This window comes from Vidua macroura, chromosome 1, assembly GCF_024509145.1.
Source record: "Vidua macroura isolate BioBank_ID:100142 chromosome 1, ASM2450914v1, whole genome shotgun sequence".
NCBI lineage: Eukaryota > Metazoa > Chordata > Aves > Passeriformes > Viduidae > Vidua > Vidua macroura.
Window position 1 is genome coordinate 35,102,341 of NC_071571.1, and position 248,996 is coordinate 35,351,336.

Sequence of the window (248,996 nt, forward strand, 5' to 3'; positions counted from 1 at the left end):
TTAAAACTGAGGCATGGGGGATTCTGGTTTTGCTAACAGAAGCAAAAAGGCTCTTTGGATAATAATAATGATGAGCAGGAATGGGAGAAATTAAGAACTGGACTGTAAACAGAATCCTTCGATACAGGCAGCCAGACACTGGCATCGAGATGGATAAAATCCCTGATTGATCATCTCCTACAGGTCACTAATTGCCTTAATGAGAGATGAGCAGTGACCTACCATCTGTTCATCCCTGGTAGCTGCGTGTCTTGCATTTGTGTACAGAGTGCAGCTCAAGGTGAGGGATGCCACAAAGGCTTCATGAACCAACAAACACATTATATTTTGGATTTAAGTGAAAATTACAGTATCACTGACGGCGCCAGACATTGCAGGATTGAAGAGTTCACTGATGGGGTGCAACAGGGGGAAGAAACAATACAGGTGCCATGATGGGGTGAATTAAATGCTATCAGCTCTGGGGGTGGAGATGGACAACACACTACACAGCACCATGTGAAGAAAATAAATCTCCCAGATTTTGGAGAATTCAGAAATTCTCTGAAAAGCAGCAGGTGCCCTTGCTACCTGTACAAAAGTTTGGGGTTCCTGTGCCTTATTGCAACATGCAGGGCTTTACAAATTAATTTGTGTCCTCTGAATAAATAGCAGAGAGGTCTTCCTCTCTGCATGGAATCTGACAGTGGTTTCCATGAAAATCAGAGGTACATCTTTTGCTGTGTAAAACATTACTGTCTCCCAGATGGAGATGGTTTTCTTTGCCCACTGTTTATAGTTTCCCCCAAGAAAAACGTGAAAATACTTTGGTTTAATTATAGAATTGATGGGTTTTTCCCATTTGAGAAGAGTTCTCATTGGCAGAAATGGTGACATGTCCCCCTGGGCATTAATTCCACTGAAGAGCAAAGTGAAATATTTCCACAATTCTGGTTAAACAGTCTTGGCTGTTACTTTCAATGCACTGCGAGCATATTGACAAAATCTTTCTAAATCTAATGGCTAGATGGGAAGAGTCACATCTGCCTTATACATTTTTATCCCTAAAGGACATGCTTAATATAACCATAATGCTTTCTAAAATCTGTTTCTGTCAGTACTGCAATATTTTGGATAACATATTTTCTACTTTAATTTAATCTTATTTACTTTATTCCACTGTCGGTTACTTTTTAGTATTTGGCTTTTCTTAGTGAAGATAGTAATTCTTCTTTGACCAAGATAACCATGGATTAAGTGAGTGCCATTAGTTTTCTTGGCATGCTACATCTCAGTGGGAAAGGAATAGCTCTTGGGAAATTTATTATGACAAGCCCCAAGCATGCAAGATAAATGTCCAGCTGCAATCCTCATGTTAGAAGCCTGCATGGAGGCTGGAAAAAAATTGCTCATAAGCTAAAATGTCAAGATTGTATTAAAATATTCACCTCTGAAAATAGGTGACCAACACAATAGTTAGTCAAAGGAACAAGTGAATAATTTCAAATCCTGCTGAAATCCTCCTGCAGCCTTTTAGCAATTGAAAATTCGGTAGAAATTTCTAGTGCAAAACAAGTTCTATTTGATAAGTAAATAATTAATCCAATAATACAAGAAAGAACTAAGGTCATGCAGTAGGACCCATATCTTTCCCTTCCTTCTATGATTCTATATCAGAGGTAGCCAGAAGTAATACAGAAAGTCAGGGCTGGTACAGAGTTAGAAAAACACATCAGTCTGCAGAATTGCAGTATTTAAGAATTGTAGTCAATTCTTAAATAGAGACTTTTAAATCCATTTATTGCTGTGGAGAACTCTGATTAAAATGGAGATTTTGTCAATGTTCTCCTTTCTTTCACCATAGCATCTCCAGCACTGAGCCTGTTTGACCTGAAATGGCTTTCAGCAAATGAGAGAAGAAAGCTCTGTGGGCACACCCTCTTCAGTGGAAAACACATCATCTCCCACAAAAACTTGACATGAGATGTTTGGACTTGTTTGTTTGAAGAGACCTCTTCTTCATGATGTAGTTCCATTCCCTCTTTAGATTTTAGTGGAGAGCTCTCATTACAGGGCACTGAGCCAGGCCATGTCAGAGTGCAAGTCCTGTGTTCTGTTTCCTCCGATTTTGAGGTGTTGGCCTTACCAGCTGAGACTGCTGGCAAGGTTGCCAGTGGCTTCACGAGAGAAGGACAAAGTCCATTGGAAATAAAATGGACAATAGCTGTGGCCTTATTGATGGGACTTAGGCAGGTGGCAGCGTAGCAGACTGACATTCCCTGCTCCAGGCTGGATGGCAAGGCTGTACACCTGGTCACACAGCTTCTTTCTGACCTCCATGGCAGCAGTGCCTGTGGCAGAGAGAATCTTGAGGAGGGAATGTGTCACGAAGCAGGGGGAGTTTGGCATGAGAGACTTGACAAATGTGTGCTTTCCAGGCCCTGAGCCCTGAGAACTTGCTCAGCCAAGCAGTGCATTTCTCCAGCTATTCCTTTTTTTTTTTTCTTTTTAATTTGTGGTAGATGCCACAGCAACTAAAAATGACAAAAGCCAATCAACACATAATGAAAACAATAGCCTGGAAAGTTTGTCTGTTCAAAGAGCTGTTGCTTGACCTTTTCAGCCCCAACTTGAACTCTTAGAAGCTTGTGGAGGAATCTGCTGATGACGCTGCCATGTAAACAAAATTTATGAACCTTTATCTATGCAAGAATTAGTGAATACTTGTTAAAAAGAAAGCTTCTTCCCAGCTCTGTTCAATTTTGGTTGGCAGGTACGACATCAACGAGACAAGGTAAAATGAATATAGTTAAAATACCATCAATCTCAAATTCTTTAATGAACACCATTCTAGTTAGAAGGACAAAGATTATAATGGAATAATTTGGGTCAGATAGGTCATCTAGTCCAACCCCTGCAATAAGCAGGGACATTTCAACTAGATCAGGTTGCTCAGAGCTCCACCCAGCCTGAACTTGAATGTTTATAGGGAAGGGGCATCCACAATTTCTTGGGGTAAACCATTCCACTCTCTCACCATCCTCACCACAAAACATTTCTTCCTTTCATCTAGCCTAAATCTACCCTCTTTTAGTTTAAAACCATTCCCCCTTGTCCTGTTGAGATACTCAATATATAATTGAGACTTTCTAGTTAAAAAGTCTGAAAGCTCTTTTGCTGAGAGGGGCAAAGGTAAAACAGAAACCCCAAGTTAATGCAGTAATTCAATAACAGCTCATGTCTGCAAAGCAGTACAGAAGAATCCTGTTAATTCAATTAGAGCAGGAGCTGGAAAAGAATCTTTATAATTACATTTTGCTTGTGAGGTAGTTATTTAGCAACAATTGTTTTTCACAATAAAAATGCATGTTCAGTTTTGCACACTTGACTCAGTTATGTCTAACACTTAGATTTTAGTGCTGTGACAACACAGCTAATGTCACCTTGGAAGATGGTATTACCTAAAGTAAAATGGCAGCTGCTCAAGCAAATTGATAATAAGTGCAGAAAGCCAGTGAGTGGCTTTCCATTTCCTTGCTGGTGTATTTAAATTTAATTCAGAAGCCCACGTAGGAACAGACCCACTAACTGCGATGAAGTAAACCCAAGGACATTCACACTTGATGGATCTCTGGCTTACCCACAGCTCCAGCCAGGCCAGTCTCCCAGCTGGATATCAGGACAGGAGCAGGTGGTTGGCTAAAGGCAAGCCAGCACCAGTCAGTCTTCACATTACCACCCACTGCACGAACAGGGTGAAGGAGGACATGGATGGCAGGACATTCATGACTAGCAATTTCCAAAAGCAACTCCTTTTTGCAAATTAGGCACTTAATGGATGTTATACATTTCACAACAACCAGCAGCCTTCCGGCCTCCTCTTTTCTCTGTACTCTATGGTTCACAGAAATGCAAAACTAACCAGGGAAGCCGATTTATCTTTACACTCTTCAGAGCATATTTGTTTACAGAGCAGCCCAGCTCTCATTCTATCTTTAGAAAGTTCATCTTGAAAGGTTAACTTTTAGACTTCATTCAAAGGCTCAGTCCTTCACTTTTTATTTTTTTTTTCCACTCCAGTGAGTAATCTCCATGCGCACATTTTGTTTTCTACTGAAGACTATAGAACAAAAGAGTTAAGGACATGATTAAAGTTTATAGGATAATTCAAAGTGACTTCCATCAAAGTTACCAAAACCACCCCACTTGTGGCCTTGTAATGTTGGAGGGCACAACTAAGTAGAACAACTTTAAAACAATAATTCAGGTGCTGACCTTTATAAAAGTGCTCTCCTTCCTATTTTTCACTTCATTTTTTTTAAACCTTGCTTTTCAAACTGCAGAACATGCAATGTTTCTTGGATGAGATGCACTCATCATACATGCTCACACATAAGCAGAGAATAAAGATATATGTCCAGGATTGCCAGGTTTTGAAAATCTGGGGCAAACATGCAAAAACTCAGAATGATTCATAGAAAAATGTCCTATAAGACAAAGAAAATGGCCTTGATCGTTGTAGTCCCAACCAGCTGAGGTCTGCAGTCACCAGTATCTAAGCAGATAAATTATCTTCAACATCCTCAGACAGTGAATCACAAACAAGTCACAGCTAAGACCAGTCTGGTCTTGGTACTTGCAAACAGAGGAGATCGAAATAGTGTGCAGGGCAATTTTTTTCATCTTCTTTTCATTCAGATTGTCTACTGCTATTTACTTCTATTAGTAAATGTCTGCAGAACTCACTGCCTGTACCAGTATCGCTGCCATGCTGCTGGAGGCACAGAACTCAGGAATATCTGGCAGTAATTGGCTCCCACAACTCCTAATTTAAGTGATTTATCATCAATCTTGCCAAAGAGCCCAATGAATTAAACACCACAAAGCAAAATATTCTTTTTTCTCTGTCAACAGAGAAAATTTAATTTATTTTCAGAAAAAAATTATTAATGTCATTATTTTAATGCTCACACTAAACTCAGGACTTTTAATTCCAAAGAGCTTAATGGATGCCTGGCAATGCAGCATCCTGTTCCTGATGTTCATACTGCAGTACAGCCCATTACACCACTGAGATGCAAACAAACATGGATCCAAACACCAGTGCATATGTGCCTAGGAGAATGCCCCCAGACACAGGGATCCTCTACAGAAGGTTGTAGTGCCCTTCAGACGAGTGGCCAAAGCACCACTAATTCAGGAAAATACTTCATCATGAGTGTAACCACAGGCCTGCAAGTGAAAGCAATGAAGGTGCTCCTGAAATGAAGCATATGCATAGGTGCCTTGCCAAATCAGGGCCTGAAAAAGCTGCAGATAGCCTGTCTTTTAAGTAACATGAAGCCTCATTTTCCCATGGCTCATTTTCCTCTCTCCTGAATACCTCTAGGCACTAAATGTTTTGGGATCCTGTGACTTACAGAATGCAAAACCAGGAGCAGAGCTGCTAAATTCACTTGGGGAGCAGTAGTAAAGGACAACATCCAAGGTTTACCCAAAGGCTTGACAGAAGAACCAACATTATGAAGCTGGGGAAAGGTAAAGAAATAAGTCACAGTAGAACAGCAAGAAGAAATAGCAGAATATTTTTGATTTTTAGGGTGTTTTAAGCAAAGGAATGGCTACAAGTGCTGACCATGACAGTACAGCAAGCAGGACTCAGTGAGAGTCCTCTGGCACCATAGCTGCTGGGCAAGCCATATCCATGTTGGAAAACTGCCCTGTTTTTGTAAGCTGATAATTAATTTCAGGCCGATTTTAAAAGATGCTGGTTCAGGCTAAAGGTGGAGAGGATTTCTCTTTTTACAGTGGTTCAAATTTGAAGCCTAGCTACACTGTTACCACAGCAGCCACAGAAAATGCCTGGGCACTGCCTGTTGCCCAGTCATTCTGGGATGCCAGGGTTGTCATCTTCCAAACACAGGTTAACTGAACCTAATCAAATTAGACAAGTGCATTTTCCCAGCACCCTTTGCAGAACCAGGGAACTGTAATTAAGGCTGCATTTGAATTTCCATCATAAAGTCCTACTTTTGAAACTTCACTAATTTGTATTTAAGACATCCTTACCAAATGGTAATTTGGCACACAGAGATGAAAACTTAGAGAAAAAACAGCTTTTCCACCAAAATCATTAATAAGGTCTCACTGATTTCAACTACATAAAATGAGACTCAGCAATAGGTGCTTAGGTGGGGTAGATTTAAAATCCTGGCAGGGCTGAAATATTAATTTTACCTAACATACTTGTTACTTATTTTCTGGGCACTTGAATGATTCCCCTATTTTTGCAGAGAAAGCAGGTGGTTTACGGCCTAGCTAAGGAGGCATTCATACCCCAATCCCAGCTTTGGCTGGAACCTGAAATATGTCTGCACATCCACCAGTTCTGGTACCAGCACTTCCCAGCACCAAGGCTTATAAAATGTCATACATGTACACTGTCTTAATGACAATGTTGAGGAGACAGAAGACAAATCCTTCAAACACTTAGGAAAGTGCAAATAAAAAAAAAAATAATGTAAAGATTTCATTAAAGATGGACTTGCATCCAGACATTGTGGAGGTCTAGCTTGGATCACTGAGTGTGTGTCGACATCACATCACCCATAGAGCTGCAAGGGTGAGGCAAGGTAGCAAACCCACACAGGAGAACAGAATGGCTTCTCTGTCCAACAGTTTTGGTCTCAGGTAGGCCTGCAGGTTATGACAAGTTTCATGCTGCAACAGCTACAGGTAGTCACAGCACAAAATTCACACCCAGGAACAGTGACTGCTTTCTGGAATCAAGAGTCACAAAACCTTAGATTGTTGTATAGGCTGGAGATGTAAAAAGGCTTATGTGAGTCTTCCACTATCGTCCTCAGGTGGTAACATTACCAGCACTAAGTACTAGGGGCAATCTCCCATCACTTGTGTGCAAAGATGTTCTAAGCTGCTTCCATTCGTGTGATGATGGTCATTTATACAATCCTAGATAAGATGCTAATCCAATTGTCCAACTCTCAAGTACAGCAATTCATATCCTGTCTTCAAATGCATCCCTTCTCTGCATCCAGTTTAGAATTTGATCCACAGTATTATACAAATATTTGCTAGTCAGATTGCTCAAACATTCTATAGCTGACAAAAAGAAAAATATTTCCAGATTAAATTATGCAACATTTTCAGTAGCATCCTTCCTTGCTTTTTCTATCACCCCCTTGAAAAGACTGATGAAACCCAAAATTTCTTAAGCATATTGACTCAAGCAAGCAGGCTGTAATTTTATTAACTTTTCTTACTTATTTCATCACTATTTCAGGCATCTTAGAGATTCCTGGAAAGAACAGACGCTGAAATAACTCCCATTTATATTAGCATGTGCCATAATTATGTGGAAGGGTCTGCTTTACTGAGGGCCTCTTTAAAGCTTGTCCATCTGGTTTCAATCACCTCATCAAAACAAACAGCAAATGTCTCCTTCAGAATAGCTGCTTCTTACTCAATTCAATATTCAGTTATAAGTCAATAAATCAATAGAAGTCACATTGCCAGTTTGCCACACAGAAGAGCAGCTCCAACATCTGGTCTGACCCCAGAACATTACTAAGTAGAGGAATGCCAAGCCCTCTTTCCTCTAAATACAGCCATCAAGCTCTTTAAACAGCCTGAAATGAGCTGCAGGGCAAATTTTGATTACAACATATAAAATAAGAGGTAGTCAGTGCAGAAGACATATTTCTCAATAAGACTTTTACCACAGCTTCCAGCCAGCATGTGCTTATTGCTTGTGGGTCCAGAGTGGCCGAGCTGAAGATGCATTGCTGCTTGTTTTATGTGTACTTGGGCTTTTGAAGGACTGCTTAAAATCAAATCTAGCCAGACCAAACGTTCCTCTGATCCCTCATCCCAATGGGTATGTGCTATGTGGCCATAACAACTGAAGGCAAGCAGACACACCCCATATACCCTGTACCAAATGCTCACAGGGGAGAGCCTACAGAACACACTGCAGACTAAAGGTGGAACACAATTACTGAGCAGCTTGGAATTATTGCAAACTAAACCTCTTAGCAAGCTGAGCACACAAGGGGCTGCAGGAACACATACTCATCACCTTATGCTATTTTGTGAGGTGCTGAGACAGAAACAAACCTGACCTCTTACCTCAGGTGGCTGGAGCATGGTGCTTACAATGCCAAAGTTGGGGGTTAGATTCCTGTGGGCCACCCACTTAAAGAGCTGACTGGATGATCCTTTTGGGTCCCTTCCAACTCAGAATATTCTGTGATTCCATGGTTCTTATTTCTCATACCAGGCCATTTTTTGGTGGCTCCTAATGGTTTCACCTCTAGTCCCATAATGAAATGACCTGTTGGGTTTTGGACATCTCTGTGATACTTTTCCTGTACCACTTGTTGGTCCCATGTTTCAACCCCTTTCACGTGTTTTTGAAGAGGACAAGCGCTGCTGGACTGAACTTTGGGCTTCCTAATCCCAAGAACTGAGCAGGCCCCTGTTAGAAAAGTTTTCACAGGCACTGGACTAATGATTAATGGAGGGCACCCATGACATATACAGTCAGTATTTCAAGTATTCTTGATTTACCTGAAAACCATAAGAAAGAGACACAGAACTGCATCTTATTTAAACACAAACTTCTCCTGGAATATCTCAGTAAATTACACTTACTACCTCTTTCACAGCATCTTCCCTCAGCTGAGGGCCAGGAATTTTATTCCTCTTGAATCTGCTCAATACCTTAAATTCCGAGTTCTGGCATTGAAGGAAAATGTCCAGTTGGGTAAAGCCACATGAATGACAGCATTCTCCAAGCTTAGAACATCTGTAATTTTTTGCTCCTTTTAATAAAATTAGGACATTTCAGAGACAGCTTGTTTCTGCCTCATCTTTGAAACCGTTCTCTTTCATGCAATTTCATCAGCCTAACACTCCTCTTAGATCAACTCCATGGTGTAAAACCATGGAGATTTCATTCTCCTTGGTTTTACATGGAAATCATGCCCTCTCTCATCTCAAAACCCTTAATCATTACAACCTAAGAAATTCTATTGTATCATGGTATTATGTCTATTTTAAAGCAGTAAGAAATGCAGTGTTCTTTCTTAAGCTTTTTAAAAGCTTAATGAAATCCAAATTGATGTTATCAATTATGTTATCACCTCCCCAGAATTTCAAATTCCTTGCTTTCCATTTTCCACACCTTGACTTATTAAAATAAATTGTGCATGTTATTGTAGTTATTCAACAACATTTCAGGAAATCAAATGTAAGCCGATTTCCAACAGCTGACACAAAATGCTGACATAATTCAAACACTCTCATAAAGGACAAACAGCATGAAAATCACTTTTTATTAATTTTCAAGTATAAAACAGTAATTTCCACAATTGTTTATCCAATGCAAATTATCTCCCCTGTGGTCAGTTCCAGCATTAACTCTTAGAGATATTTTACACCGTCGTAATGGATTGTGTTTAATCACAGAAACACATCAAAATTAACTTGTGAGACATCAAGAAGACTGACAAAAATTTAATGTCAAGATTCAACACTGCTCCACCCTCCCTGCAGAGTACCCCAGAGAACACAGCAACTCAACAGCCTTACATTTTTTTATGAGCTGTATCCCTTCTAGGATTTTATCCTTCTGCACTTCAGATTATTTCAGATATTATTTCTTTCAGATATTATCTCCCTGTACTAGTGTGCAAAGACATTCCTACATTCCTCTGCCTAACAGTAACCCATGGCCTTGGGCCAGACCCAAACTGAAGTGCCAGACCCAATAAGCCAAGCCTTTTGCAACAAACCTGACTGCAGCCACGATCCCCTGCCAGCCCAGTCCATTCTCTCCTCAGGTCATCAAGTGCCTTCCACTAGATAACTAACACTTACTGACAATGGAATAATAGAAAATAAAGCAAGCAAAACCCAAATCAGAGACAGAATATTCCCTTCTGTGCATGTAACAAAGAACCTGTGCATTTAAGAACAGATGTAAATATAAAGTAATCTGTTTAGTGTCCTGCATAGTAACTGTTGTAGGTCATGACAAAGAAGCATAGACAAAGAGCTACTTCATTTCTAAAGTCTGAACTCTAAGTCAGATTGTCAGATGCAGCAACAAATGAAAACACAGTAGATAGAATGCCAGGCAGGCCAAATATCTGCTTGAAATGTTACCTCTGCATCACAGTGCAGGTGGGACTCCAGGTCTCTATACAGTTACATAAAGAACCTTTGTTGTACAATTAGCCAGCCACAGCACAAACACTGATGATTGCTGTGTGATGCCAGCCAAATGAACATTATACTCCAGTCTAATAGTTTTTATTGTTGTTGCTCTGGTGAGGGATTTTTTAAATTTTTTTTTTCTAGTCTTTTTGTTGGTGTCACTGTTGATATTTCAGTAATGGTAGTGGTAATGTTTTATTTAAAATGCTTCTAATTATAAAGACTTACAGTCTATTAATACTGGAAATCTCACTAAGTATGGCCACGTTTTCAGCCTACAGACATTGTGGTGCTTGTGAAGAGCTAAGCTTCAAACAAAAATCCAGGGTTTGCTTTTCCTACAAACACATAAATTCCAGTTAGTAAAAACAAATTCAGTAGATAAAAGCTTAGCCCTTGAGTAAGTCTGCATTTTTAATACTACTCCTGCATTCAGAAGAAGCTGAAAAAATCAATCTGTAAAATTAGGAAGCTACTACCAATGCAATAGGCTTCAATGCATAATGAGGCCAATGGGGAATTATTCACAACAAGATGCTTTGGTTTGGTCCTTAGAGGACAAAGTTTTTAACAAGCAGAATGGTGGAGTGATTGGTTAGAAATCAAGCTACTATAATTGCAGACACTTCTATGCCAACTTCTAGGCAAACACTTCTATGTTTCACACAGCATAAAACTCTCACCTTATTCTGTTCATCCAGAACATTCAAGATTTTAATTCACAAATAATGGGTGTTACTCAGAGTAAAAGAAAAAGTATATAGTTTTATCATCAGTGTTTGTGTAGAATCTGTTAGAAGGCCGGGTATACATTCATATGGGTCTCTCTCATTTTACAATTACCTAATTTCAGCATTTAAAGATTCCTCTAACAGCAGTTCTAAAATCCCACTTTGTTCCAATGCCTATGCAAAATACAGTTGCATCAGTTCTGCTTCCAGAAAACAACTCAGTTTTGTTTAACATGCTGCCTTGCACCACCATCATCTTCCTCTTCTACTACAGGTTAGAACGAGTCAGCCAGGGAAATTCCTGTAAGTAAAAAAACAAACCAACATAGAATAAACACCACATCAGAATGGACAAACAGTAAGAGGGAATCCACAGGATATAAAGACTGCTCAAAAATGTTTCACCTCCTTTGGTCTAGAATGAAAAGGAATAACCTTAAATTTTGGAAACAGTCATTAAGGACCCTATACATTAATAACAGCCAGTGGGGGAAAAACCCAAACAAGCAGACAGCAAGGAAAGCAGATGGCATGATGTAAAAGGACCTATTTTCTCTATCTCCCAAATCTAAGAACAATCTTTTTGCCTTGCAACCATCTCTTCCTCCTCTGTGGTTTAAGTGACAGTCCCTAAGGTTTTCAGAAGCTCACCACCATGAAGCTTGCAGAAAAGAAAGGAAAACGCATATATACCTGTTTCTTTCTCTCAGATTGTGGATCAATCATTACATTTATAAGAGAAGGTGTTTGCTTGTCAGTCACACTTGCTTTCAGAGCATTTTGCAATTCTTCTGGTGTTTTAACAAAGTATCCTTTACCTCCAAAGGCAGACATAATTTTCTCATAGTGTGCATTTGGCAGGAGAGAAACAGGAGGTACACTGTAACAGAATGGAAAACATGACTAATGGCATGGGAAAATTGCCAGGCTGACTAATTTAATTACTTTAGCACCATTTTTAAAGTGTAAGATGATTATTGTGCTGGCCTGATGAATTGTTCTGGGCTGAAAGAACTACGGTTCCTGTATCACCTAAGATGTGTTTATAGGGTACTGTACTCATTTTTATCTGGTGGAGTCATTCCTCAGCTAAGCTTTAGCCTAGTTCTCTTTGTACAGAGATCTTAGCTCAGAAACAGAAGTCCTGTGCAAACTCAGACCTCAGGTAATTTTGGAGAGTATCAGGATTTTGAAAGTTAGCCCACTATGGACTCTGTGGGCTGAACTGATGCAGGAACCTGAGAAAACTAGTAGAGAATCATCACTCTGCTGCACTGTTGTGCAAGCAGTAGGCTGGAATTAGGTTGGCTGTTTACTTTTGGTAATTGGTTCTTACTTATATGAACTTAGCTCAGGACTAAATTGATTTTATAAATGTATTTTTAATCTGGATCATAAAGCATTAAAATTAAGAGAATGACCATTTTGGTCACTTCTTCCATAGTTACAAAGGACATACTTTGAAGATGCTTACCATGTAGCAGGGTCACCAAACTTTAACATTTGCTCCCAGGAATTTGCATCCAAACCAGTGTAAATCCCATTGTTGTTTACTACGATAATCAGGATTGGCAAGTTATATCTATAAAAAGAGACATTTGGAAGAATGCTGAAATACTTGCCCCATTCAGTAAGATGTTAAGAGTGTAATTTTTCTTACAAGTAAAAGGAAGAAAAATCCCAGTTCTACCTGAAATATGATTCAACCATCACTAGTAAAGCACTAGGAAAGCACTACATAACAACAACATAAAAAATGAGCATGTATGTTTTTTGGCTTGTTTTTATGTTATGGATACCCCACCTACCAGCAGTTAAATTTTTCTAGTTAAAGTGACCCTGAAGAGCATCTTTTTGAGCCAAAAAAAACCCAGTTACCTGCAGATAGTCTCCACTTCCATTCCAGAAAATCCAAAAGCACTATCCCCTTCTATGCAGACAACTCGCCTTCCAGGTGTGTGGTCCCTGGCTACCATTGCAGCTGCTATGGCAAAACCCAGCCCTACTCCCATGGTTCCAAAAGTACCTGCATCAAGCCTAAAGGTAAAAGACAGAATTACTATCCCTTTATTTCTATTCAAACTCTTTAATTCATGATGCCTTACTTTTACTTTCAATACTTTGCCATATAGTATTCAAATACTGTTTTATAAACAATTGGTATAAAGAGATACCAGAAATAGAGATTATTATATTCGGCCAAACATTTGATAAAACTGCAAATGTTTTAAGTGATATCAACATACTGGAACTCATATTAAAATGAAGAACTCTTGTACGCTAGTGCTACAATAAAGAACTATTCTCATATGCTTTTAGCTTACATAGTAACAGTATTTCAAAAACATTCAATTACTGTAGAGACAGACAACATGAAATATTTCTATATTTAATGCCTTGAAAATATAACTATTAGTCTGAAAGCCATTGATTAAATACTGCTGTTCAAATTTTAGTCTTCTGTTCAACCATTTGAAATCAAATTGAAAGCTATAATTTAGTTAGATCATTTCCATCAGAAGCACATAATGGACACAGAAGTACATAAAGCACTAGATTATTCTAGGGTTAACTGCTTGAATTTCCTTTCAGATATGTGCAGTGCAGTCTGAAGAGACAACCAGTAACATTACTGTGTACTTATTTTAAATAAGGGGGAAAAATACACACTCTTCCCCCAACTCTACTGGAAGTACATGGGTGTTGTTGGTTGTTTTGTTCACAAAGCAGAATTTTGAGTACTCACACCTTAGGCATGTAGGTTTACATGAAAGCATGCCTATTATATAATCCAATTTTCAAGTTTACCCCATTTTGAATGTTCCAAAGAAAAACTCTTCACATGGATTCTTTTCAACATGAGAAGCCCAATTACTGTTTTTATTTTTCATTAATATTTACCACAGACTCTGAACACAGAAACAAACATCTAGGTCAGGGAGTTGAACACAATGCTCATCACTCGCTTTCCACAAGAGAGAGAGAGCAACTATCACCATTCTGCTGCAGAGCACACAGAGAATTGTTAAAATCTATGACAGGACATCAGTATGTGAGTGGAAAACTTTCCTTAATCCCGCTCCCAACATATTATACTTACGTTTTCCAGACCACTATTTTTCTTAGCTAAATGAAAACATTTATGCAGAAATGTAGTGTGTTGAGTCAGAACAAAAGATATCACACCTTTGACGGGGATAGAAATTTGGAAGCATAGTTCGTCCAATGTCCATGGTGTTTGCTCCCTCACTTACTAAAATGCAGTCCTTGGGTATCAGTTCTCTGATGTGATGAAAGACTGTATAATAATTCATAGGCAGAGATTTCTGTAATGCTAATCCCTTAAAAAAAAAAGATATTAGTAACTCCCACACATAGAATTTAGGGTGCAAAACAGAGACACATAAGTAAAAATGATGAAAATAAAAATACACTCTGCTAGGTAAGGCTGGAGTATTTGGTTTTTCAGGCACTGCATCAAGGTCACCCCTTCTGTATCTATCCCGGTGACAACATATTTATCAGAGGCTCAAAAAGCTCAGCAGCCCTTCAATGGCCTATCATTAGCAGAAGCTATTAAAACTCAGTTTAACCCAAGAGGCTCATGAAATTTTTCTGCACCAGGTGTGACTATCAACAACTCTAAGTGAGCTGTCATCTGTGTGCTGGGAGATAATTCAAAAGAGCAATCTGTTAAAATGACTTTATTTTTGATCCCAGTCTTGGGAACATGCATCTGAAGTTGCAGAATATGAATTACACAAAGTTAGGTATATACCAAGCATCTGTGGTCTCTTGGTCTTAATAGCTACTTGCTTTTAACATAGATTAAACCTAGACTGGCATTGATAGACTGCACAATTACAGACAATGATTACAATTAGAAGAAAACTAAGAATGCATCTTCACCTAAACCAGTTTCCACTTGGAGTACTTGAAGTATCTGTCCATTGCTTAAAAGCCACTGCCCATAATACAGCAGCTCTGCTGTGGTCTTCTATTAATGACTTTAAGAATCCAGTTCCGAAGTGTAATGATTTCTACACAGTTTGAATTTATACAGAATCATAGAATACTTAACCTATAATGCTTACAGTTCCTAAGCATAGGAAGAGTAAGCCTGCACCAAAATGGTAAAAAATTTCAAAGTCTGAGTGACTTAACTGAGAAATAATTGAGAAATAACTGGATATAGACTAGTTATAAAACTGACAATTTATCAGTGCCTGTTATAGCAAGAAACATTTTAATTTCTTTAATGTCACGCTACCTTCGATCTTTCCTCGTTGTTCTTTATTTTCCCTCTTAACTTCTGCCACCACTCTGAATTAGAAGGGTATTTCCATGACCTTTTCTTGAATTCTTCTAAGAGCTGGAACAATATTGAAATGTTGTAGAGGGTTCTTTCAACATGTTTAAAAGACAACAAAAGCATCAATAATAACATTATCAAGAACTATCCCAGCACAATCACAGTAACACTAATCAGAATCTTTAACATATAATTTGACAATGGACTGGATATACAACATTAATATACTGCCTGAAAAAATGGTTTTCCTTGAACAGCTGGGTTTTTTTTTTCTTTTATTTTTAACAGGCAAATTACTTCACATGAATCAGAGGAAATTGAGGTCAAAACCAGAGGACATGGGACATTACGTTACCTGCTCAGTCACGGCGTTTATGTCACCTAATAAAGTTGCAGCTGGCCTTACATTATTCCCCAGCTCTTCTGCACAAATATCAATCTGTATTTCAAAGATAAAAACAACCATTAACTCAAGGATATTAACCAGAACTTTTTCTTTCAGTTCAGGTGAGGAACATGCCCTAACATACATAGATGTCTAACATTGTCTTCATACCCTGTTTTGGCTGTACAGGTAACTTCCTTTGTTTTTCCTTGACATCAGGAAATCCTTTATACAAAGTAAAACCCTATGGCACATACCTATTTTAATCAAAGTCATATATATTCTTAAAGTTGACTGCTTGCATCTTTCAAGCTCCTGCAGACACTGCAGAACTTTATTACAGCATTGTATGTGAGCTAAAAATCTAGGCTCAGGTATACCCTGAAAGTCTATACAAAGCAGCAATTTTGTCACAGAGAAAACTGTGTGTTTGCTACTTGACAGCAAGAACTTAGTTAGCATGAAGAAACAGAAAAGTAACTTGCAACTACTGAAGCAAATCTATCAGTGATGCATGAGCCTTCTAGGATTACATAAACTGTTATTTTTGACCAGGTCACACCGACTATGAACTTAGTTAGTGTTTTAATACTAATCTCCGACTGTGAAAAAATTGAGACAAAAAAAAAATTTAAATTTTTTAGGAAGAGGAAACATAAAATATGTATTATTTGTAAAAATAATATTTGCAAAAATAACATGTTTTAAAAATTTAGCTTAAAAATTAATGCTATTGTGAAGTTTGGAACTTTAGACTATGTTCCAGGTCAGTGTAAGCAGGACAGCCAATATGTTGGATCAACTACTACTATTTGATCACGGAGTCTTGGAGAGGAGATTTTAAGGACACAATTCAAAGACTTCTCTTTCTAAGATTTGGCAGATTGTCAAATGCATTCATTAGTTAAACAGCCTTTCTTCCTCTTATTTAATTTCCAAGTGACTGAGCTCTTACATTATGACAGGATCTGAAAGCAGTTCTTTTTCAGAAAAAAATCACACAAGAGAGCAGTATGAAAGATTCCACAATTTCAAAGACAGTTTTCTTTCAATCATAGAAATTCCAATGCTCCAAAGATACAACAATATTGTGAGTCTAACCCTGTATTAGTCAACTGCATAGATGTGTCTGCCCTCCTCATTATAGTAGCGTCAAGCTCTTGATACTAGGAACAGTATTGTAAGCATTCTCAAAAAAATAAGGAAGTAAAAGGAATAATTAAAGATATCATAAGTATCTCTGGAGAATTACCATAGTTATATGCACCATACTGCACTGTCCATATGGCAGTATTTGCCACATGAAATACATTACCAAAATAATTTACAGTAATTGCTCTGGGCAATGCTGGAACAGAGAAGACTTCCATTAAATGATAATGATTTTCCTGCTTACCTGAATAACCTTTACATCCTGTTGATATCTCGGTGGAAGACCAAAATGCAAAATCCAATTCAACCTTGCACCAAGCAAGATGATTAGATCAGCATGCTGTAATGCCCTAATAAAGGGAAATGACAGAACCAGATAAGAAGGAATCACTATTACATTTAACAGTCTTTGCAAAATTAGAAGCAATCCTAACCACCACAGCAAACCCCAGAATACACATATAATTCTTCCTTCCTCAAAGCTGCTTGCTTAGCCTCAAAATCCTGTATCCTTTTATACAGCCAATCATCAAGCCATTCTTGAGTTAAGGAACTTAAGAAGAAAATTAATTACTATTTTCCTATTACAACATATATAGGAGAGGAATCATTACATTAGGAGACCAACAAGATGCTAGAATGATGCTGAAGTTAAAGCAAAAGGCTCACTATTGTGACACTGGCAAGAGTGGGTGGCAAAATTAAGACTGGTATGGGCCTCTCAGCTTAGTCTCCCATTAATTTACCTTCCAGATAGACAGACAGTATTTGGTATATTCTTTTATTCTCGACTCTTCCTAGCAGCATGCTTAACAGTGATAAATTAAAAAGTTCAGCAAAGGACAGCATTTTACTTTCAGGGTATATAAATGCTCCATCTGCAAACCAACTCTGTGCATATTCATACATAGTAGGGTTCTTAGGATCCATTCACATTAATTTTGCCAAAAGCCCAAAAAAACCCCTATTAAAAATTACTTTAAACACAGTCTTTCAGTGTAGTTTGAAATATCTTACTTTTCTTTATAAATAAAGTGCAATTTAGTGATAGGGTATTGCAAACATCACACAGAGACAACAGCTGGCAAAATTTCAACTGCAACTTGGGCAGTTCAAGCTTTTGTTTATGGTGTTAAAGTAAAAAGAAGGAGTTTGTCTTGTGCACAGAGTTAAACGTTTAACATAAAACTGTTTACCAGCTCTGTTTAATGTTACAAAATACACACTAGCAACATTAATACATCTACTTGCCATAGGTTTCATAGCTACAGAATATAATATATATCAAAGTATCTTCCTGGTCAGCATTCTGAAGTGATCCACTTAAATCTGTTGTCCCTTTTCCAGCAAGATCTTCAGTGCTCTACAGTGAAGTGCAAAATATTGTTGAAAAAATTTTTGTGGTAGGAATTTTCTCTTCCCTGGCATCTGTAGCCCACCAAAATTCCTAGCTGTTTCTCAGCTGTTAGGATTAGAAGCCTTGCTTTATATTTACGTTGATCTTGCTGCAGCTACACAATTTGGATGGTTATCAGGAACTACTCCTTTTGCCATTGGCGTAGGCAAAAAAGGCAGTCCACAAAGGTCCACCAACTTTCTGATGTTTTCAGCATGCGAATAAGCAGCACCTGAATGAAATGAAAGAGACTGCTTAATACTACAGAAACCAACTGTATTTGCTTGAACTTTAATTAAGCTGATTACATTATGGCAGAAGGAGTACTGTTTCCCATTATGAAAGCTGCCTGTTACTTTTCATTCTGAAGAACTCAAAACTAAACATGCCAAACCACAAATATCTGCAGTTAAAATTTCACATATTTTCAACAAAACCTTTTCTTTGCTTGGTTTCTTTTAAGACTTCAGCTGAACTATTTTATCAATTTTTATGAAACAGGGCAGGGAAAAACAGGAAATCTTGTTTATTTAAAATGACAAGTTTTTAGTGAGTGAAATTTAGTATTATGGGACAGAGACTTCTGCAACAGCAACACGAGATGACCTTTATGTTGTGTAATGTCATTTCTTGCTCACCCCCTGCTCCATAACAACCTGCCCAAAGACTCTACTATAAGCCTTTAGTGAAAAGAGAGAAGCACAAACAAGTCCTTGCAAAGGTATGTGTTTGTGCACACATTTCCTGTGATGCTGCAGCAGTACATGGCTGCTGAATTAAGCTTGCCCAGGCAACCTGAAATAACTGACTGGTCCTTGTGCAATGGCTTGAATCAGTGAGTCTTATATCCTGAAGAATATACTTTTGGAAATATTTCAAAAATTCTGCTAAAAACAATATATAGCACAAAGTCCAGGTACATTTGTTGAGTAGATTCTCAATTGTGGACATTGACAAAACACTTTTTTTTTTTTTTTTTGAGTTTTCCACCTTTCAGTTTCAGAGAACACCCTTTTTTAATGTGTATCCAGCCAGAGAGAAAAAAAACCAACATAACCTCTTCTTATCTACCTTCTGTTTTCAATTTCATTACCTAAACAATCATAAGATCCATCTAATTTCAATCATGGCATTCCCTAATTAAACATAGAGATCATTCCCCACATCTGCAGGAAAATATCCTGGGTTAAATGAGCTGGTTATTTTAATTCTGTTCCTAACTGACCTGTATCTTCAACAGAAACACCACTGCACTGGCTAACACTCCACAAGGAGGCACAAAATAAGTGAACCAGCACAGAAAATAATTACCCCCCATCTCTAGGAATTGATTACATTGGCAGAGTACAATGAAAAGTCTGTAAAACAGCAACAGCAGCAGCACCTGCTGTGTTGCTGTACATCCCTACAAAGGTAGGCTGGCACTTTCAGCAAGAACCAACAGAAAAATGACCTTTGGTTACTCTGATTCTTGCTATATATGCCAGAGCAGAAAATATAATTTCTTTACTAGAATTTGAGTTGCTTGGAATTTTGGAAGTGATCCCTTGGTATTGGCTCTAGGATTAAAGACAACAGTTATCTGATTTTTTCTATATAAACTTGTATTTTATCAATTGATTTTTCTTTAAGCTAGATGAAAAATAAACCATTACATAACGGAAAAAAAAATTCTAAAACCAGAGCAGATTTTAACATTGAATTCCAAAGAATTTTGTGTTTTTACTACTGGTTGGTTGGACTAAAAAGAAGATGGGTAACACTTCTGGGGAAAAGCAATCTGCTCTTGTCCTGAATGTGCACAGTTCAAAGCTACATCAAAGCATATTACCTTTGCCAATGATGAGCAGAGGCTGCTTGGAAAGAACAATGACAGAGGCTGCTTTGGATACAGCAGAGTGTTCAGCCATGCTGATGGGAGGTGGCAGGCAGCATTCCACATACCTGAAGCCAAGCAAAACAAAAGAGGCTCTTTGAAAAATTCAAAACAAGAAATGCTGAAAGACAAAAACTAGTGTTGAGCATAAAATTACAGTTGCTACACACCATGTTACAGCATTTATTAGAACAGGAAATATTTTTTTCAAAACAGGCTTTGAAGTTTCCCCTCCTTGTTTCTTTAATCTTGCAGGTAGTGTTTCAGAGATTTACAGAGTGACATCATTATATTACCACATTAACTCATTATTTTTTGCACATTTCATTACATACTGTAATCTGTATCATGTTATGATGGAATGTCACATTTAGAAGCTGGATTTTTTTTGGTTTAGGAAAATAAAATATGAAATTGACATATAAATTAATTTTCTTTTGTTCAATGACTTTAAAAATAATGAATGTAATCTTTACGCACTTGACAGAGCTCTTATTCACCTGAAGATTCACAAAATCCCCAGGTATGTCAATATAGCAGGAACCTGGACGACCATACATACTGGTTCTTACAGCCTAGAAAACATACATTCACAATTTTAATCACTGTTTGACAAGATTTTAAAAATATTTATATGCAAAAAAGCAAGAAAACTCTGCTGTAGGCAGACAAGGTACACAGTTTTATTTTGTTGATTCATCATACTGGAAGCTTCCATGGATTGATTTATACCAACAACATAACATTTTGACAGCTATTTATACTTTCTCTTATATACCAGCTGGAGCCTTTTAGCAGGTGTACAGTATTAGACTCTAAATTCTTTGTTTAATTTGCCATGAGACAAATGCATTATCAGCTGTCATGTTTGGAGATATAAAATTAAACATTAATGCTGAATTCTACTTAAAGTAGCACAGAGTAAAACCAGGATAACCAAATGCCTCCACTTTCTATTACTTTTGATCCCAGTTCTTCTATTGCAGGTAGATGCTGTGCTGAATTTGCACTTCTGGAAATAGAATGACTGTATGCAGAATTTAGGCTGACACGGCTGAAGGGCTGCTACAGCAGTACCAAAAGACTTCTCTAATCCTCTCTGAAGCACTGAGATAAGATATGTTTTTTCTCACTCTCAAAAAAGACCAACAGAGCCACAACCAAACTCAAACCCCAAACACAACCATCTCCACTGCCCCCCTCCAAATCTCCTTCACATGACAGTGATAAAACAGCTGAAGCATTACATTTCTAGTTACTACAACTCTCCCTAAAAGCATTTATTTAATAAAAATTTTCCAACTCTATCTGAAGATAACAAAAATCACTGCAGGGATCAGTAAGCATCAGATTGGACTAGGATCTATTTCTAGCCTATTCCATAACTTTGTTCACAAGGCAGAACCTCCTCAATTGTTAATTTACTCAATCAACCATCACCTCCTATCTGCCAGAGCAAATTACTCAGAATAACAACTATAAAAAAATAAGCCCTCAAAACTTAAACAGGAGACAGTTACCTGATGTTCTGTTGTTCATTTTGTATTTTTTCATACCTTTTCAATAACAGCAGGAATAACTTCCAGGCTGCTTGGGCGGACAGACAGCTTGTTGTACAGTCTGCCAGCTTCAACCTGAATAAAGGCAAATAACCATTGTATTGATTAATCAAAGTAATTTGCTCATTTCCACATGAATAAAATGAAAGAAATGCCAGATGAAAAGCAAAAAGGTGAAAGCTTTCCAGAGAAAAATGCAGTAGCAGCTAGTGAAAACTGTCAAAACCATACTCATTCCTCCAAGTGTTTAAGCTTTTTTTTTTTTTTTTTTTCATAAACAGGTTTATTTTCTTGGACATTTTGCTTTTGTCCATCTCAGAACAAACAAAGGAAATTTATACTAGCTGAAAACATAAAACAGGGTATGAATTCCAACATGAGAAGGAACAAAGACATTCCAGGCAACCTGCTGTATTTACACAATGTCAGTTTTAAACCAGTAGATGGAGCAAATCAACAGCATTATAAGATCTGCTAGGAAATGTTAGTGTTTGGGATTGTTTTTCCTAAAATAATGAAGAAACAAGAACTATTAAACTGCAACCTTCCTACAGAAAGTTATATGTCTGTGTACCTGTGGGAATTCTTGGAAAGCTCCCATGGTTTCCTGATTTCTGTCAGAAGAACCACCAATAACAATCAAAGGCCTAGAAAAGTATATTGAAAACAAACAAAAAAACCCTGTAAGAGTGTATATATATATATATGTATATATATACATAGCATCCACAGATCTCTAAAAGAATAGATACAGAATACAGAAATGGATTCTAAATATCAGAGTGTCAGCCAGTAGCCTTCCCAGCAGCTTCTGGGTCACCAGTTTTGGGACAATTTGGTCATATTAAGTGACTTGGATCACAGAAGTTCTAAAACCAAATCCCATTGCAGGCAATTTTCATTCAAGTTTGATAATGTGGGTGACACAGTGGTTTGAGGGAATGACAATACCTAATAAGGAATTAAAAAGTATTGATTGGTCCAAAAACTATTAAGATGTGTGTTTATAAAGGATATTGTAACAAGCACAAGCACTAGAACTAAGAAACAAGCTAGGATACAATTTTCCAAAAAGATTATGTTTTCTTTGTATACAATTTGGAACACAGTAAATTTAGCTGGCTGAGAGCACAACTCCCTGCATTCTGTTTTTAGTAAAAAAACTCCAAAACTGAAAGAAACAGACAAAAAATTAACATGCCTGCAAGCAGTCCTGGACTTAAATCAGTTCACAGCTATGCGAAGAAGGCAGTATTATTTTACAGTGAGGGTTATACATTCCACAGGAGCACATTTTTACACAAAATATAATAAATAATTTTCCTACAGTGAATGAAAACCTGTCTTTTATTCAAATTGTAGGTCAAACTCCTTAAAATGCTAAGTGCTGGGTCAACAGATGAAGTTGTTTTATTAATCTTATTCATCCACACTATATTGAAATATTGGGTCTATAGCTTTCTAGGCTTTTTTTCTTAAACAATTTCTCTTCAGATCTGGCCTTTCCTTTGACTGCATTTATCTGTACAATGTATCAAGCTAAAACATGTGCAGGGTGTTCCATGCATAATCCTAAACTTAATCACCCATAAGACTTGGGGATATGTGTATCTAGATCTGAGCTTCATAACCAGGCCATTTCTGTGCCATAAATCAAAAATCTCAGTTCAAATCCCCTGGAGCAATGTAATGAGAACTTCAGGCTGCATCTCACCTCCATGAAAAATCGTTATGGAAAAACTCACTTGGTGGCTGCTCTACTTATTTCATTCTGCTTATTCTCTCCCCTCAGCAAAATGATTATTACTATCCAAGACTGTTTGACAGCGACAAACCCTATGTTCCTCTCACTTGCTTTTTCCCAATTTATTTAAATATTTTAATGAACAAAGTAACTACTACTTCCCAATAATGACATACAATTACAAAGCTGGTCTACTATTTAGAAAGCTAGCTCCAACGGCTATATCTTGAAATGGTTTTGTTTTGCCCTTGAAATTTTAAATAATTCTGACTAGAAAGAAATTTTTCCCTCAAGGAAATCATTGTACTACTGTCACAATATTGTAGACATTTTGATGAGCAGTGCTTATAAAGCAAGGCAAAAACAACAGTGAAGCAGAAAGAACATTTGACTATAATGAAACCAATAATGGTAAGTCTTATGGACTTGCAGGAGAAGAACTTTAGTAAACTGAAAAAAAATTTAACTGCAATTTCAGCATGCTTGTGTTTACTCCAAATCTTACCAACTATCACACACTTTGGAGTTTATTGTCATAGCCAGACTGCGGTACAAAGTCTTGCTCAGAATGAGACAGGAAAACAGGCAGCAGTATGGCAGATAATTTTCAGCGTGAAGTATCAAGAGGTTTTACCCTTGAAAATGCAGCTTACCCTCAGAAATGTCTCCTGCAAATCCATAGTAAATTACATACACATTTCTTTCTTATAATCAAACTCCTGACTGTTCAAAAGCAAGGTTTTCCTATAATCTTTTTTAGCCTAAGGTCAAATAGTGACAGCAAACTTTAGTCAGTAACTCATATTTAAAAAAAAGAATTTGAACACTAGAGGACTTTTTTCAAAATGTCAGATTTGATTTGTAGTGTTCCCATTACTGAGCTTCCCTTGTCCATCAGCCACTGCTAATTCAGTGCTCCAGATCACAGTGCTCGGGATCACATTCTGTTTTGTGAACATATCTGCTTGGTATTGCTACAGCTTCTTCCCAAAATACCTCAGTATAGCTTTCTGAACAGCTTTCAGTGGCAGACCAGACAAAGCTGTCACATCTCAGTGAAGGCTTATAGGAGTAAATACTATCCCTCTGTACATCATTTAATTCAATACTTAATTACTGCTCTAAATGTCTGTGTGGGGAGCAAACAGGGATTTTAACAATGCAGTTGTCAATGTACTCACGAATGAAATACAGTAATTCAAAGGCAGTATGAATTGAAGTTTAACAAACACCTTTAAGATGATCTCCACGATCATGAGAGCATTACAGGCTAATATTGACTTCATCTTCAAACACATCCATACAGCCAGCTATACTGATAGATTTTCTAATATGCACAATATGAGATAGGACAAAACCAAGAATTTTATCCATGAGAACACAGAAAATGTAACTAAATTAATTTAAAGGTTGATAAAGGAAGAATTCCTTTCTTATTATCCACATGAAAGGGAAAAAAAGTAAAATACTAAATACTGTGGAGCTCAATATCTGAAACAAGTAAAAACACACAATTATTGAAATTTTAAAGGGAAATGCAGTTGAATTACCAGCAGTTAATGGTTGCATTTGCCATCCCACCAAGGGTGTGTAAGAAACCTGGACCGGACACCACAAGACATACTCCTGGTCTACACAGAAAATACAAAAAGAAAAAAGAGGAAGAGAGAAAAGGAAAGTGAGCACAGGGAACACCAAATAAATAATCAACAAAAATGAGTAAGGTGCTGAAATACAGAACATTAAAGTTTTACCGATGTCACCAAAACTCATGAATGGCTAGGAATTTGTATGAATGACTACAGGAAGACATGGAAATCAGAAACTATGAAGCTGTATCAATCCAATTAGAAAAGCAAGTGACCAATTATGTACCACCCACACAGAGGTGGGCAATACATACAGGCTTATTATTCTAACACAGCTCCTGACTTCTTCTATCACATCTGCTCTGCCATCTAACATTTATATGCAATTTGGTTATGTTTGCAGTTTTATCAGCAGTTACCAATGAAGAAAGCTCACAATGGAAGAAGTGCATCTGATTCAACACAAATTTTACTGAAATTTAATTCAGGCAGAGACACTTGCTATTCCAGGTGATGAGATAAAAAAATGGTAATTCTTAACTAGTGAGCATTTCTTAACAGCTTTACACACTCTTTACATACCTGCCAGTCAAATATCCAACAGCAGATGCAGCATAGCAGGCCTGTTGAAAATACTGGAGTTAATGATACTATTATTACTATTATTTATACATTTAATGATATTTTGTACATAACTTTCAACAAAAATACTGAAAATAAGGAAGTACAGATTCTTCCCTGACTATAGGAGCTTAAATGTAAGTAAAACTCCATTTCACCCTTCACACTATTAGAAGTGTCCATGAAGATTAATATGAAAAATCTCAAGACTCTTCTCCACTTCTCTCCACATTTCAGGCTCCTGTTGTTACAAGATATTACGTTAGGATTATTTGGGATTTGAAAAAGAAAAAAATCAACCAGTTCAAAAAACCCAACTAAAATCAGGGAAGAAAAATGAATAGAACAAAATACAAAACTTCTGCTTTCCACTGCCTTCTGGATGAACATGAACATGGAAGAGGGACTTGCAAGAGAAAGACAACAAGCAGAAATGCAGCCATTCTGAATTGCATTTCAGAAATCAAGCAAAAGGTTGAAATCTCACATTGGAGAGCATAATTAGATGATTTGGGATTGTCTTTTACAAGCTGAGCTGCTGAAATACATCTCACTCCACTTTGGTACCACACATTTAAAGAAAAAATATGTTTTGAATTAAATCACAAAAAGTAACATCTACACCATGTGTTGGCATAGCTCACCTGCAGTGTTATTGCAGAGTACGTTTTTAAGCTATTCCTGTAGTGATATTAAACATTTGGATATAAATTTCACCTGGCAAAGTGACAGCATGTGATCAAGGAGTTTACAGGTGACAACAGAACTCAAGAATTCACATGTGACATTGTGCAGTCTCTCATATTTTCATACTCCTGTCTTGAAATCAGTGAGTTCTAACACTTAATGGAAAAAAACCCTCATTTTGCAATATTTTGTAATTTTTTAAAGTAAGCTTCTGGTCTTAGAACCTACCTCTTTCATTTTTAAATACAGTGAAGATCTGATTTTAGCTATAATTGGGTACTCTGGTGATAAGATGCTCACTTTAGTTCCAGCTGCCATTATTAAAGGGTTCTTTGAGCCCTATTCCCTTCACAGCGGCACCAACTCCAGCATATTGTATGCTCACAACTAACTTAGGATACAAATATCAAGAGATTGCTTTCAATATGTAGTGATAATTATTAGCAAAGATTAAGAACTAACATAAACAATGTGTTTTGTTAACAAATAAACATATAGTAAAGGGGGTTTTAAAGTTTAGAACTGAGCTGGGTTATCAGTCTTCTGAACAACTGCAGCAATCTCTAATTACCCAAGGACAGATACAAAAAACACATGACCCTGTGAAGTTGCAACACAGCTTTCACTGTTCAAAGGGCATGTGGGTGCAGGCGAGCTGCTTCTGGCAAACTTACACCACACTACAGGCCAAAGGAGACCAGCTTATGGGTGTTGGTAGTGCTACTTTTAGCTTCATGGTTTTATCAGGTGCTTCTATTCTGCAGTTTTATGAGCTTTTCACAGAATTATTATGGTTCGAAAAGACCTCCAAGATCACTAAGTCCAACCTGTGACCAATTACCATCTTGTCAGCTGGAGCATGGCCCTAAGTGCCACATCCAGCTGTTTTTGAACACCTCCAGGGATGGTGACTCCACCATTGTCCTGGGCAGAATAAGAACATAAGGATGCCAACCAGCAAGTACAGTGCTTGATTATTATCTCACCATGAGATTTTATTCTGTTTGAACTGGTTTATGGGCCCTGTTTCCTATTAACACTACTAATTTAAATTTTATCACTTTTACAGGGAAATTCTTTTGCTACATCTGGCCTAGAAATGAGGTAGAAACTCAACCCTTGGAGAAAAAACCCTTAATTTTCCATATATCGTATAGAGCTGGCTTCACCAACAGAGGAGGCAGCTGTATACACATCCTCCACAGCCAGATCACACAACTGAGACATTTAAAATGATGACATGTATATACTGATTATATCTTGAATATACTATATATAACCTGTCACTCTTTGCCAAGAAATGACTCTATTATTCACTGAGGATAAAGAACAAACCAAAACTCACTACAAGATGCAGCTTCATTCCTCCTTTTTGAGTCCCCAAAGAAGAGAAATTCTGACATTTTGACATTAATTGTGCTGTTTTTATTCCACTAAACAAAAGCAGCTCATTATTGATCAGCAGAGTGTTTTTTGTCTCCTTCATTTAGTAAACACTAATGAATAGAACATCTCATTTGGTAGTGCAAAGCAATCTTCTCTGTTAAGTACAGACACATGAGGAAATTAATTTTAATCATGTTAGTAACCACAGCTAAACTAAAATATTTGCTAAATGGCCTACAGGAATATAAAGATTGTGCCAAATTCCCAGTTCTTCAAAGACTCAAATACACCTTTAAAACAGGTTTGTGTATGTTTGGCTCTCTCATATGTTACAGATTTTCCATAGAGACATGCATTCCTCTAAATTCTCACATTCCAATGTAACACTGTAAGGAGTAGACAGCAAAAAACATACAGCTTACAACCACCTGATTTAGAAGAACTACTGTAACAATATTTTGTTAAGGACTGGGACAATCCTAAAGGTTATTAACTACATAAATTAAGGAAAACTAGCAACTGCTGTAGATCAGGTATGGAAAGTTGCTGGTCCCTCTGCCACCAGTTCAGCAGCTAGCAGCCAGCTCCCCATCTTCTGCAGCAACCCTTGGAAACAACCTATAAACACAAGGTTATTATCTTCAACCTCAGACTACACAAGAAACTACTGAGATTAAAGAGTTACTACTGTGGTAAACCAAACAAATGCAGAACTAGGGGTGTAACATCAAAATGCTGAGGAGCTTGGCTCTTAATTTCTGACACCTACACAAGAAAGTTGAAATATACATAAATAAGAGAGTCTAAGTATATGCTCATGTGCACTTGGAAGCATTATTACTTGCTATGGTTTGCCATTCTGTGAGCTTTTAAAACACAGTTAAGGAAAAAACATATAATTATTTAAATTGTCAGAATAAGTTTATTGATCAACAGGAAAACTTTCCTCTTTGGGCACTTAAGAACACAACACAGACAAGGAGAAAAAAAGTAAAGGAGCAGGTAATGAAGTCCTAAAAAGAACTAAAATACAGTTGGAGTGAGAATGACAATACTGGGAAGTGTGTAAAAAGCTAGAGAAAAACAAAAAGCCCTGGATGAGCATCTCAAAACCTGGCAGATAATATCTGACAGTATATCACTTGAAGGAGATAACTTTTTATAATTTTTCTGTTCTCAATCACATGCTGTCTTGAAATTCTTTTTTTCTTTCCTCCTATCCTTGTGCCCTTATTGGAGAATGGCATTTCTAAATGAAAGAAGATGCAATTCCTTTAACTGAAAAGGAGGGGCCACTTTAAAATGGAAATGGGAAAAGAAGGGCACAAGGAAACACTCAACCCAATGCACCAATGTTCTCTATTATTCCAAAATAACAGTGGCTGCTTCTGTATAGGTTCTTTAAAGGGAAATTCAGAGACTACATTATTTCTAGTAGGAAAACTTAAACTGGGTTTCATTCCATTGTAAAACAGTTAAGGAAAGGGTTGGTCCTATTACAGATATATACTTACAGCTTGTTCATTTCTCATTCCCACATATTTTATTCCAACAGACTGGGCTGCAATTGCGATTTCAGTGACTGGAATACCAACAATGCCAAACATGTATTCAATATTCTATAAAGAAAAACGTTGAGAAAAGTCAGATTTTTTCCCAAAAGACAGCTTTAATAAGCATGTGCTAACAAACACAGACATGCTAACTGCACAGGCAATCTAAAACTAAAATGTAACATATATTGTCACAGAGAAGCTCACAGGTCACCGTGGAAACATCAGCTGATGTTTGCAGCTCAGCCCCGTGGTTGTGAAAGCTCTGAATTTTGGGAGTTTACAAGCAGTGGGACAATGGTTCAGTGCCTCAATGAACGTGTGTTTAGTGCTTTCCACTGAGCAATTCTTACCCGGGACGTCTCTGCTATGTCACTTTCCTGATTCTCAGTACGTCAGCTTCCTCTACTCTAAAAATGCCTCATGGCACCTTGTGTTCTCACACTTTCACAGAAAATTAACGGCAAAAAGCCCCCAAGAAATGGCTGGGAAAGTACCGTGCCCACAGAAACACAGAGATGAAGAAGACTACACCTGTCTGGATTACAACTGAACTACTTTTCTGTTTCACAGGCCAAACGCAAAGTCTTCTCCCAAGACCCGTGCCAGGCCTGCAGCATCTCGAGTTTACAGACAGCGCAGAGTTTTCGTCGCTGTAAAGGAGGCGCAGGAGGTACATCCAGCTGTCACGGGCAGAGCCGCAGAGGACCCTCGGCATCGCCTGGTGGTAACGGGGGATCGGCTGAGCTCGGGAGGGGGATGCTTGGGAATGGGGAGGCCTTCCAGAAGAGGGGAATCAATGTCGGCCTGGGGAACACCGCCCGGAGGCCGGGCCGCTCCTGGGGCTGTGCGGCGGAACCTCCCTTCCTCTCCCGCCCTCCCACAAAGCGGCGGGGCGAGCCCTTTCCGTCCGCCCCCGGGAGAGCGGCGGTGCCGGTCGGGGTGAGTCCGGCCGCACACATTCACTCGCCGCAGGCTATCCCGGACCGCAGGCTGCCGGTCCCGGTCCCCGCCCCCGCGCTCTTACTTGCGCCTTGAGGGCCTGGGCGATGAGCTGCGCTCCGCTGACCGCCTCGCCCTCCATGCCGGCCCCGCTGCCCCGGCCCCGCTGCCCGCCTGGACCGGGCCGGACCGGCACCCGGGGCGAAGGGCGCGCGCAGTGACTGACAGGCGGCTCGGCCAATCAGGCAGCGGAGGGGGCGGCCCTGAGGGACCCACCCCTGACCCGGCTGGCGGGCGGCGCGGGGCGGAGACCGGGGTAGCTTCCTATTGGCCAGCGCGGGCAGCCAATCAGAGGCCGCGAGGCGCCGGCCCTGCAGCGTGAGGCTCGCGGCGCGCGGGGTCGGGAGCGGGACCCGTCCCCGGTCGGGTCTTCCCGGGGTCGGCCGGGCTGGGAGGAATCGCGCTGGGAGGGATCGCTGCAGGCCCGGCAGCGGCCCCGGTGGCGTCCGTGAGCCGCGGGGCTGCCCAGTACCCGGGACAGCCGCCCCGAGCGCTCCGGCGGTATGGGGCTGGTCAGAGGTGGCGAGCACGCAGCGGGGCAAAGGACAGGCGTTGTGTGAGGGGCCGGCGCGCGGCAGGAGAAGCGCCAGAGGAGTGCGAGACACTCTGACAAAATCCCAGCTGAGGGATGGCGCACCGGCTCTGCCCATCCCGGCACGTGTCGCTGAAGTGACACAGGTGACAGCATGTCCTTGCCTCGCGGTCCGGCTTGTCCGTGCCACCGCCCGGTTTGTCCAGCCAAACCACTGACGATAGCAGCGCTCCATTCGCCCTCAAGCGCCAAACAACAACAAAACATAGGTGACAAAACACAGATGGCATAGATTACAAAAACCTTCACAAAACCTACATTATAAAATACTGTAATATAATGCAGCAAATAAAAGCAGTAGACATGAGGTATCAGTGGAAACCCCCTTGAATTTCACTATATTTTATGTATTTTTAAAATAGGTTGTATAATATATAGCAGAATGGCAGCAACATCACAATCCATGGTTATCATTCAACCTAAAAAGCACTTTATTTTTTCATAGCCAACTGAATATTTGCCTAGTAATCATTATTGTTTATGTTACTATTATTACTGTTTATGTTGCTATTTATGTTACTATACTATATGTTGGGCATAGCTAAACATGCATTTGCTGTTAATCACTTAGGAGGACCTAGACTAGTGCTGTGCTACCTCTTGTTACTTCAGATTCTGCTGAGTGTAGAATTGTGAAGAAGAAGGGTATGTGTTGCTTTTCTCTGTGTCTACATCCAGGTGTGGTTACAGGTGACAGACTTCTAAGCTTCCAAAGCTGTTGAAAAGTGAGTGACTGGATGCTTTACTTCACAACACACTGAGATCAGATGGTTCTGAAAAGGTGAATAGGAAAACGATACAGTGTGACTGAGGGGGAAACTTGGCATCCAAACTTGGACACCAGTCTTTTTACCCTTTGTGAGGAACTATAGCTGGAATATTGTGACTGCATGACAGTAATACTGCTATGAAATATTTCTACTTGGGCGACATGATCCTGCTGAAGCTTGTCTGTTAGGCAAAGGACCACATAAATCACAGGAAAGGGACGTAAAAAGAGAGAAAATTGTAAAGTATTTCAGGTAATGAAAATTTAAAGTCATGGCTCAGGTGAGGTGACAGCTCTGTAGATCCTAAGCAAATTAACTTCTCTTCAAGGAAAGGATTTATGAGATGGTGTGACATCTTCTAGTAGTAAAAACATCCAGAGTGTGGCAGAGACACACTGATTGGAATCTCAACAGCCTAAGGGCTGAGTAAACCCTATTGGTATCCTTATTTTGGCCGGAGAGTTTAATATACCCAAGCCCAGCCTTGGGGCTTGTCATGGCTCTGTGTGTTAGAAGCAATCCATGAGAGAGCAGAGTCCTGTTTAAGCTGTCAGACAGGAAAGGCTTTAGGGAGCACTCACACAAGTGCTCAGCCATCATCTGTAGGACTAGCAGTAATCACAACCCAGAGCTGGACTCAGAGGAATTATTTTAGTTATTTTAGTTGCCCCAGGTTCAGCCAGATGGGCTTGTGTAGTTGCACTTTTGGTGCTAAACCTCTTGTGCATCTAAATGAGCAAAAGATTCAGATTAGTACTTTTGAGTGTTTCTGACCACTAGGAAATGAAACTTTGTAGAAAAATAAGACCTCTCCAAGCATGTTTGTAAAATACAACGTTTTGTAGAGGCTCATTACCAGTTAATTTTTTTTTAATTAGTGTGTTTGGATTTTAAAAAGGCAGTTTTTCTAATGCATAGCAATTCCATCTTGTGATCTGAAACTCTCCAGCTTTTTCCATCACTAGTAATGATGAATTCTAATTACATCTTAGTTGACAACTTTATTAAGGAGCAGCTGACTAGAACCCATTCCTGCCCTAAATAGGCATTTTGGCTTTGAAGGGGTGACAAGAAATAGAAAAGAGAGTTTTGTCAGTGAAGTGCAACACAGCTTGTTTATTTTCAGTATGTTCCTTAACTGTGAGAGGTTTCTCACCCCTGAACTCCCTCCTCCTGCTACTGCTTTATATCTTCACGTGTGCTTTGGTATTTCAGTTGCAAGGCTGAGCTGCACAGGACAAGGAGGCCCCTCCACCCCTGGTATGCATTGCCAAATCTCTCCCCAAAAGTACCAAATGTTTTCCTCAACATGCAGAATAGCAACGATAGTTTGTCATACATCATTTTTCAAAACTGTTCACATAAATGCAGTATCTTGAATCCATCTGATTACAGAGAGGCCAAGGTTTTATTCTGTTTTCATCATACTTTAAATAAATTTACCCTTGAAGGCACATATGTATGGACACATTGGCTAATTAAAGCTCAAGAAAATAGGAATATGTAGTTGAGCTTATCAGCATTGAGCAGCTAAGTTACTCCTGTACCCTTAGAAGTGTTACTATTATGCGTTAAGACCTTTTGGTGGAGCAAACAATTCTCCTGCCTACCATGGGCACCAAGGTTATGATTTTGCTGTCCTACATAATGCTTTTTCCATTTGCTCATTGTTAGGTGCTAAGCAGTTGGTGTTTAGGGAAAAAAGAAGCAGTATCAAGGATTGTTATTAGCTGCTTTTCACCCTGGAATTCAAGCAAGGAGATATTTTCACTTAACTTGCTATAGACTTTCTTTTTTTAGGTACAAAACTACATTTAACAGAACATGAATAAAAATAAGACTGTGATTAGTTTAGAATTGATCTTTTTTTTACTGCTGAACTTTAGAGAAGTCTCTTCATGCATGTGTCTGTCAGTCTTTATTTGCTTTGGAAAAATTCAGGGAGCTGTAGATCACAAAGACTGAAGGGCACTAAGAGTGTTTTGGAACTTTTTTTTTTCTTGGATACAAGAGCACAAATACAATTAAAAAGTCAGTAACTGAACTTAGAGCTATCAATATATAGCACCAGTAATCTCTCCTGCGCTCTTTCAACTTCACTGATATTTGGGATTTAATTGCTTAATGATACTAGTGACACTGTGGTGACAAATACAGAATTCTCATGTTGTGAGAATAATTCTGAATAAAAAAGCATTTCTGTAGTCTTTCTGAACTGTTGCACAACCATTGACTGTGTCAGTCCTTGTTCTAAGTCCTTTCCTAACTTGTGAAGTCAAAAGGTTATATGGGAAGCCCATATTGCAGAGAGTGCCCCAGCCTTCCAGACTCAATAATTCTTCATTTTTTTCCTAAGAAAAGCTAACTAATGCAAATTTTCTCCATTTTGTATAGATTCTTTGATTTATTTTTGTTACTATGAAAGCATTTTTAAACTTACTTATCTGCGTTGCGTGGGAGGAATGGAGATCTGAATTGCACTCAACATTTTTATAAGTGTTCAAAAAAAGCTGCACTATAGAGAAATATTTACCTATTTCATATGTGGAGTTAGAATACAGTGAATTCATAATCCATTAGGAGAGGCATTTTCATGATAGACGCAGAAGTATTGTCTAGTGTAATTCTCTTGGCAATTATTTGTTCCAGTGTTGATAAAATAAGTCCTACTTCTGCTTGACTGCTAAATGCAGTCTCCAAGTAATTTTAGGAAATGCTACTTTTAAATACAACTCTCATTACTGAATGGGGGAGAAACTGCAAATTTGTGAGCTGCTTTAAACTTTTCTCAAAAATGTTTTGATATATGGTGAAATAATCTATGAATAAATGTTAATTATAAAGGGAAACCAAGCAAGGAGATCACTAGAACTGTATATAAAGCTTAAATACTTTTGAACAGGACACAGTTGTTTAAAGAACCAGTGTAGATGGATTCAAGGTTTAGAAACAACTTCAGGAACTTAAAAGCACCACACTGCTGAGAGCCTTAGTTACCATCTACATTTAATTGTAAATTTAAATTCCTGCCATGATATTTTTCTCAAGCTCCCCCCGCCCAACCTGTCTGGGGTTTTTTTCCTCTAGATTTATGGCATTCACCATGGTGGCTCTGTGCTGGCAGCTGCCCATCTGCTTTCTCTTCTATCAAGTGGTCTCGGGAAGAGTGAGGAGGGAGGGGCACTACGTGGCGGCTGTGTACGAGCACGAGTCCATCCTGAGCCCGACCCCGGCGGCGCTGGTGGAGCGACGCTCCGCGCTGGAGCTCATGGGCCGGAACCTCGACATCTATGAGCAGCAAGTGCTGGCTGCTGCCAGGCAGGTGTGGCCCAGCTCCAGGCAGCACTTGTGTGTGCCCTGGGTATATATAGAGGAAGTGCTTTTTGAAGATAATCTTTCACATTTGTGTTCCCAGGCAACTAAAGCCATATTTGTATCCCTAACTATGGTCTGGGTTCTCAGACGATCTGACCTGCCAGCAGCTCTGAAAAAGAAGCAGGCGAATTAGTATCCCGCCTGCCTCGGGCTATTCCAAGCTTGGAAAAACACGCCCATCATTATTTATTATAGGGAAATTAATTTTCTATTTTGGTCAGAATACCTAGCTCCTTTCTGCTTTCTTAAATGGAAGGGGTTCCTTGAAAGTTTGTCTTGCTGGCAGCTGTCTTGAGATTGGTTTTATTCCAGTGCTCTCAATGGAAATTCCTGAATGTTTCTAAAAACGAAGGAAGTCAAATGCTTTGGAAATGAATGTTCTGCTTTTAACAACTTTGTGCAACTAAAATTTTCCATTCCTTTCTTCTACCCACCATGGAATGGTTCTCAGTCTAAATATATTTAGAGGAGAGGGACTAGTATTGCCAGCTGTTCTTAGGCACAGCCCTCTTTCCTCCCCTCCCAAGAAAACCCAGGCTGGTTCTAGTGACAGGAAGCAAGTGTTACTGGCCCTACACAGAGAAGAACTGACTTGCAATTTTCAGAGATCTGTTGTTCTGGGAGAGAATAATTACTACTTTTATATAATTTGAAAATGTGATATTATTTTTTTTGAGAAGTTCAGATGATTGGGCAGAAGTATAATAGCAATTTTTATGCAGCCCTGCACCCAAGACACATAAATTATCCCAAAGCCATCACATAGGTAACATGTTTTTGCTGACTTTTGAAAACTAACAGGAATTTGAGTCACTGGTGCTGTGTCTGATTTAAGAAGAATCCACCTCATTTTTAGGAACAATTCGGATCTCCCTGAATTTCAGGCAGAGCCTCTGGTGTGGCTACATTTCTACAAGACTATGAACTGCTTTCACAGTGAAGCTGTTTCTGAAATCAACACTCACAGTACCCTTTACTATAATGGGATTTAGAGATGTCTCTTCATGGATGTGTCTGTTAGTCTGTATTTGCTTTGGAAAAATTCAGGGAGCTGTACCTAATTAATTAAGTGATGCTGCACCTTTGACAAAGTGTATCTGCAAATAGCATCATTCTGATAAAAAAATTAAGACAAGTTTTAACATCATCAGTCTTTAACCTGAATGATGACATTCTCATAACTTGTGTGAAGGGAGGATACCTTTGGTAAGAAATTGGATGTAGTATGCTCTTATTTGCATGCCCTTAAAATAATGTCAAATGCATTATTTTTCAAGATAAAGGTATGTGTCAGGTTAAACAAGTTTTCTTTATACACAGATATACACCTACTACATAGTTCCACCTACTATGAAGCTGAAGAAAAGACATCTTCAAGCTATACCATTGGCAAAACATAATTCGGTTATCCTTAACTTACTTTAGCTCTTTTTACCCATGAGATCCCCCCTTTTCCTTTGCTTTGCCTACAAAACATGTCTTTGCTTTACATACAGGGGGCACAGATTATTGTTTTTCCTGAAGATGGAATCCATGGCTTCAACTTCACCAGAAGCTCCATTTACCCTTACTTGGATTTTGTTCCGCATTCACACTCTGGGAAGTGGAATCCCTGCAGAGAGCCCTATTTGTACAATGACACAGAGGTAAATGTAGGGGTGATGCCTGCAGGGGTGGGATAACTGAATGCTCCAAGTGGGAAATAGTTCAAGTTGGTTTGCTTAGGGAAGTAAGCAAGAAGTTTAACAACTCCGAGTACCAGATTCTGTTTTCATGGATGCTCAAGCTCTGCTGGTTTCATTCTTAGCAGAGGAGGGTTTAGATCCATACATGCAAGGAGATCAGTTCTGTATGAACCATCTGGATTTGTCATCTCCTCCTCCACAACCTCTGAAATGGTTACTGCTCTCGTGTATGATCTGTTGTGTATGGTTTTAGTTTGAACAACATTGGTTTATAGAAAACAAGACAGTAGTATCTTCCCTTTTGGTGCATTCTTGTTACCTGGCTTTAATGACTTAATGACATCACAGCATTCTGACTCAGCAATCATTGTCAAATGATTAGCACAAGTAACAGGACTTACCTGCTACAACGTAATAGAAGTCACAGCTTCGCACAGACCAAGCGTGATTACATAAGATATGACCTGGATGTTACAAAAATAGTATTGTCACTGACTGTTCTGGATCTAAACTGAAAATAACCATGCTCAGTAAATACAGACTGCTAGTTCTTCCAGTAATCAATATAATGAAAGAAATCATGCCTGTACCTAGTGAGCAGGATTTGTGTGTGAACATGAATCGCAGTTGTAAACAATGCTCTATTTGAATCTTTGTTACCAATGATCATGGCCAAGCAAGCAAGAACTTATTTTGCCATTCACATGCTGTTTGGAGATCGCAGTAATGTCAGTCTTTGGTACAGCACTCTGTGTTGTGGAAGAAATATCCCAGTAATAAAGTGGTCTGCAATGTTTTCTATTTCTTTGCTGTAATATGCAAGATCTATCCCTTTCCATCTCTGCTTCTCTAAGTCATAGGTAGTAATTGCTTTTTAAAAATTTATAGTAAGAAAATCCAGGTGTCCAGGTGCAGATGATCATTATTAGACATTTGCTGTTCTAAAGGCACACACAGATGTGTTGTGCTGCCTTGGCAAAGTTTTCAGTTGACCTACAGTGTTTTAAAGTCATTGGTGCTCCTAAAAGTCACAAGTTTCTAAAAATTAACACCCTTGGAATAGATTTATTTACTGCCTTCCTTCTGAGGAAATAAAACTTAGACAATTTTTTTCAGAGCTGTTTTAAAATAAACAGCTGAAATAAATTTCTGCCTACAAAGCTACTACTTCCAGTAACTCTTGTCACAAAATCATCAGTGCTTTTAAATTTTACAGATATGGTTAAATGTGTTCAATTTTGAATTTCCAAAATAATAATTTGGATAGTATTAAGTAAGTCATAGATGCTTAAGTAAAACTTAACTCATCACATTCTGAAGCACTCACATTTCTCCATGCTGTTCTCCAGGTCATTCAGCGCCTGAGCTGCATGGCTCTGAAGAACAAGATATTCCTTGTGGCCAACTTAGGGACCAAGCAGCCGTGTGAGCACTCGGATCCTCGGTGCCCGTCGGACGGGAGGTACCAGTTCAACACCAACGTGGCGTTTGCCGCGGACGGCGCGCTGCTGGCCACGTATCGCAAACACAATCTGTACTTTGAGTACGCTTTTGACACCCCTCCAGAGCCAGACTATGCATTCTTTGACACCCCTTTTGCTGGCAAGTTTGGCATGTTCACTTGCTTTGATATACTCTTTTTTGAGCCTGCAGTGAACCTCATCAGACAATACAGTTTGAAGCAAATTGTTTATCCAACTGCCTGGATGAACCAGCTCCCACTTCTGTCTGCTGTAGAGTTTCAACAAGCTTTTGCAACAGCTTTCAATGTCAATATTTTAGCAGCCAACATCCACCACCCTACCTTGGGCATGACAGGGAGTGGCATATACACTCCAGTCAAATCATTCATCTACCACAACATGGAAAGTTATGGTGGCAAGCTCATAGTAGCAGAAATTCCTGTGAATACTGCAGATTATAAAACCAATTTAGAGAGTAATGAAAGATTTAGAGAGAACTTACATGACTCATGCAGCACCTCTACAAGCACCTCACTGGATGACGAAGTTTGCTATAAGGAGCAAGAAGAGACTCCTAGCAGAGAATCTGAAAAAGGAAAGGAACAGTCACCTCCTTCCTTTTATGCAGAAATGATGTATGACAACTTCACTTTTGTTCCGTTATGGGGGGAAAAGGGAGAGCTCCAGGTTTGTGCCAATACCCTTTGTTGTTACTTGAACTATCAGAGAGCTGTTCTAACTGAGGAATTATATGCTTTGGGAGTTTTTGATGGGCTCCATACAGTGCATGGCACATACTATGTCCAGGCCTGTGCCTTGGTGAAATGTGGTGGTCTCAGCTTTAGCACTTGTGGACAGGAGGTCACAGATGCCACTGCTCTGATAGATTTCCAGCTATGGGGAAATATGAGCACCCCTTACATCTTTCCCTTGTTGCTGACATCTGGTGTTACCTTGGACTTTGCTGATCACATGGGCTGGAAAAACAACTACTATTTCCTTAGCAAAAATAGAACATCTGCTGGCCTCCTGACAGCTGCTCTCTATGGACGATGGTATGAAAAGGACTAGCACAGATACTTCACTGAGTCAGAAAACAGCTGCCCATATGTTCAGAGTCTGTATCTTAACAGAAATTGTTAAATATCCATATTTGCTAGAGGTTCAGGTGTGTTTGTCCCATCACTGCCTGATTAGGTCCCACATTTGAAATAATGGCTGTAAGTACAGTTTGTATCCTGGCAGTTTATGTCCTACAAGGAGTGAAATAACTGCCTTGCAAAGGTAAAGTTTTGCTGTGATCTGGTGAGATGATTTATACCAGAAAATATCACTTCTCATTTCAACTGAATTTGTTCTTTTTAATTTAACCCTTTGGTTTTTGGGGGTCCCGGCTGGGAGTATGGAAATTAATAGAATGGAAAACTATTGCAAGGAAAAAAAAAAAACCACAAAACCCAAAGGAAGACACAAATATTGTGCATAACACAGACAAGAACATGAAGGTGTACACACATATAACTTTTATGTGCTGAGGTTCTGATTTCTGGTTAGGGTGCCATGATTTTTTTTTTTAGAGTCAAAAACGCCCAGTTGAAATCATTACCATGGGTTGGCCACTCGGGTATCTGTAATCCTCTTATACTTTAACTGAATGGTACAGTTACAAACATCTACAGAATAGCTAATCTGGGGAATAGGGTATCAATGACTGTGAAAACCTAGACTGCAGCAAGACACAATTCACAAGAAATTATGTTCAAAGAAAACATCAGCATTGAATATCAGTGGCCATGTTATGTACTGTTTGAGTACTTTCCCTGTTTAAAAGAGCAATCATTTTTAAGACTGTTTTAAGACATCTTACATGCTGTTCATGAATTTATTCAAGAGGAGTTATGAAAAGCACATAATAAGCTGTGGGACAGCAAGGATTTTGCATCAATGCTTCATGTGCCAGATGGCAGAGTAAAACACACCCTTTTTTTCCAGAGCAATAACTAGATTAAGTGCTATAGCAGTTCTACTGCAGTGAAGAAGCTGGAAAGAGAATATTCAAAGGTTATTAATTTGGGGTTAAATTCAGACAAGTTAATTTATTCTCAAGCATTATAATTTTATGGGGTCTTACTGGCTATTATGACTTCATCTGGGTAATGGCTGTTGAGTAATGGAATAAACACAACTGTTCCTTTGGTGAATCCTTGTGTTCCAGCTACTCTGTTACTCAGGCTGAGGAGCAGAGCACAGGAGTCAGGAGAGCTCAGAGTCTCCCTTTGTTCTGGTGGTCTGAGTTGGTTCAAACTGAAACCACCACAGCTACAAGGATGAGTCCTGAGAGGTGTTCAGTCAGCTCTTGCTTCGAATGAACTCACTTTCTGGTTTCAGAAAGCAAAACAACCAAAAAACTGCTGAATTTCTACCTTAAGGTTTCTTAGATATTTACACAGAATTAGTGTATAATTATGGAAGATCTTGGGCTCTGTCAAACCTTCCTTCTGCAGTCTGTATCCCTGTGAGTCAGGCCCTTGTCGAACAGCAGTCTGATACAGCAGCACACCAGGTTTGTTTATCCTGCAGCATATACTGGACAGAAATATGGAGAGGGGAATGTCTGTATCTCATTAGGAATAAACTTGCTGCTATAAAAGTAGGTCATTCCACCACAGGCTTATTAAAGATCATTAATTCTTTGGCATCCGTACCATGTTCTTGCTGAATGCTGCACGATTCCAGGATGTACAGGGTAGAACAGGAAAAGCATTTGCAGTGCTTGTTGGTGCTTCTGTTTCTAGTACCACATGACCAAGTCTGAAAGAATGGAACAATGAACAACTGGAGATTTCAGCTCTCAGGACCGTCCACTTCAGAGGCTGAAAAACATGCAGCTTCATGCACTAAAATACTTTTTGGGATTTAGTTCCAGAGGAGACCATTATCACAGTAAGTCAGGCTAAATAAATAAATATAGCATTACACATACTTGCTATGCTAAGGGAAAGAAGAGGTATTTATCTGTGAAATATTTGCAAAGTGTGTCTCAAAGAGCTGTTCTAACCCTGGGTATGGTAAAATTGTTAGAACAAGACCTTCTAGCCCTACTAAAGTTTGCATGAGGCATGTTCCTGTCTCTTCCCTGAGAAGAGCAGGCAGTATCAGAGAGTGCTCTCATACCTTGTTCCTTTTACCCAAAACAGCTGCCTCTAGCAAAGAGACACTGGAAAGGTTGAACAGGCAGTACTAGACACAATGGATTACCGGGAAATATCTATTCCTGCCTCCCACCCTGATCCTTGAGTAACAGCAGATGTGTCTGCCTGACCTGAGGTGACCCGCAGTAACCTACAGCACCCCCACACATTGGTGGCTTCCAGAAGTGTGTGCTGGAGCAGCAATCCCAGCACCGCTCTGTTCCCAAACAAGCCTGCAGTCTTGTGAGTGAAGCTACTTACCACATGCTGAGGAGGTGTAAGAATCCCATCATCTAATGGATGTGAACAGTTTTATTAAAGCTTCCTAAGCCATTTCTGTCTGAGGGTGGAACAAAACCAAACCAGGACACAAGGATTTTTGACACAGAGGAAGTAGAGCAGCTTTAAACCACTCAGTCTGTGTTCCAAAATGAAAGCAGGATTTGGGAATTTGTACTGACACTAAAGAAACTTCCTCTCTGAGACAGCAAGGGATGGTGTCTTTAAAGGACACTGCTCCTAGGAAGGATAACAACCACAGAAACTCTCTGTTCGGGCAGGAGTAACAGCACATGAGTCAGAAGGGTTGGAAGGTTCCTCATAAGGATCTGTTGCTTTAGGATTCACAGTGATTTTTCCAGGTGGATGTCAGGATACTTTCCTTACCATGAGAGAAACACCACAAAAGACATCAAAGGAACAGCTGGAAAACAGAACCTTGGAGCTGAGCTATCAAGAGGCATGGGAAGAGGCTGAGGTAACACAATCTGTTCAGATCAGAGACCTTCACAAGGCCCAACTGGGCACAAGCTCCTTTAGGATGCTCTCAGCCACTGAAATGAAAACCTCAAATACTCACAGGCTGAACTGAATTATCACTCCATCAAATTTTTAAAAGTCAACAACAATGAAAATACTTGGGAGAGTCACTGTGCTCACCTTTTTCCCTGCCCCGGGAGAGCAGGTGTGGGCAACACAGGTCAGAAATCAGAGATAATATTGGCACCCACAGCAAATGAAACAAACTTTTGGTAGAAGAGATTAGAAAGGTTGAATTCATTAAGACTTTAATAGATTAGGAAGATTTTTAAGATTTTTAGAAAATTATGCAGACAGCTTGAGTAACAGTTTGGCAAGGGACAGAAAATACACGAGAGGATACATGAATCACTAGATTTGCTTTAAAACTATTTAAGCTATCTAATCTATTCTTTTAACATAGAACACCTGAGATGTCTGACATGTTAGATCTTAGGTACAGAGAAGAAAACCTGCAGATCTGTCCTTTGACAAGGCTTCAAAAGCAGGTTTTGTTTTGTTCTGTTGTAAACCTGAATAGCAAGAGTTCTGGCTGCATCTATTGCAATTTTAATTAAAAAAAGAAAGATTGTAAGGTGGTTTTTTTTCTCTTTAAATATTTAGCGACACCATCAATGTGAAGACAAGTTTGAAAGGCTCTTTAGGTTCTCTATTATTCAACTATGTTTACAGTTACATAGGGGAAAACAGCAAGATCTCTTTCCCAACCTCAGCCTGAAAATTGCCAAAACATAGCATAGAATGGAGTGAGCTAAATTTATCCTAATGTAAAATAACACACAACACACCAGGGAAGCATGGATAATTTAAATACTGCTTTATTTGAAGACAAATAGTGTGCTACAGAGACTGGGATACCAGGTTGGAGAGAGCTGCAAGAAATCTCCAAGTCCTGTAAGCAGGGAAAGTCATTCTTCCCTATCAGGAAAGTTGCAAGATGAGCTGTAGAATTTGAAAATTTTAGTCACTTTTATAACTAATCTTCCCCAGGGAAAGGAAACCAACAGTTTTGTGATCTTGCTGGACTCTAGATGCCTGAACATCTGAACAAAATGCTCTTCCAAGGCTGCCATTTCAGACCATTTTTCTCTCAGTGGGTCTGAGAGGGAACACAGATCAGGCTGGAAGCCTGGGTGACATTTACCATTACCATACCAGGCATTTCCTTCTCCTGTTAAGCAGTAAAATGAAGGGATTTTGTAATAAGGCTTACAGATTCTCATAAATACAATAACGGGATAGTTTCTTAAGAATAACCAGTTGTTTCATCATTAAAATTAATGCACAGTGATACCTTTGCACTTAATATTTGAAAACATATGGATATTACAGTGAGAGAAGGACACCAGAAAAAGCAAAAAACCAATGCTATCAGCTAACAAAGATGCCTGTGTTGTGTCTCTTTTCATTTCATAAAATATGACTGGAAAGAATCCACTAAGATCATGGGAGCCCAACTCCTGGCCCTGCACAAGATCACCCCAAGGATCACACCACATTCCCAAGAGCATTTACAACCTCAGGTTTCAGTCTGTAAAGTTTGGAACCCCATGTTTTATAAATTCTTATCTTGTCTGATTCAAAGTCACAGCTACACATTTATATACAAAAAAAATGTTTTCCATCCCAATCAGAATTCTACTCCAACTGTCCTGCCAGCTTCTGCAGCATATTAAAGAAGATTATAAGGAAATAATCACAAATCACTGAGATTACTGCAAGAGGCAATAACTATCAATCTTGGACTTAAGGATTTGTATGAATTGGCTTGACCAGCTTTAAAAATTTAAATACTTACTTTTTCGTGAAATTAATATCAATTTTACGAAGTTTCAATTCAGACCTATGGAAGTTTAAACTACTTATGAAGAGATTAAAAAAGACCCTTCTCTCCAAAGTCTAGTTAGTCTGATTCCAACAGGACTGGATTATCAGAAATTACTGTCAGCGGGAATCAATGCTTTTTAACCAAAAGTGTGATTTGTAGATACATACCATCAGCAGAGGCTCAGTGCAAAGTTGTGGGAGATGAGGAAGATCCTCCTGCTGCTCCTGCAGCTGTAGCCAGGGAAGCCCATGGAGCTCCCTCGCCTGTCCTGTGGTACACAGAGCCAGAGCACGCGCTCCAGTTCTGCAGAACTGCTGTTTCCATAAACATTTACCCTTTTTATTTAGGTTTTGGTTTTTTAAGATGTGAACTTCACTGATCCAAACATGGAATTCAGTAGTACGGGCTCCGTGCAGACATGTAGCACTGTTAAAAATGTTCCCTGATTGTGACAAACTTCTCGCAAGTCATGCTAGCCAGTTCTTCGGGCAGTATTCACTGGCACTTCCCATCTCTACATGCTGATCCTCTCACCCAGTTATTGCAGGAAAGAGCACCACACTTTTTTTTTTGCAAAAGAGAACCTGAGTTACCCAAACACTTGAACACTTGTGTTATCCCCAACCAACTGCATTTAACTTTTTTTTTTTTTTTTAATACTGGATATAAAAAGAGCATGTTATTCTGGGTTACTACGGTAGTTGTTTTGTTTAAATGGGTACAATCTGGGCAAGACAGGAAAGACAATTCTTCTCAAAACCAGAATTAATTGGGTTGGAGAATCTGTAAACATTATTTCATACCCCTGTTTAGTCATCTTCCCTACAGTTTAGGTAGCTTTGGGAACTTCAGTGCTCCTTTTAACATCTTTGTAGATGCTAAAAGGAGCAAAACATTGAAGAATTAATTTTTAAATACTAACTTCTTTTTCAACCAAACATTTGTTAATTCTTTAGCCTGGTAGCCAAAACCAGAACACAGACAAGTCAGAATTTTAAACAAAATAAATTACCAGAAAAAATCCCGAAACAATTGCTACCAAAGTTTAAAAAGTGCCTAGAATAAAAGCTCTGACGTTCCACATATATTTATACAACTATTTTGGAGACATCTAAGCATGGGAAGGCAAAAAAACTTACAGGTGGAAATACAAAGCAGGACACAGAGATTTTATATGGAATTACACAGAAAATCTCCACAATTGTGTTAAGGTCACTCTTAGGGGGAAGACAGACTGATTCTTCATCTTATCAGCATCCAGCATTTATCCTGCTACATGACACTATAAAAGTAACAGCTCAGCCTATGAGGTTAATACTGACTTGGCATTTTCTCCTCCAGAACATTTATCCTGAGAATGGAAAACCCATAAAACATCCCAGAAGACAGAGTACACAGAAAGCTGAGCAGAGCCAGCTGTCCTCATTCCTTAAGTCCATTTGATTTTTTTTCTTCCCCAGGACATAAAGGATTTCTTTTATTCTAATCTATTGCTTCAGTAGTCCAGCCAAGGCTCGCTGCTCTCCCTTGGTGAAAATCCAATTGATTGTTTGGATAAAGGCTGTAAGAATAGCTGTGTAATATTCATCTGCAGAAAATCAGGAGGATTTTAGAAAAATGGAGGTTCCAACATAATTTCCTGGAAAGGAACAGGCCTCCAACTGAGGTATGAACATTTTTTTTTAAACCCCTACCAGACACCATCATCATTATTTGCTTTTCAGAGACAAGGAGCCTGCTGTTCCTTGACCTCTCATTAAGGAAGTGGTCTCTGAGCACAGCAGCATGGTCGTTAAACAAATCACATTCCATTTTTGGAATTAGACCATATTCTAATAATAATCTTAATTATCACTTACAAGGCATAATTTTTGTCCTACCCATACTGCCAGGTAGTAATAGAGTTTTTTTTTTTTTTTTTTTTTTTTTTTTTTTTTTTTTTGTTTGTTTGTTTGTTTTTTTAACAAATACATGCAAATTGCCAGGTACAGGCTCACTGAATAAACTGCAGTGATGAGATAGATGAGATACACAAATCATGTAAATATGAATTCCAAAGTCGATTCAGGAATTCATAATTAGAAAAGATAGATATTTAGCTCAAAAAAGTTCACAAAACCTAAGTTAAAATAATGCAATTTAATGCAATGAGAAACTTTTCCTCAAGAGGTGAGTAGCAAGGAAATGAAAGGAAAATTAATTTCTGATTGGCATAAGGAAACAAACATGTTCAACAGCACTGTTTTCTGCATGTATTCTGTATCCATAACCTTTGACTTTTCAACAAACCAATGCCGTCTGAGCCTTTCCTCCTCTGTCACCCAGCTTCTACTGCACTGCAATTTTTCCAGCAGGACAGGAGTGTCCCCTGCTATAGTTTGTGCCCTATGGCTACAGACACCACACAGAGATAACAGGTCATCTCCAAGTCAGACAGAGGTCAGCACAAATAATAAAGGCCTATTAATATCATCCTTTCACAGTGTTTTTGAATTAACATCAGATAGTTTCACTAACAGAAACATGCAGCTGTTACCTTTTAAACAACTGACACACCACTTGGCGTTCTCATCAGGTTTCCCACAAGCATTTGATGAAAAAATGGGTCCATATTGCTTCAGCCTTGGAATCTAAATGGTTGCAGTGAATCCCAAGACAGGCCCATGTGGATCTTGTGAGTGCTGCTCGTGGCACAAACATCACTGCCACAGAGCCACATGTGAGAGATTCAGAGGGAAGAGAGCACAGAAATCACCACCTCCCTGAAGTACTCTAACTCTGCTCAGAGATAAACAATGAACACAGGCACAAATGGTTAAGAAAGCAATATTTATAAGGAAGCCTAAAGAAATAATGAAGTAATGTAATATTTAAAATTACTTTAAGTAGCTCATCTTCATTTTAGAATTAAAATGCTGGCAAAGCCTTTATGAAGATTTTATAAACTCCGACAGTTTGACAAGAGACTTTGTCATTAATTCTTAGTACATACAAATAAATTATTCATTAGTAGAACTCACATTTGGGTTTTATTATACTCTGTAAAATATACAGGAATCTTGAAGTACTGAAAGAGTGCAGGTAAATACAGTATTCAAGCAGTCACTATTTCTATGTACATGCTCATTAATTTTTCAAAAACCCCACAAAATTATCAAATAGATCAAAATATTGTCCCATGTTTCCATACTATGTTCAGAAAAGCAGCTGTTAATTTACAATATCAAAGATTTCCAGTTTCACAATACAAAAAAAGGATAAAAATGAAATTGGAATCAGTTTGTAGTAATTTATTTGTACTTTGCCAGGACACGCAAGGATTCCTTGCATGTACATAAACAAATTCACTTGAAAAGTAACAGTTATAGTTAAAGCAGAGCCCAGTAAAGTAAATCCATATTTAACAGACAAAACTTCAGCTTACTTATGTCAGTTTTTCATTCTTCAGGCAATTAAAAAAAACACAGTAGTCTGTTATAAATAAAAAAAAAAATATTTGGGCAAGTCTGAACTACATTACAGGGACCTGTAAACCTGCTGTTTATTTTCTAAATGGAGCACAACAAAGATACACAGCTCTTCCCACAGACCAGACACTGTACTTTTTTCTCTAATAGGGAAATATACTTTTAAATTCACCTCCCCTCCTCCCTCCCCCTCTGTAAATCTGGGATTAAAAAAAAAGTGACAGGGATATACAATTTTAATCTTACATACAAACTTATGATGTAAGGAAGTAGATAAATTACTGAAAAGAACTCTCAGTCACAACAGAGTTATCAAGACATTTCAATTCAATTTTTTATGCAGTTTCATAGTTTGCAAGTTACTAGTGTATTTTTAAATTAAGAAAAATTCCATCCAAAACCCAAAAGTTAAAAAAAAAACAAACCTGTAACTGTGCAACAATTACTTCTCCCACATGTCCCACCCCTTCCTTCCCTTATTACACTGTACATTTTTCACCCTGACTTCACCTTGTTAGCTGGTTTAATTTAATATTATAAAAGTATGACAGATAATTTTCATTTCACCTAAAAGAAAAAGAAAATAAAACTTAAGAAGCAAATCTGCTTTCTTTTATGGTACATTTAATAGTGTCGGAAGGCTTTCAGATGATTAAAAAAAAATAAAATTCAACATTTAAACCCAAATCTAAGCTTCTTTTTCAGAAGTAATTAAGGTTTGGTTGAAAGAACTTCTCAAATAACCTATTCCAGTTTTCACAAAAACGTATTTAATTAAAAAAAATCTTTAAGTTATTTGGTCCTTTGGCAATTTGCAGCACAAACAATGCCTACTGTACCAAACTCATTTATTGCCTTCAAAATGGTTGTAGGTTTATTGAGAGCATTTGTATCTAGCATCCTTTGTCTTGTACAATAGTGTTGTTCATTTACACCAAGTTGGGTGCCCAGTCTGCAGGAATTACTCCTGGCACCAGAAACAGAATGGTAGAATACAGTTAAATTAAAACAGTTCTGACATTCTTTAATTTTTTTTTTTTTTTGCCATGGATTCAAAGTACTTATTCAAGAATTTATGCTTCTTCTGCAAAATATGCTCTTAAAAATCTTCCTAGAGTCTCACAGATTTTTTTTGTATGTAACCACAATAAAAAACATCTTCTCAAAGGTGTGTCCTCCTTCTGTATTCAAACAGCAACAGCTTTCTGATAGCACGAGTCTGACCTTCCAGCGTGAGGGTTCACTCAGACCTACAAAAGTATCTTCTAATAGGTCTCAGAATCTGAGTCATTGAGCTCATCTTCTTCTGTGTAGGGGTAGCCACCCTCCCTGCCAATGTTGTTGAAAGTACAGTAGGAGCTGTGGTCACTCCTCATGATTGGCAAGGAATCGAAGGTGACAGTTTTTGAGGTGTTGGTGTAATGATTAATGGCATTGAAGGTGAGGGAGGGCAATGTGCTGCTCGATGAAACAGGCATCATGGTGGCCAGGATGAGAGCCAGGCAATCGGCCACGTCCTTGCTGGGCGCGCAGGCCAAAGCCGGCGTGTAACCTACAAATGGAGACAAAAAAACCCTTAAAATAAAGACAATGTACAAAATTCTCCAAGTTCATACAATCTTTTAGCTGCAAAAGTATTTTACATTGCTTAGTTCCGCACTGTTTAAAGAACCAAAAAAAAAGAAATAAATACATTATCAATTAGTATTTTTAAACTTCTGGTTACAAAAACAATCTTGAAATTATTTGGCTTTGCAGAAAAGATGTAATTGCTTTGTTAAGCACAGCCACTCTAGGCCAGTGAGAAAAGCCCAGATCTGAAAATGGTGAGAAAGTCAGCTGGCTGAGGAGAGACAACTAAAAGCAGCCAGCAGGGACAGGTGACAGTGTTCACTAAAATGCTACTGCACAAACTACAGCTCAAATGTTTCTTCATCCAGAATCTCCACCACAGCTGTTCATCACAGACAGGTACTTCAATAACACTGTGCTGTCTCAGTAACAAGCTGGCTAAAGGATCAAGGCCAGTCAATTGAAAAGGCAGAGTATAATTATTTCATTACAATAGTGTAATATACTTCATTACAATGTTCAATAATATAAAGCCAATGCCTGATTTTTATTTGCATGGTATCAATTAAGAAATCCAGAGACGTTTGAGTAAATGCCAGCTGGGTTAGCAGGCTGGAACTTGCAGGGAGACCACTTGGTTGCCCAGTTGGTCCAACCAAACTTCTGCCAGGCATTGCTCCTGTGAAAACCCCCAAATGCAGGAGGTCTCAGGCTGTGGAATGATTTGCAGTCAGGTCACATAGCTGTGACATCTCTTCTGGGTTTCTGTGGCTCTAACAATCCTCCACCATTGTTCCTTCTGCAGCTTCCCCTTCTCTGTATACTTGTCTCTATTCATTCAATGTCAAGAAAAATGCTTCAAATTCTCCTCAGCAGAGATCCGTGCACTGCTCCTGTCTCAGGCTTAACCATTCGGATGGCGTCTGAGACCTGGCACAGGTCTCGGTGCATCTACAGCACCAAGGGACCGTCCTTGGTGGTGCCACTGGCAGCTCTAAAAGCAGGGCAGTCTCCTAAGTACCACCACAGATCACAGCTAATTCTGCTGCCAAGAGCAGGACAAGTTCCCCTCCCTGACTCCACCCGGCAGCGTGTGCCCAGGTCACCCTGCAGCATCTCTCAGTGTGTGGGACAGAAATGCCCACAATGAGCTCAACAGGAAGACTCATATTCAGGTACATTTGGGAGTCTGAAGTCCTGCACTACCCCAAAGTCCACAAGTTCAAGGTGTACAACATCCAAGTAAACAGCACACAAGTAATTTTAAATAATAGATGGCTTTAACGCAAAGTGCATGATAGACTTCTATCCAGACTTTAGGAAGGCAGGGAAACCAAGACAATGCTCATTCTACCAGCAAGTGTTTCAACTAATTCAAAGGAATCATCTTTATTTTAGAAAGTAGGTCCAGATCAAGTTTTAGGATAGAGCTCAGGAGCAGTTACTGTACCGTACAACTGCACATAGGTATTAAACCAGTAAGCACATTATGGAAAATAACTGTAGCTAAAAATTAAGAAAACAGCAAGCAGGGGACAGTCTTGCAGTTGAACTGTTATTCACTCAGGACAGACCTTGTGCTTGATGCTTTGAACAGAGCAAGACAAGAGTCCCTGCCCAAAGGAGCACACAATCCAAGGAAACACAGATAAGTCAAGCACAGAACGCACCAGCTGACCATGCGATAGGGCCGTACAGAAGTGCAGCGCAGCGGATGTTTTCATTGTTAGTAAGGTACCACAGCACTTAAACAGCTCAGAGTTAACAGTGACAGTCTGCAGAAGAGATACATTTTGAGAGGATTCAGAAGCAAGGGCCAGGGCTTGCCACACCTCGATCATGACTGCATTTCAGGCATATAAGGCAGAACAGAAGGCTCAGAACTGATACTCAGATGAACACCATTTAATATCTACAGTTGCTGGAGGTTGTATGAAGGTAAGATGACACACAAAGTAAGTTTATTCAAGCTGGTCATATTCAACACCATTCCTTTCACTCACGTGACTTGATAAAAGTTCAAAGAAGAAAAACAAGCAGTCATCTGCTATTTTAAGGGTTTTATTTGTTTGTTTGACTCCTTCCCCCCTCCCCCCTTTTAAAGACTTCTAGGGTCATGAATACACATGTTCCTTCTGGAGCAGAACATCCCAGTTCATCATAAAAAGATCAATGTAAGGATTAAACAAAATACTTGCTCCTGTTAAAAGTTCTCTGTTCTCTAAAATCTGTGCTTATAATTAATATACAATTGTAGGTCTCAAGCTCCTGGCTTTCACAAGCAGGAATGAAATACCCCAGTTTTATTCCTGCCTTAGACATAGCAAGATGAAGTAACTGCTTACACCACAGAAGACTGACATCTGTGTCCTCCACCACATTAACTTATATTAACTCCACTATATCAAATTCAAATTTATAAGAACAAATTGTAATTTTATGTCACTTAACTGCAAAGTGATAATTCATAAGCCAGGGAAACAGCAGATATAAATACTTTATATTTGCTTTGAAGATGATGTTGGTAAATGAACTGACTCCACTGAAATACTCTTCCTCAGCTCTCCTGTAATGGTCCCCATAATCTGCACTTGTACCTGTGTAAGGCTTCACAGAACAACAATAACAAAATATTGATTATCTTCATTTGTAGATGGGGCAATACAAGTAGAGTGAGTTGGGGCAGCATCCTTGCACAACAGAAAACAAGGGTCTGCATGATGGACACTGACTTAAGGCTGAGGCTCTCTCTGCTCAAATGCAGAGCTCCTCCCTCCCCTAGGGCTTGAAAGTTACCAGGAAGGCATCTACAGGAAAATCAGAGGGTTATTAATGTGGTCAGTGCAATGAGAGTTCTCAAGATCAACTGAATGAGGTATTAACACTGGGAAAGAGATGAGAGTCTGAGGCACAAGTCATAACTACTTGCAGAAAAATTCCTTCCAGAAAACTGGACATCTCCAATATAAACTAAAATACAAGTTAAATGGCTGGGAAAAAAAAATCCACTACAAAACAAAACACACAAAAAAACTCCCCCTGAAATGTTGGTTGAGTGACAAAATAAAACTTCATATGGTGTCAAATAAAAGAAAAAGCCAACAATTTCTTTTAAGATGGGCAAATTTGCATTAATAATGCCCAATTCAATAGAATTTTTGTAGCTGAAGGTGATGGCAGCTTCATCATGACTGGTGCAGAAAAATGGGAAAAAAAAAAGAAATTTGAATAAGAACTGATACAGAGCTGAGAATGAACCCTCAACACAACTGCTTTTGGGAAGCATACTGGAGAGTTAATGTTCTGTTTCAGCTGCATTTAATCTATTAAGAACCAAGAGGATTAGATTTTTTCTTCTGACATTTGTTCTTAAAAATCTCACCATTTTAAGAAATGCTCTATGACAAAAGCAATGTGACTTCAAATTCAGAGTTTTAAAAATCTTATAAACTATTTATAAACTGAAATGCAGGTAACGGGAGTGATGATTTTTTTTCAAAGCTCATGTTTTTCAATAATGATCTATAGCTCAGATATAGCAGCAGAGGATTCAGTTTATACAGTTATAGATAGAAGTACAGACTGCTTGCAAAAAATCAATGTAGTTTTTACAGAAAGGGACAAATTCAAAGACAAAAAGTGGATCGTCATAACAGCTGAGGCTCTGCTAGTTACATGTTCCATATATCAAGACAGGTTCCATGTAAAACACTAAAACTTTCTAAAACTAAAATTAAACTCCCATATCATCTAATTCTGTATGAAATGCCAATCTTGTTTGGCAGATCACTGAACTTATCTGGACTATGCTAAAGCAAGAGAATATCAGTGTTGTGATCCAAAATATTCCACTGCCTACTTCTTTAGTCAGAAAAAGCATCAAGGCTGCTTGATATGTATTTTCAAGGCTGCTTAAAATTTTATAAACCAAGCAATTGCTATTAGAAAGAACCACAGTGAGGAAAAATATTAGACAGCGCTCAGACTTATTTTAAAATTTAAAATGTGAGCAGAATTAAAAAGAAGATTTTCAGATCCCCAGGCTGCCAAGGGTACTTTGACACAAATGTTTTTCCTCTGTTATGTCAAAGATCCATCCTAACAAGGGACTGGCTGGCTGTATATGAGAAGCCCACAAAAATGCAAATGTCTCCAGTCAGCATACATGTGATGAGAAGCAAAAATAAAGAAGATATATCTTTCAATCTTTTCATTTTAGGAGAGTTTCTTTCAGCACTTATTCTTGTGCCCTATTTCAGGCAAGGAATGATCTTTAAGTCACCCATGTCACTTTAAGCAATGTAATTTGAGAAACACACAGAGAAAGTCACAATGAACATTAAAAGAGGAAAAGCTTTCCAAACCGGAAATATAATTAGAACTATTCATTAGGCACATCACTTTTGGAATAAAAAATAACAAACAAACCCAAACAAAGTCAAAAAGCAAACAATCCATTGCCTCACCCCTCCCCAAATCCCAGCTACTGCTTTCATGGCATAAGAGACAGTGTCTTATGCTTTCAAAAGCACAGCTTTAGAGGACCACAAATATCTTACATGAAAATATGTGAATTAGTCAGTAAATATAATTTTCTTTTGTTCTTACAAGATGCAGGATTTATTCTCGTGATAAAGCAGTTACTTCTTACTTCTAAGTGCCAAAAAACTCTGAAGAGCCAGAAGCTTGAGAACAGTAACTGTGAGCTGTAAATCATACTAGCTTTTAAAAGCTAATGCCAGTATACCTACTGTGACAAAACAAATAGCAATTCAATCCAGCTTAACAGCTGAAAGTTATATTTTACTTTGACCATTATGTTTTTCTGACCATTTTTGGTACGCCAAAGCTAGTGCATTTATAGGTGCATCATAAAACTACTTTTATAGTGCATCGTAAAACTACAAACGCAAACCAAACTTTTCTGTGCCGTGACCTGGATCGTTCTGAAAGTTTTCCCTCTCCCTACCCTTCTGCTGCCTTGCTAAAATGATCCACCACCAACACATTTTTTTCTGTGAGGGCAACCTACTGCAAGGCTCATCTGGAGTTTCCAGAGTTACTGCTTTTCAGGGAGTTGAGTTTAGAACCACAGTTCCTTACAGGAAAACAAAGTTAGATTTTTCTTACCATTTTCATCTACAGCAAGTACACTTGCTCCCTTCCCTAAAAGCTCTTGAACTACAACCGTTAGTCCATTTCGAGCAGCAACATGCAGAGGTCTGTGAAGACAAGCAAACTCATATATAAACCTTAGAACAAGTCATTACGTAAGATAGATAGCTTGCATCTAGTTAAATGTAATACTTATACTTCTATGTTATTTACACATTATATAAATATTGTAGCTGTAATAACTAAGATGGGAAACTCAACAAATCTCTTTTCTCATTGCACAGAAACTCTACAATACTAATTGTGAACTTCTTTCCATGGCAACACACAGTGAGGAAGCAGCTGCTAGTAAAGATGTGCCTGCTTACTGACTTTATCATATTAGAAAGTCAGAAACACTTGGCACCCTACTGTTGATAAATCCCCCACTCAACTGCTGTAACAGATTCTGTCACATGTGAGAGTAACTGCATATCACTGCCATCAGTCACTGAAGCTCTAACAGCAGAATGGCAGTCCTTTGCTGCTACATGGAAATACCCGTAAAGAGATGAAGAAGTACTTCATCAATTTGCCTTCTAGAAACCACTATATTCTATTGTGATTATAGAAGAAAAAATATTTCACAGTATAATGCATGAAGCAAGAAAAGCAGATTACTTTTCAAAACCTCAAACTACTAACCATAAATCAATTTTGTGTTGACTTGCTCTATAAAGGGAAGTCTAGCTTTATCTCACATATTCCAATTATATCTTTTTCAAATGCAACAGTTTTTCAAATTGGTTCCCACTGGCTTAAATAAAACCTTACTATCACTCAGCAGGAAACAGAATTATCAGCTTACTTCCCTTCTGCTTTATATTGCTCTTCATTCATTCTAAGATTCCTGAAGTTGTTTGAATTAACTATAAGCTATATTTTGAGTTGGAAACAAACGCCTTACTTATATATCAGAAATACAAAAGATACAAACAGGAGCAGCTGTATCTATGGTGCTTACATTAAAGTACTAAAAATTGAAGAATGACGACACCCCACAAGATATACTGAAAATGTGCTGTAATTAAAATAATTTTAATCTAGAGACCAAAAATTTTAATGCTTATCTTGCCACAAAGAATGACTTTGTTTAAGCTGTTCAGAAAGACAATTTAGTTATTAAACATTTGCTAAAGCAGTATTATTTAAACAACGGTTAAATCCTTGCAATTTATATAAACACTTTATGGAGGTGCAAATGTGTACCTATTTTATCCCATGACATCTCTTGATCAAACTATTTGAGCCAAGGCATGTGGGTGGAATTACATGAGCTTGTGATAGCATACTTTCCCACATCTGTTCCCATCTCCTTTTTGCTTTTCCTTCTCCCCAGACATCCTTGCTTAAAGCCAGAAATGAGGCAATCAATCCTTTCCTGCTTTCTGGTTATTTCATGCTGCCTGAGGTGCACCATGGTGAGCAGCAAAAGCAAAGGAAGAATTCTTACTATTTTAACTCCTTAATTCAAGCAGTTCTCAGGGAATACTTGGAAGCACTGTATGAGCTTGAATGTGGCAAGATTCCAGAAGGGATGTAAGGCCAGAATAATATATGAGTTGCTTACAAGTTCCAGTATAAGGTAGTTTTGGTGTTTTTTTTTTTTTTTCCTAAATGGTCTGTGATATCATTATTGAAGCAGTCTAATAATTCATGTGCATAACTCAGCTATACATCATGTGTCAAGTATTCCCTGAACACAAATGCATTCTCTAAAAGGAAAAAACACAGAAAAGTCTTAAGAGTAATTTCAGTAGCTCATCTTGATTGGTATGACATACCACACATTTCTAAGGTTTCCTTTTGATTTAGGCTAACCAAACAGGTTTAATTCTACTTGAGAGACTATCTTCAGGAAGGTCTAAGAATAGTGTATTCTCCATGATATTTAATAGGAAAGACCTTGAATTATGAAACAGAAAGCATGCTGAAGAATAAAAGCACACTTCAGGCAGGTATTTTTTTTAAAGTAGCCATCTTTGAAGACCAAGTCTTAGTTTGTCTCAAGGTGTTAAATAAAGTGATTTTCAATTGAAAAACTGGATAATTTTTAAAATAGAAAAACCTCAGTTTACAGGTAATCTCAGTGGATTGCAGTAACTCCACAAATGAATTACAATAATTTAAGTTTTTTTTTTTTTTTCATCCTATTGACCCAGAAGAAAAAAAAACATCCAGAGCTTGAAATATGAGCAAAACACCCTTTCAATTCCATATTGGTTCAACTCTTGGTACCTATTAACAGTTTAAATTCAATGAGTTTGAAAAAAAAATCTGAAAAATATTCCTCTTTATGAGCAAGATACACACCAAGAACTCATCTTTCAAACACGCTCCCTGCTGATACGTACGTTTGCAACGCTGCGTTGGTGGCGTTGATGAGGTTTCTATCTGTAATCTTCTCCAGGATTAACAAGGCACTAGTTTCATGACCCTTAACACAGAACAAACATCTGTCACATAACAAATATTCTTCACAAATTGCTTTAAGTGTTTTCTCAAAGTAGCAATACTTTCAAACAGTGCTTGATAACACAAAGCTCAACACTGATAAGTCAGACGGTGCACACACCTTGCTGCAAGCCAAATGGAGCGCTGTGTTCTTAGAATTGTCTTGCAAAGTCAGATCAGCCTTAGCACTGCTAACCAGCACCTCTGGGGAAATAAAGACTTTTATTAACTAAAAGCATAGTCCTTAAAATCTAAACGGCAAAATAAAAACAGAATTTTGGCAAAATATATTCACAAGAACATTAACTGTAAGGCTACTTCACCCAGTAAGATTAACAGAGCTAAGAGCAGAAGTACATAAAGCTTTCTCTTTACCAACTGTATTCGTCTGTCCATTTTCTGCAGCCATCATTAAAGGTGTTTTCCCAGAAGAATCTACAGCATTTACTTGAGCACTGTGACCAAGCAGAAGCTGTAGACACTCAACGTGATCTGTAAAAGCTGCTGCATGCAGAGGTGTTCTACAACAGATCAAAAGACAATATGGCCATGTTCAGCCATGCTTTCTACTGTATTCAATGGGGCATTCCTGCCTGTGATCCTACAAATAAAAAAAGACTCTGCAGTCTCTCCCACTGATCCTTTGCAATAAGTATTGCTAGAGTTGTGACTGCTGCCTTTAAAAAGTCCCTTTCTAGGTTCAACTAACGCCACCCACACAGTTTATAATAGAGATACAATTTGATTCAGAAAAAACGAAAGATGCATAAAGCTCTAGCCACAAAGTGACAAAATTTAAAACATGCTCTAACTTGCCTGTATAACAAAAAGCCGATTCAAGTTTACTGAACTAGATCAGAATTTTAAAAATCTAGAATTTATTTCTAGCACAGAATAAAACAAAAACCTTCAAAGAATAAAGCCGGGGGAACAAGGAATTAATGTTAAGTAGCAAATACAAACCCCCCAAACGACTGAAGAATTTAGCACATCGACTGTATTACATTACAAACATTCTTTCTGCATTTGCACTCTTACCTTCCTTTTGAATCTGTTGAATTTACAATACCACCACCTAGTGTATCGATTAACATTTCTGCAGCACCTTCATTGTCATTTATCCTATAATGAATTAAACAGACTGTTATTTACAGAATGATAAATCTTTTGTTAAATACAGCAATGAAATTTATGAAGAATAATTTTGCACTTCCTTACACAGCACAATGCAAGGGACTGAAAGAATTTCCTTCCATTTTCTGAAAAACTTCCTGTTCCAGGAGCAGCTCTACACAACTGTCGTGACCTAAAGCAAATATAAGAGTTAGGTATTGAAAAGAAGGGAAAAGGTCTAATTATGGCTTACAATGAAAAATATGTATCTAAATTAGATTAGGCAGTATTGTATTTGAAAATTTCAAAGAAAGACTGGTTATATTCAACAGGGCTGAATATTCAACATTTAGGAACCAATACATTCTTGAATCCTGAAAATCAAACTGACACATAATACTGTAAACCTTATGAAATTTATAAGGTACCTCACGCTGTCTGAATAACATCCAGAACACCTAATTGAATTCTTTACACCTCTGCATTGCAAACTCTTCTGTACATTCATCACTTTGTCACCATGAAAACAACTCCACCATTTGAGGTTTATTTTTGTTCCACATTTAGTTGAAATTATCACCCAGCTGCATCAACTCAGTAGTTATTCACATAATAATAAGTGGTGAAATTAAGGTTTAATCTCTTACTTCTTGATTTTTCTCTATCATGTAATTCAGAGATGAAATAGAAAGCAACCTCTGCTATGTTCTAAATGAACACAGAGAACAAAATCTTTAGCAAAGGAGCTGAATGGTTTTCCTACATTTAAGGTCTCCCTCACTCTCAAATCCATGAAAAGTATCAGTGGAAAAAAAAATCTTATTGAATCACTTTTATATATTTAATTTTCTTATGCCTACCATAGTTGATATGAAGTTTAAAATAGATTTAATCTGAAACCATTCCTCCTTATGAAAATTATTTTTTGGGATGTGATATTCAAAGGTATTATGCTGAATTTCTTTAAAGACTCCTTGAGGCATAAAACTAAGATAGTGTATGACAAAAATGTAGGACAAATGTAAACATCTCTTATATATTAGATGTTAATACATTCCTCTTCAAGACACCATGTCTGTCATTTTCTCTCATTCACTGAAAGGAACTGAAAGAGGATGGACTTTATATATTGGTTTTGTATTAATATTAAGTTATTAATACTTCTACCCCAATATCACCAAATAGATTTAGAGGTGTATTTCAATGCATTTTACCATTATAGCAGGCCCAGTGCAGTGATGTGTAGCCGTGATTGTCTGCCATTGCAGGTGCTGCATCCACAGAAGCAGCTGACTGCAGCAGAGCTCCCAGGACACCTATATGGCCACACGCAGCTGACAAGTGGATGGGGGTCCGTCCCCTACAGTCCCGTAGTAAGGACTTAGCACCATGTTGAAGCAATGCTTCCACACATTCCTCATGCCCAGTAACTGCCTGTGAGAGGGAGAGAGGAAAGGGCCAGTTTGAAAAAATTCATGTACATAAGCCAAAGTGTAGAACTAAAGCAAGCAAACCTCAGGCAAATTTTTGCATTTTTAAGGTGTAATGAAATAAACAAAATAAGTTGTTATTTTTATTCTTGAAAACAGACATTCTGTTGGGAAAATAGCAATGTATTATAATACTTATGACAGAATATTTTCTTGGAATACAACTGAATGAACTACTAATCTCTTGGGCACATTCAATTGTCTTATCTGGTAGACACTATAAACAAAATGTTTGGCAAGTGGCATGCATCATGCTTTTCTTCCTCCCATTAACACTGCCTTCCCTTCAACAAAAAACTGTACTCTAGCACCTCTCCAGTCAACACTTTACAGCAAGATTAGGAGGTTCTAGAAGTCCAAAGAAATTCTGAGGGTAGGTAGTAAACAGGCAGAATCCACTTTTTGAATGCAATTAAAAATAGAATTAAAAATTAAAATGGCAACATGAGAATAATGAGAGATTTATTAACACTACATATTAAGTCCTTATTTGAAATTAGCATGTAGGAAACCGGAAATGAAAGAAAGGGAATATTCTCTTACCCCTCTATGTAATGCTGTCCTTCCCCACTTATCTTTGGCATCTACATTTGCTCCTTTGTTAAGGAGTGAATAAACACAGTCAGTGTGCCCATTGAGAACTGACAACATCAGAGGAGTCCTAAGCAGAGACAGAAATAAAGTGGAAATTTACACTTGGAAATTTAACAAATTAGCACTCAGCTCAAGTATAACAACTGCTATCCTTCCAATGTAAACACTGTTTACGTTATTTACATTATCAATGACCTTCTACTCATTTGCTTTTTCGATTTGAGAAAATAAAGTACCATGCCCCAGTTCAGAAATCCCGATTAAGTAACTAGAATCCATTTTTTCAGCATCTGGACAGTAAGACACATTTTAGTTTCCTCCCAACTGAACATTTTTCACGCTCAAGTTTATGTTTATTGCAATAATTTCCTTTTAAAATAAGTTAAAAATAGCTACTGTAAAATATTTGGGTTTTTTCTTTTATGAAATGCAATAACTTGTGTAGAACAGAATGTCCATCATTTAAACTCACTGTCCATTTCCATCTTGAATGTCCACGGCATTCTGTGGCTCTGCATTTCCTATCAATAGCCGCAAACATTCTGAATGACCATTTGTAGCTGTAAAACATTATAAAAATATGGGGTTTATATTAATTGCCTTTGAGTAGACAGCTCAAACAGAATGGCAACCTACCTGCCCAGAGTAAAGCCCATTAGCTTGAAAACCCACTGTACAGCTTTACCATTGTTGTAACTTAAATTAAAATATGAACACTAGAAAATAATTTCAGAAATTAGGTATTCTCAACTGTACAGTGTTAGAAACAACTGATTCCAACTATCAATTGCCAACAGACTATATATATATCTATATATATATAGATATAAGAAGTTGTATATATTAAAAGTAATTGGAATATATGCTTATACAACATACATAAGAAGGAAGATTAAAATATAGGAATTAGCATAATTTTTGCTTGTTTTAAGGCACTGGAAAGCACATACCTAGCAAATCATAGTCAGATTTTGTTAGCAACTGTAGCATGCACCTAGTTATAAAATAATAATGGAAATCACATTTAGAAAGGGGAAGAAAATGTAATGCATAGATGTAATAAACCAAGCAGTTAAAAAAATGGAAAAAGAACAAACAGAAAATTGAGAAATCTCATTTAAATGCAACTCATGAAAGAGAAATGATTGCTTCTTGGAAGGGAAATTATTTCTGACCTACAGCTGCAGTATTCAGTTCACACAAGCACAGCGACAATTCATGTTTCTGTAGCTGACAGACATGCTAACACAAGTTAGGAAAGCTCAATCAAACAGAAGAATGCAGCTTGTGCTCATGGACAACAAATCAAGTGGTTAGAATGATGATGTTTTGTACATAATGCTCTTTTTAACTGCAACACTTCTGTAACACCATTACTATAAATGTCAAATTTAATAAGCCTATTTTTAATGCGAGGAAAAAAATAAGACTATAGTGTGGATTCTAGGCTCAGAAAGGCAGGCCTAGAGATGTTTTCTAGGAAATTCAGCAAGAAAATACTGCAAAGGATTGGTGGTATTTTGAAAATGCTCAGGAGTCATTTAAATCCTTGGAAAAAAATCAAAGTAAGTTTTCATGTCTCTTCTCAAACTGCCAAAATTCTCCAAGACTCCAGTCATTTTTAGAAGTATTTGACTGCCAAGACAGGCAATGCAATTTGCCTGTCTAAATTTGGGCCTGCAGGTCAAGCTGCGTGAAAGACGAGTAGAGAAGCAGGGACATGTCACTGACACCTGTCAGCGCAGCCATTTGAATGGACAAGGACAATGCACCCTTCCAGAGAGAAGTGTGTGTGAGACAGCACTCTTTGGACTCCACTGGTTTATTGGATTAATCTTGGTTTCTGCCTGCAACTCTTTTGCTACATGTTTCTCAGCACAGCATATACCTTGAAAGTCATCCTCTGTTCCTAAATACTATTTCTTAGAACATTAATGACAGAGACTTCTAAACAGATTATCCACTTCAAAATCCAAAATTTTAGAGGTTAGTAGCTAGCACATACCTGCAGCATGAATTGGGGTCCTCTTTACAACATAATCTTTCACCAAGATTGATGCTCCCTGATTAATGAGCACATCTACACATTCCACGTGTCCCTTAAAGGCAGCAAGATCCAGTGGTGTCCTTCCATTTTTATTCCTCACATCGAGGTCCAGCAGCGACTGTACCAGCACTTCCAGAGCTTGATGGTGGCCATGATAGGCCTACAAGAATAAGAAAGTTCTTCAATTTTCCCATCCTTAACATTTTTCCCTTTCTTGCCAGAACTACATAAATGAAACTGTCTGTAAAGAGACTATTCTTACTTTAGCATGCAGAAGAACAACTGATGCAGCACATAAGTAGTTACAACAGTTATGACTAGTTTAAAAAACCGCACAATTTCAGCAAGAAGGTTGGTGGTTTTTTCCTATTTTATCCTTTCAGTCAACAACTGCAACTACTCCAGAAAATCATCTGTCTTCAATCCGCATAAATAACAGTATTGTGACTACTGCACAATGTTTCATTGCTTTATGTTGTAGTTACATCATCCTCAGATTATTTCAAGTGAGGAACATAAGCAAACTTAAGGAACTTCTTTTAGCTTTTTACATAAAATATTAAAAAAAAGCTCCTATAATAAGAATGCGGTACAAATAGCTTTCATTTACCACTATAAAATATTATTTTTTACTTTGTAGATATATATATATAGGTATATATTTATGTACTGCATGAGACTCTATTTGCAGAAAGTATAGTGTGGTTTTTCAATTGCTTTAAATTCAGTGAAAAGATCAAAGCTACATATTGAGCTGGTTACTCTGTATTTTGAATATTTTTTTATAGACAGAATTTCATCACTGTCCTGCACTACTCCTTGTGCAAATCTTTCCTAAAGTATCAAGGACAAACATTTCTCATACTTAACAATTAAGAAAGTAAAACAATGTAATGATGAAAAAAGTCATAATTACTTATAGAACAAGTCTTATAAAATTTCATTAGCATAGATTTTAATTAGAGGATTCCACATGAAAGCAAATTTCAAGTGACATGCAAAACTCATCCTTTAAAACTCATTCAGGAATATTAGTACATACGTTTGCATTTTGTTTATTAACCTATTTTGAAAAATCCAGAATGAATAAATCTGTGTAACAACTGTTTGCTACCAGATGAGCTGTCATCACTAAAGAACTGAGAACTCACAGCTAAATGCAGCGGACTTATAGGTGCTCTGTTGTCTGAGTCATTCAGCATGTCAGTGCCTGATGTTTCCATCAGCTTAGAGAGAGAAAGTCAGAGTGAGTGCAAACCCCCTCACCTTTAAAAACACTCAGTAATAATTGCTAGTTTCCCATATACACAGATTGAAAAATAAAGGAGAAAAAGTAGGAAGAATAGTATAGAATTACAGATGTCCTGATCTTCAACATTTTAGTTTGAATCAACTGCAACACCTCCCCCATATTCATGTTCCAACCCCAGGAGTTTAATTTTGCATAACAATGCAATAATTCAATCAGAAATTAAATTAAAATTAATATTTTTTCTGAAGTAGCCATATGAAAGATGAATACAAAGGGAAAACAAGGACAGGTGACAACAGCAGCAGGAAAAAAAAAGCCCCAAACATCAGCCAAGTAAGCATTCTGATTAGGTGAAAAGTCAGCAGAAAACAATATGAAAGGCCAGACAGCAGGATGGATTTCACAGAACAGAAAAACATTTCTCAGAGAGAAAAAATGGACTCAAAAAAAGCAAAATAATTACAGCATTAAAATATCTACGTATATACGTTTCTATTTGCGACTTTCGGATGTGTTCTGAAGTTTTTCAAGACCGTATTTAATTACGTACATTAGTGGAATTAAAACATTCAAAGTATTTGAAGAACACCAAGTACATTCAAATTTCATTTTCATTATCACACATTTATATCACAGTCAACCAACTGTTTAACTAAAAAACCACATGGCTTAAAAAGTAATTTCCCATTTTAAAATTGTAAAGTCCAATTAAATCTAAACTGTAGTTGAAATTAATAATACATTCATGCATTGAAGAAATGGCTGAGTAAGTCTAAAAAGAAAGCAATATTTTTAAAACTACATGTTCTCTTTTGCTCTATAGAAATACTTAAAAAGTGAGAAATAATACACTTACAACATCTAGAGGCGTTTCACTTGCAATCTGTAATTAAAAACATCCAAAATTCATGTTTGAATACATTTAAATATAAAAGTGCAATTTTAATAAAAAATACTGAAGTTGTAAAACAAAGTATATCAAATAACATACATATTTTTGCAAAGGGAGCAATAAAAAACTAACCATGGCTTTATTATCTGAAATTCTATTATGTGACCACTAGTTACTGGAACTGCATGAACTATTTCATAAGCACCCTTTCTTCCCCCACATTTCATTTGCTCCTTTCAAATTATACTCATGAAATTTCTTAAAAGTTCTCAGTGGGATAACTTGTGGTTATTTTATTTCAGCCATCAGCAAAAAATTAGTAGTATAGTCTAAATTAAGAAACAATATCCCACATCTCCAAAACTAATATCCCACATCTTCATCCAGTTACCTCTTCATCTGAGAATTTTTCATCTTTTTAAGCCAGTATCTGGCATCCTACCTCCTCACCTTGCTTCTGTTTTAGGAATATCAAATGCTTAAATTTATCTGCACAGAGGCTGAAAAACAGTAGTGACCCAGCTGACAGCCAAAGTGGAGGAATGCCCTGGCCTCTCCACCACACCCTGTAAGAGCAGCTGGTACACCTTTCATCTAGGGTATGCTCTCTTACCAATTCAAGACACAAGCGATGACCGTAAGCAGCTGAATAATGAACTGCATTGTATCCTTGTTTGTCTCGGATCCCAGGGTTGGCATCGTTTCTTAGCAAGTATTCCAGGCACCTATTCAAATTGACATATGCAACCATGTATCTAAATGCTGAATTTCAACTTAATGCTAAGTGATAAATTGTTCCAATTCAACTGGAAAATAGAATACAGCACACAGGGACACTGATTTAATGTACAATATTGGCTAGGACTAGAGAAAGCTACCTCATTACATCAAACATTAAGGTCAATCACAAAGCTTCAAAATTTGAAATAATCCTTCTCTGCAGACATCCTGCATCTTCCAAGTTCTCTGACTTGGTTAAAACTAGTATTTCACAGCTATTTTCCTCCTGGCTAACACAACCGCAGTTACCTTTGCTAATATCAATGATTACTATTTTGTATGCTTTTCTGCATTTATCCCTTCTTCTGTATGTTATAGGCAAAGAAGAGAAGCAGATCTTCATGGTAGCACACAAGAATAACACACACACACGCTCTTCCACTACGAGACACAATTAAAAAAATTTGTTTGTACAGTAAATACTCAGTTATTGTCATACATATATCTTACCATTCCTTACTTTCACTAGACAAATTTATAAGGTAGAATATGATCAGCCCAGTTTCAACCACACTCAGTCAGAAGAATGGGAAATGGGGGATTCAAGTCAGCTCAATCTCTCCCTAGTTTTCTGCTTTTAAGAGACCCCATGTGTGCACACTAAATGATTGCAAGCAATAACCCTGCTGTTTCATACTTTTATGTTGTCTATAATTTCAGCAACATTTTCCAAAGTCATTATTATAACCTTGAACTTGCTGGTGAAGCTATTCGTTATTCTGAAGTGTACAACAGGTCAACATCCCTTCTCTTCTCCGGGATCACTAAATACTTCCTTATCAGAGGTGCACTCCCACTTCCATAATTTTTTGCCCAGCATAAACAAGGACTTAGTATGTAGTCAAAAAGGTAAAATTTCTTGAGTTTTAAAGAATAACACATTTAATATAAGATGCAAGTAACTTTAAAACTAGTTCAGTATAGCTAATAAAAAGCTACTTGTAAAGCACATCTATGTTTTTAACCAATCAACTCAGGTTTTATTTGTCCAGTAAACAAATGCCTGGACTTCATTAATGACAACTGTGCTTGCATGTTTTTGTTTGAATTAAAATGAGATGAGATTTATGAGAACTCAAAGACAAATCAATTTGTCTCATTAAGTAAGAATTAGAGTTCTTACATTTCATTTGTCCAATCATCTAACTTTCTTTTTAATTTGGATCAGTAATTTTGTGTTAGCATTCATGGGTGATTAATAAATGTTACATGTCACTGGCTTTGGCTACCTAAATTTCTACAATACACTAAATACACTGCATGGAGCCAAGTTTACTAAAAATCCTCAACTACCCAATCTTTCAAGTGCAAACCAGATAATTATTTTTGATTTTTTTTGCATCCAAGAGAGAGATTACTCCTGCATCTTTCACATAATTAACTGTCCTCAAAAGGTCTCTTAAAGAGAATATTAATCAAACTTTCTGAAATTAAATTTATTTCCCATATATTTATTATTTATTTATTTATTTTCCATTAGAAAAGTATAATTAGAAGCAACTTTTTTTTTTCTCCTCTAAGATGCTGCTTATTCTACCTCATTCTGAAATCGTTTTTCTCTCTAGTCTTGGTAAAATGGGGCTTAGTGGTGTTCGTTCCAGATCAAAAGCATTTGTTAAAGATTCAAAAGAAACACTTTCAAACAGGAATAAACTGGAAAATAATTTTCAACAAAAACATCCTTGTCTCTAAAATCTGTCTTTAAAGATGTGTGAATAAAGACCATAAAATTGCACATAAATATTTTTGGAATTTTATGTAGATGTTTTCCTGAAATGTTTTTTCCCAGACTTTATATTCCAACTCCAGTAATCATTTTTAACTTCATTCCTGTTTTGAATGAGCTGAGCAGTACTGGTTTTCCAGCTGTTACTACTCATCTTGGTGCATCAATATAAAAAGCTTCCCCTCAGGCCATTCTGCTTTGCAGTCTGTCTTCCAGAGACCCAGATGTTTATCAGAAGGGCAACAGCCCGTGGGCTCCAGAGATGATGCTCTGAGTTACCTCCCAAAGCTCTGCAGTATTGTCATCATCATTCCTGCTCCTGCCTTTTGTAAGACAGATGGCAAAACTATGTCATCTGAAGAACCATTATAGTTTGGAGGTTTTCAGAGCAACTGTGAAGCTAAAATTAATCCTAGCTCAACTTGTAAGAGGGCAATTACAGTAAAATTATCTCAGCAAGCTCCAGCAGGAATCGAAATTATTTCTAAAAAGCAGCAGACAATTTAATTTTGAAATCTGGCTTTACATAAAAAAGGCACATTGTTCAAATATAAGTTAAATGGCCATACATGTATTCTTTATTTAGCCTTCAAAACCCAATCTGTAAGTTATACAACACCTCATTCTTATTGCTATCTCACCCTTTAAAAGTTGCTGTATTAAAAAAAAAAAGGTGATTTGGCATGAAGCAGCACTTCTCCAGGGAAGGTGTCACTGTGTGCATGTGGAATGTGCTGCTGCATATGCAATGTGTGCACATTGTCTCCTCAATACATCCAATGTCTGGAGCTTAAGTAATCATCACTTTGGTCCTACCTACATACACTTTGCATATATGTATTTAAGTCATTGACATAAATATGCCAAATATAACCACTGGTTAGAAAATAAACACATGTAAGAGATCAGTGGATTTATGAAAGATTCTGGACGCATCTCATTAATAAAAGTGTAACTACATCATAAAAATTTACACTATCAACAGATAGTCATGTTTGGCATTACAGCTGTAGTTTACTCAAACATCAAATAGACAAAGCATCTCATATTGAAATATCAAGTTAATATCCATCCTTCATCAGAATTTGATTTTAAGGCAAAATGACCCTACTGCCCACAATTAACTTAATAACCACCACAAAGGATATTTATTTAACCACTGCACAACACATAGGATTAAGAACTCTATTCCCAATTAATTCCTGATTTAGGACATCTGCATTATAGGACATAAAATTCTTACAATACTATTTTCCTGCTGTTCATTTTTTCCTCTGAAATATTTGTTACATTATGTCTTTTATATACAAAGCACACACTTCTGTCAAGTTTAATCTTTAAAAATACAAGAAATGCATTTGGCAAATCTGAAGGCAGAACACACACGAAATTCACAGCTCAAATGTTCCTAAAGAGAAAGGCTTTAGTACAAAGCATGCCACTTACTTCCCATCTGTGTCTGATGCAGCTGCATAGTGCAGAGGTGTACAACCCCTCTCATCAAGGTCATTCACACTAGCTCCAGATCCCACAAGGGCAAACAGGCACTGATAATTACAATTGGCAGCAGCATAATGGAGTGGAGTTCTTTAGTACACATTTAAATAAAAAGTACAATGGTAAATAACAGCAAAATAATATTATAGAGACAAAAAAAGCAAAATAAAGTGAAACTTAAATCCTCCTTACATTTTTAAGTAAGTATTTGTGGTGAAAAATGCATCATCACAGTACTAATGAATAGGGCCACTTTCTAGGGACCACTTAATGATGCTGAACCATATATGCCAGCCAAAATATGCACAAACTTCATATTAAATGAAGCTTTATTTGAATTTTCTTGTGTAAACTTAGAGAGGGAAATCCAGTTTACATTAGAAATACTATTTTCTGTTAAGTAATTTTAAGCCGTGTGGAAAAATATAGACAAATTAAAATCTGCACAACAACTAAATATAGCACGAATAAAACAGAACAATTGCACAAACAGACATTTTTAATAAACAAAGCACAATTTTGCCTAAGAGAGGAAAACATTTTTATTTATTTTTATCTATACTGACATAGCAGAGGCACTGTTAAATATACCTTGTCTTCTTGTATCAAAACCATGAAATATTAGTACTGATGTAAAATGTCAGAGAAAACTTATCCCAGCTTCAAATACATAAACAATTCTCTAAATATGCCAGTTTAGCTAAAATTTTAAAAAGACCAATATGACTCAGAATTTAATTTTCTATTTTTAAAAAGAGACTGCAGCTATAAATATCTTGATTTTGAGGAGATATTCAGGCTCCTTCCTCTCCCTTAAAATGTCTTTTTCCCATTTCTCCCCATTTTAAACTAGTATTTTCCATCTCCTGAAAAAATTGCTCTATATAACATGAACGTCAAACCAAAATCGAAACCAAACCAAAAGGAAACCCCAACTTTTGATGACAAAATTGTGACATAGTTGTATCTTTCACAAGAAATAATGTGTCGCCCTGTTCTTTTAAAAGTTTTAGAGTTATTTTAAAAGTTTTCTATGCCTTCTGATGTTTACATATTTCTACTAGAGTTTCTCACCCACTATCATGTAAATAATGATTGTTTTATATTCTTCTTTGTGAGAAGCGAGAATTGATAGACTGTTGGTTTGACCAATATAGTTGGACAGGTAACAATTTTATCCTTCAATCCACTGTCACTTTTGGAATTCTATATATTGCGAAGTCAGAAATAAAACTTGCTTCCTTTTGCTCTCTTGATCTTAGTGTGCGTGCGTGAGTTATTTCGTGTCATAGTGTGACAATAATGGAAGTGGAATTTAAACCAAAATACAACTTTGGATCCATAACTTTTTCTTTAAATCCTACTCCTGCTCTTCACATCCCAGAAAACCATATTTTCCATGATGTGATGAGAGATTTTACATTAGTACTGATCCTGCCATCTAAACTTAATCATATACTAAAAATAGAAATTAATGTCATTCCAAAAGAGTTCAGAGCTCAAACAGGGAAGCAGAAAGGGATCGATACTGTGAAATTAAAAAGGTGAAGCAGTTATAATAAAATACTGGGCATTTTAATAAAAGAGCTCAGAAACAGCCACAGATTTATAGATTTGACTAATACATTATTTGGAAAACATTAGTAATGTCTTTGGATGAGAGCACTTTAAACATATTAGATCCATGTTACAAGGAAAGAAGGTTCACAAAAATTACAGTTGAATATGAAATTCAGTTTTTTAAAACAAGACTAAACACCTACCTAACAAAACAGGATTACAAAATATGTTTGTGATTTTTGAGAACATATGCTGAAACATAGTTTATTAGAGACCTGATGTCATAAAAAACCAGTTAAACTGGAACACAGACATGGCCACATATCTATAAGCTGCTACTGCAATACTTTTAACAGCCCTTTCTAATATACAAATCTGGAATGTCTTACCTTCCAAATTTGTCCTTTTTGTTGAAGTCTGCACCAGTATTTAGCAGAAGATTTAGGCACTCCAAATTCCTATTAAATTAATACACTATTACTTGTCATTGCAAATTTTATTTCCTTAATACTGGCCTCTACAAATATCAGAACTACTACACATGTACATCTCATATGTTAAGTTTAATGGAACTGAACTATAATATGGAATTTTTGATATATACATTTCTGTATGTAAAACAGATTCCATAATTTCTGGACCAAACCAAAAGAATATAAATTATTTCAAGACCACATATATAAATTTAATTGATACCAATTGGCATGCATAAAGCACATAAACATGAACCTAATTCAATTCTTATAAACAAACAAACAATAATACCTGCATGTCACATGCTTTTGCTACCAGGATTCCAGCACAGAGGCAAGATTTTACTGCATATTTTTTAAGGCCAAATGTAAGTTGAAACATGTATATTTTACTTTTTAATCTAATCAGTTTTCAATTAAATATGATCATCATAATAGATGTACTATATTGTTAATTGTTTAAATGCTATTTTGGTAACTTTCCTAAACTGGAGATGAGTGAGGGAATGTGTCACAAATTATTTGGTTTTTATATGAAAAGATAGCATTTTAACTTTTATCACTTGCAACAAGGATGTATCTAGCAAGTACTTTTGACTTAGAATGATTACTTAACAGTATTACTTAAACAACATTCAAACAGAAAAATGAAAATATCAATATTATGGAGTTCTTGTGTCCCACAAAGTGTATCATGAAATTTATTACCCAATTCTTCCAGGCAATTTTGAGTAGCTGCTATAGAAAACCTACAATACAATAACAATAATCAATATGGATCACAACTCAAGTGATGAGCAAGTAGTTCTGACTACTTCATCCACCTAAACTCTGGAATTTAATTATTGCTTTTAGTTTATTTAGACTGACCTTTTATTTATGGGTTTTTATGGGAAACAAATTTCCCAAAGTTGCTGTTCTCTATCTCAAGTCCCATAGTGATCTGAGGTGGGCATGCCATCTTTGAATGCTGTGAATTCTAAAAAATTTATCATCATCCATGGGAATTTAAAAAAAAAAGGAATCAATTCATCCCCAAACATAAACCTAAAGTAAGGCTGATGATACTTGGACACTGTACTCCAGCAATGACTTACTGAGCTGAACATTTAAATAATTTTTTGTTTGTAGATAGAATCCATCTTGATATTATTTTCATGTTTACATAAGTTCCAAGGGGAGAGGGCAGGAAAAACAGAGAGGAGATAATACAAAAAAAAAAAAAAAAAAAAGAACAAGAATGATCAACAACTGAAAAAGAAATACTGAATATGAAATTATGAATACTTTTTTACACACCCTCCAGCTGCAGCTGCATGAAGACAAGTCCTGCCAAAGTCATCTGGTGTGTCAATGTCAAAACCTACAAAGCATTTGTAAAAGATTTTGTAAAATCATTATGTAACATCACCTTTCACAAAACTGCTGTCATCTGCTGTTAAGAGAAATGCTTGCTAAGCAAACTTAACAGCTATTTGCAAAAGAGCACTCAAGCATTAAAAATTACTTCATTTGAAACATGTCCTTGCTATTTCCAATGTTTTGAAAAACCGGCATTTAAATAAAACTGAAAGGGGTAAGGTAAAAGACAAGTAGCTGCACTGAGGCTGTGTTCTTTCTCATTCTATTTACCTGCTAGTATTTCAGTGCCATTTACTATTAAGACATATGCAGGTTATATGAAAATTTAAGAATACACTAGAGTTTATCATTGTTGTGCAGAGATTAATAATTTTGGGCATGTCAGTAATACTAAATATAGGAGCTACTTAAATTTCACTCTTGAGTTTAGTGCTTTAATCCCAAAGAAAGAACTTTATTGAGTTGGAGTGATGGCTGCAAATAGCAGTTAATTACAGAGGAGCTCTTTGCAGAACACTGTAGTTTTCTCTTTCTGAAAAGGCTCAGCTCTGGAATTTCAAATCCAAGATCACAAACATTAGCTGTGTAATTCCATATGTACCCATATATTTTGACAGAAAGATTACTGTTTAAATCGGGTTTCAAAGCTACATTTTTGGTTTGAGCAAACTGATGCTCTCATGAGTGTTTTGCTCTTGTGTAATGTAACTTATTTACTAAATCTCCATTTGTGGTACCTGAGAATGCTGGGTTTTTTTTTTTTTTTCCTTTTAAGAACTGTTCAACAACAATAGATAATGAACAACATAAGACATGTTATTCAAATATACTATTATTTCAAGACTATTTTCCTACTCCATATCCCCTAAAACAGGTTTTGTATGCACCACTATGCTCTTATCCCATTTCAATAGGGAATGCTCTATAGCAAATAATTTAGGAGAGTTTCCTAGTTTGGTTTGAAGAAATGCCTTTGGTGCCTTTACCACATCGCTAAGTTTTTTGTCTATCATCACTAACTACTTGAATGTCAGTCAGTACTGGGACAAGGCAGATTGGTGACATTTTGTTAAGGTTTGTACATGAATATCAATGAATTTAAAAATCAAAGACCTTTAATTTACATAAAAGAGATATCTCCCAACCCCAAAAAGGACACATACTCTGCACACACCAAAAGCACACCAATCCCCACACCAAGAGCACATCCTAAAAGCTCTTGGCAGTATGTAGTCTTTCTAGCCTGAAGGCAGAACATACTCTTCAAGTCCTTATCTGCTCCAGGCTAGATTTGCATCCAAGTTTCCTCAATTCATGTAAAAGCCACAGGAACCACTTGTAAGTCCTCCACATGATTTCTTTTGCCATACTGAACCTCCAGTAAGGGCACAGCTAGCACCACAGCACAGCAAGGAGAAAGAGCCAGTATCCCTCATTTTGAACACATCCAATTGAAATATTGTCAACTATTGCACAGTTCTTTCCTGAAGCGAATCCTTGCAAGTTTGCCCATGACAGGACAGTAAATAAAAAGCTTTTCCAATAGGTAATTTTAGTAATATTCTTCTAGTTCTTCTCCCAGGCTTCCCTAACAAACAGTATAAAGCTGGGGAAGCAACTTCTTACACTTCTTTTCCCCAACTCTCTCCTCCCCACTTATCTTTTTTCAAAAAGCATTAAGTGTCTTCAGATTAATACAGAACCAATTTGTTTATTCTTATTCTTCTTCTGTTCCAGAAGCTTCATTTGGATAAATCTACTTGCTCAGAATTCCCTAAGATTTGGGCCAACAAGAGAAGTAATGACCTACCAACATCCGTATCATCAGAGAGGAGTCAAACATCAAAGAAAAGTGCAGTTTGCATTGCATTTAGTTAACAACATAATAGCAATGCAACAGTTTCTTAATACAGCAGTCCACAGAGTCTTCAGTGCTATTAGGTGCCCACTACAGGCACAGATGGGAAAAGACTCATCTGTATTAAGCTAAAGACATCATGGAATGGAAATTGGATGCTCCATGAAGTAATAAAAAAGATTATCAATCTTTCTCCTTGAAGTTTCATTATGGCCTAAACCAGTCATCCCACCTCTATGGCCAACTCGAAATGCACAAACACAATAATAAATTATAAATGTATTATTAAAATTTGGATGAATTTTTTTAAACTTGTGTCTGCAAAAATTTTCATTCACTTTAACTGTGGACTATTCATTAAAAACAAAAATAAAAACATGGACTGTTCATTAAAAAACAAGCATTGGCCCCAAGGTACTAGCAGTCTATTAGGATTTCTATGCATCACTAAATTAAGATATAATTAAAAGCTATTCCGTGAAATAAACAATGAAGTACAAAGCACCTTGTAAGAATTTAAAAGAGTGTCCTACCTGATGAGAGGAGCTTTCTGCAGCAGTCTGAAAATCCACTTAATGCTGCCAAATGGAGAGGAAACATCCCATGTATACCCCGCCTAAGATACACCATAATCAGGTATCACAGTTTCATTACAATTAAAATAAAACAAACATGATTGTGTGCCAGAGTGCACATGCATGGTGGGTTCAGCAAACCACCTAATTAGAATACTGAGCTAACTTCGCATCTTAAACACTTCCTTCCAAGCTATCAACATGCATTATCAGTGCAACAGCCTATTAAAACTTCCAGAGCTTTACTTCAAATACATTACAGAAAACTCTACTTCTCTTTATTTTGGCACAAATTGTGATATACTGACTAGCTACTTACAAGTACAATACAGCATAATAAACAAAGTATTTCCTATTGCAAGTTGAAGATGATATTAAAAATTGCACTAGTTCTGTTAACCTAATAAATACACTTCTAAATTATATCAGCTTGCACTCATGTCAGTAAAGTTACCTACTTTGCAGTGTCAGCACCACTCGTAATCAGAGTGTTGATTAATAGCTCATGGCCATATCTAGCTGCTATGTGCAAAGGGGTATTTCCATTCTTATCTTCACAGTCTATTTCAGCTCCTATAATAAAGAGTAATTACTAAGTAAGGGTATATGTAGGCATACAGACACTTTGTTAGAAAAATAGGACACATGATCATTTAAGTAACATTATTAATTGTCAGTGACTGACTAGTTTGGATTTAAAATTTATAGAGATTTCAGTGGTAGAGAAAATCATTTTATTATGTAACCTTATACGAAAAACTGGGTTATGGAAAACAGCCTGGGTTATGGAAAACAAATCTATATACATATTCCTGCATTCTTAAAAAGAAATGATTCATCAGTGTAACTTATCAAACTTTATAAACAGATATGCCAGACTCCACCACTATTACTGGACACTGGACATTAAAAAAATTCAGCAAGTTGTTACCAATACAAGAGGATGAAAACATCCAAAATGGAAAGCTTATGACAAAAATACTCCCTCCCCCTTTTTACCATTTTGAATGATGGTTTGGGATCTTGAAAATCTACCATGTATCGCTGTCATGTGCAAAGGTGTTTTCCCATCTTTACTCTGGAAGAGAAAAAAAATTGCTTAACTTATCACCAGTAACAGCAATTAATCAGATCTGACCAAAAAAACCTAACAAAAAGGATATTTCTATTTTCTTTTCTCTCTACACTCCATCCTTTAAATTGTTTCTATGCACTTTTGCCAGACGGATGCTGGCAATGACAAGTTAGCATGATATGGTGAGCTTTTCACAAGAGTTGCTCTTAGTCACTCTTCCAGCTGCCAGTGACAACTCAGGGATGCCCACTCACTCACACTTCTGTCCCTAAGGTAATAACTCTCAAGAGGATGATGACAGCACACACTTTCAGCAACAAGTCTATGTCCAACCCCTCCCCTCCGCAAGGCTAAAATAAAACAATGTTTTAAGTTTGTTTCTGGAAAGAAAGTAGCTGTATTTACTAGAGGGGTTTACACATTGTATTAGAAGACAACACATTACAAAGCTCATGTGCTTCCTAGAAATTTCTGTAAAGTGATGTTTGCAAGCAATTGATCATAAACCACAAGAAGTCCTAAGGTAGAACTATTCAACCCTACTAGGTACTATACATTTGAAATGCGCATCTTGAATGTCATTCACCCAGTAAAGACATCCTTGAAGCAGGCCAACAGTAAAGCATAAGGAAACTTCACTTTTTAACAGTTCAGTTTCCAAGCACCCATTTTTACTGTTGCTATTAATTTGGAATGATCTTCCCCTCATAATTGTCACAGGTAATGGGAAATCTTTACTGCTGAAAAAAGTTCCTACACATGCACTCAAAAAATTTCAAACATGACACAGAAAATCAAAGGACCCTTGAATGCACACGCACACCTCATCTGTGTTTTCAATGATGGCTTTGAAGAGCATGAAATGTTCACAAAATACAAAGTTAAATCAGACAAAGATGGCAGGGGAACATATGACATGAACATATGTATTGAAACATCATAAATTGTTGACACAAAAAGTGTCTTCCCATCTTTACTCTCCCTTTGGCACCAAATGGACATGGTTCTATGGATGTGATACTGAAAGTCTGCTGAAGACCCTTTTAGGGATGGATACAGAATTTTTCATTGTGTCACTGCCCAGAGCAGCATAACACCACAATTATGTGAAACACTGTCTTCTCAGACATAGATTAAAAGAAATAAAACAATTGATAAGGAATGCCAAGCTGTCTCTAGCTCTTCCAGCTAGCAGATTTCTGTGACCATAAATACTCCAAAAGACAACATCCACATATCCATATCAGATACAAATAAACACAGAAAATGGGATTGAAACCCTTTTGAGGAATTAGACAATCAATTTTAATTCTGTCATTGGAGGCCTTAAGAAAAAGCCAAATAAACACACCATAAGTGACAACTTCTCCAAGCAATCTCTGTGCTCCAATTTTCTTTCATGTTTCTCCCTACAGTTTAGTTCTTATCTCTTCATCCAAGAGATGAAAAAGTCTCTGTGTCCAATTACTTTAAAACAACTGTTAGCCATCTTGTTACTTCTCCCTTCATTTTTATCCTTCTTTAACCTGAAGAATCTATAGACTCTATTAATCGAAAGAAAAATTATCATATAAAATAAGGTTAGTGAGGTAACAGACAGAAGAATTTCAGGGCTCAGATAAAAGTAGCCTGCAGTCTCACTGGCTTAGATGGGATAAATCTGTATCTCAAAGGCAGGCTAATGAAGAGGAAGAAGATGGAGCTGAAAAAACATAGATCTCATAATGCACCTTACAAAGACATAGGAATAACTTAAGGTGACAGTATTGGAAACTGAAGAGCATTGTGGTTAAGTTTTCTCACAAGAAAACTTCAGTAAGATCTTGCAAAAAACAGCAAAATAAGCTACAGAATCATTTTCCACTTATCAATGAAAAAAAAAGTACAATCAATAAGAGATTTTTAGATTTGTTCTGTTCAAATTTACTTAAAAATTCACTTAACATAGATTCCTAAAACAATGGATTTTATGAGAGTGCCTCTCTCATGTCTAACAGTCTCAGGCTCCTTTCCAGCTCAGGAATAACACAACATGCAATTGACTATCAACATATAAACATAGAACAGGTATAAAATTTAATGAAGACAATTCCCATGTTGAAGCTGAACTGCCAGGTATAGGATTGCATTCAGAATTGCCTTCTAAGGCACTAGAAAAGGATATGTAGGACCAGAACCAGTAGCCAAATATTTCTTTAAGCAATGAAATACCAAGGCTCTATTAAGCAAATCACTATTTCCTGAGATGCCAGGAGATTGGACTGCAGAAGCAGGGAGGTATCTTCTAAACTTTGCTTCCATTTCCCTTTATGTCTTTAGGGTCTTCTCTCTAAATATCAAACTAACTACAGCTGTGTGATTTAATGAGCTCAGACAGGATCACAGCACATGATGGGACAGCTATGGGCTAATGATAATTTTTGTTGTCTTCACTGAAACTCAGCTAAATGTGGTAATAGGAAAGGAATCACCCAAATCACTTCTATCACTAGAGAAAATATAACCACAAAATACTTAGATCATAGCAAATTTGCTAAGAACAGTAATTGCTATTAGACAGAAATAATACACAGCACAAGGTGTCTTATTGAGTGATTACTCACATATTAAGTGTACTCGGACTACTGAGCTTCACTGAGGGAGAGGAAATGTGGGTCTATCATGTCACAGCATTCCTCCAAATGAAATCTCCCCCTAGCAACAATTCTTATGTTCTAGTACCACCAATGAAAGTAAAAAACTTCTTCTATTTAGGTCACTGAATTTTCAAGCAGCAATGGGGTCCATAAAACAATTAATACTGCCCCATTACATACTCATTTCAATGTGTTCTTCCATGCATGGAAATCCTGAATAGTGAGGAGGGAGTGCTGCAGTAATGAGCAATACTTAATAAGATTCACTGTTCTACAGTGGACACTGACAAGGCTATGAAAACAAGTAGGAAATTATGTCCAGAGGTGCTAAAAAGCATATAACATATTTCTACTGTTCTATTATTTTCTGCGACATAATCCCTTATTGAGATGAGGCCAGCACTCACAGATATGCACAAGAACTTCCCCTCTATCTGCCAGCAAAGAATAAGAGTGTTTCCCTTTTGCTCTCCCCACTAGTCATCCAGAGCAGGAAGCACTGTAATAGTACTGTCTAGTCTGCACCTACATTATCCTGTCTCTTACCTCTAAAATCACAGGAAAAATTGCACATGGGAGGAAATGATTGAATCAGCCTACAAAAGCATTATAATTATGATGAAAAATAGATCTTATAGCCATTTTAAGAAGTACTTTGAACTCCAGCCTCAGTATTTGGAAATTGAACAGGCTTGGTTTCAATAAATATTTAGTAAGAACACCCTAATTCCATCTCATTTTAAATCCACAATTCTTTCTTAGTTACGCAATATATTACTTTTTTAGGGATTGCTCTTCTGATTAAATCCAAGATTTATCTTTATAGGCCTTTTCAGGGAAGTAGAAGTTGACTTAAAAATTATTTTCTTTTGCCTCAGTTCTTGCACTTTTCCACAGTGCAATGCTAAGTTTTCATATGCAAAGTAAGGCTGTTCACGCCTTCAGGTGTAAAATTTACAGGCCAAATTCAGTCATACTGGTATAAATCCACAGAAATGCTACTAACAGAATTACAACAGAAACACCTTGATAAGAAAACTGGGGATTAATGCTGCTTTCAAGCTATAATTGCTTAAAATCCCTATACAGCCCTACTTGCTTAATTTTGCACTTAAGAATTTTGATATGTATGAAATCAACACATTTTAATTACAACCAACCCATAGCTAAAGCTAAGCCGTTTCTGAAATGGAGCCCTGTCCATGTCTTTCTTCTACATCAGAAATAAGCAAAAAATCATGAACACTTGCAGCCCTGCATTTAGAAAAAGAGTAATTCTTGGCTTGTTAATATTTGTTGTAACATCACATAACAGTTTGGGTTTAAAGGGACCTTAAAGATCATCTGGTTCCAACCCCGCCAGCATCGGTTGGGTTCCACTTGATTAAGTAGCTCCAAGTCCCATCCAACCTGGCATTGAACCCTTCCAGGGATGGTGCATCCACAACTTCTCTGGACAACCTGTTCCAGGGCCTCACCACCCTTACAGTAAAGAATTTCTTCCTAATATCTAACCTAACCCTACTCTCAAAGTCTGAAGCCATTTCCCCTTGTCCTGTAACTCCATGCCCTTGAACAAAGTCCCTCTCCAGCTCTCTTGCAGGCCCCCTTCAGGTACTAGAAGGTGCTATAAGCTCTCTTTTGCTCTTATTTGTGTAAGTAACACACAAATACAATCAGTAGTATATGTAACATTGTGGGATTATTTTCATGGCAGAGCACACTTTACTGAAAAATGATGTTTCAAGAATATAGGACAAAAGTCAGCCAGCCCTGCAACACTGAACACTCAGTCATATGCAGCCGGGGACATTAGGCAGAGCAGAAAGCTGGCAACAAAAATAAATGGACTGTGACCTGGATATTTTAGGACAAGTTGGCAATAAACCCTGTAACACAGCTCCTTACTTCTGCAGGGCACTTTGGTGATGAATTTTTCCACAACTGAGTTATGCACATTTTCATTAAATGAGCTGCATGTCTAAATATACGTAACAGTGAGCAGGAACATACATTTCGGATTTTTCCACATCAAAGAGCTTATTTTTAAAATACTCTCAAATTTTCAGTTGGCTATGGGTTTTGTACTAACAGTAGATATAAAATTGTATTTTGGAATTAGTTAACTGAAAAAATCAGCTTGAATCGCTGTAAAAATCACTGCTTACATGAAGTGAACCACAAACCCCAAGATTTTTAATAGAAATGTCAGCTACTCTAACGTTCACCTCCTGCACAGACTGTGCTGAAATTCAAGCATAAACCTATTAATCAGGTTTCTTTTCCATTTTTTCCCAAGAAATTAAATAACAGATAATTCCCTTCATACTACATGTAGGTGACAGTTCAGGCAACCAGACATTTTGCCATAAGGAACACTTGGACACTTCATTCCATATACCCATTTCCTACTTCCCTCAGCCTAAAACCTGCCAAGACACCAGATACTGCCACTAAATATTTCTGAATACAGTTAAGTTTTCATTACTAGAGTAAAAATCAACATAATACAAACCAGAAGGTCTTACATTTCTCTCATATATCTCAAGACCTTACCCTACACACTGGAGAAGAAAATAGAAGGTATAGGTTATAGTTTTCTTTGAAGCTTGCTTGTTTTAAATTCCACCTACAACAAGGCTGGATTCTAAGGAATGTCCTGCAGTCAAAAACTTGTGACCAAACAGAGATGTAAAATGTATACTGACTCTGCTCACACAATTTCACTGGAGTAATTAAAACACCAGCTGTTTAAGACTTTCCACTAGCCTGATCTATTTATGTTTGTATTTTAAATATACTCTTCCCAAATCTCCCTGACTGATTAGATTCTAAGATCTTATATTATCACCTCTTCAACTGCTCCAGTAATTAGCCAGGCCATATACATTTCCCCGAAATATCCCTGATTTTGTTCATGTTACTTATTCATAAGAAAAATATGTACTTTTGCATTTTTTCAAATTATTTGCTCTTACTTATATGGCTAGACTAGGGAAAACAAAGCATATAGAATTCTGACATTAAAATGTAATTGCGATTGGCCAGACAATATGGTCATTTTTCTTCATCCTTTTGGGCTATATAATAAATCCCATTGAGGTTTCCAGATTCAGATCAAGTTTCTTGAAGCAACATACTGGCTCATTTTTACTGTAGTAATTTTCAAACAAATACTCCATCTATCAGTGGGAACCTCTCCATGTTATCAAAACAAGTATTTTTGAAAAAACTACCTCTGATAAAGATGTACAGGATTTTTAAGTGTGAAAGGATGGCTTTGGATACACCTACCTTTATATTTACATCTGCTCCATTGCAGACCAAGAGTTCTAAACACAATGCTCCATGTGTTGATGCAGCAGCAAAGTGCAAAGGTGTAAACCCCTTCTCATTCACTTGATTTACATTAGCACCACAGTCTATGAGTTCATTCACTACAACATCTTGCCCATTGTAACAAGCTACATGGAGAGGAGTATTTCCATAGGCATTTGGCTCATTCATCTATAAGAGAAAAAAAAACCCCAAGATTACTTAGTAGATAAAAAGCTGTACTTAATGCAGCATTTAATTCTAGCAAAGGAAAAATCTCATGTCACAAGATTATGTTTTGGAACTCTTCCAAACCAGAAATTAAAATTAAGTTCTTTCTGGATATAGCATTTTAATTGAGATCTGTGTTCTGGGGAAGATATGATTGCTTTACAAGAGAGCCAACCTCCTCCAATTGTCTTCATACCAGTTTCCTGCATGCAGCTTTAAGAGAGGTAACACAGGCCAAAAATATCAACTGTGGCAATTTGCACAGATGCTACACACAAAGCATAGCACAGACCTCTACAAAACAGCATTGCAAGTTTTCATTAAAAACAGAGGTCAAAGATCCTTTTTGTGTGTCTATGTGCACATATAGAAAAAGAATTTCTTGTTGTACACACATGACACTGAATTCTGATCTACTTCTCAATATTGAGCTTGAGTTGCAATCTCCAGCCTTGCAAGACTAAGACTGTGATTCACAATATAGATTTCTTACACAGTTTCATAGTTTACTGTTAACACACTTTCTACAGACAGGTACTGTAGAACCTTTTAATTTACACTTCACTATTAATATGGCCTCATTTACTGCAGTACTGAAGTTTCACACAATTTTTAGTATTATCTAAAATTTATGTAACGTAGGAAAGTCAGTTCCATGCATATTTTACCAACTGAGGCAAAAGCATTTAATTTCCTGCACTTCAAAAATTATTGTGTGGCAAAGCTAGGATCGGAATTCCTATTTCCTGACTTCCAGTCCAATGAATTAAGAGCAAGAAATATCAAATAAACAAAAAGCCCCATTAAATATACATTTATTTTCCAACTATTGTGCAAAATCTTCAAGGCTCTTAAGGAGGTTTACTTTTAATGAAGAAATGAGGGTTTATAGAATAAAAAGTACTTCCAGAGATATTCCTTCACGAACTTCCACTATATCCCAACCTGTCCCTAAATAAACAGTGTGCTACGGTACTAACAAGAGCATTTCAAACAATTAAAACAAATATTTCCCATTTAATTTTATTTTTCCTTACATCAACTCCAAGGTCCAGAAGATATTTGACTACACTAATCATCCCACTAGATGCTGCAGCATGTAAGGGTGTATATGATTTCTTGTCTTTGCATGTCACCTCAGCTGTATGGGTCACAAGTAATTTCACAACATCAATATGACCTAAAATAATAAAGACAAATAAAATGAAGCATCATATTTTACTAATCAGCACAGGTTCACAAACTTAATAATTCTACAACTGTTATAACATGATCAGGACATTATTCCTTTGTACCTAATGTGGAAAACAAAGAATTGTTTTTGTTTTCTAATCCTGTCATGAACTATAAAAGCAACATAAAATAATCATCTCCACACACCCCACCCAACAATCATAGCATTTAGACTGCAGAAATAAATTTGTATACTCAAAACACAATCCTGTCTTCTGCTTAAAAAGAAGGTGTTTTTTTGAAGACTTGAGAACTAGACAGGCAAGGTAACTTAGTAATTATTAAGTATTTATCACAATTTTACATTAACAACTTGAGAGATAAATGTGACTGTCAATCTTCCACTGTCACCCCAATTTCAAACATGCCCAGTAAGATTTTTAAATCTTAGGCAGAGACTTTGAAAAATTGACTCAAACACGAAAAGAAGAAAATATTCTACTTTTACATTAAAATATACCCCTCAATCCAACTCCCTTTACCCACAAAGCATTTAAAATGTTAAGTCATATCATACAGGATTTAGAATAGTTCTATTTTTCAAGACTGATTCAGATGTTTGAGTGATGATTCAATTCTTTGAGGAACCACAGCCTTTTAAAAAGCATCAACTGCTCTCCTAAGACAATGGAAGTAGAGTAAGAGTAAGGGTAAGAGTAAAAGTACGAGTACGAGTAAGAGTTGGGATAATGAGGAAGGCATGACATGGGGGAAGTTCCAGGTGGAAAAGAGAAGAGAGGGCAGGGAGCCCACTCTGAAGTGGTGGGCAGTAGCTCTCACTGCCAGCTTTGGGCCAGGGACCCCAACACCAACACCCACCCCAGCTGCAAAGGGCAATGAGCTTTTCCCTTCCATGCCCAAATGCTCCTCCCTCTGCTTGCAGGCACTTGTGACACTGCCTGCTGAGAAGCCATGAAAATGGGGTAACCAAGTATCTGTCATTCTTGCTCTATTATTAATTTAACTGCCAAACAACTCATTACTGAAAGCACGTGGATAATCATGACAAAGACTGCTGAATAAAGAAATACATTACTTTAACAGAGCACAATTAACTTGGTGCTTTACTTTTGTAACTGACCCTTGTGGGACTCTTTATTTTACCTTTCAAGTGACACCCTTTCCTTAGTTAAAGAAGTGTTGCGGGGCACACTGAATACTTATGTTTATACTTATCCAATCAGACACCTACGAAGAAAATATCAAATCCAGCTTTCAGTTTAGGTGCTTCACAAAGAGTATGGGTCTTTGCTTTTTAAGCAGTTAAGAGAATTTGCAAAAGTTTGAAGTGTATACCCAAAGGAATACAGACAAAGCTATTTTTATAAACACTCAGACACTGTGATACTTATTTTATGCTGCATACCCAACAGCACACAAAACACCATTTCACCTAGCTATACCAACCAAAACCATAAGACTTTACCAGTGTAAAGTGAAGTGCTGCAATAATAATTCACTTCTTAATTACCTCACTATAGTAGAAAAGAAGGAAAAGAGAAATGCAAACACAATACTAATCTTTTGACCCAAATACAATGGGGACAAGAATGAAAGTAAGTCCTACAGGAGAGACAGAAGTACAGAAGATATAGAAAGGAATAGAGACAGTGAACAGAACAGTGGCAGAGAAAACTTCAAAGGGAGGGTAAAAAGCCAAAAAAAACCCCTGACCTGCATTGAACAGGCAAGCAGCGATCAGTGGAAGACTCTCACAGAGAAGAGCAAGGTACTTGGCGTGAGAAGTGCTGCAGAGACATCCCGGTGCACCAGTGAGGGCAACACCAGCACACAGGACTGTAAGTCCATGTCAGTCACAGCTTTGCAGCTGGACAGCAATGGAGCCGGGTGAAAAGCAGGAAGGAAGCAAAACAATGGATATCACCCTGGAAAGTTATTTATAGTAGAGTGACGAAAAGCATAACTTTTGTTTTATGGTCAGTTTTACATGGTGGAAAAGTTTTTAAGGTTTCTTCAAACAACTGGAGCAATGTACAATGGCTCTAAATTGTGAGGGAGAATGTCATAATTATTTTTACTTTGATTGAAGACTTTCAAAAGCTTTTTCTTCTCTATTGTCTACAGGGAAATTTAGGCAGATCAACATCAATTAAATTACATTTTTCCTGCCCAAATACTGTTAAGAGAATTCCCTGTAAATAGGCTTCAAAATAGCTCTGATTAAAACTGGAATAAACGTAGCTTATCTGCAAAAAAGCACAAGACAGAAGGTGTCTCTGGCCTCTCACTGACACTTGTCAGTTCTCTGAAATTTCATGTACAAGTTTCATTCAATAAAATTTTGCAAATAACCACATTCAGTAAGGTGGCTGGACAGACTGCCAAAGACATTGCTTTGCAGCTCTAAGTACATTAGAAACAGTAATGCAAAATATTCAAAGAACATTAGATCAATAATGAAGATAGTTCTTTAACTTCTGGGGTTTTAAGCACTGGTATCAATTCCTGAAGTGCAATCTCATCCAGCTTCATATAATAAATTAAGAGCATTACTGCTGTGATGATAATAATTTCATAATTGAATGGCACATTCAATTCTTTTCAAGTCTGATGAAAGGCAGAGAAGAACATTACTCTGACAGTACTGCCAGGGCATTGATCAAGACCTTGAGAACAACAATTATCCACTCCTGGAATAAGAATGGCGAGGCAAGAATTTGTAGTTTCATAGATGAAATATTTTTTGAAAATACAATCCCCAAGGATGCTGTAATGATCCTCTGTTTCAGGTACCCCTTGTATTAACTTGCTTATTTTTTATTTAGCATCTCTGAAAAATTTTTCATCTGTGACTAGACTTGCTGACTGAAGAACATAGTTCCTCTTTTTTAAAGGACAAAACTACTTACCTTACTTTTCTTTTTCCAACAAATTGATTTTCCTCACCACAAAATACACATTTACAAGGCAATTTGAATTATACTATTAATGTTTTTTTGGCAGACACAAATAACCTCAATGCTTACAATGCAAATATTTTTCCTAGAAATATGTCAAACTACTAAATATGAGATGATTTTTTAATTACTACTCATATTATTCAGTATTAATCAACTGAAATATGTACATACCCATATATGCTGCCCAATGTATAGCTCGTCTGTCTTTCTTGTCAAATGCATTAATATTGGCCCCTCTAGACAACAGTAAGCTGACCATCTGAGATAAAGAAAATCAACAGAAATCTTCTATTCATAATGGAAAAAACCTTGCTTCAACAGAGAAAACCATGGAAGAAAACAAAAATGTATGCGTTTTTAGAGGATTTAAATGTGTTGGGTTTTGCATATTCTGTAAGTTTGAAAAAACTGGCTGTCACAATGAAGCGACTGTAAGGAACACAAAACTTGATGTCAACAAAAACACTTCTCAGTTAAATAGTGCAAAGCCATCAAATCTTTTAAATCTTCAGGTTATTACTAAGGGACTAATGAGTCAGAGCTTATTACATATATTGCCTCCAAATTTCAGTGACAACATACTCCCTATGTTCACTATTTACTGAACAGAAAAATATCCTGGCTTTTCCATTTTAAAATTACCTGTTACTAATTTAACTCCACTTAACAAATTTGCTTCTGTCGTAAGAAAAATGAGCACTGTAATAAACTTTAAATTGAACGATGTAACATTTATTTTCCACAACCTTTCTGCACAGAGATGCATATGGAAAGCAATTTAAATACAAAATAGGGGTTGAGGATTTTTGGAATGGGGGAGAAATGGTTTTAAACTCAAAAATGAAATATCAGAAATGTGAGGGACAGAGTGACGAGTGGAAGACAAGAAAATGAACTTTTACCTCAACGTGTCCACTGAAGGCTGCATGATGCAGTGCAGTTCTGCCTGCTCGATCAGACACATTTACATTGCTTAGGAGAGGCACCAAAGCTTCAGCACACTTTACAGCTTTGTTTGCAGCTGCTATGTGTAGGGGTGTCTGCCAGTTTTTATCACGAGCATTGACATCTGCTGAATGCTTTAACAACACCTGAACTGCATCCTGAAAGCATTTACAAAAAAACAAACCACTTAGTAAAGATCAGAATTGACAGCCTTGGATTTAAGGACAGTACAGTGGAAAACAACTCTTTACAATTTGTTCATTTGCAAACATTCTTTGGGACATTTTGGGATTTGTACTTTATCATAAACTCAAAGCTGGGGATGTTCTTAAGGACAATAATGTTCAAGTGAATAATTTAACCAAATCAACCATTTCCAGATCTTTCATCCAGTTCCTTAAGCAACATGGAAAATTGTTTTGTCATCACAACTGCTTTCCAAAGTTTAATAAACCACCCTAGGATTTCTTCCCTTAGTGGAATTCTTAGCCAAAGATTAGTGAAATACTATGAACTTATAATGAATTTCCATCAATCTGCCAAGTAAAATTTTTCAACTGTCCAAGTCTACAAATGGCAAACCCGAGATTAGTAAATGTACATTTAGAGAACCACAAATAAAACAGTGCATGGTCGCAAAAAGTTTCAACATACACTGTTGCAAAACTCCTGCAAACCGTTTTAAAATATTGCACTGAATTCCATCTCTCAAAATGATTATTCATTTCCTTTTGTTAGAAGTAGAAGCTGTGAAAATTCGACAAATAAGACTGTAATTCTTACAGCAAGATAAATCCCATTAAAATATATGCACACAATTGGAATGCGTAAAAAAATAAACATGTTGGCAGTATCAACATGATGATGAATATTGCATTTTGCATCAGCTTTATGACCTTCCCACGATTCCCCTAATTGCTTTTGGTGACTGCCAACTCAGTCACTGAGCACACAAATAATTGATTACCACTTTGAACTTAAAACATGTTACCACAAATTGCTCCTAGAGATTCTGAATTACACTCTGGTACAACAGCAAGGTCTATGGGCAGAATGCTAAGTCACTATTGATCCTATTTATACTAGAATAAATAATATTTAACATGTTGAAATTTCCTGTACTGTTAATAAAAAAGAAGATAGGAACAAACACAAAAGTGAAAATACTGCATCACAGGCTTGTAATTTAATGAGAAAATTGAATAGGTCTTCTCTGAGAAACTGAAGCAGATATAGTACTTTAAAAAACTAATTATATTTTAAGTCTTATCTTTTTTAACCTAAATATTAAGAAATACCATATCAGAACAAGGAAATTTCAGAACAGCTATTACCTCTTTTGCAGAAGGAAGCACCCCAAAATTAGTATAAAAATAAAGAAATCTAATTTTTATGTGCAATTGCATTAACAAATTTCATGACTGAATCTACTTGGGGTTTCTTTTTTTTAATTTGCAACATACAGCAGGCACACACAAATAAAAATGTGACTGTCTTGACATAAAGCTGCCTGAATTTGTGCAGCTGACAGCTAAATCCATAACTCCAGCTATTTTTTAAGCTTCAATGTCCTTGTTAAATTGCAGCTGTCCTTCAAGAGTCCAGATGTTTTACTGAAATCATTATCCAGTTTTTTCATTACAGCTTTTCATCCAGTGCCCCAAACCCATATAGGTCTGTCAGCTAGAAAACAGTGCCTACATGTGCCTACCCTGAATATGGGCTCCCATGACTCACTGTGTTTATAAATAGAGAATTCTGACAAGCGCCTATCAAGCGTCTGACTGGTTTACTTGTCTTGTTTGCCTTTGATTGAAATCTTTTGTTTGAAATCTTCCATATTTAAAAAAAAAACTATGACCATGGTTGCATTTCTTGAAGTTATAATTTAATCCCAGTTTGTTTGCAGCACTCCTCTGCCTCTGCAAGCATAACTGATGTGGAGAGCTTTTATTGTTCCTCAGCTCTGAAGAATGCAGCATTTGGTGCTTTGGTCAGCTCCCAAAGGAACAGCCTAAAAATATCTCAAGAACAAATAGCATTTGGGAATAAGGAGTCCTTGAAGATTCATTTTCAAACACTGTTTTTTTGAATAACATGATCTCTACATAACTTTGCTATTAATGCTAGTGACAAAATACTGCAGTTTATCCAGGGAATTCAAAAGCAAAAACTGAAACTAGGCTTGTTTAGATAGCTCATGGATCAAACACTTGAAGTTCAATGCTTGTCAAAACTAAAATATTCAATTCTATCTTCCCAAACAAAAGTTTACTATTAAAACCCTTTATTTGAAACATACTGGAATGAGCATCAATTTGATTCAGGATCTCAAAGGAGATAGTTTTGCATAAACTCTTCCACATAACAAGATCAGCATTTCTCTGTTTGTTTTGATCTTCTACAGGCATTTAAATTTTTTATTAGGACAATCACCACAGGGAAACAAAAACCAAGTAATTTCTTGCATTATGATATTCTCATAACTGTATAACTGGTAGACTTCAAGAAGCAGTCTACATTCAACTTAAGAATTTTAAAGTAATATTCAATACTATTAATTAGTCACTTTTTAAAAAAAGATACTGCCAGGCCTTTAATAGAACCATTTATTTCTTCAATGCCTCAACACAAAAGCATGTAAAAAAATTATGAAGCAATGCAAAGACCATGCTGTAGAAGTTGTTCTAAATCTTAATTCATCTGTACTTCCCTCATGTCAAACCATTCTGGTTACCTTAGGAGAACTAAAAGGGCGTTGAGAATACTGCATGCAGAGTCCTCTGCTTGGGAAGTCACAGAGAGCAAAGCTGAGAACTCAAAGTTTATAGTTTTCCTCCTTTCTTACAGCTTAAGCAATAGATACAAATATATACATTCCCTCAAAGGGCAAAAAAAAAATTTGCAAAAAATTTGCAAAAATGTTCTGAATTCCAAACGTTTGAGAAGTTTCACTTTTTAAAAAATGAACAATGGACAGAAGGTAATTTGAGATGTCTTATTTTAACACAAAGTAGTCAAAAAGAGTAACTTACCTCACTACAAGATGCTACAGCCCTGTGTAAAGGAGTCAACCATTTGCTGTCTTTGGCATTAACTCTAGCTCCTGTAACAAAAAATACAAACAACAGAAATTTAAAAGGTATTTACCGAGTGATTAAAATATTTTCAAGAAGATATTTTCAAGAAGATATTTTCAGAAATAGAACTATTTACTTATTCTAGTAAAATTAATTTACTTATTCTAGGCATTTCTTTGCATTTTTCATGTAAAAAAATGAAAAGGAATCTTTTCCCCAGCTGAACTCAACCTTTTGAGGAAATTCTTTTAACACTACCAATAATAGTCTTCCACATCAAAATATACTCATATTTTTATACTAGGTCATCCTCTATAATATTTTGCCCTTCCAAAGCCACATAAAAGGCTGCTGTGTAAGAAATACAAACTCCTTGCCTTCACACAGCAAAAAAAATCTCATGGTTTCCCATTATAGTTGAAATTCTCTATGAAAATATAGAAAGAGTCTGCATTTACTCCCCAAGCCTGTAGTTTCCTTGTGGTTGCAATGTCTGATGGACAGGTATATAGAATAACAATGATTCTTCCGCTGGGACACTACTCCAGCAGGTCACCTAGCCCACCCTGGTACCTCCTGGTCCACCCTTCATGAGAGAGACGAACAGCCACATGTCTCTACTTCTGAAAGCACACTCAAAGAACAGCCCTCCCTGTCCCCAGGAAATAAAGCTGCACAAACATCTCTAAGAGACACAAGCCTGGGTTTGGATTTTAATTTTTTTCTTAATAATAAAAGGAAAGAAGGGTTTGGGAACTTCTTTCCCCTGAAGGAAGCAGGTGAGCTACATCTTAACTTCCAGTGAACTCCAACAAACAAGAAAACCTAATGATTAAGGTTAATAATTTAATTTCTTACTGATACACACACATACAGAAACTTGTGGGATATTTATACCCTGACTGGAAACTTACCCATCTTTATTTTGAAACTTCTGATATTTTACAGGGATAGCTTAGATAAAATCTTGTATTTTTGAGAAAAAAGAGTTTGGAAATACTGTTGGAAAGAATCACACAGTAATAGTAATGCTACATGACCAGAGCTGAGTCACATCTCAAGCTAAACATAATACTGGTATGACAGAACCAACTTTTTTCTATGCAAATAACAGAAAAGGATGGAAGGCCAGTAAGACAGAAGATGCCAAAAAGGTTGCTCGTCAAGACAGGATATTCAACTGAGAGACAGGGTATTTTGATCCAAGATCTGCACTAGCAAAGAAGTCTCTCCCAGCCCATCCGATCAAGAAACACAGCAGTGTGTACAAAATCATGGTTGTATATACTAAGCAACCAAAATATCTGAGGTCAATTCTCTGGAATTCTACTCAATCCATCCCTTTCAGTCATAAGAACAGAACATGGAAGCAGGATCCAAACTTCCACTTTGATCCTAGGTCTTCCACCCACTGGACAGAGACTGAGATCTAGCTGCTGGCTACAATTTCACGGATTTCCACCTTTCCTTACCTAAATTTCAGAATAGGATGTTGTCCTATTTTCCTAAGTGCAAAAGTTTTTGAAAAGTAAGACTAGTAAACAAGGAAGAAAGTCCAAGCCCATTTGAAGAAAACCCCCACAAGTCTAACAAAAATTTAGGAGACACCACAAGTATCTGGTTTTGTCACACATCCTAAGGACTGAGTGGTGCACTGCAACACATCATGTGCCATAGCAGACTCTACTATATCAAGTCTTGCATAGAACTCAAGCAAAGAAAGAGTCTGAGTATTCTAAAAGTCACTAGAAACGCCTGAGGATTTTTGGCAATCCTTCCCAGAAGACAGCAAGGGATGAATGACATCACAAATATAATGAGGTAATGATTGGTGAGAATGTAATCAATATATGTCAAAAGTATCTGTAATTCTTGATTATATTCCAGGTAACTGTTCACCACATCTTGTTTTTAGCAGATGAGACAAAAAACAAGAGCTAAAATCGTACTCCAAGCTCCACCTGACTTCACATGCAGCCAACAACCAAAAAATAAAGACTTTCATAAACTGATTTATATTTCCAACTTTAGGATACAAACGTCTTTAAAGCATTTGAAAGAACTTGAGTGAGTTACTAAGCCATTAATTACTATCCTGATTTTCCTGAGGAAAATGCAGTTGCAAGACTTGGGGTCTGCTCAGATCCATCCAGGTAATGAAGCCCAAGATAGGAAAAGCAATGTGCCCACCAGAAGAGAAGAAATGCATGTTTCCACTCCAAAAAAGCAGCAGTTACCTAAGCTCTAGGTCTCAGTGAAAATGTGCTTAGAGTCCAAGCAGTGTGGAAGTGTTCAGATTTTACTGACATTTCTGGTACATCTAACACACAGCCTAAAAACTCCACCAGAAGAGAGAAGAAATAAATACAAAAAGACACTGTAAAAAGGTTTTCACAATGGTAAGTTAATCACACTTGCTAAGACTTAAAGAAAAGAATATGTGAAAGTATGAAAGAAAATCAGCATTAGCCAGAGAAATGTCTAAGGAAATTTAAAGCGATATCTAAAAGTAACATAGTCCTCTTAAAAGAGCAAAAATCAACATAGCAAATACCTGCCCACTGTTCCATAAGTAGTCTTCCACCCAAAGAAAAAAGCATGCCTAGGTCTAGCACATTGAAACAGTGTAAAATACAGATACTAAAATAAGTTAACTTTTCAAATACACAAAAAATTATGGATTCCCTGACAGAGAAAAAGCCAAAGTTGACTTTTGCTAACAAATCTGAATCTCTGATGGAATTACTTAAGAAAGAATCACGAAGCTTGTTTTTTCCTTCCACAAAAAAAAAACTCCTAAAAAAGTTGCAAAATTGTTATATTGAAAGAAAGTTTTTAAGCAATAATTAGAATAATTGTTCTACCAAAAACCACATAAGCCTTATTAATTTGGGGACTGGAAGATTGCCAGTTTAGATACATTAAACAAAATAACATTTTTAAATTAACGAGAGACACTTTGCCCTTAATCATCGCCAAGAAGCCATGCTGCCAAGAATCATTTAAATTTCATAAAGGAGCTTCTCCAAACAGCCTTATATGTGAGGACATAATCCTCCTGTACGCTGCTCTTTACTGCCTAGCACATGATTTGGGGAAAATGTCACTGTTCCTCCCTGACTCTTCACAGGCTCTCTCAAACCCATCAGAGTCCTACCCTGCAACAGTGAGGGAGTTTATAGCCTTGATCATCTGAGGTAAAGCCCTACTCCAGATCACTGCAAATAAATGTAGCAAAAATGTACATCAAATGTTACACCTCCACTGAATAGCTCTTGCTTTAAGATACTGCTTCACATTTGGCTTAAAGAGAGTCTGAACACATGTATGTGTGTAACCCACTGCACAGCACTGCCAATGCAATATTATCCCTGTGAAGCCCAACCTGCTGACATGTTAACCAGGGCATTTCTCACATTTCAAATGCCAGCTATGAGCAGTTTGCTCTTTCAAAGCACAGTACAGTGTATCTTAATTCCCTGTTTGCAAAACCAAAAAAAAAACAAAACAAAAAACAACCCTAAGAAACTGCTGTTCTCCTCCCTCTCTGCCTCTGTCCCTTGGATCCTCAAGACTTCAAGGGCCTGGTCTTAATATGTTTATTAAAACTTCCCATTTGCTGACTATAAAATTTATTTTAATGCCACAGAGTTTGCAGGAAAAAGATGTGGGTGCTTGTCAGAGCAATCACAATGCTGGAACAAAATATTCAGCTTGAACTTAAGAACCAGAAATGTGAACGACCCTCCCCTAAAACAGCACCTTCCAAACGAAGTGAATTATTACTCCATGTTGGTGCACTAAGCCAAAACATTAAAGAAGATCACCCCTTTCATCACTAATTTTGCTACTACAGCCCAGTGAGTTTACACATGTAGACAAATATTAAAGCAGGACTTTTGTTCTATATAACATGGGGTGAGAGAGAAGTATGACATAATTTTCTTCAAAGTCCCTGAATGTTACATCTCATCTTGTCAGGTTGCATTCACAAAACTGACAATTAGAGAGACACATTTTATTTAATAAATAAAGTACAGAGGCTACTGAAAAGCTCTGTGATGCTTACTTCTAGCAAATTTATGTTTCAAGAGACAAATGTTGTAATTGAGTATGTGCACTGATTTGCAGAATGATCCTGGAGGGTATAATTCTACCAGCCCACGTGTGGCAATTGCACATTTAAATGTGCTATTAGCCACCAATCCCTGGACATATATTTTTGCATAATTCTTGGTATCCATATCCTTACATTCCAGCAAGATCTAGCATCTCAACCATCTCTTTGAAAGACAGACAAGGAACAACTGGGTAGGAAATGCTGCAAGGAACAACCACGCATCTCTTCCTTCACCCATAAACTGCCACGCAACTCTCACACTGCCCTGTCTCACACCACCTCTGTGTTCCTCTCATGAAAACTCTTGCTGTGACACTCCTCCACAGCTCCTCTGCATCAGAACTCTTCCTATTTGGAAATGTCCTCAGAAGACTAATGAATGCAGTGGCTGAATTACTTATGCGTCACTAGTTGGAAATAGATTAAGAAATACAACAGAACAGACAAGACATTTTCATCTTTGTTCACAGTACTGATTTAAGTACTCAATTGCCTTCCACTGTTCTGTTTGCAGTCTGTATTTTTAGACTCTCGAGGATGGCATTTTCCTTTGTTATTGTACAAGATGTGCTAGTGACTGAGCAATATCACAACATAAGCAAAGAAAGCAAAAGTGTTTTCATTCAGTTATGCAATACAGACACCCAATGTTCGGTATTTGAAACTCTGAAATGTCTACTTAGGAGTAAAAGATGTAAATAACATCTTTATAGAGTGCATTTAAGAAAGTAACAAATCTTGTCTTAAAAACTAGTGTTCTGAAATAATTTTAGATATTATCTTTGGAGAAATTAGGAGGATTTCAGGTATAAATCACTGAGAGTTACCACTAGTCCTACTGTAATTAGATTCTACTTAATTATTTTCCTAAGAGCTAGTAATAGGTTCAGAAGTTCTTCCTTTTGAATGATCCACTTTTTTATCTAGAGACAATGACCTTGAAAGCACTTAACTGGCAAGCAGAAATTCTCAGACCATACTGAGGAATAAACAGATAGAGATGAAAACTTTTCCTTAGATAGAAAAATATGCAAACAGTCAGAAGGAGATACAGAAGTTTTTTAAGTATAAGAAGACTGGAGATATGAATTGGAATAATCAGTAATGGAAAACTATTTCCATTGAAAACTTAGAGACTTGGAAAATCATTGCTGCAAAAATAATGAATAAGACCTTATGGAGAGAAAGCTTCTTGCTATTTAAAAGCTAAATGCACAGCAGCACATAGAATAGTGAAAAAATCCAAGAGGAACAGGTTTGGAATCTTTTGTCCAGACAGAATAAGACTTCAAGAAAAATTTTAATTTTTGTTCTTTAAGAAACAAACAAATAAAACCACTCCCAAACCCCAAAACAACCCCACAAAACAAATACACATGGAGACACACTGGCCAGAAAAGTGAAGAAAACCACAATCAAGTCAAAGCCATTCTTCCAGGACTTTACTGATTTGTCAATATAAGCCAATTTCCTTTCAGAATTTCAGCTTCTGCCGCATCTTAGCCACCACCCCCCTTGAGCTTCAGTGAGCAACATGAGGTTCTCTGACTCAAGCTACTGAAAGTTCTATCTTTTCCTGAGTCAGCTTAACTTTTTCTCTCAAAGAACATCAGAGCTACTTTCTTCCCAGCAACTGACTTTTACTGCTGCCAGGGGGAAGCTTGGCCAGCTTAGAAAAGAAAAACACTGACCAACATTGCTGTCAAAAGAAGAGGAAGCGGCTGAAAGATACAGTCAGTGTCAAAGGGGCCCCTGTGAAACGCCCTCAGCTTGTGGGTACATCTGCAATCCCAACAAAGGGAGCTTCACTCTGCTGGGACTGAGGCAGCAAGAGCCTTTCAGCAGCTGAGCTATGTGACTGTCATGGCATGAATTTCTAATACTTGCAGAGATTCATAATTAGATGAAAGAAACAGAGGTAGAGTAGTGTAACACTGAAAGGTCTTTACTATCTTCCAAAATCTGTTATTACTACAGTGGCAGTTTTCCAGCATCAGCAAGGTTCTTACATTTTCCACCTGATCCAGAGGAAACAAAAACTTGTAGGCTGCCAAACCTTAATGAGATTGAGTTTGACCACACTCACATAACACTGAGCTTCATGCAGAGAAAATGTTGGGTTAAGCAAACAGCAGTGTGTTGTGTTAGTATTTAAGTATCAATGCAATATAGTAAATAAATCTATTCAGAAGAAAACAACAGACAATTCAAATGTTGATTTTCATGAATTACATTGATTTCAGTGAAAGCAATAATCATCTCCACAGTATTTTTAGAAAATAAATGGAAAAAGTTAGTAATCAAAAAAATACATTTGGAGATCACACTAATCTGTTCTGCTTTTCACATGACACTTCCTGGCACAGTAGACTCTGATGTTATTAAAAATCATAGGACAGCTGGAAAAAAGGACTTTTTTATAAAGCAAGAAGCCTTTCCAGAACAGTTCATACGCCAGACTTAAAGAAGGGTTTGCTTTTTTTTAATCAGGACTTCTTGGAAAGAACAAAAAGCTGGACATTCAGTTAATTAAGACTTAACTATTATACTTTTCTACTTTTCAGTAGTTTGCCATCATTTACATTCTTAAAGTCAGTGCAATTATGCAAAGTAGACAGATGTATTCGTATACCAGGATGTAGAGCTGTACAAAGGTCATAAAAATACAACTGTGATGAGTGCTACTACTCTTCCCAGAGTAATACAAAAAGGAAAATGCTTCTAAAATTATGATTCTCAAGTGAGTAAAATATAAACTTCTGTTCTATCCTTCTGGATGCTATATATAATCTTCATGACTCCTCTTGGTTACCTCCCTACACAACAAATCTAGGAATGCTAATTGCTTATCAAGCTACAATCCAAAAGTGAGAGATTATTTGAAAATTTAAACTTCCACAAACTGCAGTGGTATGAAAAAACTGTTGGTAAGACATTCACATCCTCAGGGGATAAGTTTACTAGTGTTCAGTGTCTCAAAAAAAAAAAAAAAAAAAAAAAAAAAAAAAAAAGGCAATTTAATGTCCAGGCCCAATATGGAGTCAGTAAAGCAATTTTTTTTTGATGTTTGGAGCCTGTATGCAAACCATCACCTTCAGATTCCCTGTCCAGGTGAAAGACAATAGGAAAGGTCACAGAGCAACCTTAAGATTTAGTAGAAAAATATCTCAAGAATTCAACAACTAAGTAAGAATGCTCTTGAGACTGAAAATTTACTCCAAAATAGTCTGCAAAAAGGTTGGATCAGTTAAATCTTCAGGATTTAACTGCAATATGGGTTACTTAGGTCCATAGCAAAGTAATATAAAGACATTGTGACTACAATATATGATCCAGAATACATATTTGAAAGCAATGTGGATCCCCTGGAGCAGGATGAAAAAGACATTCCAATCAAATTTAAAAAAAACCTATGTGTAAGTAGTCTATAATAACACTTTAAGAACAGAGAATAATAAGAAAGAATCAAGTATGAGCCACCAAATAGTGGGAAGATTAATATTAACTTCATAATTTTGAGGTCTAGTTTGAAGAAAGAATAAAAAAAATCAAAGCAACCAGTCTTTATAGAATAGTTTGCACAGCAGGAAAACTGTAAAGTGGTTCCTAGTAACATTCCAACAAAGCTATGTTAGAGGACATTAAAAGTTGCAAAGACAAGCTTTCATAAGGTGAGAATTGTTAGGATGAAAGTAGTCTACACTTCATTCAATCCCTTGTGCAGGTATGTTACAATAGGTCAGTTAAAGTCACATAACCCAATTTTTGCATGCAAATTTACTGCACAGAGAAGATGGTTGCACAGAAATGCTATTCAACAAACCACTCTCCTCAATTTAAAAAAGAGGTCTTGCAACACAACAAACAGTTTTCAAGCCTTGCTGGAGTAACAGATGTTCTTTATTTGCTCCCTAATGCTCATCTCTTATGACAAAATGTAACATTATACATCTGTCTCAAAGGAGAGATTTGATTTCCAGCTGAAACACAACAGATGAATTTTCCTTATCTTTATGAAATGGAGAGGATAAATACACTTAACCTCTGTTCCCCACCTTTCAATTAAGAGAGCTAAAAGATAAATCATAGCTTGTGCATTTTGAGACATCTAGACCTGATTTCTCTGAGAAGCAGCTGGCTCAGCACTTCTGATACAGCTGAGTGCTCATACTTTACCAACCACAGAGATTTCAAATCCAGCATTCAATAAATGAGGAAGTCTAAATTGGTGAATACTTTTTAAAGATTTAAGAGCCTCACCTAAAACTACTGCTTGCAGGCAGGTAATATACAGATTTGTGCCCAAGTACAGCACAGCCTTGCAAACTGAACAGCCTGAACACTCAGACATCACTTCCACCCTGTAACTGATTCCTTTCTTCACTCACTTACAAATGTGTCAACAACTCACACCTACCTGTGCACCCCTCACTGCACCACCCGGGCTCACTCCCAGTGCAGCCTCTCCCTGGGACTTTCAGGAGGCTGTGCCCCTCCAGCAAGGCACAACATGGCACTGCAGTCCACAGCACAGCACATGAGCACAGCAAGGTTGGACTGACATCGCCACAGCTTTCAAAGCTTTTGATTTGCAACTATCCAATGCATTGTTTTGTTGTAAGCAAATTTTGATTTTCATTAAATAAATGTTATCTGGGACATATCAATGCCTCACATCCTCCCTGGACAATCAGCAGACACTGCAGCACCTACAACCTCTCCTTCATGCAACTGCTCAGCTTTGGACTACTTGTACAGCCCTAATTCTTACCTCCCTTCTTTGTTCTCCATTTTTCCTTATGCTTAACCCCAGGCTATGTGCCCCAATAGCAGGACTAATATTTCTTCTCCTACCACCTCTCCCCAGTCAGGACCTTGTTTCTTTCCCATCTGAACTAGAATTCCCCTCCTTCCATAAGACCTTTGGCCCAGAAAGAGTATTTTGTTCTATCACCAATCTGGTAAACAGACTGCGTTCATCTAAACCTGACAGAAGATTCCCTCTCAGAAGTAGCTGACTACAACTTTGCAAAGTTCGTAACATTGTTAGCTGATGAGGGGGTCACTATGTATTTTCAAGAGCCACTAGAACTTGCCTTTCTTCTTCATAGGGAAAAACAGCACCTTTTTAGATTTTCAAACATTGACCCTTTTCCAAAGTGAACTTTTCTGGACAAAATGTCACTATAGAGTATATCCATACAATAGATATATTAATTAATATCACATCATGTATATTTATGACATGCACATATATACTTATATAGAGAGAGTACAAGTAATATATATAATGAAAATACTACATCACACTAAAATTATAACAAATTAAATTATGCCTAGCAAATTCAGTTGAAGGTCTGGAAGCAAATCCTATAATATTGAAAGTGGTATTTCCTTAAAGCAGAATTTGTTAGAAGGGGTTGATGGGGGGTGGTGGAAGTAGCCAGCTTTGCACAGGTAAGGCAGGCAATTAAGCAGGCTGAAGATTAAAGAAGTTCTGTGGGACTGCTACAAGTTTTCATCTTTTTATGTAAGCTTGAAGCTCTGTATTATGAATTCAGCCTCAAGCTACTTGATGGGTAGGTCTCTCCAAGATCAAAGACAGTCAATTCAGCCCTTCAGTCATGATGTTCTTCAGGTTTTTGGTTTAGTTTCTTGGTTTTCTACCCTTTAACAAAAAAAAAAAAAAAACAAAAAAACCCAAACAAAAAAACCCAAACAAACAAAAAAAAAAAACAACCAAAACCAAACCAAACCAAACCAACCAAAAAAAAAAAAAAAAAAAAAAAAAAAAAAAACAAAAAAAAAAACAAAAAAACCAAACCCACAACCCAGTATACTGTTTTACAGAACTTGGAATTTTTATTAGTACAAATAAATAGGAAAAAAAAGTTTTAACATTTTTAGCTGGTTCTAATTATATTCTGTGCATTCAAGCCAACAGGCAAAGATACTTAATATAATACAACCAGTTCTGGATGGAATCTTTATGTTCAAATGTAAATGCTTTTCTGAAAGGAATTTCAGAATTAAAGCAATGCTGCTAACACCTACCGGTACCATATACACAATTACTTCTTTAAACTAGTGTTGAACTATTGAAAGCTGATCGAGCTACAAATAAAAATAGCTATAACTGAGAAAGCTTTCTACAAAGAAATATTTTAGAGCAGAACTATAGAAATACACAGTATTGTAACACTAATAAGTCTGGAAACTAAAATTTCAGTACAAGCATCTTTAATTTCTAGTACATTAAATATCTCAAAAAAAGCTACACAGAATAAGATGTACATAAATACTTCCTTGGATGTGCATAGAGTTGTTTTCCATTAACAGGAACAGAACATACCAGATAAAATAAGTAGTTCAATAATTTCTGCATCTCCCAGATAGGCAGCAGCATGTAAAGGGGTCCTTTTCTCATTATCCTGTGGTAAGAGGGGGGAAAAAAGGTTTTATTTAAAAGTATAGTTTAGCATTTTGTATGTTATAAAGAAACACTGCATAAAAGTTAATCTTTCAAATATTCTACATTATATATATTAAAAAACCCTATAATTACTCTAAAGACATCAGTCAAATTTACTAAGATAAGCATGCTTCTCCCTAAGGAGCTCTTAACACCTACACAGTCAACCACTGTTTTCCTGACACACACAGGATGCTCATCACATCTTTAGATTAACCCACCAGTTATAAATCACCATTCACTTGTCTCCTGAGACAAGAACTCGAGTCTGTCCTACACAGTTAAAACCAGCATGTCATTGTCATATGCAACAATTAGTGAGAAACACTTTCTTTGTTAAGTTTAAAGCAATTTCAGAAGTTATTATTTGAATAGAAAATAGAAAAGAAGCTAGAGTGTTTAAGGGCAAAAATAGTGGAATCCAATTTCAACTGTTTCAATTACTGTAAATAAATAAAGAGAAGACAGAGGTGAAATTTCTTTTCCAAAAAACCCACTCTGCAAGTAACACCCAGTACTTTTAATTATTTCAAGCTGATCTAAGGTCTTTCTGAAGGCACCAGTAAGAGATCTTATTTATTCATACACAATATATATCAACGAAGCACTCTTTTGAAATATTAACACAAAATATCTCGTAACTTTTTCAGGATCAGTGCCAATTTCCCTGCACCAGTTTATAGATTAATCAGAAAAATAAGATCACATCACAGTGAGTGATAGAAATGAACAAGAACCAACCAGTTTGCTCTCTGAGGGAAAGCTGGTGAGAAATCAGAAAAGAGACAGATAATCAGTCAGCATCCTGGTTCTGGCCTAAGCTCTGCTTAGATCCTTTCAGTAGAGTTTCAAATACACGGGGGTGAAGGAACAAGATTATATGCAGCAAGAAATTTTAAGTGGCAAGACATTTCTATTAATTCAACTGTTGTGTCACGACTATCATAAAATTAACACACATTTTTTATTGACATTTTATTGTGAAAAGCAATCTTCTCCCTTGCTAGAATAACCTTATTTAGTGAATCCTAACTTGACAGCTAGCATCATGTAAGAATAAAATTAGAGTTCATGGCAAGAAAGATCTTAGAGCAAAACTGGAGCTGAGACCCAAGAAGTTCTTCTGAAACATAAAAGACAACTTCAGAATTCAGAGCATTCAAACCACCCCCTCTAAAAAAACACCACCACACACACAACCCCTTGCCCCAAACAACTCACTCCCTGCCTAGTCCCTGCTCAGAAAAAGTTAAAGCTACACAGTTCACCATATTAGCAATGTTTCCTAACAAAATATCTGAATTACACTCAAGAAATTCCAAACTGAGCAGTGCAAACCTGACACTGATGCACCCTAAGGAATCAATGCTACACTTATCACTAACACCACATAGTACCTCACCAGTTTCTTGCCAGGATGTCTCAAATGCAGCTTACACATCTAGGATAAAAAAAGACAGGCCTCTGGCACTAAGAACTTGCTATTTTGAAAAAAAAAAACTTTTAAAAAAGGGAGAAAAAATAAATACCACTCCCCCAAAAAACAACTAAACAAAAAAGACAAACAAACAAAACCAAAATGCAAACAAACAAACAACTACAACAAAATACAAAACAAAACAAAAAATCCCCCACAAAACCAAAAACAAACAAGAAAAAAAGGAAAGCAAAAATACCAGAAGCACAAAGGAAAAAGAAAGGCAATTCAAATATTAAACTTGCTTCCCCAGCTGAAAGACAGTAAAGACCAGCCAGCAATGAAAATCTGTTTTTATTCTTCCAGTATGGAAAACAGAGCTCCTTTAGGTATCTGGCATTGAAGCCTTTTTGATAATGCTAAGAAGCCTATAAACTAGAGATTAGGGAACGCATGAGTATCAGAGTATACTGTCTGCAATTTCATCATAGAATCAGAGAAAATAAGATGGGCCATGAGCACATTCTTCTGTAGAGACAGCATTTACACAGGAACATGAGAAAAAAACTGCATTCCCCACTCAACAGGCAAAACTCATTATTATAAAAATGTTCATCACACTTGTATTGATGACTTTGTTTTCTTTTGTGGTTTTTTTAACATCTCAGTGACAGAAGTCATACCAGTAACCAATGAATCAGAAATCTTCCAATAAAACGGTGGACAGAAGGGAGGTGTTTATCTAGCTCACCAAGCCACAAATCCATTTTCCTGAAACATCCATGGTCTAAACTTCTGATGAATTTCAGAGATACTTCCCAAAAAAATCCAACATCTAGTAATGAAAACCCATCCTGAAACCACCAAGATACAAACATAAATGCAGCTTAAACACAAGCAACATTTCCACTTCACTACTCCTGTTTCCAAGCTGTGTTTCCAGCCATGCAGTTTGTTTCAGTCTCAGTTCTGCAGCAGGGAGCACACCTAGGCAGAGGATGGACACGTCCCTGCTGTCTGCAGCATCATGGCAGCACTGCCGGGACACTTGGGCTTGTCACTTTCTGGGTCAGCTCCAGAGATTGGAATTTCAACAATCCCAAGCCCCAGGGTATCTACCAACCACAAATATTTCACATGCTGAGGGTGCTCTGACAGAAGCCCTGGCCTTTCATTCCTCTCTAGTTTCACAGCTGGTGATTTTTTTGATGCTTCCAAACATTTTTTAAAAAAAATAATGTCTCTGTGCAAAACATTTTTTGTTTAGTATTTAAAAACCTGGTTTTCAGAACCTGTTAAAAAAAGAAGAAATGCTGCATTCAGCAACCTCTCATGATGAAGTTTCTACTTCCACTAAAGGAAAACTCTCATTTTGCTCCATCTGAAGACTTACATTTAAATAATGAATTTAAATAAATGAAATCTCAATAAAATTAAAGAGAATTCTGTATTTTAAATGGCACTAAAGTAATGCTGAACAGATCAACTAATTTTTATTTAAAAAGTAACAATTTGATGAACAAATTTCATCTGTAAATACAAACTACTGCATATAAAGGACTACTTTAAATAACACTAAGAAAGCTTTCAGCCTTAACAAGGAACTTTGGAAGCCAACACCTTGCAATACTGGTATTGTCATACTAATATAAATACTGGCCCTAATATTCTTCCTTTAATTTCACAAATTTAAATGACATTGAAAGAAAAATTTCACTAGAGAAGTGATTTTGTACATAATAGTCACTGTTATACAGAATGCAAAATCTAACACTGTTGGTACTATTTAATTCCAAGTATTGCAGTGTTGCAGCAGTATTTATAACACAGAAAAGCAAGTCCTGTGGCACCTTCATTTTCCAATTCAAAACTCTGCAAGGCAAATGGGACTATTACAACTCTGAATCAGCTGTAATGGTAGTAAGGACACAGATCACACTGATTGTATTAAGCAGGTTTTACATAGTTGAAAGAGATCTTTCAACTTTTTAAAACTTATTTCCTGTGGAAATAACAAAGCAATTTATATTCCCAATAAGAAAGTCTCAAGTTTAATTCCAGATATTGGTCAGTACTGTCATTTAACTAAAAAGCAATAAAAGGGCTCAGATCTTAAGGAATGAGTTTTCAGAATGATACTTCTGCATCACAAAAGCCCCAGCATCATATCTATATGTGTCTTTGAGTTGCATTACGTGAAAAATATATAATCCTGCCATTCCCAGTAATTCCATCTATCAAGTTTACCAAGCATTTAATCTACACAGAAGTTTGCATAAAATGACAATATGAGAAATGCATAGGAGAAGGCCTTTTGACCCTGCCAAAACCAAATTTGGAATAAAGTGACATTGATGGTGGCACTGAGTTTCTTCATAAACTCTAACCTAGAACAATGGTAATGCCACCTTTTGTTTCTTTTGACCTAAACCAGAAGCTTTAATGACTTCATTGCTTATTTCATGGATCAAAACTTCTACAATGGACAAATCTATGCTAATTTAAAGATGCAGGTTTTAAACCTATCTCTTTTTAAAGTATCCTTTGAGTAAGTGTCCTTTGAGATAAAAAAAATTATTCCTGGTTTGGGTTCTATCTCAGTAATTGATTTAGACTAACCACATACAACTACAGTGAGATTTAAGGAGCTAGATGCCTTAAAGGCAAATCTCTTATCCCATGCATATCCAGCAAGACTGCCATAACCAGTCTATGACACCCCCAAGACTACATGAGAATATAACTTCAATTTGCCCTTCAAATAGTTCAACGTCTACTGATCTGGAATCTTTGAATTAAAGCATTTTTTGAAATAGCCTGAATGCAACTTCCCCCTTCATAAAAACTCCTCTTTAGCTATCTGCTCTTCAAAACGCAATTCTGCAATAACACTTTAATATACTCTCATTATTTCATGATCACAGTTACAAAATATCTTTTAATAGGTGTTTTGTGCTGTATCACTTGTCATCTGTCTGGTTCTAGTGCCATCTGTTCCTGGTAGAAATCAACCCTAAATACACAATCACAAATCTTGAACGAATTTCAATTCCAACATACCCTGCAGTAGCTTTAACATTCCTAACATACCCTGCAGTAGCTTTAACATTCCTTTTAAGTGAAACTGAGTTTAAATATAACTCTTAGTGTATTTTTCAGTTAGTTTAGAGAGATAGGACTTTTCAACCAGGATGATGTATAACTCCTGATTTCACAGTAAATGTCTAAGAAATTATTACAAAGTATTTCCAATTTTTTGAGAGTGCCCAGTATCACAGTGTAAAGTCCCAGAGCCACTCTTGGGAATCATTACAACAACAAATTTTAGTTACAAATTTTGCTACAGTTTTTCAAATAATCATTTCCTCAGGTGGAATAACTGTCTACTCTAACTAAATTTTTTGTTCCTATATTTAAAAAAAAAAAAAAAAAAAAAAAAAAAAAAAAAAAAAAAAAGCACACATTAATATTTGGCCTTTACATTCCAACACTTCTTAGAAGTTTACTTTAGGTACTTGATTCCAGAAATGAGGACTAACTCTTCAGAAGTATGTTCAATCACAACTGTGTCTTAGAAACATATAGCTAGCATTTGAAAATTAGTGAATTGAAACTAGAAGAAAAAGATTAGGTACTAGACTTTAAAGACTTGTAAATACGTGAGAAATTAATACTATATCCCTACCCAACCTTAACTGTAACTCATCTGCTATGTCTTTGGACTTTTTCTTGTATTTTTAAGTCAATTCTCAGAACTTTGCATTGCCAAAAATCAACCAATTTCTAACTAATTTTGTTTGACATAATTTTGGAAGTAGACTCCTATTTTCTACCCATATTTCAAAATTAAGATCCATATCCAATATAGAGAGTAAGCTAAAGTAACACTAATGGTCTCCTGCATGCTTAAAATATGAAGAAAGCATGACAGTAACCACAGAACCAACATATATTACATGGCTAACCACAAAGTATCCTTTGAAGCCAGACCACAGATACATTTTAGTTGAAATTATTAGATTTGGCATACTGACTGCATTAATTTTTTGAACTAATTGTCATACTCCTATTTGTATGAACACTTGCAGTGCATTTGCAAGAAACATTTTTGAAAGCCTAGTATTAAACTTTCACTAGTCAGACCTTATCACTACTCCTTAAATTTCAGGACCTGTCCTCTTCATGCCATCTGTTTGGAGGGCAGAGCAAATCTAGAACTCCAAGCAATCACAAAAAAAAAAAAAGGAGGAATTTTTGCCCTCTTGTGCTCATTAAGATAGAGTGACCATTGATGAGAGACATCTTATCTTGTAGGAGAAAAGAAGTGGTTTTAACAACAAGGGTCACATAAACCATAATCTGCAAAACCCCACTGTTGTTTCTAGTTAGGGTCTTCAGTACCGGTTTAATAGTGCATGCTCTTTACTTGTTTCTAGCTGATAATAATGCTAATGATAATTGTAACAACAACAACAAAAACTGGCACACCATGGAATAAACCACAAAATCTTCTACTCATGACTACCATTTGTGGCACTGTGAGTTTGTGGAGGCCTTAAAAAAACTGGATAGCTGTTGGTTACAATAAAAAATAAACAATAAGTCAGAAGAAAACTACAAAGTAGCCTGGAAAAATGTCACCAGAGCACCATTTTATGACAAACCAAGAGTTTACGTGAATATAAGTCATTCTAAACACCTGAGTTCCTCAAGAGCACAGGCTCATAGTTTTCCAAATTGTCACAAGGAACAATAATAAAAAATAAAATCCCATTATAAGATAACTTTGAGTAGATCTACACTGACCCACAAAACAACCATGAAGCACCATACTTGTAGCATATTAGAAGAAATGACTGCTAGCTATATAATTGCAAAGGTGACAATAACTTTCCACTCCAAGATCTGATTTTCCAAATATCAAAATCCCTCAGCAACTGCAAATGCTCAGATTTTGCATATGGGCACGTTTCAGAAACAAGACAGAAATCTGAGTTTGGGTGAATGAGATGAGCAAAACGGGGGAAACCCATGCAGAGTGGCATTAAAAACTACAGCAATGAAAAAGTCTGATCTATTCTGATTTCAATACTTATGGCAGTCATAATTGGCTAAGAAATTTGCCTATAAAAACTATCAAGATATATTCACATTTCCATAATGAAAAATGAATGAATAAGAGCAACACAGTGAATCTTGGTCTGGAAACCTCCTTCTCCTGGACAATAGGTTATCTGTCATGGTGAAAGCCTAAGGGGGAAAAAAAGTATCACTTATGCCAAATTAGAGTTTTAGAGTCTATAAAAACAGTGTCCACCTGACCAACTATAATGCATTTCATAACCAAACAACTGTCCTTTTCCTTTTCAGACTATTGGAACATTCCAGGTGTCACCCTGGTTTTTTTGAAAGTTTTAAAGTTCTTCTAAAAGTTTTCTATGCCTTCTAATGTTTCTACTACATATTTCTATTAGAATTTCTCACGCATTCTTCTTTGTGAAAGGAGAAAATTGACAGACTGTTGGTTTGACCAGTGTGGTTGGAGAGGTAGCAATTCCATCCTCCAATCACTGTCACTTTTAGAATTCTATATATTACGAAGTCAGAAATAAGTTTCCTCTCTTTTCCCTCTTTTACGTCTAGCATAAATGTGCAGGTTATTTCATGTCATAGCATGACATCCAGGCAATCAAGTTTCTTTCCTGACATTTAAATATTCCTGGGAAATATTTAAAAGTTTTACCTGAAAAAGTCAAACATTTGAGCTTTACCTTTATCTAGAGAAGAACAGAATGACATTATCTGTTTGCACACCATTCCACATTGCATACACACAAATGAGAATCCCTACCAAGGAGGAGGCAGGAAAGAATTCACATTGCATGGCTTTGCTGTACAGACATACTTGGCAGTTTCAAAAGCATCCTTGTTTAGCATGATGCCTCTTGGCATTTTTAAAATTGAATTTTTGTGACTGAATTTAGGCTCAAGTTCACAGAACAGCACTAAAATCCTGGAAAATAATTTACTTCCCATTCAGTTAATATTAGTCAAATAATAAACCTAAAATTGATAAAAATCTCTATCCTTACTGAACCACCGCAAACAATTCATACTGTTTATAAGATAAAAACTTATAAACAAAAAGCACATTGAAGATTTGGTTAATTTCTAAAGGGCCTGAACACAAAAAGCAATCTAATGGGATTAATCTTAAAATTAAGTTTGCAGCACAGAAAAAACATTAACCACTTACATTCAACCACTTATTTTTAAAAATTCATTTTTAGAAACAAGTAAGATAGCCCATTTGTATCTTTTAAGTATTTTAAAATAACACTGGAAAATACCTTTTATAAAAAATTGTACAAAAAATATTGACAGTTAAAGTCACATGAGCAAACATCGGATGCCAAACTACACTTTCTAAAAGACTATCTCGTCTTTGATTTTGGCACAGAGCAGGACAACTGGACAGCAAGAGGACAAGAAAAAAATTTGCTGGCTTAACCTTTATTGAATCCCAAACTTTAATGTCCATAGAAACTCAGTGAAGTGAGATTTTAAAATGTAAGTTGATACTACACTACAGAAAAAGATTGGTAAAAAAGGAACCCAAAGTTCAGAACAATTCATGTTGTTAAATAACACCACTGCAGGTATCTTTCATTAAATGAGTTCAAATGCTGTCTTACATGACAAAAATTGGGTACAAAACATCATTCAGGTGTAATTGTTTGAAGCCCTGTTCCTCTTATAAGAGTGGCCCCAAAAGAAAGACACACAATAGAAAGTGAGTCACACTTAGAGCAAGGAACAGCTATTAGGCTTCAAACTTCATCTAAGATTATGATTGTTGGATCTTACAGCCAGCTAATGTCTCATTCAGAACATGAGAGTAAAAAATTCTCTTTTAAATATGTACAGTAAAAAAACCCCAACAAGTTCTTTTGATGTGGTTAAGATGTTTAAAAAGTGAGATTCAGTACTTGAGCACACCTTGTTCACATTTGAGCACAGGAACGCGTGAGACATTGCATCTTTATTTGTCTCAACTAAAGAGGTCCACAGCAAGAAGACTTTTTGACTTGCTGTCAAGTATTTCAAGAAGCAGATTTTGAACAAGTAAACATCTCTGAATTGTTCCACTTCCAAGTTATTCAGCTCATAACAATTTATCTTCAATTATTCTTTTTTGAAAGTACAGAGTCCGAGTGTTTTTTGGAAATATTCATCTTCTCACACCCTTTAACCTTGATGCTCCATGCAGGTTTTGTAATATTGCTATCATAATTCTGCTGGTCAGATTTTAAAACTTGTGTACAAAGCATGGCTCGTAAGAAAAGCTAAACCCAGGTTTTTACATGCTTCTACATTTTTACATGTTCTGTAGACACAACAATATTTTTACACAACATATAAATGCTTCTGGCTGAATTAGAAAGGCCAGGATTTCTTGTGAGCAAACCCAAGCAATCATTTGGATATTGGATAAGGACGTGAGTAACGAAGCAGGCTTTGCAAGTTGCTGCTCCCTTTCACAGAAAAGTTCCAATATCAAGAACTGCTCCCATTTATCACTAATAAAGTGATAAATATGGAATTCTTGCCCCATACATAGAATGAATAAAGAGCTATTCTGTACCCTCTGGTAAGACCAACTTGATCTCACAGCGCAGCTGAGGCATTTTGGATGTACTTTCCTTCCTTTAACTTTGGAATAAAAAACAAAGCAACTTTTAGGGCCATGACAATTTGTTCGCATGCTAGATCCCTGTGGAGGGAGAGAGCAAAAAAATTCACTAAAATTTAAAAACACTCATTCATTAACCTTTACAGAATTCAGAACTCTGCTATACTAAAAAAAAAAAAAAACCCAAAAACAAACCACAAAAACCCAACAACAACCACAAAAAAAAAATAAACCCAAAACCCCCCCCCAAACCAATATATCATTGAAAATACTTGCCCTTGGCTTTATCCTTCCCAAATTCCAGTTATATGATTTGCAAACATTTAGCTGGTAGGTATGGCAGACAAAAACCCAGCTTTTAAACAGAATGGAGTTGCTGGTAAGAAAAATGATAAGTAATTCTGAAACCATTTCTGAAAAAAAAAAAAAGCAATATGAGAAAACAATGGATTTTCCATAATGAGAGTACAGTGCTGTGGAGCATGTTATGTAACCCAGCCTGGGCTCACAGAGTGGGCTGGAACAGGGGCACTGCCTCGTCTTACAGTGTCATCATCTGTAATGTCTGAGGACACAAATAAGAAAATATGCCAAGAGTGAAATCAGTACAATACAGGCTCTGTTTATACTCCAGTGAGAGATCACACACCACACTAGGTAAGGTATGCACAGCTCCACCACAGTTTAAATCCAGCACATTACGTTCGGGCCACTGACACTTTTGTTCAGAAAAGCTGGGGTTTCTGCCCTTTTCATTGCAAAGGCAAGTGTTCAAATGACAACCACCAATGTAAAACAGGTATTTGTCCCACTAACTGCATTGTCTTCCTGATAGGAAAAGATCTGCCTTTCAGGTGTATGTTTAATGTTTGCACCTCTTCTTGGAGCAAGCCAAAACATTTTCATGGTGTGTGTTAAGCTTCATGAAGTAAGGTCATCTAGTTGGAATATGCAAAGCCGTCCTTTTAAGAGACCTTTGCACCATTCTGAACTCCAAACAGCATGCAACACAATCTATGCTAATTCAAAGGCTAATTGTTAGGCAAGAAAAATCCTGTGGAACACATCTATTCTGAAAAACACGAGTAAAACGAGAGTAAAAAAAAAATTCCACCCAGCAATGGAAAATGAGAAGTCTCTACACTGATCACAAAAGAAACCCAACACAAAGCCTCTGACAGTGAGGATAAGAACTCATCTAAACCTCCTGGTTACCTTAGGATCAAAGTATCTTATGTGCAGTATTTCTTAGGCTTAGTGGACACAGGAAAACCTTAGAAGATAACTGTCATTACAGGAAATGCCTGCAACAACTAAGGCAAGATATTTGCACTCCTTTGAGGCAGCAAGTCAGTATCATATAATTTATTTATAAGTTACCATAATTACACATCTACGTATGTATATAACTAGTATTTAACACAAATTCGAACAGAAATTAAATTAATGATCAGGAAGGATGATAATAATAATGTAGGACTTCAAAAGACTGGAAAGAGAACAGAATTCTAGTGGTTTTGGAAACAGAAAGGTACAGCCTGATATCATAGGCCCCTCAAACTTCATAATGAAGACATTGTATCTGAAATTTTAGAGCGTACTCTTCAGCACAAACTCATTGCAATGACCTTCCAGTTCCTTTGTCCTGATACCTGACATCAGTATGAGCCTTTTCAGGTCCTACTGACAATAGACAAGAGTCCTTCTCCTTGGGTATTTATGGGACAGCCCTCCCTACATCGTGTAGCAAACAAATTAGAAATGTTTTCTTTTCATTGTTTTTGATGTATATCCATCCTTTATTAAAGAAAATTTAAGGACCTTAAAAGATGCATCTACCTCACATAGAGCTTGTGTACAAGGGCCAAACTGGACAAATTAAATTATGTTTACTGACTGGATACCCCACAGTTAAGATAGCTTCAACAACTTGCATATTAGAGAAAATTGTCTTGTTCAAAGGCATGTTATATATACATAAAGGGTTTTCATCCAGAAAATGACTACAAATAATTAGTAAATTCAAATCCTATCTTGCTTTTCCCAACAATGCCCTCTTTAAGGACTGTGGCTATGCTGGAAGCTAATGCACATTAAGACTATTGAACGTTTTTCTTCTCTCTGCTCTTTCAGTGGGGATGTTCTATTCTAAAATACCAATTCTTTGCATGTCAGGCGCAGCAACTGCCAGGAATAACTCCAGTAAGCTCTAACTATTCAAGACTTTGCCTCTAGCTTGTTTTGTAAAAGCAGCAAGAAATGCAGAACTTCAACTATGCTTTGAAGGTTACAATCTCAAGCAATAATCACTAAAAGTAAAAAGGCAAATTAGACATGATCTACAAAATCATTATCACTAAGAATCATACAGAAGACTCAAACACAAAACCCTTGAAACTTTAAAAACTCTTCAAACTTTTAAATTTGAAGTAGTTATTCATGACTCTCTACACCAATGAGAATTTTTCAACGTTAAAGAAATCACAGTGACTGAAACAAAAGCTGTCTGTCAAATTCCCAATTACTGCAGAAGAAATTCAGTGTTTGGCCAATACTGTAAACCACTGCCATGCAGACATCCAGGCTTGTTTGCCCAGTTTAGCAAAGAGTAAATCCACATTAGCACAGTACTGAGCAAGCTTACTAGGTCTGATGAGGAGGGGGAGATGTTTGCCTGAGTAGCACACCAATATTAATGCCTACTGAAGTCCCTAAAGAATAATTCTCATTTCCTGTTCACGGCAGCAGCATGCCATGTAAGCACAATGTTCTCAGCTCTACCCTCTGCAATGGTAACTTTTCAAGAGCTACGGCCCATGTGACCGCTGTACTGAGTACCAATTTGCTGATTTTGGTCAGATTCTCCTGTAACTCTGCTGAAGGTTTGTTTGTACCACTCTAATATGAGTAATAACTTGATACGGCTAAAAATCTCATTTGCAGAGGCTAAAGACAGTGCTATTGACATGAAGCAAGAACTTATTCCTCTCTGGACTGGCAAATTTCTCTCATTAAACATTTCAATTCTGAAGGAAAATGCTTAATTATGAAGATTTGTATTTAAAACATCTTGAATCTATTTCTACACCAGAAGAGGAACTCAGCACCATTTGGATAGACTTTATATTGAAGCTGAAAAACATGATTCACTCTAAAAGACTACAGAGGAACTAAGACATCTAATTAATCATTACAGATGACATGCTTGAAAAACATCCTACATTAATGAACAGAAAATGCTCAACTTCAAAGTTAAGTTACAGTAAATAACTTCTGTATGAAGAATTTAAATCATCTTTGAGTAGCTGGTGGATACTGTTTACAATATGCAACTGGCAGCAAGTTTCCACTACACCTGGAAGAATTAGTCTCCGAAGTTCCCCATTTCTAGACTCAGCTAGGCTTCAGATCAATGGATCAAACAACCTAATACCCCCAACCCTTTAGAAGTAGAATCAGCTTTTATATAGAAAGAGCTTCCCTACATTTCCTGCAGCAAAGTTTCTTCTTATCTCTTCAGACATAAAACATGAATATTCATGTATTTAAGAAGGTATTTAATTCTTTATCAAAATAACTCCTGGACATTCCCGCTTCATAGTGCTGCACTCCATCTCCTCCTTTAAAAACACCTCACTAAAAATTGATCAGGCTTAGTGACAAGGTGTTTTACAAGCTTTGTCTCTTGTTAATGCAACACTACACATTTTGGCCTCTGCTATTCACAAAATGTCCTTCTAAAAACCAATTCCTGGACTTTCTTACATGCAAGATACTTCAGCTCCACATTAAAAACCAGTGCATAGGTGCACATTCTGAGCAGCCACAACCTGTTCCTGTTTGTTCAAGATCACAAACACTCCCCCACAAAACCAGAATTCCTCACAGACTCTTCTTGCAATTTTTCAGATGTGAAGAACTTTCAATTAACTGAACACATTATAAAGCAAGAGTCTCATATGACTCATCATTTCATCAGGCTGGTCACACAGGAAATGGGGGTTCCTGTTTGTGGTTAAAACACTTAGAAAGTTTAGTACAGAAACTATCTAGAAGCAGAAAGCAATACAGTACACTGAGATGCACACTGGACAAAAATCCAAACACAGGTTTAAGAAGAAAGAACATCTTGCTCCCATTAGAAAGCTGTATTTTATTAGAAGTATGTGGGCAAAGAAATAGAGAAGATAAGAGCTACCATCAATCTCTGTAGTTATACACTGTAGTTTTCTCACCCATACATTCAAAATATCTATTTATATATACTTTGCACAAAATGAAAACATACCAAATTAAAGCCATTAACCATTTTAAATGCCTCTATCTAATTACAAAAGCTCTCAGATCTTATTAGAGATCAGTACTTAGTAAGAGATAGGTATAATTATTGTTATTTAAATGGGTAATAAAAATTCTTCTATTAGAAGTTAGCAGTAGCAGGGTCTGAAGGCACACACAGCTTGTTTTGTGATTTAAGTCCACCCTGAGTTCACCTGTGCTTTGTGAAGCCTCACAGCCCCTCACTTGACCAGTATAAGATTTCCTGGCCTCTGCTGCAGCACGTGAAGCTGGGTTCCAGGCAGAGGCTGCCAGGCAGCAGCTGCTGCCCTGAATTTCTCAGCAGGTATTTTATTGCAGGAATTCTCTTTATTAGTGCTTGTTTATACAGGAATGTTTTATTTCCTCTCCAAGCTCCTGCAGTTATTTCAGAGGTCAGTTCTCACTGTCATTTCATTACATGCCTACTGTTGTTAACATGAGGTAAGTGACCATTTAAAAAAATAAGCTCACATTTTATGTAATAACTTGCATGCATTTACATACAGGCATACACATGTATGTGTTCTTTCAATATACAGTTCTTATTTGCAGGAAAACTGAGGGGGAATTACTGCTTGAAAATCCAAAGGATGAAACTGAATTAAAATAACTAGCACCAAGCTCTAAGTTACAACATATCTTATGTTCTCATCATATTAAAAAGTCCTTCAAACTCACAAATACCTTTAATTTTATCCCCCAAATCTGCTATACTCTAAACTGAAGATAAAAACATACTACAAAGAATGTTCAAACAAGCAGAAAACTTTCTAGCGGAGAAAGAAAGGGCTTCAAGGTCGAACAGATTTTAAAATAGATAAATAATATGGGAAATAAGCAAGCAGTTTTAAAACAATTTTTCCTCTAGATTTGATTGCTACAATGTGAAGATAGAAACATTAAGATACACACCAGCTATATAAAAGCACATTACAAAAACAGGAAACTACATTCGTCCTTATTCTGACTATCTCTGAGGAAAAAAAGTGTTCTCAATATAGCAGAAAACATGCAAATATTTCTATGCACTTTATTAATACCTCAAAAGTTACCATTTTCACTAAATACTTCTTTGCTATGATTAGAGACTCAAGATATTACAACATTTTTGGAAAGAAGGCCTTAAATTCAAGTTTTATTTTAATAGGTCTAAACTGTGCACTTCTCCAAAATACTACTGCAGCTACACTTTCACAATGTCAGTCTACATGGTTCAAGTTACAATAACTACAGTGTCTCTTTATTAAAAGCTTGCCCACATTTGGAAACTGGTAAAAGACCCTATAAAAAAAAACAGTGACTGACTTTTAGAGAACAAAAATGCATAACTGATTGAAACTCTTAAGCAATGGCAACAACTAAGATACAAAAAGTGTATAACCTGACCTATTAAAAAAGGAACTAAAAAAATAAATAAATTGTGCTCTTCAGAATATTTTATAATTTTCTGGGCATCTTTTAAATTCTTCCCTCGCATTCAAATGAGCAAACCAGACATTATGTCTGTCCTGCCAAGGAATACAGTAAGATGCTGCTCCACAGTAACAAATACTTTAGTCCAAGTTTTTGTTGCCAACTCCAGTTGCCAGTGAAAAAGTCCTTCCTGTAAATCATCTGATTTGCCTGCAGGAGCCTGACAAAATAGTTACCAACACTGTGTGTGAGGCATGTCTGGGACAAACAGACTAAATCTCACCCATAATCTCACTTCTTCAGAAACACAACTTGAAGAGTTAAAAACTCTTCACAATTCCTGCTTAGCTTTTGCTACATTACACTCATTTTTAACTACTGTTTACTCTCACCAGTTTGGGTACAAAAACCAGAGGGTAGCTTTGCTGTGACTGCCAAAAGCTTTCTCTAGAACCAAGAGGTGTTGCAGCTGAACAGGTCTAGATAATTATTTCCCTGCAAACATACTCTGAATGCTCCAAATCACAAACCACTATGAACTCCTTTTCTCGATCAATAGTGTCAGCATTCCTGAAGTGGAAAGGAGGACTGTTAGGACATGCCTGTCTTCCCATTCCTTTTATCTGGCCCATACAAATCTCTGCAGAACTGCCAAAGTCTTCTCCCCTCTTCTCAAAATTATTTCCACTCCCTGGTAAACACAGCATCTTTTGAGTCTTGCCCTCACCAATAGCACATGGTGAGGGCAAGAAACATGGGGCTGCACAGCAACCACAACTGGTTGAAGAGCATCACATATTAACCTGCTTTGAGAACTACTTCTAGTTGTTCCAACCAGCAAATTCTTATACTAACAGTGACTTTAAGTTACAAAGGCACTGATAACAAAAGGCATAGCTCAAACACTTTATGCATATCAATTAATGCAGAAAAGTTTCTAGAATAACAGATAAGTCAAACTAAAGTGAATTTACATTTGTAGTCTGCATGTATACTTCTTATAAAATACAAACAAATGAAAAAATCCACATTAGTAATTGCTAAAATAATTGGCTACAGAAACGTTATGAACACAAAGGTAAGAAAATACCTAATGGTTATTTTTACTTCATTACAAATTATGGCTTCTCATTCATTCGTTCATGATATTTAATGCAAGTCCATGATATTTACTCATGTGAGATTCTTTACACTGAGAAATATTTCAATGTAATTGCTGAATTAGAGAGCAATTACAATTTCCCAAAGAACAACATATATAAAAATTCTTTTAATGTTTGAAATAGGCACAGGATTCATTTGCATGATCAGAACATCAAACTTTATTAGATCTTGTAGAATGTTCCATACTGCAGCCAAGTAATTCAGGCTTTCCTGTTCTACACTGCACTCTCAAGTGTACAGAAAAACACCTGTTACTTCAGTAGTTCAGACAAGTATAAAGATGAAAGCCAGGTGACCATACATCCATTACCTATTTTTTCTATTTAAACTCATTTAGGGCTTTGCTGACCAAAACCATCATCTCAAAGAATCTTTCTTGTTATTTAAACTCTACTGAAATTTTCATTATTTATTCTTAAATTACTAATATATTCATTTGAGTCTCCTGGTACCCAGACCTGATGCTGTATAAGGAGTCCTAGACTTGTCACTGGACTGAAAAGCCAACTTTCTTCCTCTTTCAGTATACACAGTGACTTGCAGAGTAGGATAACCTGATGTTGTGTCTTACCCTAGAACAATATCCAGCAGCATTCTCCTACTATGCAAAAAAAACACAAAGAAGAAGTTACATAAACCCACATTTGGCAGGACTGGGAACGAAGCCCACATCTCTACTGGAACAACTATCCATGGATCCACCCTACCACCAGTCTGATACAACTTTAGCCATCCTGTTTGTACCCAGCACTTTGGTGCTACAGGATCATACTCTTTCTCAGTCCCACCAAAAAAAAAAAATTGGGATTTATGGGCAACATTTCATTGCTATCTAAGATAGGTGTGGGTTAGGGAGTGCAGACGAAAGCTCATTTGGTTCCATGGTATTGTTTTGTTTTTACCTTCTTCCTCAAATAGCAGCACACGTGAATTTTTACTTTGTGGTTACTTACTACACAAAAAAGACATTAAATTAGGAGCCATGCTGGATCAATAATTCAGAATAGAAACCATACAGAGAATCTTGATTGCTACAGGGTAACAATGGCTGTAATAGTACAGTATGAGGAATTTAACTTCCCATTATTACATTTTATGTTGGGAAAGACACCAACTCACACGTAAAGCAGCTTTAGAACATTTCATGGTTTAAATCTATTTTAATCTCACAAAGCACAATATAAAGTAAGATCCAGGTACTTCATTTTTAAGTCACTTGTCACATATGTCAATATTACACATATAATATATATTTTATATAGCAACAGTGAGCACTTTTGAGCATTGTGAGAGATCTGTGTGGTTTTGGGAATCCTCCAAAAAAAAGCTTGTTTGGCTTTAGTATGAGAAGAGCAAGGGGCACACTGACACCAGTTCCAGAGAGGATCAGATGTTTGTCCCCTCAGCTAAGATCAAGTGCAATGGGGTTATAAAAAATGCATATTGGGTTACCTGAAGTATCAATTTTCATGGCAAGAAATACTACCCTAATCGGTCTAGGAGGAGGAAAAATTGTTCTGATTTTGAACAATCGCTTCAGTAGTCAGATTTGCAACCTTTAAATCATTTTTGACACTGAGCTGGTATTCCCTTGAGAGAGTTACATTCTTAACTAATAGCTGAGATGAAAGATTCCATTTTAATGATCTTTTAAACTAAACATACATCATCCAAGTTTTGATTACAAACAGAAATGGCAGAATTTACACCAGTAACAGGTCTCCAAACCTTAAAAAAAAAAGTCCAAACCAATACTAATTTATAAATGCAATGCTGAAATCATTCAATTAGCTAAAAGTAATTGCTGAAAAGTAGAATTCAAACCAGCCACACTAATCTAATCAGCAAGAGCAGGAAATGTTGAGGATCTCCATTAACTAATAGATATTAAATGTGTCCATTATCATGCAAGATTTTCCTTTCTGTCAAGTCTCTAAAGCTCAAGATAGTATCAAGAAATAATAATTATTTTTTAAGCAAACACACAAATAGTATAGCAAAAGCCATGCTTGTAACAAAAACTCTGTGCTGTTTGACATATGTGATGCATGTGATTTAAGCCTGATTCCTGAAAAAAGCAGCTACAGTTGCTCAAGCTTTCTTGGGGAAAGATGAGTGAGAAGCAAACCCATCCCCTCTGGTTTATTTTTCCATTAACTGAAGCCTCAGAAAAGTACACACTCCAAACAATTCATTTGAACAAAGTTCCTATAAATCAGTTTTATCTATAAAGAGCTGCACATTTCCAGCTTGCAGGGAGGGTTAGCCTTTTTGAACCCAGTTTACGCATCTAAGGATACACTCAATTTTTTCTTTCTTCACAAAAGATTACAAGAGCAGACAGAACACAATACATACTTTCTAAATCTAAACTGAGCCTGTGACTCAAGAGGATGGTGTGGCATGAACAGACAACAATCTTCTTCCTGAAAAAAGCCCATTTGCTATTTGTACATCATCTTACAGTCACACACAGCAACTCACAATCTGAAAGACTTCGTAAAAGTGAGACGGTAAATGAAGCTAGATGAAACAGAAGGAAAAAATACCCACATTTCATCATAAAAAACCTTCCTAGATGAATGTCACTGTCACAACAAAGATGTACAACAGCCCTATCTTCAGTTCACTTTTGGGCAAAATTAACTCACAGAACACTGCTGGGTCTCCAGTTACAGAGTCCAGCCCATGCACAGGGGAAGGGAGGATGGAAGGAATCTCAACTATTAGAATACAAACTGCAAAATAATTAGTTACTCTTGAGAGGGGGAAATGACTCTGCAGAGGCATTGGAGGGAGTGACTCTGGAATTCAAATAACTGTACTGAAATATTTGGATAGCAAAGTGGAAAAAAATCCAGTATATACACTGGTCTAATACAATCCACAATGGTCAAAACAGTTTACCCTGATCCTTCTCTTTTTTAGGAATATAAAAAACTACTGCATTTTCTTCACTTTTTCCCTCCTTCCATCCACACCAATTTGTAACACATAACTCAGGGAACAACTCTGGATCTAGACTTATGTAGAGATATATTACCTTCAGCCAAGGATGTCTTCAACAAAAAACCCAAGGAAAGGAATAAACTGCACACAGACACACAGAAAAATGTATTAGGCTGTCTACTTCATTGTCTACCGGACAATGGGAGAATTTACATACTCAATTAGTCTCAACAAACAGCATTTAAGGGATAAATGTAAATCTAATGTAGCAGGACTAGGATTGCCATGATAATAAACAGGGAGATAAGCATCTCCCTATGCTGGAGAAGGTGGTTGTGAAAAAATGGCATATTTGTCCTGTGTGGACTCTAACCACATCTTGGGTGTTACTGTGCTAACACCTAGTGCACACATGTTCTATTAAAGGGAGATGTATCCACGGAAACAAATTAAAAAAAAAAAAAAATAAAATTAAGACGTAAAATGTAAAAACCTCCAGATTTTGACTATTTTTTCTACAATATAAGTATCTGGCAGTCTGAAGTAATTCTCTTTAAAGACAGCAAAAAAATATGAACTTTCCTATTTAAGCATGTCAGTTGACTTTCTATCTTCATATTTATTTGAAAGTGTTTGACAAAACTCGAGAAAGAACAAAACCCAACACCAAACCTCTCCCACATACATACTGAAATACAGCAGAGGCTTTGGTAATACATAATAATAAAAAAAAAGCAGAAAGATAGTAAACCTAACTTTGTTTACAAGCTCTATAGCTATGAATGCTAAACCTGACTTTAACACATGAATGAATACAAAGTAACAACATTAATTATCTTCTAGAAATAAAAATGGCAATGTGACCAGAGCATATAGATGCAGACATGGGAAGGATACAAAACTAATGCTCTCATAACTAAAAAGAATATTAAGTCTTTTGGTATAATTCATCCTACAGTCTTGCTTAAGGACATACAAAACTCCTGAAAGGGGATAAAAAGTCCAACCTTATCAAACAAAGCTTCAGATTTGACAGAAAATTTCTTTATATAGGGTCCTACTCAAGCTCTTCAAGACAACAGGAGAGCTCCCTTCCACTGGGACTTTACACATGGCATTTCTCAGCTGTAAATTCTGTGGAATGCTTTTAAATGTCAAAAGAGACATACCAAACTAAATATTTGCTTTTGGTTTACATCTCCCCAGAAGAAAGTGTAAACAATCATTATCATCTTAAATGGGCCCCTAGGTAGCAACTACATCTTAGCCTTTGCCTTTTAGCATCACTCTTGTCTGAGGCATTTGGAGGAGAAACAGCTATATACATTCCTGTAGCATAAGCCCTAAATGGTTGGTGTTACTTTGCTGCAATAATCAAAGCAATTTCTACTCCATGTAAAGAGTTTATGCTATATTACCTTTCAGAGTGTCAAACACACATATTAGAATTTTAATAGAAATACAGTAGCTGCATGCTGTTCAAATCTTGAATATCACCCAATGGAACAAACTTGGTACCATTTCAGTATAATTTTTATGTCTGCAGTGCCTGAGTTTGCAGCACTGCAAAAATAAAAACCCAGTTTCTCACTCTTACTAATACAATCATTAGGCTTCCCCTTTTAAAATTCACCATTATATGCACCTACTGAAACCCCAGACTATGTCCTTATATTTGTCTAATGTATACTATATGCTATATTCAATTTTAAAACAATTCAAGTCTACATAGCATCACACTCAGCCAGTCTAGCTTTCTCCAAATTAGTCTGATGCAACTGTATAAACAAACTTTGCAGTTACCCAGGCACTGCAGAAGTAACATTTACAAGGAACATAAAATTAGGTCTTTACTATTCACACAAATCTGTACAGCTATACATCTGATTCCCAGTATTATATGAATGTATAGGTGTTACTTAGCCTAGAATATAAAATGTACAGCTCAATAATTAGCAAAGTTTTAAGGAGATTAGTACAGCAAAAATATATAACAAACAAAATTAAAATATATTAAAAATTAAAATCTATTCAAAGATAATTATATTTGATTTTACCTGAAAATTAACATCTTCTTTCTTAAATATTAGTGCTCGAACTTCATCAGGATCTCCATTAAATATAGCTTGAACCAATGGTGGCTAAAATGAAGAAAAAACACATCTTAAAATAAAACCCCATTTTAGGTTTTAGTGATACACATACAGTTTTTTTGATACATAACAGAAACTCAAGGTAATGACAAAAAACCCATTCCAGGCAGTAAAACAAAGAAACCAGCACCAGTATTTAGAATCAGAGAAATTGCAAGTTTTAAAAACCTCAAACACACAGACATCCTCCAAGTCAATTAAATATATATGTGGGAGAAAAAAAAAAAAGGAGCTGAGAAGACAAGCTTATAACAGCTGAAAAGAGAATGCCTTAGAACAAAATTAGGGTTGTCATTACATGCTGCAAATTCTATACAGTATAAGCAAACAATCCCCTTTTACATTAGCAAGTGACTCAAGTTACTGGAAGTCTTTCACCTGTTTAGACAGAGTGGGAAAGCAAAGTGCATCAGATAAGTATGGTAACAAATTCACACTCACACACATCTATTACTAAATATAGCAGGATTTCTTAGTAAGTAAGAAAAGCTGCTGAGGTATGCTAGCAAGATTTAAGTCAGACACTTGACAGAATAAAATAATTTAAAGCAATAAAAGCACAGTCCCCAGTGTTGATCATTTTCAGAAAGTGCTAACTTGACTCTAACTAATACCACGATTGTGACTCATGTTAATTTTTATTTTAGTTTAGAATTACTCTTGTTTGATATAACTATATACTCTATCAGTTCTCAAAATAAACATAGCATATGATTATAATACAATGATCACATCAGTTTCTAAAGTAGTACTGCATAAATGTACTGTTGAAGAGTGAGAAGTGGAGCAGGGAAAACCCCTTTACTTTAAATACACTTTCCCAAGCCTTCTAAAACCCCACTGCTATTACACATGAATCGAGACCTGTTCTTGCCGCACCATACATAAGGTTACATGAAATAGAAAGGACCTTTGCAAGCATAAATTCTACCACTAAGTTTCAGCTTTTTCCATCTTTATTACATGCAGATTATATCTGTATCACCTTGTCTTGTTTCGACGTTGTACGTATTCATCCTTATCTTAGGAATATAGCTATTGGCATTTGAGACAGCATTATAAACAGGAAATATGCCAACAAACAACATGCCTTACCAGCACGTTTCCAGAGGGTGATGGATGTACAGATACGTTTTCCTGAGGTAAACTGGAAATAAATGTGGGAGAATCATCTTCCTCCTCCTCCAAAACAACAATACAGACTCGACTCATTCGATCCGTTTGAGGAAGCAAAAGCAACCAAGAAAATGCCAGCAATGGTATTTTTGGAAGCAGACTGCAGGTATCGCAATAGTGACCATAGAGGAAATACTTTCACCTGTTTCACAGGCCCTCACAAACTTGTGAGTGCTACTGCTGGTGTCTTACCATCTAGAAAGGGACATTCCAATCCCCCCTCACACTTCATTTTCCAGACTTAAAACACGATGAGATGTTCAAGACACTGCTGAAAAAAAGTTGTTCTTTATAAAATAAAAAGTCCCTAAGCATCGAAAGCACAATAACAAAACCGCGGAACAGCTGATAAAAATATCCCAAGATCCAATTCCATTCGAACAGCACTCACTGTCGCACACAGCTGTCCTTTCAGAAGCAAATTTGTCTTTGTTAATGTCACAACTTCCACAGCGTCCTTCTACCCCCACAGTGAAGTCATTGTTGCAGAAGACACGACTCTGTCCTGCAGAGGACGGAACAAGGAACAATTGCCCCGAGAGAGACGGCCGCCGCTATTCCCACTCCTGCAAGGTCAGTTTAGATCAACCCTCACAGGCTTTCTGGTGACTGAAAAGAAACGTGCTTCCCAATCATCCTGCCATTCTCCAACTTCCTTTCTCAATGTCAAAAACAGTCCAGACAGAAAAACACATCTCGGTTCAGCAGTTATTCAGGACCTGCTCAGAGGAAAAGAATTCTTTCCCATGCAAGAAAATAGCTGCAACATGCAGCACGGCTGCAGCACATTTACATGCAATGAGTCAGACCACAGGGACAATGAACTCCTTGAACAATATTGCCAGCTGAATCCAGCAAAAGCAGCGCAGCCGGTGCTACTCCGTCAGGGACACAAGCAATGCGGAGCGTTCATTTTTCCTTCACCAGGCAGTAGCTGTGGCTTCTCCATCAGGGAATGCGTAAGGCAGAAATACTGTCGAGGAGGAATGCTTCAGCAAAACAAGCTAGCTACTGCACACAAAAGCTCAAATTACTGCTTTAGACGACTTCTGCAAAAGCAGTTCATCACTCAAGTGTTTCTTTTGATCACCATGTGAATGCAGTTCCCATGATAGTCTTCATTCAGATTGAGGGGGAGGAAAAAAAGGAAGAAAAAAATCAGACTCTGTACATCTTCTCTGAGCCAACTTCTTTATCCGAACATCTGTCACTGCGCCAACCTGATTCTCCTCTTCAGTGAGAGCTTCTGCTTATCAGGTTTTTTCCTTGACAAATTAAATTATACAATCAGCAGATAGCCTTGCAAGGCTCAAAAAACAGCTTGGCTGTCCGAGGCGGCAGGAGTGGCGCACCAAGCAGTGCCACGGCAGCGCTCCCCCCGAGCAGCAGCCTGGCGAGCAGCGCCTGCAGCCTGCCAGGGTGCAATGCCTAGTAATGCTCACATGTCACACTTACCAGAGCACCCAGCCACCGCTCCCAGGGTAACTTCCTCTGGCACAAAAAAAACCCGCCTTTTGCTTTTTTTGGGGGCAGTCTTTGCAGCCTGCGCCAGATCGGTGACTAACGCAGCTGAAAACGTAAAAATTCTATAACTGAAGAAAGAGCGACTGTTTAATATTTTCCACTAAAAGCCGCAAAGAAATGTGGTGTACTGGCTGTGCTGACTAACTACACTTTAGGCAGTAAACAATTCCAGCACTTTAACTGCTTTCATATGGCACTGGTCAGACAGCAAAACAGTCCTCACTTAACTCACTAAAGACAATAAATGCCCCACATAAATCCTCTGAATATTAAATGAAAAGTAAAATCTTAAAGCAATAGGCTGATTATTAAAAAGCCAGCTATTAACGAAAGCCATGGGTTTTTTGCAATTAGTACAGACAAACACAACCACAGCTTGAAAAAAAAAATTACATTAAGTATAATTTAAATATAATATTATTAAAATGTACCATAATAATGAGGTATAATATGAAGCCCTACAACTTGCTGAATAAATACTTCAGCTTGAATCTGCCTAAATGGTGCTGGCTCGTGGGTGTATTATGTAAATGGCTTCTGTCAAAAGTTGCTGGATAAGCTTCAGTGTTACAGGAACAGAGGGAGGGTTTTTGCTCCTGCTGTGCAGCACGAAGGCAATTCTGATGTCCTTCAGTGGCTGCTAAGAGCAGAATTTGTCAATGGTGAGCAAGTTTATAGCTCTTCAATAAAGTATTTGCACTCAAGTTTCACACACAAATCCAAGCAGAGAGAAAGACAGGTTTAAATGGTGTGTAAATGGTTTGGCTATAAATAGACATACTGATTTCCACCTTTGGGGGGTACAGACAGGAAAAGCTTACATGAACTCTTTTGCAAAAATGCCTACAGTAGCTTGATTGTAATATAATGAATTGCTTAAACACCTCCCTTTCCCCCTGACACTATGCAGGTGAAACTTTTCTAAGTGCAAAAGAGTACTTTGGGCAAGGGCTCCCTGACCTCTGGAGTCCTGACCTGGCAGAATATAGCACCAGATTCTGATTCATCATGACATTTCAGATTAAAATTTTTCAAGACTAACAAATAACTTTATAAATATATTCTGTTCATTACATAGAGTCCAGTTGTTTTGAAATCTCATCCTTTTGGTCTTAATTACAAAAAAAAGCAATGATTTGTACACCACGCTGCTTTGTTCTAGCATTTCAGCCATTTATTAAAAAGCAACAGCACAGATTCACCTGAGTACATATGACAACTCATGTTCTTCTTGGCCACAGCAGAACTAGTTCTAATAAACTATGAACATCCTCAAAGCTCAGCTATTGCAACACCCTACTGCCTGCTATGGAACGCAACAACCACAACATAGAAAATAGCTTGCTTTCTATTTGTGAAAAATGCCCTCAGGAACAGACACTTTGGCTTATTTGCGTAACTAAACATGCATTTGAAAAAAATTAGAACTCAGATTTTATGTGTAAAAGCAAAATACTGGCAAAATGCATACTCAAGCTTCATATGATACACACACTCTTGCTAGATAATGGTTTTCCAGCTAAGCCCATACGTTCAGTGTAAATGAACACTTCTCAAGAGTCAGTACATTTATACAGTATGCAAATGCCAAGGGTTCCATATGCTTTCTTTGGAATTACCAACTGGACACAGTGCTACATAGAGATAATGCCTAATTTAATTCAACTTATCTGCATGTGGTCCATTTTTTTACCTTTGTAATTAATGCTCCAAAGTCAGCTAGAAATTCAAGTTACCTTAAAAAAGTAGCTTTCACACTCAGTTAATTGTGAAAATTCAGAACATTTTAATTTATTCTGATAATTATTTTAGCGATCTTACATATAATACAATTAATATAAATTATTTCCAAAAGCAAGTTAACATCTCACCTAACATTGTATGTTTTGAATTGTGACATTACAACAGAGAGTTAAAAGCCAGTACATCACAGTTTGCATTAGAAAGACAACCAACACAACTGAGTCAATATTATATTGATTTCCATAGCAGTCTAAACCATGTAAGTAAGCAAAACCACTCTGCTTATGACAGGACTGTGTGTGTGCGATTGTTTCCATAACCAAAGGAAAACCCAGTTCTGGATATTTAATTTTTGCTCACAATTAACTGGCATTTCCCCCTTACATGCCCTTCAACCAAAAGCTGTGCCTTCACTTCAATGCAAACAGCATCTCTAATCACCTCTTCTTTCAACTTCAAAAAACCATCCAAAGTATCTTCTGGTGTGCAAAATGCAGTTTCCAATGTTACCTAAGAGGTCTTCTAAAACCCAAAAGCTGTTTAGAATTCTACTGTGAGAAACCAAACTAAGGTTTCAATTTTTCAGCAGCTTATCTAGACTAACAACTTTCTGTGTAGAAGAGTTAATAGCAAAAGAGAATGAAAGCAGAGTAAATTCAAGATGATTAATTTAAGCTTCTGTTCCTCAAACTAATTTAGGAATCATAACAGAACTTTGCGAAGGTATAAAGAACATTGCATCTCAAACAGTTTGTATTAATAAAACTTAAAATAACTGAAGACAGCAGGTCATCACCATCCATCTTCTCCAAATGTCATCTATTTCCAATATAAAAGCTTATGAAATGAGAAGCAGGAAAGAAGGCTCAAAAATGGCCTAACTTAAAAAAAGTCTATGTCCATGTCTACAAGGGTTTGAGCCGTGATCTGATGAACTCCACAAGATCTGTTAGCAAAGTAAGATCTCCACACTTAACTCTCAAATTTTAAGAAGTGCAATGATGATACGAATTTTTGCAAAAATAAAGGCTCTTTTGTTGACATGGTAGCTGTAAGGAAAAAAAAAAGTGTTGTAATTTTCAAACTACACTTGTCTTTAAGTAAATCAAGTTTCAAGAGTCTTTAATGTGTGCATATAAAGAGAATATATTACAAGAATGCAACCTGCAGGTTAAAACACAGATGTCTGCCATCTACACTAGACAGAAAAAACATGAACTCTGAATCAGCTAAAAATAGCAACCTTTTCTATGGATCTGCCCTCTTCTCTAGGAACAAACGAGCAGCATTGCTGATGACACCAAAACCAAAGGACATTCAATATCAAAGAACCTACTCAGATAAAGATTTCTCTCTTGCCGATCAGCATTTACCGAATTTTTTTCTGGGCTGAGGTTAATCCAACTGGTTTCAGGTAATATTTTGTATGATTAAAAGGATCTAGGAAAGGAACGAAATTGTTCTGTCAGGTTCCAGTAAAAATGAAAAAAACTTAGAACCAAGTCATATATCAACTTTGCAAGGCAAATACCTAGTCTGTGTATTTCTTCAGAAGACAAAGATTGCTTTTAACAACTATAGCTCTATGTAAACAGGCATGCCTCAGTATGAGCTGATTTTATCACATACAGACAGAGATGAATGTTCAGCATCACCATGAATATAAGTTACAATACTTCTAGAATACTTCTCATGAGTCACTCATCTGAACTCCTCTGCTGTTTCCTCCCCACTCCTGAGGGAATGAGGTGGAGTCAGGAAAGAGAACAGTCTAAAGCAAGAAATTAGTACCTTTCTTCACAGTTTTGTTCTGTTTATTCCAGAGCATCTGCATCTGCAGAATAGTTTTAACCCCTGGACTCCACAGTTCTACTTCTAAGGACAAGCAAAATAGCTCTGCTTGCACTTCATGATACCATAGGCAACTCCTACTTTTTCTCATGCAGGCTCTGTTAATCTAAAGGACTATTTCACACAGTCACATACTATCTTTGAACACTTGGCAATTAACAAAATCCAGTATCTGAAAAGCCATTTCAGCTGAAACTGAAACACAAAGAAGAAAAATAATCCAGCATTCATTCTAACTTTTCTCATTTGGAGCAACATAAGAAAAATTAATAATAGAAAATGTCTGTGATTCAGACACAAACTTCAGTTGTATACTTAAACACCCAGTAATATGTTAAAAATATCATCTGACCAAAGAGCAATAAACCTGGAAAGTGTTAAACGTCTACTAAGCAATTTCCTGTTTAAGACTTCTATTCTGTATGTCTGAACAATACACCTGCAGACAAGCTCTCGGCTGAAGGACCATACAGCCATCACTGTACAAGATAAGTAAATACATGAAAAAAATTATCTCTGGTGTTCAAAATATGGAGTCTAACAATCAAACTGTGCACAGACCAAAATCCAGAAAAGCAAATGCAACTCCTATTTCTCTTAAAAGAAAGTGAAAATATGAGGATCCTGCATCTTCCAACATGTCTTCTAGCTAGGATACCACCCAGCACACTTTCCTTTTAGGCCACATTTAAATTAACTGGCAGGAGGAGGTACTTTGTGCACTTTCAACAACCCTGTAAATCAAAATCAACAATTCATTCTTACGTTAACACACAGTACATAAAAGAAGTCCTCTAGTCTGTCTGAAGTCAGTGGTCTCAAGGTACTTTGTAGAAAATGTGTGTGCTCAGATTTGTCAGCTGCACCTGACAGCAGCCACCTCTCTGTCTTTTGAGAAACAGAAGGCAGCTATTACATCCAACAGCTTTTCTAAATAACAACCACACGAGTCTGATGGTGGTATTGTCAGTCTTGTAAAACTGACTAGAAGTCAAAACAACTCCTGTTTCAGGAAAGAGAGACCACAAAAAGGTGCGCCTATCCACATATATTATTATGAACAGTTAAGGTAAGTTTGCATCCATGAAGACAAAGACCTTGACAAACTGCTTTAGCGACTGTGGCGTGGATTTTGGACAGAAGACAGGTTGTTTTTTAAGCAATTTTTCTTTCTGGGAGAAGGTAAGTGAGAGAAGATGATTTCTGTTGGAAAATGGCGAAGATATTATCTTAAAATAGCTGTTTAGTCAAAGAGAGAAGCAGGCAAAACATTTCAGCATTTGTTAAACCCACACAAACACAATATTATTAGTTGTACACTTAAGGTTTTTGCAAGCATGACAGCTTTTAAAAATGTTTTCATAATACAAAAAGCAAGGCCCAGAGGTTTGTTGAAAGTATTTCCACCTGTTGGCAGAGCAAAGACAGAAGAGACACTGATAGGAGCAAATCTTCTGGCCTCCTTAGCTCCTTCCAGCTCATACCATGTCCCCAGCCAATTCCAGGTTTTGCACTAAAAATGGCATAAATTACAATAATAACCACAGTGTCCTTCCAAGAATAATTACTGAGGGCAGCAATTTCAGCTGTGCACACCAGCTCTAAAAGCAGAGTTGACAAAAACAAAACAAAATCAAAGACTCAGTCTCAGCAGTCCCTGTTTGCTCTTTCACATGTCAACCACCCTTTTGCAGCACACCCAGCCCGTTGCTGGGAGGTGAGGCTGGACAGGAATGCCAGCAAGAGCACAGCAAAAATAAAAACCCAGACACATTGGAAGCACAACCCATTGTCACAGCTGGCACTGACAGCCTGATGCTTCAGGGAACAATGCTACTACATTTTCCCAAGGAGAAGAAACAGGTAGCTTGGCTGGAGCAAATGAACAACTGCAGAATTCCTAATCATAGTTTTATATAATCTATCACCTTGTTTTGAAAGTGTTTATACCAATTCTGTACACACTCCTGTAAATTAACTAAAATATGATCCTACTAAATTATATTAGTGCAGCTGGTAAAACAACTAAGAGAATTCCCTTTGGACCTGTGGGTGCACGCATATACTGAGAAGAATTAGTACATCTCCTTTGATCTACTTTTCTACTGATCTATAGTCATGCTCAAGATGAACAGAGGAAGTGCTGATTTTACATATTTCCTCTTTGAAAATTTCTTCCTGCAATTCTGTTCCCGCAGAGAAAAAAAAAATCAAACTCATTATTCATTACAGAAAAACTAGCCCACATCACAGAAGGTCAACATAACATTGCCTTATTTTTCACCATGTAATAGGTTTGCTCTTCCCTCTTCAGTAGGAATTACAGGGTTTGTGAATAGCATATGGGATTCAAGGACAGACACTATAACACACATAAGCACCACAAGCCTCTCAGAGACTGCATCCTTGAATACCAGAAATTCTTTGGGATTTTCTAATATATGGCATAACACACTTCTTCTGTCTCTGGTGCACTGAAACCAATTCTCTATGTTTGTATCCCAAGGAAAAGAAGCAATTCTCACCTGGCAGCTGCTTACTCAAAAAGACCCTGAGTGTGATCTTCCATTGCTACATGGGAAAAGAACAAGTCCCACTTTCCCCAGATTTGTATGCTTTTCTGGTTTGTTTTTGAACAAACTGCTGTTTCTCCAGGAGATGATTAGGAACACATTACATTTGGTCTGCAGGGCTCAGATTCCCCACAGAGGCTCATTTAGCTGGATGGGCTATAAACCAAAAACCTTAATCCTTTGCTCTTTTTCTAACCTTGGTTCTTTAGCTAGAAGGCTGGAAACCCCCTTAAAGGAAAGGCAGCACAATGCAAAACACCCAGATTCAGCACTGGACAGTGCTGGTGTTGAGACTGAAAATGAGGATGTTCTCACTGAAGCCAAGAAATTTGGCATAAGGTTTATCATTTCCTCATTAAAACTGCTGGCCTGCCATGCTGCTGAGCTTCTGAAGAAGAAAATGGTAGTCGGATAGATTTCTAGAAATGAGAATTGCTCTGCTGCCTATGGTGAGTAACCACTCTGATTCAATCCCAATCTCCACTATATTGATGACATATAAAACCTTTCATTGCAGCATGTTTGATAAGCTTGGGATGACAGACAAATCAGTTAGTCCTTTCCAGGTTACATCAAGATTATCCTCCTAATACTATTCTTTAACACACTTGTGCCCATTCTTTTCCTTTTCCCCTTCTCTTTCCCCTGTAAAATTGACTAATTTTTTCAGCACAATTTCAGTTAACACTGGAGTATGCATCGTTTTTGATGCTCCAAGTTATGTAGAAAGAGCAAGGAAACCTGAAATTGGCTAAGAGCATATGAAACTACAGAGATGTGGGTTCATAAAAAACACCTCAGTTTTGGAACAGTAGCAGGCAGCCATATAAAAATGCAACACAAATTCTAGCATTCTACAAGACATTCTACGCACTTGAAAAGCGATTTTCATTACTGAATTTTTATCCTATACCACTTAACACATTTCAGGCAGAAAAGTCAAGTCAGTTATGCCAGTCAGAAGAGGACTTTCAAAGTTTTATGTCACCAACCACATCAATCCTTGTGGGTAAGTTGCCATCGTTACAAAATGTTTGCTTTTGTACATGTCAGGAGTTCCTATGGAATTCCCACATGACCAAAATCAGCAGTGGTTGGGAGTGCTCCACCAACATTTAGGAACTTGAGTCAGAAACACATACCACTTCCATTCAGACTATTATCTGGGAAACACTAAAAAAAATGATTCATACCATTTTGAGCCATGGAAGGGAGGAAACAAACATCATATTCAACTATTTAAATCCTTCACCGATGACTCACATCAGTTTAGAACAGTTCCAGAACCAGTTGCTTCTCTCAAGTAACAAACAACAGTTGCCTATTCAAAAAAATAAACAACACTGACAAACCCACTTTCAACAGAACCATTCAACTATCAGAGAATTAGTAAAAACAAAGGAGTTGGGTTTTTATTTTTTTACCCCTCTACCTCCTCCCAAAGCACAAACCCAAGAAGCTCAGTAGATTTATCTCTGCTAGCCAAGGTCAGAAAGCTCACCAACTTCCAACTGCTAATTATGCTTATTTAAGTTTGATTTTAGCAGTACTTGCAAGAATCAGCTTGGATATGCTGCTACAGCAAACAGTGCATTACCTGTCTCATTTCAGCAATATTAGCAGGGTTTTATCTTAGTCCACATTTTGTTTGGACTCATAGTTGTGTTATTTCAGCAGCAAATACTAAGAAAATGTTAATCCAGTCAGAGAAGCAAGAATATACAACCAATTAAAAGTGAGACATAATGAACACCCTGTGAAAAACTAAGAATCAGAGCAGAGCAGTGCACCCAAATAAGCATTAAACAGCACTCACTGGATTCAGTGGTTAAATGACCAGAAGGGGAAATAACACAGGTTGGACTGAGGTACAAAGACAAAACCTAAGTAGGAGCAACTATACAGTACAGGCTGCTTTACCTCTACTAGAAGGGCATCAGGAAGAGAACACTTCCAAATCTGACCATCTTAGGGAAGGAAAGTTTACTCAGCTTCAAATATGTCTGCTATTCACTTAGTCTGATAAGTAAAAGAACTAAAATGCACTATCTAGAGGAAACTATTTAGAATGACAGAGTGATAGCAGCATATATTTTCTAAGAAGACCACACAATTTCTGCTATTCAAAACAAAGCTCTGGTTTTGTTAAGAAGAAAAGGACTACAAAATCTGCTCCTTCAAAATACCTATTCAATACTTTTGTCATTACTGAAATTCCCCTAGTAGAAAGTTGAGGGAGTCCATAATACTGAGGGAAGGAAGAGGCTGAATTATTTCATAGCTCTAAAAGAAAACAGAAAAACTTTAAAAGTTTCTGTTCAGATTTTCCTGCTCATTAGTCATGTGATGGCACAATCTGCCTACAACCCAGTCTCCCCCTCCCTGTTCCACCCAGGAATGAGTGTTGTTGCAGGGACAGAGGAAGCGAAAAGGGGGGCACACTTTAATGGTGAGGGCTTTTTTCCCAGGATGGAGCTGGGGAGGGAAAGGTCCTGAATACATTAATTTTTTTTAGAAGATTTAAAAGTTTTCTTTTAAAGAAAACTTTTTAAAAATCAGTTCTCTCTTGCAGAAGTTACAAGATTTGGAGTTATAAGAGTTTAAATAAATATTTAACTATTATAATACTAAAAACACATGTAACATTCCTACTAGTGCAATACTTTTAATTCAGTTTTGGGTAGATAGGAATAGACTATGACCACAGAAGCCACAGTTCAGCTGGCTTACTCACATGGGAAATTTTGGTTTCCATACATACCAGGAACTCAAAACACTGTATATAAGTGAGCAAAATGAATCCCAGTTGCTATGGATACCACTTTTTTTTTCTCTTTTCAGTATGTAAACAGTGTCACTGTACACAAATTATGATTATCTTTAAAATAGTGTGTGTCAATAGCTGCTTCAAGCATCAGGATTTACTGCTTGGGGAAAGCTAAACTTCCTAGAAGTTTTTAGGAGCCCCTTACACCTCCCTCATGTCCAAGAAAAAGCTCCTTTCTGGCAGCTGAAAACACTCTATAAAACACAGCTGGATAAAATGCACATATTCACACACACACACATACAGGCACCACTACAGGACGACAGAGCTCATCTAAAACTTCTGCAGCTGCCAAAACAGATGTGGCTTCTCCCACACTGAACAAGGAGAAACACAGCTGCCGACAAAAATCTTCCCTGTCTGCTTCAAACCTTCCAAGGAGTCCTCCCCAAAATGCCCATAAGGGAAGCAGCTCTTCAGGAGGAGGGCTCTTACACATCACTACAGGATAAGAGCATGTACACAACCTTCACTCCTTAGTTACTTTTCCTAGCAATTTTTCAATTCTATATGTAGAAGATTAAAAAGCACTTTGCTTAAAAAGTCTATTACCAAATGAAATTTCATAAAATGCAACAGAGTATTACTTTAGAATGTTAATTCTTACCACCCTAGAAATCTATTTGTTTGTTGTTTGTAGGTTTGTTTGTTTTGGTTTTTTTCCTAAGTGACATTTGAAAAAGTGTATTCGTCTGATTTTAACTGCTGGTCACCAGACCAACTCTTCACTCCTCCCTTCCCCGCATGATCCTTGCGCATTCACATCCCTTTCCTGAGCCAGCACAGGCGACTTGTATGACCCAACTGTCTCTATTTTTTTTTTTTTTTTTTCTTTTTTGCTGGTGAATTGTGGGAGCCAGCTCACCACAGGCCTGAAGCTGCCAAAGAGCAGTGGGAGCATTCAAACTGCTCACTGCAACAGACAGTGATGAGACGGCTTTGCAAACCCACACCCATCAACTGAGCTCCCTCCATCAACCATGTATCAGAGCTATTCCATTCCGTGTATTTTCCCTAAAATATCTCAAGATAGTTTTCTTGACACCTGAACTTTTCCAAACTTGGACACTATTACAACCACGTATATCACTAAATTTTTTTCCAATTACACGAAACCATAGTCGTGCAAAGAATTACTAAGTTTCTCCTCCCATGATTCAATATATCAATTGCTCCTGGTAAATTTCCTTTAAAAAAAAAAAGCATTTTGCAACATAGAAATTTCACAGATTGTGTTAATCAAACTGTCCCTACAGTACTAACACTATTTATAAAGTCTATGGCTTTATAAAGAAAATACTAGAGAATTTTAGGGCCCAGAATTCAAAAAAAAGCAAACAAAGCCAATTAAGTATCCAGAATCCAGACACAAGCAATTTATGTATTAAATACAAGCACAACAATGTAGTTACAACTTTTACAAAGTTATCCAGCATGATCTAAAACTTGAGAGTTTGGGGGGGCTTGGTATTTTTTTTTCAATCAGGATTATTTTGGGCTTCATGTCTTCCAAAATCTTCCTAACATTGGCTTCAATCAGTGATTTATTCAATTAAGACGACACCTAGAGGAGAACTTGCAAAGTAAATTTTGGCATTCCTAAGAGCCAACAAATTGCTTTATAAAGGAATAGTATCATACAGAATCAGAAAGATGGTATCAAAACACAATACATAGTACAATGAGCTGCATATTACTTATTCAAAATATTAAGAAAATGAACTTTTATATATTCTTTGCCTCTAACACTCCTTTAGGATTAGATGTCTTAGAACCTACAAATAACCAAACCCCACTCAGCAAATAAGTGTGTATAAAAAGGGAGAGTATTTGGTCAAGTTTTGTGGCAAAAACGAGGCCATAGGGCATCTTGTATGCAATTGTTTTCTACCTCTTCTTGGCAAGACAACTTTTATTTTATAAAAGCATTATAAAATAAAAGCAGTTTAAATATAAAAGCTTATTATAAAAACAGATACCAGATTTCTATAAAATATAAGTATGTTAGGAAGACTTCAATATTTAGTAACAAGAAGTCAGTAATATGGTTAGGAATAGTCCTATTTGTTTGTATCTTATATAGCAAGCTGTGGAGCGCCTTCCCCAAAAAACACCTCATGCAACCAGCATGCTCATAATGCAGGGCAGTGAAGAGAGAACACCACTGAACTCATGAACTGGTTTGCAAACTAAACTAGAGTCTAGAAATACAGCAATAAACTTACACATCTTGGTTAAAAAACACCACGTAGCTATGCAAACGTAATCTTTAAGTCAGGCAGATATAAATTTTTATAGGCTTGACTCAGCTGTTGTAACCTTGTCCCCTAGAGATTTATTTCAGGCTCTAGGAAATAAAGGCTACTATCTTTCCAGAAGAAGTGTTGATCAGCCAAGTTTCTTTTTGGATGTACACTGACACCTCATGGCCATTTAAAAAATACTTAAGGTCTACGCTCTCTTAGTTCTGTTTTTCTCTCTTTTTTAAAAACTCCAATTAATTTCTTTTTCTTTCAATGAAATGTTCTCTTTAAAAATATCAGTCTTAATATAACATTATTTGGTCTATTGCTCCTTTTCTCTTAGTAAGAAACTACTTAGCATTAATTTTTCATGAGCAGTGAGAAACTCTGCCCCCCACAAACACTGCATCATGGAAGACAGAAGGACAAAGTACCTTTCCTCTCCAGCTTCAGACCCTGCAAACTGCAGGGAAGCAACCAAAGCTGCTGTAACTCTTCACAGAACAGAGACATCAGGAAGATAAATAGGACTACTGCTATAAGAAGAATGAGACCAGAAATGTTCCTCCCCAGATGACAGAAATAGCCCCTGGATAAATTTCTGGCATTACACAAAAGCCTTTCACTCTTTGAAGTACATGAAAACCTTCGAAGTTACACACATGATTACCTAAGAATATTAATAAAATTCACTACTTCCTCCAGATTCTCATACTGGAAGGAGAAGTGTGTTACTTTTCTCTCTTTCCAACAGGGTGATATGTATGAAAAAAACACCAAACCTCTGCTATTTCTTCCTTCTTGATTGAGAACTCTGCAGCATATCTACATAAATAGTCAAGTCACACACTACATATCTCAAGACTGATAATCTGACAAACTGCTTCTTGCTAACTAAAATTATAAAGTCTTCAACTGTGAAAAATAAAAAGTAATATATATGTAATAGGCCTGTAATGTTATTTGCTTGGGATATTACCAACTCTTAAAATACCGCAGAGCTAACTGAATTAATATTATCCAAGAAATGCTAATATCCACAGAAAAAAAGACTCATTCTTTTGAAATATTTATCTTTACCTAAATATGCAAGACAAAGCCATTTAGAGGATATTGATTTTAAGATATTAATTCATAAAAATGAAAAGCAGATGCTTTAGAGATGCTACTTCAAATTTCTTGACCTTCCAAGAAAGAACACTTGAATTCTGTTCTCCAAAGTATTTATAATATTAATGAATACAATATTAATATTTTGGCAAAATCTTTAAAACTTTCCATGTTTAAAAAAAAATTATTCAAAGTAAATGTAAAATGAGCCTTTACTCCATCACCTCTTTACCAAGTCTAAGGGAAAAGATTCTCAAGCATTTACTCTTTACTTAATATAAGCTTTGTTTTTCATATATTGAAGTGAATTCCTGTAGCATTGAAATGTGATCAAGAAGGTCAAAAAGATTCACCTTCCATATCAGAGAAACATCCAATGAACTTCTTGTCCCACAGAACTCCTGGCTTTAACAGAGATGGAACAAGCAAACTGCCAGTCAGCATATTTTTACAACAAAACTCCCACCCCTGCCAAAAAGCAGCAGCCGATAAATTCCATTCATCATGGAAGGGAGCTTATTTTTCAGTCATTACTATCACCATCTGGTCAGCAGCAATGGAAATATCACAAGTAGTCACATTTATAAAAGATTAAGATGAGGTCATCTTGAAGTGCACACTGGAGAAAGAATCCAAGGTAACACACTTAAAACTTATTCTGCTCCCCTTTATTTGCATTAAAGAGTTACCACAACATCTGCACAAATGTTAGACCACACATACTAAGTACCACAGGCATGCAGCTTTTAAACTCAGCCAAAATTCAGACTCAAGTTTTCTCTATCAGGTGCCAGAATCAGTTAAAAATATAGGGAAAAGAAAAAAAAATTTAAAACCCAAACAAACAAAAAAGCCCCAAACCAACAATGAACCTCCACCCACCCAGTATTACTAAGATTATGAGAAAAAGAAATTTTATTTTCATCTGTTTAATCCACACAGTAATTTAAGTTATAGCCCCCTAAATGTTATATAGCAGCACAGTATTTTATAGCTGGTGCTGAAATTTTGAAAATTCAAAGAAAGAAACATGCACCATTATGGTACCCATTACACAAATAAAGGATATGTTAAAGTCTCTTATCTGTACACAACCAATGTGTTTGGATAGCTTGTAGCTGCCTGGTGACCCAGTTTCCTGAATAATTTACCCCAAAAGAACAATTTCCAGGCATAAACAATTCCCATAATATGTTTAAAGTGGACTGCATGCTCCACTCCAAAACCAATCACCCATCTTTCAGCAAGTGCATTTTGGAAATACTGTAGCTAGCAATGTGTTTCCAGTATTTCTAAATAAGGACATGCATCACTTTTTGTATTGGCACAAAACAAGGTTTATCAGCTACCATGGTTTTCATTTTCTAAACTAAACTACTATAAACCATCATCTTCACAGCCACTTCAACCCCAGGAAAGATGCAAGGAGGAGAGGGGGAAAATAAGTCTTCTTCTGGGACATTAATCAGGACACTTTTCTCTAACAGTATGATTTGCACTAAAGTTGCTCTAGTTTGATTACATGTCAGGTCAGTCAAGAAAAACAACCACTAGACATATAAAACTGTAAAAGGTCAGATGAGGGAACAGATCTGGAACCTGATCTTCACACAGGCCCCAAATTATAGGAGGACATCTACACCACAAAGCAGCTTGGCCTCCAGGAACTAAGAGAAGATACTGCTCTTCAAATCTGAAAAAATACAACTGGTACCAGCAGTACAAAACAGAACCCACTTTATTATTATTATTAACAAAAGACATTTAACAGGATGGTATAAAGTCCACTTGATCTTCAATTCAAGATCCTTACGGCACCCAGGAAAGCACACAGCAAGCTCACTACCTCAGACATGATGAGGGCAGACTTTGGTGTCTTCAAGGATCCCCTAAGTAGAGTGCCTGGGAGAGAGCCCTGGAGGGAAGAGAGGCCCAAGAGAGCTGGATGATATTCAAAGATTGTCTGCGCCAGGCTCAAGAGTAATGTATCCATACAAAGTTCGGGAAATAGTGCAGAACACCAGAAGGCCTGCAGGGATAACAAGGACCTTCTGGAAACAAACAGAAACAGTTTACAGAGGGTGGAAGCAAGGACAGATAGCCTGGGAGGAATAGAGACAAATTGACTGAACAGCCAGGGATCTGGTTAGGAAAGCTGAAGTATTGGCAGTGGTAAATCTATTCAAGGCATTAAGGGTAAAAAATAAAACTCCTTTAGGTGCATTATTAATAAAAGAAAGACTTGGAAAAACACAGGTTCTCTCAGGAAAGATACAGGAGACCTGGTTACCCAGGCTGAGGGACTCAGTGACTATTTTGCTTTGGTTTTTACCAGCAAGTGCTCCAGCCACACTGCCCAATTTGTAGAATGTGAAACCAGGAACTGGGGAAAAAAAAAGAACCTCCCTCTGTAGGAGAAGATCGAGCTCGAGATCATCTAAGGAACCTGAAGGTGCACAAGTCCATGGAACCTGGTAAGATACATCCATGGGTCCTGAAGCAACTTCCAAGGGAAGTGGCTAAGCTAATCCATCATATTTGAGAAGTCATGGCAGTCTAGTGAAGTTCTCACTAACTGGAAAAGGGGGAATGTAATTCCCATTTTAAAAAAAGGTAATAAGGAAGCCCCAGGCAACTACAGGCTGGTCAGTCTCACTTTAGTACCTGGCAAGATCATGGAACAGATCCTTCTTTAAACTATGCTTAGACATATGGAAAATAAAGTGGTGACTGGTGACAGTCAGCACTGGCTTCACTGAAGGCAAATCATGCCTTAGAAATTTGCTGGCTTCCTGTGATGGGGTTGCAGCAGTGATGGATGAGAGAAGGGCAACAGACATCACCTTCCTGGACTTGTGAAAAGCATTTGACACTGTCCTGCACAATATTCTTGCCTCTAAACAGGACAGATGTGGATTTGATGGATGGACCACTCAGTGGATAAAATACTGGCTGGATGGCCTCACTCAAAGAACTGCGGTCAGCAGCTCAATGTCCAAGTGGAGAACACTGAGGAGTGATGTCCCTCAGGGGTCAGTATTGGGGCTGATCTTTCTTAACATTTTTGTCAGTGACATGGAGAGTGGGGTCAAGTGCACTCTCAGCAAGCTTGCCAGCAATACCAAGATGCGTGGTGTGGTGCAGTAACATGCTGGAGTAAAGGAGCTTCATGGGCTTGAGAGGTGAGCCTGTGTGAACCTCACGTGGTTCAACAAGCCAAGTGCAAAGTCCTGCATGTGGGTTGGGGCAATCCCAAACACAAGTACAGACTGGGCTGAGAATGGATTGAGAGTAGCCCTGGGGAGAAGGACTTGGATGTGTGGGTGGACAAGAAGCTCACTGTAATTCAGCAATGTGTGCTTGCAGCACAGAGAGCCAAATGTGTCCTGGGCTGCATCAAAAGCTGCATGGCCAGCGGGCCAAGCGAGATGATTCTCCCCCTCTGCTCTAGTGAGACCCCCACCTGGAGTGCTGTGTCCTGTTCTGGGGCCCCCAGCACAACAAAGGCATTGACTTGTTACAATGAGCCCTGGGGAGAGCCTTAAAGTCAATCACACAGGACAGTAGCACCTCTCTCCTACAAACACAGGCTAAGAGACCTGGGGCTGCTCAGCCTGGAGAAGAGAAGGCTCCAAAGAGACCTTAGAGCAACCTTACAGGACCTAAAGGGGGCCTAGAAGAAAGCTGGAAAGAAGCTTTTCTTAAGGGTAAGGAGTAATAGGACAAGGGGGAATGGCCTTAAACTATAGGAGGGCAGGTTCAGATTAGATATTGGGAAAAAATTATTTTCTCTAAGTGTGGTGAAGTACAGGTTTCCCAGAGAGGCTGTGGACTCCCCATCCCTGGAGGTGTTCAAGACCTGGCTGGAGCTCTGAGCAACCTGGTCGTGTTGAAGAGGCATTGGAACTAGATGAACCTTCCAACTCAAACCATTCTATACAGGGAAACAGACCAATGGATTCCTCCCTCCTTGGGGAAAATAAGAAAGGTTCTTGGAAGCATTTCAACAATGCTATGAACAATTTTACTCTTGGAAACCAGTGAAAATATAGCCACTTTTCTCCCTGTGAGGGCTAACTTAAAGTATACCCCTCAGAAAGGTACAACGTCGCAGGCCCCTACTGGGCTTCGCCACACGGTACCAGATCAGGATGCAAAGGTTGACTGCATAGACTGATGGGAGCTGGCAGAGGTTCTGCAAACCTCAGCACGTTCCCTACTTTTAACCTAATTACAGACCTGTATCAGTAAACTGAAGCATCTCTGGGTTTCAGGGTTTTTGCTAGTTCTACTTTTTTTTATATGTATTTTTTGTTGGATTTTTTTAAGGTTTCTACCAGTTGCAGGATTTTCTAAGTTCAATAATAATTCAATAAAATTGTTCCGATTCAAGAAGAAAAACACCCCAAATTACTCACGCTAGCCAGAAGTTAGGAACTTCTCCTGTATTTAAGTGAGTATCAGTTACAGCAGTTACACAGCTTCTCAGTGAGAATTAAGGTTTATTAGGGCAGGGGAGGCAGACAAGAACAAAAAAACAATACAATGACCAATACCCAGCACCTATACAAATCTTGATGCTTCGTGATCATTAGGCTACTTGACCCGACTTTATATGCAAAGTTTACAAATTTCTGGGGCAAGCAGATGCAAAACGATGCATCCTCTTCCTCACTGATAGCAGAGAAAATTATAACAAAGAATTCCTTATAGAGGAGGCTTTTGAAAATATCAGTCACAGCCCAAAATAAATAGCTACATAAATGGAACAGTTTGGGGAGATTGTTCTAACCAAAGATCTGAAAGAGTTCTGTGCGCCATTTCTCTCCTGATGCCGAGCATGAGTTTGGCCATCTTTTCAGATGAAATTCTGAATATAATTTACCTTGAAACCCTGGAAAGACATGGTCATTTAACCATATGGTAGCTATCCCAAATTAAACACCTCTGTGCAAATCATAGCAACTACAGAAACTTGCAGACAAAAACAAAAGGAGTATAGTGAAACCATGTGAAGTCCCTACTAGTCTCAACAGGAATGTGTCTTGCAAAAGAGAGCTTTAATCAAACAGTACCAGTTTTAACAATTTTGCTGCAAATGCTGCAAGTATAGTCAGGAGTACCGACAAGCAACACTTACCAACCAAAGACACTGTTAAGCTCTGCAAGTTGTGGGTCTTGCTGAACATCACTCACAAGGGAGATGGCTTCCACTGCACCCCAACTGGGGAGCCCCCAGCAGCCAAACCCAGGCCCTGTATGGACCCAGCCAGAAGTATCCCATTTGCTGGGGACGTGGACTGCCAGGCTCCAAGGTCCCAAAAGAGACCACTCCAAGGTCCCAACAGAGACCAGCTCACAGAGACCAGGGCCAGATCAACTCTGGGAGGGCTGTGAAAAGCAAGTGACTACTACTTGCTTCAGTTTTATGAACAAACTTGCCCATATGGAGCTCCAAGACAAATCACAGCTTTTGGGTTTGATTTTGAAAGTCACATGTTGAAGCAGTAGAAATGCATAGAGAAAGAAGGCTTACTGTATAAGCATGAAAGGTCTTAATGAACTAAGCGAGGTTCACATCCCACACATTGAAGTAAAAATTTCCATTTCATGACAATCTTCCTCATCCAGAAAGTTGTTGAGACTAGAGAGAGAAATATTGAAACTACTTCCTCTTACATCCAGTAACAATTCCTCTGCCTAGAAATCTATCGTACTATCATGAACTTATAGAATGCAAAGTTAGGAAAATTGTCCACCAATTTTGTCACCAAAATTGTCTTAATATTATTGTTACTGCTCCCAGAATCTGGGGCTTTCAAAACAAAATAATATGAACACTGCACCTTTTCATTATTGGCAAGAAGTATTACTGCTGTTTGTTTCTATGTTCCAGTCTACATGGAAGCGGTATGTGGAATAGGGTAAGAACATGCTAAGTGACAGCAGCCCCCAGTTTTTTAACCTAGTGGTAGCAACACAGAAGAAAATCATGTAGGTGCTACTTCTTTCAAAGTAGAGGCTTCTTCAATACAGAACCAGCACAGTAAAAAAAAAAACATATTAATTAGAACTGGTGAACATGCAGCCTGTTGGTCAAAACTGGCCTTCTCAGCTTTTATTCAGCAGTAATAATACGAAATTATGTACACTAGCTTCTCAGGTAAATTTACTTTTGAAGTCAAGCAATAAAAAACTACAATGCTTTTCCAAAAATCCAGAATAGTCAACAAATAACCAGTTCTTCCTCAACAGACAAGATAAAGATGGGATTTACATCTTCTCTAAGCTCTTAAGATTTTTTTGTCTATGCCAGGTTTAAATATCTTTCCGTCCATAAGTGTTGCAGCTTAGCAAGAGGAATCAACAAAAAAGAGTGCAACAGCTTAAAAGTGTTTTGGCCCCTATAAAGAGCAAAGCAACTACTTCTTTGAGACCTATACAAAAAAAAAAATTGCAGAAAGCCTGTGCAAGTTGGGAAGAACAGTGGTATTATACCACTAAAGCAGTTATGCAAGCAAACTGTAATTTAGACTTTTGCCAACAGGGACTACTTTGTTCAGAGAATCCATAGATACCACACTGACAACAGTAGCATAGGATAATCTCCTCTAGGGAGATTCTAGCTCTAGGAGAGAGCTTGACACTAATGCTCTTTTTACAGTTTCAGAACTACTTTTAAGGGTAAAGAATCTTGATCTATTTTCCCATGCTAGAAGGAAGAAAGGAAGTAGCTGAACTAGTCTAAGCCAGAAGGCAATAGACTAGTCAAGAGTCACTGTCATGGCTAAACAAGAAAACATATTTCAGTTAAAAAAAAAAAATCTGTAATTTCAAATGAAGCAATGATGTTTAGTCTTGAAACTGGGACGTCTCCCATATTTGCCCTAAGCCAGGACAAACATATAAAACAGAGTTCAGAATCTGAAGCAAAAATTCCCCAACATATAAGAAATTACACCAAATACAACTTCAGGTGCAAAGCTAAAACACACCCATGGCCCTAAAGCAGTAATGGAAGTCTACTTGTGTTCTCTGAAAGGCTTCCATCACCAGCTCTATCAACCCAATTTTTCTCTTAGCCTTCTACAATCCAGATACTATCAAAATAAATACAGTTAACAAAAAAAGTGCTGCCACAAACTAGATGACCTCATACAGTTTGCTTGTTAAATTACAGGCATCACATCCTGACAAGTTTCACTCTTTTTTTTTGTTTATCCATTTTATTTATATGCCAAAATAGGTAGTTACAGTAGTTGCCTTTGTCCAAACACCTGAAGGACAGAAACACTGCATACGAAACACTAGCTTAAGGTACTCAGTGTACTGGTATTGGGACAGAGGTTAATTTTCTTCACAGTAGCTGTAATGGGGCTGTGGTTTGGATTTGTGATGAAAACAATATTAATAACACAGGGTTGTTTTAGTTATTGCTGAGCTGTGCTTGCACAGCACCGAGGACTTTTCTGCTTCTCACAACGCCCCACCAGCAAGCAGGCTGGTGATCTGAAAGCTGGAAGGGACAGAGCTGAGACAGCTGACCCCAACTGACCCAAGAGATATCCCATGCCATATGAGATCACACTCAGCATATAAAGATGAGGGAAGGAGGACAAAGAGAGGAGTGTTTGGAGTGATGGCATTTGTCTTCCCACATCATTATTATGTGTGATGGGGCACTGCTTTCCTGGAGATGGCTCAACACCTGCCTGCCTATGGGAAGTGGTGAATGAATTCCTTGTTTTGCTTTGCTTGTATGCACAGTTTTTGCTTTCCCTACTGAAATACCTTTATCTCAACCCATGACTTTTCTCATGTTTATGTTTCTGATTCTCTCCCCCATCACACTGGTAAAGAATGAGCAAGTGCCTGCATAGGACTGAGCTGCCCACCAGGATCAAACCAAGCCAGAAAATGGCAGAATTAAGGTAACATACAACCTTGATATATTTACCTTAAATAGAATAAAGACAGTGCTTAATTACACATCCCTACTACTTTGAAAGTTAGGAGGAGAAGTGTTTTTTAATTAAGAAGTCTATCCACAATACCAGTTCTAAACACTTTGGATATTCCTTTATAGGTTTGTTCTGTAAGGGGAACCAATGAATCTTACGTCATCAAACACATGGTGGACTTAATTAAACTTACTTATTTTGCTATTTTAATAAATAACACAAGCACTTGAAGAACATTAGGAGAGCAAGGAAATACACAACAGGAAACAGAGCATTTAATAAAATTATACAGAAGCATCTTACCCTATGAAATGCCACGTGACTGAAGCAGCCTTTACGCATCATGAGACAGGAACACTTACACTGGAGTTGAAATGGCCACAGGCAAAATTAATTCCTAATTTACAGGAAAAAAATTTCAGAACTTAAATCCTCTTTCACTAGGTTTAAATATAACCCAATATATCACATGCTGGATATATTTTACAGGAACAACTACTGTCACCTCATAAGTAAACATTTTAAGTATGCTAAAACTGTTGCAATAGTTTACCGAGGCAAACAAAACCGTACCTTGGGTAATTAATTTTTTTCTTTGGAAAATAAGAAGCACAGCTGGCATATTGATAGGCCAATACTTGGGGATAGAACTGGCAGCATAGTCAGCAACACGTGACATTTCCTGTGCCAGAAAGGAGTTCTCTGGAAGCTTCAATGTATTTATATAAACAGTTTTGGTCTTTATTGCTATTAGGTTTTACTGACGGATTTCCTCTCTGTGGACCAAAACAAGTAAATCACTGTTTTCCCCTCCTCCTTTACACATGATATTTACAAAGAAAGCCTAGCTTTCACAGATGCCTCCCTTCCACCTGAGGAGGGGCAAAAGGGGAAAGCAGGGAGCAAAACTCAAAAGATTCAGCTTTCATAGTTAAGAGGGGGTATAGAATATAAACAGCAAGGTAACAGCTGTGGTAAGCAGGTACAGAACAATCCAAAATAACTGCATGATTAAACATGGTTTAGATGAGTCTTAATGATAAATTAATTAATCAGGTTAAAAAAACCATCCTCAGTCACCTTTCCAAACTGGGCAAAGTAGCACGTGACATATTCAGCTCCAGCAGAGCCAAGAACAAAGAGGGACTACTGCTGTAGTTACATGTCCCCAGTGTTTTCTTTGTGCTGTCACTGCATTTACCTTACTGTCTCATAAGCTGACCTACAGAGAACAACTGGCAGAAAGCTAAAACTGTTTTCTGCTAATTCAGCCCCCAAAGTTGCCTGCTCTAAGATCTGCTGAACAACAGTGCAAGAGAACAGCCAGGAAACTCCCAAGGGAGGGATATAAAGGGAGACTACCTTTCCTAGCAAGAGCTTGAAGTCTGAAATATTTTTAAACAGCCGTCTTTTAAAATCCATCTTTTAGTAAGGATTTGCTAATCTGTGCAGATGTACCTTGGCTACTGGTCTCATCTACAAAGCAGACATCTAATCATATTCCCAAATAATGCTTTAAGACTAAAGTCTTAAACTTCTTCACTTTCTTAGAAAGAAAGTATAAATTCACGGTTCAGCAATTTCTATAGCACTCAAGTCTGTAAGAAACAGAAGATACAGAGTATAAACCATCAGTAGCCATGCATCATCTTTTCTCTAATTTCTGCACCCTACCATCATTCCTATCCAAACACAGTGCCCAGCAGGTCAAATAGGCAGCACACCTCACATGTGTGAGCTGCACAGATGTCAGGTCACCCCCAGTACCTCATGACCCCCCACACCACCTGCCACACTCTCCCCTTAGACACACCAACATCCTTTATCTTACCAAGCAAAGCAAGTTTTGTATAGATTAGCAAACAGGCAAGTATTTTGAGCATTTTGAGTGTTGCTTACAATATTGGTTTAATATACTGATTATTTTTGTAAGATTGTTCATCAAAAGATACCCTGAAATGTTTAAATGTAGGATTCAAATAGTATAATACATTTTGATCTGCCAGATACTGTTTTTTGATCTCAGCATTTTTATACTTGATGTTTATTTTCAGACGTGTGCTTACATTGTATTGTTTTGGATTGAAGATTATTTCCAATCATGGAATCACAGCATGGGTGAGGTTGGAAGGGACCACAGTGGGTGATCTGGTCCAACCTCCCTGCTCAATCCTAGAATACATGGCACAGGATTGCATCCAGACAATTCTTGAATATCTCCAGTGACAGAGATTCCACAATAATTTACAGAATCCAGAATATCTAAACTCAACAGCAGAACAATGGGGGGGGGGGGAAGTTTAGTTTTGACAGTTCTTTTATCCTAGAAATTTTCAGTCACTTTCCAAGTAGTCATGTTATTCTGAATAATGATTTGGAATATTGTATTCGAATGCACCAGGAGCATAAAGTAATATTCTAACTTCTTCAGTTTGAAAGAAAGAAAAGAGAGTGATTAGTGGAAATCACTCTTAAAAAAAACCCCAACAGAACAAAAACAAAAAACAAGAGCAGCAATATCAAGCCTTGTCACTTGGTGGCAGCACACCAAAGAAAACCAAAACACTTGAGCAAGACCACAAAATTGCTTGCCAGCACATACTATTTTAATCTCTCTCCTACAAGTGCCAGAATACCTGGAAGTTTCTGGTCACTTCACATATTTAAGGCAGACACCTAAATTTTTAAGACTACTGATTTCACATTCAAGGAGATACTAAAGGCTCAAAATTAGAAGAGCTTTATTTCAGTCTTTTTGACATGTTTAGAGGTTCACCTACCTCCACCAAAATTGCCAGAAATATACTAAATAGTATTCCCAAACAGGTGCAAGGCTGAGCAAGAAAACAGAAGCAATACTTGAAAGCCTGGCATCCCAACAGTTCCTACAAACTGAACAAAATAGGGGACCCTGCGTGAGATGCACCATGGGTTTGGATTTCATGCCACCAGAAAAGGCCTGACAACACACCAGAAAACTCATTACAGTCCTACATCTCTTCCACCAGCTGAAGCTCTTGCCAGCATCACACGTGAAAGGCAACACCACACACCAGTACCCAACAGTGCTATTGTAGTCAGTGACAATGAACAAGAACTGATAGTCTTTACCCATTTAAATAATTGATGTTAAGCAAAGGTTAGATTTAATTAAATTAGTAATATTTAATAATAATTAAATAATTTAGCAAACGCTTTCAAGAAGCATTTGAAACTACTACTGAAGCAGGAAAGAGATGCAATGAGAACACAAAGATCTGCTGACTTCCTTCTCCACTGAGTAATGTTGTAGCAAAGGGTCATTTATCAAAGGGCCAACAGGATCCTTATCTTTTCTCTCAAACTGGTCTTCTACACACTGATGTACAAAGACATACAAACTATACAATGTCTTATTTCTGTAACCACATGATAGACAGCTTTGTTTTGCTAGAATTCTAAAATCTAAAATTTTGGTTTAGATTACTATTTGTAATCTACATGCCAAATTTATTCTTAAGATTACCATATACTATCACATCATTAACACACAAGTTGCAATAACAGTTTTATTTTCTCTATATTAGACCTTTATTATTATAACTACAATATTTAAAACACAGTCATTTCTTAGTAATGATCCCCTACAAAAGCAACTAATGAAGTCTTTATAGTACTGAGGGCTTTTTGTAGCAAACATAAGATGATATCCAAACAATTGATTTCTGGAACAAAGAATTTGAGCATAAAAGAGCAGAGTACTCATATGCAAGCTTCAGGGAGATAAAGTCATCACTTTAAGTCAAGCATTAGGAAGTAAGTATGACTTGTACCACAGAAGAGTGACTACAGTAGTTAAAAATATTAAATAAATTCAAGCTGAGAAGATAAACTCTCCCTCCTTTCCCCCTACCTAACCAAATAGTTTACTGTTGTCTAGTATACATGCAGTGTGGTAGGGCCCTTCGATTTTATCAGCTTCATTAAAACTCCACTTTCAGTGGGACATACATGAAACAACAGCCTAATCCAGCATTGCAGCAAGAAGATAAAATGGAGACGGAGAGAGAGAGATGAAAGTGAACACAGAAGGCAAGAGAAACGCAGCAGTTTGCCATCAGAGGGAGTACGAGCTTTAAACAAGAGTGCTCAGCTTCCAGGTGGGAGCAGACAAACAGTTCTCTGATTATGAACACCTACATAGTTTTAAGGGAGGGCTGGTCCTCCAAATTCTTGTAGAGAAACAGCATATATGTGAAAAAGCTGCAAGAAAACAAAGTTTTTGTTGAAAAACAGAGCTGCTATACTATTTTTGCAAGCAGAAAGACATAGCCATGGGACAATGAAAAACAACTTCAAAGTTCTGCCCATTTAAATTACTAATATTACAAAAAGTTGGGAAAATGTGCTCCTGATCCTTTTTTTCAGTAAATGTACTGCCTTAAAAAAAAAAAAAAAAACAACAAAACAACCATTCTATATCACAACATGGAACTTGATTTTGGGCCTGACTTAAATGCTAAACAAATAAGGCACAGGACTATATATCAACCTGCACTTTATCCCAAACTCTCAGCTCCACTTCAGTGCTGTTCAGTGCCAAATGTGCCTTCAATACACTGCATGCTCCTCAACATTACCTGTAAGAGCAGATCCTCAGCTGAGGCATGGAGAAAAGAGACGTCACAGAATGATTCTGTGTAAAAAAAATAATATTTCACTACTACCACCACCACACACAGGTTTCTAAGATTTCTTTTTTATCCCTGTTCCTAAAAAGGAAAGATAAACCATTCATCATATTCAAGACTGTCATACAAGGTCTAGACAACAATGAAGCACTATCAGACCCACTCTGTTTCAAAAAGGAAAATGCTTGCCCATTTATCCATGTCCCAAGTTGCAGAATACACTAACTTCCCCATACACTAGGAAAAAACAGTTGTCTATATTCCAGAGGCCCTGAAAAAGTAACAGAGTAGGTCTACAGTACCTCAGTGTATTTTCTACATCCAAACAATGGAGCCGTTAATTTGCTCATCTTCATTTTTCCTATTTAAAAGTGGTCTCAGCAAAACTGGCAGAGGTCTGGCTTCTTCTAAAAATAGTGTTAATTGCATTTTAGGTAGGGAAAACAATAAAAGACTGCTTCCCTAATTTTAAAAGGAAGGTGAACTAAAATCTGATTGAATCATAGCAAAATAACTCTTGTTGGGGTGGTGAGAGGGAAACACTCTTTTTCACAGGAATCAAAAGCTGGAGGCACATACTTGGTGTTAAGTACGTTGCCTGCTTAGGACAAGTGTAAATGAGTCATACCATCTGTACTCACATTCAAATGATAGTCTGGCAAGATAGCAGGGATAACACAAAGCAATATGATGCTCTGCTCTTAATGGTAGGGATGCAGTTAAGCTGGGAAATAGAGGGAGACTTAGCAGTTAAACTAAGAACTACCTACAATGAGAGACTCTGAACACCTTATTCTCTGAATTTATAATTAGTTGTAGAATGCTATACAGAAATCAATAGTACAGAAATACCTACAAACTCATATATAACAATACTGCAGAGGCTGATTAATGCTGTATTTCACATGAATATTTCTGTCTCACAGAATAATGCAGATATGCTCAAAGTATAAATAGATTAGAGCAAGAAGTCATTGTGGAACATCAATAATTCAGAGAGAAGCTATTTAAGATAACCATTTGTTATAGAGACAAGACCAAATGCATTGACTAAGAAATTGCATGGACTAAGAAAAAAACAACATGAAAACAACAAAATCAACACTGGCAAGCAGCCTTCTGCAGCAAGTTGTGCTGAGCAGAGTAAAAGGAATAACCACGTTAGAAGAAACAAGGAGCTCACAAAAATGCAGTGTGAGACTAATCTCAGCAAAGGTAGGGGAAGTCTCATCCAGAAAGATGACTGGTGGTAGTATCTGAGCCAGAGCAGACAAAGCCATCACCAGCATCTGGAGCAACATGCCACAGAAAACTGCTAGTCCCGCAACAGCTGGGTGGGTGGAGGACCCAAACTAATGGAAGTCATAACCAAGACTTATCATGAAACAAATTAATAATACTGGAAAAATGTGCCAAGTTCAGGTGTCTTCAGTACTCTTTTAAAAAGTCATGGAAAGTCAAAGTATGTGAAAGGCGGAGCTTACCAACATTATTTTAGTTGTAATAAAAGCAATATATTTTAAAGTACAAAACTAAGCTTTACTTTGGATCTCAGGATATGTAATTTAATATATGTAGCACCGAACCCTCCATCTTTTACATCTGATGAGTGTCAGTGGTACCAAATGATGCTAAAGACTGTTTCAGTGTAGCACAAACACAGAGTTTATTTATCATCATTACATATAAACTAGAGTACGTACAGGAAGGACAAGAAGTTCTTCCCAAGATATTCCTGAATATCTTGGGGGCGGGAAGGAGGAGAATAGACATCCATCTGCTGTTTCAAAATCCTTGTGATGATTTGTTTATATTTTTACCAAGCTTTGAGGAGCGTGAAATGTACAAATAATTCAAAAAGGTATCTCACTTTCTCCTTGTTTTCATGTCTTCATCTTTTAATTATATGAGAAAACTGTTTACGATATTAAAAAAGGATCACTGATGCATTTATGTTGATTTACTTGCTTGAACCTCTAATTTTTTGTTGGTTAAAATCAGGCATATTATTTCAGAGCATTCTAGAGGTTATATTAACAGCATTTACAACTCCCAGCAGGTTTAGCAGAAGCAGATATTCACAAGGATGTCTGTCCCCAGTAATCACAGTTCACAAGTAGGTACACTAACATAAAATCAATACCATTAACATACACATGCAGCTGTGAGCCGAGCTGATTTGAGGGGAAGGAGGAGGATTTGAGGGGGTAGGAGGATGCTATCCCTTACTATTTCCTCAGTGACTACTGTTTACCAAGGACAACCACGTGGAGGAGCTTCACAGGCAAACAAAGCAGTAATTCAAGCCGTTTCATTATGAATCAGCAGAACTGTCACAGATCATGGCAAAAGTATTAGACCGTTTTTAAATAAAAGTAAACACCAAATTTAATAGTTCTCCTGATGTTGAATCTGACTCTGTGATTTGCTATTCAGATAAAAGCTTTGAGCTTGAACAGTTCCATGGTGTAAAACAAGAGGTGAAATAACGAACTGACAAGCCTGAAGATTTGTGAACCTACGAAGCATTTCAAATGACATAAGTGAAAACGCGTGTTGATCCTCTGATGTTCACACCACTGTTAAAAATGAAAAATGATCAAAGCACAAGAGGAGTAAGATCCTCTAAAAAATCCAGAAACCTTTACCTGCATGTTATTTCAGCATGTGCAAATGTATAATTTCAAGCAGTAACTACTTATACAAAAAGCCATATCAACACAGAAAATTCTTATGACATACACCTTAAAAAAACACACAAAGTAGTGCAGCTACTGCACTCAGATGCAGCTACAGCCTTCATTTTCACTTTTACAATTCTTTAAGCACTTCAGAGGTAATTTCCAGTTAAAAATTTGGGAAGAAGGCAAAGCAAGCAGAAGATGAATTCTGATCAAACTTAACATCAAAAGGACAGATAGACAATAGCATTGCTCCTCAAGCTGAGGGGAGAAATCTTTACATTTCACACATCTTTTAGCAAGGTAATTATCTGGATAAAAACGAGGTGGTATGCTATGAGTCACAGCAGTTCATACATAAATCAATCCATTAAGAAACTTCACAACCAGGACAGACTTCTTTAGATCCTACATCTACTCTTCAAAAACATTGTACGTAAGACCAGAAAAGAGTAATGCTTTCTAATCTGAACAGATGCCTGTGACATTCGAAGAGAAATACAAATCAAGAAGTGATGTTCATAGACATTGATATTAGAAGAAAGCACAGGTTTAGAGCTATTTGAGTCTATGTTTGTCCATAGCAGGTTACCTCTCAAAGTCTACAGTCTGTCTTCACAGAAACCTCAGTGCTTAAAGCACACAAGAGGACTGAAGAGTTAAGACCCTCAGATTATAACTGTGGAACAGAGACTTAGTAGTATACAGCTATGACATATTTCAGAACATCTATGGGAAGACAGCAGTTAAAAATTGATACTGGGTAGAGGGAGGAAATAATTTCATACTTTAGGTATCTGCCAAGGCACAAAGATTAGACTTGATTAATAGTATTTATAGGATAGCAGGGTGGAAGTTTGTGAGGTCATCTTTTACCAGCACGCCACCTTTAGGAAATTGTTTCTTGATTCATGGGTTTTAATCATTACTATTTAATTTTCATGTGTCTGAATTTTAACATTCCCACTCTACCAAATACAAGGGTAGGAAAAACAGGAAGAAGGGTTAGGAGTATTTTAGATAATACACATCCATCAGACAGAATGATAAAACCTAAATACTATTTCAAATGAAAAAAGTATGCATTTGCAAAATTAAGTTACAGGCATAAAAAAAAAAAGAATGTCTATTGGAAACATTCAGCTCATGCACTAACAGGAACAAGCCACCATAAGTAAAAGTTTCCTTGGAGTTGTTTCTCCCTCCCTGAAAGGAAAACAGTATCTTTAAAAAGAATATTTTAGATTAATTTTTGAAAGCAAAAATAGAAGTACATCCAAATGGCCTCACTGGATCTTTAATGAGGAAGTGCCATACTACACAGGGAATAACAGTGCATGCAGTCATTTCTCTATTCCCAGGGCCACCAATGCAAACAGCAATTGTCTTCTTAAGCCTATTGACTAGGCCTTTTAAGAAAAAAATTGGAAAATGTAACAAAATATATGGAATAAGCAGCTCTTTAAATAGATTTAAGAGTCTGCAATTTCATATAAACACTAGTATACATGGGTGGTGTTGTCTTATTAGCCTTGAGGCTATTGTAACAGGATAAAAACATGTTTTTAAAATGGGAGAGTCAAAATTCACTTGGAATAGAGGCATTCCACATAGGTGTGTCAGAACAAAGCTTTGATATTTTAACACTGCTAAACGATACACAGTTTTCATTGCCCAAAATGCAAAACAGTAAAAGAGAACTGGCCAGTAGACTCAAGAGTCACATTTTCACATATGGATGTAGCAGGACTTCACCTTACAAGAGGCACAAATCAGTGAGTTTCAAGTCAAATATTTGAGTGAAAAACAAGATCCGCATTTTCCAGTTCACTGTAATTCCACGGGAACACAGAGGGTACTACCACACGCTTTAGGATTTTCTTATTCGAGGGAAAAATCCAGTTGCTTGGACAGGACACGTGGCCAAACATCTCCTTTATGTGCACTCTATCAATTGCTTAAAGCTTAAATCATGACTGCCACTTCCACATAATTGCACAAGGCCAACTGGCATTCTTACCTGCCGTGCACAAGTGCCACAGCAGATTCCACTACATCAATACAGCCTGCAGAGGGAAGAAAATCAGATACCTCTGATGCCAGAAGTCAGTCCCTTCTCTATCTGACCTGAGGACTGCTCTACTTAAGAGCACAATTTTGAAGTTCAGCAAGATCTGGCCATTACAGGAAAAAACAAAGAGTAAATAAATAAATAAAAAAATTATTACATTTCACAGATAGTGGAACACTTCAAGGGATGAGAAAAAAGACAGGTTAACTGTTACAGCTAAGTCCACTTGCACAGTGGACACAGACATTCTCAGGAAAATTAATCCCAACCAAGTCATGAATCTAAAGCAGATCACACAAACCAAACTAAGACCTTGCTCAGTTAAAGTGCCATTACGCTGACTAAATAGAATTCACTTCCAAAGTACTTTTGCCTACCTGTAATTATCTAGGTGCAATACTCTTAAAAACAAATAAACAAGTCAGATTTTTTTTCTTGACAGGATCCAAGAACTATGCCACATGAAAATTTCAAATTTTTCACTTCTTCAGGGTGAAGACAGGGGTCAGTTGGGAAAAGATTGTGAGAACACATCTCCTCTTATGATGAGAGAATGTGGGAGCTGGACCTCTTAGGTTAGAGAAGACAGAGAGGGGATCTCATCAGTGCTTATAAATATCTTAAAGGTGGATGCCAAGAGGATGGTGGCAGATTCTTTTCAGTGGTGCCCAGTGACAGGACAAGAAGCAGTGTCCATAAACCAAAACACAAGAAGTTTCACCTCAACACAAGGAACAACTTATTTTCATTGAGGTGGCAGAGCACTGGAACAGGCTGCCCAGAGAGGTTGTGGAGCTTCCCTCTCCAGAGACGTTTAAAACCCACCTGAGTGTGTTTCTGTCACCTGCTCTGTGTGACCCTGCCTTGGGAGGGGTTGGACTGAAATCCCCAGAGGTCATTTCCAACCCTAGTGATATGAAGACAACCTTCAAAACACAGAACAGCAAAATGACGTGCACTAAGCAGGGTGTAATCCAGCACACCAAAACCAGACACAAAAGAAACTCCTATAAAATGATTATTCTAGCATCTCTCCACAATAGCAATGCAATGTTGCAGCAATATCTCTCAGTCCTGACTGCTTAAATCCCTCCGTAGGGAGAAGACAAGCAAGCTACCACTAAATAAGATCACCAGGTGTAACACTCTTCAGAGCAGACAGCTGATTATTTTACTAACACTTTTTTAACTAATCTCTACCTGTGTTCAGAAGGACAGACCTGGGCAAATCCTGGGTTCTCTTTTTGCTTTTTGGATGCACTTAAATAGCACATGATAACCTTTACATGGTATTAATTACTTTAATGCACTAATTACTTTACTCTTATTACTTTTGCTATACTTTTTGTTATTTTATCAGAGCAGCTAACAAAGACAGAAATAAAAAAATATTTTAAGTTGTTTTAATTACATGTACCACTCATTAAAATATTCAAAAAATGTCTTGAGTTAAGTAGTCCACACTATTTCCTTCATACAACAACAGTTAATGAGCTGAATCAATGACTTGGGGCTGGCCACAAAGTCTGTCAAAATTTTAGGATTAGGACAGTTCTGTCAGACTTCAATTCATAGGAGAAGCTTTTCTTTTTCCCAGCTTCTTCTGATTTTCAACACTGAACAGACCAATTAAGAGGAGTAATTGTAAAGAAAATACCATTTGTTCCAGAAGAGGCTACTGTCTAATGCTGCTTTCAAACAGTGAGCTTTCACAAACTCGTTCCAAGTGCTTAGCTCATGACTTCCGTTCGTGAAGCAGCTTGAATTCAATCCTCTGGCAACAAATATATACTGCTTAAGTGTTATTTTTTATAATTCTCTGAAAGCAACTAGATGCTATACTTAAATCTTAGCAAGCTATATTCATATCTTTTCCTAATGTAATTTTTAAATCAAAAATTTCTCTGTCCTGTTCTCTACATACTCTAGTTCAAACATTCCCTCCAAGTTCCCACAATCCATGCCAATAAACCACACTGAAAATAGATTAACCTTTTGTCTAGTCTTATCACTGAGAACCCTTGTACAACAAAATACAAAAAGCACAACAAAAAGTACTTTGTATCTCCTATAAAACAAGGAACATAAAGTACAGAATAACAAGAAATTTGCCATAAATGTAATTTAATTTGCAGCACTGACTCTGATTTTAAAACACTAATAGCTACATAATACAGGTATTCTCAAAACTTTGCATACTTTAAGTAACTTGATTTATTTCAGCATAGCAAAGAAGATTCTGCTATCCTCTCATATTCTGTCCTCTTACCAAGAAAATCTATAATCTGATACTTAGGTGAGCTGTTTTAAATATCAAGCTATGTTTCTTATTAACACTGTGCAAAAGAATTCTTTATTTAATATTTGTCATTCTCATTCCCTCTCCCACCCTTCCTGGGTTCATTTGTTTATGTTTTACATTTTTATGCCACCCATCTGGGTTTTGACACCTACTAGAAGCAGCCCACAGCAGAGACAGGTGACCTACTCAGAAAGCAGCTCCTGAACAGCTGCCTGTGACTTTTAGGCTAAAATTAAAAAAATAAAAAAATAAAAAAAATCAAATGGTGCTGATGACCAGCTTCAAGAACCACCCTGAAGTAGGGGCTGTAACCTAAGTCCTCAAAAACATACACGTGATATGTAGGCAATGGTTTGTTTGGAAACTGTTAAGAACAATTTTATTATACCCTAATATACTGGTAATTATTCTCAGTGCATTCTCACAGTCAAAATATTTTCTTTTAAACAAAGCTTTGTAGTTTTACCATTGCTTATTCCAGAAAATAAATCCAGGCAGATGAATGGCCACAACCTGCTGAATTAAATGCTATTGCAACACAATCAAACTGAGAAACAGAATAAAGTAAGGAACAGTCCACCTTGATAGATAAGGTTTTCATTAATGGCAATTCAAAATGTTATCTTCTCTAGCTGCTGATAAAAATATTTGCACAACCAGTGTGCTTATGTTGTGGTATTCATACAACTATATGAGGTGATGTGTGGAATATAAAACACTATTTACTATTTTCCACTTCCATTTCCTATTGAGCTGAGATGAAAATTTTTCTTCTATTCCAGAAGGTTGCATTTTACTTTTAGACTGGCATGCTTTGTTAATTACTATTTGTAGAGTTTATTTCTACTTAGGAATTTTTCTATGAGCGTGTTTTCATACTGGATATTTCCCTACCCCAAGCATATATCTCTGTGCAGGGAGATAGAGGGATCACTAGTCACAACAGGCATAACTCCAAGCCATCACTGGATGGTGTCCAAGAATTAAAGCTGCATGCATAAGAGGCACAAACGTTGAAGGGCCTTCTATCCATACATGTTTCTATGAGAAAAAAAGGCTGCAGCAAGTTCAGCCTACTTTTGGCATGTGGTTTTCAGGTAACTGGACTACCCAAACATGGTCTTATACTTTCACTGTAACCTCTTGAGAAGAGATGGAAGGCAAGAGAAAGCCTTTTTGGTGTCATTTTCAGAGCTCCAGTAAAACTGACTGGTAGAGCATGTGATCACCCTAAGAGAGGGAAAAAGCAACTTTAAAATGCTGCAGGAAAACTGACATGCTGTTGTCAGATCAGAGATGAGGAAAGAGCTGAGGATCCTGACAGGCAGCACATGTGGTAAACAAGGATGTTACAGTGGAACTTTTCTTCTTTTGGAGTTTTCAGTCAACGTAAGTCAACATGGTGTGTTATAAATAGAAGCAGACTTCTGAAGACCCTAGGTTCTTTCACAGTTAAAGAAGAATTCACAACCACAATCAAAGACCAGAACAATCAAGAACTAGACAAGAAAATCAAGCCTGTTGTTGAGTTTTCAAACACATTCTAAGAAGTTTAAGACCAACAGCATGAAAGTTACTCAGAGAGAAAGGTCCAAAGTAGACAGACCACACTCAAGTTTCTCCACTCACCTCCAGCCCCCAAACCAAAGAACATTAACACAAGTCACATCATCTGCGATTACAGGACATCTGACACAAAGACAGACATTAGCGTAAGTTTATATGATCCAAAACACTCATTTGTACTTCCTACTTTGGAAAACTTTCAAGAAAACTTCACAGACCTATGCTAACCTAAATAATTTGCCTCTCCCCTCCCTTTTCACTGCTTTGCAGAAGAAAAGACTGAGAGACTGCTTAAACTCAGCTACCACCTAATATCAAACCATGGCCTTAGGCAGTAGATGAGAAGCCAGTGAGTTTCAACCATTATTGTTAGAAACCTTGCAAATGAAAACTAAAAAACTAAAAAAAAAACAACTCAAGGAGAAGCACATCATTAAACTCCATCCTAAAATTACAGAACTCTAATGTTTCATAAAAATTTACCTACTCCACTGGCTTAAAAGAACAGAGTTGATTCAGGCATGTACTCCATTTCTCACACACACAGTCCTACCCTACACCAGAAATACATTTGCATTCAGTAGCTAATGTATCTGTATTTCCTTCTCTTATCTGTCAGCTGAAAATGTTGGTATTCACTGTGGTAGATAATTTCCAAGCCATATAATTAGCATAGTTTTGGCTGTTAATTAACCTCTTAAAAGAAAAACAGAATTACAAGAAAAACATATCCTAATGTTTCTGTCAGTATTTTAACCTTGTTTGTTACAGGTCATTTTCATTGCTTCTTATCTAGTGAAAAAATCAAGACAGTGCAAATATACACCAAAGGAATTACACCTTACTTCTGCAGCCATGCTACACAGTGAAAAGTAAGAACTTGGCATTCTGAACAGGCATCCTGTGACAACACAGCACTTCCCAGGCAGGCTACGTATCACTGCACTCCACACAAGAGCAGGTCACGAAACCTTGAGGCCAAATGATGTCATTCAAACAATTCCTCCTCTTATCTTCAATTATCCATCCTACTTTTACAGGTTACTTTTCCCAAAAACAAGGCATGTGTCAGGCATCATAAATGAAGCTCTAGTGGGTATGACAGTCATATATGTATGAGTATACTATATGTATAAAAACAAACAACAGGGCTTTTCTGGACACATCTAAAACACCTATATGTCAGTAAGGATAATAAGGGTTGCCACAACATGGAAGGCTGAGCTCCAGCAGACTGAGATCTTTTCTGCAGGTACATTCATCCTGTCTTTGGGTTCAGTTCACTGTGGCCAACTGCTGCCACCAGATCAAGCTTCAGGCCTGCAGGTTTTATTTGTGCTTGTGGCCATTGCAGAGGCAAGGAGCTAATTTTCCAAAGAACTTACTCCAGAATGACAGTTTCCAAGCAACTCTGCAACACCTCCAGTCAACATGGAGGAGAGCACTGCTAATACCAGTGTGGCGAACTTCCAGGGACGGGGAGCCGAACTTCTCCGACAGTCTCCAAAGCACCACTGGCATTGCTGTTTCTCCTGCCGTTCAAACAGATACTGTTTCTTTGGCTTATGTAAGTTCCAGCAGAGAGCTTTATAGAAGGAAACATATCTCACTGCTCCCCCATGGAAGGGGTTGGATGTCGAGACAGGAAACCAGTGTGACACCCTAAATGTGCGGGATATTTTGTACAGCCATTGCAACAGCAAAAGAGAGCCTTCCAGATGGCAATAAGGTTAAAATGCAAAGATTTAATCAACCATTTTTCAACAGTCATGGCAATTTTTCCGCAAAATTCTTCTAATACTTGTGGACACAGACTCATGAACCATGGCACTTCTAGTAATTATTCTTGAATTATATCTGCAGTAAGTTTAATACTTAAATGATTACAAATGCAGTTTTAACACACGCAGAGTATTACAGAAATTTTATCAACCTTCAGGTATGAAAACCCCATAATCTGTTCAAATGCATGCTATAAAAATATCACATTTTTAAACAATTATGGCTTGCTAGATGTTCAGAGTTAAAAAAAAAAAAAAGTGAGCAAATTCATGATATGTAGAGCCAAAGTCCTTTCAGTCATAAAAGATATGGCTGCATGCAGCTATATTTGCCCTTCCAAAATAACAAATTTGATATACTTGATCCAAAACCATTTTTTACATCTCTGGGTGTAGAAAAACAGCAGGAGGCATCCTCTTCCGTGTATTATTCACAGTGTTACTTTGAGATTATAGATGCTGTGAAAGTTCCCTTCCTGTGCTATAAAAAGGTAGGTAGAAAAAGCAATAGGTAGAAAAAGGAATCAGTATCTTCAAGTTATTGCAAACATAGCTCCACAGGGTAGCTGCATACCTGTTGGTTTTTGGATGATCCTTTACCATGAAACTTGAAGCTCATCAGAAAAGCATTGCTGTTCACTAATGCTGACAAGCTGTGATATCCTAACCCTTTCTGTCCTCCTGGTTCTCTCCGGTGTTTTATAAATGCTCTCTTTACCTTGCCTTTTCACTCTCATTATGAAAGCATTCAAAAAACTCCTCTCTTCAACTCTGTTTCTTACAGAGTAGATTAACTTGACTATTTACATCCCTGATTGCAGTAATTATAATTTGCTAAACTTATGGTTAAAAAGAATAGAGAAATGTCTACGGACAAGTCATAAAATATTCTTTACTCAAAAGGTTTTATTTTAATAGATTTACCATTCTGTAATCTAAGTCGTGTTAAATTTTCCTGTGATTGTGGATGGAAAGAAACCGCAGACCATGTCAGTGGGTAGGACTGGAGGAAATGAGCTGGTTGGTTACTACAGGATCAGTACTGCTGCAGGTCAGTAATGGCCTCTGCAGCCTTGCAGGTGACAGAAACAAGAAGAGAAAGTGTTCTTCTACAAGTACTCCTTAATATTGAAAATTATCCCCCTGAATGAAAGAGCACTGTTAAAAAAATAACAAAACAAAAGGTACTAGATACAGCAGAGCTATAAAACAAAATACAGCTCCTGGAACTGAGACAAGGAGCAAAGGAAATAAAAGCCATCAGGCAGTACCATTACAGGGTTACAGGGTTCTGATTTGGCAAAGACTGCACAGCAACACAGAATTAAGTGTAAGACCTCTTTCTATCGACCCTCATGTTTTAGCAAACACAGCAAGAACAGAACAAAACTCTGCAGTTACAAAGGGACAGAGGAGAGGGGTGAGGAATGCCATCAACATGCTGTTTCTGAAGCATCCTTCTACCATGACCTGGGACATTGTACTAATTTGAAACAATGAGTAATAATGTAACCAGGAAAACAATCTTAGTATTTTGTTTTTCTTCCTCTCCTGATTTTATGTCCTTCATTTAAACCTACCAATAATACTTTTTGGGCACACACTGGTGAGTGAATGAAATGTATGAAATGCTAGCAGACGCTACATTTCCTGAGGCAGGAAAGACACATCAAGTGCTTGGGATGAAAGGACTTGCATAGATCATCTGCCCACTCTCATGAGCAACTGACAGAAGAAGCAGATGACCTGAAGACAGGACAGGGAAGGAGAGTATACCAATTACCCCAAACACAGTACAAAACTTAGTCTGCAGCAATGGATTTAAATTACTTAATAATTTATTAGTTATAGATTATATTAGTATATAAATAACTACAGAACTTCCTGAAAATGTTTTTCACTGCCCCCAGGTAAGCTGTCTATGAGACAAGTAGCTCCTTCATCTATGAGCTGGGTAGATCCCTGGTCTGTTATGCTGCCTGCTGCTTGATGACCAGGTTCCTGATGGAAAATTCGACTTCCTCCTTCGTCAAGGGGACTAGCATAGGTGGAGCTATCAAAATAAAGTCAAAAAGGAGGACAAACAGCAAAATCTTGAAACAAAACATGGATTCTTAATGATTGCTAGAAGTTCTGTAAGCTCTAAAAAAGGCTCATTTTGGTCTCAATGCTTTAACTAACTGCAATTTCATTTTCATTTTGTCATGATGACTGTTCTTGCTTGTGCTCCCTTCTCTTCCTTCATTAAGGCAGTGCTGTATCTTCACTTTGCCAGAGTAAAAAAGAAATAAATCCATGCTTTCTTCTCTGCACCAGATGGAAGCGGGTACAGGACTTCAGCACAAAGTGAGAGTGGACCTTAAGTATAATTGCATGACTGCAAAATTACCAAGAACGACTTAAAGGCAAATGCTCATCATCTTGAATTAGAAAGGCCATTAAGTGAAGTTCATTGTCTGAGAATATGGAAACATTAAACATTTAGGATGACTTCACAACAGTTCAAGACACAGTCAGAATTAGACTCGTCATGTAAACAGGCAGTTACCTACAAAACCTGAACATTCAGGAAGCTCTAAAATGAGTCAGTTCACAACTGTAAACACTTTCACCCCCATCCAGGTAAATTTAATTCTGAAGTTTAACAACATAGGCTTAAGCTGATTTTTTCCTTTTTTTTTTTTTTACCAGATGCTAAGCATTAGAATAGGCAGACTTCTGCTTCATACTTCTCAAATTTATATACTATTTCAGTAACTTACTGAGAAAAATATTTGTTCTCAGGCTGTCCTAAATAGGTAGACTTTATTATTGTAGAAAACAATCTACTTACATAGTACAGTTCACTCAATTCACATACATGCGTTACTGTAGAGACAAACAATGAAAATCTCAGATTATATTAAATTCACAGTAAAGAGCATCTCATTTAAGGACAGAAGTCATCAGCTAAGTCATTAGCTTCAGCTAACAAGCAGTTTTCTAATCTACAAGAATGCTACAAACCAACTATTTTGTCCCTCTTTTATTTGCATATCACTGCTGGTGCTTCCTCTTTATCTCTGCACCCACACAGCTGGCTACAAGTCTCCCCTTCTCTCCCAACTACTCAGTCCCACCACTCTTACATTAGCTCTGGTTTCTGTGATGAAATGGGTCAGTGCTGTATAATTCATCAACACCAGAATCATAACTGAATTAACAGAGTTAAACCGGTATATTGCCACCCTCTGGGGAGAGTGCTAATGTCTTTACTAAGGAAAGAATAACATTCCCTGATATTTTGGAGCTTAAACATTAAGATTCTTTTCTCTTTGTACAAAGGATAACACCGAGACACTTTATTTCAGATGTATCTTGAAATGCCAGATTAGAACTTGTCTTCCACCCCCAACAATGAAAGGAAAACAAACCTCCCAAAAATCAGCACTGTAAGCATGCTCCCAGTGATGTACTGCTTTGTTTACTTTTTTTATTGATGTGAAATGTTCTATGATTCTATTGTGATACAGGTTATTTTAAAACAAACATTATAAATAACTTTGAAACAGTTAGTCACTGTAACTAAGGCAACGAGTCTCCCACTCAATTTCCAAAAATAGGAGTAAGGAATAGAGGTAAGAACAAAGTAAAAAGTTGGCAGGAACAAGAAAACAAATCATCAGATATTAGTTTGACCTCAGTATGGCCCAGCTGATTAGAGAAAAATATCAGGTACGGCAAATGAGAAACAAACTTGCTGACAAAAGAAGAGATGGAGAATATGAGTATATAATACCAAATATATTTAATTTCAATAATCATATTCCACAACCCATTTCAGTGAATGGAACAACCATAGGAATCTGGGAAAATAACAATCCATGCCAAATAGCAGACTGCTAGTTCAGAGTCTCAACAGCTACTAGTTTTCTACAGGAATCATCTTTTTTTGTGGGTGCTAAAGAAGTCACTTCTTCATAGAGACATGCCCATTTGCTTCATATTTCCCCTGATATTTGCCTCCAAATAATGGTCAGAAACCTTCGATGCTATCTACATGAATAGACCTTTATATCCTCACAGAAGGCTGCTGAGTTAACAGGATCCGCCTTAAGGATCTGACTGCAGAATCAAGGCTTGCTTTGTTTCTCCCCCACCTTTTTTTTCCTTCTTCTTTTAAAAGGTTTATTTTCTTGATTGAGGAGAACTGCTTGTTCACAAGTCAAAAGTTCCAAAGTTATCATGGGGCAATCTGATCCCCCCAAACGAACACGTGATAGAACCAGGTTCTCTCAACACATTCTAATGAAAGGGCTGGTAATTACTGCATATAACAAGATAAACAGAGTTCAAGTTACTCAGAGTTGTCCATCAGCTAAAGAAACTTATCTTCTCAGCACATGTAAGTTCTTAGCCTGGGAACAAGAGAACTAACATTAAGACTTTAGGTGTCTTGGTAAGAATTACCAATTCTTAATTTAATTATTTTGTATACTGTTTGAAAAGATTATATGCAAATTTTAGGAAGAACATATGATGGACAACAGAGTACAGAAGAGCTGGTTCTTAACCACTACAAGATTCATGAAAGAAATTATTGGTTTTTTTAAAAGAAGAGTAACTTTAAAGTAACTTCCACCAAAAAATCAAAAATAAACCACACATCTCATTAGCCTACATCTGAACAGAATTTGTAGAGCAATACCACATAATTCCATTCCCACCATATCCCTCCCTCATGGAACAGCAGCAGCTCCTTTTCATCACCACAGGAGACCATTCCTCCTCTTAGTGTAACAAGGAACTAGTTGGGACATTTATTCTTGGCATAAATTCTAAAAGAATGAAGTCTAATGCTGGCAGTAATGAAAATAGCAACCACAGAGGCATTCAGAGTGTTCACTATGACACTGCAAACATTTGTTTAACTGCCAATTGAACAAGATCCATCTTAGCTACGAGAAAGATATAAATGGGCAATAAAGAAGTCAGTGCTCTCACTGTTCAAGGACTTTAAAGATAAGTGGTCATCCTCATATCCTCATGCAGTTGTTCCTACTCAGATCCTTACCACTCATATCTGACTTATGGAAATAAATGAACTGCCTCAAGCACAGTCTAGCAGTCATACAGGAAAATCCCATACAAAATCCTTCCACATGCCCATCATTATTAGCTCTAAGACATCTTCCTGTTACACATTTCAGATTCAGAGAAAATGGCAAATGTATAATATTAAAACTATGATGCACTGAAAGAAAAAAATAAAGCTTTACCAACTAAAGTGACAATGCATCCAGTGAGTTTTGACAGAAATAGCTATATAGCTGCAAAACTAAAGAAAAAAAACAACAAGCCAGTTTTGATTAGTTTCATACCTTTCAACAAAACTCTGCTGAGATGTAGGCTTATGTGAGCCTATAAAAGATGACCTATAGGCACATATGCAGGTACGGCTTATAACAGAAAAGGAATAAATCCCTGGGCTGTTGTGCAATCCAGATTTCACCTACACATTAAGAAAAACTAAGCTGTCAATAACCTCTTAGAGTAAGACAGACTAACTTGCAACCCCTTAAAGAGTAAGAACTTACCTGTTCTGGGAAACAGTTAGTGTACCTAGAATCTACGACTGCATAACAAAAAAAACATAGAAGATACTTAGCCTTTCACAGTTAGCTATGCAGAGGTGAGAGTGCTTTCACACAGGAGACCAAGGCATACCACCACAGATACCCAGAAGCAAGTTACTCCTTCTTTTCCCCCCACCCCGTACCTTCTCTTCCACACACTCCCTCGAAATGGAAAAAAAAAAAAAAAAAAAAAAAAAAAAAAAAAAAAGACTTTGTGATAAAACATTAGTGACCCTTGACCTAAACTGGACTGTCAGTGCAGTTTCTAACAGCAGAGTAACACAGCATTTTAGGAAGAAAGAAACTTCATTTCACTTAGCATTTTTGTAGTTAAAGCAGCATCTCACTTAGAAGAACCTGGTATGCAAGCACCAATATATGAAGACAATACGAAAGCAAACAAACTTAAGGGCAGATACCTCAATTATAATGTACATTTACCATATTTTTCATCTCTACCTTGAATAGTTTAACATTCAAAATTTGCAGATTTGCTTCCTTTGTTATTAAACAACAACTGCACAAACAACCTAGAACAATCTACAACTTCTAATTTGACACCTGAATGATTGCTTTTCTATACCTGAGTTACAGTTTGCTGTTGAGCATTACAGGTATCAGCTTTGCCCAATACAGTTCAATTTAGTTTTAAATGCAATTTTTGCAAACATGGCTTTTTGATACCTGATATACTTTGAAGCAAACACAAATCACTTCTGAAAGTGCAGTGTACACCCTCAATTATGTCAAAACTTTAAAATAAATTCCTACCTGGTAGGATGGCAAACAATAAAGCTCAAGTAGTAACACAAATTTATAGATAATGTACTGGCTGGCTGGCTGTTGAACCCAAGGAAAGGCCTACTATTCTCAGTTCGTGGAAAACCTGTATTCTGAAGGTTAAACGTGTCAAATCAGCCTCCACAGACAAACAAATATTTGAGCTTCACAAACACATTAAGCATCTGCAGGATCAAAGTTTTGTTTATCAGGTACTAAGTAAATTAAATCAAGCAAGTGGAACTGGGATTTCACCCTCTGGGCTCAACTAAGAGCCTCAGAGCAGAATTTCTCACCTCATTGTAACTTCCTGAGCACTGCTTTTACACCAGCTTGCAGTAACTTGAAAAACTAAGCAAGTGCAAACACTAAGCTTCTTGTATGGCATAAGTCTGCCTGTCCCCAGCATAATTCTGAAATTTAACACAGAGCCCCTCTACATTATCAAAGAATAAATTCAACAGGTATATGTTGAATTTGGTAAAATAATCTTGATAATTACATTTAAGTAATACTTTATTTAGTAATTTTTTTTCAGAAAGTTATTCGTCTGACAGTTGAAGAAAGAAACTAGCAAATCACTTCCCTTCTTCATACCAGCTGAAGAGTACAAACAACAGAGCAGCCTTTGCACTTCCCTGTGAAGCACAGCCACCCCTGAAGACAGAGTCATTATAAGGACTACAAATACACAAGACAACTTACTTTATTCTAACCAAACACACCACTACGGAGCAAAGCAAATGGTTCAAGCACACAAGAAGCATGTTTCATGAACTACTGAAGAAGAACCCCTCTACTTCTATACAGTACCACAGGCTGGTTTTCATAAAGAGCAGGTGGTGCCACACTCTCAGTACAGCATCCTCAAGTCAAGACATCCTGCAGCACACTGCAACACTGACCTGCAGGAATGCTGTGTATACCAAAGCTGAGGAGTTTCATGTTAACATGAAAGTCATGATTCCTCATGACTTTCTGGCATTCTTACACAGTTACAACAGAATTCAGTTTGAAATAACTGATTTGTCAAGCAACTAACACTTTAGCAGCAGAAATGCAGCTGCTGCTAAAAATCATTCCCTCTATAAAAGACTGGTCAAAACCAGCATTCCCTTCCTTCCTTCCCTCCCCTGTCCTAGCATCCCCTCCTTTATGTGAAAGAATACTTCAATTCCCAGTGTATCAATTCACCTTTACAGATCTGTGAAGCCTCTAAAAAAATCCACCTTGTACTTCTTCTGGATTAAAACTTACATTATGGCAGAAGTAGAAAGCCTCACATGCATTACTCTGTCAAACCAATGGTCCCACACAGTTCAATATTTCACTTCAACATCTGTCAATAGCAGGATCCTCCCCAGAAGAAAAGTTCTGAAATAGAGTACTTTCACGTTAACATATTGATAATGGGGTTTTTGCTAACTATTTTGCAATGATTACTTGCAGAGGGGTTGTAGTTCTTGGTTTTAACAGAAGGGTTTATTTAATAGAAGAGATGAACAGACGCTTATTTCTGTGGGAAGTCTCCCATAGAAGAACAGCAACAAATCCTGAAAGGAAACCTAACTCAAGGGACACTGTGTCTTTCAGATCCACAATTGTTGCTGATTCATAGAGGAGGTTCAAAAACGAGACTTCACAAAGTTTACATACAACATAGCAGGACACGAGAGATCCCAGCCCCATATCACCAGATGTTCCTTAGAACAAAATCCCGGGGGATCATGCAACCTAAGTGTGAAAACACTGATATGTAACTAATGAAAGGACTCGCAGGTAAGGATGGGCTGATACTGATCAGCATAACAAACAGACACAGAATACCAGCTGCCTAACCACCCCCAAGTTTCTACAGGCTTTTTTTCTGCGGGGCTTTTTTTTTTTTTTTTTTTTTTTTTTTTTAAGGGGGTGGGGTCTTCGAGTGTTACAGTTGGTTATCTTCAAGGAAGAGTAACAAGGAGACCCACAGCAGGATGTACGAGTTTTCTACGCGGAATTTGGCCTCACACACATGAAAACACGAGAAAATACCATTGCTAAGAACCATCTTTTCATAGGCGGCAAAGTGGCAGCGCAGACCCTCCCACCTTTGTATCCTGATACCGCACAGGAGACAATAGGTAGGACAGGGGAGACACCAGGAAAGGACAGAGCAGCGAAGACAAGTATTTTTCACCAGCTGGGATGGAAACCGAAGAGCCTGGCAGACAAAGAAGGGTGTGATGCGACGACAGCAACAACCCACTGAAGGCACCAAGAACCTCCTCCGCTTTCAGAAGGGGAGCGCGGGCTCGGGGAAGGTCTGTCACGACCGCGGGAGGCGAAAGACACGGCGGCCGAACAAAAGATTTTAAAGGCCAGGAAGGGAAAGGTGGAGGGACGAGCAGGCGGCTCCCGGGCACGTGAAACTGCGCAGGGCAAGGGCCGGGTCCGGGTCCGGGGGAGCGGCGCCAGCTCCAGCTGCAGCTGCATCTCCCGGGCACGCCGCCTCCCGCGGGCAGCCTCCAGGTCGATCCCCTCACACCGGCCAGTTCCTCAGGCCCGGGGAGCCCCGTCCAGAGACCCTTCCCTCCCCAAAACAGGCGCGGGGCAGGGCTGGCCGGGGGGAGCCCTCAGACCCACCCCCATCACCCCTCGCGGGCTTCCCCTCCGCTCCGAGGCGGGGGCTCGGCAGGGACCCGCGGGCGAGGCAAGGCGAGGGGCGGCCGGGCTGCCGCGGCCACCTGTTCGGCCCGGTACCTGCGACGGACGGCGGCTCCCGCCCGCCCCGCGGGGGCACCGGCGCCCACACCGGGCGCACATGGCGCCTCCCACCCAGCCCGGACCCCAGCGGCGGCAGCAGCCATGCTGCCTCCCGCTGCCCGCCGCCTGTCACCCGCGCACGCACGGCACCCCGCGGCGGCGAAGGGCGCGGCCGACGGCACCGGGAGGGGAGGAGAAGGGAAGGGAAGCTCGGGAATGCCCACCTGCTCGCGGAGTTTCAGGAACACCATGGCGAGCGCGCGCCGCCGCCTCCGCCCGCCGCCAACGACTCCCGGCTCCGCGCGCCGCGCGGCCACGCCCCCCCGCCGCCACCGCCCGCGCGCCGGCCGCGCCCCCGGCCACGCCCCCCGCGCCCGCCGCCCCGCGCCGGGGCCGCGCGCCCTGTCCCGCTGGGGGCGGGGCCTCTTCGCGCCCCGCCCTCCCGACCCCGCCCCGCCGCTCGCGCCCCCGAGCAGCTTCCCGAATGAACCCGCCCGCCCGCTCCACCAAGGCCTTCGCTGATTGGCCCTCGAGAGGCGGGACAGAGTAAGGGCGGTGCTGATTGGCCCTTGGGAGGCGGGGCAAAGTAAGGGCGGCGCTGATTGGCGGGTCGGGCGCGGCGGGCCCGGCACGGGGCGATAACGTGGGACGGGCGCATGGGAGCGGAGCGGAGCGGGCACGGCCCGGGAGCAGCGCGGCCCTGGGGAATCCCCAGGCGGGGGCTCGGCGACTCGGAGCGAAGAGCCCCGAGACGGGGTTACCGGCACAGGCGGCTTGGCCCGGGGCGGGATTCCTCCGGCACCAAAGGCAGCTCGGAGCTCCTGATCCCAGGGGAAGGAAGGAGAGCTGGAAGGGCATCGTGCTGGGGGGTGTCAGCAGGCCACAGAAACACACAGAGAGGCGCTCTGACAAAACGCCAGACGGAACAGACACGTACAGATAGAACACAGAAGACAGTTAAGTCAAAAAAGAGAAAGATGGTTTTGCAATGTATTTATTCAGTGTTCACCTCGTTTAGCAGAGGACCAGCAGAGATGTCATCTGCAGCGCTCTGATACTGTATTTTTACAGATAATTTACAGGCTTATTGTATGCTGTACATCAAGCACGAAGTGACATACTATGATAGGTAGGACATAGGTGGGACTTGAAAAACCTCTTGTGAAAGGAACGAGAAGCAGTGTACAGGACACTGAAACCAGACTGTGCTGCTCTTCCATAAAATAATGCTGCAGCCAGCCAGCCCAACATAGTAACTATGACTGGGGAGAGTTATTTTCTCCTGAATTTTCATTTCCCCTCCAAAAAAAAAAATAGCAGACTTGAGAGACAGACTTTCTGGAATTGCATACTGCTACAGACAACGCTGATATGAATGTTTCAAGTTTCTTGATTTTCTTTTAGCTTCAAAATAGACTGTGACTTTTTATTGCTCCACATACAGTTAAATCTACTTAGACTTTATTATTAACCTAAGAAAAACGAATGTTTAATAAAGCAATGAGTGTGTTCTGTGTGAACGCTCATTTGCGTGGTTTTGCCCTCACTCATGTGCTTGTTATTGATTCCTGCAGGAGCCTGGCACATGGACATGTTCTTCTGGAGACTGGCAGCATGAGAACAGAAGGGTTTTCTATAGGTGCTAGCTGAGGCAGGTATTTTAATTAGCTTTGAATACCAGTGATCTGATGGAATCACTGTTTGTTTGGGTTATTTTATTTTAACCAGTTAAGAATTGTAGTCTGATTTTACCAGGCAAAGAAAAAAAAAAAAATCAACATTGCCACATTTTCTAAATTAATGTTTTTGACATGTGGATATGTCCAGGAATGCTGATTATGATAAGTAAATGTTTTAACTAATTTCAAAGAGCCCTCTAATTTATTATTTGTGTACCTATGGGGGTTTGTTGTTGTTGTTGTTGTTTGTGAATAGAAATATTTTGTAAATTGCAAATATGAAACAGGTAAATTTTGACACTATGCAAAACAGTAAAGGACTGTGATAGCAATGTGGTAAAGAGACCAATGGTTGTGGAAATTAGAGATAATTTTATCAATGCAGTCAGTGAAGGAGAAAATGACATCAGGAAGCATTGCCTTTGTCTGTCCTCAAATTAGACTGCTCCTTTTCAAAGTGAAAAGAATGTCTGGGAGCTGATAAAAGTTATTCTCCCTGTGAAGCTTGTGAGCTGATGGAGTTATTCAGAAAAAACATCTACTTTCAGCTCACCTGCTATTTCAAGCAATTTATGTAGACAGCTTATCCCACATGAAAATATCTCACCTGTCTCAGGAGCACCTGGTGCAGCTTGGAGCCAGGTCCTGATTCAGTGGGGGAAGGCAAATCTTTACATTATTGGTTTTCCAGCTCCTTGTTCCAGTACTCGGGATACAGCCAGGGACAGGCCTGTTGGCTGTACCATCTGCACTTAAATATGTCATCAACCAACAGATCTCTGACCACTGATCTTTGCTTTTTTTCCCCTCTGGGTTACAAAGTAATATAGCATGAAAAAGTTCAAATGGTAACATGCAGAAGTAAAAATATGGATCTTGGAGATACCTGTCTGTTTCAGTTTAAGCACAAAAGGTTGTTGAGATGGCTTGCATACATGAAGGTGGATAACACAGAAGTGGGGGATTTTCTGAGTGTTGTTTCCCTGATACCAATCAGTTCCATGTGGATATTTTTACTCAAGGCACAATATAAATTGATTTCTTATTCCGAGAAATGCAGCCCAAATTGTTATTAGAACTGAAATAAAAAAAAATGAGAATATCACCAATATTGGTACTGTCTGATCTGCTAGTGTCCCACAAAATACAGTATTTGACTGCAGAGTGACAGAAATAGAACAGAAATGAAACCTCAGAAGTTAGATGTAACAGTGCCGCAAGAAAATGAGTGATTTTAAATGTTTTGTTAAAGGGTGAGTAACTGCCCAAGCGTCCCTTAGGAACATTCACTGAATATTTCACACAAGTCTGAGTATTGACACACACATACTGAAAGCCACAGCATTTCTGATAGAGTTCAGAAGATATGTCTGCAGAAGTTAAGAAATTTCCACAACACTTTTTAATTGGACAATTTGTAAATTATTAGCAGCCCGGTTCTCCTGAGGGCACACTTTCAGCAGAGAGCCATAGGCTTTGACTGCACAGCTCCCATTAATGTTAATATTAAATCTTCATGCTGTAACTTATCCCACAGTATGTAACACTACCCAGTGTTTTAAAGATAGGCCTGTATGTGCTGCACTGAAATACATAACGGGATCAAATTGAAGAGACTACAGAAACCTCATACTGGAGATATTTTTTGAGCTCATCGGAAACGTCCTCTTGATTTATTTACTTTGCTAGGAATGCCTGTATACTTGGCTCTTTCTGACTGAGGGCTTCAACCCCAGTGAAGTAGGTATTCATTCTTTTTTCATTGTTCAACGTGGGTAAACAGGCACAGAGGTCAACAGGCTTACACAAGGTCATGGCATGAGTCACTGATGTGGCTAGGAATAGAATCCAGGAGTCCTCATTGCCACTGATCTCCTCCAAACACTGCCCTGTACTCCTAAATTAAAGCAGGGCTAATTTTATTTTTGCACAGAATACAAGGTGCCCAAAATCAATAGAAATGTTATAGTTTCCTACAGAGGGATGCATTTCTCTTTATGGCCCTGAATCAGCACTTCTGGGGAGCTAGATGGAAACTGCACTCATTTTATGATAGTATGCTGGAAGCATCATCATAAAGATTTTTACACATTCTGTGACACGTTTTATCCATCAAAATCTAAACCAGTCAAGGTTTTGTAGTTCTGTCCCAGAGATTACATTTTGAATTGTTGGCTGTTCATAGCTACTGATTGAAGTGGAAACATATTAAGTATCATAATGTCTCCATCAATCAAATAGCATCGATTGGCACTTCTAAAGCACCATTATGCTTATGGTAGCTCATTTGACCAGCTTAATACCTGTCTGGTGCAAAGAGGACATGAGAAAACTCCTGTGCCCTCCTTATTCAAGAAACAAATTTAATATCCAGAGGAGGGTAGGGCAAATATGAGTGTCCTTTGAACAATCAGCAAGGGACAGGGGCCAGCAAAACAGCTCTAAGTTCCTATCAGTCCTGTATTCTAAGAAAAAATCAAGTAGAAGTGAGAGAAAATAGAAAATTAAGAATATATAGAATGAGAAAGCAATGGCAAGAAATTACATCACTCACATTTTGATTGGAAAAATGTTGCAGGAAGTTTGTAAGATGTTTGGTGTGTCCTTATGCTGCCTATTTTACAGTATTACTGGTAAAAAATACACAGTAATACTGGTAAAAACGGGATATAAAGGAGGCTTTTACAAAGGTAGCAGTTTTACCTGGAATTGCTTATTAGAAATCTTGTTCACATTTCTGCTATTTGAAAAACATGCAATTTTTTCCCCCATGAATTAAGTTTATCTCTTCATCAGGAGAGGGTCTCAAAGAGGCATATGAAAGGTACAAGGGACCCTGGCCTCTGGGCTGACACAGAGGAGAATTTTATCCGAAATCTTATGATTTCTTTTTTTACTGTCTCCAAACTGTCCAAGCGTAGTGAAATGAAGTTGTATGCTTTTGGGAATGAGATCTTAAAAAACTATTAGTTCTGAGTAGCTGTGAAGCTAAAATGAATATAATAAGCATTAAAGAAATAAATTTTATCTTTAAAATTACCTGAGACATGGAAAGAGAAAGAAAAACATAATATATTTTCTGCTATTAGCCCACCCCAAGATGACACCTTCTTAAAACACAATGAATATCAGCACCCTTATACAGTCTCACATCAACCTACCTTGAATTAGTGTTTACAGACTAGAATATTTTCTTACATATCTCTTTATATAAACAAAATGGAATATTTTACTTACATTTTATTTATTCAACAAAATACTCGGCTTTGAGTGGGATGTGATTTTGCAAAGTATTTTTTCTGGCTTGGCCAGTTCTTTAAAGACTAACACCCAACATGAAGCACCTAAGCCCAATGAGAGTGGATGAGTTTTGGTCAGTCACCTTGGCTAGCTGAAAGCTTTATGCACCACAGAAGTCTTGTTGGGAGGTTTCACCTGCTACATAAGGATATTTTGTTGAAATGCATTTCACCAGTTCTGTAGCAAAGTATTAAGTGGAAATAGTGAAAGTATTAAAATGGAAAGGCTGATTTTCATGCGAGAAGCAAAATAGAGGATCTGACTTCTGAATGAGAAATTTCTGGGCATCCAAATCCCTTACTTTCTGATGGTGGATGATATAATTCTAATATTGCAACAAGCTGCCTGTTTAGAGAAGAGGATTTCTGCATACATAAATTTCCTCTCCTGATGAGATGAAGATCCCTTATTGACTATATCCTCTGGTTTTTGCTTTCAGACTGGTTTGGTTTCAATTGTGGGAAAGTGATTCCAGTGAATAGTTTACGTATTTGGCTATAAAGCACTGAAGTGGTCACCAGGGTGGGGGTAGGGGAAGAAGGGAAAAGACATTTTTTCCACTAGCCAAATTCCACTGAAAATGAGACCTGTGAAAATTAGCTACATGTAACACAATATGAGCTCAGAAAGGAGGACAAGTTGGAGTTCTGCTTTCATGGAAGTTCCCCTTTCACACCCAACACTCTGGGAGTAGGTGCCATTACAAAGGGAACAGTGTCTATAAGGAAAAGTGAAGGTGAAGAAAAGCTTATTTTTCCAATACCACAGTTTCTGCAGTAATGGTCAACTTTCTCAGCTCTCATTCCTCTCAGGACAGCTATATAAACCAAAATGCAGTAGCTATACACACCTATTCTTACCTAGTAATAATGTGTTGCCTGATGCCATCTCATGTAAATGGCTACTACGCATCCAAATGTAGTAATGTAGCTGCATTGCCACACGTTGAGAACCTCCAAAAAACTTTTAAGTTCACAAAATACACTTGCATGCTCCTTAATTGCTACATCAGAGAGCATTTCACTGTCCAAACACAGCGGAAGGATGATCACTGTGCAGCCATTGTGGAAATAAGATTCTGTCATAAAGAATATCTGTCCTTAAAGCTGATTTTTTTCTTGGAAGTACAATTTTTTTTAATACTTTGATGATGTGCATGAGCCTACAGCCACACAGGTTTGTATGTAAACTCTTCTCAGGAAAGTACTTTTATCATCTAAAGGAATAAAGTGCTTGAGGCAGAAGACAGGAATCTCTAGGAAATACACTACTGTGATGAATACATTTGTCAACCGAATGCCACAGTGATGGATTTCAGGAAAGATGAAAAGGTTTTTCATGACAGCAAGAAATTTGTAACTCAAAGAAGAGAAAATGAAGCAAACAGTTTGCATTTATCTTTGCATCTTAATAGACAACTTCATTCCTGTTTTCAGGATGTTGTCTTCATTCTCATGCTAAAGGATTTTCATTTGTATAAAATATTAAAACAAAATGGAGCCGTACAGGTACAGGTTAGTACTGTGTCAGTTGCAACAGTCAGAGAACCTAATATATGGATATTTTAGTCTGAGATTTTTCATTAGTATGGATTTTGGAGTTGCTTTGGACCTGACAGTTGACATGCACAAAGAAAATGCATTAAAATACCTCCACCTTTATTATTAATTAGGATTTGATAACTTGCTGCTCCTGCCCTCCCCTAGAACATATGCCACAACAAATGAAATCAGAAAGGCGTTTCAGCTCTTTGATAGTTGGGTCTGCCACTACAGTGCTGGAATCCGTGGTGTGGGGTTTTTTTTGGCTTTTTTTTTTTGGTTTTTTTGGTTTTTTTTTTTTTTTTTTTTTTTTTTTTTTTTTGTTGTTTTTTTTTTGTTTTTTTTTTTTTTTTTTTTTTTGTTGTTGTTGTTTTTTTGTTTTTTGTTTTTTTTTTTTATTTAGTAGGTGCAAAGATTGAGCCCTGAGCTCCAGCAAGCTGCATATGGTGTGTTTTCTGCTCAGAATCTGTACTGGTGATCTGCTCTCCCTCCTTACCTGACACAGCCTGAGTTTCTTAACTTGTAGGGCATGGTGAATAACCTGTATTTTCATTTTCTAAATAGCAAAGTAGGATACTTTTCTTGGAAAAGTGGAGAGAATAACCTCCACATCAGCCAGCACTGGGATGGAGGTAATTAAAGGTCTTTTACTAAAGACATTAACACCAAATATTCCCTCAAGTACGGACTGTAGAGTACTATATTGCCATGAGGTGAATTTGCTAAATTTAAATTTATATACACAGAAATAGCATAATTTAACAGAAATACTGGAAAAGTTCCATATAACATATTTGGCAATGGTTCTGTACAGGCGACTGGTCTGTGCAACACAGTGTTGACTTAGGAAAAGACTTTGCATTTGCCCACACGCCCAATAGTAAGTGAACTGGAATGTGAGCATGTATTGGAAGTGCTGCACACACTGTGTAGTTATGTTTCTAAATTGCAGGTTTTCCAATTCAATAAAGTAATATGATATTTATTTATTGTGTTTCTGAGAATTATGTCCTGCAGTCATACAGTGGAATTGTGTTACCATTACAGTTGGTTTTAAGTTGATTGCCCTCCGAAATACGAATCGAGGATGAGAATCACTGTTAGACCTGCCAGGGATCCAAGGATAAGTGGCATCCTCCCTGCACTATAGCTCAGACACACCCACTCACACATAACTCTATGTTTTACCCATATAAATATATCTATTTCATTACTGCTGTCATTTAGAGCAGATATTTGGCTGAATGTGGAAGTTTTCTTTTTTCGGTATTATTACTATTTGTATTACTGTTCCAGCTAAGATTTCCTGCTGTTCATTTCTTTCACAAGTTTCTGTAAGCATCAAAGCAACACCCTTTCAGCTGCAAAAACATCGTTTTGGTAGAAAAAAATGCAGTTTCTGTGGCAGAGATCATGCCCCGCAAGCCTGAGGCAGGTGGCGGTGGCGCAGGATGCAGGGACGAGCAGAGCGGTGGCTGTGTCAGCTCCCGGGTAACCTGACCTGTGTCTGGCAGCCGCAGGAGTGGTGATGGGCTGAGGCCGTGGCTGGATTGGTTTTCAGTGGACTCCCTGCCACGGGCAGGGCTGCACGACTGCCGACAGCCGTGGCAAAGCGGCAGGAGTGCCTGATGGGGGCAGAGGAGGCTTCTGAGGGTCGCTTCTGCCAGGGGTTTGTATGGAAGAGGTTGCTGCTGTGGCAGTGGCCAGCCAAAGGTCAGAGCTGCTGGGCACCAGGTGGATTTCAGGGGTCTGAGACATTTTTGTTGGGGGCAAACCGGTGGAGTCGAGGTGAATGAATCTGGCTATGCTTCTAACACTTCCAGAAAATAGTATGTCCATCAGAGCGTCATAGGACAAAAAGAGTCCTGAATCCACAGATTTCTGGCAGCTTTTTGGAGAGAAAAGGAAGCCAAGTTGCTCAGCCTGCATTGCATCTTCCCCAGCCACCCAGAACCGCCAGTGCCAGCCTTGCACTGCACCTGGTGAGAGCAACGGATCAGCTCCACTGCATGATCGTATCTGGTGTTAGGCATTATTAATAGTTTCACTAGTGGAGATTGGCCAGAATTGTGCTTCTCTTTGTGCCAAACAAATACAAATAAAATGTTGCTCAAAAGTCCTTTTAGTGTCTGATACCTTTGCTTCTCCCCTATGAAAAAGCGCAGCACAAACTCCTTCACCTCACATGTGGTACAGACATTTACATCTTTGGAGCTGAGGTCACTGCACCACTGCCCTCCCACCATGGGAACCCAGCGATTCCCTCTGCACTGATGTGGCCAAATCCTGCATAAAACAGGCTGTGACTGCTTAGCCCATTGTTCACAGGTACATGTAATGACTCACAATGCAAAACAGAAGTACTGTGCAAGGCAAAGTGGTTTTGGCTGGGAATCACATATTCATCCACCTGAAATCAGTGTTTGTTTTCTTTTAGCTTTTGTACAGGTCTGCATGAGGCCAAGCAGTGTGAGGACACACTAGAGGGGAGGGAAAAAGAAAGTTGACACTTAAAATATGGTAGTAAAAACTGCATATCTCAATGTAAGATATAGATCTGTGTGTATGTATTGGCAGGTCTGCATGTGCTGAGCTGCAGATTTTCACCCAGTGTAATAATTCTTGTGATTTCTCTCAGACCATCAGCAGTGCTGAGCTGGAACCGTCTCCTGATAGCCGATTTTCCAGCTCTGTCAAAACACCTCAACTGCATAATAAATAATGCATATGGGCATTCTCTGATCACCCATAAACCCAAGAGGAGATATACATAATCTGAAACTTTTACTGGTTCATGGGAGGTTTTGATCTTCAGACAATTTGCCAAATCAAATCAGAAGAGTACAGAGGAAAAGTATTTCCTGATGACAATTTACTTGGCAGGCTCTGGAGCAGGACATGACCCAAAATGGGATGTGTGGCACACCAGGAGATCAGTGGCCTGGGACCCACCAGCACTGGGTGCCTGGAGGTGCCTGCAGCTCAGGGACCTCACTGCTCATCTGGAGCTGGCAGCAAGGAATCATAGCCAGCCCCAGGCAGCATGTGCCCACCACAGCAGCCTGGTAAGTTTTGATTCAGTTTTCTGATATGTAAGTGTCAGATATCCTGAGTAAATAAAGAGCCACCAAGAAAAGGCTGGTTATGTCTTCTGAGCAGTATGTAAATCTTGGTTTGTGGTTGTATCAATCTAGTCCCTCTGAAAAGTCTAAGAAGATGTGCATTCAGTATCTCATGTACCCTAAAGGTTAAGACTGCAGCAAGAATTAAAAGAAAAACTGCCTTTCTTATTTTTAAAGAAATATATTTTTATGACTTCTGCCTGCCCAACTCAGGGTTTCTGAATGCTTGGGGCTGGCACTACCATAATTTCCATTATCACACAATCCCTTTTCCAGCTCCCCTGAACCAGATTGGTGCTCTTCCATTTCAGGAAACACCAGGGTGGATAAAGTGAGCTAATAGGATGCCCCTCACTCTTTCCTAATCCTCAGAAGAGGAGTTTTGCAGTGAGGCTATGGTTTCACAGGAGCTGCCGCAAGCAGCTGGGGATGTGAGCATCCCTGGATGCACTGCCAAGAACCTGCTTCTGCCACCTGGGCAGGCAGGCTGAAAAATAACTTTCTTCTTTCTATTTTTTTTTTTCCTGAATGATCTTTAACTAAGACCTGTCCACTGAGTCAGCTCATTGCACAGTCACAGAAATAACCCTTCTAAGCATGGTCAAGGTCAGCACAGGGCTGGGAGAGAGGGGTGGGAGCCATGGAACTGCTTCCACTGGCTGCTGCCAAGCACACGTGTGAAAGCACATCCTGCAAGCAAGGCTGGGATGTGTCTGGGCATTCACAGCTTGACCTAGGGCCCTTTGTTCCTTGTTAAATGTGATTTCTAATGACTATTGTAGATAGAAACTGTAATTTTTTCCTGCTGAAACCATATAAAGGAGCTGTGGGATAGGTGGTGACTGTTCCCATCAAAACAGACACTTCTGTGCAGACACAACAGATTTTCTTTGAAATGTACAAGAAAGTGATATTAATCACCTCATCAACTCCATATGTATCTGGTTTCTCATTTGTGATCCATGGCTATCCTATTTCTGTTGAACTCATTGATTCAAAATATCAAGCTTAAAAAATTCTGGAGAGCAAACGGAAATCTTCACTGTCCCTTTTGTAATGTAAACCTAGATTTTCTTTCCTTTCTTCTAAAAGGAAAAAAAAAGTAAAAAGAAATGTAAATACTTATATCAGTTTAATTTAAAAATAACAGAACTGATCTATTTGTATTCCCAGTGACATATTTAGTGCTGCTTTTAAATACCCTTATTAAATCTAATCATCCTTCCCAAAATATATTTGCATTTAACAGTGTTTTACAGCACCCCACAGCTTACTCTCTATGATATATCAAAAGAAATATGTGATGCTTTCTTTGCTGTCTCCCACAGTGGTCTAAGGAAGAAAATGGAGAAAACAATTTTCTTCTCTGTGTCCCAAAAACAGTTTAAGGGCACCTGTGGTCATTTTTGTGATTATATTTAACATTTACACTCAATATTCTAATCCCCTTTGGGTTAAGAAAAAAAACCACAAACCCATTAATTTGAAAACATAGTATTCAAACCATTTAATTGCATGGTCAAGGTATGGGAAGGGGAAAATTAACTTGGCATGGTAAGAGATACAGGACTATCTAAAGACTACTGGCTCTCCATTACCAACATATCTCTCTTCATTTGTAGCACGTGACAAATCTAGATGGGATCCTGTAGCCACTAAGCCCCGAGACTTAAGGACAGATCCCTGAAATTCTTGGGTAATTGAATGGCAGGGACCTGGTATTGGAGACCTTTCTCCAGAAGGATGTCGCAGCTGCCCTCCAGAATGAGAATCTGGGTTCCTACCTGTGAAAGCAAAAGTCAGCACTGGATTAGCTTCTGTCCTTGTAAACTCTTCAGTAGGTTGTCAGTGTCCCTACCTGGGCAGGGGAGCTGGCAGCCATCGGGTCTCACAGGTTGTGCACAGCTGCAGGTACATATACTGTAAAATGAGCAGAAACATAATTTTTCATAATTTCACTATTCCTTATGTATAATACATGTATTTTTATGATGTTAAATCTGCATAGCCCATATATAAGGATATATAATGTATATATATATAAATAGGTTAAAAAAATGTGTTGTATTTATCTAACAACTGAAATGGTTTCCAAAAAAAAATAGTACAAGTCAGGTTTGTCAACCATCTTAAGCATCCTTGCACTAGCCCTCCAGTGCAAAATCACCCTGGAGGAGTACACCCACTTCCTGGCATATCCAGGGTAAAAAAAGAAAAAAGAAGGAAGTGTGGAATCCTGACGACTTTCTGTTGCAGTGCAAGACTGGCTGGAGTAAGAGCTGTAAGGTAGCTGGGACATCCTTGAAACTTGAGCAAGATCCAAGTACAGGTTGGAGCTCTCAGCAGGTGTTGCCATAGTCAGAATTTTTTTGGCTGTTCTAGTCTATATCCTCAAACCTGGGGACAAGCAAGTGCATGATGCTGTACCCTCCTTGCTGATTTTGCCCTGCTGGCTGTGCAGTTGCATTTGGGCATTTACTTCAAAAAGGAAAAGAAAAAACTGAGCACAACCTGCTGCTGGCAGAAACAAGTACTTTAATACTGTTAGAGTGCTGCTACACCTTATTTTCTAGATCACAAAGTCAGTGACTACATTTTGCATAAAAGTAACAGAAAACACTGAAGTTCAGTTTCTAGGGAAAGAGCAAACCTATTAGGTGATCAAGGGAAGCTATAACAGAGAACTGATCAAGATAAATCTAAAAGAACAATGTAAATCCATTAACCTGGTAATTGCCCATGTGTGACAAATTTCTTTTAGTTACCACACTTTTCTTGTAGTAATACTGACACAACACTATAAAATTTAGGGCTCTTTTTCATGTCTGCACCATCCCAGTGCGATCTCCTGCTGAAATTCTGCTGCAAGGAATACAGCACATAATCAGTCCCTTTGAAACTGCTTCAGTAATGCTGAATCCATATAAGTGCGAATGCCAATTATGCTAATGAAACTGCAATGGGCCCATGGTTCTTGCCACCCTCTAACAGTGCTGTAAAACTACTGTCACACTCAGCAACTAAATTTTTGTAGCATATGACCACACAGAGTACTGAAATTTGCTGCATGGTGGAGCTTATGCCACATGTTCCCCAAACCTAATCCTGCTAAGAACACAAAGAAAGTAAGAGGTAACTATAGAAAGTCTGGGATTTTTTTTTTTGGTGGTTTTTTTTTGGGTTTTTTGTTTGTTTGTTTGTTTGGTTTTTTTTTACCTTTTCTCCTTGTCCTGTATTCACATCTCCAAAGGTGCAAGGCTAATGCAAATAATATTTATATTGCCCTCCTTTCTTGTTCCCTGTTTCCTGCCAAGGCAGTGCTCCATCCTGAGGAGCAGGCACTGGGAAACATAGTGGGCTAGCAAAATTTCGAAGTGCCTCTGAGAAAACCCAAGACAGATCCTTAATATCTGTTCTCCATTTGCTCTTTTGGGCTGATAGGATCTCTGACAGAAATTCTCACTGATGCCTTGGCAGGGCATTTCTTTGGGCTCAGGCAGGACCCATCATGTGTGGCTTCTCTTTTCTTCTGTTGTGTTCTCTCACACAACCCTACTGTGGCAAGGATAACTCTTCTTCTCAGGCAACAAGTGGGGGGTTCAAAGTCTACATGTTAAAAAGTCTACAACCCCTCCCCTTTGTCTTTACAGCCTGGCAATGTTATAATCATCTCTGCAATACAGCACAGGCCAAGGTACCAATCAGCCTGTGTGAACAACAGCATTAAGGCCACTATAAAATCCCTCTGAGGACACTTTAAGGGTGTGGTGGGAGTAGTTAATACAAATCATGAGAAGACACAGACAGGAATATGGATTCATCAGGAGTAATAGCTTTCACACATGATTAGTCAGGATAAAAGAAATGGCAATACAAGGCTGGACAGTCTACATTATTAGGCTATTACTTCTTGCATCAGTGGAAAATCCTGCCTTACTATTTTTTCCCCACATTAAATACTATCATCGCCATTATGGTTCCAGCATTGTTGTGTTTCAACAGTGCTTCATCCCTTCTTCATGCACACTTATGACAAATACTACAGTCTTGGGGAAACAGCTTTGAAATCACTGTTGCTGCAAGTGCATCTGCCTTCAATTCTGTCATCACTCAGTGGACCATGACAATTGCAGTCATAGTATTTTTATAAAAGCAGTGAAACCCTACAAATGCTAACCTTTTGTTAGTTTATTGTTTATAAAACAATAATATGCTGTCATGTTCTCCCATCCTCTCACCTGCCTTTGAAGGGACATCTCACTAATGACTCTAATTCCATGATGGATGAGAGATGCTTGGAATTACTGTTGTCGTTAGTGGCTGGCAGTTTTTCTGGGGATAGACTTCATTCCTTCGTGTGCCTGCAAATCCATGCTAATGTTCCTCCCTAACTTCCCAGGGCACTGGTTGAAGAGCAAAGGCAGCCTGTGGTGGGGAGGTCCTTCAGCTCACAGGAGTCTCCTACTCCACCCCTGCTCCACAGGCTGCAGAGGAGTTAATGAAGCAGTTCCTAAACCATTTGCAGCCTGTCATTTGAAAATGAACCTTCACAGGTCCCAAAATGAGGCAGAAATACTAATCTTCTCATGTTTCCTAACACTTACTGTGCCTTTCCTTGAGTCAGAGCCCAGAGATGTGTTATGATACTTGATCTTTAGGCTGCTCAGATGTAACACAAAATAACAAAGTAATTTCCAAAATTAAGTCTCCTGACACTGACATAGTGCTGACAGCGTTCAGATAACTAATATTTATTTTTCTCCAAGGAAAATTATGAATATATTAAACATAGTTGTTATTTGCTTAACTGGTTCTATATTATAATTTATTTCTTACATACAGCTCTATTTTAACTTAACTAGGTTTGCCTTCTTCTCAGTACTCTAGAAAGAGAAGCAAGGACATGACACCCCAACACAACAAGGCACACCCTTCTCTCTGCATTTCACTGTTGGCTTCAGCATCCCATCCTCAGCCCTGAGCTGGCATTAGGTATTACCAGAGCAGTTGCAGCCTAGGCTTGGGGAGCAGGCTAAGCAGCCACAGTTAAGAAGTGTTACATTGCTCCTGTGTTTGTGAGGATCATCCGTTCCTGTCTGTGGTCTGAACTGCTCGTTAGAAGCGTTCATACACACACACACACACACAGAGTGGGATAAAATGCCCTCAGGAAAAACTCAAACTCATACTCACACCTGGACTTGCAAAGATACACATAACGAGTGCAGAAATATACACATGGGCACATGGAAAACTCAACAAATTCTGTGGAATTTGTCCATACTTTATGCTCCTTGAAGCTTGAGTATTGATTTCATCATTCCTTCCTTGCTACTCACTGCTGCCACCACGTGTTAATCACACTGTTGGGTTTTTTTTTTTTCTGAAATAATACTGCCCCTTGAAATAGAAACACATGTTCTGCTGTGGGTGAGAAGGACCTGGAATTTGGCAGTACTCAAGAGAAAAAATGTGAAATGGGCAAGCCATTCCTTGACAGACTGGACATGGCTGGAAATAGTATAACAAGCTTCAGAAGAGCCCCCTATAAGCAAAACTTCAAATTCTGAATTGAGGATTCATGCTATTTATTACTAGTACAGTTTATGGATGTGTATTAGGAAGTGCCAGGCTAGTGCTAGTAAGTTCAAGTTCGTTCACTGACAGTTTCTCTCTCTCCCCACCATTCCCTCGTCTTGCACTTGCATTTCTTGTCATGCTTTTTGAGGATGAAAAATGCATTAATAATGAACAAAAGTGGAATGCAGTCAGGAAAGCACTTTCTTCCTAATTCCAATGATCTGGTAGTGTGCCTGTTCTCTTGGGAATGAAAGGCAGTCTTCCAGTTTGGGCTTAATAAGAGTAATTGTGGATATTTTTACTGTTGGTACAAATTACTAATTAAATCATTATTAACATTTGCTGTGTCTCCATCATACAAAATATGGGTAAGTTTTACCCATGTCATTACACACTACTAACAATGACTGTGGCTCAGAGCTAATAGGACAGCAAATTTCTACGAGCTGAACTTCTCCCAGTGTGGCTTGGTTCTCGGCTAAATTTATTTAATCTTAAATAACTCGTGAAGGATGACATTTAAGTGACAATCTGTTGATAGCTAATCACAAGCCTACAGTGTATCATTTCAATGGAATGTCTCGATGTGCGAGTTAAGGTTAGTGTAACAATTTGCTGGTTTATGGTCTTGTTGAGGGAAACTGAGCATATGCAAGGCTTAGCTGTTCTCTCTTCCCTCTGTCTGGCAAGGTCTGAAAGCACATGCCTAGGTATAGATGCAGTGTTACCAGTTCTCACATTGGTTAATGTGTTACCAGCACATAGTCCCGGGCCAAGGAATGATTTCAGAATATCAGTTTGCATTTAAAATATAAATTCAAGCTTGGTTTCCAGCTTTTGTGACTGAGAGATAATGGATGGTTAATCCTAGCTCCAAGCCAAGAATGATACTGAAGATGAAGATGTTACAGTGTAGCCACTCATGTTTCTGAGAGACTGTTTATGCATATGAAAGTTTGTCTTAAGTCAGTGGTCCTCTACACAGGTGTCCTTGCAGTTGTTTGTCACACCTTCGTGGATCAGCATGCTGGGGAAGGACAGGGAGCTAATGCTCAGTAAGGATCAAGAAGGAGAGGAAATGGGAGACACTGATATGAAGGTCTCATCTTACTGTTGACAAATTGTAGCCTAATTAGGATTTACTTCTGCTTTTGCACATCATTTAATTCCAGCGCTTATAAGGAGGTTTCTGAGGAAACAAAACCAGGGTTTTCATGGTGGTGCATGGCAAGGGCATGTGAAAAAACAGGTGTAGCTTGAAAGAGGAGATGCTCTGGCTGGATATAAAGAAACATCATGAGGCAAATTGAGCACGGGAAAGCATTGCCCAGAGAGGTTGTACAGTCTGCATCCTTGGAGGTTTTAAAGAACCTGACTGTTTAGAGCCCTGAGGACAGGAGCTCTCCAGAGGTGCCCTTCCACTTGGATTACCTCATAAACCAGTAGATGTAATCTTTTTGGATTTCAGCAAAGCTTTTGAAACTGTCTCTCACAGTACCCTTCTGGACAAAATGTCCAGCACACAGCTGGATAACAGTGTTATGCAATGGGTGAGCAACTGGCTCACGGGTCGGGCACAAAGCATTACAGGGAATGGGGTGACATTAGACTGGTATCCTGTCCTAGAGCAGTTCCCCAGGACTCCATCCTTGTCCTGGGTGACTTTATGATGCTTGTATCCCCAGCCATCTGTTCTATTTATGCTGGATATTAAATTCTACACCTTTAAGACTGTTCTGAGAGCAAAGGGGAGATAGAAAACCCAGAAACTGTTTTCAGAAACTGCACTTGCTCCCATACATTCTCTCTCCTGGACTTTGTTGTCTGCAGCACAGACAGTGGGAGAGAGCTCTCCTTTGCTCTTAGTTTTTTTTAGCCAGCTGAGGCAGAGAAGTTCCCTAGACTGTGATTTTTCTTTTTCTTGGAACTGATCAGCCCTGCTCTAGACTGAAAACCAAGTTTTCTCCCAAATTTGCCCTAAACCAGGACCATCCTCCACCCACTTCTCTTCAACATCTTCATTAATGACTTGGACACAGGACCCAAAGTTTGCCAATGACACTGAATTGGGAGAAGCTGTAGACTCCCTCAAGGGCAGAGCAGCCTTGCAGAGAGACCTTGACAAATAATTAGAGTTGGGAAATCACCAATTAAATGAAGTTCAGCAAGGGAGAGTGCAGGATTTGACACCTGGGACAGGACAATCCCGGTTGTGTGTATAGACCAGGGAACAAGAGGCCTGAGAGAAGCACTGTGGAAAGGGAACTCTGGGTCATGGTTGATGGGAAGTTGAACATGAGTCAGCAGTGCCCTGGCAGCCAGGAGGGTCAACAGTGTCCTGGGGTGCATGAGGCACAGCATCGCCAGCTGAGCAAGGGAGGGGATTGTCCTGCTCTGCTCGGCACTGAGGTAGCCTCACCTCAAGTGCCGGGGACAATTTTGGGTGCCACAACACAAAAAAACCATTAAACTATTAGAAAGCATCCGAAGGAAGGCCACAAGGATGATGAATTGCACAGTCATGGAATATGCAAATTTGGAAGGGACCCATCAGGATCAGTGAGTGGGGAGGCCTTATGAGATCACTTGGTCTCTTTGGCCTGGAGAAGAAGAGACTGAGGGGAGACCTCACTGTGGTCTTCAGCATCCTCACAATGGGAAGAGGAGGGGCAGGCACTGATCTCTTCACTCTCGTGACCAGTGACAGGACTTGAGGAAATGGCATGAAGCAGAGTCAGGGGAGGTTTAGGGTGGATACCAGGTAACGGTTCTTCACCCACAGGGTGAATGGACACTGGAACGGCTCCCCAGGGAAGTGGCCACAGCTCTAAGTCAGACAGAGTTCAAGAAGCATTTGGACACCATTCTCAGGCACATGGTGTGATTCTTGGGGTGTCCTGTTCAGGGCCAGGAGTTGGACTCAATGATCCTGATGGGTCTCTTCCAACACATCATATTCTATGATTCTGTGATTCTATGGTGTTGTGATGCTATGGACTTAAATGACAGCAAGGGCAGATACCAGCAGTGTTGAAAAGTAACTGTCATGCACTAAACATTAAACACTGTATTTTAATCATCAAGGCAGATTTAAGTAGTTAATCTGTGTTTTCAATGATCAGTTTTCAAAGAAACATGAAAAAATGTGGAATTCCTATTTATTCTCTGGGGCAGGAACACCTTTATTGATGGGAGAAGAGAACAGAAGGAAACTCTCTTAGTATCTGTGTAATGCTGCTTTTGGCATCACCTCTGTGATCACCCTCTGCCCTACTGAGATGTTTTTGAAAATACAGAAAGTACAGGGTCACTTTTGTAATAGGATCTAGGTCACTCAGATGGAATGAAATTCATTTTCTTGAGTCCCAATGCTTTCCACTGCCAGCCCTCCTCAACATGGCACATGTGTCCCAGTCTTGGGACCAATGGGAAGCTAACAGTCTGTCTCAGACTGTCCTTGATATTATGAAATTAATATTCCCTTTTCTTCTATTCTTGCTTCTGTTTTCACCTCACCATGAAGTGCTTTGTTACAACATACTTTCCTTTTGTTTACTGCCCAACTACTGGCCTATAATAAAGCAAGAAGACAAGGATGTGTAAATACCAGGAGTGCCCTGTCATTAAAAAAAATGAGATTGTATTGGATTTCACTTTCTAGACCAGAGACAGTAAACCACTACTTCTAAGTGATGGAGCCATGACATTTTCTACTTGAGGGACAAGACAGAGAAGACTTAGGTCCTCAGCTTTTGCTGTTGTCTCTAACTCCTGGTTAAGGTCATGTCATTACAATGATGCTATGATGACATATATTCTTTTTTTGTTTGGCAGAGGATTACAGCTTCAAAAACTTACTTCAAAGGTGATGTGGATGTCCTGAGTGCTCTATAATCTTGAAAAAACACTATTGTCTTGTTTGAGCTGTCACTACAGTATTTGGCATGAAACAGAAAAGAAAAAGAAAAGTGTGTATTTTGGAGGATGTGAAGGGATTTGCATCAGTTTAGAAGGATAATATTTCTTTAACTGGGTAATCTATATGAGACTTTCCTACCACGTATGAAAGGATCCACATCAGCCACCTCTAGGTCAAGTCTAAAAAATATTGCAAGTTATTTAGGCAGTCATTAAATATGACCTTTGTTCTTGGCAGCAGCACAAGGAAAGCAAGAAACAATTAAGCAAGTGACTGTGGAAAGCACTACTGACCGATTTCAACACTGAGTTTGTTTTCTGCTGTGAGATGTTTTTGCCTCTTGTAGTTTCATTTTCCCATGTTGGAAGAAAGACAAAGATGTCATTTTAGTGTCTACAAATCTAGTTACGTTGATTAGCAGTATACATTTAGAATTGGCATCAGTTATTTTCATGCATAGTGCAGCATCCAGTATTACTGTTTACATTTTTATGTTTCTAGGTTATGAATTTTTTAGTAATTCTCTGAAATCTGCTACAGTGTATTGCTGAGATCTGGGGAAAAAAAAAAGCAGTGCTCCTTCAAGGCATAAGAAATTATTAAGAAAAGTCTTTTGGTCCTTTGCACTTTCATCTCACTGAGCTGAACCAAAACAGTCAAATTGCTCAAAGAATGGCATTGGACATCTGCCGTGACCACTGACAGGTGCTAAAGAGACTTTCCAAAATGCCTAAATATTTAGCTAGCAAGCTCCACTTGATTCTCATGAAATTAGGCAGCTCAGCACTTAGAAATATCCCACTAGGTTAACATTTCTAAGAAGTTCCAGGAAGATTCAGAATCTTTTAACATAAGAACCCAAATGTTATTTTTAGACATCTACTGAAAAAATTGTCTGCTTTTCTCTTACACTAAATTCTTGCAGTAGAATGCAATACAGAAAAACAACCTAGGGGATCCTGTGATTGATTCTAAGAGAATACACGTGGGAAACCTCTTCAAAGCAAGTATATAACAGGCTAGTTTACCTTAAATATCTTACTTCTCATCTCAGTTTTTGTGAATGAGATAAAATATTTTTGACATTAGAAGAATTATAAATTTGAATAGGTTTTGAGTCTTCAGATCTGTTTCAGCAGATCTTCACTGGGATATTACCCTTGGAGGATTGATGGCACTATCAGCCCTGACAAAAGGAGAGAAAACAAAAATTTACAGTCACCAGAAACTCCAGGAATGCAAGTAACAACATATTCTTTCTGTGCAAATGGTAAAAACTGGACCGCAAGGGATAGGTTCCACTACAAAGTCAACCAAAAAGAGAGGTGTTTTGCATATAATCTCTTCTATTTCATCCTTTACATTGTTTACATATCACAAGAATTACCATTAACTAATTTACATGCACCATTTCTAATTGAAGTATCTCATTAATTTAACAGAAAAGTCAAACTTACTCTTGCATGGTGGGAGAACAGGCTGAGGAGAGGATGTATCTGGTGGGTGAGAGCAACATATAACTCCCTGTTATCAGACACTGTGCTTTATAAGCACAGGTTAAAAGAATTGGAATTCTCTTGTCAGGCAAGGAGAAGAATTAAGACAGGGAATCAGTGATGCCTCTTGAAATATGTAAGTGGTTGGAAAAGCGGAATGAAGTACTATTTATCAGAATATTTCCTATGGAGAGGATGTGATCTAAAGGGTTTCAAATGCAACAAGGAAGACTTAGGTTACATGTTAGGAGAAAAAGAGTTTAACTGTAAAGGCTGAGAGACAGGACAAGGAGGCCAGAAAGTGGCCTTAATAACATCTGCTTGATGTGGAAAAGGTCTGGCTGGCTCTGCCACAAGGCAAAAGGATGAACTAGATGAGCTCTTAGACTCCTTTCCAGCCCTCATTGCTGTGATTCTGAGATTCATCATACTAGAAAGCTTTTCTATAGTTATATTGTCCAGCAGCAGTAATTTCCCTATCGAAACCACATTATTCATGGGATGCATGAGGACATAAGAATAGAAGTTTTCTGAGGACTGAAACACTGCATGCGTCATTTTATATAATTTGTTTCTTAGTTGTAAAACAGTGGTGTGATCTAGCTCGAGAAATTTGGGAGTTATCAAGAACCCTATTATTAGGAACCATCTCTTTTATTTCAGTGTTTCAAAGGTTAGGGGCTAGATGCCCAGCAGTAGTTTCATTTCTGTAGCCTAAACAGTCACTGAGAGGCTTGCTTATGCCAAAAAAAAAAAAAAAAAAAAAAAAAAAAAAACATTAAGAGAGTTATTTTTTGCAAATTTTTAAATAATGTATGAACTTCCTTCTATTTTTTCATAGTGTGTACCCTTAAATAACACGCTGCTATGCTAGTCACATCATGAAATTAAACCAGTTGGAAACAAATTAAGTACCAGATATAGTTTAATTGTCCATGTAAGCAAATGAATGGTAAGCAAATAACTTTAATAGTAATAAAAAGGTCTAATACTGGCATTGCATCATACTGAAGTTAATTTTTAGCACAGATGATGATTTGTTTGAAGAAGAAACAGTTTAACTTTGACAGTAAATACAGCGTTCAAGCCATGCAGAGGAGATGGGACTATGAAGTCATATTCCCAGATACCTATGTACCTATGTTATTGTAGAAAATAATTCCTTATGTGCAAGGGAATGTTTCCCCTGCATTAAACCATTAATATAGACCAGTGGCATGCAAAAGGGAATGCCTGCATATGGACATACTGATCTGATGCTTTCTTTGGTCTCTCAAATACAGGAAAACAAGAACCTCAGATGAAATCTGGGCCTAGGAAGAGCTGCTCTACATGGTGCTGATCCCTGAACTCCAAGAACAAGCTACTTTATCTGAATTCTCATCTTCTTCTATTTTCCTTGAAGAGAAGTAGTCTGCCACTCTTGATGGGAGTTCAATTTCTTATGCCTCCACCTCCATGAATGTATGCCAGTTTAAATATCAAAACTTCTGCATGCATTTCCATATAATTGAAAATAAAGATCTCTCATCTTCCTTCCTACAGAGCACTTTAAGTGCCACACTCCAGCCTGTAATTTACTGACAGAAAGAAAGGCTACTGCCATAGTTTATCAGCCTTCCCCCTGTTCCCAGGGGAGGCTGAGGATGCAATGCAGCCACCCGAGCAGCTCCTTGTTGTCACTGCATGCAATCCTTGCAGAGAACAGGCACGCAGGTGGTGCTCAGACATCAGTGCACAAAGAGCCCTTCTCAGTGCTCCCAAAAACTTGCCCCCATACTCTCTTGCCTGCAGATACCTGCCTGGGTTTCCTTTTCAAGAGGTCTGACCCTCTGCTTCCATTCTGTCTCTTGTAATGAGCTGTATTTGGATAATGGCTGCCCTTCCCTCCACCCAGGCAGCTGGAGTCATTATATCCTGTCTTCCTGCATTTTTTTTATTTCTGCACCTCATCAACACTCATTTTTTGTAAGTGGTTGGTCTTTGCAGATTGGATTTCCCTCAGCATGTTGAAAGAGCTTGCCAGCCTTGTGGAAGAGACCAGCTTGGAACATAAAAACATCTGATAAAATGCATTATGAAGCCCATTAAACTCCCATCATGGGTTGTCCTTTATCATTAACAAAAATGTTATAGCATTTCTTGTTTATGATCACACCCTCCTCTTGAAAGCCCTGTCTGAAAGCATTTAATGTCTTTACATCTCATCTCTCAAATTTTTTTTACCTTATTCACCAGATCCTCATTTCTGTTGTGCACTGTAGCAAAAGAAAAAGGTCCTCATCACAATTTCCTAAAGAAAGAGTGTAAGAATCAAAGTCAGATGTCAAAGTGCATTCACTAATAGCTGTTTAAGGGAGTAAGCAGCGTTTATTCATCTACTAACCAGCATTTTTAGATTCTTGGGTTAATGACAGTCCATCAGGTTCTGTTGCTCAGTAAAAGCTGTAATCAGAAACAAAATCTAGCTGAGACCATTTCTATTATTCTACAGTGTGTGAGTTTAATGTCCTGTACTTTGAAACAACTCTCATTTCATTTCTATAGAACTTCTATAGTGTAAAACATTATATTCACTGAGTAAATCAGTAATTATGTTCTTGTAGTTTGAAGAATCACTAACTTCTCAAAAAAAAAAAAAACCATCAAATCAAAACTATAATAATGAATAAGGAAGGATAATTCAAGCTATGTTTTTTTGTTTCTTACTGCTCTGGCATCCTTCCTTCTATGCTTTTCTGTTCAGCTTAAGTGATTTGACTTCCTGAGCCATTTCTTTAGACTAACCAGTGCTCTAATTTTAGGTTTATCAGATGGCTCACAAGACATTTTCTCTGTGTAATTCTGCAGTGTCCGTTTCCATACAGTCATTACTGTGTTGGGGGTCAGAAGAAGAAATAACATTTAGATTCTATTTCTAATTCATCCTGTGTATATTTGCAGGGAATTCAGTTCCAAGAAATCTCTAAATAACAAAATGCATGGCCTCACAACATGCTGCAAAGTGCTCATTATCTGAATACACTCTGACTGCTTTTGCAAACAGATGCTCCAAATACTGTTCTTAATTAAATGTCAAGGGTTGGATTCAAATGTTGGTCCATGCCAGCAGAAGATAGCACAAATCCTGGCACTGGGCCCCAGTCCAACAAAGGATGGTTGTGAATGCCTGAAACATTGCAGGCTTCCCTCTCTTGTGGGCAGACTTGCTAGGCACTGAGATATAATGCAAAGAGTTTGGATTTTAGGGTGTTTCTCAGGTGTCAGGGTGGGAGTGCAGTCCAGATGGCTGCTTGACAGAAGATTTATGTATGGATTGGGCATGATGCTCTCCAGTCAGGCTGAGTGAGCTGCTTCTCATATCGTCAACAACCACCAGTAAAAATTCCTTGAATCTTTGAGGAAGATACAGCAGTCAAAGCCAACTCAGGAGCTGAAGGAAGAACTATGAGCTGAGCTTTCACTTAAACAATTCCTCCTTTTTTCTTACCACCTGATGGGATTTTTTTCTGCTTAGTAATGGCTGTGCAATAGTTTTTAGATAGTGATGGAGATGGTAAAAGATTTATTTTAGGAGTGTGGAGTGACCCTTAATACTCAGGGTTTCAGTATTTTGTTTTGACAAGAAGAAGATATAAAACACTTGGAAGAGAGGAAAAGAAAAGGAAAATGCAGTTATCAAAGGGATCTTTTCTTTGAGTTGATGACTTTTGAGCCACATCAACATTGCACAGTGTAACCTGTCTAAAGAAGACTAACTAACCTTGAAGAGCACCATGGCTGTACAGCCTTCCTGATCTGCTACCAGAGATTTCAAATATTTCCAAAGACAGTATTTCAGGTTTTCAAAGATCTAGTATTTACCTGCAGAGAAAGACAAAAGAAAAGCAAAGACATAGCACAGTCAGATCCGCCATTGCATAATAAATACTAATCTTATTGAAGCAAAGTTTTGGTGTTTTTTGGGTTTTTTATAAGATAATTTCTTATCATGGGTTCACAGCTCTTTTGGAAAAAGATTTAATCTTGGACAGCAAGGATAAACATTTTCATTAAGAGGCAGACAAAAAATGAGTAGAACAGAAAAGGAGCAGGAAAAAAGGTAGAAACATGATGGACTGCTAGCTGGATTCCTTTTTGGTCTCCTTCTCTAATAACTGGTCAAGTTATTTCTTTGGCTTAACAGGGTACCCTGGGCTCAAAGTCGTGGGTATGCTGAGGCAAAGGAGCTCATAGAGCTTGAAAGCTTTCCCAGCTGCTTGCTCTCCCAGCCTTTGTGTCAGGCTATCAACCTCCTCAAAGGTCTATAACTTACTTTCCAACACAGAAATTTTAGTCAATTGATTAATATCCAATGGTTTGTGATTTTTTTAACTTAAAAGTCATAGTGTTACCACCATGCTTTGATGTATGAAGTAGGGTTTTATTTTTAACTTTGCTGTCTTTTATACACAAGTTTGCAGAGTGAACTGATTCAAATTTTTCTATGCCTTATAGGTTTATATACCCTCACCCACAACTGATGCATCTCAGTCTACCAGCTGTCTTTCCTCAGTACACACAGACATAATTTTTAGGGCAAGAAGACCTGGGTGGTGGTCTTCTTCCTTCACCACTGTTACAGGAAAACTGCCAGAAGAAGCCAGCCTGAGACCCCAGCTGATGAGAAAAAACAAATTTTATGGATTCTTGAAATTTTTTTTACTTTTGTATCACACTCTCTTTCTGCTGTGTGCTGCCTCTGTAATGGTTGCTTTACCTCTTTATCACTCATTCGTTGATTTGCTCTTTTCCTTTTTTCCACCTTTCCTATTTAGTCATCCTCATTTCACAATTTGCTTTCTGTTTATCTGATTTCCTTCTAATTCAGCCCTTCAGAAAAGATGGGAAGAACACCTGTGAAGCAAACATCTGAATTTTTCCCATCACTCCAGTGAACCTCATTGCTTATACTGTATACCTCTTTCCTTACCCCATTTATATCTGATCTACTTCTATTTCAGGCTGTGTAGTATGGGCACTGCCTACAACTGTTTGTACAAGGATGCCTCATTCATATTTTGTTCCTACCCAGCATTGAAATAACTTGTTTATGTTTAACATTGATGCATAGAGGCAAACTAAGCAGGGCCAGCACTGTAGGACTTCATGACATTCTAAAGAAAAAAACACTTGTATGATAATTCCAGTTTTACTTTATTATATCCTTAGTTTCAGGCACTGGGAAAAATCTTCAGGGACTGCATCTTATCAATCTGTTTGCTTCCATGCTTAAGTGAGGTTTAAGGCTTATGACACTCAAGAAAAAAAAATGTCCCTTTTTGGGTGAGAATTGTATGCTTAGCACAGCAGCAGCAATAAAACTCAGCAAACTGGAATGCACACTCAGGTATTCCTGTAAAACTTGCATCTCTCTTGTCTCCTTGAATGGGAATGGTCACAAAAAACTTGCAGGCAGTTCTATGCCTTTTCCTTAACAGATCTGTTGTGTAGAAATCCCTGAAGACAGTGAAAGGCACAGTGCTTTCCCCTGCATCTCCACTGGCATTTTTAAGCATTGTCCCAGGCTTTTTACCAAGCCCATCTGTTCTACTCTATGCCACTTCTCTGCAATCTAAGAGAACTAGAGGGCTTCTTTGGGGAGGAAAAGAAGAGTACAGTTATCCTCTTACTGTATCCTCTCAATATCTTCCTCTGGGTGCAGTTGACTACTTGGCAACCCAGTGGGGTTTCACCCTTGGTGTGTATCCAGCAGCCTTCAGGGCTAACACACTGTCCACTAATAACTCCAGATCAGCAAACCCTAACTGTGGTCAGGAATGGAAGTGACCCATGCTTGGAAGGGTTTTGGCAGCAAAGATACAAACACATGTAGACCTGGCAGATGCTATGGAGGTGAGAGCTCCAGGAGAGGCTGGGGCAGTGTTGTCAGTGCATGGTGCTGCTGCAGGTGGGCTTGGACCCCCAGACTGAAAAGGCCTCTGAGGTCTGAGATAGTCCAGCAGTCAGTGTATGTCCTCATCAGGGTGCAAATGCTGAGGAAAGCAGTATAAGAGAGGGGAAAAAGCATGAAGACTCCAACATGTGATTATGCAAAATGCAAGATGTGGCTGGATGTATGTGCTTTCTCATTAAGATGACTTTCACATGATTACAAGAAGCCAACAAGAGATAAAACTGTTGTCATGCAATAATCAATTTGTCATGTTCTCCTGTTTTGGTTTTGTGTGTGTGTCTTCCCGCAGAAAAACCAAGTGAGGAAAAGGGAGCATATAAAACATTATCTATAGAAACTGACTGTATGCCCTCTAACAACATCCCCCTTCAGCATTAAAAAAAAAAAAAAAAAAAATAGTGTTTACATGCAGCAAATTTCCACTACAGCCAGGTAAGAAATCACATTCCTGCCATGCATTACAGGACTATTCCAGTCACAAAATTCTTTTATATGTCCAGCTTCATGGTGTCTTCTCAGGAATAAATTGGATTCCCAGAAGGTCAATAAAGAGTTTTCATTGTGCCAGAATCATGAGTCCACTCAGTGAACAAGCGAAACAAAGATATTCAGTGCAAGCTGCTTTGAAGGGTTAACAATATAATGGTGAGTTTTAAAAGTGTGAGGGGTAGTTGTACTCACCACTACAAAGATAAAGCTGTTGCTTTGTATGTCAGCTACTTCTGACTGTACTTTTCTCTTTCCCCGTGATTGGTGTGCATGTCTGGCAGAGTACAACTAATTGCCTTTTTGAGTATGAAGAAGGAAACTAACATTTTTTTTCTTTCTATGCAGAAATGAAGGAAAATAATTATTTTATCAATTTGGAGTTATGAGAACAAACCACATGACTGGCAGAAAGTTTTTAAAGAATTGTGATTTTTTTGTGCATCAAAGAGGTAAAGCAATCACAGAATCTGAGCATAGAGGAAGCTATCTAGGAACTTTGGAAGGACAGAGCCCTTTTGATTCAACCTTGCAGTGCCTGTCCAGAAATGTTGAAACCCTGCCAAAAAGACTCCTATTTATCTGCAAAAATACATGACGCAAGTGAGGGTGACAGTACTGAGACAGTATTGCAGTGTTAAGCAGTATTTTCTGCAAGTCTTTTTGTATCAGAAAAGTAAGATGTGATTCATTTAGTGTGCCTCTTTCCCAGATCTATATGGTGCCATTCCATTGATTTTTTACAGTATAACATACAGGAGACCAAATCCCAGTGAGGTAGTTTCAGGAATTTATTATGTATGGCAACATCCATGGTATATTGTAGCAATTAGCAGTGTGCAAGAATAGAATCTTTCTCCTCCAGAGCACCATGGTCATGACAATGCATCAACTATATGAGGACGTTACACACTTTTATAGGCACAATTAAAAGGATTGAGTGAGTTTGCTGAATATATTCTCCATGTGGGGCAATGCTTAATAGTAATCATTGTATAATGAATGTAGCATGCAAGTTATCTTGTGTGACCTGATTAGTCAGAAATAATGTTTCCACTCTTTGGAATGAGACTGTTATCAGTTTCAATAAAAAACAAGACTACACTTGATGTGAACTTTGTGCTTCTAGCATAGTCAAATCTGTACATAAAGCATTTAAGAGACAAACTGTGAGGAACTGAAATGGAGGTAAAGCAGACAGCTTCACAACTTGATGGCAACAGCAATGAAAGTAGGAGATAACTCATTTTGGGAGAGCCACTAGCAAAATTGTTTCTCCAATTGCTTCTCCAAGAAGCAAGAAGTCCTGATTTTATCTATATCCTAAAGGAGGCCAGGTTCAGCCTGATTTCTTTGTCCCCTGTCTAAACAGATCTCTGTAAGGTATACAACAAGTTCTTCTATCAGGGATTTGCTAGACTCAAATATGTTTGACTTTCTGACTGTTCACCACACATAGATGCTGCCCTGCCAACCTCTGATCTCAGCTTATGCTTTACTTGTTGTCATCCATATAGGGCAGTTGCCAGAGCTGAAACCTACCTCCTGCTGAGGTTGTGGTGGGCTCCCTCCCCCATCTCTCTCCCTGCACTTGGAGGCCCCACACTTCTCCTCCCACTTGACCATGTTTCCTCCTATTTCCCTAATCTCTAATTCCAGAGAAATGCTTATTTCTGGGAAAAGGCATGTAGTTCAAGAGCTGTTCCTCACTCTTGTGAGGGGAGCCGTGTGATAACAACCATAGCAAAGCACTTATTCTGACCCCTCACATCTGCCTCCTTGCTTCTTGTTTGAGGACCTTCTGCTGAGCTTCTAAGGAAATACCTCATAATGAACTTAGTTCCTTCTAGGACTAAATATCTTTCTCAACATTGGTAGGTGTTATTTTGATGCTGTGTCTGTGATTCTCGAGTATGAATGCAGAGGTCTCTGGGTCCAGGATCTGGCTGCCTCATCCCCTTCCTTCTTTCTCAATCACTCCTTATCCATGGTGTTCAAATAGTGTCTCATCTCAAAGGCTTTACCTAACATTCATTTTTTCTCAGTTTCACAACTTTTCATCCAGTACTGATGGTTTTTCATCCAGTCTGTTCTTCTGTCACCTCCACATATTTTTGGCACTGTCTCCCCAACCATAGTAGTCCAAACACAGATATCTAGAATACTGGGTGTCGCTTACATCACCAAAACCAAGACCCTCCTTGTCCTTGATGTAAGGCATTCTTTAAACACACCAGTGAGTGCTTCCAAGCCACTTTATTTTGCTGCCATTTTATTCCTTCTGTCTCCACTCTTAGAAATCCCTGCCATGACCTCTGTTGCTCTATCTGCAGGCTAGATAGACAACATCACATCTTCTCTGCTGTATTTCCTCCTGCTGCTTCTGTAATGCCACTTATGTCTCTCTGTTTTTCTTTGGGAAGACCAGCTGCAATACCCACTATCTGGAGCTCTTCCTTGAAAGCAGCAGTGTATTTATACGAATGCAGTGGCCTCTGATATTTCAATGTTTTAGTTCAACAGTTTCAAGAAAGCAAATCGAGTTCCACCATCACAAGTTCACTTTATGCAGGATCCCTTTTCTGCAGATTGCGACATCTCTCACGCTGTCAGGATAGTGAGTCCCAAGATGTCACATTGTGCCTCTATTTTCCTACCCTTGTCAATCTTTATCTTTTATCTCCCAAGTTCTCCTTCCTGACTGGCTTTTAACTATTGCCTTACAATTTTTGGCATCTGTCTGCTGGCAGATATTCATACACCGCTGCTTTCCTGAGCCCAAGTCCCACATTCATGTACCTTTTACTTTTACTCGATTCCTGATCATTTGCTGCTTGAAAGTGACACTGGAGTCAGATGGCCACCTTTCAAGGATTCAGGTCTCTAGTGCAGTCCCTTCTGGTCCTCCTGTCAATATTAATAAACTGCTAAAGTAAGAGTCCCCTTTAAAAATATAACTGAATTAAAAATGTGCTTTCACAGGCATGTGCCACAAACAAGACTAAATTCTCTATCACATGACAACAGGACACAAACATTTGTTCACTAAATACACAGGGAATTGAATAAATGCAGAAAACAACCATCAAGAGCTAGTCTTTGAAAAGGCACTGTCCATCAGTCAGGTAATTCTTCTGCAGCACATTGCTGGTGCCAATGCACGAATTTCAGGGAAGTGTTTTTGTATGGCTTACATTACTGCCAAAAGTCAGAAACGAGATGCTGAGCCAGCTGGATCTTCGCCTGATCACCTTATAGTATTTTAATTTTCTGTGTTCTAAGACTGTATTTACAAGCATTAAATACTTCCAGGAAGTTCTTGGATGTGCTAAGACAGCAAAGATGAAATTTCAAAGGTGTCTCTAATTTAAAAGCTTAAACGGCAGAGCTGTTGATTACACATCAATAGCAACAGAACGAGAAGGACCAGATAAAATTTAAAAAGAAAAACCTGTCAATTTTTGGTCATTATAAGGTGGAAGGTCATGTGGGGTCATTCACTAGAAGTTTCCCTAGTTTTCACTTTCTGTTTTCTGATCTTGAGATCTGAAAATTTTGAGAGTTGCTGCTAGTTAAAAGCCTGAGCTGATACCAAAATAAACCCCGGGAATTACACTGGGAATTTACGGACTTTACAACTGCCCCTTGCTTGTTTATATGCCTGAGACAAATTCAGGCAGAAATATTAGAAATCTGTTTACTGAACAAGCAAAGCTGCGGAGTTGAGCACTTTCTGAGCGCAAAGGAGCATTTTGTTCATCATTAACCCACTGAGGCCCGACAGTGCTGAGACATCCCTTTGTTGGGAGGATCTGAAGAGACAGTCTGTAAGTGCCTGACAGCCCAGCTTGCACAGCTTTGCCAGCTTAATTAACACATTTCTTCCTCTGGGGAGGAGGGAGCTTCTGAACTGATGCAAAGAGTCCCACACTGTTTGTAAAGTCACCCAAGTGCCACCAGCTCAGAGACTTTACCAGAGGGCTAGCTAGAAGCACAGGCTGCAGCTTTCCCTTTTTTCCCCAGTGAATACCTTGGAGTGGAAAGCAAATCTGTTTCCTGACAAAGAATGACTCACACAGGCTGCTTGGCTTCCCTTGCTAGGTCGGTGATAGGGCATTTGGTTGTGTCTTCCAGGGTACCTTTTGTATACAAAATACCTGATATACATCTGTGATGTGGCTTTGCTCTTGCACCAATGTCTGTGAGAGCAAACAGCAGGCTCAGGTGACTCACGGGGTGTTGCTAGAGCTAACTAAAAGAAGCAAGCTGGACAGATATGTTCAGGTCTCAAATTCATGTGACTGAGGCACAGCAGCTAAGGAGGGAAACTGGAACTCGACATTCCCAAACCTTGACCAGAGCAGTGGCATGTGCCTGAGCTGTGCCTGAGCTCCTAGCAGAGGGCAGAGCAGCAGAGAGGTTGTATTGCAGCTGGCCTTGCTGGCCAGAGAGCCTGGTTAGCCCCCTCCGCCCCCCTGGTGCATGTGAGCTCTCCTTCCAAGAGCCCCTTCCCAAGGGCTGGGAAGGGAGCAAGCAACAGGTCTGGGACTGCCCCACAAACTGGAGAAAGAACTGCTGATGCTGCTTTCCTCAGTGCTGCTACATGGCTCTGCTGTCAACCGTGGTTCTTGAATTAAAGTAATTTTAAAGAATTTAGGTCAGTTTGTTTTTCTGCACAGAGGATGCAAGTGTTCAGTGCTTTACCTAGGGATAATACAAACAATCCCTGTATCCCTCTGTGAGACAACTTGCTCTGAACAGATTTGCTTTATCACTTTGGTGTGCTCGAGGCTGTTGTTTTGGTTTTAATTGTTCTTATTTTAGCAGCACCTCAAAGACCCTACCAAAAGCAGGGCATCATCTTCCTAACAATACAGAATGTAAAACAGTGCTCTCCCCAAACAGGTGGTGATCTCAGTATGTCTTAGAGGTTAAAGGGAGGATGCAATGGAGCAAAGGTGTGATGCAGCAAGCCTCTTCCTCACAGGCATCCATCAGTTTAATGGCCAAGTGGAGATTGGAGGTCAGGTTTCCTGGCACTGTGGCATGCACCCACTTTTCCAGTCATCCCAATTATCACATCTACACATTTGGATTAACATGGAATTTCTCCTCTTGCCCACAGCAAACTGTGTCTGGGCAGGCTGCCTGAGTACTTCTTCTCTAAACACGTCACATCAGCCCTTCTCACTGTCAGAACATCACCTCACAAACATTCATATAAGAGCTAGTCCAGCACAACCATCAAAGAGGAGGAGCAACTTAAGGCCAGGTCTGACTCCATAACTCTCCCTAGATAAACAAGCCCTGATTTGTGACCCTTACAAATCTCAGGCTTGAGTGAATAAAACTAAAAATATGACAGGTATATGTTCAGAAGAATTTGAGATAACTCAGCAGTGAAAATTTCCTTCTACAAAAAATGGTGGAAGAAAAGAGGAAATATGTGGTACAGACATCAGCTATCACTAGCAACCTCTCTGCCAACCTCTTCTGCAAAGTTTCAACCCGAAAGGGAAGAAATGAAAGACATTCAGAAAATACTCCTTATATTGTGATTTATAAAAGAAGTGCTCAAAACACAGGGTTGAGGTACAGCATGAGAGGATACCCAAGGTTACATTATGAAATTAAATACTTTAAAATGAGGAACCACCATGTGAAGTAGCAATTGCATCTCAGTCAGGATGATGTTATTTATCTATCACCAGAAGCACACATGGTTGTTAGCAGACAAAAGAAAAAAAAAAAAAAAAAGCCCAGCATGAGTTTGCTAATCATAATTAGGCATAATCAGATTGGAAGATACTTTGTCAATTATTTTTGTTTTGTTGCGTTATATTTTTTGGAAAGGGCCAACTTACTAAAAGGGAAAGATTTTGCAGAGAGAGATTTACATATATAAATTTCCTATGCAACTTTGCTGAAAGAAAACATTCATACAATGAAATGCTTTAGACATTTCAAAATGAAAACATTTGCATGTGAAATTAACCTAAGCTTTGTGATGATTTCTCCTGTTGCAAATTGTAAGGATCTTTGTTTTTCACTATGCTTTGTTGCAGAATACATTCTATACACTGCTTATTGATAGAAGGTTTTGACTGTGTGGTGCAATGAAGTATGAAACTGTATCAAGAATGGGGTCAGGATAGTGCTGGGCATCACAGACCCACTGAAAGTATCACAGAGGCTTAGAAACACAGACAGGTTACAGACTGCATTGGGCTGAGAGCAATCCAAGCAGAGCAGTAGCAAAAGAAACGTCCTAGAATTTCTCCTGGAAAGGGGCCAAAGGAGCCTCAAGGGCAGGTGAATTGACAGGGCTTAGGAGGAGAGGGGCAGCAGGGGAGCACAGTATGATACAGAGCTATTGCTAAGGAAATGGCTGATCCAGGAAAGGATGTGCTATAAGGAAATGTCAGCATGAATATTTCATATGTTGACCCTTTTTGTAGTTTTAACATCTTAAAAGACAGTGACTGTAATTGACGTTCGACTCTGGAAGAGAATGCAATTCCTGTCCCGGGAGATTGACATATATTACCCCAAAATGCAGCTCCAGGCTATGTTCTGCAGGGTGACATGCACTGCTACATGTATTCACTGAAGGAGCATCATCATTATCTCCCTGAACCTTAATTTCCCGTGGAATATCACCCCTGTGCTTTTTTCTTTCTAGCTAATGTTGCAGTTTCATATATAAGGGCTCTTGTGGAACAGAAAGGTATAATAAGACTCAGTGGATGCAGGTTGAGACCAGACGAGTTCAGACTGCAAATTAGCTGAGGCATTTTTGCTTATCACTGAAGGTAAGTAAACATTAACGAGGGCTGTAGTGGATTTTCCACAATTGGAAAGCTTAACATTATAATTGGTTGTTTTTCTAGCACCAAACACTGCTAATGATTTTTGCACAGGAATTAAGAGAAGGGCATTCTTTGGTCTGTGTTATATGCAAGACGCAAGACCAGACTAGTCCCTTCTGGCCTAAGTTGCTGATTACTCTAAAGCAAACTCTCGTGCCCTCAATAAGAATAAACTTTTGAACTGAAAGCTAAGTAGAGATGCCTCAGGTTCTAGTAAAACCCTTTTATTGTGAAAGCTATTTCCCTGGCTCTAGTATGTATACAACAGCACCCTGTGTATGGTATATGCATTGGAGCCCTTTAAATGATACACCCTCTGGTAGCTGGTGCAGCATCTAATTGACACATCTAGTGTGGGAGTGAAAACAATACATGATGTAAAAAGGCTTATGCACTGACCTTAGTATTGCCTAGCATGGCTTCTTTTCCATGTTTTGACATCACAGTCCCTGCTGTCCTTACCCATGAAATCTTCCAAGCAGAGCTCCCATCTGCCTGCTCCCCGGGCTCCATGGAGGTGCCAGGACGTTGCATTTTTGGAGTGCAGGACTGTAGCTCTTGCTGCTCTCTGGGCTATCTGAGCCATGTCACTGTTGGAGAAGTCTTTCAGTAAGGAACTGTTTCCAAGACAGTCCTCCTGCTCTGCAGCAACAGTGTTTCACTACCAGACATACTCCTTGTGCCACCCCTATAGCACACAAGGAGTGCAGACAGGAAGTCGGTGGCTGATTGATCCCATGGACACACAGCCACTACGGGAGCCAAAGAGCCTTCATCAATCACCCCATTTGTCCAAGCAATCCAAGTCATGTAATTCATAAGCCAAAGGCTTGGAAACTGAGCTCTGCATGCACTGAGAGCACAGATCTCTCTTTGAAGGGGCTGGGCAAAGAGCACCTTCTAGGTGACCTTGGAGAGGGGGGTTTGCCAGGCAATCTGTGTCATGGAGATGTGCCTTGTTGACCATGAGCCAGGTTATGTGCTCTTCTGACCCATGCAGCCACCCTGGGAGCTGTGAGTGCAGAACAGGAACAGAGCACTAAAGGACCTGCAGCCTATTCCTGGTGCTGAAAATTAGGTACCTACCGAAGCGCTTTGCTGATCAAAGCCTTCGCACAAGAGATTTTTTCACCAAACAGTACAATGTCATTGTCTTGTGCCACTTCACACCAACCCCTACAGTCAGCTTCTGTTTGGGAGATGTAATAAGAAAGTCAATATGTACCAAGTAGAAGATGGAAGAACAAACCCCAAAACTGGCCTTTATTTTGCTTTAGTTTCATCAAAACATCTTTGTTGTCATCAAAGGGAACTTGTTTGTTCCAAGTCAATTTAAATATTAATATGGACTAAAATACAGGATAAACCAAAACAAGGAAAACATTTTACAAATCTATACACTAGACAGAACAAGCTGCCAGCTGGGAATAATGCTAAATGGTCCCTTTAAACTACTCTCTGGAATGTTAGTTTGATCGATCTAGTCCAAGCCACATTAGTATCTTAAAAGCTGAGAGCAGTGTTTTCTCCCAAGGGTTTCCTTTGAGGGACATTCCTCTCAGAGCACAATATCACAGAGACAATTAAGGATGATAACATTTTTTGCATACACCAAGCAACTGATGAATCAACACTGATCAAGACATTCATAATTATTTTTTTTTAAACTGCACTTCCAAGTTCACAGTATAGTCACCAAGCTGACAGAAGCAGTAAAGACTAGTGAAAATTATTGTACCATGACCCTGTGAACTATTTTTGATAAGCAAATACTTTCCAGGAAGCTGATAGGGGGAACAAAAAGGTGTTCTCATTAACAGTCTGTGCACTTACTCAGATGGAAGACAAGGCGGGTATGTTATGAGTTTTTCCAGCATTGTTGGCACATTCTTACTCTTCCCTCTCAGATTAATGGGCATTAAGGTTCCCAGGTCTCAGTGATGGTTGCAAGCTCATTACAGGTGCTGCTTTGCTTGTATATCATTGCTGTCCCACAAGCCTATAATTTATTGCTTAGAAAGGATTTCTGGATATTTTCCCAGATGTAAAATCACAGAGGGTTGTATTTAGTGCTCCAGCTGACGACAACCCTACCTGCATATATTCTCTCTCTCTCTCTCTCTCTCACACACACACATACTTGGCTTTGAACTCTGACATTTATTTTATGTCATAAATTCCTTCAATTAAGCAACACAGTACATTAAGATAATTGTTAGTCCCAGCCTGCATTGTCTTTTGGAATAGCTAACTAGAATTCTAGTGATGTTCTCGCAGTTCATATCATACATACAGTCTGCTAATAGGCATTTAAGGAGGTATTGGTGAAGTTCTTGCTATGGTAATGCCCTTACTTCAAGGTTATTTATATTAAAAGGTGTATCTAGTCTTTGTAAGGAAAAACTCAGCATACCTCTGTGCCTCCTGTACAATAACATGATGCAATACCTTTCCTTCTGAAGTTATTATCTTGGCTTCTCTATATACATTTTCAGCCATTATGAAAATTCAGGCAGGCCTTAAAACAAATTGAACAGATTAATTCAAAGGTGCCCTTGAAAATTCAGGGCCATAAAATGGGAACAGAAAAAAACAGCATGATAAAAAGCAGTCCAGTTCTGGACTCATTTAAGTCAGACTTCTCTGTCCTTTCAAAGAGCAAGATGATCCAATGTTAATCAAAGTTCAGAAAACCCATGGCATCACTCAGAAACATGCAGCTCAGAGAAGAGTGAAACTCCCATCCTTTTTCTAACTATGCAGTCTGACTTTGCAGAGAGAATTTTTTCCCTTGTGAAATATGAGGGGACACAGAAGGATCTGGGAATGCCAAAAAGCACCACTGGATCATCACAAGGTAGCACTTCCATCAATAACATTGCCTGTCAGTCAGTCCTAAATGGTTTCCTTAAAGTAAAATGCCAACTCCCAGGGCCAGAGCATCCTCACAACTCATGGATGATGGTAGGGACAAAGTGTCTACCAATCTTTTTGTTTTTTCAACGAGGAAACAAGAAATTGTTTTTCACAGAGTAAATGTTTTCACAGCAGCAGAGTCCACATGTCTCCTGTCCCAACACATTGCTAGGAGAGCCTTAGAGCTCCACAGGACTGTCTGTCTTCACTGTATTGATCCCTGCTGCAGCAAGTACAACAGGGAAACACTTTTAATTAAATAATCACCCACTCTCAAGTCCATCAGTTATTGCTGAATCACAGCTTTCTGGCCACTAAAATCATGTTTTCAACAGTCCTTTCTACACAACCCAGCATTGTTTTGCATGGAAAGGGCAGTGGACTAGTTTTTTTTAGAGTGACTTATTACAGACATGGAGTATTCACACCCAGAGCAATAATTAACATACTTCCAAGATGGCATGGAAAGAGGGAGGTGGGGGTGCTGTTAGGCTTTCCATTGCTCTGGAATAAAAGCTTTTGTCACACTTTACAGTACCATGTCATTTCCACAAATTTACCCGTAGCAAATCATTTGTTTCTGGGGTGATTCATAGGCACGGCTGTTTCCCGTCTTCCTGGGGGCTTTCTGCAGCACAAGGCTTCTCACAGCCTCAGCAAGACCCACGCTTGAAGAGGGCTGTCACCAGCATCCAGCCTGGGCTTCTTTTCTGGTGAGAGCGGGTGATAAGGACGGCAGGCTGAACAATGGGCGCTCCTCGACAAGCAGATTAGCCCAGCCCTGCAGAACATCATGTATCTTTTAAGGGATGCTGTCAGGAAGAAAACGGCAGGTCAAATCCTTGGTGGAAGCAAATTAGCCCGGCTGCGTCAGCTGCACTGCGGTTGATGGAGCAGCGCCAGCTGACAGGAGCTGAGGATGTGACCCTGTCTATCGAGGAAAAGCAGTGTGTATCTGGGGCTTGAACAGTGCTGGAGAAGGATTACTGGACTCCAAAGCAGCGTTAGCTTTTTGCTCACTTTACACCACTTGTGCTGCTTCCCACACTGTCTGCTAGGTGCTGACAGGGCTGGGCAGCTCTGGCCTCTGCAAATGCATTTCTGGCTTTTGTGGGATTGCAAAATAACTGCTGTAAGGAGGCTTTCTCACTAAGATTAGAAAACACTTCAAAAGGTTCTTAAGTATACTGAATTTCTACTACATGGAAGTCTGCATCCCACCCCTTCTCTCTTCAAGTGAAGGGGACCTGATACTGAGGAATAGCAGCAGCAGCATTTGCCCTCTGTGCCACTTCACCCCACTGGCACTCACCAAGGACCAGGACCCTCAAAGGATGTGAATCTGCAGCTTTGCTGCAGGGGCAGCAGAGAGAGGAGGGGACAGACCCTCCCATTCCCCTGCAAGGCACAAACATGATGTTCTCTGCGGGAACATCAAGTGCATTTTGAGGACTGACAGAAATGCCATAGCTCATCACAAGTGCTTTCATCCCCTCACCAGAAATAAAACACGTGTCAGGTCACAGAAGGCTGTTTTCACTCTTACCAACAATGCCGGCTGTTGTCTGGCTGTGAAGGACCTCCCAGCCTCTCCAAAGGGATTTTTATGCCAAGGAAACAAACCTAAATGATTCTATGATTTTATGAAAGTGTTTGCCTCTCTTTTCTTCTCAGTGGTTTGGTTATTTTTTTGGTCACTCAAGCCTGAAATAAAAAGCCCGGCTCACTGGAGCCTATTGGTCCAGATACAGCTTAATTTGCTGAGGTTTTGATATCACTCAAACTAGGATTTATCTAGCTTTCATGGATTGTGGCTAAACTTTTTGAACAGTTTGTCCTTCAGGATTTCCCAGATGTCTCAGCTGACACTTTTCTGGCATATATTTCAGGGGAAGAAAGATGTAAAGAAATCTTGTCACTCATCTAACTGGATTTTTTTTTTTTTTCCTACAGTGCTATAATAGTGTTGATAAATACTGAGAAAAATTGGCTTCAGCTCCACTTTTCTTTCTGTCTGCCAGGACATGTCCAGCTTCAGTTTGCTGGGTGTTCTGCAAACTTTGTTGGCAGGTGGCCTGTACAGTATTGTCCACAGTTTTGGCCTGCTCTTTTCACACTCATTTTACATCCAGGATTTAAAGGGTTTCCCAGAAGTTATCTTTGATTCTCTGACGCTGTGCAGGCGGCATACTAACAGTCACGTTTAACGGTAGGTTTTCAATTAATGCTTCTTATTCAGTGATCCAGTTGCCAAAGGCTGTTTGTTTCATTAATTCTGGGGAAAATCTGCCCCGATCATTTGCCTGAATCTATTCAGTACCTAAACCATGAAATCAATTTTAAAAGGCCTTAAGGGATGTGCATATAACCCATCGTATAACCCTGAGTGTGTTTGATTCCTAAATTAGGTAAATCACGCCTATTAGTTTGTGGCTAATATTTTGCTTGATAAAGTAGGTATCATGCATTGATGATTCAGAAAAGCAAAGTGTCTTAAGTTTCTATGGATTCAGTTAACACACAAACTATTAAGGGCTGAAACAGATCCATGCTTTTGGCAGATCAGCTAGAGGCATCTGTATCACACTGATGCTGGTTTCTATCAGCCTTCTGACTCCAGACGTGTTTGAACCTAGAGGTATTTGAAATTTTCCATCTTTCCAGGACAAGCAAAGTGCCTTCTCTGGGTTGCCCCATACATAAACATTTAGGAGACAGCCCAAGAAACTGACACCTAAATTCACTGAAGACCCTACAGGATTGCTTACAGATGGAGACGCTTGTTCCATTGAATTTGCAAAACATTTTTCTCTGAAGTATGCAAATGCTTGGTCCTTTAGTTTCTGGGACTAGTGACCAATTTGCTCCACTTGCAACACTGCCCAGCACAACCAAGTGTAGAAAGTTTACACACTGGTACTTGGACACTTCCCAGATGCAATGGCCTTCCCAGAGAAGAGGCTACATATCCTTTCTGCCTGGCTGAGAACTGCTGGAACTGCCTTTAAAGATAATTCAGGTCAGTAGGAGGTGGTGGCAAATTACCATCGCACATACTAGACATCACAGCTGAGAGAGCTTAGTCAGAGGAAGGCACACACCTGTAATGTTAACTGTTTTCCTGTTGGTTTCCTGCTATATCTCTAGTCTCTGTGTCTGCAGGCTCTCCTGGGTTCCACACAGATCCTGCAGTTCCCACGTTTCCTCCTCACACATGGTCAGCAATAACACATCTCTTTGTGTCACCAGGGCTCTAGTCACTGCAAAAGGCAGGGTAACACACGTGGGTTTTCTTTTATCAGTAGCTATTGCGGCAATCAGTCACAGTTTTCTAAAAACTGCCTCAAGTGAGAATCAGTCCTGCTATTAGTAATTTGATTTCAAGGTGAGCTCATGGTCATGGCAAGTTCCCAGCACAGTAATTACTTGGGGTGCTTTAGAGCAATGAAAACTCCTGGAGAATTTGATAGATTACTAATTATATCAGAAAGGTTTTTAATGATTACGTTCTGTATAAAGGTGGAGGAACAAAATAAGGCTTATATTCTGCATATATCCTGAGTGTTGGCAAATAAATTTTCCTTGCATGAGGGGCCTCATGGTTGCTTTAACCAGAAATATCTCAGTGCTCACAGGAGCTCTGGCTTACTCAGAGTCAACAAACAACTGCACCTCTGTTATGGCACTACCCAAATTCCATACCTCTCTACACCATGCGCTTTTATATAAAAATATCCTCTGGAATCTGTGAAGTTTAAGACATTATTGTATTATAAACACACATTATTTATAAATTATTTCACTTATGAGTTTGACACTTCATAAAGTATAATTTCTGGAAAGACGAGCACTTTTGAGAAAATCTCTTTGAGGAGAAATGTAAATAGTCATATGTTGATATTACAATACTGAGCCCTTCATTAAAGTAGAATTAGCTGGAATCCAAACACACTGGGCCTGAATTTGCTCTATTCTTCAAAAGGATAAGGAATATATCCCTTGCACAGCAAATAATGCAAAGTCCAGTTCCTAAGCCTCTTTTTATAGTTAATTGACTTCTTCCCTGGCCTGAGGACATTTGGTGATGAATGATAATCTGAGTACTACAGATCTTCATTCCTAAAAAAACCCCTCTCCTAACTTTGATGTACTTACTGGGTTTGATTTTTTTTCATGGTATTTGGTAAACACTAAGACTGGAGAGGCCCGTGCTTGGTCTTTGGTAACTGGGCACCTCAGTCAGTATGAGGTGCCTTATCTGCACAAAAGCTGAGCTCTCTCCTGCTGCCAAAGAAAACTGCAGCAGCTCCATTTACTTCAAGAGGAGTTGGAAATATGGAGCATCTACTGGAAGACCAGACTGCTCATATCCAATGCATATATGGAGGCTTGGAAATTTTGGCCAGAGCGTCTGACTTTTTTTTTTGGTCATCTACACCTGATCTCATGCAACTGGTGAGACTGTGCCGTAAGGGAGAGGTGTCATTGCACAAATGGACACACATTTGTGCAAGAACAACCATGAGAGGAAACATCTGCATTCCACCACTCCCAGCAAGCCATCTTAACACCATCTGTAGGGTTTTTTGAACTATAGGTGGTCTGTGATTTTTAAGAGTTCCTTCTTCCCAGGACACAGTGTTTCAAACACTGCCCATAGCAGCACTTCTTGTCCATTGCTGTAGTGCCATACGCTGACATGTCCCTTGGTTTCCACAGCAATTTCATGTGTATGGACAATTCTGTCCCATAGTCTTTTAGCAAACTTATTGATGGCAGTTCTAGCACACCTCCAAAGTGAAGGGAGTGACATGAGCTGCATGTCACAATCACATGAAGCCTGTTCACCACAAAGCAGAGAGGTCTGGCAAGTAGCACAGAGCAAGGAACAAGGAACCCTTTCAGGCATTGGGAAGGAAGGCCAGCAGGTTTGAGACTATCCAGGTAGTTTACTCAAGTAAAATACATTGCTCTTCCTTAGTTTAAGACACTGTGATGTTATTCAGAGCTTAACCACTACATCTGTTGTCTCTTCTTTCCTCAAATTATCCTCCCTAAAAGCTACAGCATTGAAGGCTATTCTTTTTTGTCAATAAGTAAATCTAACATCCATTTAAATATGTTAGATACATTCTTACCCAAGAAACTAAGAAAGAAAACTCTCCAGCATCATCCTAGATAAAACCAACATGTTTAGCATGCTAGTCTGCATTATTAGCTTCAGCAGTTTTCAGAAGTGATAACACCAAATGCCGACAAAAATAAAACACTGGCTGTCATTTCTTAGTGACTGGTTTTTCTGATTTAGGAACTAGATTATGTAGAACAGATGGGGCCAAATTTTACTCTCATTTGCATCAGCATAAGTCAATTTATTTAAATGACAGCAGTTCCTAGCACAGTTATAAGAGACATCTCTTTTTGGAGCTCCTGGAACATCACAGCTCAACAACAAAAAAAGCAAAGGAACATTTTCAAAAATCTTTGGTTAAACAACCAGTAAAATGAGATTATTTAGGAAGTATATAGTGCTGTCACTCAAAACATGTTATCACCAGCACTCTATGAAGATGGAATAATATAAAAATCCAGGGAAATACAGTAACAAATTCAGAGGGTAATGGTAATGCACAGAAGAGCACCAGGAAAAAAGAATGAAGCCACTAAACAGAAGCAGAAATATCACAGAGTGCAGACAAGGAAGACTCCTTGCTCAACTTGAATATATGTTCTAGTTTTATACAGAGAACAAGTTCTTGTACCTCTTTAATATGAACAGAGGATTTCTACCAATGTTATGTATGTGTACATAGGTGTATAAATATATATGGGAAATTAGTACCACATCTTAAAAATGTAACTGGGGTTTTAATATAAATACTGCTTGGTGACTATGTCATGGAACAAATCTATTTATTCTATCAATGTTTATTTATGTGGCTGATCTCCTGATCACGACCTGCACACAGCTGAACAGATGCATTTTCTTCATGTTCATGTTTGCTGTTCGCTGTTTCAGGCTTGTCTGTTTCTAAGGACAGGGTATCTGAGGAAACTGAAAGCACAGGGTCAGAGGAAGAACACAATGGATTTCAGAGGCTTGGCACAGGAAAGCTGGGAAATCTGCTTGATTGAGGATATCTACTGTTCTGGCCTGAAAAAACCACACATTTCATGCCCACATGTCCACCACATGTCTGCAGTGCAGCCGAGCTCTGCTGGACAGGACTCTCAGCAGTGTAACACTGACCCACACCTTTCAGAAGGGATTTATCTAGGCACATATGGTAAGTAGTTTCCTGGCGTGCCAACCAGAATCACTGAAAAAAAGCAGCCAGTTGCAGTGAAAATACAGGAAATATCCCATGATATCCCCTGCAGGAGACCTGAGCCTTCCAGTATGGAAAGCTTTCACAGATTGCAGGATGGCCAACACCATGGCCTGGGTGGTGGCTCATGGGAGCACTAGCATGGGGCTCACAGGACCACATCAAGGCAGTGCTGGTGGGAACTGCATGTCCCTGCAGCACAGTGGGAAAGGATTAACCATCCTGAACAGAAGAAGCCTTCTCCATTTTCAGCAGAATGAAGCTATTTGGAGAAACTGTTTCTGGGAAGAATACACTTCTGTTCAGGCAATATTCCGTGTGTGCTGGATTTCACACACAATTTACCAGACTCAGGCAGGTATCTTAGTTCAGTCCTGCCAGTGCTGATAACATCTGCCTCAACTCCAGCCAAAAATCCCTTATTCCCTGCACTCACCTGTCTAGTTAAAAAGGTGGTTCCCCTCGAGGACCTGCCTCACCAGCACAGCCCTGTCACTGGCATGTCCCCCCTCCACCTGGCCCAAGCTGACAATCAGATGAGCTGGTTCAGAGGGTGTGGGATGGGATTCAGTGGAAACAAGCTTCCCCTATTACTCTTGGTTCCCCTTTGCCAGCCACAGAGGTTTTGAGTTTTTCCTGTCTATTGCACCAAAGCGCAGCTTATTAGTGGATGTGTCAGCCTGTAATTTGTTCCACAAAGTGAGCCCACATGCCTGAGTGGTTCTGTTCCCCTTTCTTTCAACAAAGCCAGTCCATCCTTTAATTCAATTACAGCCTTTTATAGCTGGCTTCCTCGCAGATCCCCAGCAAACCATCCTCTTTTCTTTGCAGATGATAAGCGTACTAGCACCCTGGATTCTTGAACTCAGTTTTTATGCAAGCTACAAAGATAAGAGGACTGTGTTTTTTCAATCAACACACACTGATCCTCTGAGATGAAGAGCTCTTGTCCTGCTCCAGAAAGCCCTCTTTGCTTTAGAGGAAAGAAATGCTCTTCAGTGTGTGCTCAGCACTTGCGAGACCCCACAATTAAGTCATTTCCTGAAGACCACTAAGTGAATCAGAAACAGTGCCAAGAACTTAATACAGCTTCCTGAATCCATCCCCTGCTAACCATGAGAACAAAACCATGCTCTGTTTACACAGAAATTAAATGTCACTGAAGTTTTACTATTGCACGACTGCCTTCCATTTATAATTAATTTTTCTCTCAGCTCTCTTTTCCACACTTTTCATCTGGAGCATTTATTTCCCTGTTGAAGCTGCATGTTTTCTAGAGGTCCCAATGGGAGAATTGCAGCTGCTGGCCAGATATGGGCCCTGAATGGCTTTGTGTGCCAGCATCCCCCTTTCCTCAAAAGGAGACATCACCTTCTCCAGTCTCTTCTGTCTTTCTCCCAGCCCCTGCACTGGATTTGTCTGGGGTCTACTTCAGGAGGGAGTAGGCTGAAAAGGAAAGAGGACACCCTTCTCCTCACCTCTCTTTGAAATAAGGGTCTCATAAAGACAGGGTCCACAGCCAAGACTAGGCAAAATCTTCTCCTAGGCAAAGTCTTCTCTCCTCTGTCAAAACAAGGGAAGAGAGACATTCTACGACCCAGTGTCTTCCCTTTGCAACTCCTACTTCCTGGAGAAGGGCTAAGTTTCAGGGTTGAGGAAAGATTCAACATCTTGCAGTCCAGAAATTGAACTGGAGTGACCTCAGCTATAGTGGTCTAGACCCAAGCAACATAAGGGAATACTGCTGAGCTGCTGTTTATGTCATTTCCACCCCCATCTCTCCAGCATATGGTCTTTTCCTCTCCTATTTGCTGTCAGAATTGATACTGGCTATATCAGACTCTCAGAGGGGCTTTTCCTGTCTTTGTACTATTTATCTTTTCCTACCTATGGTTGCTCATCCAGTACTGCAAGATCCCTGCTTCTTAAACCACACACATTTGCATGCTCCAATCCAACTGAAAATGAATCCACATCCAATCTGCTGGCATTTGCTCCACACACTGCTGTGCTGAGACTCCTTTATCACCCATGGCAATGCCATCACCCCCTTAGGCTTGTTGTCTCTTCCAAGGGACCACAAGCCACAGCAGTACTGGTCCCCAAATGCACGGTGTTGGCTGGGGGTGGGAGTTTGCTCAGTTTCAGTCTGTGCAGCTCATGTTTTTTACCTAACCTGTCAGAGATTCACATCACTTTCTGCCTCAGGTCTGCTGCCACGTCTCAGAGAACTGCCCGCTTCTGTGAGCTTCACCACAGCTGGGGACATTCCTCTCAGGCTGTATTTTGATAATCTTGTCAAGGGTTTAGCCTTTACAGAGTGTTTTGCTGTATAAACTCATCCTAGTCTCCTACCAAGAGTTTAACATTTTCCCTAAATGACTATGTTGGCTCATTGGGCCGATCACTTACTTGTCTGTGTTCTTGCCATCCTTTTGGTTTGCCACTTACAAATACATTGCTCACATTTCATGAGCTGCCACTGCCATTCCAATGCCCATAATACAGTTTCATATCTAGCTGCATTCTCTTAAATTAAGTGGAAACTTTCACAATCATCAAATACTTTAGAGAAAACAATGATCAGAAATTAGATTAGTTTTACTTAACTAACTTTATTTTGCAACCCATTGCTGCAGTTAGAGAATTGAGTCACTGTTTAAACTCTCTCCAGTAGATCTTTATATCCCAGAGGATTTTAGCCCTGGAAGGCAGAAAGCTTCCACGCTTCCTTTCAGGGAATATTCTCACTTTCTTTTAATCCTGGTTCTCTGTATTGCTCAGCAATTACTCCAAACCCTGAATTCTGTGCTCTTGGGCTGCTTCCCTCCCAGTCCTAGTTATAATCAGATGCAGCCTCGAGCCTGCCCCAAGAGAAATCTCTTCACTGTTTGGGCATCAGCTCTGACTGACTCTTCCACAGACCTCTCGGGAGTGCCAACCCCTCACAAAGGCAAGCCCACAAAAAAACCCTTGAAAAGCAGAGATCAACACTGTTATCAGTCTCAAGGAAGGAACATGGAACCTTTCACACAGATTAAATACAGAGCAGTGAGTAGAAATTAGTAGATTCTGTACAAACAGTGATTTTCTGCTCACACAAGATAGGAGGGAGGAGTAATTTCCATGGTGGTTATGTCAGTATTCACAATATCATCTCTATTTCAAAGAGATCTTCCTAGGTGTCAAGAAATGCATTGATAAGATGAAATTCAAAGCCAAATGACAGCCCCAAATCCATAGATTCTCCCCTCCTCCCCCAAGAAAATAAAAAATAGTACACACTGTACACCAATCTGTTTCTTGGAAAATGGCATATTGCAACACCCAGGGTTGGCTCAGATGCTTCCATAGCAGCCAGACTCTTGCAAATGCGAGCAGTGATTGCTGAGGATAGCACCAGGCTTTTCTCCATGGCAATGCAGACCACTTCTGCTCAGCCATCTGTCTTATCCATCACCTTTTAAATTTCACTGCTGTCCTTGTCCATGCAATTCTGACATTTCATATGGATATGTGCTGCATACAAATCCTCAGTGCAGGATTTCTCTGTAAAACTCCAGGTGCTGTTCAGAGATTTTATTTAAATGAAGTAATACATGTATTATCATCACAGTGAAGATTATAAGAACTTGCTTTTTTCCCTTTTTTTTCACACCGACTAAGCCAGTTCAATTTTATTTAAGGTTACTTAAGAGATAAAAAATGACAGGCTTGCTTACTGAAATATATTCTGTTTTTCATATAGGCATCACTCAGGCTGCTAAATCTGCTCCTGGATGCCAAGGAGTTACATAATAATGATAATTACCTTGCATTTCTATGGTATTTTCATGTCATGAGTGTGTTCTGTGAGCTGAACATGGAAATAAATGGAAATGCCACCATTCCTAGGGATTTTACAGCCACTGCGAGTGCTAGATAGATAATAAGGAATGATAACCTATCTAAATGAAATCCTTTGGGCAGGCTTCTTTGGAATGCAAGCAGCTATGGAGCTGCTATTTTCAGCAAAAAATTTTGGGATTTACTTAAAGCTTCTGCTTTTGAAATTATGAGATTACAAAGATTTTACTGGTAATATTTCTCTTTTAATCTGCCATTCAGAAAAACTTGAACATAGGAAACTCGGAAACTCAAAAACAAATGGAGGCATCTCCTGCTATATTCAGTTTGAGGCAGTGTTATGATTTGAGAAGGAAGGGGAAGCTGCATCCCTGTTTTCAGTACATGCAGTCAGCAGGCACAGTTTTTGACGTGCTGACTGCAACTTGTCACAAAGACAAGATGCAGCCTTGTTAATTAATGTTAATTAATAGAGATCTGGCAATATCGACTCACAGGGCTTCCAGTGATCTGTATTTTCAAGCAACAGATCTGACTCTGATCTTTGCTCTGAGTAACAAATCATGGAACACCTGAAACCTGTGAGTGTGAAATACATGGCTCCATTTCTTGCAGCCTGTGGCCATATTGTTAAGAATTCTTTGCTCTTACTGATTGTTCACACTAAACTTCTCCTCTCCTAAATGTATTGGAGAGTCCTTCTGGGCCCTCAAGAAGCAAAAATGTTCCCTAGATCTGCCTTAGCAGGGTTTTTTTGATGTCAGACTATATGGGAAAATCCATTGAAATCTATCAAAATGTGAAATTGTGGAGAATTCATTTATAAAATCATAGAATAATTTAGGTTGAAAAAGACCTTTAAGATAATGGTCAAGTCCAGCTATTAACCCAGCACTGTCAAATCCACCACAAACTCACATCTCTACTTGCCACATCTACAGATAAATGCGGTTAAAGTTTAACCACATTAAATTCCCATAGGGATACTCCTATCTAAACTAGTTCCATTTGACCAAGTTCACTTTCATTCTGAAAGATTTGAATGGAGTCACAGTGCAGCCACTTTAGTTTAGAATGGGACTAGAGCAGGCTCAAATCAGCTTCTTCCTCTCCCTCTGAAGCATGGCCCTCAGTGTAATGATTCACCCACAGATATCCATGTTCTTCCACAGCTCTTCCTGCAATTTCAGTGCATCTTTTTTCCCTTCAACTCTGGAAAAAAATAGTGAATGGACCAGGTAGCCACAAAAGGCACAGCACTCGGACACAGTGTGCCACACTGACATCTCGCCTGCCTGCACGTCGCTCTCTGACTCAGCAGAGGAGGAGGAGACCTTTCTGTTCACAGCATTTATTTGTTCATGGCTGGAACATCCTGCATTTCATGAGGGAATGTCAGACTGCACAGGCATTTTGCAACCTTTACAGGTGGGCAGAGTCCAAATGCCATCACATCTTTTACAGCTCTCCCGAAGGGGTTTAACCCAGAGAATGTCTCAACCTTTTGCATCTGAGCCCCCTCGAGTTTATTGGCATCACCCCTGACAGAACAGGACAAAGTGAAAGGAAGCCAGGAATTGCAACAATGCTGGCCCATTGTGCAAAACTTGAAATGCTAATCAGGCTTTAGAAAAATGAAGTAAGTTATGGCTGATCCAGCAAAAAGAGAGGAAAAAAAAGTGAAGATATCAAGAAATGTCTGTCTTCTCTCCAAGCTGTGTGTTTTGTTTACTCATATGAGGGCCACTGAGAAAAACAGGGGAGATTTTGCTCGTTTCTTTCTTTTTTACACTTAGAGAATGACTTGGCAGCAGGGTTTGATTTGAAGAAAGAAATCCAAGTCAATACAATCTAGATGATTAATTCTATTATAAGCAATGATTACTTCAACTGGCAGGCTTAAAAATTCTGAGGGTGTCATTTTATAATTTATAATTATCTAATGTTGCAGTGCCTTTTCCTTTACTCTGCTTGCCACTTGAATTAAACTGGAATCCGAAATTTCAAAGCTAAAGCATTTGAAAGGAATTTTTAGGGGGAAAGGGAAGAAAAGATGCATCTGAACTTTTTTTTTATTTGCAGTCCAATCAAACCCATAAAGGCCCTACTCTGAGATTCCCATGTAAAAGGAACTGACATTCCGAGAAAGGAAGATGTGTTAATGTTACTATTTTAAATCTGAACTTGAACCACAGCCTTTATTTGACCTTGACTCAAAACATTTACAGCTCCTATGCCTCAGCCCATTGCCATGCACTGCACATTTAGCCAGTATCTCTCCTGGCACAAGTTCTGGTTCTGTGTCTCATTTATTTTGCTTTTCCAGCAAATTATCTCTCTTCTTCCCTATCTGTAAAAAAAGGTCAGAAATGAGATTTACAGTGCGTAGGAAATCAGCATTACTTCCTTTTGCATTTGCAACCGGCTGAATAAACCGACACTGAATAAACACATTCAGTGTCAGCTCGGCTCCCTTCCCCTCCACACCTCCCACACCTGGCCAAAGAAATAAAAAAAACAGCTAAAGGGAAAATATTCTGGAGTTTGGGGGAGGATGCCCGGCTGGGAGCGTGCTGTTTCCGCGCTGAACAGCAGAGGGGAGCAGCAGAACGGCGTCTGTCCGGCTGCACAGGGGCTGCCAGGACCAGCTCTGGGGACGGCCCCGGTACCACTGGCTCCCCACCGCTGGGGAGACCCTAAATCCTCTCATGCGTTAAAATGTAGCATTAAATATGTCTCCTAAATGGCCGTGAGGTGAATGAACCTCTTTGGCAACAGAGCACGTCTTCAAGAAGGGGCTCAAGGTTTTTCCCACTCTTAACTCTGTATTACACCCTTAATGGTCCAGACCCGCAGAGATGGCTAGCACCCAACTCTCACTATTTTGGAGTGGTACCCACAGCCCTTTGAAAATCAGCTGGTGTTTCCCTAGGATAAATATGTATGAGCAAATGACACAGCCAACTACGTTCAATCAAATCCAAGCTGGCATATAAGAGACCCTGGAAATCAGTTCAGATTGAGAAAAATATACAGTATTATTGTAGTTTTCCATAGGAAATGTGGGAGCTGACCCAGATAAGAGAGCAGAAGCCACTGGAACTGGCTCATATTGGGGTTGGGAGCCAGGCATGCAAGGTATTAGGAAACACTCAGCCTGGGAAAATTTCATGACAAGGGCTTAAATTAATGAAACAAAGGATGGGGAGGACTTTTAAGAAGGCTGAAGACTGCAAATATCAACCTCCTCCTGGGTTATATGCAAAGCCTAGAAAAGAAGTTGCCTTGAAAGTCACCTGGTCTTCATATGGACCAGCACATAGATCCTTTAGCTACCTGCTGAATACCCTTGGCACGACACCAAGCTGTGTATGGTTTGTAAGGAGATAGTCTGGAAAGTGTAATAGCCTCACAGGTTACCTCAGGAGTGAGGCTCACTATAGCAAATGCAGGGTTTGCCACATGATCCCATCCACTGCACATTGTGATACACAAAGATTTGCAATACAGCACGTGACTGAAGTTTGGGGCATCATGAACACAGAGAACACGGTGCCAGCACTGTCCTGGAGTGGCACATCAAAGACATGGGCTCCTTCAGACACAAGTATTGAGCAGGGATACAGGTGGTGTGTGCCTAAATGAAGCCATCTCTGCTCTGAAGTTTGTCTGGGAAAGCAGTCAAAGACTCTGCAGATGTAATAGCAGATATGCATTTGTAGAAGCCCCTAAACTGAAAGCCTAATTTTAGGCAGAACTGAAAGCAAAGGGACTCTGGTGAATGGCTTTTCCTGGAACCACAAAGAAACTCAGGCTCTCAGGGTTGTCCTTCTTAAGTTAAACCATGTTCCTGAAGGCATGGAAAATTTGGAGGCCTAGGGAACTTGTTGGATGACAGGAGCTGGAGAGGCTGTTTTGAGTTTCACAGCAAGGCACAATCTATTAGCTGAACTGCTGCTAGGGTTACACAAGGAAATGTGAAGGCCAAGTCACAGCCATTGGATCACGTATTCCAAACTACTATTGCACACTTGAATGTGTGTGTGCATCTGCACACGTGTATGTTGTGCATCTAGCTCAACCAGCAGCTGAGATGATGACCAGCCTCAAAGTTTGAGAAGCCTTTGGAGCAGGAAACTGTAGAAGTTTTCACCTCTTGGTTAGTCTGTGAATTCAAATGCAGAAGTTACTTGGAGAGTCATCTTACCCAAAATAACCCTTTAGTGCTTTGCTTTAACTCCTTCAAATATGCCATCTGGCAACAATGGCACATTTTACTAAAAAAAAAAAAATTAGGCAGATTAAAAAACCCCACTCAAACAAGCAACAGACCAATTGCACTGATCTTCATTTTCTCACCAAACTGTGAGATAATTTGTATAACTGAGCTCCCTACACCAAAATTCCAGCCTGATTTCATTCATTCAGGGCTTCCCGTATTTCCTTCTTTGCTGGTCTGACTTACCACACAATGACAATATTAACGTTGACTAAAACCTTTCCATGCACAATTTCAAAACACAATTCTGGACTTTGGAAGAAACAAATGTGTCTTGCAAGACTGAAGTGTCATGTCAGCAAACACTAAAAGAACCAGACCTGCTCTGAAGTAACAGCAGCTATGAAATAAGGGCAGTGCAAGTCATCTGAGCACTAAGACTATTGCTTTTGTTGTGGATAGGCAGAGCCAAAGCAAATTGCATCAACTAGACAAACTGAACAGAGCAAAGAAATGAGGCACTGTTAATTAGTGAAATTAATAGTTCACTGCCTATTTTTCCCTACTGTAATTAACAGAATTGATTCATGTGATAAGGATAAATGTATAGGAGCTGCTAAGTGACGTGGTCAGATCTAGGAAGACGGAAGGAAGAAAAGGAAACACTGATGGCCAAACTGGTGGGCATGCACACCGGGCAGAAAGATGTTGTTTCAAAAGCACTTACAACAGCTACAACATAGGAAGGGATCCAGTCATGGAAATGGTTAAAACATATGCCCTAAAATGGTCCTAAAACAATGGTCCTAAAACATGTCTCTGCTGCAAGAGAAAGTAAGACAATACAAAGTCCCTGTGCCCCATGCAAGGATCCTGATGGGTGTCCCTCAGCCCAGGGAAAGTCAGTCACAGACCAAGACCCCTGGAAGAGGTGTTTCAGCTGCTTGGCCCTGCAGAGGGAGAGGGAAGAAGCCTGCAGGACCCAACACCTGCATGGAGTTCATGCAAGGGTGCGAGGAGATGTCACTCAGATCCTGAGGATGAAATCAATTTGTCACAGCTGGATAAAATGAGTTTATTGTCACAGGGAATTCACAGACTTGTAGGGCAGGTCACAGTTACTGAAGTGCCAATCAACATGAATGGATAAAAAGAGGATCAGGGAGCAGACACACTGCTGCAGGTAGTAAAGGCAGTGAATGGTCCCAAAGCCCCTTTATGAAGCTGGGTTGATGAAGAAATGCAAATGGGAGGAAAAGTCCTTCACTCCATATGTGCCTATTGCTAGCCACTACATCTTCCTACCACACATTTTCTGGAGGGTTACTAATGCAGACAAAGGTGACATAGAACTGTTTTTTAAACAGAAATATTGGATGTACTGGGTATTTTTCACCTGCCACTGCAATGATGGCATTTCTAACATCAAAAGTAGCTTGTGACACTCTCATATTAGCTGTATGCAATGATTTAAAATGGAAAATAAGTATTGACATTCGATCATGGGGACATTTGGGTCATGACAAAAGACTTTTAAGGACCCCAAATAGACACAAACTTTCTTTTATGGCTTAGCTAAAAAATCCTTAAGAACCTAAAGAGCTCATAATTAACTTTATAACAACACCTAGAAATGCATGCATGTTGCTCAGCTTGCTCCCTAATCACTCCCAGCAGAGCCTCAACTCTTTCAGTGAACCAAGCAAAATCACTTGCCTTCTTCCCAGACAGAAAATAAAATTAGCCTGAAAGGGATAAAAAGCTAAAAGGAAAAAGGAAAATTGTGAGGTTTAAGGAGAGAGTACAGACAGAAGGGGAGAGAAAAATGACTGCTGAGGTATATTTGTCTCTCTTTCTACTATTTCTGTGTGTTAATGGCCCTATTTTGGGCTGCATTGTTACACAAGTTTCCCACTCTTTTCCTACCTATTGTAACACTGATGGAACCTGATGGACTTTTTATAAAAGAGGCTCCCTGTTTTGACTTTTGCATTCAGCAGTGGTACACAGTTGTTTTTTTCCCTTAGCAGATCATCAGAATGGATGCATCTTGGCATCACTTATTCCAGCAAAGAGAATGTCCAATATCCATAACCACATGATAACATCAGGTGAGGCTTAGCCAGCCACAGATTTGGGAACTGATTTCAAACACAGAAATAGGTTTTCTCTCACATACAACTTTTCTATTTGTTTTTACACTTCCAGTTCTCAGAAACAGCTTGGCAGAAAGTTGTACAGATAAAACAGTAAGCCTGCATGGAGCCCAGAACATACAGCAAAGGGGCCGAGATTTGTTAGAATTTGTAATGTAAGAAAAACGTTCTCATTACTCATATGTGGGAAGTGGCTGCTTCTCTCAGCTGGTGGGGGAGCTTAGGGGGCTCTGACTTGGGTGGTACAGATGGAGAATTTCCAGCAGTTTCTCTGCTGTGAGCATGAGTTTCTGAGAAGGAAGCAGCATGTAGGACTTCAGCATAAGATGAAGAACATGACTCAGTTCATATTCTCTGTGGGCTCTCTTCATGCAAAGGCACAGCACACAACAGCCATGGCTGCTTGCAGTGAAATGACTCAGCTAGCAGGGGGCATTTTGAAAGAAGAGCAGCTGTTATGGCTCATGACTTTTCCTCTACACACTCCCTATAAAATGCTGCCTGTGCAGGTGGCAGTGGAGCACAAAACAATAACTTCTGTATTTCCACAGCACAGTCAAGGCTGACTACCTCAAAAAATTTCATCAGGGCATACAGTCTCCCACATAACCACTCTTGCAGGTTCCTCCTTTGGTAGCTGTCAGTGACATGACTAAACAATCTCATGACAGCCCTGTGTAAGCAGGGTGCCATCATACCAGGGATTTACCAGCACCCTCCTGGCTGCCTCAATGGACTAAACCCCTGGAAATGGGCTACAGTCACTATAAATGTCAGGCCAAGCTCAGGTATGCTATATGCAGGCAGAAATAGAGGTTGAGAGGGTGGTGTTCACTCTACATGAAGGCCAGTTTTGCCCTAGGGCCTGAAAACTGAATGAAGCATTAAATGAAGCAATGCATGATGGCAGTTTGAACAGATACTATGCATGTGTCAGGGCTAAAGGGATGAGATTGACTTTTAGGGCTGTCTAATCTTTCCTCGGTAGCTGAACCATGTGAAGCTGAAAATTCAAACCAGCCAAAAAATCAGATCCTGTGATTAGAGGATTTTTGGAATGTCATTTCAGTCAATATAGCAAATTAAGTCTTGCTAGTAGAATGGATTCTACCAGACCACTGTCAAAAAGATAAGAAATTCCTGCCTTTCCTGGTCCCTTCCTAGATGGCTGTGATACCACAGGGATACTGCAGTCATAGTGTGCCATGAGAGCATGAAATGCACTACATCTTACTTTTGGGAGACAACAAACTTGACTGCCATGGAGAACACAGGAGAACGGGGGCAACTGCACTTCAGGTAATCACTGCAACCAAGAAACCTCCTTGTGCTGGAAAAATAGAAGAACCTTTTTTGTTGAATCTGTCTTTTGTACTTCAGTATTGTTTGGGGATTTTTAGTACCAAGAAACACAATAGAGAGCTCTAGCAGGCTTAAGGACAAGCATAGCCATCTAGTACTCTTATGAAAGTCCTTTGAATAGGTAATGGGCCTTACCATGGGTACAAAACCAACTCAGAGTGGCTGTGTCTTGTGAATGCAAGGGCACCCAGAGATAAATTTAGCACAGAACCATGATTAGACATATGAAGACAGTTGTGCTTGTCTTTTGAGGCCTGTGAATTTTTCAAGACTGATTCCAGAAAGTCCTTTTTAAAAACCAAGTCAGAATTTGAAAGGATTTATCTTCTTTTCATTGTCTTCCAAGCAAAAACATTCATATCTTCCCTATACTGCAAGTACTTATGAAATCCACTCCACATCTGGACAATTAAACTGCCTGGAAATGCTCCAGCACTAAGCTTTGAAGAAAACACTTTAAATGTTGAAAGAAAACATTGATAAGCCAAAAATAGTCAGATGGGTGGATTCTATAACTTTCATAAATCCAAGATCATGTACATATGTATTTAATTGCAGAGACATTTTCTGTTCTGCTTTGAATTGCATTAATCTGAAGAATTTCTATTGCTCCTCACATTTACACTTCGAGATTCTGCCCTGATGTGCTTTTTTTTTTTTTTTAATTAATAGGATTTCAAATTGCTTAGATAACTTTCAAGCAAGATAATTGTTGGCCTGTGCCACTACATACCATATTCTGTCAGCATATCTTTGAAAGGCCTTAATAAGTAGCATGACATTTTATTCCCTGTGGGAAATGACTATGCCCCATATCCCCTTCTTGTCCCCTTTCTAAATTGCTCTTTTGGATTCTTGGATTTGCTGGAGGGTTTGGAGCCCAGTTGTGAGTGCTTGCTGTGGTGAGAATTGAGAATGTTTTTCTACTCTCCTTAGTGTGAAATTCCAGGTACAGTATTATGTCACATCAGTTCTCTGTGAAAAAATGTATCTTGGCTCCAAAAGGAAAGATTAATGGAAAAATCATTCTCAACCTGCCAGGAAAATATTTTTTTCCCTTTCAGCATGAAAACAAAATGTAGAGTTAGCTGAGAGATCTAAGGATTAAAGGGAAAGTAATGTTCCAAGCTTTTCTTAACCTCCATCCCCAAATTATATAAAAGCTCTTGCAGAAAGAGGAACAAAATAAAGAAAAAAAACTTTGTTTATTCCTTTAAAACAAATTCTCTAACTAGAGGTGTTTTATGTAAACATTAAGGGCTTCTTTTTTTCTTTTACCAGCAGTGCTATTTTCAGCAATCATTCATAGCAAAATGGTTAAAAAATAACTGAATAATACAGAAAAGCATCTTTGGCTCTGGAGCAGCTCCATCCTTTATCTGTCTAGCAGCCACAGGAAGTCTCTAGTGCTAAGTAACAGCAATGAATTGTAACAGATGCAAGCCTGAATCTTTACTGTCATATGTTATTAAACCCGCTACAGTGCATTAAACTTCATAAAAGACAAATAAATGTGGAGGAGAAAAAGGTAAAAAGAAGGACTGACACAGCAAATTTCAAGTTCTTGAACACTTGGCTAGGAGGGTGTATTCAGCTGAGGGACACAAAGAACAAATTTGACTAATTCCTGTCAAACTCCTGATGGCCTCAAGGAGAGGCATGTTGTGTCCCAGGGTGAGCCCTGCCCTGCGAGGTGATGAGCAGTGACTGGGTTTGCCCCAGTTTGGCAGAGAAGAGATGCTGTGCCCTCATCCCACAGCCATGGTCTGATCAGTTTAGTGGAGAACAGCTATCCCAGGTTGGAGACAAAATTTCATTTGCTTTCCTTAGTATCTTATTCACTGGGATCTGCTCTTCTGGCCTGTCATGCCAAGATGTGGTTTTGTATTAGCAAGCAAAAAATTTCCCGGTGCCTCCAGCAATTTCTCCCCAAAGAGCTCAGAGGCTCTTGTGTGCTCCGGTTTCTTCTCTGCTCCACATCCAGAAAGGCAGGGGAGCAAATGCCCCCTTGTCACTGAGCAATGGTTCAGGTATATTTTTGAGATCTTTCTGTGCCAGAGGGGCCCAAGGAGAAGCAGGGAGAACAGGCGCTGAGAGAGCGACAGGCATCTTTCAAAATTCTTCAGAGACAGAAAAGTGCAAGGCCTCAGACTAACCTGCCACCACCAAACAAACACGGTAATAAAGCACAAGAATCTGCTCCAGTGCTTGCTGAAATCAACAGGAACCTTAACACTGCTTTGAAGGGGAATTCGATAAATGAGCAATGGGAAGCTGACCAAGGAGAAATGAAGTGTGGCAGCCAGCATTTTTTCAGTGAAAATGCATTCTACAAAGTATGGTGCAGAAGCAGCAGACAGTAAGGACACAGAAGACACAAAAGACCAAATACATCAGTGGATTTAGGAAACAATCCTGCAGCCAACTCTTCTTTTTTAAAATGTCCTGATGCTGACTGGAAGCAATCTGAGGGACAACTAGTAGTCAGAAACAAGAAACATTATCCCAAACCTAGCAAAGATTCCCATCTTAGCGTACCTTATACTCTTGACCAATCCAGCAGAGAAGGATTGGTCAAGAGTATAAGGCACACATACACACACACATAAAAATCTTGGAAAAAGGCCTAGCATTTCATTTGGATAAATTACTTCCACATTTAATCAGCCAACACTGAGCTGTATTTGTTAGAGAGTGCAAAACTTCTGGTAATTTAAGGCAGCTGCCTATGTCACTGTCTTCTCTAACGCTATGAAAACATTGCCACAATATCACTATGGAGCCTAGCAAAACATTTGTTGTGTGGAACAATATTCAAAAGACATGAATTTTAACAAAAATTAGAGGTAAGGAGGACATTCTTGAGAGTAGAATGTTTTCTCCAATTGGTCAGGCCAGTTCCATAGGCCAGCCCTTACCACGACCTATTCTCAGAGGCCAGACTCCCAGAAAAGAGTTGCACAAATTACAGAGACTTGGGGCTTGATATGTGAACCTTCAAGACAAAGGTGCTGTTCCAGAGCAACCTGAAATGGAACACATCAAGTTTTGACACTTGAAATTAATAGCCAAAGGTGGTGTTGTCAGTTAGACAGACTGTTTTGGTCAGTGTGACATGATATGTTTCATTTTGGGAGTACAGGAAGTAGTAGGCTCTTCAAAACATTCTTCAGGTATAAAAGCTAAATTCTGTTCCAATCGAACAAATGGATTTCAGGAGAAAATACTGATACTAAATATTTGGATTTCTTTTTCTGTCAGCTTAAAAACCTGCTTCTACAAATTAACAAATTCAAAGATAATTTTCTTTGCCTTGAATCTACATGTTTCACCAAAATATACAAAACCACCACCAAGATCCACCCTTGAACAAGCTCCCCAAATACAATTAAAGTCAAAGGAATCCATCCTCACTGTGGGAGAAAATCCCCAGACTTCTTTTTCAATTCAGTCATTTGCTTCCATTTTATGTGAACTAGTAACAGAGTACTTTAACTAATTTTCAAGCTAAATTAAATCTCAGTAATTCAGAAGTTCTACTGTGTAGTGAAGCAATGCTGTAATTGACAGATCAGTCTCCATTTGAATTAGCTCCTGGGAGGATTAACTATGTGGGGATTAAATGCTTTCATATCTGACCCAAATCCCCCCCAAATTAATATCTGCTCCCACAGTCAGCTGGTTTAAAATGTACTTTGATCACCTGGGAAACTTTTCTCTCCTTCTCACTGATAAGATTTCTGTGTTGAGAACAAAGCCATTGCTCTTCTCTTTGACCCAATCCTGAAAACATGACATGAGCCTTGTAACTCCACACAAACATAGAGATCTATGCTGCAAACCCACATATTCCATATCATCTGCAAATGAATTCTTGTAATTCTTATAATTTTTTTCTTAACTTATAGGAAAGACAGAATACAGGGGTTTAATTTTGAAAAAAAATAAAGAAAGCAGAAATTCCAGGGTGGTCCTAATCTTCTCATCTTGAATTTATATTTTTTATATGTCAGGGATGGAACATGTGGGCAGAGTGGAATGTCAGACAGGCAGAATATTGGGAACAGACAGAGTAGCATAAAGCAAGCAACGTTCACGGAACTAATTTACTGTGTGTTAAACTGGATCAAATTCCTACAAATGTGATGTTAAACACTTACGTATGGCAGTATATTTTTATGGAACAGGATTAAGAAATGATGTAAATTTCCAAGCATAAAATTTTGGCTAATCAAAATCTTTTGGCAAGTTAGCTGCTTTCATTTTGAATGAGCCCTCCACATTACCACTTTGCCTCCAGAAAAGACTGGATCTGTATCTTCATACAGATTCCTTGAAAATGGAATGGATAATTTATTTTCCTGGCTCAAAGAATTTCTCTGCATCATCATCCCTATTTATTTCCATATATTTATTATATACAAATCAAGTATTTTTTTTAGTAGGAACAGACCTTCTATGTGAAATACAAGCACTTAACCAAGTTTCCTTAACTTCTGACGTATTAGCAGTGAAAACCTGTCAAAAAATCCAACAGTAGAGGAACATTTCTGTTTAAAGAGGAGTACTGAGAAGACATGCAGATCTGGGAGTAGGTTATAGCAGTGTATGGCAGATTATAGAAGTTTCTGAAGTTACACATGGAGACTACATCATCGTCCAAGTCTCGAATAATGTATTTCGGGACAGCAAAAAAAAAAAGCTCTGACTGCTGCTTCCTCCTGTCTTCACATGACTCAATCCTCAGCTGCAACAGCGTGACTGGATTTATCCCTTTTGATCTGACCAGATGAAATTCAGGATCTTGTCTATTCAAACCAGAAAAAGAACTGGAGGTGGACTGAGACTTCATCAGAGCAACTGCCTCTAAATATAAAAAACATTTTCAAGGCCTTATTTCTTACCCACAGGAAGGCCTGAACCACTCCACTTACATATCTGAACATCTTGCAGTCTGCTTTTGGACCATAGGCCTCCAGATCCAAGTAGCCAAGTCAGGAGTGACACCTCTGGCCAGACCGAGGTCAGTGACTCAACATCTGGGGAGATTTTCCTCCTACCCAACTGTACAGAGCAGCATCCTTGCAGAAGTGCAAGGACGGTGCTGCCATCCTGCCCTGCTCTCAGCTGTACCAAAGGCCACACTGTGCCACATCCATGCTAGGCTGAGCCCAAGCACATCTCTCCCCACCTCAGGGTTTTCTCAGGGAAAGAGAAATTCTGTCTTTTAGCAAGAGGTGTTTATACATTGTTTTTCCACCTGTCCCTCCTTTTCTTACATTTACATGCACAGTCCCATTCCTATTTTTTAATTCTGGCCCAGCTTTCTCATTGAGTGCAGGAACGGATTCACCCAGGGGCTTTAGGTAACTGAATTTAAACTATTCATTTTTAAACAAATCTCATTTTGAGAAAAACATCAGCTAGGGAGCCTACTCTGGACAACTGGGCCCACCTGAGATAACTAAGACACTTATTTCTCTCCTAGGGTCTTCAGCAGTACTTCTGCCCCAAGCAAATTAAAGCAACTCTTGGTGTAGTTGGCAGAAGAAATCTTGATAATGTCCCTGTGAGGCACAGCTGAGATGGCAGGGTGGACAAAGGAGGTGACTCAGAATTGGTACCATCGCACTTGTAGCAAGATTCTAATGAAGCCACTGTCCCCTTAAGGTGCCCTGATCTGCTGTCCACCCCTTGGGGGCCTTGTAAAGCCCACTGGCAGCAGCAAGTACAAGAACAACTGAAGCTGCTCTTTGTACTGGAAAAAAATTCTGTTATAAAGGTGCCACCAAGCTATTCCATCTCTCAAGTCTGAAATACAGGAATAGAGGGGCAGTGCTGCTTTCTGGAAGCAGGCAGTACTCCTGGAAATGGTGCTGGGGGCAAAATGAGCAAAGTTTCTTTGTTTTAGAGAAAGAGGAGGAGAAGGAGTAGGATAGTAAAAAAAAGGTGGCTCTAAGAACCATATGAGCAAGAAGGAAGGGATCATTTAGTTTTCTTTATGCTTTTTAATTAAAAAAGCATGTTACAGAACATTTAGGCTATTAAAAGGTCCATGTCTCTAGGACTCTATTTTGACTTCTGGGATGCACTTAAGCGTGAAGGATGTACGCAGGCAAAAGACACAGTGACTTATAGTCACTGTGACCCACTCACCATGTGACCTTCACCAAAATGTCTGAGCATATAGGACACAGATACTTTGTCAATAAAGCCATATTGATGGGCAGAGACCACCTGAGAGGGAGCTGCTGCACTGACAAATCTTTCATAGGAGTCCAGCAACTGGGAAAATGGAGGTGGGTGGATGTGCAGGGAAAAGCTTCTGCTGTGCAGCAGATGTTTTCAGCCTGCTTGGGTGGAGGCTTCTTCCAGCTTACAGTCAGGGAGGCCAAGCTGAGGGGATGCAGATCAGTCTGGGAGTTCATAGTCTTGGTGACTAATTTTTCTACTGGGGAAATGTCAGGGTGTGTTTGCTTGCACTTTGGGATATCTTAATTCCCTCCTCTGATGATGATTCCTGTCCTGTACATGCTTTTACTGTTGCTGGTTAATGAATTCAGTTCAGCCTGGCAACTTATCTGCTAAGGCAGTCTGAGCAGCAGATAGTTGATATTTACCAGGCCAGAGTTAAAAATAATTCACACATTACATTTGAATGCTGAATCTGAGGTAACCAGTCAACACAAGAGCATAGTCCATAAGTAAGAACAGATGCAAAATTAATCAGATACATTTTTTCCTGTTTCTTTCCCCATGACTGTTCTATTTTTCTGCTAAACTCTGACTGTTCCCATCTTTTCCCTGTTGAAGGGAATAAAACCTCACAAACAAAACTGCCTTCAACTGTCTTTCTGCTGATAAACACAGCAAAGCATCCATCCGTTCTTGCAGTCCTGGGAGTCGCTGTAATGACAATGTTATGTGCAACCAAAGCAGTGCCAGGAGGTGCAGACTGGAGTGTGATGGAACGGAATGTCCCTGAGCAGCAGCTGGTGGCCAGGAAGCTGGGAGCACATACCCCAGAAATGCCTCTCGGTATCTTTGCTTTGCTTACAATGGAAAGACTTTCATCTGACCTACCATGGCAGTTCCTATGGCTTGTTTGATGTTTTCCTGTTTTCTTAACCATCTATTCACACAGCAATACTGTGTGTGTGTTCAAGGGGGAAAGCCCAGAGATTTATATTAGCTGGGCTGGATTAAAAATTCCTTCAAGCACAATGCTGCCCGAAGGCTCATGGCTGTGCTGCATTGGGAAAGTAGCACAGCAAAGCAACTAAAAATGGTCCAAGAGACACACATCCTCCCCAAAAGTTCCCCAGACTGGGAACCTCGGTCATCTGGTGTGGTCTTCACAAGTGGCTCCAAGGACTGAATGAGGGGTGCTTATGGGCAGCAGAGGTGAATAGGGTCGATCCTGCCCTCAAGAGGCCTCTGTCCCAAAAAGGCCACCAGGCTTGACACCTCTGATTTCTGCTGACTAGTGATACTGGAGAGGTTGGACTCTACAACTCAGAGTCCAACAGCTGTTGATGCTGTTCCTATAACCATTCCTTTTCTTGCCACACTGTCTCTGTTAGGAAAGATTTAAAAGGTTTTAGGGGCAGGCAATGAATAGGCTTTATTTCTTGCCCTGTAGGGATATTGTAAAGGCAAGTGAGAGACATGCATTGTGCAAGTTGACTGTCCTATTAGCATGCTGGGAGCAGGCCTGCCATTTTGACACCAGAAGACTAGGATTTCACGGGAGAAGGGCATAAATCAGTATTAGTTACCTCAGAGACTGTAAATGAACTGTAACATACACAATGTGCTTTGCTACTAAAGACAGGCCACTATCCATACCACATAAATTTTGGGCGGTTGAAAATTGGTGGATCATTATCAGTGGCTGTGGAGACAGAGAGCTTTGTAGGCCACCCTTAATTCTGGCAGCAAGGAGCTGAGCTAGTGCCTGGGACAGCAAACCACAGTACTGGTGGAGAATTTAACATCCACGTGATTTGGTGTATTGGCCATCCTTGAGCAGGTAACCAGACACAGATTTCCTGGGAGGGGCCAGTGACCCCTTCAGCACATTCCTGCAGTGACACCATGGGTTTCGCACACCTGCGTCACCCCACTACCTCTTCTCTGTGACCCACAGGGATGGGAGGCAGTGGTTCCTGGTCTAATTCTGACACTGAACAATGGGGCGAGTGAGGAAAACACACTCTTGCAAGCCAGTCTTTCTCTCTGGTATTTGCAAGCAAAGATCAAGAGCAACACATTGTACATCTCCACAGTGCCATGGAGAGGGTGTGTTCTGGAACATCCCAGAGCAGACTCTCCACCCTCATAGCTGTGCTGTGGTCACTGCCACTCTCCTTGTGGAACAGCCCCTTCCCCTTACTTCTGCTCCTGGGAGTAGTGGAATATTTACAAAACACTTGTTTTGAAGCTTAGTTCCTGCTCCATTGCACTGGTTCTTTATTGACTATTGAATTTTTAAGAATTAACTTAAAAGTAGCATCAATATAAAAGAAGGATATAAGTGACAGGATTTATAGGTTGTAATCCAGACTTTTAGAGGTTTTTCCCCCCGTAATTACCAACATCACATCTCATCTCATTTGATTTCATACCACTGTCTCACTGCTTTTCCTTCTGTCCTCTGAGGAACCAAGAGCAGAGCAGCGCTAAGAACCATGTCCCTGAAAAAGACACCATGGAACAGGAGTCTAAGAGTCTCCCTGAGGGCTTGTACAAGCTGTACCTGAGGTTGCCTGTCCTGGCATCAGGCACAGCTTCTGACAATAATCCTGCAAACTTGGCCAGAACCGTGAGGGCCAAGCCAAGCTATTCTTGCAACATGCATCACTGTTGCAATAGGTCCTTAGGGAAAGTGTTGCCCCCACTTACAGTCAATCAACTCCAGGATAATTCGCTTCTTTCAGTAATATGCAAAAGAAGACTTGATTCTTCTTTTTTGGGAGCATCATCTAGTTAAAACACCTTCCTAGCTCAAACAGAATACAGGACAGCTACAAGAAGATTTCTTAGGCCTATTGCTGTAGGCCTATTGCTCACTGTGGGGGTGCAAACACTGCCATATCCTCATCCCTCACCAAAATGCAGGCTGAGAGAAAAGAGGGAGCCAGCAGGGATGCAGAAGCCATATAAAAGGATGCAGCTGGGAAGGTGGTGAGAGCTGCCAGCATCAGAGCTGCCTTGACCCCAGGTAGGATGATAGTTGTGTCTGTCACAGCAAGGATGGGGTAACTTTTTCTCTGGGGGGAACCTTGTCTCTGCCTTGCTGTACTGCCACTGCATCTGCAGTGGCCTTCAGACAGAGTTCATTTTGGTCCAAAGATGTCCTTCCACCTTCCAGTCTTGTCCTCAACTCTGTCCTCAGCTAGGTTTCTGCAGTCAAGAAGAGTGGCTTGACCTGCTCTTTCTTTGTGGCCTGCAACCCAGAGAGCCAAGAGAGGCACTGAGTATCTCAGCTGGCTGTCTTAAAGGTGCCTGCTGTCATTCAGGAGAAGATAAGAGGAGGTGGCTCCATAATGTCCACAGACAGTTCCAGCAAGTGCTTGAAGGAATGTTTGCTTCATTTTCTAGGACATGAATCTGAAAAACACTCACTGGATATTAAAAACAATAAACATTTGTTAGATAATAAATCCCAGACTATGCTTCCTTGATAAACTGGATGATTTTATAAGGACTCCCCCGTGACTGAAGGCAGATTCTTTCACAGTGTTGTAATTTGTTTTGAGCTTTGCTCTTCATTACCTGTTTTTGCCTACACCCTGTACTATGAATGAGGAAAACACCTCCAATTGCCCTTTGTGCAATCTTAAGGGAGAAATTCAAGTAACTGGTAAAGTAATAAATCCTTACTACAGATCATCACTCATTTTTCTTAGAGTTTTTTTAGGACTTTTACCACTGGTTGGAGGAGGAGAAAGCAAAAGGTAGAGCAATTTCTCTCTTTTGTTGCTACAACGGACTGCAAAAAAAATAAAAAAAAAAATCCCTCCCTCTATCCAGCTATTGCACTAGTCCAAGTCTATTCAGTGGGACCATGAGTCATGTCACCAACAGCTCTGCAAGTACAGAGTTATTTCTACATCCTAACAAAAGCAATTCTGTAGCTCAGGATGACAAATTCATGAGACATCTGTGAAAGGTCAAGAAACAACGTGCCACTTTGGGACAAACAGTCTTTCTTCTGAGGTCCCACATTTCAGAGAAAATCTCTGCTTCTCGGCACATGCTGCCAAAAGTTATATTAAAAATACTATGCTATAAAAAATATTAATATAACACAGTGCTGTTTTATTTACGTTTTTTAGCAAACTCAGAAGGGCAGTTACAATATTTTAAGAAAACAGCAAGCCAGCAGCCAGGTACTAGCATTCTTCACTCTGTGCAGATCCTTCCCTTTCAGCCAAATCTGATTTTTACCCATCTCTGCTGTTCCTTTCTCTCTCTGTATAACCTGTGCAGCCAAGGTCCAAAGGCTGCATAGTTTCCATCTCTCCCTTTTCCATTCCAGAGGCTGCTCCCAACAAACCAAGACAGCTACAAGGGTGCTTCCAAAGCAAATAGGCTAACTGGGGGTAGAGGTAAGGTGAGGAGTAAGACAGATCATTAGGGCACGACCTGAAATAAGATAGTTCAGGCATCTGTGTGCCTACTTCGAATAGAAAATCTGCCCCCTTTGGAGAGCAGAAAAAGACATACTGCTTCAGGGATGAGTCTGGGATAGGCCTGCAGATCGGCATGTAGCAGTTTCCAAAAATCCGCTTCTGTGGATTTTAACATGGAAGGGGACAATCTAGCCCAGGTTAAAAAAAAATCCTCTTAAATCCCTTGGAATGTAGTTTTCCTTTCTGTTTCGTCACTTACAATCATAATTATAGGTGCTGCTACTGCTCCATTGTTACCCCAGGCTAATATTTTCCATCATATCCACTCTTTCCAGTTGCCGGCAACTTTGTCAGACCTTCAGCTTTCAAGATCTAAAATCTTCCATGCTCTTTCTCTGACTGAAGTCAATCAGGAAATAGCCACGTTCAGATGCTTTCTTTAACAAAAATTAGTGACAAAGGCAGGTTTCCCCACAAACTCTTGAGATGATTGTGAAGGTTCAGTACAGGAAGTGGAAATTTGGCCAAAAGACAGCAGTGAAGTTAGAAGGTTGTGTGACACCACCTGGCAGATAGTTATTTTTTAATAAATTGATGTGGATTTATGAGCTGGTAGCAATGCCTGTCTCTCCTGCATGCACAGGGTTTGATGAGTTCTCTGTTACACTGTGGCTAAAGCAGAGTGTAGCTGGTGGGAGACCAAGCCCCTACTGAACAGGCCACACTGGCAAGCCTGGTACTGCTCGGAAGGGACAGTGTGGGCTTCTTATGTCCTACAGGAGAGAGAGAATGTGGCATGCACTGCCTCAAAATCTCATTTAGATTGATGTCATGATCAGTGCTGCAGTAGCAGAGCAGCCCTGTACTCCCAAGTCATGAGGCAGATGTGTGCCTGAGCCATCCAACCTGTGTCCCTGCCACAGCCCTGGCTGTAGAAGTGGGGAGGAGGCACAACTCAGTGATCTTCTCAGCTGTGGCATGGGCACAACATGCTGGTATTTTAAACTGCATTTATGCCAATCCAGCCCTGGTCTGCCCTGGTGCATTGCAGGGCCACAGGCCTTTCACACAGCGGGAATATTTGTGACTGGCTCCTCCAGAGGACTGGCCTTCAGCATGGCCTTCCAGGCCTGGCTCCCCTCCCACAAAAACATATTGCCACTGTCTGAGTGCACTTTGCAGGGCAAGTCATATAGTATTAGATATTCCTGAGCAGAGTTTCCATGCTCTTTTTTCCAAATTAACTTGGTTATTAGTAGATGATCTATTAAGGGACTCAGTACACATATTTTCTAAACCTTGTGTCTAACATTTCTCACAGAAGTCAAGTATGGGATATACCTTTCATACCTATTCACTGGAAGTTAACGGAAACTACAAGTAGGGCATAGTATGATTCGGAAAAGGAATAGAAAGCTTCAGGCATCCCTCTTCCACAGGCTTGTTCTTTGAGGAGCTCTCAGCAAAGCCACAGGAGCAGAAACAAACCATCTCTGGCTCTCAGTCCCTCCATAATACTGACTGAATCACTTTGACCTGATAAAGGACGAAGTCTGCCAGCAGAGGTATCACCAGCACACAACTGCAGCATTTCCACCAGATTCCAGACCTCTGGCTGCTGGCATCTAATCTGCCTCCAGCCTAAGGGATTGACCCTAGAGATGAACCCTCCTGATCTCTGCTGTATTCAGGGTGCTTTGTGCCACTGATACCTGGAGGAGGCAGCAAGGCAGAAAAAAATGCCTGGATGAAAGACTTTCTTAGGGCTGCTTCTTCATGTATATTCATTTTTATATCTTATTCATTTTTAAATTGCATATAAACAAGCACAAATAAGAATTCCCATTGTAAATGTCAAAGCTCCAAAGACCTGGGACTAAATAGCTCCACTAACTTTCAAGGAAATAAAGGCTCATGAGTGCCAATATTATTGCTGAAAGCAAGATCTAAGTCACTTAGATCTTTGAAAGTCTTAGACACAGCTTTCAGTTACATGCTTGAATCACTAAAGCATGTACAACAATAACATTATAAATGTGTATAAATATCCATTTAATGAACACACATGTTCACATGTATTTCATTTAATTGAATTTTATAGTAGCTTTTACACACTATCTGCTTTCTCTGTGTCTGGGACTGAGCTAAGACATTGATTTAGAATTTCCATTTCTTCACTTAGGATAAATTCTCCTGTTTGCTCACACCTCAAAACTATACTCTTACTATCTATAGATAGATAGATAGATAGATAGATAGATAGATAGATAGATAGATAGATATAAACCTGCCATTTCAGGTATTTTCTAATATAATCCAAACAGTTTTAAAAAATACTCTGATAAAATAAAATGTTGTTCCAAAAAATAGCTTTCAAAACCAGGATACTTTTTATGAGGAAGAGATCTGCTGAGAAAAGTGTGCTGTTTGACACCCACATACGCAGATCTGCACTTATGAGTTGCACTGATTTAAAAGAATCTGTTTGGAGTGGCAGGCTTATACAGAAAGGCTGGAACATCCTGTCATATGTGATTTTCTTGCCTCCCAACACTCCCTACAGATGCACTTCTGTTGTTTATTCAACATTTGCATTGTATTTTATTGAAAAATAACCCCAAACCAAACAGTAATTCATTATGCTACTTTTAAAGAGAATAGATTTTAAAGTTTTTGAAGCAAGAAGGCCTTTTGACTAGTTCCAAAAGCACTACAATCTAGCTCAAAGATTTGGCCTTTATCTTGCAGCTATGCTACAAACAAGCAATAGGATAAACCAAGATACACTTGAGATGCAGGTATTTGAACAACAAAGAAAAATGTGATTTTTCCAAGGAAGATTCAAATCTTTACACATTTTAAAGCTCCACTTGAATCAATATGTAATAGGCCACACCACTGACTTACACTCCATACCTGCTTGTGTATTAGACAATTATCATGCCAAGAGAATATTTTGCTTTCATTTTTACTTCTGGCTCTGTCCTTGTTTCTGCAGAATGCATTGATTTAAAAGCCAGTGACCTTGGCTAATTTGTGGAGGACAATTAACACTCAAGCAAGAGTGTTTCAAAATCCAGCTACTGGTAATTTGCCAAAAGAAAGGACAAAGTCATAAAATGCACATTATGGTTGAAAAAAAGAAAATAAAAGGAAAAAAAAGAAAATAAAAGAAAGAAAATGGAGCAGTGGAGGGCAAGAGCTGCCTTCAAACCTGTGAAAGGAGAAAAGACCAAGATAAACTGAAGCAGGTATCAAATACACTGAATGCCTAAGCATAACTGCTTATTGGTTTTTTTGAATGCTTGACAAACTTACATGGGAATCTGGGAACCAGAGAATATAACAAACATAAAATTGGTGGTTGCTTTTATGTTTGTGGTTGCTTAAAGAATAAAAAATGCCATGTATGCAGCAGAAGCGACCTGATGAAATATGAAAAATATGTTACTATTTAGCACTATGATCAATGTATTCAAAGTATTGCTGGCATAAGTATTTTCTCTCTGCTTAAGCTGGAGCAAAATACAAAAAAAAAAAGAGAACAAGAGATTCCCCAAATCCACCTCTATTTCTTCTAAGACTTAAATAAAAGGAAGACTTCTTCAACAGAACCATAGGCTAAGTCCACCTTTCCACCTCTTTTGGAAACCTAACTTTGAACTTTACTATCTTCATGTTTGCTAAAATTATTCTACACACCGGTTTTGCCTGAACTACCTTATTAGAAATTGCTAAAGAAATTGAGCTGCTTTATAAAGTACTTAAACCACTTGCATATCCTCTCCTTTACATGGGTCTTACAGATCATCTCAGTGGTGAATAGGTCATACTCAAGTTTTAGCAGGGGATGGGCCAGGGAGGAAAGGAACAACAGAAATTCTTTATGGCAAAGGACCATAATTTCAATAATAACTTGGAAGATATTCATTTCACAAACAAATCACCCTGGATGGCAAATCCTTCACTTAAGTACATTATAACTAGTCAAAAGCACACCCACTTTGAGAGTATAAAAATATTCTGAGACTGGCTACCCACATATTAACATCGTATATTACAGTTGTTTCAAATGAAGATTTTTCAAATTACACCAACAGGATTTTTTTTATGGGTAGTTGTATTGTGCTGGAGATACACCTTGGAGAGCAGACACTTCAGTGGAGAAGGCTGTTGTGAAGGATGACTTCCCTCTACCTTTCGTTTTTCTTTTAATTTTTTCTTAGTCAGCAGAACTCTTTAAGCTCATCACATTACATAATTACACAAGGCAAAGCAGAAAATCTGTGCATTCAGAATGCTCATACAGAAACTAAAGACTGGGCCCCTCAGTTTAGGAAGGACGTAGAGATGCTTGAGCACGTCCAGAGGAGGGCAACGAGGTTGGTGAGGGGCTTGGAACACAAGCCTTATGAGGAACGTTTGAAGGAACTGGGATTGTTTAGCCTGGAGAAGAGGAGGCTTAGAGGTGACCTTATTGCTCTCTACAACTTCCTGAAGGGAGGCTGTAGACAGGTGGGGGTCGGTCTCTTCCACCTGGCAGCAACTAACAGAACAAGAGGACACAGTCTCAAGCTACGTCAGGGAAGGTATAGGTTGGATAGTAGGAAAAAATTTTCTCTGAAAGAATAATAAAGTACTGGAATTGTCTTCCCAGGGAGGTGGTAGAATCACTATCTCTGGATGTGTTTAAAAAAAGACTGGACATGGCACTTGGTGCTATAGTCTAATTTACATGTTAGGGCATAGGATGGATTTGATGAGCTTAGAGGTCTCTTCCAACCTCATTATTCTGTGATTCTGTAAAGTCTGTGGCTTTTAATACACCCCCAAATGAAAATGGAGCCCAGCAGTCCCACTTCATAACCAATAAGAGGGCGGGGCAGAGAGCGGAGAGACTTTCCCAGAATTGTGCAATGGTTTGTTGACAGAAGGAAGCAGAATCCATGGCTCTTTGCAGTACTCCAATGCCTTTTTCCTTGCCTGAACAAGTGGGCAAACTGAAATGCAATGGAGAGCAGCTTGCAGTGATCACTGCTCCTCATTATCCTGTTCCCTCATAATCATCCATTTAATTTGCAACCCAGAAATGGCAGCAATGGGAAGGGTAAGATCTGCCTTGCAGTTTGGACACAGAGAGTAGACAAGATGTGAAGACTGATCTCAAGCCTCCTTGTATTGAGTTGCAATATAATCTGGCACTTTGGCAAAAACTTCACTCTCCAATGAATTGTCATGGACTACAGCTTTATAACCCTGAGGAGAAAAGTCACCAAAAGCTTTTTGACAAACCTCAAAACCACTGTCAGTCCATGACTTACATAACCCTATTGAGTACCAAACCTGGTCTGCAGCAGTGTTTAAATCATGCAGGTCTGAACAGTAAGAATAGGGGAACAAGGGAATGAAACATTTTTAGAAAGAAAAAGTGAGAGAATATGAGAACATTTACATTTTTTTCTCACATTGCACACTTGCCTCCTCACTTTGCCCTCTTTGGCAGACCAGTTGAAAGGCTTAAAGTTGTTCTTTTGGTCCAATTGAACTGCTACTTTATTTTCCTCACAGCAAACCTGGCAATATCTGAATTTTACAAAAAGGAAAAAAAAAAAACAACAAACTGAGATCCTGTATAATCCCAGAATAGGAAAAGTATTGGAAGTCTTAACATTTTTTTCATTTAAACACCTGGGAAAAGCAGTTCCAAATTTTTAATTCAGCCTTATGGTAACAATTGCAGAAAGAGTGACTGAAACTGAAACTATTCTTATTCTGAACGCTTTCTTATTGTTCAAAACTAACTTTGTCTTACCAAGTAGATGTAAGAACATATATCTTTTATAAAACTAGACACAATGCAGTTGCCTTCTCTTCCAGGGGGGTGGGATATTCACTCATCCGTTTAGTAACAAATACGGGCCTAAAGTTCATTTTGAAGCGTTAAGCTTTATCCATGGCTTTCTCTGGAAAAATTCTCCATTTCAGTCTCACATTTTTGGCTTCCAAAGAACTGAACAAGTTGCTAAAGTTTTTGCTTAAGCTAATAAACCAGTCGACTGGCACAATTATAGAACAAAGTCTTGGATTTCTATGCAGCATCTTTAAAACTCCAACTTGCTCACAAGGACAAGAGCAGTCACGATGCAGTAACTTAGCCCAAAATAGGTATGCAAATGTTGGCTGTACTGGATCACTAAGTCATCTGCTAGAGGGTCATTTGCATCTACTTAAACAGAACAGGCTTTACTGGGATGCAGACTGATTTCTTAAATATCTATTAGGATCTAGGCAGGACAATTTTAATTTCTTAATGGAAAAGGTCAAATTCTGCAATCCACACACTACTGAGAATTTTGAAGAGCTAAGAACAGAGCAACATTAAGAACAGCTGTATTCACATAATCAAATGAGTCTCCAAAATAAATGCCATGATCACTTTAAAGGCAGATGAGTTATCTAATGTACTTGAACGTGGGAATGCAGCTCTCCCTGCACTTTAACACCCGAGCGCGTAGCAGTCAATCCAGGTGAACAAGCTTTCTGCACAATTAGAATCAGAAAGCTTTATCAAAGCAAAGGTTTTTTTCTTCCTGCAAAGACAATAGACACCACCCTGAAGTGCCAAGCACAGCAGTTTCTGTAATGAAGTACATCTGCCTGCCTGTGATCACCACTCCAGGATCTGAAGTCTACGTGCTACCAACAAACAGCCCCGCTACAAAAAAAGTTTGATTGAAGTATTTTCACTATGCACAGTTGTGTCTGGCCCTGAATCTTCTCCCAGCTCTGGTTCATGCCGGTATTGCAATGAATCCATTAAAAATAGTGGAGTTACAGCAACACAAGCCTATAGTCCCCCTGCCTTTGGTAGAGTCATCTGTTGAAACAGAGGTATCTCCCTTTGCTGGTCACTACTGAGACCAGCAGAAATCCATATGTGCCATAGAAATGGCCAGTGCAATTACTGCTGAATTTTCAATCAGAAAATTACAGGTGTGGATAAGACAGCTACAGCAGCGACAGACCAGGCACCAACAGCTTTGTACCCCTTTAATATAAAAGTTTTCCATAGAATTATCTTTCTTAAATTTCTCTGTGGGTCTTGTGATGGGCCATTCTGTGTAAATACTTCAGCAGGGCCTTTCTTTAGGATGGTGATGTCTGATGAGGTGGAAGAGGTATGGTAGAAGGGGGAGATCCTGGACACAACCAAAGCAATCTGAGACTTTGCTTTTCATTGTTGATTGGGAGCTGACCAGGAGAATGCTGCTACAGGTTTTATCATCAGTGTAGTAAAACTGTAACTAAATAACCAGTGCTAAGAAAGTGTAAAGTAAATGCCAGTGTACATCAGTCTTAAAAAGAGACTCTTTAAAGTATTAGATAAAGTATTGACATAGCTTTTTTACATATCAGTATGTTTTTGTTTCCCTAACAGTATTTCTTTTTGCAGCAAATATGTATTTGTATGAAATATATTCAGCATGCAAAACCTAAATGTGGAACATATGTGTCTGATAAATAGCCTGTTACAAACTTATATTTCAGGATTGTTCCACTTCAGTTTACAATTTGTTTTATGTTCTTTTGAAACTGTTCTGTTAAAACTGAGATTAATTTAATACACATTTTATTAAAATTGTTTGCAGTAGGGTAAGACAAAATTATGAAGTACAGAAGACATCGAAGCATTGAGCTGCCTATAGTGTTTAGGACAACTAAAAACAAAGCATGTCAAACTACAAATTCCACAAATTTCCTGATTTCCTGGCACCAGTCACTCACCAGGCACTAGCACCAGGCACTCACCAGGCACTAGCATGCCTCAGATGCATGCTAGAGTGAAAGGTCTTTTATACAATTCAGTCTTTCTTAGACAATATGATAGGTACATCATAGAATTATTTCCATGAAGCCACTGTGTTCAAACAATAAATTCTCAGTCCAATTAATTTTGTAAATATGCTGGAGCTGTTCAAGGGTTCTCTGAGCTCATGTGATGGGAGTGATGGCCCTCAATGGTCAAAAGAAAGGAAAAATCTCTGCTGGGATTTTTCCATCTGGTTTACATTGCAGTCCAAACTTTATGGATCAAAGAAAAAGCATTTTCTCTTTCACCATGTTATCTAACATGAGCCAAAATATTTTTGGGTCTGTTCACTGGAAAAGAAAGAGAGCAGCACTTTATGGAAACTATCCCTATTTTTATTAGTTTCAAGTCACTTTTTAAAGTCATAATGTGTATTAATGGACATGGGCATGAGCCATGTGAATGCTGGTACAGAGAGCTGAACAATGAAATCTTTGCTCCATTTTTATTTGGTTCTTAGAAAAGCTGTGACTGCCATTCCTAGAAAGATAATCACATGGCCACAAGCTTAGAGGCAAACATAAGCAAATTTCTGGCTTTTTGCATCCACAAATCAATAGCAGAGCTACAAATTCTTTTAGCTGTAAGGCTATCTAGCCTTTAAGGCTTGGGCTGAAATACAGGAATCTAGAAGGAGTTTAGTCATACAGAGCTTTGACTTGGAGCCTTCAAAGCCAGACATGCTCTGCTTTCTTTCCATTCCAGACACTTTCTTCTAATGATTCCTAGTTATATCAACAACCCCTCTAAGTCATAAGTTCTGGTGCTCACTTCTGGTTAGCTGGCACCTAACTTTGCTGCCAAGTTAGCAGAGTTGGGGTAGGGATAGAAAAAAGACTTCTAAAAGAGAGAGATAAAAACAAACAAACAAAAAAATCCAGTATGCAAGAAACATGGACTACTCTGAACTTTGCAGGGATGTAACAAATGAAATTATAGAATCATTTAGGTTGGAAAAGACCAAGCAATAGGACTAGAGGAATGGGGAAGTGACTTATGCACAGCAAGTTTCACCTGAATATGAGGAAGAACTTCTGTACTGTGTGAATGACCAGGCACTGGAACAGACTGGCCAGAGAAGCTGTGGAGTGTCCCTCACTGGAGACATTCCAGAACCATCTGGATGTAATCCTGTGCCATGTGCTTTAGGATGACCCTGCTTGAGCAGGGAAGTTGGACCAGATAACCCACTGTGGTCCCTCCCAACCTAATCCATTCTGTGATTCCATGATCATGAAATTCAACCATAAACCTAACACTGCCAAGTACACAACTAAACTGTGTCCTTAAGTGCCAAATCTACATGCCTTTTAAATACCACCAGGGATGGTGACTCCACCCTTCCCTGGACAGCATGTTCCAGCACTTAACAACTCTTCCAATGAAGAAATTTTCCCAGTATTCAATCTAAACATTCCCTGGTACAACCTGAGGCTTATTTCTCCTGTCCTGTGACTTGTTACCTGGGAGAAAAGACCAACCCTCATCTTGCTATGGTCTCCTTTCAGGTAGTTGTAGAGACTGATAAAGGCTTCTCATAGCCTCCTTTTCTCCAGGCTGAATAATTCCAGCTCCTTCAGTTACTTCCCATATGATTCTTCAGCAACTTTGTTGTCCTTCTCTGAAGGACACTTGAAAGACCACTCTGACCACTCTGAAGGACCTTCCCTGAAGGTGCACTCCAGCACCTCAATGTCTTTTGTGTAGCTACATAGTCTTTTTGTGACAAGGTACAGAGTTCCAAAAAGAAACCCCACTGCCAAACAAAACACCTTGAAACCACATAAACAAGCATGAAGCAGCCATAGTTTTTGTATTTTTTTTCTGTCTCTTAGGCATTAGAGAGACTTTTAGTAGCTATAACTTTCCAGAGAATCAAAGTGTGTCAGCTGTGCAGTCAAACACTTTCTTCTTGACTGCCTACAGTTGTTTAGTCACATCAGTGTTTTAATGGGGATCAGAAACTCAAACTTTTTAATCCTTGCTGGATTTAAACCTAGAAGAAACAAAGATTAATTAGATGTACAGATAGTACCTGTCAGATCTTGGTGGAAGATCAGCACAGGCAACTGAGTGTGCTTATTCTACAAAGTCTGAAGCAGCCCAACCTTGCAGGAAGTAAGGAGCACACATGGGAGCAATGCAGTGTCCAACTCTTGGGAAAAAGTTGTCTGTCTGCAGGAAAACCAGACATTTTTACACCAGTCTGTGAAAAGGAAAGAAACTATATCCTAAGCTCATTCAAAGTGTACATATTCCAAATAAAGGAAAATTTAGCTAAGGAAAGGAAAAATATCAGAATTCAAGAGCTAGATACTTCCACTGATTGGAATATTATGTTGGATTTAGATGAGATGATTATTACAAACAGGACATGACTACATTGATTAATGTGACATCTGAATCTAAAATAAAGATTTTGCATAGAAAGTTGATTCATGTGGAATACAGATGGGTGACATTTCAGGCAACCTCCCTGTAAGGGGAAATAAAGTTTTGAGAAATAGAAAAGTTTGCCTATGGAATGGCAAACTTGCCTATGGAAATGGAAAATCTGTTCTGGTGTTGAAAACATATCAAAGTATATTTTCACTTAAAGACATTATAGTGCAGAGGATGAGAAAACCTCTTGAAAACAGGAACCATTTCTGTAGGAGGAAGAAAACAGAGCACAGCTGTGCGCTATAGCTGATGTGCTATAACAACAGACTGCTACCAAGAGGAGAAGGCCATCCTTCCCCATCTTCCTTGGGGGCTGCAGCATCTGCTGTCCTCCCATGCATCAGTCCAGCTCCATCCGTTCGGCTTGCTCGCCTCCAACAGAACAAGCTGCTGTTGTGGGGGATTAGTGTAGTGTTGAATTGTTCACTGAACCAGTTCCTGCCTCGACCAGATATTTAGCAGCTGTAACCAGATTGTGCACAACAGAGAATGGGAGGGAGAAGAACACGTCTTCTGGTGGCAGCCAATAGTTACACCAAGTTCTGGACAACATAAAACTTGGTGTAGGCAAGAGGACACTAAAGTAAGAGAAATTGCCAGCAAGTAAAGAAGTGCCATAGACACTCCATTACTGTCTGCTTTTAAGTGTTAGAAAACTTCTTTAAATAAATCCATTGCTGAAAACTTGGTTTAAAACAGAAGAGGCATAGTGAAAACAGTCTGAAATTACACGTACTGGTATATACAAACAAATGTTAAATCCATGGTACAAGTCTGGCCTGGGACTTCTTGGTGATGTTGATCCTGGGTAGTGGTTCTGCATTACTCATGTCACTATCCAGATCACCTAAAGAATATGTGATACATAAATTCTATATTTAATTGTTGCCCTGATTTTTAAAAATGTTAAGTTTTCTTTTATAGTTCTTTTGAAAGTCTTAAAGTTCTCATAAAACTTCTTCAGCCTTCTGATCTGTTTACATATTTCTACTGGAGTTCTCATGCACTGTTCATGAAAATAATAATTGTTTTGCATTCTTCTTTGTGGGAGGAGAGAATTGATGGACTGTTGGTTTGATCAATGTGGCTGGAGAGGTGGTAATTCCATCCTCCAATCCATGGTCACCTCTGGAATTCTATAAATATCAGATGCTCGAATAAAACGCTCTCTTTTTTGGCCTTTGAACTTCCCAAGCGTTTGGGTACTTACTTCATGTCCAATAGCGACATTTAATACCTATGACAAAGCAGCTGAGTATAATGTCACACATTGGATCACAATTTGATTGTTATGTTTTGTGACAGCTGTGATTTGAATTATGTAACTTCATAAGCAGGGAATTATAATCAAGCTGTCTCAGGAAAAACAGTGTCAATATTGTTCAAATAACATTTTAAAAACCTGATAAGCTAAGTTTGCATAGATAGGGACTATTAACCTGCAGGACAGCACACATGGGACTATCACCTGTTGAAATCCTGGGTAATAGAAGTCTTAGAAATAGTCCACTATTGCTGAAAATAAGAGCATTGTAAGTTCTTGCAAATACAATGAGAAATAGTGAGACAAAGGAAAGCAATACAGGCACAGGCCTATGCACATATATACTATCAAAAACGTAGCCCTCCATCCTAGAGGCCTCTGTATCTTACAAAGCTGCTTCTGTGAGTTGGCTGTTCTGGTCCTGGATACAACACAGGCCTCTGTATTTTAACTTCTGCATGGCACTGGGCTTTAGCTTCCAAAAGTAGTGTGGGAATTGGAGCAGCTTTTCAGAGTAAATGGAACAATGACTAGTGACAGAGAGGTGTTGCAGAAAAAAACCCCACACCTAAACCAGATGAGATTGAGATGAAAGTCAGTGTGGTATTGAAGGTTGCATAAGAGTTAAAAACATATAGCCAGCATTTAAATTCTGTGCACCTGTGACAGGAGCAGGGGAACATATAATGTGAAGCTTCAGGTTTTTGTGAGTCCCTGGGCATGCACATATTATTACATGCTGCAAAAAACAGCAAACCATGAATCTAGAGAGAAAGAGCATTTCTCTGGCAGTTGCAGCATGTGCTAACTTCTAAAGGAACTCTATAATCCTCAGTGGAGAGGCAGAGCGAGCCAAAGGAGAAGAAAAATTATATCTGAGAATGGCAGTGAATGTAGGTGGAACTAAGAAAATCTAGCACACTTATTTAGTATTGCTTCCCAATAGAGCACAATCATGATCATCTTGGGGTGTGATGTTTTGTTCAGGTCTCGAAAGAGCAAAATACAGGAAATAAAGGAAAATGGAGTTCTTCACTAACCCCAGGATTAGAAGATTTAAAATAACTCATAGTGTATTGAATGTTAGCTCCTCTGCTGCTTATGGAACTGCAGAAGAGAGTTTAATGTATTCACTTGTTTAATGAAACTGCAGATGAATATATTCTTCTGTCATGCATACAATTAAACCAAAAATGTGTAGCTGATTGTGAATGGTTACTAATGAGACTAATAATTACCTGCCATATCCATTTGAGACAGGCCAGCAACTACATAGTCTGTCTTCTGGCCAGATATGTGAGAGTAGTTTACAATCGGAAAGGATGTCTTAGGAAGCATGATTCTCTTAGAGAAAGTTGGCAGTGGATAAAGAGGCAGAAGTTTAAAAAAGCATTAGATATTTCAGACATGTAAACTTTCCTTGTGAGGGCAGTTTACATTGCCTGATATGTCCTTTTGTAAAATATTAGCTTTATTGGCTAGAGGCCCAATCCTCTGGTCACATTCAGAGACAGCTCTCATGTGAGAACAGACTGAGACACAGAGGATAAGCATCAGCTCTTGATGTGTGTATCTTGGATGATACAAAGAGCAATAATAAAAAAAACCCAACCTCATTCTATGAAATAAATATCACTGCCAGCTTATTGCAGATACTTGTGGACAAGATGCTCAGCAGATGTCCAAGTTATATATAGTGTTACTGGCTTCAGCAGCACAAACACAACTTATCCTGTGCAGAGCAAAGCCTTGAAACTTCATAGTTAGCAAGTTTAACTTCTGTGGAGGTTTGAATGAATAATGCTCACATTGCTGAGTCTTTTCCAGAGAGCAAAATATGGGGCTAAACTAAATATTTTTAAGTTAAATGAATGACTGCCCTCCAAAAATAGGTGCTTTTCACAGAGTAGAAGTTTACCTCTTGTTTCAGCTAAAAGAAAACCTCCCAAGTCCAAAACTTCTCTCCAATAGCCCTACATGAGGCTGATCAAAACATATTCCTGTATATCTGGATATATAGCTGGCCTGCTGTCATAACTTCTGTTTTCTGTTGCTGAGGAATTTTATTTGGCATGTGAGGTGGTTGCTAGCAACCACATGTGGCATCCTTGCCTCATAGGAAGGGCTTTGTGCAGAGCTGTGCTGCCCCATCCTCAGATGGCCCCGAGCAGTGATGTGGGCAAACTGCAGATTTCATGCAGGTGGGCTCTGGGCAGCCACGGGGACTCGCCACAGGTGAGCAAACCAAGGAGCAGCTCAGACTGTCCTAAGGGAATCCCAGAGAGTGCTGAGAATCCCTCCCTCTACGAGCCATTGGACCTGGCAGTGGGACCTGGCACCAACTGCCAGGGAATTTATGCCTTGGAAGAGTTAAAGTGCACTGACGCAATTTCAACCATCCAGGGCAAGAAGCCATTTTTGTGAATTGTTAAAAGCCTCACAGGGGTGGAAGTCTGCAGTTTTTGATGGTACCTGGCTGCCCAACACAGGGAGGTAACACAGCTCCTCACTAGGTGACACACGATCCCACAAACTGTAGAGCAGTCCTGGCAGCAGAGCTGCTCCATGACTACCAAGGCAGGCCAGATGTTTGTGCTTTACAACCTACAATAGCAAAGACATGAGGCCAACTGACTGCAGGCAACAACACCTCAGCATCCCAGACCAGACTTGGGGTTTGTCTTCAGTAGACATTCAAGGTGCTTGTGGCAGTTTTCTGTTGGCTCTTCAAGACAAAAGCTTTTTCCCAAAGGACTGGTTGATCAAGCTGGATTACCTGCTTTGGGCTGCATCCATAAGATGACCTTCATAGTTTGCTGAAGCAAAAGGGATAATTTTTTCCTTTAGAAAATTTAAAAGAGGCAGTTAACTTCAGCCATGTATATCTACATTACAAATATATTTTTACTGCATTATTGAAGCCTGCTGCATAAATTACACTTTGCAATCTTTTGCCAGAAGTTCGGGGATAGACTAATTTTAACAAATCATCATCACCATCATCATCATCCTATCTCTTCCTTATGGGCTTCACAAATTTTTTGGGGATAAATTCACCACAGCAGTCAGGGTTCTATTTTCTAGCTTAAAAAAAACCCCAAACAAACCAGCAAAGAAACAAACAAACAAACAAAACCCCAAAAAACCCACCCCCAACCAACCAAAAAAACCAACACAGAATTATATAATTACATAACGCAGAAACACTTTTGACTCATTACTGTACAGAAAAAGAAAATAAAAAGCTCAATTTTAATGTGCTTAGAGTTCTTGCTTTGGAAAATTGCTTAGTACAGAAAACAGCAATGCAAGAAAAGCCCCTTTGGGCTTTAAGACATGACTCAGAAGCCATGAGATATTGCTCCCTCTGCAAACTGACACAGGCTGCACCTTCCCTTTATGGTGGTGCAGGTGAGACTGGCAGCAGGTCAAGGATCACTCCAGAGAACACAGTTAACCATGGAAACCACAGCAAAGAAGGACTCCATCAAAAACCCTGGGGTTAATGAGCCATGCAGCAGCACCTTGAGACTCTCATTTCATTCCAATGAATGCTTGTAACTGGGAATTAAAACCACCAGCAAAGCTAAAACCATGAAAGGAGGAAGAGATTTACACTCACCTGCATGGGGAATTTTGAATCCCTCATTCCTTCAAGACAGATTCTTAACTCACCCAGCAGGAACTGTGGTTTGCCAGGATGCCTTAGCCATACAGATTTTCCACATGAACGCCCACTGCACATAATTTGTACTCCATGAGCTGTATGTGTTACCACAGGTGGGATCTGCAGACAAAAAAACACCAAAGGTGAACCCCTATTTAAATAGTTTTTATTCACTCCTGCTTTT

General features: G+C 38.7%; 3 protein-coding genes and 1 long non-coding RNA gene across 11 annotated transcripts; 1 reads left to right on the plus strand and 3 right to left on the minus strand.

Annotated features, from left to right (window-relative positions):
* Nucleotides 1-9,305: 9,305 nt before the first annotated feature.
* HACL1 (2-hydroxyacyl-CoA lyase 1) lies at nt 9,306-30,352 on the minus strand. Its single transcript, XM_053976690.1, has 17 exons — nt 30,237-30,352; nt 29,171-29,275; nt 25,545-25,585; nt 24,924-25,004; nt 22,204-22,276; nt 21,627-21,704; nt 20,551-20,645; nt 20,026-20,138; nt 18,294-18,426; nt 17,043-17,148; nt 15,617-15,700; nt 15,220-15,321; nt 14,136-14,290; nt 12,828-12,986; nt 12,424-12,531; nt 11,643-11,829; nt 9,306-11,250 (listed from the first exon to the last, which is right to left on the minus strand). Exons 1-17 carry the CDS (start codon nt 30,291-30,293, stop codon nt 11,218-11,220), a joined length of 1,710 nt encoding a protein of 569 aa, XP_053832665.1. The 5' UTR covers nt 30,294-30,352; the 3' UTR covers nt 9,306-11,217.
* BTD (biotinidase) lies at nt 29,582-40,297 on the plus strand. Of its 6 annotated transcripts, XM_053976726.1 has the most exons (5): nt 31,529-31,584; nt 32,789-32,833; nt 34,661-34,895; nt 36,445-36,594; nt 37,983-40,297. In XM_053976726.1, the coding sequence occupies exons 3-5, from the start codon at nt 34,665-34,667 to the stop codon at nt 39,165-39,167; spliced, it is 1,566 nt and encodes a 521-aa protein (XP_053832701.1). In that variant the 5' UTR covers nt 31,529-31,584; nt 32,789-32,833; nt 34,661-34,664; the 3' UTR covers nt 39,168-40,297. The 6 variants fall into 6 exon arrangements, with proteins under 6 accessions (XP_053832717.1, XP_053832685.1, XP_053832711.1 ...); XM_053976742.1 differs by lacking the exons at nt 31,529-31,584; nt 32,789-32,833 and adding an exon at nt 29,582-29,936; XM_053976710.1 differs by lacking the exons at nt 31,529-31,584; nt 32,789-32,833 and adding an exon at nt 31,046-31,111.
* A 6,647-nt stretch (nt 40,298-46,944) lies between these two features.
* ANKRD28 (ankyrin repeat domain 28) lies at nt 46,945-168,445 on the minus strand. Of its 3 annotated transcripts, XM_053977675.1 has the most exons (29): nt 168,381-168,433; nt 144,249-144,342; nt 120,842-120,925; nt 99,709-99,787; nt 89,192-89,262; nt 86,114-86,314; nt 85,383-85,470; nt 82,095-82,237; nt 80,806-81,018; nt 74,800-74,878; nt 74,259-74,373; nt 73,759-73,841; nt 71,305-71,368; nt 69,922-69,990; nt 67,922-68,062; nt 64,583-64,694; nt 63,934-63,960; nt 62,977-63,051; nt 61,784-61,985; nt 60,251-60,338; nt 59,728-59,845; nt 58,909-59,128; nt 57,800-57,887; nt 57,620-57,703; nt 56,957-57,102; nt 56,703-56,785; nt 56,482-56,564; nt 54,104-54,195; nt 46,945-48,953 (listed from the first exon to the last, which is right to left on the minus strand). In XM_053977675.1, the coding sequence occupies exons 2-29, from the start codon at nt 144,288-144,290 to the stop codon at nt 48,667-48,669; spliced, it is 3,177 nt and encodes a 1,058-aa protein (XP_053833650.1). In that variant the 5' UTR covers nt 144,291-144,342; nt 168,381-168,433; the 3' UTR covers nt 46,945-48,666. The 3 variants fall into 3 exon arrangements, with proteins under 3 accessions (XP_053833650.1, XP_053833660.1, XP_053833641.1); XM_053977685.1 differs by lacking the exon at nt 144,249-144,342 and having other exon boundaries at nt 168,381-168,445; XM_053977666.1 differs by lacking the exons at nt 144,249-144,342; nt 168,381-168,433 and adding an exon at nt 122,033-123,395.
* A 10,875-nt stretch (nt 168,446-179,320) lies between these two features.
* On the minus strand, nt 179,321-198,130 carry LOC128816116 (uncharacterized). Its single transcript, XR_008439793.1, has 3 exons — nt 198,035-198,130; nt 192,557-192,657; nt 179,321-179,718 (listed from the first exon to the last, which is right to left on the minus strand). It is a non-coding gene; the product is annotated as an uncharacterized LOC128816116 (long non-coding RNA).
* Between the last annotated feature and the right edge of the window lie 50,866 nt (nt 198,131-248,996).

Bases quoted from the DNA above. Each gene is read 5' to 3' on its own strand.
- HACL1 (XM_053976690.1), bottom strand. From the start codon at position 30,293: ATGGAGGGCGAGGCGGTCAGCGGAGCGCAGCTCATCGCCCAGGCCCTC. The intron at 20,646-21,626 runs GTATGAAAAAAT...TATGTTTTCTAG, and splicing joins TTCCTGCTGTTATTGAAAAG to GCTGTAAGAACCAGTATGTA. The intron at 11,251-11,642 runs GTATATATGCGT...TTTTACTTACAG, and splicing joins AATCTGAGAGAAAGAAACAG to GAATTTCCCTGGCTGACTCG.
- BTD (XM_053976701.1), top strand. From the start codon at position 34,605: ATGATATTTTTCTCAAGCTCCCCCCGCCCAACCTGTCTGGGGTTTTTT. The intron at 34,896-36,444 runs GTGTGGCCCAGC...CTTTACATACAG, and splicing joins TGCTGGCTGCTGCCAGGCAG to GGGGCACAGATTATTGTTTT. The intron at 36,595-37,982 runs GTAAATGTAGGG...GCTGTTCTCCAG, and splicing joins ATTTGTACAATGACACAGAG to GTCATTCAGCGCCTGAGCTG.
- ANKRD28 (XM_053977666.1), bottom strand. From the start codon at position 122,149: ATGAGTCGAGTCTGTATTGTTGTTTTGGAGGAGGAGGAAGATGATTCT. The intron at 81,019-82,094 runs GTAAGGAAAAAT...TTTCTCTTATAG, and splicing joins TTCTGGACCTTGGAGTTGAT to ATGAATGAGCCAAATGCCTA. The intron at 63,961-64,582 runs GTAAGAGAGCAT...TTTTAATTACAG, and splicing joins ATCGCTTGTGTCTTGAATTG to ATTGCAAGTGAAACGCCTCT.